Genomic DNA, 242823 nt, shown 5'->3' on the forward strand with positions numbered 1-242823 from the left:
AGAGGAATGCTTTGTTATTGTTTTGAGAGGAATGTTTAAGTCACTTAACACTGACCTATGAATCACCCAAACATAAAAAGCACCTAACTCAAGTAATGCACCAGTGTTGTGTCTACAGATAATGACAACTTGGCAAAGAATCCATTTTAAATTGAACAGTTCAGACAGTTAATAGCAGCCTGTTGTTGAAAAAACAAAACAAAAAAAACAAAAACCCGTCCCTAAAAATATCCCCCACAATTTACTCCTTTTCTTTAGATTAATCTAAAGAATTATTAATTACTAGTAATCTGTTATTATTATTACCATTATCATTATTATATTATTAAGCTAAATACCAAAGATAATAAAATCTGACAGGCATAAAAGAGAATTTTTGCACGAGCAATGTAATTCCACCACAAGAGGTATCAGCTGAACCTGGCATATCTTGACACGCTGTGCAGTGCAATCTTAAAAAAAATTGAGGAAACTGACCAAGTGGAGGACAAGTGTCAGACCTAAATTACAAACTACAGCCAACACAGCCAAGGACATAACATCCGAAAGTTGTGTCCTTAAGAATAAGGGGGAAAACAAACAAACAAAAAACCTGTTCACTGAAGTCTCATTAGAAATGGTCTCAGTGGGAGAGTGGCCATCAAAAAGCCATTCTTAAGGGAAACAGGCTGAGCAATGCCAAAATAGACAAGGACTGGACTGAAAAACAGTGGCAACAGGTCCTATGGAGTGATCCACATTTGATTTTTTTTTTTTAGTTAGACGAGGTCAGGGAAGAGGTTTCCAGCCATCTGTAAAACACAGTGGAGGGTCTAGTGTGGTTTGGAGCAGTGTTAAAAAGCTTTTCAAAATTGGTGGAATAATGAACACTGAAAGGTACTATCAGAACCGTGGAATACCACCAAGATTCCACGTATCTGATTGGAAAATGCTTTACTTTTTAGCATCCCAAACATGCTGCCAATGCAGTAGAAGAATAGCTGGATAGAAAAAGACAATGAAAGACATCATGGATTATCCTCCAACATTACTGAAGCAGTGTATTATCTTAAGAGAGAATGAAACACAAGGAAGCCAACATCCAAAGCTTCTTGAATGTCCTTCAAGAAGCCCAGAGAATTATTCCTGAAGACTACTTCAAGAAATTACAAAAAAGCTGTCTTAAGAGCTCAGGATGTGCTGAAGAATATAGATTGTCTTACAAAATATTGACCTTGAAGCTTGTACTGTAAATGTACAAAAAGTTTGCTTTATTTAAACTGCATGTTTTTACACGTTTCAATAAATCACACATACTTCCCATTTCTGTAGAAAAATAATAAAGAAATGGACCTTTGCACAATGCCAAAAGGAAGAGTTTAATGAGCCCACTTTAGGAAAAGAGCTCGATTCAAGAGTGGCTTTTGAAATTGAGCTTTTCATTAAACATGAATATTTACCAGTTATTTCTTTAAACATTTTATTTTGCAAAAAATAACATTTTGCCACACAGTCCTGATCACTTTCACAGAGAATACAAAAGTGTTTCTTTTAAGTGCAATAATTTATATACCACATTCAGTTAAATTGAATGAGGCAATTTCACAACTCCAGCACCAGTACAGCAGTAACATGTTTGTACATATCCAACTCTGATGTTTAACTGAGACAGGAAACCTGTTCATAAACATGATACTGAGGCTAAATGTCAGGTGACATCTGGCAGGATTCACTGACCTCAAAAAGCTGCATTATCTTTGAAGTTTTGCACTTCTTTAACTTTGCAGACTGTTACAGCCTCTACCTCACACATTTGTTGAGACTTATTATGAAACCACTAGTGGCACTTCTGATATTTGAGAGTATCATTGAGCTCTGGAGCAACCACTAAACTCTGCCATCAGGTTTGGATGGCTACCTCTTGACACAAAGGCACGCGACTCCCTCTTGTGTTGAAACAGTGGGACTGCTTGTTGAATGCAGTCAAATCACTAGCATATAATCCAGTCCACCGCACACACAAAAGCAACATGTTTATACATCAAAGGTGAATGATATCACATCCTGACATCTGATTAGAGCCTCTTTCTGCACACCAATGGGAGTGTGCAGGTCAGACACCTGAAAGTTCAGCACGTCAATATCTGATGCCCCAAATGTGGCCTCCACCTTCACATTCTCGTACATCTGGAACTGAACCTTCTTGTTGGTCATGGAGAGCAAGCACCGGAGGAAGCCCTCTCTCAGCACAGATCGAGCATCCTGCTCTTTCTGCAGCTGCTCGCTGTCGGTATCTGAAGCTGCTGAGGAGGAAATGGAGGTTCGGCAGAGAGCGATGAAGCGGGGCGAGTTGGGGTCAAATCCACGGCTGTTGGGGTCAGGTCCTTTGGGCAGGCGGAGTACGGGCACTGGAGTCGCCATGCTGACTGCTTCTGCCAAAGCCTGCAAAAGGAAAATAAAAGTCAGGAGCAGGAAAATAAATGTGCTCAAGAAAAACTTTTCCAAGCACAACCACACAAAAAAAGATTAAACTGCAAACTAAAAATAAACAGATCTACTTGCAGTTCAAGATTAGCTACAATATTATGAAAAAGTCATTCACTGTCACTTGTAAATTGTCAGTTAACTTTTCTTATTATATGTAAGACGTATTTAAGATGAAGTGAAGGGGATCATCATGGAAAAGTTATTTATTTATTTATTAGTTACATTAAGTAACAGGTATAAAAGCAGTTATGTAATTATAGCGCTATAGTTACAGATCCTGCTACAAAATGTATGTAAACCATATGTGTTTGTTTTAAGTTCATTTCTATGGGATCAAAATGACATCTTAACAATTCTAAGTATAAGTGGTTATTCTTTTTTTCCCTCTTTATCCTGTCAATTACGCATATCCGTGTTCAGATTTTTGAGAACTGGTCTTCAGTCAAAGATGTTTGACATGGGCAGAATTAAAAGCAGCATGTCACGGATAAGAGAGATATAACGGAGACATAAGAAAAACAAACAAACAAACAAAAAACCCAACAACAACACTCGCCTTAGTGTCGTGCATTCTTAGCTTTACTGAAATCAACGAACCTTTCATAGCTCGCTAAGAGTTGCTGATTAACAAATGATTTGATCCCATTCTCAGCTGCATATCACTGTAAAGTATATTTTGATTTTGTGTTTTTCCTTTTGTGCGTGCCTTTGTAAGATTAAAGCAAATATTCGATGCGCCATTCAGGGTTTTGATAACAAGTTATCCACGTTTTCATTAAGTTTTTTTTTTATCGTTTTCTCTCCAGCCCCCCTCTTTCTTTCTTTCTTTCTTTCTTTCTTAAATACATTCGGGACTTTTCATTGTAAAAATGCACTTCAAATTTAAGTTATTAATAAACACGAAAAAAAAAACCGATTTATATCATCGTTTCATCCAGAGCAGATGTTACAGTAAGCTAAAATGTACGCTGACCTACATTAGGCAAATTTACCAGAAAAGTAAAATTGGCCAGTTTATGATCAACTGAACTTCATTAACGGTCAGACACTTGGTTTACAATCCCGTTTAATTTAGACACAACATAACCCCACAAAACGACCAGAAAGCATAGTGAAACAATCGAATTAAAATGCACAAATGCTCTTTCCTTTACTTACTGTGTGCTTTGTCGTGTTAGCACCGTTAGCAACAGCTATCTAGTCCCAGACCTTGTCGACCTTGTTGTTCGGTTTCTTCCTCGACGGATTCATTTGCGCATATAAATCAGCTTAAATGTGCATTACCGCCCCCTAGTGGACGTGAGAGCAAAGAGCCAAATTTGCAAATAATATTCGCAATTTTTTTTTATTTGAAAAGTGAATTTTGAAATATTTTATTCTATACATCAATAATAATAATAATAATAATAAAGGTGGACATGTAGAGATATCAAGAAGCAACTGTTAATACCATTAAAAATAATGTTTTTGAATACAATTACTTTTTAAAGACACAGTAAAGTAAAAAAGTGTGTTAAAAGTGTGTCAAAGGTAAGTCAAATAACCATTCATTAAATCCGACATAAGCAGAAGAGCATTTCTGAAATCAAAGTCATGCTACAAGCTAGTTTGCTGAAAATTACCTCCTCTGTTGTCATTTAAGCTCACTGTAGCATTTTTCTTCAGGACCTGTAGTCGCAAACATTTGAAAAATCCACCCACAGAGCATTAGTAAATTTTGTAGCCACTGATGTAAACAATATATATAACTTTTCACTAGTCCGTTGTTATGTTGCAACATAAATTTTGAAAGCACATACTTTTGAAAGATGAAATAAGATGAATTACCAGTTGAACTTTTCACAACACCTGGGGCTTGTTTTGCCCCACAGCCACTGTGTAGTAAACAGTGTAGCAAAACAGAGCTCAAGTGAACCAGATAGATAGACATAAGGTGTCACGGTCCTGGGTTGGTTTTCATATTATTACAGACCTTTGTTTTTATCTGGGGTTTGACTGCTAGTGTGATGGTTTCTGTTTTGTATTTCTTGTTCAGAGGTTTTGGTCCTTGTACTCTGTGTCCCCTGTGTAGTTTCAAGTTTGTGCCCTTAAGACGGTTGTATTTCCTGTTTTACTTTGAAGGTCTGTGTCTCAGGTCATGTATTCTGTTTTGCTTCCCCATTGTCTTGTCTAATTAGGCTCAGCTGTGTCTCCCTCCTGTGTGGCATTTCCTTGTTACCTTTGCTGGGTCTCAATTCAAGGGCGGCATCCTTCAGAGACCCGGCCTTCGCAGTCTACTCAGGCCAGGTTGAGAAGGCTGGAAGTGCGAGGCTGTGAAATAGGACGGTCTAGCCTTCAGATTTACGTCACCAGCTGTGTCTAATAAACTCAGCCGTCTGCTCCTTGCTGTCTTAAATATAACAGGACATTGGAGTAAATTCTCTACCATCTCACACTTCTGTTTGATCAGTTTTCTATTTGTTTATTCAGCTGTGTAAAAACTATAACTTTAATCTCAGCCAAACCGATTTACTCAGGAACAAATAAAACACAGAAAAAAGCCAAACAATAACATTGTTAAGTTACCTGAGTGGCAAAAGACCGCGCGGGGTCTGAAAACAATGTGCAGGGAGTCTGGTGTTCTCGTCAGCTTTAGTGAGTCCTTACCACCCTTTCAGCTATTGAGTCTCAGAAAATATTGGAGCACTTTTGCAAATATGTGAGCAGATATTTGAAGTTGACACAGCTACATTCTTGCCTGAAAATATGTTAAAAGTTTACTTTGTGACCCAGAAAGAGTAATAAGATTAATATTAAAACCAAGCAGCTGCCACTATTGTTGGAAACTGGAATTGGCTGGGCTGTGTTATGAATCCTGGGATAGGTTGGGCCACGAAGGATACACCTGACCCATCCTTCAAATTCGGGGGAATGAAGGATGCATTTGGAGCAGCCTTCGAATTGGGACAGCCCTCGTCGCGTCACTGTGACGTAGTCGGCCTTCAAATGCGGCCTCGGAAGGGTCCAGCCCTTGAATTGAGACACAGCCCTTGTGTGTATATTTAGTGTGTGGTTACCTCTGTTCTTCATTGGAGCGTCTGCGTATCATGCATGTTGGTCATCCTGCTCATCTTCCCCAGTGTCTCTCCAGCTATGTTTCCATGTTTCAGGTTGTTTAGTTTTATAGTTTCATGTTTAGCTGTCCCCGGTTTAGGTTTTTGTTGGTGGTTTTGTGGTAATTCTTACAGCTGCAACAAAGGCTCAGTTTGAAACACTCTGTCCTGCATCTTTGTCTGCGCCTGGGTCCACACCTCTTATGACCACCATGACATAAAGGAAGATATTTTGTGATTTTTATTTCATTTTCATTCATTCTTTTTTTTTTTTTTTATCTTTGACAGGTCTGAAAATGTATCGAACTTCAACTGAGAAAATGAAGAAGCTTTTTCTCCAAGAGAAGATTTATTCCTCCAAGGCAGGGGTGGGCAACTCCAGGCCTCGAGTGCCAGTGTCCCACGGGTTTTAGATCTGTCCTTGATCCAATCTTGATCCATCCTGATTTAAATGGCTAAATTACTTCTTCAACATGTCATGAACTAATCATTTGATTCATGTGTGTTGACACAGGGTGATATCTAAAACCTGCAAGAAACTGGCCTTTGAGGCCTGAAGTTGCCCACCCCTGCTCTAAGGTCATTATAAGGTCTTTGATTTTGTTTGCTCACAAGATGGAGCCTGTTAGAGTTTGTATTGTTGATTGTCATTTATGCTTAGAAACATTTACTCACATATGCTTAGAAGTATATAATCATTTGTAGATTGAAAGAATGTCTCATCCTAAGAGGTCTGTAACAACTCTGTGTAGCATGAAGAGAGGAGAGATCGTATCTTCCCTTGCTGATTTATGGTGGGATTAACGTAGCTATGTCTGTTCTAGTCTGAGTGCTTTTCTGTTTAGATGACCTGCTGGACTTCCTTACCGGGGGGGGTCTAGTCTACCCTCTTCCTGACCAAGGATGTTTGACCCTTTGATCAGCAGTACACACACACACACACACACACACACACACACACACACACACACACACACACACACACGGTACTCTTTGTGTATGTAGACGTTATATGTTAATGAACCTATGCATATTCATGTAACCTCAATAAAAGGACAGTGTATGGGAGAACGGACGAGACCAACTGGAGTCAAGCGGTTGTCCGGTTCTCTCCCGTGCACGAGTAACATGAAGAACTTTGCCTATTTGTGTCTTGCTTAGCAGTGTAATTATATTGTCTTAACGTTCCAGCGAATAGGTTTATGCTACAAACCTAACATTAATTGGTCCTTCGAGCCGGATCCCTGGAATCGCATTCACCGAGGGGAGGAGAGGCACGCTGAAAGCCTGACGTCAGCCAGGAAGTTCCTGTGGATTCGCGGTCTGTCTTTTCTCCTCGATGAATGACGGTCGGCGGGATTCGGGCTGATATTACACGCTAAGCAACACCGAGTAAGTTTAGAGTCCAACTCTATAACTGTACGTCTTCGCCGCTCAGTGGGGCGTTGTCCGTGGCCGCTCAGTGGGGCTAAAATTCGCCGTCTAAGTGGGGCGATGTACAAGGCCGCTCAGTGGGGTTTTTTGTACAGAAGCATTAAGTCGCAGAGTTGCGCAGTTCGAACTTTTTTTGGTTCGCCGTCTTAGTGGGGCGAAATACAGACCGCTGTGTGGGGTACTGTAGTGAGTTCTCCACCGCTCAGTGGGGTGTTGAGAAGTTCCGCGGGGTCCAGATTGTGCTGGACAGTAGGCCTATTTTGTGTTGTTGTCATTGTCGTCGTCGTTGTTGTTGTTGTTGTGTGTTGAGTAGAGACTCTAAAACACTGAGTTTCCTGCTTTGATGTGCGAGTGAATCCTGTATTTAGATACACAACTCTGAATACGTCAGAACAGACTGTTTTGTGAAGTGCATGACAGCATGTCACATGTTTTATGATGAAGGGAAAAAGGAAAAATTGAATAAAATAGATCTGTGGCTTAAATGAGTGAAGAGCACAGACCGGGTGATTAAACTCATAGCTAATATGACATTAGGGTTATGTTGTGTGTTGTGCAGCTGATGGTTGGTTTGGAGTGAATCTAGCTGATGATTCTTCTCCTGTTGTGAAGTTGATGAGGAGTTTGTGTCATGACATGAAGGCCTTTTTATTTTGATACTTTCACAGTGCACTGAAAGTTTGGTTTGATAATCTCTGTTATTTTTTATTTTTCATTTTTGAACAAGCACTGATTTTTGCTTGTGAATTTCTTTTCTTTGAGCAGATCTGCAAGTCGGGAATTAAAAGCGTTACACGTCGTCAAGAAAATTGTTGCAAGTGAGTTTCTCCACATTTAAAATGGGTTCAGGAGGAAGCCACTTATTTGGGACAATTAGGAAATGAGAGTCCCCCCCCAAAAAGGATTCAACGAGGAAATCCAGTCTAAATTATTTTTCTTTTTGAAATAACGTCGTTTTGCTGAGCGTGGAAACGAATGCGATGATAATTTCCACAATTAGCAAAAGAAGGAACCACTGAGTGAATGAGTAAGAATTTTAAAATAACTGACTGACTGACTGAACATGATGGTGTGTATGCAGGCTCCTGGGAGAGCCAGGTGTTAAGCATACTTAATATGCAAAACACACTAACATTTTTATTGCAGGATTGTAGGTCCAGGGTGGTGCTGCTCCAGGGGAGGAGATGCCCTGGTGTTGCCTGGGATATGATCTAGCTAATCTTTTTCTTTAAGACAGGAATCCAGGTTTGGTGTGTTGGCGCATGGGTGTGTCCATGCGTCAAGAGGTGGAGTGCAAGGATTAACATTAAACAATGTTTACTATTATTGTTGCAGTGATTTGTGTGATTAGCCGTTTTATTTACAAATATTAAACCTATGCAAGTGGTGCACCCATGTTCAGATGAGGCTTTGATGGCCTATAAGTGAAGTTCACTGAACTAAAGAATGTGGTTTGATGGTTGTTGACATGCTCTCCAAATAGAAGTCTTTCTGAAATATAGGTGCAGCAGTGAGAAGCAGAAACATTCCAGGCATAGCTGAGCCCAGGCAGTGGTTGAGGTCAAAGGTCAAGCTGGTTGAGGCCCATCATGAGATCAGACCTTGGAGTCACAGCAAGGACCATGAAACTGCCTGCAAAATAGAGGAGAGGATCGTCCACAGGATGGGAGCTGAGACCAGGAGAGAGCCTTCAGGAGGATCAGAGATCATCTTCAGCACAGCAGACATCACACAGAGAGCTGTGCTACTGAGCTTCCAGGAGATTTTAAATAAAATGAAAGATTCAATATTGACGCTGAGGAAGACGACTAAGGTGTACGACGTGCTCTGCCTTAAACCTTCAGCAGCGTTGGAACATAAACACTCAGGGGATGAGGAGCGTGCCAAGCTCCATCGACAGCGTAGAAGGAGTTCGAGGATGACATCATGATTCTGTGAAAAGCACAGGAACCAGAAGCTATGGTGGTGATAACAGCAGTTTCCTATGAACATCACCTAACGCTGTGCCACTGTACTGTGCATACGATGACACTCTGAAGGCTGCTGGGATCATAATAGCAGTAAGACAACCCTGCACCCTTTCCACAGAGGTGTTTTCTGCAGAGTATGGACAATGAAGGACAATGAAGGAGTCATAAATATCCCCCTCACAGGACGAAGGCCTGAAGTGAGGTAATGAGAGGCCATAAAACTAGAGTGCTGAGAGGTCTGCAGCTTTGGAAATAGCTGAGAACCATGTTGACAAACAACAAAACCAACTGGTATGTTTGAATGTTTATTCTACATACATTTGGACTCTGGTCCTATGGACAACGATGGAAACAACTGGAAGAGACATTCATGACGCCCTGCAGAACTCAAACCACTCTGCAGAGAGGCATGTGATGTGCACACCTGGAGGAAGCATTACCAAGCTGAGATGTTTTTGAAAATGTTACTTTTTTATTTTCACTTTTAAATTAACAATTTCTTTGTTTGCTCGTAAGATGCAGTTTGCCATGAGATGAGCTCAATGAATGGGATAACTGCTAATACATTTGTTAAACTGTGTATCTTTACAGTACTTTAGGGTGATTTGACATATGCTGAATATAACAATGTTTGCATTAAAACTGTCAGACATGAGGTGATCATAATTGGGAACTTTTCTAGCATAAAGGCCAAAAAATGGGGGAATGTTAGAGTTTGTATTGTTGATTGTCATTTATGCTTAGAAACATTTACTCACATATGCTTAGAAGTATATAATCATTTGTAGATTGAAAGAATGTCTCATCCTAAGAGGTCTGTAACAACTCTGTGTAGCATGAAGAGAGGAGAGATCGTATCTTCCCTTGCTGATTTATGGTGGGATTAACGTAGCTATGTCTGTTCTAGTCTGAGTGCTTTTCTGTTTAGATGACCTGCTGGACTTCCTTACCGGGGGGGGTCTAGTCTACCCTCTTCCTGACCAAGGATGTTTGACCCTTTGATCAGCAGTACACACACACACACACACACACACACACACACACACACACACACACACACACACACACGGTACTCTTTGTGTATGTAGACGTTATATGTTAATGAACCTATGCATATTCATGTAACCTCAATAAAAGGACAGTGTATGGGAGAACGGACGAGACCAACTGGAGTCAAGCGGTTGTCCGGTTCTCTCCCGTGCACGAGTAACATGAAGAACTTTGCCTATTTGTGTCTTGCTTAGCAGTGTAATTATATTGTCTTAACGTTCCAGCGAATAGGTTTATGCTACAAACCTAACAGAGCCAACGTGCTTCGTATTTGCAAAGTCATCATTCAGTGAAAAGAGATAGTGGAAAGTTGTGGGTTGGCAACCAGAGGAGTGAATCCAAAGGTGTAAATAATTTCCCACACCCAAGCATTTGTAGCCTAAGCTCATTTGCAAATCCTGACGCTTTGTCCTTTAAAGGTTTGCTTTGTTCACAGTTAACATATTTGCACACAGATCCTGTCACTGTCTGTCTCCATTTAACCTGTGTGAAGAAGACCCCCCAATTGGGGTCAGCAGGGGGCTGAGGATGAGATGAGCATCACAGCATACATAGTTTGGGAAGCACAGACACCTTGTTCATGTTGCTATTAATTTGAGTGACAGGTGGAGGCCCAGTGTTTGTCAGTGCATCCCAGACAGTTTCTGCCTCTCTCTCAGTGGTGCATCCAGCCATGTTGGAACCCTCCTCTGAGGTCACAGCAGCAGCAACAGTGCCAGGCTGAAGAAAGTGAATGTACACAAGGCAGCAAGCCCAGAAAAGTCCAGGACACATACTCAGGGAGTTTGCTGACCAGCTGGCACATGTCCTGATGGACAACTTTACCACCTTTCTGAAGCAGACTGTAGTTTCATCATGTTTCAAGTCTGCCATCCTATCATTACAGTGCCCAAAAATCCACCATCACATGTTTTAATGACTGTTGCACTAGCTCCCCTAATGATGAATTGCTTTTGAGAGGCTGCTAAGAACTACATCATCTCTATAGCTCCCATGTACGACTGCTACGGAGGCACAATGGAGTATGTTGACCAGCTGTATCTCCACCTGGTATGGCAATTGCACAGTCTAAGACAAAAAACAACTGTAGAGAGTGGTAAGGACTGCAGTGAACATCATCAGGACTTCTCCATCTATCCAGGATGTTGTGCACAAACGACGTCTCAGCAAAGCATCGTTTCCATCATCTGTGACTCCACCCACTGACACCAAGCACTGTTCTCCCCCTAGAAAAAGATTTTGTGGCATGAATTCTGTTTTAACTTTTCCTGTCTTGGTTCCAAAAGTTTATTTCAGTGCAATAAAACTGCATTTGCTGAACAACTCCATCTCTGCACAAAGGTAAGACACCAGTCAAACAGAATTCAGCCACTCAGCCAAGTGCTTCCCACTTGACCTCTCTCTATTTCCAAAGATCCTGTACATATGTCTGTGAAAGTTCTCAGTCATCCAGGTCATTGTAGTCTAAGGAGCTTGGATAGGAAAGCGTCTGGACTTCTTTAAATCGCTTGAAGACGTTTCACCTCTTGTCTGAGAAGCTTCTTCAGTTCTAGGGTCAAATGGTGGAGAGTCCCAGATTTAAGCCCTGTGGGAGTTTCCCCCGAAGAGGGACAATAGACCCCCTAATGATCCTCTGCCTAATCACATGAGCCAAGGCGTGAAAATGGGTGTAGGTCACAATCAGCCAAGGTTTTGGGTGAGCTCATTGTGAAACCTAACCCCACCCTATCATGGAATTTCCTGAGGTCAGATGGCCCAGGATGTGAGTGGGCGTTAAGGTGTCTGGGAAGGGATCTCAAAACTGGATTATAGATGGCAGACAGTTGGTATCGTAAACCACCGCCTCTGTTCAAAGATGGTCGCTCACAGTGGACGTAAATGGCTTCTTTCACTCCTCTTTCAAACCATCTGTCCTCTCTGTCCAAAATGTGAACATTGGCATCCTTGGAAGAGTGACCTTTGTCCTTTAGATGCAGACGAACAGCTGAGTCTTGTCCCTGGAGGTTGCTCCTCTATGTTGTGCCATGCGTTTATGAAGTGGCTGTTTGGTTTCTGGGCATTTCTCGCTACACTACAGCATACACTACCTTGTTAAGTTTGTGTTTAGGAGATTTACCTTTGGGATGAACCAGTTTTTGTCTGAGTGTGTTGCTGGGTCTGAAGTATACTGGGATATCGTGCTTGGAGGAGATTCTGTCATAGTCCGGGTGAGTACGGGGTTTTTCCACTCCGCTGGGCTCCACCTTCAGGCAGAGACTCCGATCAGCTTCCACACCTGGTTCCAATCAAGTCACCAGCATATAAGACCAGCATTCACAACAGACCTCTGCCAGATCTTCTGCTAAATCATGTCAGTGCTAGGCCGCTAAGCCCTTGTGAGAACCCTTAACTACTGCTTTTCTCCTCACCGTGTTTTCTTTGTCATAGGACCCACCTGACAGTCGCGCTTCCCAACCTAGACTACTCACATCTCCGCCTGGACGCTGGTTCTGTCATCTGGTTGCTTCCTTTCCATCATTGGACTACACCTGCCTGCCTCCCTGCCAAGCCCCTCACTCCAAGCATATTCTGGATCCTCTCTGGACACTCCTCACCCGGAACCCCCTGGACACCCCCTCCTCGCATGACACTTTAAACCTGCTACGCTGACTGCGTACCTCCATCCAAGCCGCTGCCCCTTTTTTCCATTCCCCGGATCCATCCGTGAAATCTAGCACCTAGTCATAGCACTCAGAGTTTCATGTTCACAGTTTGGCCTCACAGTTCTCAGTTCATAGCTTCCACAGTTCATAGCATTCATAGTTTCCTGCTTTGTAAGTTCACTAGGCACTGTAAATAAAGCACTGTGTTCACGCCCGTTTTGCCTCCCTCTGTGTCTTCATTTGAGTCCACAGCCTGGCCCTCTCGGCCGTAACAGATTCTCCTGAGTTTTTCTGATACACCGGCTACATAGGGGATGACAATGTTGTTGTGTTTGTCCTTCTTATCCTCCCTCGCTGGTGTCTGATCTTCTTTTCTGTGCCTCTTTGCTGACTTGATGTTTTAAGAGCTTTCTTCACATGTGTGTGTGTTTCTTCTTTTTCCCTTCAGGCTTAAAGGGAATATTTTCTGCCCGGTGTTGTAGGGTCCTGATTACTCCAAGTTTGTGTTCCAGAGGGTGGTGGGAGTCAAAGAGGAGGTTCTGGTCCGTGTGTGTGGGCTTCCGATAAATTTTAATTTGAGGTCTCCATTCCCTTCAATGTACACGGCACAGTCCAGGAATGGCAAACAGTTATCCTATGTGTCTTCCCTGGTGAACTTATCCACAGAGTTAATGTGAGCAGTGAAGGATTACACCTCTTGTGTTCCTGTACAGTTTTTCCTTACTTATTGTTAAGTTTTATATATACATTTATCCACATTTCTTAGATTTTTCTCACATGTATATAACCTAGATTCTTTAAAAAAAAATTAATATCTTTAGTTTTATTCATTTCATACAGTCCAAAAACTCCAGTCCTCGAGGGCTGGTGTCCTGAAACTTTTCAATGTGTCCCTGCTGCAACACACCTGAATAAAATTTAGTGGCAACCCCTGACCCAACTCAAGTAAATTTAAGTAAAAGTTCATTGTAAAAAAGTACTTCTAAAACTACTTTTATTGCACCATGTTCATTCACCCTGAGCTGCTGTAACATGAATCAAATTGCTGAATTGCCACCTCAGCATTCAGCCAAGTTCTATTACTAATGACCTACTAAATTTTGGTGTAGCAGGCAGCCTCCCCCATATCTCAGCCTGTGTGGGAGGCTGACATGATGACTGAGCAATCTTCAAAAGAGATTGAGATATTTTGGCTGCTGACCTGAGAACTGAGATCATTATTTCTCTAACAATATCCATAACAGATCTAAACCATAAGTTAGAAAAAAATCATTTGATCACAGTCTTACTTTTTTTTGCCTCTTTCTTACCATAATCATCCCTCATAGTTTAAATGGCCACAGAGTGTTTGTTCTCATTACTGTGATGTGAACTGATGAGCAGTTTAAACACAAAAAGCTAAATAAACATGGATATTGTAAAAGAGGTTCCATGCTCCACAAATGATAAATGGCCTGTATTTGTATAGCGCTTTACTAGTCCCTAAGGACCCCAAAGCCACAGCCACCCTGGGGCGCAATGACAGAGGCGAGGCTGCCGGACACTGGCGCCACCGGGCCCTCTGACCACCACCAGTAGGTAACTGGTGAAGTGTGTTGCCCAAGGACACAACGACCAAGACTGTCCAAGCCGGGGCTCAAACCGGCAACCTTTCAATTACAAGGCGAACTCCCAACTCTTGAGCCACAATCGCCCACATATCAAGTGCATCTGTCAGGACTGACTCAAGGGAAAAAGTGCAATGAAGGATTATTTGCAAACACTAAGTGAGCAAGATACAAATGTGAGGGAGTCGGGGGTTCCAGGAATCCACGGGATGTAGGGAGACCGACACCACGCTCCACTTTTGATACGCCACGTCACTCTGCCAAACACCCACACTCAGGAATCCAGGGGTGGGAAACAAGAATGAGTCCAGGAAATCTATATACAATAAAAAAAAAAGAGATCAAAACCAGGAAATCACAAGGAAACAAGAGAGACAGTTGGGGCGAGGGCTACACTAATGTGAGTTGTACAACGATCCAGCGACAAAAAGTCTTGAGCCACTGCCTTAAATAGTGGCCAGGAGTTGCAGGATAATGAGCCACAGATGAGTAACTGCTTGCAGGTGCGTGGGCCAAAAGCTGGAACCCATAGTGAGATCCGCATGAGGTGTAGTCCACCTAAAACAGGGGTGGGCAACTCCAGGTCTTGAGGGCCGGTGTCCTGCAGGTTTTAGATATCACCCTGGGTCTACACACCTGAATCAAATGATTAGTTCATTACCAGGTCTCTGGAGAACCTCAAGACATGTTGAGAAGGTCATTTAGCCATTTAAATCAGGTTGGATCAAGGGCACATCTAAAACCTGCAGGACACCGGCCCTCGAGGCCTGGAGTTGCCCACCCCTGACCTAAAACTACCAACCAACCACCCAACCAACCATGGAGCACAGAGTTTAAAAAAACACTAACACACATCAAACAATTTATGGTTAGGGGGAGTGAGTTCCTTAGTGTAAACATGTGAAAATCCCCCTTCTTGGTCTATTTTTGCCTCTTTCTCTAAAATATTTGAATTGACTTGTGTCACCTTTAAACAATCAGTATGCTTGATAGGGAATTTAAGGATATTGGCTTGTACAATTGATCCATCCATCCATCCATCCTCTTCCACTTATCCTTGTCAGGGTCATGCAGGGGCTGGAGCCTATCCCAGCTGTCTTAGGGCGAGAGGCATGGTACACCCTAAACATTTCCCCAGTCTAACCAGGCTAACACATAGAGACAGACAACCATTCACATTCACACCTATGGGCACACACACTATGATCTCTTTAAAGAAAAAAAGTATGTGCTAATTGTTTTGTGTCTTCTTGTACACATATGCTACACGACTGGTGTATTAGCGAGTAGTCTTTCAGTCATTAAGTGTGCAGATGGGTTTGTTGGTCATTCCAAAACTTTTGTATTTTATAATTTAGATCGCTTTCTACCCAGATGAACATAATGGACAATTTTAAAACTTGTCTTCATCATATATTTTTTAAAATCAGAGGTAAGTTAGTTACCCTGCTTTGATTTTTTTTTTTTAATGTTTTTTTTTTGTGTCCCGTTTGGATCTTTAGCCATCAGAATTGTTGTCTTAAGGCCAAGAAAGATGCCAAGCGGATTTATTTTACCAAGTGGATCATCATGGCCTTGCCATATTGGTCCATTTGATTGACCTTTAATTTATTTTATTTTCAGTTGCTACAAACGGGACAGACATGACTGGGGGATAGGACAGGGAGAAAGAATGAAAGAAAGAGAGGGAGAGAAAGAAAACCAAAGCGGAGAAGAGACGATGAGAAGGGGGGAGAAGAAAGAAAAAAAAACAAAAAACAAAACACCTGGATCACCTGTATGGAGAAAACCCTGCTTTGATATTACTGAACCCGTGTTGTAAATGAAGGTTTATGATGGCTGTACATTTTTAAGCAAACACATTGTGTGTGTGTGTGTGTGTGTGTGTGTGTGTGTGTGTGTGTGTGTGTGTGTGTGTGTGTGTGTGTGTGTGTGTGTGTGTGTGCATAAGCCACCTTGATTCTGTGATGACTAATTGCCCATTTTTGGGCAATATCACAAGGGAGGTGTGGTTTTAAAACAGTTTAGACTGAGCTGTTTGCTTCTTTTGCATCTCACTTTTAGAGACAATGTGCGGTCGGAATTTACAGATGTTCTCGCTCTGGGCTCTAGGCTTTGGTAGGCTACTTCATTCCTTTGCCAAAATTGAATATTTTGAATTAAACATTGTTACGTTAATAATGCTTCCATCTCCCGTCTTTCAGTTTTGCTGATTTTTGGCATCACCACTGTCTGTGGTAAGTAAGGTTTTTTTTCCTGAAAATTAGAGACCACTTGTTCTATACAGCTTATACTGTGCAGATATTGTGTATCCTGAACTCTGTATGTGTGTGCGTGTGTGTGGACGCAGAGGATGCATGTATTTATTTGTTATTCATTTTTTATATTGCTATCTATCTATCTATCTATCTATCTATCTATCTATCTATCTATCTATCTATCTATCTATCTATCTATCTATCTATCTATCTATCTATCTATCTATCTATCTATCTATCTATCTCTGTGTGTGTGTGTATATATATATATATATATATATATATATATATATATATATCTTTATGTGAAAAGACAACAGCAGAAGAACTAGCTTTCTGTTTCCATCTGTTCCCTTTCCCCCCTCTCTCTCTGTCTGTGCACTCTTCTGTGGTTTTGTCGTGACTAATGTACAGTGGAAAAAGGCAGTCGATTGTTGCTTTTGAACAGATACTTTTGTAATATTTATCAAATTGTATCACACTAGACAATGACATGGCATAAGCTTTGAATTAGGAAATATTGAATCTATTTATTCAGAAAAACAGATTTAACGGGTTTTAGTTTGTTAATACAAATTATTCACAGCTGTGAATGTTTGCTTGTCCACAGAGCCTGCAGGCTCCAATAATAATTGTCATCGGTGAGTCACCTATGCCTTACTGTGAAAATGTGTGATGCTTATTTTTACCATTTGATCATCATTGCAAGTTAAGTGCTGTTCAGTGAGTGTCACTGAGGTTCCCTACAAGAAAAGAATTAACAAATGAGGCTGTCATGCCTGTTCAAACAAAAGGTGCGAGTTGGATTTGTTGAAATTGGTGTTGCATGCTTGTCCACCTTTGTTTTTTAATGGCTGAATAATGACTAAACATTTGTCCATTCTCTGGTCTCTTGCTGTTTAAGTGTGCATTAACGATTTGACCACATCTGTCAGTCCAGGGTTAACCTCTGCTTTAACCAGTTGATTGGCCGTAGTACCTTCACCATCCACTTCATTAAAGTAATTTATCTTTCCACTTCTGATCATCATATTCACTTCACTCATTAGAGCCCACACTTCTGACATCACTTGTCAGTTTGACCGGCAGTATCTTTTAGGTTCAAACAAAAGGCATCTTCCACAAACTAATAAAATACAATAAAGGTAATGAAACCACTTGTTTTCCCTGCAGAGGAAGATATACTTTTATATCTGACTGCCAGCAATAATGTCCAGGCTTTGGTCATCTATGCTTTTCAGAAAAGACTGTAATGGAACATGGTATGACATCAAAGAGGCTACATGCTGTGAAAACAGACTTCACCCTGGTGCAAGCCTGTCTTGTTGTGGAAATGAGCCTTACAGTCCTGGAACAGCCACTTGTTGTAAACAGCAACACAGACACACTGTCACAGGTAATGAATTTATAAGATCGAAAACTGGAATGTAAAAAAAAAAAAAAAGAATAGAATAGTAATATTAAAAAGTCATCAGCTGGTATTAAAATAGGTTATATGTTTCCATATATTCAGATCTATTCTTGAAGGTCTTTTTCTCACTTCTGAGAACATTTGTGTATCACTCAACCTTGCATTATGGGTATTAAGCAGATAAAGGTTTTTCTTTTTTAGCAAACAAAAATTGCTAGACACCTACAGTGCTGATGTGATGGTTGAGAGGGAAAGCTTACACTATTTTGTTGCAACCATCATAAAGTACGGGGAGATGTGAGGAAACAGAAGTACAGTGCATCAGGAAAGTATTCATAGCGCTTCACTTGTTCCACATTTTGTCATATTGCAATCTTTACCAATAGATTAAATTCATTTTCACCCCAACATTCTACAGCTAACACCCCAAAGTGACAAAGTAGAAAAATAGTTTGCCTGAAATTCTTGCAAATTCATTAAAAATAAATAAAATAAATGATAACATATACATGTACAAGTATTCACATCCTTCACTCAATACGTTTGAAGCTCCGTATTGAGTCTTATTGAGTATGATTTTTAGACAGTTTGTCATATTATTCTTCCCAGAAACTCTTAAGCTCCATTGGGTTGGACAGGGACCATATGTACACAGTCATTTTCAGATATGTACAATTAGATTTAAATCTGGTTTCTGACTTTCCTAATTAAAGACATTCACATACTGGTCCCAAAGCCACTCCTTTGCTGTCTTGGCTGTGTGCTTAAGATTGTTGTCCTGTTGGAAAATTAACCATTGCCCCTTCTCCAGTCTCTGCTGCCGAAAAACATCCACACAACGTGATACTGCCACCTCCATGCTTTTCTGTAGTGATGGTGTTAACCAAGTAATTAGTGGTGCCTAGTTTCCTCCAGATATGATGTTTGGCATTCAGGCCAAAGAGGCAAATCTTTGTTTCATCAGACCAGGGAATGGTTTCTCGTGGTCTGAGAGTCCTTCAGGGGACAGCCACTCCAGGCAGGCTGTCATGTGCCTTTTACTGAGGAGTGGCTTCTGTCTGGTCATTCTACCAGACAGGCCCGATCAGTGGAGTGCTGCGGAAATGTTTGTCCTTCTAGAAGGTTCTCCTCTCTCCACACTGCAATACTGGAGCTCTGTGAAAGTGATTATCAGGTTCTTCGTCACCTCCCTAACTAAGGCCTTTCTGCCCTGACCACTCAGATTGGTGGGGCGGCCAACTCTAAGAAGAGCCCTGGTGATTCCAAACTTCTTCCATTAATGTGCTCATTGGGACCTTCAATGCTGAAGAAATTTTTCTGTACTCTTCCCCATATCTGTGTCTTGATACAATTTTGTTTCATAGGTGTGAATATTTTCCAGATGCACTGTGGCTGTCTCGATGCTGCTCAAGTAAAAGAAGCAAAAGAAAACAAAACAGTTTTTAGATTGAACTGAGTTTCTTTGAAGTTGTGAACTTTCTAATCGTGATTTGATGCACTTGTAATAACACTCTTTCAGCAGTTACATTAAGGTACTGGTGTCTGCATCCTGTTTTTACAGCCAGAGTTACACAGGGTCTTAGTGAAAAGGTATCCAGCTGCTGTGAACTGAAGGCTTACAATCCAGTGAATGAAATATGTTGCCAGTCAGCCATCATAGCAAAACCTTCACCAATGGCTGAGTGTTGTGGTAAAGGTGAGTAGATGCACTGATGGAAAGCATTAATTAAATCAATTCTAAAGTATACAATGTAAATATGGAATTATGTTTTCTCCATCACTAAGTTTTGAGTGTCTGCAAATTTGTAGTTGTTTGAGTATTAAATCGTGAGATTCAGTTAAGGTGCAAACTGAAAGACATAGGAAACTGCAAGGTGGTGTCAAGAGAGAATATAACTAGCCACCATCAGATGGCAGACTTTGGAAATCAAGAGAAATGACTGAAGGCAGAGAAAATGATTAAGTGGTGGCTTGATGCATGCTCAATCATTCAGGTAAGGGAATGCCAACATTTTCATTGGGAGAAACTTTTTGTCACTCATCCAAGTGATTTCTTCAGTCTCAGCTGACTGCTGGTTTCCCCAACCTTATAAGTAATACATCTGCATAATGACAGGCACTATCACCACTGACTAACAATGGGTCATGAGGGCGGTTTCATGATCATTATTGTGCAAATTGTCATGACCATTAAGTCAAAGGAGCTTGCAAAGAAAAGCGTCTGGACAAGAACCCTAGCAAGTATAAAGCTAATATAACGGTGGAAGTATTACTAAGGGACATAACTAGATTGAACTGAAATCAGTGATTGTCTCTTGAAACAGTCATAATGAGATGCATCAGGGCACTCGTTTGGGAAGTTATTATGAGGCACTTTCTAAATGAACTTTAATTTAAAAGGTCAACAAGACATAAAAACTGAATGTACAGAATATACAGTAAAACATGATTAGAAAACACACACACACTTAAAGGTTTACCAACATTGCAGCAGCTTGACAGCTTAGCTATGGTTAAGGTAAATTAAGAAAGCAAAAAACAAAACATATTTTCTTTTCACAGATGTTTTTGATAGGGTCAAGCAGTTGTGTTGTGGTTCACCTGATATTAAGACGATTCTGATGAGAAATTCCAGTCACCATCAGTGCTGTGGTCACAGCCAGTATGACACCGAGACTCAGTGCTGTTGTTCAAATGAGAAGAGGCTGGAAGTATACCCAAAGATTTCATCCTGCTGTCTCAGGGACTCCACTTCAGGTCAACACAGCATATCACACTGTGTAGAATAGATTTAATAAAATCTAAATCTGAAAGTTTTTGCAGTTTGCATCGTACTTTACATGTTAGACCAAGACAAGAAAGTCATTTCATGGACTAGAAATAAAAAAAAAAGTCTTATCCCTCAAGACTATCTGCACTAGATATGCCATGTCTTTAATGTTGCATATACTTAAAAAAAATCTTTGTGGAAGTATGATAGCTGTCACAGAGTATTTAAAGGAAGCCAATGTTAATTACTGTGAGTAATGAAATTGTGTTGACTGTCTTTTCAACTACAGCTCATTTATGTGGAAATGAGACCTATGACAAAAACACACAACTATGCTGTCAGTCAACTGTTATTGACAAACATTCACCGAATCACAGATGCTGTGACAAAAGTAAGTGAAGCTGAAAAAACAGAAAAGTATTTCACTGAATATACAGTAGATGATTAGGAAGATTATTCACCAAATGAAGAACATACAGACATCTTTAAAAAGCTCCATATTAGTTTAGCTATGATTAAAGTTCAAGTGTTTCAGTTTTTGATATCTGTATCTTTTCCACAGGGGCGTATGATGGGGAAAAGGAGCTGTGTTGTGGTCCAATTAGTGATAAGAAGATCCTGACAAGGAACTCCCCAGGTCACATGTGCTGTCATCAAGGCCAGTTCAACAGCAAGACTGAGTGTTGCTGCTGGAAGGATGATGGTGCTGAGATACAACCGAGGAATTCATCTTGCTGTAAGTCATGTATATTTGAATGGCATAACTTGCCAAAGGCAGCTTAATGCACATCTTAAAATTCGATTTAAAAGTATGCTCTTCATTTTATATTTTATATTTAAATCATGAAAACTGAATACAGTTTTATTTTAGTGTTGGGAACAGTTTCATCATATTTGTAATGAAATCAACTCATAGACCACAGCGCTTATCGCATTACATACTTATAATCAGATTAAATGCAATAAAAAATTGTTACTATATTATCGTTTTAATCAAAATCCTTTGTGCTTCATGTTCACAGGTATGCAACAAGAGGTAAGTGTTATGTTTTCCAAGGAAGGAAGTTGTAAATAATTAAACTGAAAATAACAGACAAGCGCCACTCAAGGGCAAAAAAAACAAAGAAACACAACAAAACCAAAAAGATGTTCACAAAAAAATGTCTGTTAACCGAAAACATGCTTTTATCCACAGTATGTGGCTATAGAAGGGCTCCCAAAAGTTCTCTTTTGCCTTTGCCTATAGAGTCAGCTTGGCAGTACCCAAGTCCAAAGTCCATACTATTTTATTTATTGTGTGTGTGTGTGTGTGTGTGTGTGTGTGTGTGTGTGTGTGTCCAGGCACCTGTGCTCCAACCCAACTGGTAAGTTAACTGTGGCTTTGACCTATTATTATCCACTTATCTATACATACACACATACAAACATTATATATATACATTATATATACAAGCATTTTCTTAACCAACCATCCACTGCTTTGTTGACAGCACTACAAATCTTTGGACTTCTCTCAATGAGCTTCATGATGTAGTCACCTGAAATGGTTCTCACTTCACAGTTGTGCCTTGTCAGGGTTCATTTGTGAAATTTCTTGCCTTCTTAATGGGGTTAGGACCATTAGTTATGCTGTGCAGAAGTCAGGTTGGTACACAGCTGACAGCCCTAATTTAAAAACTGTTAGAATTCATATTATGGCAAGAACCAATCAGCTAAGTAAAGAGAAACAACAGTCCATCATTACTTTAAGAACGGAAGGTCAGTCAGTCTGGAAAACTGCTAAAACTTTGACTGTGTCCCCAAGTGCAGTCAAAAACCCAGCAAATTAGATTACATGAAGACCGCCCCAGGAAAGGAAGACCAAGGGTCACCTCTGCTGCTGAGGAAAAATTCATCCAAGTTGCCAACTTAAGAAATTACAAGTTAACAGCACCTCAGATCAGAGCCCAGATAAATGCCACACAGAGCTCGAGACCCATCTTTACATCACCTGTTCAGAGGACACTGTGCAAATCAGGTCTTTATGGTCAAATAGCTGCTAAAAAACACTACTAAGGAAAGGCAATAAGCAGAAGAGATTTGTGTGGGAAAAGAAAAACAATCAATGGGCATTAGACCAGTGGAAATCTGTGCTTTGGTCTGATGAGTCCAAATTTGAGAGCTTTGGTTCCACTCACCATGTCTTTGTACAATGTGGAAAAGGTCAAAGGCTCCCACCTTGAAGCATGGAGGAGGTATGCTTTGCTGTGGGGGTGCTTTGCTGGTGACACTGTTGGGGATTTATTCAAAGTTGAAGGAACATTGAACCAGCACGGCTACCACAGCATCCTGCAGCGACATGCCATCCCATCCGGTTTGCGTTTAGTTGGGCCATCATTTATTTATCAACAGGACATTGACTCCAAACACACCTGCATGCTGTGTAAGGGCTATTTGACCAAGAAGGAGAGTGATGTAGTGCTGCAACAGATGGTGTGCCCTCCACAATCACCTGACCTAAACCCAATCGAGATGGTTTAGGCCGAGGTGAACCTCAGAGTCAAGGAAAAAGGGCCAACAAGTGCTCAGCATCTGTGGGAACTCTGTCAAGAATGTTGGAAAACCATTTCAGATGACTACCTCATGAAGCTTGTCGAAAGAATGCAATGAGTGTGCAAAGCAGTAATCAAAGTAAAGGGTGGCTATTTTGAAGAATCTAAAATATAAAACATGTTTTGAGTTATTTCACAGTTTTTTGTTTACGACATAATTCCATATGTGTTGATACCAGTGTTGGGCAAGTTACTTTGAAAAAGTAATTAATTATAGTTACTAGTTACTTCTTCAAAAAAGTAACTGAGTTAGTAACTGAGTTACAAGATTCTAAAAGTAATTAATTACTTGAAAAGTAACTATTGCGTTACTTTTAAAAATATGTTTAACCCTCTGGGGTTCAGGGTATAACTGGCCATTTTTAACTACTTTTGATGTTTTCTCAACATTTCACCTTTAAAAACTATTTACTTTGCCTTGTTTGGTATCATTGTTTTCAGCACAACCTCACGTGTCTGAATTTACAGTTCTATTTTCATTTGACATACTGTATTAACACAATTGATCTAAAATCAGACAAAAAACATAAAATTCGAGTAGAAAAAAGTTATAATTTTTACTGTAACAACCACAAACATGTTTAATGAATCATATTTCATAACTTTAAATGCAAATATAAATTGTCAATTTTAAAATCATATGCACAAGTTTTGCAAACAACAAACTTATTTGCAGCCATTTACCTTTTACCCCTTTTTTAAGGTTCAAGGTTCTTTATTTGTCACATGCATAGTTATACAAGTATAACACACAGTGAAATGTAGCCTGACACGCTCCTCGACATGTGCAAAAATAGGGGGGGGGGCTGTAGAGGAAGAACATATATATATATATATATATATATATATATATATATATATACATATATATATATATATATACATATATATATAGTATATACATTGGGTGAATGTGCAGTAGTAGCAGCAAGCAGGTGAATTCTGTACATTAATAAGAATAGACATCTGACTATTTTACAGGATAGACAATATAAACATATTTAAAATTAAAGGAATTTGAAATGTACCATTAAATAACCATTTCAAACTATTTACATAACAATCAGGTGTTCTGCATTCAGTAAGATGCCACAAATTATTTGTGCCACTTCAAAAATTTCTGTCCACTATATAAAGGAGAACATCACAGCCTGATGCCTGTAGGTCTGACAGCAGCAGGTGTATCACTCCTCTTCTCTACCTGGAGACAGCAATCGCCTTACTGTTCTGACACACAACACAAAGCAATCCACAACACCACACACTAACTGCACACTCCAACCACGCTAAACGTCGCAAATCTCTCACATCTCAAAACTCACTCTCTCTCTTTTTCTGCTGCCTCTCTCTCTCTCTCTCTCTCGGTCTAAAACTTCCCCCTCTTCCTAAACAACCAAATGTCATGTTGCCATATCATTTTTGATTGGTCGTTTTTTGGGGTCATAAGCAGAGAGTGCTTGCTAGCGCTGACCTTAGACAGTAAACATGACAACACAATTTAAAAACTGCTATATATCACCTTTTTGCTTTGTCATCTTGAAGTGATCATGTGATTGGCTTACCACGACTACTTTATTCTTCCTCAGTCAAACAGCAGCACTCATGCGATTGTCTTGCCCCCTAGCTACAGGTGTTGTGCCAGAAAGTGACTGTGGCCCGCGGGAGCCCGCAGAGCTGCTTAAAGCTGTGGAGCCCAGCTTATTTACAGCTACTTCCTTACAAATGATATAAGATGCGATAAGCTGAACACAGCTTCAGCCGTCTGTTTGTTGAAAAACAGTAACGCGACCGCACCGTATTTTCTTGTTAGTAACGGTAACGGCATTGTAACGATAGAAATAGTAATTAGTTAGATTACTCGTTACTGAAAAAAGCAACACCGTTAGTAACGCCGTTACTTGTAATGCAGTTATTCCTATCACTGGTTGATACATAGTTTTGATGCCTTCAGTGAGAATCTACAACGTAACTCATGCAAATTAAAAAAAAAAAACATTAAATGAGAAGGTGTGTCCAAACTTTTGACTGCTAGTGTATCTGGGGCTGCGGGGTTGATGTAGTGCATCTCAGACATCAACTGACAGGTCACCAGCATATCACAGCTTTATTTTTGTCAACAATGATATTTATGACATTTATGACTTAATGCTTTAATATTAAAAATGGCTTTAATCTGTTTATGAGGCACTTTTCATAGGTTAGGAATTTAAGTCCTTTTAGGCACTGAAACTATTTGGTTAGGTTTGGGGTTAAAATACATCTTTGCAATTTCCTGCAAATTTTAAAGTGATGAGAGGATGGGGAGCAGGCGAGAACACAGCTGGGACGTAACGAGGTGGGGAGGAGACCAAAACTGAAGATAGTGACACAAGACACAGACTGTCATTAGTAAAAAAGTAAATAGAAGAGAGACACGGAGACGCAGATTCGACACTTAGACATGGAAACATGAGACGAGGCGAGGTGAGGCACAGGAACAGAAATCCGGAGGGCTAAATATAATACAACAGAAAACAATAATTCAATGAATAAAACTTAAAAACACTGGGTCACAGACCCACGACAGTGACAATGGCATAGATGCCACATGACACCTTGTGTATATCTGTGAGAGGCTTTGAAAACTTAGCATAGTATTTATGCGATGTTGACTGTTTTTGTTTATTTTTACCTGTTTTTGCATATCCGCAGCACTGAACCAAACACACATCTCTGTCGGTCATCATGCTACAATCCAAAAGAGTACCACTGCTGTGAAAGAAACCAAAAGCCTCACTGGTTCTGTACCTCAGGTATCACTGTCTGTTTGTTTTGGTTTTGCAGCTGTCGTGTCAGTTACTATCACGTAAAAATTACATAACCCTGTGGTTCTAACTTTGCAGCTTTTGGAAGAGAAAGTGGAACTGGATCACAGCCCAAACTCCAACAAAGCAGTTAGAACTTAGTGAGCAGTTTATTTTGCTCTACTGGTGTAAAAACAAAGAGTTGTTTTCAGCATAAATTTCCCCTACAGAGCACATTGTGCCATTTGTTCTTGTGATGTTAGCTCACTGTGGAAAACTCTTCAAGTAATAAAGTGTGAAGACAAAATATGCCCCTAGTAATATCATTTTATATACTGTAATACTAAACTAACTCTTTCTAAAACTGAGAATAATGCCTTGGGAGTTTATCAAATGATGAAACAAAGAAATACTATCTTGTCTTCTATTTGTATTTGTAAAATCCTATATGCTCATTTTTAGTTAAATGTGTGCATTAAAGAGGGTTTTGTGTCATGAACCAGAGGTTCATGCAAGATATGGACCCTATGTAGACTCATACCCAACTTAACTTTTCACAAGACTTTATTTACACAGCAGAAGAAGAGTGAGGTAAACATGAATATACACCAGCTGAGAGCAGACTATCATGGAATCAGAATCAGAATCAGAAAGGGTTTTATTGCCAAATGTTGAGCGGGTTTACAACATTAGGAAATTGCTGGAGAGCCACTGGGAGAGAATAATTAATCACAGAGAGTCACTAATAGTGAATGACCCTGGAAACACAACAACACCGGCTGGAAAATCCCAGACACTGCCATGGAACATGACAGTTTTATATTTGGAAAAACATAATGTGAAGCTATAGTTGCAAGGGAACACCCTGACTAATATTTTCTCAAACATGTTCCATGCTCTGAGTAAATGTTATTTTCTTTCCTTTCTCAGATCCTTTTTTTCCCCTGTTATGTCTTTCCTGATGTAACTGAGTTCAGCATTTATGAGAAGTTTCTAACTCCTGTCCTCTCTCCACCCTTCCAACCCTCACACCTCTATGTTTAGGTCAAATCAAGGCAACACCCACTGTGTATAATCCACACATACAAGTCTGCTGTGATGGATGTATCTCTGCGTGGAAGCCTTGGATGGATCAGGTAATAATCAAATTGTTTTTCCTTGTCTTGTTTGTTTTGTTGTTCTGTCTCTGGGCCTCATTTTTAGTTATAATAGAAAGGTCAAAAGTTTTAATTTGTGTCTCTGGGGGGAAAAAAAATCCTTTTCCAATGACAGTGATAGACTTAAAGCAACGTTTTCTTTCAAATAAAAAAAAAAAATTATATGTATGTATTAGGAGAATTTTGGAAGAATTTTTAATAAGATTGTTAATGGGTAAAATGATGGGCAACACATTTCATTATTAAATGAAATGTGTTGTGTCACATCCTAATTAGGATGTAGAGCTGACAGCAGTGGAAAAGAGAGATTCTAGGAAAAAATTCTGCTTTACTGACCCTTTGATGAGAGAGCTCAGAGCTCCACCCCGCTCCTTTTATACAATAACTGAGGGTGTTTTTCGATCTGTCTAAAACTCATCGAACGGCCTCAGTATTCGCTACTACTAATGCAAAAGGGCCAAAAGGCATTTCTGAACAATTTACTGTATTATCTCTGATTCTTCAAGTGCTGTGGAGAGACGCCGTACGGCTCGGGACAATGTGGAGTTCTCTGTTGTAATAACACCTTGTACGAGGACAGAGTCGATGGACAGGAATGTTCAGAGATGGGTATTCCTTACAACCCGGCCAAAGGGACTATATGTTGTTCTCAGTTTCACGGCAGCCCAGGACAACACTGCTGTGGGACAGAAATTTACCGGCCTGATGTTGAGATTTGCTGCAATGGACACAGGTGATTTTGTGTGTGTGTGTGTGTGTGTGTGTGTGTGTGTGTTGCTGATAAAATCTAGTGAAAAGGGATGGGTTTTTTTCCCATTCCTTATTCATCAGCTTGGTATGTAACAGTGTTTGATTTTAGGTCAGTGGGCAGTTAATTTTAATGCATCTTGTGCTGGTTGAGGGGAAACCCAGAAGGGAGAGGCAAAGGAAATGTCTTGCATTCCAGTAGAAGGTCTTTTCTTTATCGAAATTCCAGCTGTGCATAACACTGTCCCACCTTTGTTTACTTTCAGGCACCGTTGTGCTCTGGTCTAATGTGATAAAGCATTCTTTTTTTCTTTTCTTTTTGCCTGTCCCGTTTGGCTCTTTTGCCATCAGAATTGTTGTCTAAAGGCAAAGAACGATGCCCAACGGATTTACTTTACCAAATTGACCATCCCAGCCTTGCCGTAATGGTCCATTTGATTCACCTTTTATTGTTTATTTTATTTTCACTTACTGAATACGGGACAGACTTGACTGGGGGAAAGAAGGGGAGAAAGAAAGAGGGAAAGAGAAACAGCTGAGAAGAGGGACGGGGGAGAAGGGCAAAAAACATAAACCAACAGAACGGGCAGAGAAAAAAAAAATGCATATATCAATCACCTGGATCACCTGCTGAGAAAGAAAAAAGAAAACAAGCAGAAGTGATAAAGCATTCTTCTGTATCGGTCCATGTGGTTTCTGACTCGGTTTGGTGCCATATGGGTTAAAGTTTGCAGTTAAACTGTCTGTGTTTGCATCATTCAATAGTCTGGATATTCTATGGCCTGAAAACATTTGTGGCAGCTACTTTTCTTTCGGTCTCAGTTTTAGTATTGGTGGAGCAGGTTGTATCCTGAATGCTCTCATTAAGCGTATTTTCAACTGCAGAGTCTGTCAGAGTGGGTGATGACAGCAACGCTGAGTATGAATATATTATGTGTGAACAGTGAGAGCTGAAGCTGCAGTTCTGATTCTCTGCTTTCAGTGTACAGCCTGTGTAATAACTGTGTTGAAGAAGTGGATAAATATCTTCCAGGCTGACATCCAACAATATACATAAGGACATGTCTCACTCAGCCTCTTATAAACTTATCTTGCACTCCTTATTTCAATGAGGAATGATCATTCAGAAGACTTGAATATGATTTACTAAGCTACAGAAATTAATTGATCCTTTTGATTAGTCTCTGATGACACATGATGGCAGAATGGAATTATGGTGAAGATAGAGGCTTGGACGGAGCTTTAAGTGACTTGAGGGACACAGAGATGGGTTCCTGGAAAGGAAAATAATGGAAAAGCCCACAGATTTAAAGCACACAGGGTGGAGTCTGATTGGCTCAAAGAAGGCGGGTAAGAAGAACACTGGACTAGTGTAATGATGTCAGTATTGAATTTGACAGCGTGGGAAATTGGAAGTCATGCAAAGAATTGACTAGCAGGCAAACACCCAGAAAACCAGAGAAATGTTGTAATTGCAGATCTTCATTATTTAACTTATGCATAAGCTTCATTTGATATTAATGTGTCCCTCTGTTTTCCAACCAGACATCCCAAATCAGAAAACATTCACTGCTGTGGGGTCAAAGCCTACAACATTAAAGATCCACAGATGAAGTGCTGTGCAGGAACACTGTACACGCTGACATCATTACATAAGCATGGAGGGGACCTGCAGTGCTGCGGATCCACTCTGCAAGAGCCACAGGTAGTTTATCAGTAATGATGTATATAATATAATTATCATGTTATCTGACCATTTCTCGTGCATCCTATTCATGCCATGAGAACTTATTTGAGATAAACTATATGAATTTCAGGGGCAGGACGACACGTCACACACTCCACTTCAGGTTATATCTCTATAAATGGCTCACATGCTTGTTTGTTCTCATTTCCATGCCCCACCGTCCATCCATCAGTTTTTCACACCCTCTCATCATTATCAGGGGATCTGTGAGGTTCAGAAGCCACTGAGAATCTGTCACTGAGCCGTTCTCTGCACTGCAGTCTTTAATTTTGACACTTTGTTTTTTCTTCTCTTTTTTTTTTCTCCAAAAGCATTTTGAATTTCCTTTCTTACTTGTGACACCTCTCAATAACCAGTTAAGCATTAAATCTAGAATATATGCCTACTCTACAGTGAAGGAAAACAACACCTTGTAATGCATTGGCTCCCAAGGCTGCTTTCATGGACACAGCTTGTACGGCTGTCACACAAATAGTTGATAAATGCATCCAGGAGAAGATTACTGTACTTTATAAAAGTCAGTCCGAAGAATCCTTTACAGATCATTTCAAAAAAGAGGAGGATCTCCAGTCTGAACCTAAACACAACAATTTATAATTCAATATAACCAAACCATCATTATTAGGCTTTGCAAGCCAAACTATGCAGTTGCTGCCAAGGCCCCAGTAAGACCAATACTAAAACATTTTTTATATTTAGTGATATATTTAGTGTATATCTGACAGTCAGAATACCTTCAGCATAAGGAATATTACACCTGTCTTTAGAAACTTAACTAACATCTCTTTTCACTACCAGGACATTTGCTGCTCAAGTGAGGAGGAAGAGGTGATCTACTCTGCCAAGACAGGGTTTAGATGCTGTGGTCACCTCTATTACAACACCACCCTGTGGTCATGCTGTGCTGGGAGGCTGAGATCAATCCATGAACCAGGACAGGGTCAAAGAAAGATGATTAATGGTTTGTTTTGTCTGCTTAGATGTCCTTTCCATGCAGTAGAACTTCATTTGACGTCATTTTAATTTGATGGCAAAGCCCAGATCCTGCATTTTACCAATAACATGTATAATGTTGTTTTCAGAATCCAGAGTCCTATCTGTGAATAACCTGAACAAAACAGATCTTTGCCAAAAAAGTAAGTCTTTTTTTAACATAAAAAATGCTGATGTTTTGGTTTGTAATGCCATGGCTTTATGTATCTTTGTTTAGTGCACATTGGGACTGTGGAAAGTGTGTCTCAGCAGAGCGTTGTGTTTGGGAATGTGCTGACGGTTCATGGTATGGAGGCCGAAGCTCTGCCTTTTCCTTACGTCCTGGAAACAGATGATCGCTGCAGCTTCCCTAAACTGGTTCTTGGGAAGACCTACTTCTTTAACAAAGTTAATGTTTTCACTGATTTCAATCATGACTCTGTTCTTCAGTCACTCCATTTCATTATTTCCAAATGTTCACCTTAGGTCACCATTGGCTGATTTATACATGGGCAGTCCTGATGAGTTACTCTATTCTCTGACAAAGTACTAATTTTGTATTTTTATTTTGTGCTTGCAATATTGGGTTTTTCACTCTCTTGAATGTATTACATATTACTGCATTGTTATACATTGGTCTGTTAGCAATAGTGATGCTATCCTAAAAAGACATACCTAATCTGTCCTTTGTTTTTTGTGTATTATTAGAGCCATTAGTAATGGTTGATTCTCACAATTAAATCAAAAAACTCCTTATGTATCGTCTGTAACCGTAATGTCTTTACCTGATTTAGAAACAGTAATGCATTACAGAAAAATGCCATTACAGAATGCATTATTTTTAAATTGTTACACTTAACACTGCTTACTTATGCATTTAAAATAATTACATACATAATATTACTAAAACTGCAGCATCAGTTACATGTGACTCTGCACATAACTAGTCAAACCCTGCCATTCCTCCACTCTCAGAAAATCTGTTCACTGAGATGACTAAGTAAAATTTTTGAAATCACTGAGAACATTGTAGCTTTTTACTGAAATATTTACTGAGTTTCACATTGTACTCACTCACATAACTTAAGACAGTTATTACTACTGTGACACAGCCCAGTTGTATTTAAGTATACAGTGTATGCAATAATACGATGAAACTATTAACTTCAGAAGTCTAAAAAAAAAAAAAAAACTTAAGTTTCTTCTTGATTCTTGTTAGCATGGAATCAACAGTTGCTGACTTCTTACAGCACTATAAAATGTAGCTTCATAAAATATTAGCATATGGCTCATTTTTTATTTTTAAGCTATTTTCTTGCACTGAAACAAATTATAATACATAATTTAAAAAATGTTTGACCTTGACCCACATAATCAAATGTATGCATATACTGTAAATGGCATAATTTATTTTGATAGCTAAAGCTAGTGAATGTTAACCACTGAGTTGCCAATGCCATGAATGCTACTATGCTGTACCACCCAGAGGTCCCACTGAAAAGACCATGAAAGTATTTTCTTTTCATAAACAGCTGTTTTTATTCTTACTTTTTCTATTGGAATGTAATTTCTATAAGGCCTCAGTGCACAGACACAGTAGTGGTGATGGCAGATGTTTGGGCTTTGTAGTACTGTCTCGATACTGCATGTTTGACTTTGCATGTTTGTGTTTATTTTGTGGCCTAATGTTCTTATGATTTAAGCTTTAAATAAATAACATATTTTGCTTTATCCTATTGAGTTGATGATCTTTTTTTTTTTTTTTTGCCTGTCCCATTTGGTTCTTTAGCCATCAGAATTGTTGTCTGAAGACCAACAAGGATACCCAATGGATTTACTTTGCCAAATGGATCTTCGTGGCATTGCCGTATTGGTCCATTTGGTCGATCTTTGTTTTTATTATTTATTATATTTTATTTTCAGATGTTACAGATGGGACAGACATGAGTGAGGGATAGGAAAGGGAGAAAGAAAGAGGAAGGAAAGGAAAAACAGAAGGGGAGAGGGACAGTGAGAAAGGGGGGGAGAAAAAAAATAAGAATCTCCTGGATCACCTGTTGAGAGAAGAATAGAAAACAAGCAAAAAAACAAAAAAAAACAAAGCAACATACTAAACACAACACCATCGCATTAATCTAGCTAAGTGTAAACAGCAGTAAATACTAAATATTCAATGTTGTTGTGCAGTACGCAGGACAGATGTGCTTCGAAGTAGTAGCCAAGAAAGGTGTAATTTAAGTCTACGAGCAGTGAACACCCGTGTGCATACCTGTGTGGATCAGCGTGCTTGTATTCCAAAGGTTTCTCCATGTAACGATCTGCTAGGGAGGGTGGGGGGGGCATAGCCCCGTCCTCCAGGGTATGAAGCAGGTATGGAGGAGATCAAAACTCCAGACATCCAGAGGCCCCCAGAACACAAGAGACCATAGAAGACCAACAGAGGGGCAGCCGCGCCACTGTCCCAGCAAGAGCTGAGGAGAGTCCCAGATGAGGGCTCACTCAGCTGCCGCGGAGCAGAAGCCAGGGGGAGTTGCAGTGACGCGCCCGTGAGCTCCGCCGGCCGCCAGCTGTGCCTGAGTGACCGAGCCCCAGGCCGAGAGGCCGGGGGCACCCCACCTCCGAAGTGGCCCGAGCGAGCCCCAGGTTCCAGGCCCCGATAAGCGGCCGCCAAGGAGTGAGCCGGTGTGTACCTGGACGCCCACCCCCAGACACAAAGAACCACCAACGCACCGACACCTGAGGGAGTCCGCTACCGGCAGGGGAAGTGGTGGAGGGGTGGAGATAGGCCTCCAAACCTTGGAGGGCCTGAGGTGTCCCCAGAGAGGTGGTGTCTGATACCCAACCTGACATATAGACACAGACATACAGGCACACACAGACACAAACATCCATTCCCCCCCTCATGCTCTCATATGCACTCACTCCACACTCAACCAACGTGGAGACAGACATAAAGAGACGCTGTACACACGATCACACTCCCCAAGCGTACTCTACAAACCGGGTCTAGGTACCCTTGCCCCTGGAGGGGGGAACTGCACCCAGACCCAGGTGGTGTTACCCTTTTCCCTGCGGTGGGGAGAGGCAGACCGCCCCGACTCCGTAGCAGCAGGGAGGCCCCACACTCCAGACCGCAGTCGGACGGCCAACTCCTCCTAGCCCCCCCGCTCCAGCAGGCCGCAGAGAATGGGGGTGGGAGAAGACTCCAAACCTCCCTCCACCCGCTCATTGAGTTGATGATCTTGCCATTGGCAGAGGTTTTTTTTTTTTTACTAAAAAAGTGCTTTCATTACAGACTTTATGTTTAACATGCAATGTTTGCAAAAAAGTTGAAACATTTATTTTAACTAGTTTTGAACTTTTAAATAGTCCACAATAAATGTTAAAGAGGATTCTGCACCTTTCTCAGATCAGATTCATTAAAAACATGGGACTTTGGCTGCATCTATAAATGTATTACTGGTACATCTGGTACACGTTTTAGGTCAGAAAAGTGGTATTCAAGCATTAGTGTACACCAGGGGCGGAGCGTGGGGGTGGCTTACTGGGCTTAAGCCCGGGTTGATTTTTCAGAAAGCCCAGGGTCTTTTGGAGTGTAATTTTTTCATAGTTAGATGCCTGGCTGACACTGTATAAAACAAAAACTACACACAATATTCGAAGCACATAGTGTACACTGTGGGAATTTATGACTGTGCGTAAATCCCCCCTAATATTGGTATGATCCGAGCTCAGACACTAAGCGGGGCGGGGCAGCTGCTGCCTGCGAGTGCGCTGTTAGAGAAACGCAGCCAGGCAGACAGAGGAGAACTGAAGTTCGACCAGGTACCAAAGAAAATCATTCGTACTGTACAAATAATGTAAATATGACGGTGTATCACGAAAGATTGATATCCAACTGATCACTTGACCAATATTACGTTACTTGCTCTTCAAGTGAATCAACAAATGGCGAAATGAAAAGCCGAACAACAACAATGCTGTTTCTTTAGAGAGTCTTAGCTTACATGTGTGTTTATTTCATATTTTCAGTTGTTACCCTCCACGGCTATAAATCGATTTCAGTAATGTACTGATATACAAGAATGGACATAAGGGGCTTCTTTCAAAGAAAAAACTCTGGTAGTATTTTATATATTATGCTTTGGATGTTGTTCAGTATATTTCTGTGCAAAACAAGAGGAATTTGAATACACAGCAGTATATTCACAGTTTAAACCAGATATTTACATACACTTTATGGAAAACACAAGAACATTTTTTTACTGTACATCATCAATTTAGAGTAAACTTGTTTTGTTTTGGTTAAATAAATATTGAAATATCTTTTGAATTAGCTAAATGTCAGAATAAAGAGAGACAGAGCTGTCTATTTTTATCACTTTCATTAAATTTAGGAGTACATATACACTAAGTTTGTTAATTAATAAGAAAACTCCAGACGATTCCATTCTGAGCTGAAGAAGCTTCTGATTGGTTAGTAGAGTCCATGTGAGTAAAGTGGTGGCACACCTGTGGATGCATATAAGGCAAAACACAGAGCCTGTTTCTTTGAAATGGGAAAATCAAGAGATGTCAACAAAAACACCAGGAAAAGAACTGGAGCTCCATAAGTGTGGCTCAATTATGAATACAATTTGGTGCCATTTGCAATTAAGAAATACAGATTGTTTCTCTTTTTACTCTTAAAGTTAACAAATATGTTTTTTATATTTATCAATCTAAAAAAATAAACATTTAGTCTGATTTGATGTTACAATTAAAAAAGTGTTTTTATCTCAAGAGTAAGTAAATATCTGGTTTCAACTGTATATTTGATGATTGTCAGCACAAAGAGGGAGAGAGAGGAACAGAGATGGAACAAGAGCAGGTGAGACAAACATGTTAGTCAAATGGTTGTTTACCAAAAGTATCACCGTATCATAGGTACTCATGTATCTCGTACCTAGTGTTTCTTTTTAGGTTTGTTATTTTTCAAATTCTATATTTATTAAGTTGTGCAGGCTTGTTTGCACAACAAGGCTAAATAATTATATAAACTATTCTCAATCTAAATAGTGGACTTTGGTAGAATTAAAAAATAAGTGTAGTGCAGGTCTATGATGATTTTTAGTGCTACTATCATCTAGTTCTGATTCTGGTTCTGTCTTGGTTAAGTCCTCAGTAGTCCTGATTTTGAACTGTTGTAGTCCTGTTTTAATTCCGGATCAGTTCTGGGTCTGGTTGAATTGGGGTTTAGTCCTCTGTCTTGATACAGCCCCGACTTTGTTCTGCCTGGGGGTGTCCTGCATATGTGATATATTTTTTTCCTATATGAAGTCATTCTCTTTTGAACAAAACTCAAAACAGAGCCCATTAATCTTTTTCATTCATTTCTACCCCCCCCCCCCCCCAAAAAAAAAAAAAAAATTCCCACATGCATACTACCCTTTATGGCTAAGCCCCGGGTGTTTCAAATGTCTGGCTCCGCCTCTGGTGTACACCCATTTAGACTGCTTAACCTCCTAGGACCTGGCGTCCACATATGTGGACATCACATTTTTGATTATTTAGCCCAAAATACTCAATTTTGCTCTACAAGGGCCTGATATCCACTTACGAGGACATTATGCTGCTACTGTTCTATCAAAATTTTAAATATCCTCATGTGTGGCTCTTATTTGTCTTAGAAACAAAAATAAGGTTAAAAAAAAAATCTGGTAATTCTTTGTTTTTACATTCATTGGGTCCCAATCAGCCCAAATATCAAAGAGAAATTAAAAATGCATGCCGTGGAAGAGCTCAGGTCCTAGGAGGTTAATTGATAACTTGATATCCCAAGACTATTGTAAAAAAAAATTTCTGACATTAAGTTCTAGATAGATTAAGACTATCTGGTAGCTTCATAAGGTACCAGGTTACTCTAAAGTAATATTAGGCTGCTTTGTACCCTTTAAAAATCAGATAATTTAAAAAATATTCATATCTAATAGCTTTGTTTAAAAAATAAACTTAATTATATACCTGACACATCAAAATATGAAAAAGCAAAAACAATGCAACACAGAAGCACCTAACACATTTCATGAAAATCAATAAGGTTAGCCCTTTCTGTTATTATTCTTCGTACATTACAAGGTCATTAAATTACACCTTGTAAGAATGAGCAGAAAAGGCCCTCTTCTTCTCTTGTACTAGAGAGGTTTAGCTTGATAGAAAAAAAAACTCTGCAAAACAAAATCCAGAATGACTGACCTCCTCTAGGGTACAAAGGAAAGTGTATGAATGCAATTTTGCTTGAACTGACACTCAGTCTTTTATTTTGTTTTGGTCCTGTTAATCCTTCTCATGGGAATATTACAGAGCAGAATATAAAAAGAAAGGGGACTTTTCAATAACACAGGAAGCTTTTAGAAATACCAAAATATTCAACTGACGTCATTTGGATGCAACCAAAACAAATGAAGTGATGTTATTACCAACTTACGCAAACTTAAAAAGAACCCAGAAATAAACTAATGAGGTGTGCTAATCCCTAAGATCAGTTGTGTAGGGTGTGCCTGAGTGTGAGGATGTGAGTGAATGCTGTAAATCCAAAAAGTAAAACCTAACTAAAGGCTTTTGAAGACTGACTTTGCAACACAACACTATGTAAACAATGGTATGAACCTAATCAGATTATTCAATTAGGAGGCATATATTTGCACTGGTTCCCATCTGAATGTTACACAGTCAATCTTTTTATTTGAACCTATACATATACCTTTAGGTTCAAATAAAACCTATACACCATATACATAAGATTATATATATATATATATATATATATATATATATATATATATATATATATATATATATATATATATATATATATATATATATATATGCACAGTTGTCAGCTATGTAGAAAAGGATCCTGGTGTTATTTGTCTCTCAGAAACAGTTCATAACTTCCCTTCAGCTAGGGTGTTTGAATTTGTTTGCTCACAAGATGGAGCCAAAGTGCTTCAAATTTGCAAAGTCATCGTTCAGTGAAAAGAGATGTGGGTTGGCAACCAGAGGAGTGAATCCAAAGGTGTAACATTAAGTAAATAATTTCCCACACCCAAAGCACTTGTAGCCAAATCTCATTTGCAAATCCTGAAGCTTTTTTTTTTTTTACCAACTTTGTTTTATGGATTTCAACGATGACATACAAAGTTAGCAACAGCAAAGTCAATCTTGATTTCAGAACAGTTGTATGTCCACTATACCCTCCAACCCCCCCAACCCGAATTCTCCCCCTACCAGGTCCACACTAGACAAGACACCGCAGAGAACCAGTCTCTGCCCACACACACACACACACAAAATCAATATCTCAAGACCCATACACATAACAAGCATAACCCCCAAAAAACAACAACAGCACCCCCCCCCCTGCAAATAAACAAACAAACAAAACAAAAACAGGGAAGGGACCAAACAAAACAAAAGGAAAAACAAATAGATAAGGTATAAATAAGATTTAAAAAACAAACAAACAAAAAAAACCACTTTATAATGTAGCTTCGCTCAGTTCACTTCAGACCAGGAAGATCGTGAAGGACCTAGGCCGTCCCAATAATGGACTGTTCTCTCTGTTGAGGTCAGGAAAGCGATTCCGCTCCCTGAAGACCAACACAGATAGACTGAGGAGGAGCTTCTTCCCGCAGGCGATACGGTCTCTCAATCACACCACATCACACATGGTATGGTATGGTTTTTACACACACACTGGACATTCTGGACATTTGTTTACACTAGTGGCCACTGCACAACTACACTGCGTGGTCATCTAATCAAATCACTTTATCACAAGTGACTTAAATAAATCACTTTAAGCATATTTGCACTGCACAAGACACTTACACATGGATTGCAAAACCCTGGACATTATATTTCTTCATACCATTTAGTACTTGTACAGCTGCTGTTATTGTTCTATATTTCTTCATATATTCTTATATATTTCTATATTGTGTATTTTGTTGTACAGTTATTTTATTTTTAACTTAAATTTTTATATTTTATTTTATTCCTTCTTAGCTAAATTTACCCTTCATTTTAATTTTCATATTGATTTCCTATACTATTCATAGTCTTTTTTTCTTTAGGCCACGAGCAGTTGTCTAAGCATTTCACTGCATATTGTACTGTGTATGACTGTGTATGTGACAAATAAAATTTGAATTTGATTTGTTCCCTATTAATGATCTACGGTAATTTGTGATATTGCCCCCATAAAATAAAATGGCTTTAATGAAATCATTCTGATACAGAGATTTGGATTCTTGTGCATGCATTGGATAAAAACTAATTTTGTCAAGACTGAATGTAGCTTACCAACTGCTCCTCAGTCCAAACTGACTTTATGGTTCATACGTGTCAACTCAGGGAACTCCTGTCGTAACCTCCCTTCTGTGTGAGCACACACACACAAAAAGAGAGAAACAGAAAGATCATTAATGCAGAGGATTGCAGCAGCTCTTGGATTTTCACTCTCTGCCGGATTTCAGAAGAACAGTCACATAAATTTCATTACAAATTTTTCGCCTTTGCTTCAATGTGTCTTTAAACCCTTGCTTGTTCAAATTGTTTATTCACATAGTAAAGAAGTAGCTAGGGAACTCAGTAAGTAGGAACAGCGATAGTTTAAAGATATTTTCTAAAATACAGAGGATTTCATCATCCGCAGTTTGTGAAAACTGCAGTTAAAAAAAAACCAGTAAATTCACAAATGATGGACTCTTTTCAGAGGTACGCTTCATGTACTGATTAACATACAATTAAAAGATGTACATTAGGGTGCACACTGGTTATTCCTACGGATTCTGCTCAAGAATCTGTTTGAGCTAAAAACTTGAAATATATATATGTATATTTTAAATCAGCTTGCCTCCACCCGGCACTATTGATATATATATATATATATATGTATGTATGTATGTATGTGTGTGTGTGTGTGTGTGTGTGTGTGTTAAATCTTTTATTTTATTTTTCAGATATTCAAGCTCCAACCCAAATGGTAAGTTAATGAAAACGTTTGGTTGTGGTTCCTCGTTTTTCTTTTCTTTTGTTTTGTTTATTTGTCTCTTTTAATTCTATGTTGTTGTACTTTTTCAACATGTTCAAAATAAAGATTCAATCAATCAATATAGTTCCACTTTATATACCGTTAGTGCACTTTACATAGTTAAGAACCTTATACAGATAGAAACTCAGCAAGCCCTTTTGAGCAAGCTTTAGTGTGAATGAAACACTCCACTGAAAGATGTACAATCATGCAGGTAACTTACAGACATAACACAAAGTATGACTATTTTACAAAGTAGCAAAGGATTGTTTTGACTATTCATTTAATTTTCTTTATATTCTCAAACGGTCAAAAAAATTAAGTTCAGGTTTTTTGGAGTTAAGAAAGTTAAGAAGTTTTCTGTTTTCCACATTGTTTCGCTTTGTTTTTGCTCCCTGATTACTTTCACTTATACATGATGGTTAAGTTTAGACACTAAAATATTTGGTTAGTTTTGGGAATACATTTTTTGTTTGTTTATTTCGGTCAGAATGTATGTCTTTACAATAACCTGAAAGATTAAAAATAATGCTTAGGACACTTAGGAGATCCTTTCCATTTCCACTGACTCCCAGAAAAATATAACTATAGCATGATTGGAGGTCAAGGATTAGAAACCAACCAAACTTCTAGAAAATCATTGTGGTGGGGCGTGGTCTGCGGTGCCGTGCAGGGAGGGCGGACACACCTGCACGGCATCCTTAATCACGCCCGCCTAGTTAAAAACACGGGGACTCAGGGGTTTGGGAATGTGTTGTGGTGAGATGTAAATAAAGATGGCTCTGAATGATACTCCGTGGTCCCGCCGTGCCTTATTCTCGCCACAGTGGTGCCGAAACCCTGTGTCCAGTCGGCGTGGGGATGTCGGACCCACAGGCTGCGCCGCCCGCCCAGCCTTTGCAGTTTCTGGCGCAGATGCTGGCGGAGCTGGCGAAGATGAGCCAGGACCAGGCGGCAGCCCAGCGGGCTCACCTGGCTGCGCTGCAGGAGCAGACGGACCGGCAGACGCTGGTTCTGGAGCGGCTGGTTGGTGCCGCTGCTCCGCCGAAGCCTCCACCGCTGTCGGTGGCGATGCCCCGGATGGGGGACGGGGACGACCCCCAGGTTTTCCTGGAGAGTTTTCGTGCCACGCCGGAGGCCTGCCAGTGGCCGCAGGTGGAGTGGGCTCCGCGTTTGCTTCCTCTGCTGTCGGGGGAGGCTCAGACGGCGGCCCTGAGTCTGCCGCCGACCTCGAGGAGCATCTTCCAGGACGTGAGCCGGGCGGTGGTGGACAGGTTGGGGCTCACCGCTGAGGATCATCGCCGGCGGTTCCGGGCCTGTCTGCTAGCCGCGGCGGATCGACCGTTCGCTTGGGCCCGGCAGCTGCACGACGCGGCGGTGCGCTGGCTGCAGCCGGGATCGTCGGAGGGCAAGACGCTGCTGGTGGACAAGGTGGTGCTGGAGCAGTTCGTGGAGGGGCTGCCTGCGGAGACGGCGAGATGGGTCCGGTGCCACCGTCCCGCGAGTCTGGAGGTGGCGGTGACGTTGGCGGAGGACCACCTTGCCGCTAGAGCGGGGGAGCCCGGGGACAGCCGCCGGAGGCCGAGCAAACAAGCCCCAGTGCCGGCACCGAGGCGCCGGGTACCTGCGCCAGGGCAGGCAGAGCCGGCGCTGAGCCCCACTAATCCTTTTGCTGCGTTTGTGCCTTCCCGGGGATCAGACATGAGTAGTGCCGCCCCTGAGCCACGGAGAGCAGCACAGACGCCGGGGCAGGAGTGCTGGAAGTGCGGGCAACTGGGACACCTGAGGAGGGACTGTCCTCTGATGGAAGTGGGGCAGGTGTTCCGCGTTGCCGGTGCCCCAGCACCCTCTCCCGGTCCAGGAGGGACATACAGCATTACGGTAAGGACTCGAGGGGGTATACGCCATGCTTTGGTGGACACGGGCTGCACGCAGACCCTCGTGCACCAAGGCTTGGTTCGCCCCGGGGCATTGCTGGAGGCGGAATGGGTGGAGGTGAAGTGTGTTCATGGTGATGTTCACAGGTATCCCATAGTGCCGCTGTTATTAAAGTATAAGGGCAAAACGCACAGAGTAACGGCTGCGGTTAGCCCGCGCCTGTCGCATCCCCTAATTCTGGGCACGAATTGGCCGGGGTTTCGGCACCACTTGTGAAATGCACTATACACAGGTACGCCCACACACAGGTCTTTATCACCAGGTTCCACATTTATTTACAATTTTCCCCGGTTATGACTGAACACAGTCTGACAGCTGTCAGTCCCAGCTGATTTCCCTCTCTCTCCGCTCCTCTCCGTCTCACTATAAAAAGGGAAGGAAACCATTATCAGTCCAAATCGCCATCAGCTGTTCTCACCGGCATCTCCAGCACCGCCCCGTTGAGCCCACTGCACCACTCCTCCCCTGCAGCCGCGCCCGGGACCACACCTCCGCCACAATCATTAAACCCATTACTGCACTGAAATGTGCATAAAATTTGAATATAAGTTGTGCAGCCTACATTATAAAACAAATTGTTTCCATACTTTTCTTTTTTTTTTTTTTAAATTTAATGTGATATGGACTGTTTTGTGTTGATTGTTGCCTGTTTTACACACATCCACAGCACTGAACCAAACACACATCTCTGTGGGTCGTCGTGTTACAATCCAAAGCAAAATCGTTGCTGTGAGAGTAACCACAAGCCTCACTCACTCGACAACTCAGGTGTCACTATCTATTTGTTTGTTTGCCTTTGTTTTGTAGTTGTTTTGGTTGTTACTACTGTATTACATCACTCTGTGGTGTATGTAGTATGTAGCTATGTAGTAGAGTAAGTTGAACAAGTAACCTCACCCCAACAAGGCAGTTAGAGCTGAGTGAGCAATTGTGTCAAAGAATTACTTGAACGCGTCATTTGTTTCTGTGGTACTTATAATTTTGGAAAATACCTCTAGAGGTAAACAGTTAAAACAAAAGAAAGAAGATTGTTTTAAAGAACCTTTAGTGGATTTAGTGGAATGTAGTATTGAGAATGCAAACCGACATGATACCCAAAGAAGCAGTAGCAGCAAAACATAAAAAGAAGGATTTTACCTTCCTACCTGTGTTTGACATATTCATCCACCCCCCTTCTACAATCAGCTGAGCCATGCTCTAGGATTTCTAGCCTTTTTTTTTTTTTTTTTTTGGCGAGAATGTCTCATGACAGTGACTTAAGCAAGTGCGCCGTTAGTGACAACAGCTGTGTGCAGATCAACAGTGGATCACATATCGATTGTGGGAGAGAGTATGAGCGTGCAGCGTTTAAAGCGTGGAAGTACTGACCTTACTTTGAGTTTGATTCCATAAAAAGTGACAAAAACATTAGCGTCCATCGTGCGTGGGAAGAACTTCTTTTTACAGCGAAAAAAACCCCTAAACTTCCAAGCAAGCACCGAGTGCGCAACGACGTAATGGGAAATTCACAGAGAAACTCGCGGATTCTTCAACTGACCACGGCACACCTGCACCAGGGTAAACCTCCGCCTACCGCAGTCCTGCTTTACAGGTGAAAATAGAGCAACAGGACCGCTGAGTCTTTGACTTTATTTATGTTCTGCTGTGTTTTACTTGCATCTATTTGAAAGAGTGAGTGTAAACACAAAATATTTTTATTTTATGTGCTGGAATGTGTAGAAAATAGGTTTCAATGTTAAACAAATTTATTCAACTCGGAGAATGTTGCATATAATTAAATTTTTGCTTGATGCATAAAGTTAAAAGATTAAAACTGATAAAACAAGTTAAAAAAAGAGACCTTTCCATTTGATTACATTTTGTATGATGGATTATGTAGAAAAAGTAGAATTGGGCTGAAAGATCTATCGCTTTATCACCTCTTCAGGTTGTAAATCGTGTTTTTAAAAAGTAACTAAGTAATTTTGAAAAATAAGTAATCAGTAAAGTAACGGGATTACTTTTTTGGGGAAGTAATTAGTTACTGATTACTTTTTTCAAGTAACTTGACCAACACTGGTAACTACTTATTATTCGGTCACCTTAGTTTAAGGAGAAGTTATTTTTACATGAGAACGTGATTCATGTGATGTAATGGATGATATAGTAGTGGAAGTGTTTCTTTAGTGAATATGTGAGGGACATTCACGCTATAAGCAGGAGAAACTGATAAAACTGCCTGTTTGAATATGTTGGTTACAATTTTATATTGCATAGTTAACAGGACATAATGTCCTTTTAAAGATTTAGACTTTAAAAGGACACCAGCATATAATTTTCAAACTAACCCTATAGTAAGATACCTTTCTAGTTTATTTTAACCAATATACTGAACTATCATGTTTAGAAACCTACATAGACCAAATAGTCTATAAAAGGGGTCAGCAACCTGCGGCTCTGGAGCCACATGCGGCTCTTTTGTCTCTACACTGCGGCTCCGTGGTTTGGGAAAATAAATTGTAAAAGTATTTAGCTGAAGTGTATTTCATTTGTGGGGGGTTTTTTTGTTTTGTTTTTTGTTTTTTGTGTTGTTTAACTTGTTCTAAATTGGAAGATTATCATGATATTGAAATATAAAAATAAAATGATATTTTCTTATTTTTCGTCGCTCAAAATAAGGATACACTACTCACCGAAACGCCATGCATTTATCCAGACTTTCAACCCCAGGTAGGCCAAGTATGGAGAAATGTAAGAAAAGAAAAATATCTGAAGAAAATAGAACATTTAATGATGCCTGGGCAGATTTATTTGCGTTTACTTCTGACGAGAGCAGCCTACCAGTATGCCTAATTTGTGGATTGTCGCTCTTCAGATCCACATACGTATTTGAGCAGCTATTCTCCACCATGAACTATTATTAAAAACAAAAACCGCTCACACCTCGCAGAAGACAGCTTACAGTCCTGCGTAAAGACAAAAGTGACTTCGTACAGCCCCGGTCTGCACACGCTGTGTGCAGAGGTTCAGGAGCAAAAGTCCCATGGAAAACTTGTCACGGCAGACCCGATGATGTTTGCATGAACATGCTTTTCGGCTTCTCTTTATTGACTGCTTTTCACACACAGTTGCTGTACACATGCAGCTAGCTTTAGCTTTCCAGCACACAGCCCGACACATAACACAACAGTGGAGAGAGCACAGACTTTAAGGTGGCGAGTCGTGATTGCGGACACTCAGGTGCGTCCACCTCTTCTGCAGAGGCACTGTAGGCCAATAAGGATGGCGGCTCAGTTTTTGTTTGCTACATGGATAATTTAAGTTCAGCTTTTTTAATTAATTTCAGAGACCTTCAACTGGATGTCTTTCTTTTTTGTAATTTTATTTTTTAAGATTTCAAAATGTGTTCATTACAATAAAATTTCATTTTCTTTGTAGCACTTCATGGATTTCATAAGCAACACTTTATAGTTGTTTATACAAAGCATAAAGGTAAAAAAAACAATGTATGCAGTGTTATGTTCATTTTAGATGTCAAAAAGTATTTGCGGCTCCCAGTGTTTTCTTTTCCGTGGAAACCGGGTCCAAACGGCTCATTGGGTCTTAAAGGTTGCTGATCCCTGGTCTATAAGGTCTAAAAATTGATGCTATAGAGACCTAATCACCCAGTAGAATATTTAACCTGTCACATGTGTCTTTGGCCTATTGTCCATCACTGACATATAACAACTGCTCCTTATTAAAACTCAAACGACTGATTACACATCAACACTGACTTGTCAAAGTTCTTTTAAAATTATATATAAAATTGCTAGCTCAAGTTGATGACAGAGGTTACAACAGAGGTTCGTCCTTAAATGTGTTTGTCTTGATAAGTTGTTGGTAACTACTTGTAGAAGACAACAGATACATTGACCAAACCATCTGATACATAACTCCAATTACCTCCCAGTGTTCCTTAAACCTGTTATTGTGTGTTATGTGTGCGTTTGAGGATTTCATTTAGTAAAATCTTACTTTGCATTTGCAAATCCATATTTTGAAATTGCAAAAACTTTACAACAATGATGGTGAAACCTACTTAACAGCAAAGCCAGACACAAATGACCAATTTTCTGGATTTTTATTGGAAACACAAGGGATTATTTGCGCAGAATTGATCCTCTGTCCCCTACGTTCAAGCATTTCCTTTGACAGTCCCGTGCCCTGCATCAGTTTATTCTGTTTTGCTCCCTCCCTGTCTCGTCTCGTGTGATTATGTTCAGCTGTGTTTCCTGCCTGTTTGCCATTTCCATCGATTTTACAGCACATAAAGGCTCTGTCCCAATTTAGGGTCTGCACGCTTGAAGTACGCATTTCAAGTGCGGTTACGTCACCGCCACGCAACGACGGCTGTCCCAATTCGAAGTGTACTTCAAATGCATACTCCAAATGCGCCGTCGATTTCCCCAAATATCAAACGTGGTCCCATATATCCCACAATTCATAGCGCGGCGGTGGGTGTGGATAATTTTGTCGCAAAATACGGCAGAAGGGAGCGGCCGAAGAGGGGTTTTTTTTCCAAACTTTATTGAACTTATAAAGCGAACAGTCAGTCATTCCAGTTCAGTTTGTACAGTAGACATACAAGGCAAATAAGAGTAACAATATACAGTACAATGAAATAAGGTTGAATAAATAAAGGATAAAAAAAGAAAAAATGATAAACTTTTTTTATTGGAAGTTAATTTAAGAGAGTTTAAGTAATATTCAATTTCAATCAAAAACAAATCAAATGATGGGGTTGAGTTTTGAAATTTACATTTATGTATATGGAATTTCCCTAATAAGATGGAGCGGCCGGAGAGTGAACTGTCAAAAGTACTGAATATGACGTCACTTATTTATGTGCGAATGTTTAATAATTAAAGTCAGTCATATATCCACAAACACAACAAGCTGAAAGTCAGTGATTGATATATATATATATATATATATATATACATACATACATACATACATACATACATACATACACACAAAGCTGTATGTAACGTGTCTCGCGGTTAGTATCATGGTTGCTAGGCAACCTGAACAGCGTGACGAAGCGTATACCGTCCCATTTCACAAGCCTCTCACTTCCGCACTTCTCGTACTTATAGTACGCACCGTACGTAGTGCGCGTACTTCAAGCGTGCAGACCCTGAATTGTGACACAGCTAAAGAGTGACATCAGCCCACAACTTCTGCATATGACAATGAAGAAAGACTCATACTCTGCCTATCCCGGAGCCTGCAGGGAAACTGCTTGTTTCTACCCGCTTTGTGTACTTATTGCTCTTTACATGATAGAGCCTGCATTTTATCTTCTTTGGAAAATGCTAGTTGCATAAGCCAGGACTGAAGATGTTAGGGCGTAATGACACAGAGGCCAATACGGAATGCAGCAGGCAATTTCTGCTATGTGGTACCTGTAGGCTAAGACTCCGGTGAGTCAAGAGACAATTTGTAATCTGATAACAGTTTTGGTAATGTCACACGACATACCTGATTACTTTATTAACTTTATTTGACAAGTATACCAGATTTAACCTAGAAGTTGATATGAATGTAATAGTTTAAGAAGTAGCCACAGTATTAAAGTGTCTTCATTCTGAATGCTGCACCTTTTTTGTGCTTTTTTTCTGAGACACAACATAATAATAAACAGAGCTCTTATGTTTAGCATATCTATATAACGCAATTAAATGGTTAGGCGCAAATGTGTTGTACATTCACACTATTTAACCAAAGATATGAACCTAATTAGCTAGGATGCATGAAGCCATACTCTTTTGATAAAGTTCAGGACTGAACGACTGAACACAATCAAATGAGGAGACAGGGGAAGCAAAGCGGAACATGGAACACACAGGGCACGAGCCTGTCAAACTAAAACAGGAAGTATGGTGCAGACAGACGAAACCCAGGGAACAGAAGGAGAAGAGAGAGGGAAAGGAAGCAAGGGACAGATAGAGCGAGAAAGAGAGAGACCAGACCCCAAATACGAATGTATACAAATATAATTATATATTATTGTTGTTATATAAAGGAACATGTGTATGAAATGTAAGTGGCACACTAATTTCAGAAAGTAATAATAATAATAGTTATTATAATTTTTATTATTATTATAAAGTGAAATAATAGTCTTAGTTATAACATAATATAAACAGAAAGTGATACCTAAATTTCTGTTGTCAGCTCCTTTAAATGCAAGTCCGAAAAATAAATGAATAAATAAATAAGCTATTATAATTATTATTTATTCATTTGGCTTGAAAAAAGTTTGTTTTGGTACAACAGAGCATCAGCTTGATCCTAGATCTGCAAAACCTGATCTTACACTTACACCAACTGCGCTATCGTGGGGTTCTCATTTGTAACTCATTAATCAAAGTCAGTTTTGGTAGATTACACTGATGACTATTAAAACAAACTGGCTATGTTTTCGTACATCAAGTCAATCCCATGATGAGGCTGAAGGAGCGAGTTTCTTTCTGCCTCCCATTGATTTGAAAAGCCTCACAATTCAAACCAGTGAGAGGCAGCTGAAGGAGAATCGTGCTTCTGATATAAAGACGGAACACGTTGTTAGAAATTGCTGAGGACAGTCTGTGGTCCTGAGAACTGGGGGCTGCTCTAAAACAACCAGCTTTATAGAGAAAGAAAAAACAGTGCTAAAAGAGAGTGGATCATTTCAATATAGAGACTGTCTGAAGGTGAACATATTTGTCTTTCTAAAAGTTGCACACAAAATATGCATTAATTTATTTATAAATCGTTTCTACTTTGGCATCCAGTACAAAAAGTGAAATAAAAATAATCTTTAAAAAATGTATTTAGGAATTTTAGGAATCTTTTAGAAAAAAAAATCTTGTGAAGTAAGACACACAGAGTAGTGAATTTCAACACGTATATATTTTACTTGCAAGGAAGGAAAAACATACACAGTGAACGTCTATGCAATTACTCATTGGGGCAATCCCGCCAGTTGTATTTATACACTTAACAACTTTATGCCAAGATTCAGCTGTGTGCAGGCAGGAGAAGGAGCCAAACGCAGACACGAGGGATAAACTCAAAATGCCACAGCTTTATTGGCAGACATTGGGAAAGCATACACAACTACAATGAAACTAAAATGGGAAAAAGCTAAACTGATACTGAAGGAGACACACAGGGTTGTGTAGATCATTTTAGACCTTTTAGATTGCTTGCTCACATTGCTTTTTAGTAACAGGAAGCTATTTGAATACAAGAGAAAACAAAGCAGGTTAAATAAATGTTTGTATTTATTTATTTGAATCCTTAAAGGACAATAGGTCCGGTCAAATATTAAACATTTACAATATAACTATGCAATATATTATATTAACAACAAGGCACTAAATCAAGCAGGCAGTGTTTATGTTTGCTTATAGCTTAAATGTCCCTCAAATCCTTACTAAATTCCTTACCATTCTTAAATTCCCATACCTATCCTTACCATTTCCACAACTATTTTACATGAATCACATTCAAAGAAACAGAAATTCATGGAATTTTTAGTGGGTCCTTCTAACATATTTGTATTCTTGATATTGGCACTAAGTGTTTATCATTCATTAGAATTAACAATCACAGTACATCATGGACTTTACTGCAAGTATTCAGTTGTATGGTTCAAGGACGTGCAAACAGTTGTCACTTATATTTTAGTTCAGTGCAAGAAACAAAGTTACATTTAGATTTTGTTCAAATTTAGATTTGAGCAACAACATTGTGCACCAGCTTGCTGTGTTACAGTATTGATTATTGTCAAGTTGTGTGAATCACTACAATGTGAATCCCCGTAAAACTGAAGTGAAAAGCTACGTTGTCTTTTGTTTTCTTTACTTAAAGTACCTAAATTCTGTCTGTGATACGACATCTTGGGATGTGTTAAACAACAGAGCAACATGGTTTGGCTGGACACAGGCACAACACATCATGTGAAGTATTGTATACTACTGATAAATGGACAGGTTCTTCTATATAACACTTTTCTACCCTACCTGAGCACTCAAAGCGCTTTATATAGCATCCCTCATTCACACATTCATACAACGACTTCTTCCTGTGTTTAAGTTCGAGCTAACATTCACACTGTGATGGGTGAATCGGAGAGCGATTTGGGGTTAGTATATTAGGTTGCAATGCAACCATAATAAATATGGTAACAAATTACTTTGTAAAATAATGTTAACCAGTGTAATGTAATTTGTAATTAATTACTTTTTTGAGTGATAAAGCCAACACTGTGAGTAAATATGTGGGGAAAAAAGAACTTCAAAGACGAGAGTAACAGATCCACACTGACCACGTATACATCAGCCAGTGGTGACTAGTCATGAACATTTGGAAATAATGAAATGGAGTGACTGAAGAACAGAGTCATGATTGAAATCAATGAAAACATTAACTTTGTTAAAGTAGTAGGTCTTCCCAGCAATCAGTTTAGGGGAGCTGCAGCGATCATCTCTTTCCAGGATGTAAGGCAAAGGCAGAGCTTTCACTTTGGCCTCCATCCCATGGACCTTCAGCACACTCCTGAACACAATGCTCTGCAGCGACACACTTTCCACAGTCCCAATGTGCACTAAACAATGAGACACACAAGTACTTTACATATACTTGTAAACAGCATTTGTTCTGATATTTAAAAAAAATCTAAATAACAGATGATATCTTACTTTCTTTGCAAAGATCGATTTTGTTCAGATTATCCACAGATAGAAGTCTGGATCCTAAAAAAAAGAACATTGTAGGTGCATTATTGGTTAAATACAGAATCTGGGCTGAGGCATTGAGATAATATGACATACACTGAAGATAAACTTTGTGAGAGAACAGCTCATCAGACACAACAGACCATTAATCATCTTTCTCTGATCCTGTCCTGGTTCATGGATTCTTCTCAGCCCCCCAGCACAGCATGACCACAGGGTGGTGTTATAGTAAAGGTGACCACAGCATCTGAACCCTGTCTTGGCAGAGTAGAGCACCTCTTTGTCCTCATTTGAGCAGCAAATGTCCTGGTTTTTGAAAAGATATATAGCATTTTATGTTAAATAAAAGCATGATTGATTGGACTCATTGAACACTGTGTTAGTTCAGGCAAGCCATAAAGTCAACTTCAGCCTGTAATGTTGATACAGAGCTGGTATCAGGCACATTTTTGGAGATTAATAGAAAATATTACTTTGACTAAAGTCAGTCTGACTGTCAAATATACAGTAAATACCTCCAGCAAACAGTTTCAAGATAGAGAGATGAAGCATTTGAAAGGAAGTGATTAGAATGGTTCATCAACCCTGATAATTATTGCTGGTTCAGATTAGAATGGCTTCTTTTGCTAATAATCTCTACCGAATTGTTGTGACTCTAGCTTTTGCAGAAGGAATCATAAAATGTACACAGAAGATGATTAATCTGCTTTAAAAAAGCCGCTAAATGTTTATGAAAAGTTTTTAACAGTTGGCCAAGTAGCTCCAGTGATGAGTCACTTGTTACATCATGCTGTTTTCATTCACTTTATGCTGACTGTGCTTAAGTTAAATATATTTTTGATTTGTAGTTCAGTTATGCAGAGTTATGCAGTTAGAGAGAGAGTTGCGGTTTCCTGTTTACCCCTCAGGCCCATATCAGTTTCTCTACTTTACCAGTGTTATTCATGTTGCTTCAAAATTACAGACAGGACTCTGAGATAGTTAAAAAGCTCAAGAAATCTAACTTTTCAACAGTTGTTTATTTTTTCCATTTTCATATTGGTCAAATCATGGTTTATGCGTCATTTTGATATGACACCAAGAGGCAGAAGGCACCAGTCAGAAAGAGGCGCTTTAACAATGATAGGCCACTGTAAACAAGACACACAGTGTGAAAAGTTATGGGACAGGGAGGCCAACTTAGCTGTGTTAAATCTAATGACATAATACAGTGGAATACACGAATAAGATGAACAAACAACAGATTTTCATCATCATTACTAATTCTACCTGTGGCTTTTGCAGAATGGATCCGCAGCACTGCGCATCCCCTCCATGCTTGTCTAATGATGTCAGATTGTACAGTGTTCCTGCACAGCACTTCATCTGTGGGTCTTTAATGTTGTAGGCTTTGACCCCACAGCAGTGAATGTTTTCTGATTTCAGATGTCTGGTTGGAAAACAGCGGGACACATTAATATCAAATAAGGACAAAAATAAATAATTATGTTTGTAAGAGGCTGAGTTAGATGAGTCTGTAAGGAGGCAACAGATGAAATGGAGGAAACACACTTTGAGGCTGGAATTCTTGCATGCAGTTCATTTACAAAAAAATGTGATTACCAGGTTAGTGGAATGAACAACCAATGAAGAAACTTGTGTCAACAAACTTAAGATTTAAAAAAAAAAAAAAAAACTATGGAAAACTATAAATCAACTACATGAAACTCTAAAAGGCTTACCTGGTAAGATCCCAATCCCCCCTACTATAAAGGGGCTTGGAACTTATCATTGCCTGTTTGGCAGTCTGGATCTCCAAAGTGGATTGCATTATGGAACAGAGTAAACCTGTTTACTGTTTTCCTGTTTGAGGTTTACAGAGTAAACCTCAAACATCCCAGATAAGTTGAATTGTCAATACTGACAATTTAACTTTGCAATAAATAGTTTTGAATGCATAGGCCCCCTGCACAATTATGTTATAGTATGAAGATGATGACTTGGGAAATGCTAACATTACCAGAAATATGTATTTTATCTAACCTACTTACCACTTGAAACAAACTAATAAAGAAGTGGTTCACAGCAGCATTAGTGTCACATTCACTGAGACAACTCTATTCTTTCGGCTAGATATAAAACAATAGAAATTGCCATCTTAGTGTTTTGTGGGCCATACTCAGTCTTAGTCCTCAAGAGGCATGGGTTATCCTGTGACAGAGTCTTTATGTATAGTGTTGGATGTCATTCTGGAAGCTAACTTCTTCATTTAACAGTCTTTACACAAGCTGTGCACTGAAAGCAGAACATCAGAGCTCCACTTTAAGCTCTCAGTCATTGTCTACATAGAATGCATTTATACCAAATGCACTTTGACAGCTACTGCAACTGGAAACAGACTCAAGAGCAGCCAAAAAGTCAACCAGTTCAACTCCAACAGACATAACCATAAAAGTGAATCCTGAGTAAAAATACCTGGTGAGTTGGGCAATAATCTATATATTAAATTCAAATGTGTCACTTCAAATTGCAAAATACTTAATGATGCAATAGCTAAATACTTTAGCTCTAAGATGAGTCATGACCACACAGAAACAAGACACGGAACACAATGAGACACCACACAGACTGAAAGAAATGTATTTTAAGAGTCCTGGGAACCAAACGAAGGCAGGGAAAAGTTTGTTACGCAACTGTCTGTGTGTCTTAGAAACCATATGAAATCATCAGCTATGAAAAATGTTTCATTCTACTTCTCTTCTCTCTCTCTCTCACTCAGAAGACAATACATTAAACTAGTTTCCATGCTCCCAGCTGCTCTGACTGACTAAATTCAAAACAGGAGCCATTAGATACTAATCAGATAAAACAAAAGAAGAAATCCCTTTTCAGTGAATTTTATCAGCAATGTAAAGCAATATGTCTGTGAAGGTTCTCAGTCATCCAGGCCATCATAGTCAAAGGAGCTTGCAAAGAAAAGCGTCTGGACTTCTTTAAGTTACTTGAAGATGTTTCACCTCTCATCCGAGAAGCTTCTTCAGTTCTAAGGTCAAATGGTGGAGAGTCCCAGATATAAACCTAGTGGGAGTTTCCCCCCACAGAGGGACAAAAGGACCCCCCGATGATCCTCTAATCGCCTGAGCCAAGGTGTGAAACTGGGTGTGGGTCCCAATCAGCCAGATTTTCGGGTGAGTTCATTGTGAAACCTGGCCCCACCTTATCATGCGAATTCCTGAGATCAGGTGGCCCAGGATGTGAGTGGGCGTTAAGGTGTCTGGGGAGGGATCTCAAAACTGGATTATAGATGGCAGAGAGTTGGTGTCGTAAACCCCCACCTCTGTTCAAAGATGGTCGCTCACAGTGGACATAGATGGCTTCTTTCACTCCTCTTTCAAACCATCTGTCCTCTCTGTCCAAAATGTGAACATTGGCATCCTCGAAAGAGTGTCCTTTATCCTTAAGATGCAGATGGACTGCTGAGTCTTGTCCTGTGGAGGTGGCTCTTCTATGTTGTGCCATGCGCTTGTGAAGTGGCTGTTTGGTCTCTCCAATGTAGAGGTCTGAGCATTCCTCGCTGCACTGTACAGCATACACCACATTGTTAAGTCTGTGTTTAGGCGTTTTGTCTTTCGGGTGAACCAGTTTTTGTCTGAGTGTGTTGCTGGGTCTGAAATAGACTGGGATGTCGTGCTTGGAGAAAACTCTCCTGAGTTTCTCTGATACACCAGCTACATAGGGGATGAAAATGTTGTTGCGTCTGTCTTTCTTATCCTCCCTCGCTGGTGTCTGATCTTCTTTTCTGTGCCTCTTTGCTGACTTTAAGAACGCCCATTTAGGATAGCCGCACGTTTTGAGTGCTTCCTTTACATGTGTGTGTTCCTTCTTTTTTCCTTCAGGCTTAGAGGGAACATGTTCTGCCCGGTGGTGTAGGGTCCTAATTACTCCAAGTTTGTGTTCCAGAGGGTGATGGGAGTCGAACAGGAGGTACTGGTCCGTGTGTGTGGGCTTCCGGTAAACTTCGATGTTGAGGTTGCCATTCTCTTCAATGTGCGCTGTGCACATTGAAGAGAATTGACAGCGTCTTCATTAATCCCATGCAAACGTACACCTATCTGGAACAACCCTGACATATTACAAAACAATAATATGATAAACTTTTCAGATTGGAGTGGTAAAGGAATCAAATATTTAGAACATATACTAGAAGGAACAGAATTTATTTCATTTGACAGACTAGTTACACAATATGGGATCAACAAGAAAAGATTTTTAGAATATCAACAAATTAAATCCATAGTAAAAAAGAAATTTAAACCGGGTCAAGTTGAACTACAAACACCACCAAGTGTGGTTCAATTTCTTACTCTTAAAACCCCCAAATTACTATCCAAAATATACAGAATGCTTTCTAAAACAGATGAATCAATATCACTTCCTATTGCAAAATGGGAAGCGGATTTATCAGTTAACTTAGACCTAAACTTCTGGTCTCAGATTTGCTTAAAAACCTTTCATCTAATTAGAAATCCCAGTCTTCAATTAATTCAATACAAAATATTACATAGAGTGCACTATACAGGTCATCGGATATTCAAGATGGGCTTTACGTCTACCAACAACTGCTCACACTGCCAAACCAATTCACCGGACAATTATATCCACGCTCTTTGGTTCTGTCCACCAGTTCAGAAGTTTTGGCGCGAGATATGTGAAGACTTATCGAAGTGTCTGAAATGTAACATTCCAACTTCCCCCTTAGTGTGTTTGTTGGGCAGCTTAGATAATGTCACTTCAGAAAAGAATATCGCCCATATGGTTTTCACTGCCCTATGCATAGCCAAGAAAACTGTCCTCATGAACTGGAAAAATAAAAATAATCTTAATTCTAACCAATATAGAAATTATCTATTAGATTACATTAGTCTTGATACAGCCTCTGCCACCACATCAGATCAATTGCTCTGGGCTCCTTTGATCAGTTCCATCACCTAGTGGGGGTGGGGGGGTCATAGTTTGGTCCCGCCTTCACTGTTGTGATTGGTGTGGGGGTAGGGACAGGCTTAGGGCGTCGGGGGGTTCCCTGGAGGCATTTTCCTTGGGGGGCTCAACCCGGGGTAGCGGTCATGTCCGGTTAGGGGCTCTGTTGGCTCTCAGGTGACTGTTTCCTCGCGGCTGCGTGCAGCGGGACTAGGGGAGGGTCTGTGCTGACGGACGTGGGTTACTGACCTGGTAGCCTGGCTGCCCCTGGGTGGGTCCGGGATGGGCGTGAGGTTCTGGGGGCGCTCCGTCTCTGGGCTGGGGCCCGGGCCGGGCCTCGGGGGCTTGGGTCCTGGTTGGTGTGTTGCCGGGGTTGTGGGCGGGTGGGTGCATGGGGGCCCAGCCCTGGAGCAGGGTGCCGCCGGTGCATCGAGCCGCCTGGGGGGCTCTTCAACTGGTGGGGAAGATTGTCACATCTTGCAGGAGCTTTCCTCTCCTCAGGGGCTCTCTCTACAGGAGGGGGAGATACAGGAGAGGTGGAGGAAGATCTCAGCCTGGGTGTTTATTGTCTTATGTAGTCTGGAAGAAGAGTGGATGGTGGGGTGGGTGCAGTTTTCTCTGTGGTGGGGTTGGGTGGACTGTCCTGGGCTCTGTGGGGCCGGGAGGCGCTGCTGCGCTGGGCCCCGGTCTGGATGGGGATGGGCCCCCTTTCCCTGGTGGGTCGCGGAGTATGGGGTGCCTACTCCGCGACCCTCCGGAAGGAAGGGAGGGGCAAGTGACCCCTCCCTGGGGCCAGCTCCCCCGCTGACCCCAGGGAGGGGTCACTTGCCCCTCCCTTCCTTCCCTCCCCATCTCCAGCTGCCTCCCTCTTCCCGCTCCACCACAACCACCCACACATGCAGGACCTTGGAGTAGGGGTATGTCACCAGGGTGCAGAGGAGGCCACCCCCCCCCCCCCCCCCCGTCCCCTTCTGGCTGCCTCTGCCTCAATTTTATCCCACAACTTAGACATTCACATTACTCACACTCTCATTACACATACATATAGGATCTTGGGGGTGGGCACGATACACGGAATCCAAAGTACCATCAGGGTGTACACCTCGCCCCTGGCGTCGTTGCCCACCTCTCAATGTTAAATACACGTAGACATTGAGGGCCAGAAGGAGGGACCATGTGCTTACCTGCTGCTCTCTGGCAGGTAGCTCCATGCCCTCCTGGGTTTTAAATGCACCTTAGAACACACATGCATCAACACTACAATGAGCGGGTGGAGGGAGGTTTGGAGTCTTCTCTCACCCCCATTCTCTGCGACCTGCTGGAGCGGGGGGGCTAGGAGGAGGAGTTGGCCGTCCGACTGCGGTCTGGAGTGTGGGGCCTCCCTGCTGCTGCGGAGTCGGGGCGGTCTGCCTCCCCCCACCGCAGGGAAAAGGGTAACACCACCTGGGTCTGGGTGCAGTTCCCCCCCTCCAGGGGCAAGGGTACCTAGACCCGGGGCTTAGAGTACACTTGGGGAGTGTGATCGTGTGTACAGCGTCTCTTTATGTCTGTCTCCACGTTGGTTGAGTGTGGAGTAAGTGTATATGAGAGCATGAGGGTGGGAATGGATGTTTGTAAATGTGTGTGCCTGTATTTCTGTGTCTATATGTCAGGTTGGGTGTCAGGCGCCACCTCTCTGGGGACATCTTAGGCCCTCCAAGGTATGGAGGCCTATCTCCCCCTACCACCACTTCCCCTGCCAGTGGCGGACTCCCTCAGACATCGGTGCGTTGGTGGTTCTTTGTGTCCGGGGATGGGCGTCCAGGTACACACCGGCTCACTCCTTGGCGGCCTGGAGCCTGGGGCTTGCTCGGGCCACTTCGGAGGTGGGGTGCCCCCGGCCTCTCGGCCTGGGGCTCGGTCACTCAGGCACGGCTGGCTGCCGGCGGAGCTCACGGGCGCGTCACTGCAACTCCCCCTGGCTTCTGCTCCGCGGCTGCTGAGTGAGCCCTCATCTGGGACTCTCCTCAGCTCTTTCTGGGACAGTGGCGCGGCTGCCCCTCTGTTGGTCTTCCTTGGTCTCTTGTGTTCTGGGGGCCTCTGGATGTCTGGAGTTTTGATCTCCTCCATACCTGCTTCATGCCCTGGAGGACGGGGCTGTGGCCCCCCCACACCCTCTAGCAGATCATTACATGAAGGAACCTTTTAAAAAACAAAAAACAAACGCGTCCATGCTCACAGGTGTACACACGGGTGATCACACCCACAAACTACACCCTTTTTGGCTCCTACCTCAAAGCACACTGTGTTCTGTTGATCTTATGTGCTGCACAATAATGTTTAATATTTAGTATTTACTGTCATATTCCCATATATCATTGTGATGTTGTTTATTCTATCACTCTTGTTCTCTTCTGCTTGTTTTCTTTTTTCTTTCTCAGCAGGTGACCCAGGTGATTGATATATGCATTTTTTTTTCTTTTTTTCTTCTTTTTTTTCTTTTTCTGCTCATTCTGTTGGTTTTTGGTTTTTGCCCTTCTCCCCCGTCCCTCTTCTCAGCTGTTTCTCTTTCCCTCTTTCTTCTCCCCTTCTTTCCCCCAGTCAAGTCTGTCCCATATTCAGTAAGTGAAAATAAAATAAACAATAAAAGGTGAATCAAATGGACCATTATGGCAAGGCTGGGATGGTCAATTTGGTAAAGTAAATCCGTTGGGCATCTTTCTTTGCCTTTAGACAACAATTCTGATGGCAAAAGAGCCAAACGGGACAGGCAAAAAAAAAAAAAAAAAATGTGCACAGCGCAGTCCAGGAAAGGCAAACAGTTATCCTTTGTGTCTTCCCTGGTGAACTTGATGTTTTTATCCACAGCGTTAATGTGCGCAGTGAAGGATTCCACTTCTTGTGTCTTGATTTTGACCCAGGTGTCGTCTACATATCTGTACCAGTGGCTGGGTACTCTTCCTTTGAAAGAGCCAAGAGCCTTCCTTTCCACTTCCTCCATGTAAAGGTTGGCTACAATAGGTGACACGGGGGAGCCCATAGCACAGCCATGTTTTTGTCTGTAAAAGCCTTCGTTGTATTTGAAATATGTAGTGGTGAGGCAGAGGTCTAACGGTGTGCAAATCTGATCGGGTGTGAAGTTGGTCCTGTCCTCCAAGGAGCTGTCTTCTTGTAGTCGTTTTCTGACAGTCTCCACGGCCTCCGTGGTGGGTATGCAAGTGAAGAGAGAGACTACATCAAAGGACACCATGGTTTCATCTGGATCCAGGGTAAGTTTCTGGACCTTGTCGGTGAAGTCGGTGGAGTTCTTGATGTGGTGTGGGGTGTTCCCCACGAGAGGAGCAAGGATGGTAGCAAGGTGTTTAGCAATGTTATAAGTGGCTGAGTTTATGCTACTGACTATGGGTCTGAGTGGGACAGCTTCCTTGTGGATTTTAGGAAGTCCGTAAATGCAGGGTATGGCATCCCCTGGGTAAAGGCGGTGATATGTAAGGCGGTCAATAATTCACATGTTCACATTTTGGACAGAGAGGACAGATGGTTTGAAAGAGGAGTGAAAGAAGCCATCTATGTCCACTGTGAGCGACCATCTTTGAAAAGAGGCGGTGGTTTACGACACCAACTCTCTGCCATCTATAATCCAGTTTTGAGATCCCTTCCCAGACGCCTTAACGCCCACTCACATCCTGGGCCATCTGATCTCAGGAATTCGCATGATAAGGTGGGGCCAGGTTTCACAATGAACTCACCCGAAACTCTGGCTGATTGTTACCCACACCCAGTTTCACACCTTGGCTCAGGCGATTAGAGGATCATCAGGGGGTCCTTTTGTCCCTCTGTGGGGGGAAACTCCCACTAGGTTTATATCTGGGACTCTCCACCATTTGACCTTAGAACTGAAGAAGCTTCTCGGATGAGAGGTGAAACATCTTCAAGTAACTTAAAGAAGTCCAGACGCTTTTCTTTGCAAGCTCCTTTGACCCCAATGTAAAGCAAGTAAACAGAACACATGCACACAATCACCTGTGTCCATTGCAGCAGATCTCAGTATGAGGCTGGTAAATTTCTATCCCACAGCAGTGTTGTCCTGGGCTGCCGTGAAACTGAGAACAACACATGGTCCCTTTAGCCGGGTTGTAAGGAATACCCATCTCTGAACATTCCTCTCCATCATCTCTGCCCTCGTACAAGCTCTTATTACAACACAGAACTCCACGTTGTGCCGAGCCATACGGCGTCTCTCCACAGCACTTGAAGAATCAGATATAATACAGTAAACTGTGCAAGCAGACACAACCAGACTCTCTAGTTTACACATTCAAAGCTAAACAGAGAAATGCATGAGTTATGAAGAAAAAACAGATGAAAAATGCAAATTAAGAACATAAAACACTTGCGAAAATTCTGCATTACATACATGTAACATCCATGCATTATGTTTCTACAGTCTTTTAGCCTTACCAGACTTTTGATCCTTTTGCATTGGCAGTAATGAATACGGACTATCATGGTCCCCGTGTCTGCCCGGCCGGCCCCGCAAGGTTACATGTGTTTTTGTTTACTCTCTCTTTCTCTTGCCCTGCTGCATGGGCGGAGCTCTCTGCGGGCTCCCGCCCTTGGTCCACACACCTATTGCCCATCAGGCTGCCATTATGTGTTTGCCATTTAAAGCCAGGACGCAGACAGTCTCATCACTGGATGATTGTGCAAGACACGTTAGTGAGACTCTAGCCTCAGTGAACTTTTGTGTGTAAATCTGTGATTTTGCTTAACCAATCTCTCTTATGAATAGTTTTCCCGGACCCATAAACTACCCGCTGTGTGGACGTGTGTGAAGAAGAGAGCGTGTATGAGAGAGCTTCCCCTTCCCGGATTTTCCCCCTGGACCCTAGGAACCCCGCATTTCCTCCACTGTAAATATTCTGCACCTGGTGATTGTGTAAAAACAAAAACTCTGTTTTTGGGACTGAACTCTGCTCTGCGCTTGAGTTCCCATCATTGCTTGTGACACGGACGGTGTTAAGGGAATTTTACACGTAGAAAACAGAGATAGAATCCAGCCTCTGGCACTGTGTGAAAGCAGTGGCCTGGACCTCTGAATTCTGTTGTCAAAGAGTAGCACTCTTGCCAACTTTCTACATTGTAAAGCTATATGATTGAATTTAATAATAAAAGGTATGTATGCTTTCAAACATTTTTCTGCTTCAGTAAAACAGTGCTTTAGATTTTCAACTTTCAGTGGAAATGGTGGTTTGATCATTTTTCCCTGTAGGGGCTGGGGAGCAATTAGTACATTACCTGATCGATCCAAGGCTTCCACGGAGATACACGTCCATCGCAGCAGACCTGAGTATGTGGGTTATACACTGTAGCTGTGGCCTTCCTTTGACCTAAACAGGGTGGTTTAGAGAATAGAAAGAGGAGAAAGGAGATATAGCGAGCAAGTTTTAACTCATTCACTCTTTGAAGTCAGAGCTTATGTGTTTTCACATCCTTTGAACAGTCCTGAATTTCAAGTGATGTAAAAACATTGTTACACTTTTTGATTTCCGCTAACAATGAACGAGTTCAGACAGACACCCAGACTTCTTCTGATTTCCCCCCTCTTATTTCTTGCATAGTCATGGCTGTAGCTCAGGTGGCAGAGCAGATCAGCCACTAATCAGAAGGTCGGTGGTTCGATCCCAGGCTGCCTCCTGGCTGCATGCCAAATATCCTTGGGCAAGATACTAACCCCATGTTTGCCTACTGGTGGTGGTCAGAGGGCACGGTGGCGCCAGTGTCCGGCAGCCTCGCCTCTGTCAGTGCGCCCCAGGGCAGCTGTGGCTACAACGTAGCTTGCCATCGCCAGTGTGTGAATGTGTGTGTGAATGGGTGAATGACTGAATGTAGTGTGAAGCGCTTTGGGGTCCTTAGGGACTAGAAAAGCGCTATACAAATGCAGGCCATTTACCATTTACCATTTATCTCTTAATTTACCATTAGACCCGTGACCTGTCAAGAGCTGGAATAAGCTCAAGAATGTGTATAATAACTGATAATTATATGAGCAATTTCTTCTTCCTGTTGTTGCTACAATAACATAGTAATGTTTCATGACTATCAATGCAAGTTCCTACAAGAATGATCATGACAAAATCACATTATTGTGATCTCATAGTTTGTTAACTTGGACCAAAAAAAAAAAAAAAGGCTAGAAATCCTAGAGCATGGCTCAGCTGATTGTAGAAGGGGGGTGGATGAATATGTCAAACACAGGTAGGAAGGTAAAATCCTTCTTTTTATGTTTTGCTGCTACTGCTTCTTTGGGTATCATGTCGGTTTGCATTCTCAATACTACATTCCACTAAATCCACTAAAGGTTCTTTAAAACAATCTTCTTTCTTTTGTTTTAACTGTTTACCTCTAGAGGTATTTTCCAAAATTATAAGTACCACAGAAACAAATGACGCGTTCAAGTAATTCTTTGTTTTTTTACAATGATACACATAAGACAAACATGACAAAGAAACAATTGCTCACTCAGCTCTAACTGCCTTGTTGGGGTGAGGTTACTTGTTCAACTTACTCTACTACATAGCTACATACTACATACACCACAGAGTGATGTAATACAGTAGTAACAACCAAAACAACTACAAAACAAAGGCAAACAAACAAATAGATAGTGACACCTGAGTTGTCGAGTGAGTGAGGCTTGTGGTTACTCTCACAGCAACGATTTTGCTTTGGATTGTAACACGACGACCCACAGAGATGTGTGTTTGGTTCAGTGCTGTGGATGTGTGTAAAACAGGCAACAATCAACACAAAACAGTCCATATCACATTAAATTTAAAAAAAAAGAAAAGAAAAGAAGTATGGAAACAATTTGTTTTATAATGTAGGCTGCACAACTTATATTCAAATTTTATGCACATTTCAGTGCAGTAATGGATTTAATGATTTTCTAGAAGTTTGGTTGGTTTCTAATCCTTGACCTCCAATCATGCTATAGTTATATTTTTTTGGGAGTCAGTGGAAATGGAAAGGATCTCCTAAGTGTCCTAAGCATTATTTTTAATCTTTCAGGTTATTGTAAAGACATACATTCTGACCGAAATAAACAAACAAAAAATGTATTCCCAAACCTAACCAAATATTTTAGTGTCTAAACTTAACCATCATGTATAAGTGAAAGTAATCAGGGAGCAAAAACAAAGCGAAACAATGTGGAAAACAGAAAACTTCTTAACTTTCTTAACTCCAAAAAACCTGAACTTAATTTTTTTGACCGTTTGAGAATATAAAGAAAATTAAATGAATAGTCAAAACAATCCTTTGCTACTTTGTAAAATAGTCATACTTTGTGTTATGTCTGTAAGTTACCTGCATGATTGTACATCTTTCAGTGGAGTGTTTCATTCACACTAAAGCTTGCTCAAAAGGGCTTGCTGAGTTTCTATCTGTATAAGGTTCTTAACTATGTAAAGTGCACTGACGGTATATAAAGTGGAACTATATTGATTGATTAAAACTTTTTATTTTGAACATGTTGAAAAAAGTACAACAACATAGAATTAAAAGAGACAAATAAACAAAAGAAAAGAAAAGAAAAACGAGGAACCACAACCAAACGTTTTCATTAACTTACCATTTGGGTTGGAGCTTGAATATCTGAAAGATAAAATAAAAGATTTAACACACACACACACACACACACACACACACACACACACACACAGAGAGGGAGAGTCTTGTTTTCATATCTTCGTGGGGTATCTCGTTGACATAATGCTTTCCCTAGCCGCTTACCCTACTCATCAAAAATAAACGCCTAATCATAACCCTTAGTCTAAACTTAACCATAACCTAATTGTAACCCTGACACTAATTGTACCCCCCCCCACACACACACACACACACACACACACACACACACACAAACAGATTTCTGTTTAATAATTAATTTTAAAAAATAGGATTTTATTCCTGATTTGCCTCCTTGTCCCTTTTTTCAAACTTGACATTTTTATTGTTACTTCCAGAGGTCCCCTGGACTTCCCAAGAAACACAACACCTACCTTCTGTTTCATACCTGTGGATATAAAGCACAAAGAGTTTTCATTAACCAAAACAAACAAACAAAAACCCCTATAAAACCCCTATAAAAGTACTATACTTAATTTGAGAATCACAGTGTGGTATGATAAGTGTTTAGGTTTTTATTTTGTTAAAAATAAATGACAAGTTCTGATATTAAAATATAGTTGACTCACAGCAAGACAAATTCGTCAACTGTACTTCAGCACTATGATTCTTATAACAGCAGCACTCAGTTTTGACGTTGAACTGGCCATGATGACAGCACACATGATCTCTGGACTTCCTTGTCAGGATCTTTTTATCATTATTTGGACCACAACACAACTTATTTTCCATATTGTAAATCTCTGTGGAATCTCTGTTTTTTAGATTAAATATGTTAATCTCAGTAAATGATCACCTCTTTAAACTAAATGCTCGGTTTACATGTTTTTCATAAATGATATCCATTAAAGACTGCTTTTTCATTCAGGATTATAAGGTCTTATCAGCTCTACTCACCTTCACCACAACTTCCATTCTTTGGTGATGGTTTGTTGAAGTTGGTATTTCCACTTGAAAGGCCTGTAGAGGGAAAGACAAAGTCAACATACAGGCTTCACTCACAGTAATTAGCATAAGCTTCCTTTAACCATCCAAAGGAAAATGGAAAAAGGAAAATTTGCTGCAAGCAAACTAATCGAAAGCTCTTTTTTTTTCTTTTTTAGCAAATGTAACCATACATACAGTTTGACATACCTAAAGACTGATATGTAAAGTTGGACTCAAACTACAAAAAAATGTCATGAAATCCATTCAGCAAAGTATGACATGCTATTATGTACTGAGCTGACCTGGAGTGAAATTCCTGACACAGCAGGGTGAATCCTTCGATTGTATCTCCAACTTCTCCTCATTTGAACAGCAGCACTGAGTCTCAGTGTCATACTGGCTGTGACCGCAGCACTCATGGTGACGGGAATTCCTCACCAGAATTGTCTTATTATCAGCTGGACCACAACACAACTGTTTGTCCTTATCAAAAACATCTGTGGAAAAGATCATTGTCATTTTTAAAATTTTTACTTCAAATATAACTCAACTGAGAAGCTGCTCCAGTATCCTCAAAATGTTTGAATGGAGTACATTTCACAGAATTGTAAAATTGTTCTACTGAAAAAACAATAATGTTTCTGTGTTTAATTAATAACATTTCACTGACAGCAATGATTTGTAATGAAGATGTAATTTAGTCTTCTTTTCCAACTGTGTGTCTGCTCACCTTTACCACAGCATTCAGCCATTGGTCCAGGTTTTGATATGATGGATGATTGACAACATATTTCATTGACTGGGTTGTAGGCCTTCAGGTCACAGCACTTGGACGCCTTCTCACTCAGACCCTGAGTAATACTAGCTGTAAAAACAAGATAACTTATTGTAAACAACAGAAAATTTGTTATGGCGAGTGGTTTATGGTAATGAAATCACTGCAAGGAAGTTCAGAAGTTTAAAGAAGCAAACAGTTGAATCTAAAAGTATCTGTCTGTGAAGGTTCTCAGTCAGATAGGTCATCGTAGTCTGAGGAGCTTGGAAAGAAAAGCGTCTGGACTTCTTTGAGTTGCTTGAAGACGTTTCACCTCTCATCCAAGAAGCTTCTTCAGTTCTAAGGGTCAAATGGTGGAGAGTCCCAGATTTAAACCCAGTGGGAGTTTCCCCCCAAAGAGGGACAAAGGACCCCCTGATGATCCTCTACCTAATCACATGAGCCAAGGTGTGAAAGCGGGTGTTGGTCACAATCAGCAAAGATGCACAGAAAAGAAGATCAGACACCAGCGAGGGAGGATAAGAAAGACAGACGCAACAACATTGTCATCCCCTATGTAGCTGGTGTATCTGAGAAACTCGGGAGAGTTTTCTCCAAGCACGACATCCCAGTGTACTTCAGACCCAGCAACACACTCAGATAGAAACTGGTTCACCCGAAAGACAAAACTCCTAAACACAAACGTAACAATGTGGTGTATGCTGTACAGTGCAGCGAGGAATGCCCAGACCTCTACATTGGAGAGACCAAACAGCCACTTCACAAGCGCATGGCACAACATAGAAGAGCCACCTCCACAGGACAAGACTCAGCAGTCCATCTGCATCTTAAGGACAAAGGTCACTCTTTCGAGGATGCTAACGTTCACATTTTGGACAGAGAGGACAGATGGTTTGAAAGAGGATTGAAAGAAGCCATTTGCGTCCACTGTGAGCGACCATCTTTGAACAGAGGCAGTGGTTTACGACACCAACTTTCTGCCATCTTTAATCCAGTTTTGAGTTCCCTTCCCAGACGCCTTAACGCCCACTCACATCCTGGGCCATCTGACCTCAAGAAATCACATGATAGGATGGGGCCAGGTTTCACAATGAGCTCACCCAAAACCCTGGCTGATTGTGACCCACACCCATTTTCACACCTTGGCTCAGGTGATTAGGTAGAGGATCATCAGGGGTCCTTTTGTCCCTCTGTCCAGACGCTTTTTCTTTCCAAGCTCCTTAGTCTAAACGTATCCCGGTCAAAACTTACATTAACTACTGATTTTATCTACTGTTCTGATTTTATCTGTTTTGATTTTATATACTGTTTTGTTTGTTTGTTTGTTTGTTTGTTTGTTTGTTTGTTTGTTTGTTTGTTTGTTTGTTTGTTAAGTGGGTTTAGAGCTCTGGGTAGCTCCCCAACTAGGTCTAGACTGGGTCTAGAGAGTATTTTAAATTCAGGGAATTTAAAATAGAAAGTAGCTCGTCCACAGAAGGACTGGTAGCTCCCCTTACGATAAGGGTTCAGATCGCGCGAACAGGTGTGAAATGTGTGTGTTTAGTTAGTTTGTTTGTTTGCTTGTTTTAATCAATTTTAAATCATGCTTTTTATTTGTTTTTGTTTCTAATGTCTCTGTAAAGCACTTTGAATCACCTTGTTGTTGAATTGTGCTATACAAATAAATTTGCCTTGCCTTGCCTTGCCCGGTAGGTGTTTCTTATATTTGAGCTTAAAATCTCTTGCTTGGAATAAATTATGGGCTGGATGAAAACTGTGACGATAAATTTTTAATCTTTTGTTGTATTTCTTCATGTACTACAACCATTATAAGAAAGAAATGGAAGAATGCAAGAATGACTTAACGAAAAACGAAAATAAACTTCTTCTGCCGAACCCTAACCCCGTAAATAAATTGAAACATCTAACACTAAGCGCTAGCAGATGGATCGATCAATGATGAATATTTTTTTGGCAGACTCTTAAAATTTAGATGTGGTTGTCTTCTATATTTGGATTGTAATGAACCGCTGATCTGTACCATAAGTCATCCTTGCGGGGGTTGTCGGAACTGTATGCGCAGTCGCACGAAGGACAGATGTGCTCAGAGGCATGCCCCGTAACGCGTATAGAGCAGTCTGTCGCGGCAGGAATAAGTTGAACAAAGTCCATGTAAGTTACGATAATACTTTGATAAGTATGATAAGTGTGTTTCTAATGTAAGGTATGTTGCTGCGTTTGTATTGTGAGCTATCTGAAAACCTTTTTATTCTGTATTTACGTTACTTACATCCATGTGCTATTTTTTAGCTAGACATGTGTGTCATGCAAGCTAGCAGCACCCCATGAGAAATGGGCCGAAGTGTTTAAGTGTTTACCGGAGTTTTGCACCCTTGGCAAGCGGACTGAGGTATGTGATGAGAGATGATCTGTTGTTATATTTTATTTAACTGAACTGTGTAATCCCTTGATGCTGTTTGAAGTAACCCCTTTTGTTTTATTTAATCTGTGACTGTATATCTCAGAATTACTTGTTTGAACTTGCCTGAATTAACTTAAGCTCATTGTTGTTATTGCTCATTGTTATAGTTCAAAAGGTACTGTACGGGTATCAATTTTTTCTTATTTTATAGTTTTCACGGTGCTCAACGTCCAGAGAATGAGCCGTGTGTGGTGAGGAAATAAATGGCTGCACCCGTTAGAGACTCTTCTGTCGTTCTTGATGCCAAGGGCTGCTACATGGATGTTTCTTGTCTTATAAAGCACAATATATATGCTTCAAGTTGAATCAAAGTCATTGCTGATTGGGTAAGGGGGTTAAACGTAATGTAGCTTTTCAAACCAAAGTAGGAAGTTTATACAATCATCTGCAAGTTTAATTTGTAAAGTATTAATATTAACCTTTTTAATCTCAAGCAGTGCAATTTAACATCTCTGCAAACTGCAGCTACCAAAACAGGAGTTTAAAGAGACCGTTCTGATTCCTGAAGCGTAAATGAAAACAACAAACCAGTAAAACACTGAAGCTGCTTCTTTACATTCAGTCACTCTGGTTCTTTCACATTTACAAAGTCAAATTAACATTGGCTTTTAGTTAGCTAATTCACAAATTCATTACCTGTGATGATCTTTCCATGTTGAACTTTACAACAAGTGGCTGTAGCAGGATTGTAAGGCTCCTTTCCACAACAAAACAGATTTGAACCTGGATGAAGTTTGTTTTCACAGCAAGCAGCCTCCTGGATGTCATACTGTGTTCCATTGCAGTCTTTTCTAAAAAAGCACAGATAACAAAACCCAGGATATTATCCCTGTCACTCATTTCTATTCCACATACATAACATTATAACATAAGAGTAGATTTGGTGAAGGTAAACAAGTTTAAATCAAAAGCAATAGACAGTGCAGGTGGCGGAGGTGAAGAAGAGAATGCACGCAGGATATATTGGACAAAGGATAAAGAATGTTAAATATGAAGCTGTCAGGCAAGAGGAAAAGATCCCAGATTAGATTTGTGAATATATTGAAGGAGGAAATGCAGAGGGCTGGTGTGATAGAAGAGGATAGAAGAGATAGGGTGAGATGGAGGAAGATGATCAGTTTTTGCAACTCCTAAAGGGAGCTGTCAAAAAAAGAAAAAGAATCTATAACTGTATGTCAACAGCAGTGCATTTACACTCACTATCTATTTCATTAAGTATACTCGTTCTGCTCCTTTTTAATGCTAATATCCAATCACCTAATTAAAAGGGAGCGACTCAGAGCATTTAGACATGTAGACATGCTCAAGAAAACCTGCTGATAGTTGAAACTGAAGTGACTATGAACATGGAATGGTTGTTGATGCTGGAGAGTCTGTTCTGACTATTTCAGAAACTGAAATCACAACTTGTTACAACCAAGAAACAAGATATGCAGAAAAACATCTCTGAACATAACATGTCAAACCTTTAAGCAGAGCACGCCTGCTCCTCCTGTCAGCTAGGAACAGGAAACTGAAACTAGAATTCAGGACTCACTAAAATTGGAAAACAGAAGACTGACAAAATATTCTGATGAGTCTCAAACCATATCAAACTAGTTTTTTGAACATGACAAGCTCACTGTACTTAAATGACTAGCGCAGTCACCAGTTCTCAATCCAACAGAGCACCTTTGGGATGTGATTGAAAGAGATCTCTTTCAAAGAGATATCTGCAGCAAATGTTTGACGTTATCAAGTCATTATTCACCAAAATCTCTGAAGAATGTTCCCAGCAACTTGCTGAATGTATACCATGAAGGGTTAAGTCAATAATCCAGAAAACAAACTTTACATAAATGTCATAAATTGATTTACATAACATTAAGTGAAATTAGTATTTGATGCCCCACAACCTGCCCATAATTCTAGCTTCTCAGGAAGCCCGAAAATCCTATAAAAAAGGCAGCTTTTTTATAGGATGTGAGCTAGGAAGAGTAGGTGCTTGGTTGCTCAACCATTTGCAGAACTTCAAAGTAATTTGAAATGTGAAATGACCTTTAAATTCTGTATGTATATATGACATGTCTGCTTCATTTTGACAAGTAAATGATCATTTTAGGAAAACTAATCTTCTTTGTTTTTCTTTCCTCCTCTCTGGAGGGATTCTGTCATAGGCCAGTTTGAATTGAGAAGGCGTGGTCTAAGAGTATATAAAGGTGGACTGCTGGATGAGAGGTGGATAGGTTGCCATGTTGGAAGTTGCTGTGTGTGTGTAAAAGATTGGCCAATAAACTAAGGTTGCTCTCTGTTCAGTCAGGTGAGTTTGATGCCTGTGGGTTTCATAACACACATCTCTGCCTGTTTGCAGCAGAGGCGGAGCCAAACATTTGAAACACCCGGGGCTTAGCCATAAAGGGTAGTATGCATGTGGGAATTTTTTTTTTTTTTTTGGGGGGGGGGGGGGGTAGAAATGAATGAAAAAGATTAATGGGCTCTGTTTTGAGTTTTGTTCAAAAAAGAATGACTTCATATAGGAAAAATATATATCACATATCACGTATCACCTTAAACTAGTTTTTTAATTAAGCAGCAAGGCAGAACAAAGTCGGGGCTGTATCAAGACACGAGGACTAAACCCCAATTCAACCAGACCCAGAACTGATCCGGAATTAAAACAGGACTACAACAGTTCAAAACCAGGACTACTGAGGACTTAACCAAGACAGAACCACAATCAGAACTAGATGATAGTAGCACTAAAAATCATCATAGACCTGCACTACACTTATTTTTTAATTCTACCAAAGTACAATATTTAGATTGAAAAAAGTTTATATAATTATTTAGCCTTGTTGTGCAAACATTTAGCCTTGTTGTGCAAACATTTAGCCTTGTTGTGCAAACAAGCCTGCAAGCGCATGGCACAACACAGAAGAGCCACCTCCACAGGACAAGACTCAGCAGTCCATCTGCATCTTAAGGATAAAGGACACTCTTTCGAGGATGCCAACGTTCACATTTTGGACAGAGAGGACAGATGGTTTGAAAGAGGAGTGAAAGAAGCCATCTATGTCCACTGTGAGCGACCATCTTTGAACAGAGGCGGTGGTTTACGACACCAACTCTCTGCCATCTATAATCCAGTTTTGAGATCCCTTCCCAGACGCCTTAACGCCCACTCACATCCTGAGCCATCTGACCTCAGGAATTCGCATGATAAGGTGGGGCCAGGTTTCACAATGAACTCACCCGAAACTCTGGCTGATTGTGACCCACACCCAGTTTCACACCTTGGCTCAGGCGATTAGAGGATCATCAGGGGGTCCTTTTGTCCCTCTGTGGGGAGTTACTCCCACTAGGTTTATATCTGGGACTCTCCACCATTTGACCTTAGAACTGAAGAAGCTTCTCGGATGAGAGGTGAAACGTCTTCAAGCAACTCAAAGAAGTCCAGACGCTTTTCTTTGCAAGCTCCTTTGAAACAAGCCTGCACAACTTAATAAATATAGAATTTGAAAAATAACAAACCTAAAAAGAAACACTAGGTACGAGATACATGAGTACCTATGATACGGTGATACTTTTGGTAAACAACCATTTGACTAACATGTGTGTCTCACCTGCTCTTGTTCCATCTCTGTTCCTCTCTCTCCCTCTTTGTGCTGACAATCATCAAATATACAGTTGAAACCAGATATTTACTTACTCTTGAGATAAAAACACTTTTTTAATTGTAACATCAAATCAGACTAAATGTTTATTTTTTTTAGATTGATAAATATAAAAAACATATTTGTTAACTTTAAGAGTAAAGAGAGAAACTATCTGTATTTCTTAATTGCAAATGGCACCAAATTGTATTCATAATTGAGCCACACTTATGGAGCTCCACAGTTCTAGCGGGCGATCGTGGCTCAAGAGTTGGGAGTTTGCCTTGCAATCGGAAGGTTGCCGGTTCGAGCCCTGGCTTGGACAGTTGTGTCCTTGGGCAAGACACTTCACCCGTTGCCTACTGGTGGTGGTCAGAGGGCCCGGTGGCGCCAGTGTCCGGCAGCCTCGCCTCTGTCAGTGCGCCCCAGGGTGGCTGTGGCTACAATGTAGCTGCCATCACCAGTGTGTGAATGTGTGGATGACTGGATATGTAAAGCACTTTGGGGTCCTTAGGGACTAGTAAAGCGCTATATAAATACAGGCCATTTACCATTTCTTTTCCTGGTGTTTTTGTTGACATCTCTTAATTTTCCCATTTCAAAGAAACAGGCTCTGTGTTTTGCCTTATATGCATCCACAGGTGTGCCACCAATTTACTCACATGGACTCTACTAACCTATCAGAAGCTTCTTCAGCTCAGAATGGAATCGTCTGGAGTTTTCTTATTAATTAACAATAAACTTAGTGTATATGTACTCCTAAATTTGATGAAAGTGATAAAAATAGACTGCTCTGTCTCTCTTTATTCTGACATTTAACTAATTCAAAAGATATTTCAATATTTATTTAACCAAAACAAAACAAGTTTACTCTAAATTGATGATGTACAGTAAAAAAATGTTCTTGTGTTTTCCATAAAGTGTATGTAAATATCTGGTTTAAACTGTGAATATACTGCTGTGTATTGAAATTCCTCTTGTTTTGCACAGAAATATACTGAACAACATCCAAAGCATAATATATAAAATACTACCAGAGTTTTTTCTTTGAAAGAAGCCCCTTATGTCCATTCTTGTATATCAGTACATTACTGAAACTGATTTATTAATTATTTGTTGATTCACTCGAAGAGCAAGTAACGTAATATTGGTCAAGTGATCAGTTGGATATCAATCTTTCATGATACACCGTCATATTTACATTATTTGTACAGTACGAATGATTTTCTTTGGTACCTGGTCGAACTTCAGTTCTCCTCTGTCTGCCTGGCTGCGTTTCTCTAACAGCGCACTCGCAGGCAGCAGCTGCCCCGCCCCGCTTAGTGTCTGAGCTCGGATCATACCAATATTAGGGGGGATTTACGCACAGTCGTAAATTCCCGATGTGTGCACTATGTGCTTCGAATATTGTGTGAAGTTTTTGTTTTATACAGTGTCAGCCAGGCATCTAACTATGAAAAGATTACACTCCAAAAGACCCTGGGCTTCTGAAAAATCAACCCGTGCTTAAGCCCAGTAAGCCACCCCCCCCGCTCCGCCCCTGATTCTGATAGTTTCCTATTTCCAGTGTCTTGTGTTTAGATTACTTTAGTTTACTGAAATGTGCTCCAGAGAAATTTTCAGAAATACTTTATGAACCAGTCCTGGTCCAACAGTCACTTTACACCAATGTGATGTGAAATGTATAATTTACTTGTTTGTCTATTTAGTAGTTAAACTTTTAACTTGAACACTATATATTTATTGATGCTGGACTCCCCCCGCCCCCTCACCCCCCTTATTTGTTTATCCTATTCTTCTGAGGAACATCATAATCGTCATGGGTTCCCTGAGCCGCCAGGTCAGTGCTTGACCTAATAATGGTCGAAATACATCACTTTTTGGGGGGGTTGTTTTAACACAACTTTTGAGAAACAATTGAGAAAGAGTCGACTTACCGAGAACAGTGGTTTTTGGAGGCTGCATTTTCTCCAACTGCAGGCTCTGCCAACAGATGCAAAGTCAAAGGTGTGAGTCATGGCATTAACAAGCTAAAACGTGTTAATATGTCAGCAGGTGTTCTAAACGAATATAATACATTCAGCATTGTTCAGACTTTAAAAGGTGAAAAACAAAAACGCCCCACAGTTCTTCTTTAGAGACGAGTACAGTATCAGTGTACCGCATACACGCATAACTCTCTGCCAAATCAATTACCTTTCACTTTTCTATAACGCCCCTGTAAATTATTATCTTATGACGAAACACAGGCAGCGCATTCCCGACAAAGGTTTGCAAACACAACTGAAAAACAAGTGAAAAACACAAAGCAAAAACCCAACAATAATAATAGTTTGGTACCTGGCTATGGAAACCTTTTCTGTGTACTTTCATGAAATTCTTTCATAAAAAAAGAAAAAAAAAAGCCCCCTCTAAGCATCCACTCACCGCTTACTCAGATTTAGTTAAATTAATATTTCAAATAGATTAAATAGGCTTTACACATAAACAAAGAGCATTTATTTTTAAAATAATAATGCTTTAATTTAATGAGTATATGATTTACATTTTAAATTACACATGGTGCTTTGTTTTATCTCCACTTTCTTTAACACAGGCAAGCTCACAACAAACATCAGTGGCCCTTTATTCTGAGCTCATTAAATAAATAAATAAAAATAAAACCTACTTACCATGAGCAGTGCTGAAGTCAATAATTAAACAAACTGAAAGAACAGGCAGATAAGAATTACTGTAAAGTTAAGAAAAATAAATTATTCAAATTATTCAAAATCTATTTCAGTAAAGGTGGGAAATTCGCCTACCAAATCCGAGAGTCCAAAACGGAATCATCTGGGAGCCTTTTGGTTATCTGACACTGAGATGCAGAAGAAGAGGCAAACAGCTGCTTAAATACTTTTAAGACCACGCCTCCCTTGTGACTAAAAATAACCCTAATATCATGCCAGGGCATGATGTCAGGGTTGATTAAAAAAAAAGAAAAGAAAAGGGAAAAAAAAGAACCTCCACTGCAATATTCATTTGTAAAACTTCTGAAAGTGCAGCATGATTGGGGAAAATATGCATTTTTTTTACTCCCGCTCATTTGCTGCGAGTAAGGGCACCCTACGTTTCTGAGGTGCGCCTGTTGCTTGCTGCACAGAAAGAGGGATATTCAATTCAATTCAATTCAATTTTATTTATATAGCGCCAAATCACAACATAAGTCACCTAGATACATAGATACAGAGAAAAACCCACCAATCATATGACCCCCTATGAGCAAGCACTTTGGCAACAGTGGGAAGGAAAAACTCCCTTTTAACAGGAAGAAACCTCCGGCAGAACCAAGCTCAGGGAGGGGCGGCCATCTGCTGCGACCGGTTGGGGTGAGAGAAGGAAGACAGGATGAAAGACATGCTGTGGAAGAGAGACAGAGATTAATAACAGATATGATTCAATGCAGAGAGGTCTATTAACACATAGTGAGTGAGAAAGGTGACTGGAAAGGAAAAACTCAATGCATCATGGGAATCCCCCGGCAGCCTACGTCTATTGCAGCATAACTAAGGGAGGATTCAGGGTCACCTGGTCCAGCCCTAACTATATGCTTTAGCAAAAAGGAAAGTTTTAAGCCTAATCTTGAAAGTAGAGATAGTGTCTGTCTCCTGAATCCAAACTGGAAGCTGGTTCCACAGAAGAGGGGCCTGAAAACTGAAGGCTCTTCCTCCCATTCTACTTTTAAATACTCTAGGAACAACAAGTAGGCCTGCAGAGTGAGAGCGAAGTGCTCTAATAGGGTGATATGGTACTACAAGGTCATTAAGATAAGATGGGGCCTGATTATTTAAGACCTTGTATGTGAAGAGCAGGATTTTGAATTCAATTCTGGATTTAACAGGAAGCCAATGAAGGGAAGCCAAAACAGGAGAAATATGCTCTCTCCTTCTAGTCCCTGTCAGTACTCTTGCTGCAGCATTTTGGATTAGCTGAAGGCTTTTCAGTGAGTTTTTTGGACATCCTGATAATAATGAATTACAGTAGTCCAGCCTGGAAGTAATAAATGCATGAACTAGTTTTTCAGCGTCACTCTGAGACAGGATATTTCTAATTTTAGAGATGTTGCGCAAATGGAAGAACGCAGTCTTACATATTTGTTTAATATGTGCATTGAAGGACATATCCTGGTCAAAAATGACTCCAAGGTTCCTCACAGCGTTACTGGAGGCCAAGGTAATGCCATCCAGAGTAAGAATCTGGTTAGATACTATATTTCTAAGATTTTCAGGGCCGAGTACAATAACCTCAGTTTGATTTGAATTAAGAAGCAGAAAGTTAGCAGCCATCCAGGTCTTTATGTCTTTAAGACATTCCTGCAGTTTAACTAATTGGTGTGTGTTATCTGGCTTCATGGACAGATAGAGCTGGGTGTCATCTGCATAGCAGTGAAAATGTATGCTATGTCTTCTAATGATACTGCCTAAGGGAAGCATGTATAATGTAAACAGAATTGGTCCTAGCACTGAACCCTGTGGAACTCCATAATTAACCTCAGTGTGTGAAGAGGACTCTCCATTTACATGCACAAACTGGAGTCTATTAGATAGATATGATACAAACCACTGCAGTGCAGTACCTGTAATACCTACAGCATGTTCTAATCGCTCTAATAGGATATTATGGTCGACAGTATTGAATGCTGCACTAAGGTCTAGCAGGACAAGCACAGAGATGAGTCCACTGTCAGAGGCCATAAGAAGATCATTTGTAACCTTCACTAAAGCTGTTTCTGTGCTGTGATGAGCTCTGACTGACTGAAACTCTTCAAATAAACCATTCCTCTGCAGATGATCTGTTAGCTGTTTGACAACTACTCTTTCAAGGATTTTTGATATGAAAGGAAGGTTGGAGATTGGCCTATAATTAGCTAAGACTGCTGGGTCTAGAGATGGCTTTTTGAGTAAAGGTTTAACTACAGCTAGCTTGAAGGCCTGTGGTACATAGCCGATCATTAGAGATAGGTTGATCATATTTAAGATCGATATCAAACCCCTTATGTCAAACAAGTGATTTATGACCCCCAATAAAAGTATTTATGACCACGGAAGTAATAAAGGAAGCAATAAAACATATGGTAGCCATAAAAATAACATATTAATAAACAATATCATATTAATAAAAATTATCATATTTCATAACTCTTTAATTTTCAAAAAAATATCTAATTGTTATAAATATATAATTTTTATCATCAATAACACTTTTCTCATTTTAAGCAAAAGAAAAAAGTTTTTACTTGTTTTTATGGCCAAAAAATGCCATCTGTTCTGGTCCACGGGTGTGTGCGCGCCTGCGCCCGTGCACGCGCCTATGTGTGTATGTGAGTGTGTATATGTGAAAAATCTGTTAAACCTTACTAATGTGCTTAGTTAAACTTGTGCTTTTGTAACGTTCAGTATGGCAAGACATACAGGCTGCATAATCTAACATTTAGGCTTAAATTTAACTGATAAATTAGTTATCAACCCTAGCTTTTTTTTTTCCAGAAAGACTTTCTCTCTTTTCTTTAAGAACATGGATCCCAGACCTGCCCACCTGATCCTGCTCGCCCAGACCCCTGTAACCAGCTACAGGAGTTCTGCGACTCCAGCGCAAGTCACACAAATGCATCTTTGTAGGGTTCAGCCAGCATCCGTTAACCCCTCTGGCAGATTTTGGGGCTACCCCTTCAACCTCAGAGAGAGTGAGCTCTATTTCTACCAGCTGCCAGTGAAAGTTTTGGCCCTCTATGTTCATATCACTCTTTATAGCCATCCATCCATCCATTCGCTTCCGCTTATCCTTTTCAGGGTCGCGGGGGGCGCTGGAGCCTATCCCAGCTGTCATAGGGCGAGAGGCAGGGTACACCCTGGACAGGTCGCCAGTCTGTCGCAGGGCTAACACATAGGGACAGACAACCATTCACACTCACATTCACTCGCACATTCACACCTAGTGGCAATTTGGATTATCCAATTAACCTATCCCCACAAGTTGCATGTCTTTGGACGGTGGGAGGAAGCCGGAGTACCCGGAGAGAACCCACGCAAACACGGGGAGAACATGCAAACTCCACACAGAAAGACTCTTTATAGCCTATTAGTTTTATTTGCGAAGGAAATTAGAACAAACATCCTAATGAGTGATTTGGCAGAACTACGTTGTATTTATAGAGTTGCTAATTATTTGGCATTATTGCAGGCAAACCAGCCTATGAAATGGATTAAACACATCATGACTGGGTTCCAGTGCTACACAATGAGCACTCCGAAATCCCTGCTTCAAACATACCACCATGCCAATCAGATTACTTATTCCGTGTGAGGGTGAAGAGGTGACCCTTCTGAATAAGATGGTGAAGGTTTGCTGCATTTTGGTGAACAGTGTGGTAGTAAAACCAGGGAAAAATGAAACTTGCTCTTGTTAAATATTCTTAAGTCTTGTGCTGTATAAATAGCGGTAATTTTTCAAAAGATACAGTAAATTAAGTAGTGTTAGTAGTGGGTGATATCGTGTAAACGCTGTCATGATTTTGTGTAAACATTTTGTCATTTTCTATAAAGTGGTTTTAATTTTTTTTTTAAAAAGGCAAAAATTGGTTTGTTTCTTTATTCAACTTTTGAACAGTGGTACTCAGTCAGTACATATTCAGTAAATGCAAATTATTTACACAGCAGTGCACTACAGGCATAAATCTAGACCCCTAGATAAAACATTATGGGTCATTCCCACAACCCACAGCTTTACTGCGTTCCAGCAAAGTATCCAATAGCAGTGACAACTCCTCCACAGTAGCAGGCGGGATTTTTCTTTTTTGAGGAAGGCTCCTTTTACCTTTCAATACGGATGGTCTGTTTATGTTTTGATCGAGAGCCTTTTTTTGGGCAGCTGAAGAGGAGAAGTCTATCTTATGGCCAACCTCTGGCTGTATCTTGGTCATATTACCAGGCAAAACCCAGTATGCAGGTTCATCTGTAACAGTCCTTGTGCCACGGATCAACACTGTTGCTTCTACTTTAAACAGAAGAGCAGTGACATGGCTGCAGGTCTCCACGACTCCGGCCATACAGGTGCAGTGGGCGGCTTCAACCTTCCCTGTGATGCTCACAATGACCCATGGCTGCAATGCTGGTTCATTCAGTCTTTGAGAGTGCAGTACCTGAAACATACAAAGTTAATTTAAAGACAAGAACTATGAGCCAAGGCCGACATAAATGTGTTTTATCTACTTTCTAATCCATTTATCATAAATGTAACAAAGTGTTTAGAAAGTGAGCACATACATGTAATTTTTCCTTTTTTTTTTAATGCATCCATCTATAGAACGCTGCATGTTATATTCTAAATCTGCCTGTTCTCTTTCAGAAACCTGCCTGCAGAAAATGAACCTAAAGTATGTAATGCAAGGATGTAATCACTTGCACTTCCCAGCCACCGTATACAGACAAAGATAATACAAAACCAAGAAAGACTACCATACAAGCTATACCACAGGCACAACATACCCTTGCATCAATGAGGTAACCACTGGCTTCTCTGAAAGATAATACTATACAACTCAGTTACTTATTAAAATTTCTTCAATCTGGATGGAATGAGGTTAAAAAAAAAAAAGTCCTAAGGACTGTGATGCTGTGATGTCCACTCCAGGCAAGATTTTGTTGACGCACACTTGAATGCGCCAGAATAGCAAATGTCTGTCTTTATTGATGTGCTCAGACTTACTGACGATCAATCAAGTGAATCTGATTAAGAGCACCTGACTGCTACATATCCTCTGAATTCATATGGAAGTAAGGGTGTACTGTGAGTAATCTTGTGAAAATCTTCTTTTTCCCATGAGTGTAAATAATTTGTGCTTTGTGTCTATACAGGGAGTGCAGAATTATTAGGCAAATGAGTATTTTGTCCACATCATCCTCTTCATGCATGTTGTCTTACTCCAAGCTGTATAGGCTCGAAAGCCTACTACCAATTAAGCATATTAGGTGATGTGCATCTCTGTAATGAGAAGGGGTGTGGTCTAATGACATCAACACCCTATATCAGGTGTGCATAATTATTAGGCAACGTCCTTTCCTTTGGCAAAATGGGTCAAAAGAAGGACTTGACAGGCTCAGAAAAGTCAAAAATAGTGAGATATCTTGGGGATGCAGCAGTCTCAAAATTGCAAAGCTTCTGAAGCGTGATCATCGAACAATCAAGCGTTTCATTCAAAATAGTCAACAGGGTCGCAAGAAGTGTGTGGAAAAACCAAGGCGCAAAATAACTGCCCATGAACTGAGAAAAGTCAAGCGTGCAGCTGCCAAGATGCCACTTGCCACCAGTTTGGCCATATTTCAGAGCTGCAACATCACTGGAGTGCCCAAAAGCACAAGGTGTGCAATACTCAGAGACATGGCCAAGGTAAGAAAAGCTGAAAGACGACCACCACTGAACAAGACACACAAGCTGAAACGTCAAGACTGGGCCAAGAAATATCTCAAGACTGGTTTTTCTAAGGTTTTATGGACTGATGAAATGAGAGTGAGTCTTGATGGGCCAGATGGATGGGCCCGTGGCTGGATTGGTAAAGGGCAGAGAGCTCCAGTCCGACTCAGACGCCAGCAAGGTGGAGGTGGAGTACTGGTTTGGGCTGGTATCATCAAAGATGAGCTTGTGGGGCCTTTTCGGGTTGAGGATGGAGTCAAGCTCAACTCCCAGTCCTACTGCCAGTTTCTGGAAGACACCTTCTTCAAGCAGTGGTACAGGAAGAAGTCTGCATCCTTCAAGAAAAACATGATTATCATGCAGGACAATGCTCCATCACACGCGTCCAAGTACTCCACAGCGTGGCTGGCAAGAAAGGGTATAAAAGAAGAAAAACTAATGACATGGCCTCCTTGTTCACCTGATCTGAACCCCATTGAGAACCTGTGGTCCATCATCAGATGTGAGATTTACAAGGAGGGAAAACAGTACACCTCTCTGAACAGTGTCTGGGAGGCTGTGGTTGCTGCTGCACGCAATGTTGATGGTGAACAGATCAAAACACTGACAGAATCCATGGATGGCAGGCTTTTGAGTGTCCTTGCAAAGAAAGGTGGCTATATTGGTCGCTGATTTGTTTTTGTTTTGTTTTTGAATGTCAGAAATGTATATTTGTGAATGTGGAGATGTTATATTGGTGTCACTGGTAAAAATAAATAATTGAAATGGGTATATATTTGTTTTTTGTTAAGTTGCCTAATAATTATGCACAGTAATAGTCACCTGCACACACAGATATCCCCCTAAAATAGCTAAAACTAAAAACAAACTAAAAACTACTTCCAAAAACATTCAGCTTTGATATTAATGAGTTTTTTGGGTTCATTGAGAACATGGTTGTTGTTCAATAATAAAATTATTCCTCAAAAATACAACTTGCCTAATAATTCTGCACTCCCTGTATGCTTTGTGTGAAGCTGCTTCATTAGCAAAAGAAAATATTTTTACTTTTTGTTTTAATGAATACTTAAAAAACAAACAGACAAACAAACAAAAACTTATCTTTAACCAGTTCAAAATGTAGAAATGTATTCCTTTAAAGTCATTTCGATGTTTTGAATGTATTTGTCCACTAGATGGAGCCAAAATACTTCAAACCCATGTTGTCACCATTTGAGTGAAAAGAAATGGTGGCTTGTTTGACTTCTGGAATCAGTTGTTTCGTTATTAAAATCATCTCACACGTAAATTAAACATCTCTATCCATTTAAAAAAAAAATTAAAAAAAACCTAACTCCACGCCTTCCTCCAAAAAGTTTTCGAATATGTCAAATGTTCACCAAAATAGAAAGCAAACAGCCATGCGAGGTGTACCAAATGAAGTGGTCAGTGTATATGCTGCATTTATGAATAGGTACCAGTAGAAAGGTAGGGATGTGACCGGATGCAACGTTGCGCCAACATACACTACCGTAAAATGTAACGTATGTGAGGAAGAACGCTATGCTTTGGCGACCTCTTGAGGCAAAAAAGCACTCGAAAGAACTTGTATTGACTCGTACTATACCTATGCGTGCTGGGACGCCGCTCAGCTGTTTGGAGGTTAACTCGAGTGATTTGAGGTTCTGGCGCAATGGCAGGTAAGGCGATTTGTCATCTAAAGCAAGTTGTAGCTACTCAAATGTGAACACATGAACACATAACTGAAGTTTTAAATCACACGCAATTAATACAAACAAGCAGCACGGGTTGAGGAAGTTGGAGAATGGCTATAGCGAACACGGATCTGACTGCTAATTGAAAACTTCATTTTTTCTCTCTTTTTTCTTCTCTCTCTCTTAGTCATTAATTATTCGTTGCCAGAGCTCAGGATGAAATCAAACTTGACCTGGTAGTAAGGCAAACCACCGGTTAAAAGCTCTGCTGTCATTTTTTGGCACAGCTGCAGAGTGAAAAGCAAAGGAGATCCTCCTCCGATCTAAATCCTGTTTAGTATCCGCAGAGATTGTGTTTTCACAAAACGCATTGGCCCAAGTGATGCCCTTAGAGGAAATGACGTGATACTGTTAATTGTTCTGCTTTTTATTTTATTTGTATTCTTTTCCCTCCTTTTTTCAGCGCGAAATCGTTTGTAGTTTCACTTTTGTACTGCCCACCCACTTTTTTTAATAATCGGTTTACATATCCACACAGCGCGGGATGAAGATCACTGGCCAGAATATATCAACACAGATTTTAAAAGTTACATTTAGTTATAAATTAGCTGCATTTATCTCGAAAAGGAAATATTTTTAGAAATATCTTGTGTTTTCAGATGGGAAGCACGCCACTGGAGTGCTTTTAATATGCAGCACTAAAATATTAATTAAATCTCAAATCAGGTACACCTGTAAAATCTAATGCAAACCAAACAGAGCTTTATAAAGAGATCACTGCTCAAACTTGCAGTTCTCCAAAAAATTCAAACAAACACTGGTCAGACAGCTGAGAACTGAGCTTTCTAAATCACAGATGTGTTTCAATCTGTGTACAAGCGTGTTGACTAATTTTTTACCACTTGAAGTCACCTTAAGAAGTCAAAATGAGAGCAAATTATTCAAGTTGTTACGTTAGTTTGTGTTGAATCATCTTAAACCTGATAAATGGGATTTTCTTTCTCCTAGAAAGCGCAAGCTCGATGCTTGTGCGGGTGAGGAGTAAGTTTGTTGAAAAGACCTCCAACCCTCTTCTTAACCAGCTCCTGGATGACATTTTGGAGGATGGCATCTTGAATGATGGAGAGAGAGAGTCAATAGTTGAGGAGAACAAGAACCGAGCCGACAAGGCGCGCTGCCTCATTGACACTGTGAGGAAAAAAGGAGATCTAGCCAGCAACAAGTTGATTCGTCACCTTCAAAAAAGAGATCCTATGCTTTTCGCTGAGCTGGGTCTGACTGTCTGACCAGGTGAGATGGGATACATCAGTGGAGCTTATCAACACATATGAGCAAAAGGAGGCTTTAACCCTGATTTTATAGAGTCACAAACTGATGTTGTACTTTGACACTGAAATACAGAAATAGGATCTATCAGGCTTTGACTTTGGTTGATGCCACTTAGGTTATGTTTAATCTCTACGCATTGTTGTTTGGCACCATGTTTTTTTTTTTTTTTTTACCGTTACCTGATTTTTCGTATTTATGTTTTTATCCACAGGAGGAAACGAAAACCTCGTGAACACTCATCCCTACTGCCGAGACTTTGTGAAATAAAGAGATGTGCAGTGAACATGCTCATCTTTCATCATCATTACTTTTCAAAGCAATAATATCAACATGAATGATCACATCTAAAGATATAATACTGTATCTTAATTTTTTTTTTACACTCTAGAGCACTATTATATGATGCTTTTATATTTTGCCAACGTGACAATCAGAAAAACAATCTATTTGTGCTCTCAAATGTGCATGAACATAAAACTGTAATGTTTCCAGGTTCCTCTGTACATTATTTTTTGCATGTGATGGATGAGAATTACAATCTGTTTACGTTAAGATCATTTTATAATCTAGTTGAATTAAATCTTAACGACAGTAAATGAGCTTGTGTGTTTATTATATAGTATGATTCATTTGCATGTACAATGACATGTGGACCTTTATAGCGCATGACGGTTTTTTTGTTTATGTTTTTTGTTTGTTCGTTTTGTTTGTTTGTTATGGCTCCCAAGTGAATGGTTAGCATGGGTGCCACGGTGTTTTATAATGTTACAGTATAGTTTTAGCCATTATAAGGTACAGTTTAATGATCCGGGTTACTCACATCAAAGTAGGAGCACCACAGGCCTGCTCTGACTTTTATACAGAAATTTATGCACTGTGCGGTACTACTATGTAGGTCATATGCGGAAAGGAGGAGCCTTATATCGTTCATCTCTGATAGCAAACATTACGCAAGCATAATCAGGTTAAAGTCAGCAGCAATTTAAGCAGGTTGGCCACACAAGTTTTGAGGAATGGCAGGTAAGAGCACACGGACTAAATGCATTTTGTTCTACGTTGTCATATATGAGTTTAGCCAGCGAGCAGGAATGCAGCACAATAGGCATAAAGTGTTTACCACCACTGGGTTGTGTTACGAACGTTTTGCGGAAGACAGCGGCGGAAAATATGTATTCTTACACTTTCGACAAAACAAAAGTGTTTGTCAGAGAAAAGTTTGAATAGTGTGATTCGACATTTGTTATTTTCATACTATGTTTATGCCAGATTGGATTCATACTTTCGTTTTGCACCCCGGAAAACTATTCCCGCCCGGATGTCTGTTGTTGAAAAAATCTTCTAGTGGAAGGTTTTCAGAGATGAGAGAGCGAGGGTTTAAGTTTCTTTGTTGACAACTATTTGCGTTATGTATACACACTGAATCCACGGAGGCTGTTCTTTAAGTACAACTTCTAAAGATGGGAGGTCACACATTTCCAAAGTGCGACAGGATAGCATATAAAGTTTGTTTTGTTTTGTTTGTTCTTTATTAAAATATCCAAATTTGTATGTTGACGACAGGCATCGGTAATGGTTTCGTTATGCATTAAAACAGTAGCTTCGTTTTTACTCCGCACTTTATGAGGAAGAAGGACATATCAGCCATTTCCTCCGTCAATCCGAAGAATACCGGGCGTTATAACAAGGCAGGATGTCCTACGTAGTGCGCAAACATTCAGTCTTTGTACGGAACCAGAGTTAGAAATGCTGAAGTGATTCATGCACATGAAATGTTGTAGATTAGCGCTAATATCTCAGGGGATCATTCTGTAAATGTGGGTCTTTCACCGTTAACTGCATTAAGATGCCGGATTATTAGATACAACTAATATATTTTACTTTGTTACAAAGCAATAAATCTGTACATAGATCGCAATGTTTGCTTTTAATTAAAAAAAAAAAGACTATTCAACTTTTAGAGTCATTGTGAAAACCGCAGTTTGTAGTGATGCTGACATGTGTTATGCGTTACTGCTCCCCACCACAAAGTGAAGCGTCCAAAGACGATAATACAGCTGAAAAGGCTCAAACCGAGCAACCCCCCCCCCCCCCCCCCCTCAACGTATTCGATATATTAAATAAAAACAGCAACATGTATACATCGCCCATTTAGTTTGAGACGAAAAGTTTTCAAAGGTCAGCAATCTTTCTAAACATTTCTAAAATGACATATTCTCTATTCTAGATAAGGAGCTTGGCAGGGTACGGTCAGACTTTCTGACGAGTGTGTCCAAAGCGGTTATAAAGATGCTGCTTGACGACCTCGTAGAAGATGGTGTGCTGAATGATATGGAGAGCGAGTCAATACTTGAAGAGAATGACAGCAGGGCTGATAAGGCGCGCTGTCTCATTGACACTGTGAGGAAAAAAGGAGACCGAGCCAGCAGCAAGATGATCGTTCACCTTAAAAGTAGAGACTCTTCTCTTTACGAAAAGCTTGGTTTGTCTTGCAGTCAGCCTTCTCAGGCAGGTGAGAAACCTTAAAAAATATTTTTATTAAAAAATATAGTGCAGAAGATAATGTAATGATCACACAGGTACAAACAGAATAAAATACATTATTTCAAGCAATAATCTGTTTTGTCAGCCTCAGCTCCAGATCCTCGGGAGCCACCAGAATGGTCAGATACACTGATCCACACGACTGAGAAATTCTGGAAGATGAAAATGGATGATAAAAGTGTGAGTCATTCACAAACCTCATGCAAAATATCTCAGTTTGATAATAAGAAATAAAGTGTTTTCTTATTAAAGTTAATGTTGAGACACAAGATAGATTTTTCAACTTTTTTCCCTTTATTTTTGTTTTGCAGATTTACCATGTGACCAAAGACGCCTTTAAAAATCGCGTAGCTCTGCTGATCACTAACATGAAGTTTACTGATGGGAAATTCAATAGAAATGGAGCTGAGAAAGATGAGGAGAACATGAGGAAGCTGCTCTCTGCTCTGGGTTATGAAGTGGTGAAATACACAAATCTCACAGGAAAGGTATTTTTATTAAAAGGGAAAATCTGGGGAAAAATTTTATGTCTGGTTTGTTTTGAGATACAGGAAGTTATGCCTTGACTTTTTTTTTTGTTATGTTCTTATACAGGCAATTAATAAGGCTCTAATTGACTTCTCCAAACATCCAAAACTCAAAGATACAGACAGTGTGTTGGTGGTTATAATGTCTCACGGGAAGCTAGGAGCAGTCCTTGGTGTCGACTGCAAAGAACCCATTTGTGATAATGAGGAACAAGATGCGTATGAGGTGAACAACATTTACAAGCAGTTGAGCTCAGACAAGTGTCCTGCACTTCTGAACAAACCCAAGATCATCATCATCCAGGCCTGCAGAGGAGGTGATCACCTTCTGTTCTTACAGTTACAAAAAAAGGCTTAAGTTATAGATTTGCTGGAGTCTTCTTATCTTACAAGTACATTGCATATGTTTCAGAGGAGAGAGGAGGTGTGCTTGTTAGTGACTGTGCAAAGCCAGATCTGGTCTGTGATGACGTGAAACAGCCAAGTCCATCCCTATGTGCTGATGAAGAGGGCTTAGAAGACGACACTCTACGATGTGTACACAAGGAAAAAGACTTCATTTCTCTTCTCTCCTGCACTCCAGGTCAGTGTAGCTAGGCAATTATTAAAACTTAGTGACACACACACACAGTGATGACACACATGAATCTGCAATGATAACACCCCCCCCCCCCCCCCCCAAAAAAAAAAAAAATTATTTATTTATTTAACGAAATACATTTTGAGAAACGTGAGTGTTCCTGTGGTCTTTCTCACAATCAGTTTTCTCTTCAGCACAGAGATGCTAAAAAAAAAAAAAAACCTGTATCCAATTTCTGTCTCTGAATTTTCTTTCTGCAGATACTGTGTCATATAGAGACAGGAATCAAGGGTCTATCCTCATACAGTACATTGTTCAGGTTTTCAACACCTTTGCACATCAAGACGACGTCGAGGAGCTCTTCAGAAAAGTAAGCGCTGCAAGTGTAAATTGTTTTATACTTATTGGAAGCAAGTCTCATTACTTCACAACCATGTTGATACTGCTTGTGACATTTATGTGGACAGTTACGTTAAAGCAATATTTAAATTACACTTCAATTATCACTGGGAAATAGTGCATGTACAGTATTAAAAGTAAAATAATAAAAGGTTAAAAAGTTTGCAGAGTATGGCCCAAAAGAAGGCTTTCAAAGCATTTTTCATCTCCTGGAAGTTACGCTTACAGGAATCAATAAGTGCCATATCTGTCACTTATGTTTCTGGAACATGTGGAAAGTTGTATTGCTATAGTCAAGCAGTAATTACTTTGTTCTCGTGTCATTAGTGTGATAATGTTGTACATTATTACTGTGATAATGTCGTACATCATTTTAATCATACAGGTGATGCAACGCTTTGAAGACTTCAGTGTTCAAAACAGGAGACAGATGCCAACAAAAGACAGATGCACACTGACAAGACGCTTCTACTTCTTTCCAGGCCTCTGAGATATTTTTACAGTTATGTAACTCAACTTTGCTGCCATTTCAATTGATGTTTTTAGTGCTCAGAGTTAGGTCATTTTATCATTTCCAAAGAACTACAAAGAGATGCAAACCTAGAAGCAAAAAGATGATATGATCTCACAGTTAGACAAAAATGGCCACAATAAGATGCAAAATAGCTACAAACAGATGGAAAATACAATGATAATAAAAATTTTAAAAGAATGAAACAAAGCTGCCATCTGTCTGTCTCCTTTGTTAAAAAAAAATCCTGATGACATTTCTAGCTTCATGTGAGACCCATGCACACAAAACACATCAACATGAAATATCCTCTATGTGGCAATTGGAGACGGTTGGATGGACGAACTGGAAGAGACGTCCAGCAGAAACAGGGTCAGAGAGGGACAGACATACTCTCTTCCACAGCATGTCTTTGTCCTATCTTCCTCCCTTCACACCATCTTTGCAGAAGATGGACACCCCTCCCTCAACCTGGTTCTGCTAGGGCTTTCTTCCTGTTATAAGGGAGTTTTTCCTTCCCACTGTCGCTAAACCTCTTGTTTGCATAGGAGTCCATATGATTGTTAGCTTTTCTCTGTTTTCTTTGTATTATTTTTTTTCTATTATTCTAGAGTAACATGTAAAGTATCCTGACATAACTGTTGCTGTGTTTTCATGCTATACAAAAATAAAGAAATAAAAATAAAATGCGCTTTGCTTTTATTTTCCACTCACTGCCTTTCTCTCTCTTTGGATTCATACACCACTGCTGCATTTAACTTAAGGAGTTACTACACTCTGCCTCTCTCTCCTACAGTGTCTTGCTCTCAATTCTTCTCATCTCTGCCCTTGTCGCCACATCTTCCTGTTAAAAAAGAATCCACTGGTGTTAAGTGCTTGTTCAAAGGGGGTCATCTGACTGTAATTGTGCTTGTTTGTTTGTTTATATCATAGGACCTTTAGCCTACAATATAAATTGCCCTGAGGTGACAACTGGTATACTGGTTTAGGGCTTTTGCTATACTGCTCCACTTGATGGTCATAGCTTAGAAGATTTTTTTAAAGGATCTTTTTTAATTTTCAGTCCTTACAATGCCCCAGCAGGTAGGGGCACCAGCCACTGACAGGGAGTGTGGTGGGGGAAATAGCCCCCACACCTGGGGATGCCCGAGACTTTCAGAAGGAGGTGAAGCCTAAGACCCAGCCTGACACATACAGGTCCTTCTCAAAAAATTAGCATATAGTGATAAAGTTCATTATTTTCTGTAATGTACTGATAAACAGTAGACTTTCATATATTTTAGATTCATTACACACAACTGAAGTAGTTCAAGCCTTTTATTGTTTTAATATTGATGATTTTGGCATACAGCTCATGAAAACCCAAAATTCCTATCTCAAAAAAGTAGCATATTTCATCTGACCAATAAAAGAAAAGTGTTTTTAATACAAAAAAAAAGTCAACCTTCAAATAATTATGTTCAGTTATGCACTCAATACTTGGTCGGGAATCCTTTTGCAGAAATGACTGCTTCAATGCGGCGTGGCATGGAGGCAATCAGCCTGTGGCACTGCTGAGGTGTTATGGAGGCCCAGGATGCTTCGATAGCGGCCTTAAGCTCATCCAGAGTGTTGGGTCTTGCGTCTCTCAACTTTCTCTTCACAATATCCCACAGATTCTTTATGGGGTTCAGGTCAGGAGAGTTGGCAGGCCAATTGAGCACAGTAATACCATGGTCAGTAAACCATTTACCAGTGGTTTTGGCACTGTGAGCAGGTGCCAGGTCGTGCTGAAAAATGAAATCTTCATCTCCATAAAGCTTTTCAGCAGATGGAAGCATGAAGTGCTCCAAAATCTCCTGATAGCTAGCTACATTGACCCTGCCCTTGATAAAACACAGTGGACCAACACCAGCAGCTGACATGGCACCCCAGACCATCACTGACTGTGGATACTTGACACTGGACTTCAGGCATTTTGCCATTTCCCTCTCCCCAGTCTTCCTCCAGATTCTGGCACCTTGATTTCCGAATGACATGAAAAAGTTGCTTTCATCCGAAAAAAGTACTTTGGACCACTGAGAAACAGTCCAGCGCTGCTTCTCTGAAGCCCAGGTCAGGCGCTTCTGCTGCTGTTTCTGGTTCAAAAGTGGTTTGACCTGGGGAATGCGGCACCTGTAGCCCATTTCCTGCACACGCCTGTACACGGTGGCTCTGGATGTTTCTACTCCAGACTCAGCCGACTGCTTCCGCAGGTCCTCCAAGGTCTGGAATCGGTCCTTCTCCACAATCTTCCTCAGGGTCCGGTCACCTCTTCTCGTTGTGCAGCGTTTTCTGCCACACTTTTTCCTTCCCACAGACTTCCCACTGAGGTGCCTTGATACAGCACTCTGGGAACAGCCTATTCGTTCAGAAATTTCTTTCTGTGTCTTACCCTCTTGCTTGAGGGTGTCAAAGATGGCCTTCTGGACAGCAGTCAGGTCGGCAGTCTTACCCATGATTGCGGTTTTGAGTAATGAACCCGGCTGGGAGTTTTTAAAAGCCTCAGGAATCTTTTGCAGGTGTTTAGAGTTAATTCGCTGATTCAGATGATTAGGTTAATAGCTCGTTTAGAGAACCTATTCATGATATGCTAATTGTTTGACATAGGAATTTTGGGTTTTCATGAGCTGTATGCCAAAATCATCAATAATGAAATGCTTGAACTACTTCAGTTGTGTGTAATGAATCTAAAATATATGAAAGTCTAATGTTTATCAGTACATTACAGAAAAAAATTAACTTTATCACAATATGCAAATTTTTTGAGAAGGACCTGTAGACAGGCATGTTTTCATAGTTTCCCAGAGCAGACACTTCCAAGTAAGGCAGGTGAAGGGAGGGGGATTACTTGTGAATTGAAACTTACTGAACTTGCTTCTCTTCTTCGAGATCTTGCAATGATAAGAATATCTGTGGTCTTGATGCAGTCAACCCTACAGGCATAGTTCAGTGTATTGGAAACACTCAGCAAAGGAACGGTAGATGGAAAGAAAATTATTATATGAAATGAAGAGAGATGGTGATTTTTCTCTGGTTATGTTTTTTTGTTAATTTTTTGTCATTAACGTATAATATTGGCCATTAAAACATCGTAGAGTTGAAATGTTCAGACAAGTTCAAACATGACTTGACATGTTGTGGTAATTCAAAGGACACAGAAATGTTGATACTGTCGGTAAACTGCTTTTATCTCATCTTTCTGTTTTCTTTGACAGCAGCCCAAGTTTCACTTTTACTTCCTGTTCCTTATGTCTGCCTTCTTTTTAAAGCAAGCTGTTTTGATCATAATTCAGTATACACAAAATGCGTGTAAGTTAGGAGTGAAACTATCTGAAAATAAATTGAAAATAAATTAAGTTATAAATGCAATTTTGGAGAGTTTATATGCCTAACGTGCAGCAGATGAACCTATGAAAGTAAGAAGAAACATTGTCACAAAAGCAGCAGCTTGCCTATGCACTAAAACAGGAAGAAGAGTTTATGAACTCTTGTTCAATACAAGTTAAGGCTTAAATAAAAATGTTAAAAATGCAAAAGCTAATTGATCCTTGAATTTAAAAACATCTTACATTTCATTAACGGCTCTATAACCACTTATTGGCATCTCTTTGTTCCTAGGAAATCAGGCAGTGCTGTCCAAAACAGCACACATGAGCACACATAAAGGTTTGCAAATGGTAACATACAGAAAGCACAAGTAGTGCAGGAGGTGCTCAGGAACATGACTCTTAGAAAATATAAAAGATGTGTTCTTTGCAAACAAAGATATTTGTCATGACTTCATTTCTAAGAGACCACTGCTCAGAAGAAAAAGAAAATATTTTATGTTGCATTTCAAGTTTGACTTGATTACAACCACTTCCATGGAAGCGTGGTTTCCACACAACTATTAATAGATAAAACATCTTGGCAAACACACAATCATTTGTACATGCTGGAGGACACAGGTTGCAAATTTGTGAAGTAAAGTTTATGAAAGATGGCAGGTAAGACAGAAGTTATCATGATCCATGCACTTTCCAAGTGTTAATGTGTGATAGATTTTGATTTTGACATGATTATTTGATCTCATTCTTCCCTCTAGATAAGGAGCTTGCCAGAGTGAGAGGACGGTTTGTTGAAAAGGTATCAAAAGCCCTTCTTAAACAGCTCCTGGATGACCTTTTAGAAGAGGGTTTGCTGAATGATGGAGAGACAGACTCTGTGCTCGAAGACAACAGCAACAAAGCAGACATGGCCCGTGCTCTCATCGACATGGTGAAGAGGAAAGGAGATAAAGCTAGCAGGAAGATGATCGAACACCTGGAGAAGAGAGATCCTACACTTTACTCTGAGCTGGGTCTGTCCTGTGGTCAGCCTCCTGGTGAGTTCACCCTGTTTGGAAGAAGGAAATCGTACAGAATAAAGTCTGAACAGTGCTTTTGCTTTTTCCAACTGCAGCGTCTCAGAAGGAGCAAAGCTGGTCGTCCAAACTCATTGCCACAACTGACTCTTTCTGGAGGACAAAGCTGAACGATAAAAATGTTTGTCATGACTGTTCAAACACTTTTAACAAACAAGATTCAAATTTGGAATACTTTGTAAGTTTATACACTTAAATTTTACATTTATAACAGTAAATATTCTGTCTTTACATTTGCATTTTTAGATTTACCCTGTGGCAGAAAAGTCCATCAGCAGTCGAGTGGCCCTCCTAATCACTAATCGAAATTTTTCTGATGAGAGATTAACCCGAAAAGGAGCTGAAGTTGACGAGGAGAACATGGATAAACTTCTCCGATCTCTGCATTATGAAGTGGTCAAATACAAAGATCTCACTGGAAAGGTATTTAAATACTAATCTTTTATTCTTTCCTAGCAAATTACGGCTGAGTGACAAAATAACTGATGCTGGGACTTTTTGTGTTCAATCAGATGATCGATGAGGCTCTGATGAATTTCTCCAAACATCCCAAACTCAAAGAGACAGACAGTGTGTTTGTGGTGATTATGTCTCACGGGAAACGGGGAATTGTCCTCGGTGTCAATCACAGAGAAGAAGTGGAACCAGATGAATTCCCTGTTGACAATATTTACAAGTACTTGGGCTCACAGAAATGCTCAGCACTGCTAAACAAACCAAAGATCATCATCATCCAGGCCTGCAGAGGAGGTGACTTTCAATCATTTCATCTGACCAACATCCACAAATGTCCTCGTAGCTACAGTTTGGACCTGAATTAAAAGCATGCTGCGTGTGTTGCAGAATCTGGTGGCTCCGTGATGGTTAGTGACAGTGCAAAAGTGGTCTGTGATGATGTGTCACAGAGCCGCTTTGATGAAAACAGCATTGTGGATGACTCTACTCGATATGTGCACAAAGAAAAGGACTTCGTTTCACTTCTGTCCAGCACCCCAGGTCAGTTTGTCTGCTGATGGGTTTTATTATGCAAAAGATTTCTGACATTATTAAGATAAGCATCTGAAATTTGCACCAATAACACACAAGCATAGTCTCATTCTCAGTTTTCACATGATTTCCTGCAGACACTGTTTCATACAGACAGGAAGACCGTGGGTCTTTTCTGATCCAGTTCATCAAGGAGGTATTCAACACGTGCTCTCATGAGGACGACATCGACGAGCTCTTCAGAAAAGTAAGTACCTGAAAACTCGTTTGGTGATAGTGCTGCAGGCAAACAGATGCAGTCACTGGTTATGTTTTCATCACACAGGTCATGCAACGCTTTGAAGATTTTCCCTCTGAGAAACTGAGACAGATGCCAACCAAAGACAGATGCACTCTAACCAAGCGCTTCTACCTCTTTCCAGGCCGCTGAGACAGGATTGAATTTTGGTCAAAGGAAACACATAATAAGTGCTAATAAGTACATTAATGATTTCATGGATTATCACTTCCTAGTAATAAGGGATTCATACTTATCTGTAGTATAACGAGGGATATGCATTGATTATTGTGAATTATATGTAAAATATTGATTTCTTTGTTTCTGTTTTTACTGCTTTGTGAAAGTGAATGTGAGATTTTGTCAACTTTTAATACGTTTGGACATTTTAGTAGCTATATGAGTGAGTGTATCATTTACATTCATCAGTTGTTCTTGTCTATAATGTCATCACTGTTACTGTTATGTGTCTAAATAAGTAAATGAGCCCTTAGTTACAGTAAATGAATCTTGTATTAACTAAAATGTTAACACCAGCGGTCTCCAACCTTTTTTGCGCCACGGACCGGTTTATGCCCGACAATATTTTCATGGACCGGCCTTTAAGGTGTCGCGGATAAATACAACAAAAATAAAACTAGTACCGGTACCGAAAAAAAGAAAATTTATTCATAACACACGCGAAAAGACCAAAGAAAACCGAGTAAACGATAAAAACGATAACTAAATAACGCTGAAAACCGATAAAAACCCTGAAAACTATACATTTCACACCTGAGCCTCAACTCTCGCGGCCCGGTACCAAACGACTCACCGGTAAAGACATAAAGACCTGGATGGCCGCTAACTTTCTGCTCCTTAATTCTGATAAAACTGAGGTTATTGTACTCGGCCCTGAAAAGCTTAGAAATATGGTATCTAACCAGATTCTTACTCTGGATGGCATTACCTTGGCCTCCAGTAACACTGTGAGGAACCTTGGAGTCATTTTTGACCAGGATATGTTCCTCAATGCACATATTAAACAAATATCTAGGACTGCTTTCTTCCATTTGCGCAGCATCTCTAAAATTATAAATATCCTGTCTCAGAGTGACGCTGAAAAACTAGGCTGGACTACTGTAATTCATTATTATCAGAAAGTTCTAAAAAGAACTTTCGGGTGAGAGAAGGATGGCCGCCCCTCCCTGAGCCTGGTTCTGCCGGAGGTTTCTTCCTGTTAAAAGGGAGTTTTTCCTTCCCACTGTCACCAAAGTGCTTGCTCATAGGGGGTCATATGATTGTTGGGTTTTTCTCTGTATTATTGTAGGGTGTAACTTACAATATAAAGCGCCTTGAGGAGACTGTTGTTGTGATTTGGTGGTATATAAATAAAATTTAATTGAATTGAATCATGTGGGTCTATGACCACTGGTCCAACATATAATTATGCTTAATACAAGCATTTTGTTAGTAACTCAGATTTTTATTACTGCACATTAATTATCTTTAATCTACAGGTGGGCTACAATAATAGAAATTACAAGTATATAAAGTTACATATTTATAGAAATGTAATTATTTATGTAAAAGTTTTAATAAAATTGCCAATAGGAGGTGGTTAGCTTGTGATATTACTAATTACTGTGACCTAAATTTACTGTTTTTCTATTGAAGATCCAGTGGCAGATGAGTTATACATTGATTTAAACACATTGTATAGACTAGAAAGCTTTAGTAATTTATACCTGACAGCCCTTGTTATTTATGTTTTTTGAATAGAGTTTTAAGGAAATACATCACTTTATTTTGTATTTTAATTAGAGTGAAGATTTAAGATTGTGAGGGCCCAGTGGGATTTTCAGTTTTTTAAGCAGGCTGCAGCATTTTTGACTGTGGGAATGAGCATTTTAAAACATCTTATTATAGTACAGTTACTGACATATTAACACATTCACATTCAAAGAAATCATTAGATGCTTCCTAAACTTGTTCATCTGGGGATGAGCATGTCTTTACTTTTATGATTGGCTAGCTGACAACAGATAGGTCAAAAGATCCTTAACTGGGTGGAAAGAAAGCGTGAGCTCGTGCCTTTAAAAGTTGTGCAGTGTTTTGGCCACATCCTGTATGATGGTGGTTTTCAACCTTGGCCATCTGATGTAGCCCCCACCCTCAAAACCCTGTTAGATGGGTTAAAAATAATTCCCTTCAGCACCACCTTATAAACACCTGCACTGCTTTATCTCTTACGCTCAGTGCATGCAGCCTACCTTTGTAGCAAACTGCCTAAATCTTTAATCAGTTGGTAGTGGGTTTATATTTCAGACATGCATCTAAAATGTTTAGTTAGCAGTCCATATAACAGCTATATTCATGAGCCTGTTTTAACCATTTATCAGTTCTCTTTAGCTAAAAATTTTATTCATTTATTGAGAATTTCGTGGTTTCAAGTGATGAAATGCTGCATGAAAAGCATGGTTTGCTTGTTTCACTCAAGCCAGAAGCTAGTAGTGCAAACGTTTTCACTGATGATTTCCTGCATCTCGGTGCATCTCTTTCTTTACAGGAAGATGACCCTGATGGTGTGAAAGTAGTTTTGCAAATAGGAAGTAGCTTTCTTGGTAAAAAAAAAAAAAAAAAAAAAAAAAAAAAAAAATTGAAAGGAAATCCACAAACCTGAAACTCTGTAACATTAAGTGTACAACTTTGAAATGCCTTCAAATACTAAAAGAAAAAGTAGGTGAAACTCTGGTCTCTCTCATGCAACATTTAGAGGAATTATGGGTCGCACAAGACTTTTGCTCAATTTAAGGTTTAAAGAAGAATAGAATTAAGAATAACTCAAAGTATTCATTTGGAATCTAAGAAAAAAAAAGTGCATACTTTTAGTGGTATGCAGTGTAAAATATCTGAATGTTCAAACTGACTGTAAAGTTTTATCCATTTAATTTACATTTTCAAAACTGAACTTTAAGTTCTTAAATTTTAATGGTAACGGCAGTCTCTTTAGCAGCTCTTCAATTCTATGCAGAATAGTAAAAGTATAAATAAAAAATGTAAGAATAGCAGTAGCAGGGTGTAATAAAATCAGTCTAAAAGGTAAAGTGGAGAGGGATAAAAGGTAGTGTTCAGAGTGGGTTATTTTCCTTATTATTCAGCTGGTCTTCTTGTGCCAGTCACAGTGTATATCTCTGTCATATCTTGGTCATATGCACTGTGATTCTGATGACACCCTTAGCAGCTTTGTCCACCCTCTGCAGGTCCTTCCAGTCTTGTTCTGTGTGTACCAGGCAGTGCAGCACTATGTCATGAAACGACATACAATACAATACAATGTTGTAACTGATGTAAACCAACTCATGTGAGGTAAAATACAAGCAGATGATGGTAAGTTGGTGTAATGAGTAATTGAGATGACAGTGACAATTACATTTAACTTGTAAATTAGAGCAACCACAGCCACATACAGACATTATGTTAACTGATGATAGTGAATGTCTGGTACTGTTTCTCTGTGTTAAATCTGTTAAATAAAAACTCAATCACTTCACATATTTGATTATCACAACAGGCACAAGACTACAGAGGAAGTAATTGTCATCTGATTTAAATGTGACAAAACGGGAAATTGCAGAGTCCAGCGAGCTAATATAAGGTTAGGTGCCAAAAGGACAGAGCCTGCGCCTAGAAGAGGGAAGTAGGTCGGAAGTTCATGTCTACAAAAACAACAAGTTCAAACTGGAACAAGTGCCATTAGGAAGTAAGAGGAATTACACTCTTAATTCTGTATGAGAAGTTTAAATGTAGATTTGAGTGCAGGGTAACCAGATCCAAATAAATTTAAACCAGGGCGTAGGACGTGAAGGATAACATGCGACATGTTGCTAATGCTGAGTTGTCTGAAATATGGATTTATTCAGCTTAAAGCAAACACGCAAAAACTTTGCAGGTTTGACAGTTAGCATGTGAAGAACAAATACTACTGCAATTTTCAAATCTTCAGTGTAAAGTTAAGAAATACAATAAAAACAAAAGGAAGCTGAAGTTTCTTCATATGGTCTTTTCTGCCTTCTTGCACTCATTCTCGCTTCTTCTTATTTATTGTGTGACTATATGTCATACTTTCCACTTGTGAAACTGAAAGAACTCCACTAACTTTACTCAGGTAGCTTCCCAGTGTTTCATTGGGCAGACATCCCTTTTCTTTCCCAAATTTTCCATCATATTTTGACAAAATCACTGCCTTAGCAGATTTTAAGGCTGTGCAATTTCCCCTGTTGAGTAGAATATAATATGCTGAAAAGTTACCAAGATGCATCATGACAACCTTCCCTGCTTTCAGTTCAAATGGATAAACAGTCACATGCCAGAGAAGTGTTGATTTATTTAACAAATATTGCCAATAAATGTGTGGGGCGTCGTCTCACTATACTGGATAAGGGAAAAATAGATACAATACAGTACAAGCTATAGGTTAAAAGATGGAACTGAGCACTGGACACATAATATAGTTGGCTGTTTGTGGATGGTAATGTTGGCTTTGTTGTTAATGTTACTTTTCTGCACCATCTAGATAAATGCCTGTTCCTTTTGAGTTCTTGAAGTTGTTAGTTCTAATAAAAGAAGACTGCTACAATTTTCAACTTTATTTAGGGAAATGTGACCAGCAGCAGTGATGCAGTTTTGCCATCAGATGTGGTCCTCTGGGCTTCCTTTAAACATACATCTGCGCATAAACCTGGAAGAACTCATATGAAGCTACCCAAGTGTTGCCATTTCAGTTTCGGCTTGTCCATTCAGCAAGCTAAACCTAGACACAGAGTGCTGCTGCCTGACCTTTCTTTTAGAAGTGAAGGTGTGTTTTCTATGAAGTGGAAGCATATCCATATTCAGATGTGTCGCAGATCACATCAGAGGCAGTGAAACGTGTAAACAGGTCTGTGCAGGTTCTGTAATGCAGGTAGTCTAAGAAGTTTGGAAAGAAAGCGACTGCACTTTAGATTTTGTGAAGATGTTTCATGGGCTAAACCTTTCAGTTCTAAAATCAAATGGTAGACTGTCCCAGTTGTTAAACCCTACTTGGGTACCTTGAGAGGGTCACTAAGCCAGTATTAATTATGTGGATTGTCACAGTGAAACATCTTCAAGAAACTTAGTCCAGTCATTTTTTTTCCAAGCTCTTTGGGTCTAAACAGATCTTTGTCATTTTAATCTTTATTTTGCATTTTTCCCATGCCGCAGAAAACGAGAAATTGCTGAAAGCGGTATTATGGCTACCCACAAGTCCCGCTCTGCCCCAGCTTTCAGGTTACTGCACTTCTGCTGCTGATAGAAAGCTAAGGACAGGTTTGGTTTTTGCTACTAATGATGTGTTGGTGCACCAATAATCCTGCTTTGTGCATTCAGGTTCAAACGTTGTGTATGTGCTTGACTGAAGAGTCAATGGTGCAAAGCGACCAACTGCAGGATTATGACTGAACTCCTCAAAATCAGAATCCTGTCTAGAAAAAGTGACATCATAGTCAGTTCATCTTGACAAGACAGCCCGTCCAGACCAGTGAAGGAGAGCAGTTTGGGACTGGGCTGGAGGAAGGCTGAATATTTGACGTCCCTCTCCAATTTTGCAATCATGTTTGTGGACATTCTGGTGCTTAAATAACTTGCTACCAACACATCAACTTCAAGGACTCACCATTCACGTTTTCACTGGTATTGGACTTCTGGATATATTATTCCCCTGTGGAATCATGTGTGCAAGGCAAACTACAAACTCAGTGTAATTTTTTGGGACAAACTTTACTTAAAAAAAGAAAAAAACAAGACTCATTAAACAAATAAACCCATGTCATTACAATACAACACAAAGGCAACAAGTTGAGTAGGCAACATGGTAACATGGTTGCAGTCTGTGCTGTCTGATGTTTCCCCCCAAAAATGATATGAGTCTTTTAACAGGGCTACTTTGGGTTCATGCTGATGCATTCATTGACTCAGTGAGTTCATCAATGGAAATAAACATACAGTAGAAGTAGCTTGACAGGATAATATGCACTGTTTAAACCTTGGGGTTTACAGAAACGGCAGAAATAAACAAAAGGTTTGTCACTTCATTAATCCAACCAGACTAGACTCCACTTTAACAGCTTATTTAAATATACTGGCAGTGTTAGAGAGCTTTATATTACTTTAGAAAACAAAGACACATTTGGCTACCAACAAGCACTCATGTTTTCATCCAACGACTCACATACAACATGTTCAGACATGTAGCTACCAAGGAACTTGCAAATATCCTTTCAAATCTTATATATGCATGCATGCACTCAATCACACTCAACACTGGAGCAACGGTCAAAAATGCTGCACAACCGGTAAGGCCAGATGAAATTAAGTACAGTAGCGTTGCTTCTGTCAACTACAAGAGATGTGCAATTAGAAAAAAAGTTTGGCAGTGTGTTAAATATACGAGCAAAATACCCAACATCAACGTAGCTATGTTCTTTTTGATGTATTCCCTTTTGCAACAGAGTACAAAACACCACTTTACAGTGAACTAAACCATGCAGGGCTTTTAAGAGGGAGGTAGAAGACATCAGAGAGAGAAAGTAAGAAGACTACAAAAAAGATAAATACATGTGCAAATGAACAGAGGTCTACAGATAACATAGCTCTGAAAACATAACCGATGAGTTACCTGTCACTTTGCCTGTACAACACAAAAAAAAGACACATCTGAATCAGTGTCATACTTGGAAGTTGGAATGTTTTAGTATAGCGTTACATTTCATTTAGTAACTTTTTCATTCAAGAAACATCATATCGTTGACAACACTCGACACTCTGATAAACAGTTTGCAGCACCACACATTTACAAAATAGCAACTCATGCGAAACAAAAACAAAACACCTCTGGCCCTGTACACTGTGTGTAAAATTTATTGTACATTATGTAACGTATCTTTTGCTGAACACGTAATAGATTGCATTTGTTAAAACAGGAAATTGGAAATGTGTGTTATTCTGCTTTTAGCTCTGTCGTGTGACTTTGTGTGTTTTTTTTAGCGTGATCGTGGCTGAGGTTTAGCCCAGTGTTCCCCCAACAATGGAAGCAATGACGACTCCCAGAATGATACAGCATATAATAATCATAATTTTCTTCTGAATGGTATTAACAAATAAAAGAAAAAAAAAACATCCAAAGCAGCAAATGGGGAGCAGAGAAAACATGTTAGTTATACTGTTTGTGCTTTACTTGAACAGAGTTAATAATAATTTGAACAAAATGCAGTTTACAACAAAAGTAAAAGAACCGAGCTGGGGAAAAAATGCAATTTAATTCATTCTAATAATGCTGGAGTGTGACCAAAATGTTACATTATTTCTACATCTTCTTTTAAAAGAAATCTTTAAATCCTGCATTTTGCTCATACCATCTGTCATATACACATGCCACAAACAGAAATCATCTCTGTGGTTAAAGCCATCACATGCACAACATAAAAAGCATCGATTTGGCTCCATCTAGTGGTTATCCAAGAATATGCAAGCAAGACTGCAAATTTATCAAAAAGTAAAAATCCACCAAACACAAACTTCACTTTTAAAACGTGTTTAGCAAAGGTCCCTCTAATGAAGAAGTTCAGCGTGCAGCAAATAAATCCTGTGGACTTGCACAGTTTCCAACAACTCTTAAAGAAACCGTTTAAGGAAATATGCCCTTAGTTATGAGTCACATACATCTCATCACATCAGTATAATAAGGAGAAAATAAAAGTTCAATTAAACACATCATCTCTCTCTATGAGACACCCTCATGCAGTTCTAAAGTTTTACATATCAGGACATAAACAAAATCATCTGGTTATTACAGCTAAACTAAAATTATCCATCCATTCTCTACTGCTTATCCTTCTCAGCGTTGCGGGGGCGCTGAAGCATATCCCAGCTTCCTGAGGGCGAGCAGCAGGATACAACCTGGACAGGTTGCCAGTCTGTTGCAGGTCTAACACACAGATATAGGGCAACCATTCACACTCGCACTCCCACCTATGGGCAATTAGCCTATCCCCACTAACTGCATGTCTTTGGACTGTGAGAGGAAGCTGGAGTACCCGGAAAGACAAACATGGGGAGAACATGCTAATTCCACAAAGAAAGACTTAAATTAGTTCATTCAATTTTAATTTACTCAATAAACCAAAACATGTGACATTATTTGTTTAAAAAAGGCAAAGTGCAGAAGCAGTGTGTGAAAAGCTAAGTAAACAACATGATTCAGTAGTTCGTAGAACCAACTCCAACAGCAATAACTTGAAATAATCATTTTCTGTACATATTTCTCAGCATTTTATATTAATGTTGTTGTTTTTTTTGGCTTACTCTTCTTAACATTGCTTCAGCTTGTTGAGATTTATGCGCATTTAATGAAGCACAGCTATTCCACCAGAGCATTTCAATCTAGTTGAAGTCTGGACTTTAACTTGGCCATTGAAACACCTTGATTCTTTTCTTTTTCAGCCATTCTGTTGTCGTTTTGCTGCCATGCTTGGGATCATTGTCAGTGACTGTAAGGTGCCCAGCTTCTGTGGTTGCACAACCCAAATCATCATGAGGTGTTTGATATGCTATAGGGTTAGGGGGGTTAGGGTTAGCGCCTTCAGTGCTAGGCCCTCAAACTGGTCATCCTTCTGCTCAAAGACCTGTTTCGGAGAAATGAAAATATCTTGATCTCTGAGCTTCAGGGAGAAAAGTGCCCCGACGCTCTGAAAGGACACGTCAAAGGCACAGCGTTAACAGAGAACCTGGCGACCCAAGACTCGTTCCCAACAACAGAGAAGGATGAGGGACAGAGCAGTACACAGGGATGGTTCTCGTTGAGGCATAGACCTTAACGAGAACCCTTCTCCACTATCAAATGCATTAGATTAGCAGCACGTGGCTGCTACTTACCCTTTTAATTCCTCTGAAAGTATTAAGAATGTACTTAGTCTTTCACACACTGGTTCTGCATTTTGGATTTTTAAAAAATAAATAATGACACATATGTCATGTGTTGTTATTCATCTGAGGTTCTTTTTACCTCATTTTAAGCTCTGTAAAGTAACTGACTAAACTTTTAAATGTGCAACTATAAACTTACATTTGTTTGTTATAAATCCTAATTTCACTCATAAACTATTAATAGCTTATTTAATTTACCTGGTCATTTCAGATTCATCGATATATCGTGGATGTATCGGGTGAGAAGGAAATAAAATCTCTACATTGTTGCAGTATCTTAAAAATCATGATTAAAAAAAATCACAATTATTAAAAAAAACTAAACAAAAAAGAAAACATCCACCCAGCTGTTAACACATCACCACAAGTCAATTGTTTTATATTTGTTAGACTTTTCCAAAAGCAGAAATTGCACGGAAGCATAAACACTACAGATGAAAACCTGGAAGGGAGAATACATTTTTGGAGATTGCTGTAATTCCTGATCACTCCTCCATAAAGTCACTATGGCTGCGAAACAATAAAATCTCTAAGGCACATATTTGACCAACCTAACTCAAAAGTGGATTTCCCAAAATGTTTAACTATTTTGTTTTACCTTTAGTAATACATCATTGTTAAAACTAATTGGTAGTAAGCTTATTTTGATGACCATTTTAGTAATAATGCAATCATCTTCAATTTGTGTTTGTGGGACAACAGAGAGAAACATGCACATGACAAAGCTTTGCAACTCAAACAGGCCAAGCACAAACCGTTCCTGGAGCTGAAGCACACATTAAGAATAAAAGTTGATGCAGATTATATTTGAGTGTTCATAGCTTGCTGCACAGACCTCAGACCAGTAATGCAATGACTTGCTTCCCAGTTCACAAGCAGTGCTCACTGCACACATTGCAGAGGCCACCATACAGTACATTTAACACATGAACAGTTGTGTGTGTTTTTTTGGCATTCATGTCACTCATAATGACTGTCCTGTCTGCCATGTGATGATTTTTTTAGGCTCCTAACTGAGTCCCACTGCGAGCGAAATAATGAGGATGGTGATACAAATCGCAACACAAACTCCTATCAGGATCACCTTCTGGATGGGGGACCATGGGGAGGGAGAACAAGGAGAGCACAGCGTTAGATAATGAGTCAGGGGACTGAGAGGAACATGAGAGAGACAGAAAGACAGAAAGAAAGACAGAAAGACAGAAAGAAAGAAAGACAGAAAGAAAGAAAGAAAGACAGAAAGAAAGAAAGAAAGAAAGAAAGACAGAAAGACAGAAAGAAAGAAAGAAAGACAGAAAGAAAGACAGAAAGAAAGAAAGAAAGACAGAAAGACAGAAAGAAAGAAAGAAAGACAGAAAGAAAGACAGAAAGAAAGAAAGAAAGACAGAAAGAAAGAAAGACAGAAAGAAAGACAGAAAGAAAGACAGAAAGAAAGACAGAAAGAAAGAAAGAAAGAAAGAAAGACAGAAAGAAAGAAAGACAGAAAGACAGAAAGAAAGAAAGAAAGAAAGAAAGAAAGACAGAAAGACAGAAAGAAAGAAAGAAAGACAGAAAGACAGAAAGAAAGAAAGAAAGACAGAAAGAAAGACAGAAAGAAAGAAAGAAAGACAGAAAGACAGAAAGAAAGAAAGAAAGACAGAAAGAAAGACAGAAAGAAAGAAAGAAAGACAGAAAGAAAGAAAGACAGAAAGAAAGACAGAAAGAAAGACAGAAAGAAAGAAAGACAGAAAGACAGAAAGAAAGAAAGAAAGAAAGACAGAAAGACAGAAAGAAAGAAAGAAAGACAGAAAGAAAGACAGAAAGAAAGAAAGAAAGACAGAAAGACAGAAAGAAAGAAAGAAAGACAGAAAGAAAGACAGAAAGAAAGAAAGAAAGACAGAAAGAAAGAAAGACAGAAAGAAAGACAGAAAGAAAGAAAGACAGAAAGAAAGAAAAAAAGAAAGAAAGAAAGAAAGAAAGAAAGTTTGCAGTCTTTAATTATAAATGGGGAAATAACCATGTAGATGACCCTTGCACTGAGTCATTGGATGTGTGCAATTTATCTAATGTTGAGCACCTGGTTAGACGTTGACCAAGAGGTGGCAGAATTGCTCCATTGTGTTGCAGATTGTTTAAAAGAAGGAAGACTGCCATGATTCCTTTCAAAAGCATTTGTCAAATGTTTATATACTATGGGAACAATCAGCTTCACATAATCCTGTCCAAAGATAGTGAACCTCCAGAGTTCATGATGTAAGATGATACATCTGGCTTTACTAGCAAACAACTATTCAAAGATGACAGTTTGTGCATTTTCTGTATATGCACTAAACATTTAAAATCACTATCATCTGTTGTGGCTCCTTGTCATGCCTCTCCACCAGAATGTAGTGTTCATGTGTTAAAAGTGACTCTGGTTGTAAAGGTTGAATTAAAAATACATACAGGGTGTTTTTATTCCATTTCCTCTTAAATACAAATATGAAGATCATTTTTCTTACCAAATTGAATTGTTCTTAGGTCAGATTCTTATAGGCACTCACCGGCCAGTTTGTTATGTACACCTATTCAAATATCTAATTAGCCAATCATATGGCAGCAACTAAATTCCTTTAGGCATTTAGGTCATCTAGACATGGTCAAGATGACCTGCTAAAGGTCGTGATAGGGGAGCAGCAGTAACTCAAATAACCAACTGTTACAACTAAAGTATGCAGAGGAGCATCTCTGGAGGCACAACATGATGTGCTACAGCAGCAGAACATCAACCGTTTAGGCTGGTGGTATAATTGTGTGGAGGATATTTTCTTGGCACACCGTAGTATCAAATGGTCACGATTTAAACTTTGCAGCCCATCTGAGTCTTGCTGTTGACCATATACTTTCCTTTCCTTTCCAGGGCTATATGCCATGTCGTAGAGCTCAAATCATCCCTACCTGTTTTTTTGAACATGGCTGTTCTCAAATGTCCTCCACACTCACCAGATCTCAATCTAATAGAGCATTTTTGGGTTTTAATTTTTGCAGCATCATGGATGTGTAACTGACAAATCTGCAGCAGCTGTGGACTAAAATCTCTGAGGAATGTTCTTAGAACTGTGTTGAATCAATAAAAGGAAGAACTGAAGAATTAAGGCAGTTCTAAAGTCAAAAGATGCTCCAGCTCAGTACTAGCAAAGTGCACCTAATAAAGTGTCCGGTGAGTGTATATGCTAAAGTTACTGAGGCTGAAAGTCATTGCTGTAGACTTAAATATACTCACAATAACCACAGTCCATACACAGATACATGACAGGTGAGCATGCACAGCAACCACTCCACTATACACATGCACCGATTCCGACTTTAACTACCACCGTTCCACATGACAGCACGTTTTTCCGTTTAAGCAACTCACCCTTCGGGCTTTACTCTGGTATTTAACAGCCTTCTTAGTGTCTGATACCGCCCTCTCCACATAGTCTACCGAGTGCTCCACATTGTACTCAATGCGGTCTATCATTTCCCCCTAGAAGAAGTTAGTTACAGAGGAGGTGTGGAGGACATGCAGACAAGAAGAATAAAGAGGAAGCCAGATATGTAGGCAGGAGGAGGAGGAGCGGATACAGATGGAGGCAAGTGACAGGGGAGGAATAACAGATAAATGAGTAGGAGAGAGAAGAAAGAAGGAGAAGAAAAAAGAGAAAAAGAAATAATTATGTCACCCGTCTGTTGGTCTTTTTGAACTTTTTGCATTTTGGGATGTTGTCCTTTCCCTGCTCCACATAATCCTGGGCCTCCATAACACAGTGCTCAATGTTGTTCACGAGGTTGCCCTGCACAAGAATCAGAGATGGAGACACATTAAGGTAATAGTAAGAAGAAATCTGTAGTACCAGCAATGTTTAGATTTCATAAATATGTTTCAAAGCAACCTGACTAGACTAATGAAAGCTATCATTACATGAATGTCATAGAACACAAAATAACTGTGATATCATATCTCTTATCATTTCCATTGTATTGGTAACAAACCATGATTAAAACAGCATTAATCAACAAGATAGAAAATCATAACTTTTCACATTAGCACTGACCCACAATCACTTGACAAATCAAATGGCTACTAAAGTGACCCAGACTGCTCTCTGTGCATGCACTAAAACAAAGACAATTCAAAGTCCACACAGGTGAAAAGTCACGAGTTAGAGATAAATTACCTTGCTGTGTTAGAAGGGGAACAACGTTCTGTGTTCTCCAGAGCTTAGAGTCATTGGAGTGGGGGCAGTGTTGTGTAGTGAAGAAGAAAACAGAGGCGAAAACCAAGAGAGTGGGAGACAGAGAGAGCAAAGCTGAGAAGGGTAGATTTAACAATCACACTCCAGTTTAATCTTAAATCATGTGGCACTGAGAGCATGAAGGGTTAGTTAATTGAGCTGTTTAGAGCACACACATACAAACACCCATTTCCACTGAATTATTAGACGTTTTCCCGCTAAATGTTATTGCATTGTGCCATCAGTGTAACCAAAATCAGTTTCATGTAACGATTTACTTCAATATTTCACATATTTTCTTATTTTTCATATTTTCAAGTGTTCTCTAACTCAGAATCCATTCTGTACAATTCAGGCCGATTATTTCTGATGAAGGAAATAGTTAATCTCTGTGGGGGTTAAGCCGCGCGCACACACACACACACACACACACACACACACACACACACACACACACGCAGCAGCCCTTAAGTTCCACACTTTGCTACGGAGACAAAAGGCAACTCAACACTTAAAGAAAACCCGAATATGTATCAGAAAATTAGGGAACTCCATGAGGCTAATGTGCAGCATTCAAATTTTGCAACATAATAAAAAGACTAATCCTGAACAGCTCTAAATGCATGAAGCTAAAGCCTGAAATATTTAAGGTTTATTTATAATTAAAAGCTTTAACAAAATGTGACTCTGTTAAGTTGCCAACTTGAAAGTTGTAGATGTCAGATTTATTTTCCAGCTAATGATCGCAGCAGGAGAATTATTTATAAAAAAAAAAAAGAAAAAAAAAAGAAAAAACTGTCCAAAGCCAGAAATCACACGTGGAGATAATCACCAAACTCCAATCAACTTATCTTTGAGCCAAAAATGATCTGTTCCCCCAAAACTGTCTAAATTTACTGAGATAGTTTGCAAACAGACACCCAGATGGAGCTGAAAACATAACCTCCTTCCAACTGTGTTGGCATAGACAAGCCCTCAATTACACTAATACACTTAAAAACCGTTCTGCAAAATGAAAGACGTGTAGTTCCTTGAGCTTTAATAGGCAGGAGCAGCATGCTAGCATGCTGAGCTGATTAATGATTTTACTATTAATGAACACGGGGAGCTACTGAACCGCTGCAATGGCAAGATGGCCCTTTCTGCATGTAGAAACCAGTCATTATGCATCAATTGGCAGATGGATTGTCAGTTATAAACATATTGAGCATTTGCATGTTTGTTTCATTTGCATGCATTTGGCCGAGACTCAAGCAACACAGCTGTAGAAACAGAAAGGGAGAGAGAGAGATCAGTGTTTTCACCTGGCTTTCCACCAGCATGGCCATGTCCATGAACATGTCGTGAAGCTCCCTGATACTGTTTTCCAGCTTGATAATCTCATTGTGCCGCGTCTCGATCTCATTCATTGCTTGCTGGGTGATGTTGTCCATAATTATCTAAGAAGGTACAAAATTAAGGAAGTAGTGACTGACAGGTGCGCCCCCGCTGCATTCTTTATGTTTTGCTTTTTTGTTTTTTGTAAGACTTACCCCCGAGGTGAAGATGGCTGGATTGTCACTTTCCAACATGCTCTCCAGCTCCTCGTTTGTTGTGTTTCTTCCAGCTAAAAAGGCAAAGCGCACAAACTTCAAAAAAAGACCGCCAGCTTGCTTAAACTTTTAGGGATAACTGTAGGTGCATCGATATTTCATTTAAAAGGTTTCCAAAGAGAATGAAGACCATATTAATAAAACACTAATATAACGCCCTGGACGATAACAGTCATCCCCTCCTGGTCTATATGCCAATTTGAGGATTAATTAAAATAAAAGCTGTTTGCTCATCTTTTACACATACTTATTTTCCATCCTCTCTCCATCCGTCTCCACTGTACAGGAACGGCAACACTGGATGTAATATGTAAAAGATTTGTCCAGGCAGGAAAAGGGTTAAAAACAGATGTAATAATAGAAAAACTGATCTGAATGTCGCAGGGTAAATATGTGTTCATACATCTGTCAGTATTTAACTAGACATCTCAAATTATCTCCAAGCTAAGGTTCAGACAGAAAGCCATAAACCCTGCAATTCAAACATTAATGGCCCTACAGTTAAAATATTGCTTAACTACAGGAGTGAGCCATCGGACTTCTCATTGCACTTAACCCCACATCTCTGACATTTGCAGGCCAGAAGTTTTGCATTTTTCTGATCCAGCCACACTAATGTGAACATGATTAATGGTGTAAAATACCTCGAGAAACTAACAGTTCAGTTTTTTGCTCTGTGTATATCCATTTGTTGATGTGTTTTGAAGCAAAACATTCACGGTCTCTCTTCTTTAATCCTATCAGCACGTGTCATTAACGTTTGAACGAGGATCTGTGGCTACTCTAAAACCTACAAGTTAGATTTTTTTTCGCTTTTGACAAATCACACACGGTAACTCAGCGACTGCAGCTGAGTCAGAGATATCAGTCTGCATCTCATTTGTAGTAGCTGAGATTGAATCTGATACTCGCTGATCATCTTTTGACATTTCCCCTTCAACTGTCAGACAGGCAGAACATGAGTAAACACGGCTCGTATTCATTTGAATATGAGGCTTGTGTAGTTTTCTTAGCATGAGGAGCAGAGGAAGACGGAGAACTATCACCTACTTATTTAGCAGTTTATTAAGTTTGCTTTAATATTTTCAATCTCCCATCTCTTTCTGTGTGACAGCATTTCTTATGGCTTCTTTCTGCTGATGAGTTTGCTCCTCATCCATCTTTATTTTCCCCGACAGAGTTGCCCTACTTTACAAGCATTTCCCTACACCTACACTAATACTCTCGTTTGAGCGCTGAGTTTGCATGCAGCGCTGCTCCACTTGGGCTCCATTACTGCCCCACTGTTACTGTAAGTCATAGTCAGACACTATCAGCATCATTTCCAATCTTTCCTTTGCACATTTTAAATCCTCTTTGGGGTTGCATGTGAATACAGGACTTTCCCTTTCTTCCCTGTGATGACACACGTGATGACCCATCAAATAGTAACTCGATGTACAGAGCTGAGCAGTTAGTTTAACTTCTCTCGGCTACGGTTAAAAAAACAAAAACAAATAGCAGGCCAAAGAAATCTAAAAGCTTTCTAACAACACTGTCTATTAAAAAAAAACTAGTGGTGAGAGAAACACTGAGCTTTTTTACTAAATAGAAGTACAAGAAAAAGCCATTTAGAGAAAAAGTTCAGAAATATTGTTGTAAAAATGATTTTAAATCATCAAAACTGCCCAATAGGCAAAATGGATTAAGATTAACAAATTAAATTAAAACACTAAGAAATATATTTTGAACATTTTCAAAGCAGATATTTTGACTCGCAGCAGGGACAGCACAAGTGCCTTCATGATGGCTGCATTCCATTTTCTTCATACTGGTTCACTGCTGTGGCATGCTGGGATATTATGGGGAAATCATTAATTCTGCCTGTTCCTTCCCTACTGCGCCACATCACAATGTCTGTCTAGAAAAAGATCTAAAAAGCACGCCATCTATAACATTTCTCCTATGGCCTCAGCGTCACAGGCCTAGAGACCAGTGGGTGATCGCCTGGCAATCACAGTTTGCTAGAGAAAAATGTGCACGTTACTTGTGCTTTAATGAAATTGCTCGCAAAGAGGTTGTAGTACTACACCAGAAACATTCTTGTGATTGCTTTGAACGCCAACAGGTTGTTGCGGTCCCCTGTAGTTGACCTGTAGTGTCGTATACTACAGGTCAACTACAGCAAGCTCAGGCAGCCACTTACCAACATGTCGGGAAATTCTCAATGACTGGAGGTTGTCAGCAACTGATATAAATTAACATAAAAGAGCCCTTCAAATTACACTGTGCTAATACAGCACTTTAATAAATGTATTTAGCTCATTTCTGCTCCTGGGGTATACTGAAACAGCAACCACAGGGGCTGACAAAAGAAGCCAACTGGAAGTGCCAAAAACCTGCAGTTCATCTAGTGGCCACTTGAGGCTGCTTACCCTTTTAACTACTCCAGAGATAATCTTAACATGCTCACAGCCTGGTACAAAAATGGTTTGGGTCTCTACAGTGAATTTCTGCTTTCAAACATCTCTCCAGGGGATTTATTTCTTCCCTTTTATTTTGTTCAGGGATAGAGTTATGATTGCTTTGACAGAACATTATCAGCAATAGCTGTCGGCAAGACTTCGCCTCCACTAATTTGTGGCACTGAGCTGGACCCCATGACAGTGTGTGTGCTGCTGGTGCCTTCTGGAGTATTTTTAATGGAATTATGTGACAAATATTATGACCCTCTATGAGGTACAGCCCATCCAAGAACTATGTGCTTCAAATTGGTTTAGTTTAGAGAGAATTTCTGTCTTTTTATTAGTCTGCTACATACTGTAATAATTAGCTGCTATATGCACTCACCAACTACTTAATTAGGTACATTTATTCAGCTGGTCATTAATGGAAATATCTATAAATGTCTAAGCCCATCATTAATAGTTTTATATTTTCTGCTAGTATAACGTCACTCCAAGAAGAAATGCACTTAAGTAAATTAAAGAATTTTAAAGTATTTTATAATAAGAAAAAGCATCAAAGCATTACTTAACCTATCAATAAGCGTTAGGGCGTGCTGATGAGTTACAACACATAGTGACCTCAGTCTGTCGCAGTAAAATGTGCAGCACGGCTAAAAGTAGAAACGCTGAAGAGTGATGCTGAAAAACTTGTTAATGCATTTAATACTTCAAGGTTCTACTTTAGTAATTCCCTCTTATCAGGTTTTTCTAAAAGCTGAACCTGAACAGACTTTATTAAATCTAAAACATAACAGAAAAACTACTAATAGCGACTAGAAAGAGAGACTGTTTCTCTTTCCTGTTAAACTCAGAACTGAATTTAAAAGCCTTCTGCACAGATACAAGGTCCTGAATAATCAGGCCCCATCACAACGTATCACCCCAGCAGAGAACTCTCAGACTGCTAGATTGTGACTTGTGGTTCCCACAGTTTGCAAAAGTAATGGAAGGCGGCTATCAGGCCCCTCTCCTGTGCAACCAGATTAGGCTCAAAAAATTCCTTTTTGACTCATAGCTTATAGTTAAGGATGGATCACGTCACCCTGCAGCATCCCTTAGCAGTGCTGGTAAAGGCAGGGAATGACAGACTTGCCATGACGCAATGAGCTCTTCTCCACTCGCCCCTTTTCACTCCTGATGTGTTTACATGCCACTAATGCCGGTCATTAACGTGTCTCTTCTATAGTTTCTTTTCTCTACTCTTTCTCCTCAGCCCTGCAGTCACAGCAGATGGTCGCCCCTCCCTGATCCCTCCCCGGCCATGGCAGGGGGTCTCTTCCCATTAAAAGAGAATTTGTCTGTCTGGAGGTGGTGTTTATTGGACTTTTCTGTCTAATATTGAAAGGTTTGTTTTTTCCTTACAATATGAAACACGTTGAGATGACTGCTGTTGGTGCTATATAAATAAAATGAGTCAAATTGAACTCAAGACTATTCAAACTGGAACTCCTTGGGGAAATTGTTTTGTAGATCAAAGAAATTTATAGTAACCCTGACATGGTGTGACCAGTTCTTCTGTGTGATATTAAAAAGAGTGTAGCGAGATAGTAGTTTGACACTTTGTGCTTTGCTTTTGACGATGATTTTATTAACTTGAAATTCTTGGAAAAAGGCAAATAACTCCAGCTCCTAAAATTTCAAATAATTAGAAAAAACACAACTCAATTCATTCACAGTAGCTTAAAGTAACAGACCTGCACAGCTTGCTTTGTGAACTCTTCTCATTCTTTCTCACCACTGGACCCCTGGGAGGGGATTTTAGAGGCAACAAAATCTGGATTCATGATCTAATCAGCGTGTGTGAGAATGCGTGTGATGAAGACTGGTGGTTGCTGTGGGGCCTCAGAGACAGAGCAGGTAGCGTGATGGTGACTGATGATGGTCGGGAGTCAGAGCCGATGATTGCCTTCACGAACAGAATTTTGATGAAGCCGCACGCAAGCATCCATGGCAGTGTCCATTCACACTTCTCTTTATATACACAGAGCGCATCATGTGCAATTCAAACTTCATATCCATATCAAACCAATGAATTTCATTTAGTTGTGAGTAAGTGGTTGCACAGTTTCATTACCATGCTTAAGAGACATGTTGAGCAATAACATTTTAGCAGCATGACAAATGGGAGGATGAGAACGAGGCACAAAGAAGAGCGAGAGGCCACATTCACTACATCGCTGTGATTGGTTTCCAGTCCTCTCTGATAATAATCGCTCTAACATCAGACTAAAACTACAACATTGAGGAGGGTCAGAGAGGAGTGACAATGAGTCATGCATAATCATGAAGACAAAAAAAATTGAGGCACACTACCCTACACTATTTATCTCACTTCCCACACACACACACACACACACACACACACACACACACACACACACACACACACACACACACACACACACACACACACGTTCCTCATAGTTTTTTGTTTTAAGCCATGACAGTCTCTGAGGGAGGCTCTTAGCTGTTACCATGGAGACCTAAACCCTGAGAAGCCTAATATGAAGCCAAGAAGTCTCACTTCACCCATGGTGTTTATGGGCTATTAAATCATTGATACTATGTTGCTACCAGTAACAGCATTATTTCATTTCCATTGTTATATAACACAAATCAAGCGAGACCCTCCAGAAGCAGAGAGAAACGGCAAATTGCACAACCAGGCACAAGAACAAGAAGTGTAATTTTCTAGTACATTTTGCCGATCTGCACCCATGTAAAGGAGATCGATCTCTTTTGTTCCCGAGGCAGGTATGTGGCGTACATTTCTGTCTTTTCCGCTGGCGTTGCAAGCGCGCTCCTCCTAAGCTAAAAGAGCGTCCACTGAGAAATAAAACACAACAATCAAATGTCAAAGAGACCCTGCAATGCCTGTGACCAACATCCACTCCACCCTGCTGGCCTGGCCTCTCTGCTCACTGCTGCAAAATAATGGAAGCAAAATAGCATATCAAAATATGCATTCTCAATCAATAGTAAACTAAAATGCAAACACAGTGGATTAAACTCATATCAAAGTGCTTTAAAAGATTAGCTGAAATTCCATGGGTTAGTTCAGCATTTGTAAAATGCACTCACTTGCTGTCTTGCAAGAAATAGTAAAGATTTATATTTCTCTAATATTCAGCTTTTGAATATGAAAACATACTGTATTAGCTGAGCATGAATCCTAAAATCAAAAAACAGAGCCTGTCTCTACCTTAAAAGTATAAAACTGGATAACCTAAAGGTTTAAAATCACTAACAAATTAATTCTTACTCTTTTTCTAGTGAAAAGAGTGAAGTAAAGGCCACCGTGGACCCAGAATGACGTGGACCCAGCTGAAGAGAACGGTCCAGAACAGAGTCCGTTGGCGCGGTGTTGTTGCAGCCCTATGCTCCACCAGGAGTCTACAGGCTTGACGATGATTTAAGTGAAAATAGCATACAGTTTTATGGTTTTAATAATGTGTCTCCGATACATTAAAACTGTTTGAGTTCAGGTCTGAAAACCAAAAATTGTATTCATCAATCATTCATTTTCTTTCACTTATCCATTTCAGGGTTGCGGTTGGCCTGGAGCCTAACCCAGCGGGGTAAACCCTAGACATGTACCACAGGCCTAACAAGAAACACACAGCCATTCACATCTAAGATCAACTTAAAGTCACCAATCAATCTAACATGCATGTGTTCACACAGTCCCAAAGAGTTCCTGAAGTAAAAGTCATGGGGAGACAATGCAAACTCCACACAGAAATGTTGCATAACTCAAAAACGTCTTGCTGTGAGGCAATGGGGCTAAACACCACAACACACAGCGGTGTTGCCCAAATTTTATTGATAGAGATAAAATTCCAGAAGAATAGAAATGCATTTTTATTAGAAATGATGCATCTAGATCTATTTAGGACTTTATTTAGGACATTATAAGGTACTCAAAAAAAATTCTGACAACAAATCTGTGGAGGAAACACCAAAGACGGCAGTTAAAGGAGATGATAAGTGTTTTCATGCACTGACATGAGTGCACAGCTGAGGTTCACGGCTGTTGTCGCAGATAAATCTAACACTTGAGGCAAAGATACACATAAGTAAATGTATTGTTTTATGGGTTTATTGTAGCCTTCACATAACTTGACATGACAGGCGTTTTTGCGGGACGAGCCAGAAACACTAAACACCACCAATACTACCAATTTTGCTCATTTGTAAAAGACATAGGAAAGAAGAACATAAGGACGACAAGAAGTTATGAACCTTGTTTTAAAGCAAGAAAGTTGTTCTCAATTACCCGAAATAACTTCTCGGCACCGTTACTAATAGCAGCTTTCTTGAAGCTTTGCTTCAAGAAAGACTTTTTTAGAGTCACTGTTGATCAGGGGCAAAAATGTTGTCTGGACAACAACGTGTTTACATGACAGTGTACCTTTCCTGTTTTCTTTTTCATGCATGTACCCAGCGGGTTTGAGTAGGAGTGAACAGGAAAGGGGATGAGCAGCAGAGGGAACATCAATACTCGGTCTGACAGAGCAGACTGTTTCCCTCTGTGTGACACACTCTCATTGATTCACAGACGTGCACACATACACATGTCAAAGGTGCAGGCACAACAGAAAAAGGCCACTTGCTACATGACCCTAAATGATTTAAACAGTGTTAGATTCAACTATTATGGACTTCTTCTCATTCTTAAATCCCTAAACTCCAAGTCCGTCTTTATTTCATACTGATGATTTCCCGATCTTTCTTTCCATCTCTGTGCTCTCTCTCTCTAACTAATCCCTTCCTTGACGACAGGTGAGATCAACTAAGGCCTCCTGTGACTCCACCAGCTGACAAATCAAATCCAAATGGATCTAGATGAGCTCAAGGAAAAAGTGAGTCACATGCGTGTGTTTAACTTCACTAGTGGATTTGCGTTGTTCTTTTTTGCACACGGTTGTTGTTGTTGTAGTCTACATATATTGGGTGGAGCTCATGCATACAGACTGGTTGCATGTGTCCATCTAAACTGACAGATGGCCAGAGGAAATGACATCTATACCAAGCGCCGTGCAACATAACTGCCCTTGCTCTCCTCTGCTCTTGCTATTACATGAGTCACTGTCTCTGGATGCTCGTGTGCATGTGTGTTTTTATAAAGGTGACTCTATCATGATTGTTAGGGGCAGCTGGCACAGTGCGGTCTGCCAGGATGCTGTGTCAGAGGCCATGCGAGGTGCCTGGTCCAGGAGCCCAGCGCCTACAGCTAATACCTGTCAAATCACATTACACATACAGCGTGTCACGAGTGAGATGAGCTCAGATCTGAGCTGCAGCAACCTGGCATGTGCATGCATATGGGTGTGGGTGTTGGTGATCTATGTGTTTTGGAAAGTGGTTTCAGTGTGAGGGTGGTTGTTTTGGTACACTACACAAAACAATTCAAAATAAAATATGGGTGTGGGAAAGTGAAATTTCTCTCTAAACAAAATTAAGAAAAGACTGCATTTTGTAGTCTTTTCTCCACAAGTGTTACTGATGATTCTGTGGGATGATAATGGTTGGACACACTCTCCAATTTGTATTGTTTTATGTGTGCGTGTGTGTGTTCAAGTTTAAGCTGAAGACATTCAAATGCGACTTTGAGAGTGAATAAACTGAATATATTTATAAATTAAATTTGAATGTCAGCCCAGCTGAGCGAATGTTCTATGAATAACGATGTGCTGGAAGCTGTTGGAGCAGCTGCGAGATGTTGCGATGATGAAGTTTTCCTCCTGCCGGAATTTTTTTTAAAAAAGCAGAAACCTTGAAAACAGAAAATGTCAAAAGAACCTGCGCCTAGAATTACAACGCTTCTCGCTACACAAGTTTCTCTGATTGAATTTGATCAAGTCAATCAATTGAGGTTTGAGGGGTCATAGTGTGTGGTAAACAGTGTGCAGATATACTAAAGCTCTTTCAAAAATGGTGAATACACCTCAAGTCTGCACACAGTGGCAGAAAATGGGTACAGTAGCACAGCTGGATGGTAGAGGAAGGGTGGAGTGTATGGAGGCGAGTGTCAGGAGTGATTTGTGACAGAAAGATAACAGCAACAGTAACAGTGTGTGCAAGATGGTGACACCTGCTATGATTGATGTTTTATAGATGGTGGCGCTGATAAAAACACAGGTCTGGCTGGAGGTAACAGACCTAAAGATGCTAAGATTTTCACTGGCAGTGGCCAGATAATTAGAAATGAGTGCATGAGAGGGATAACTCAGGTTAACAATTGTTGAGACATATTTAAAGACACAAGGTTGAGATGGTTTGGACATGGTCAGAGAAGAGATGGTGGATGCACGGGGCAACTGATGCTGAGCTGTTAAGCAGGAGGAGAAGAAGATGACCACAGAGAAAGTTCACAGATGTAGTGAAGGAGGTCATGCAGACTGTTGGTGTGGCAAAGGATACCAGGAATAGAATGACGTTCCGCATCCACACTATTGTTTTCATTCATTTTCACAGAGTTGTGCGTCCACAATGGCCAAAAACACTTACGTTCCAGTACTGCGCATGCGTGAAGCACAAGATGTTGAGGAAAAGCAGCGAATTTTTTAAATGGACTAACAATGAGGTGGAGTTGTTGCTGCGAGTAACACAAAAGTACAACGTTGGAAAAGCGAGTGAGAGTTAAAGAATTTGAAGAAAAGCTATCTACATGTACAAACTAATATTAGTCTTTAATAGGGCTGTCAAAATTGAGAGCAAACATAACAACTGATGTGCAATGCCCTCCGCTATCTTAGTTTAATTGGTCACATGACTACATCACATGACTAAAATGTGTCATCGTTTTCGAAAAGGCTCCTGGTTCGCTGTACACACTGCGTCGCGAAAGCGGCGTTTTCAAATGTATCCGCTTTGGAGAACGTTTTCAAAAAGCTCCGTTTTCCTTGACCAAAACGCCGTCTCAGTGTGGATGGAAGGCCAAAACGGAGAGAAAAATATGCATTTTCAAACGAAAACGTTTTAGTGTGGACATGGCCTAAGGCACATTATCTGCTGTGGTGACCCCAAAAAGGGAGCAGCTGAAGGAAGAATAAGAAGGAGGAGTGCGTCACCGCCAACTGAGACCCTCTCTGTGCCTGTGTGGGTCCTCCAAGGCTTCTCTGGCTTCTTCCCATAGTCCAAAAAAATGCATGTTAGGTTAATTGGTTATTGTATATTGATGTAGGTGTGAATGTAGGCATGAATGTTGCTTTAGGCCCCAGTGCCAGCAGGGATAAGCTCCATCTCCCCTACGCTGGATAAACAGTTCAGGAAAAAAAGGATGCAGATCTCATTTTTAGCCTAATTAACATGAATTCAACATCTGAGCAATAAGAGGGAGGACAGATATGAAGAGGACGATGCTTGGCCTGAGGATAAAACACATGCTAGGAAATGTGGGAAAAGTGATTATGACAGAGATGACTAAAGCTGACCATTTTGTTCACAGTGTAGCAACAGCACACCTACACAAGAGTTAGATGTTATACTGTACGATAAGAGGGTGTGTTCTAGGTGGGATCAGACAAACCAGATAGAAAATACAAATTAGAACAACAATTAAGATGTTTTTATCTGGGCTATGAAAATAGATGTAGATGTTCTGAATCTGTGCAGTGTTCACACAGGTACAGTCACAGTTTGAGGGGTGGCGGTGGCTTTAGTCTCCTGGGTCTACTCACTAATCTCCAGCTGTCTCTGAATGCGTCCCTTGCAGCGCTCCCTGTAGTCCGACTGAGTGGTGTTGTATTCTGACATCACCTCGACAAATTTACGGGACAGTGTGGAGTGCTGCAGAGACAAGGAGAAACAACAAACCACTTCACCTGAGTCCGACTGATGCTGGCGCCAGACAGTAAATAAGAGAAGTAAGAATAAAGTCAATGCTACGTGAACAGGAGTGTAGCAGTGTACCAACTGCATATTACACACTAATTATATGCAAATGTAGCGTGTTCAGAATGGAAATAGGACAAATAGGCCCAACAAGTATACTCAAAGCAGTGAGTATAATACTATACTATGAATACTAACAGAAACACTTGATATTTTCATGTGCTGTTTGATAGACACCATTAATCCACATTGTAATGGGAGGAGGTAACCTCTCACATGTGAGTTTTATTTGTGATTACGGTTAGAGTTGGGGGTTTGAATGCCATGATGTCATCATCTGTGAAGTTGTCTCATCTTTGCTGATTGTCTGAGAGAAATCCAGCGATGTCCTCACAGAGTGGGGAGGGTGTTAACTAAAGTACTCAAATATGGCTCACCGTCATGCAGTAAGATGCAACTGGAGCACAGCTGTGATTCTTCTGCTTCCCTGAACTGTACCTGTGTTTTACGTATCCTCAGGTCGGCCGATGACCTGTTCTGCCCCTCCTCTTGCTCAATGGTTTGTTGGATACCTGGGCAAATGCACAAAAGTACACATTTGATCAACAGACAGCTGCTCTCTTTGAATAAAGCCTCCAATGCTGTCTGCCTGTAGAGATTAATTAAATCATACACAACGTACAGATTAGATGAATTAACAAAGATACCAATGATTTAGCTGTTCAGTAGTAGTGAAAATAAGGGTACGAATCCGTTGATGATACCAGAGGAAAGACGAGGAGGTTAATAAAAATCAAAAATGAACTGTAACCACGAGAGCAGAACTGTGCTCGCAAATCCTCATGGTACTCTGCTAAATAGATTATGAGGAACGGCAGTTCATTTTGTGTGCAGATCTGGCATTTTGTCCTGAGGCTAGAGCAAGAAGAACGGTCCAGAGGTTATTAAAAATACAAGAATTCAATATCTGGAGACCACAAACATACACATCCAAATTTATTAGAAATCCAGCTATTTGTTTTTGAGATACCGTGTTACAAGGTGGACAAGGGAAAGGATGAACTGTTACAAGAGGAAAGGCTAGGAGGTCAAATCATAATCAATAACACTCTGGAGGCTGTGAATTTTTTACCGCATTCGGTCAATGCTTGTGAAGCTGGGAGTGAAAGTGCTGGACACTTTGTCAATAGGGGAATCAAATTCTAATTCAACACCTGTAATCAAGAGGATGTGATCTATGATCTATGTATTAAACTATAATTATAACCCGGGGGTGGTTATTATATCTACGTATAATAATGTAGTAATGCACTAAGATTGCCATACATGCATGACACAAAGATTAACTAATCATACGTCAAATCAGTCACTCAGATGAATAATTGATGATGTGGAAGAAGCAGTGACTATTAAGAAATTCATCAAGGTACAAATTACTGGGGTGACTGTTCCCGTTCTAGTTTTCCAGTGACATGTTAGTGTGTAATAGTCACTTTTTCTTGGCTGCTTCTTCGCTGTCACACATCAGGAAGATGCTGCCGAGCATAATAACGTAAATGAAAGGCCATCAGAGGCCACGGGAAGTACTGTTGCTGAAATATACAGAGATGTAGCTTTCATTTAAATCCAGTTTTTCATTTAAGATGGGATTAGATGGCTGATGAAGGCTGCTACACCTTCATGGACACATCTTACAGTGAGATGTGCAGCTACACCTGACTTGTTACTGTAAGGGTCTGTGCTCGTTTCTATTTATACACACAGCTTCAGTATAACAAACTATCACAGCTCATAGGGTGTTAAAAACATGATAACTCATAATAAATTACTTGCTTTCAGGATCTCTGAAAAACGTGTACGATCGGTCTTGATCGATTCAGCCACTGGGGATGCTTCCTTTTTGCCAATTAACTACAACTGTGTATTATTTGGAAAACCCAGACAGGCTAGAGGAGTTGCTTTATTTATTTAACACAATAATTGGTTGTGTCACAAAGGAGACATTGTATTTTAATTGTTCCAGGAAAATCCACGATGGGTTTTTGATTTACTTTAACATAATCAGTATTGTGCATCATTTAGAAATCATTTCAAATTGGATTTTTGCCTTGAATGTGTTTCCAAAACCACTGAGAGCATGATTAAATCCACTCTTTGAGCTTGTTAAGTCTGTGTCTTCACAGTGCCAGGCTGCGCTCAGTACAACCTAAGAGTGGGCGATCGTGGCTCAAGAGTTGGGAGTTCGCCTTGTAATCGGAAGGTTGCCGGTTCGAGCCCCGGCTTGGACAGTCTCGGTCGTTGTGTCCTTGGGCAAGACACTTCACCCGTTGCCTACTGGTGGTGGTCAGAGGGCCCGGTGGCGCCAGTGTCCGGCAGCCTCGCCTCTGTCAGTGCGCCCCAGGGTGGCTGTGGCTACAATGTAGCTTGCCATCACCAGTGTGTGAATGGGTGTGTGAATGGGTGGGTGACTGGATGTGTAAAGCGCTTTGGGGTCCTTAGGGACTAGTAAAGCGCTATATAAATACAGGCCATTTACCATTTAAGAGTATTTATAACTCTAGGCACATATAGCTAATTAGGTACATCTTGTCCACAGCACAGAAAACGATCCTTTGCTTCACTACTCATACAAGTTTTTTCTTAATAAATAGTTTAGGTGCATGAAAATAAACCACTAGCACAAATATAAGAGGTCCTCAACAGCCAAAGCAGACTGTATATGCAGTACTCAATGCAGTATTGGTATTGTGAAATTGAAAATGTTCATTAATACTATAATTTCCCATCTTTATTCTTAACTGGAAAGCTATTTAAAAAGGCATTTGGTACATTTACCAGTTTTCTAGGAGGTACAAAGAATTCACTTTTTAATTGTCTTATTTTTCAATTTTGCTATTTTGATGCTTAAACCTACTTATTTGAATTCTTGGTATTTCTTGAAATAAACTTTCTTTAAAACTAAGTGAACAATTGACCTCACGAGTCACTCTAAAGCAAAAATAAGCTGCAGACACCTTACAACCAATTAAAAATAAATAAATCAGTGGTTGCCTGGTGATTCCGGTATTTTGTTATGTTGTTGTGATTATGCTGATGATAAAATGCCAGATTCAAACAACTACTTCAAATAAATAAATAAAAAACTGCATTGAGCCAGTTGTCTTGACTTCCACAAGTGCTTGCCTGCAGAACTTCAGCAGCGATTAATATAATAACTTTATGTTCATTTTGATTTACCAAAATGACCATAATTCAAAAAGACCAAGATCAACCTCTGAACCATCTGTTGTCTGTTTGCAAAGACATTTTGAATTATTCATAATGGTTAAAGAATACACATGAAATACAGTGGAGAAAATAATTATTTGGTCGTCTGCTGAATTTGTAGTTTTGCTCACTTACAAAGAAATTTTTATAGTAGTTTCATTTTAATGGAGGGAGACATAATATCAGAAAAAACACATTACATAAAATATATAGATTGAATTGCATGTCATTGATTGAAATGAGTATTTGATCCTGAAGCAAAACAGGTGGAGAACACTTTGTTGCTGAACACAGCGGTAAGCTGTTTAATTGTTCTTGGTCATCAGGTTTGCACAGATTTCAGGAGGGATTTTGATTCACTCCTCTTTACAGAAACTCTAAATCCTTTAGATTTCTGCTGTTTCAACCCCCCAAACAGATTTTCTACCGACTGAGGTCTGGAGACTGGAAAGCTCACGCCATGACCTCAAAGTGCTTCTTAATTTAGCCACTCCATTGTAGCCTTGAAGACATGTTTTCAGTCTTTGTCATGCTGTGTAATCAATGGTGTTCTGGGTGACTGTGGTTCCAACTGCTTTTAGATCATGAATAAACTCCTCTGGTGTAGTTTTGTGCTGACCCACCACTTTTCTCATGATCATCCTGACCCCATGACCCATGAGGGTAACTGATGGTCATTTTATATTTATTCCATTTCCAAATTATTGCACCAACAGCTGTCAATGTCAATTCAATTTTATTTACAGTGGGGCAAAAAAGTATTTAGTCAGCCACCGATTGTGCAAGTTCCCCCACCTAAAATGATGACAGAGGTCAGTAATTTGCACCAGAGGTACACTTCAACTGTGAGAGACAGAATGTGAAAAAAAAAATCCATGAATTCACATGGTAGGATTTGTAAAGAATTTATTCGTAAATCAGGGTGGAAAATAAGTCCAGGCCCGTCTGAAGTTTGCCAGAGAGCACATGGATGATACAGCAGAGGATTGGGAGAATGTCATGTGGTCAGATGAAACCAAAGTAGAACTTTTTGGTATAAACTCAACTCGTCGTGTTTGGAGGAAGAAGAATACTGAGTTGCATCCCAAGAACACCATACCTACTGTGAAGCATGGGGGTGGAAACATCATGCTATGGGGCTGTTTTTCTGCCAAGGGGACAGGACGACTGATCCGTGTTAAGGACAGAATGAATGGGGCCATGTATCGTGAGATTTTGAGCCAAAACCTCCTTCCATCAGTGAGAACTTTGAAGATGAAACGAGGCTGGGTCTTCCAACATGACAATGATCCAAAACACACCGCCCGGGCAACAAAGGAGTGGCTCCGTAAGAAGCATTTGAAAGTCCTGGAGTGGCCTAGCCAGTCTCCAGACCTCAACCCCATAGAAAATCTGTGGCGGGAGTTGAAAGTCCGTGTTGCTCGGCGACAGCCCCAAAACATCACTGCTCTCGAGAAGATCTGCATGGAGGAATGGGCCAAAATACCAGCTACTGTGTGTGCAAACCTGGTAAAGACCTATAGTAAACGTTTGACCTCTGTTATTGCCAACAAAGGTTATGTTACAAAGTATTGAGTTGTATTTTTGTTATTGACCAAATACTTATTTTCCACCCTGATTTACGAATAAATTCTTTACAAATCCTACCATGTGAATTCATGGATTTTTTTTTCACATTCTGTCTCTCACAGTTGAAGTGTACCTCTGGTGCAAATTACTGACCTCTGTCATCATTTTAGGTGGGGGAACTTGCACAATCGGTGGCTGACTAAATACTTTTTTGCCCCACTGTATATAGTGTTCACTAAGCTTCTTGCTGATGGTATTTTAGCCCATTCCAGCCTTATGCAGGTCTACAATCTTGTACCTGATGTCCTTTGACAGCTATTTGATGTTGCCCATGGTGGTGAAGAGGTCAGGACAGGTGTGCTTTATGCACATAATGAGTTGATTCACTGATTCTGATTTGTATGCTACATCTATGCTAGCCTGAGTTCTCGCAAGGTAGGAGGGGATCAAATACTTATTTCACTGAACAGCATGGAAATCAATTTCTAACTTTTATGTGTTGTTTTTTCTGTGTTTTTGGTCAATATTCTGTCTCTCTCCAATAAAATGAAACTATCATAAAAATTAGAGACTGCTAATTCCAGCGAGCAAACTGAGCAAGGGGTTCAAATAATTATTTCTCCTACTATATATAAAAAGTAACTGCTGTTGCTCCCTCTTCAGGATCTATCATAGGGTGCACTCTGAGGTCACTCAGTGAAACACACAGAAAGCAGCAACACAAAGGTATCCTGTGGCATCAAATGACGTGAACTGGAGTGACACAGTGGACTGTGATGCAAGGCCTGGTCTGCCTGACAGCACTTTGTCAAGCGTGTGCCTCCCGATACATATATGTATGCTTATCTTTGTGTCTCCAGGCTGTAGGCATGCCAGATGAAGGATAAGGCAATCATCTTCTAGTTCTGTGCACCGAAGTATATATTTATCTTCCTTTAATACAGAGTATACCGTTTCTTTACTGAATCTATGAGTGTAAACCAAGTCGTCTGTCAGCTGCCAAATGCTATACAGTTCACTGTCTCATTATGTCTCACTTGTTACCATCTCGCCGATCCTAAGAAAGTACCAGGACCACGAGATAAACCACTGTGCACACATATAATAAACAGCGCAAGAAAATTATTTTACATGGTCATTAACCAGTTAATTGGTCTCTAATGTATGAAATTAAGATATTCAGTTTGCTAACACATTGAAAATGCTTGTCAGAATCTCTCTAGTCCCATGTTGGCAGTCCAAAGCCTTCATTTTTCAGTTTACAGTGATGTAAGTCAAGGAAAAGCTGCAAAATCTGAGAAACTGCAACCTTAAAATATTTCAGACTTTTTGCTTTAAAAAAAAGAGATAGAAATTAAACATTTTACTCCTGGTAGTTTCATTCACAGTTATTAGAAAATTCCTCACATCCTTGTAGACAATAAAACAATTTTGAGCATTTATTACATAAAAATACTGTCATACTCAAAAGTGCAATAATTTTTGGATGCCAATCAGAGTTTTGGGAACCAACTGGTCACTAATTCTCAGAACAAGGCACATTTAAATAAATTGAACAAATGCAAAAAAGTTGAAGCAGCATAGAAAATAATAGTAGCGGCTCTGGCAGGCGAAAAGAGAAAGAAAGTATACCCACTCTTTAACTTGGAGCGTACTTTGTTGGCCAACTTCTTGATGTCTGCCATAAGATCCTCAAGTTCAGCTTTAGTTTCTGAGAGGAGATGAGACAAAAAGGAGAGGATGTGTTAGTGGATTACATACTAACTCAGCCAAGCACATAAACCACTGGGAAATACGATTTCACAGGCACCGACTCCATACTGACACACAGGAAGTGTCGCTCCCAACAGAGACAAACATTCATCACTTTCAGTCCACAGCAGCACAATTCATCCTTCTTTAACCTTCCTGCCTTCTTGGGACCTTTTTGTGCCACTGCTATGTGTTAAATGGCTGCCATTTCCACTGTGTTCAGTGGAATATAACCAAACTTGCCACAGGATAGTTTTTACCTGTCAATGTTAATATTCCAGTGTGAATTCCTTAAATCAGCCTAAAATGGCTGAGCAGCAGAAATCCCCACACCCATCACCCTGGGGACCATTTTCTGCCCATTGACTTCCATTATAAACGCTATTTTTCAACCCCAAATTATCATCATATGATTTTATTTTTTCTTCTTTTCTTGGATGTCAATGAAGACTCAGGGCCTTGAAGTTTTAATTTTTAAATTGCAAAAAAAATGCAAAAAAAATAATGGCAGGTCAAAATGTATGTTGGTGCCAATCTTTGGTCCATCTAAAGGCCTACTTATAATGACAATCACATATTACTTCAACTGGTTTTTTGTGGAAATATTTAGTTTCGTTTTTTGGTTTTTGGGGCTTATAACACAGGGCGCTCATGTAATAACACTGGGATTTGAAGGGTTAAAACAACGAAAATATAATTAAAACTTTACATGAATATTTCAGGGAGAAGTAGTTTTACAAGGTTGGCTAATTTAAAGTGGAATAAAATATGGATATATGGTCTTTTTATGGCGTGGCTGAGAATGGTCCCTAGGGTGATGGGTGTGAGTTTTTTAAAGGATGGCAGGAGGGTTAATGCTTCTTTTCTATAGGGAGTAACTACATCCTCCCTTTTCTCTTGCAGTCTTTCGTCTTCTTTCCAGGTTTACACTGTTAAATATTCACATTTATATTATAGAGACAAAGATACAGATCAATGAGTGTGGAGCCGGTGCAGAGCCAAAGAGTGGCAGGACCACTACAAGCTAAAGAATGGCCACACAAATAGTGGTGGAGACCCTAAGGGGCTTGCACATGTTAACTGCAATAGGTACCGTTTCTTTTTTCTTCTTCCTACAGAGCACTGCCATGAAGAAAAATCAAGGCATTAGTTTGTGTGCCAAAGTAAGTAATGATCTTACCTGGTCCTACCTGGTCCTACAAAGGACGGCACTTTTGATCTTTCCATAAACCAGGCCGTCCTGCCTAGACAGACCAGAACACGCTTCTTGAGCCTTACCTGTCAACCGACACAGCAACATCACCCCCCACACATCTTGAGGCCACTGCAGTGCAGTTGCCAGGCGTTCGAACACACTGAAAAAGCTGTGAACACTGGATTCACAGAAGTCTGGAACCAGGTGAATGTTATTGCTCACAAACGAGCCTCTAGACACCTGTACACTAGCAGCTGTGTCAACCATTTTGGGGATGGTGAAGGGTTAGAAACACACCACCTAATTAGGACCACTGCCACACCCGTCTGCCAACTCACGCAGACTACCCAATAATTAACCGATTAATGGAAAACTACACAACTTACTTTAACTGACCAACTTACCTCTTGCAGTATACACTAAACAAACACAACTTACCCAGTTCCTAAGCACAACAAACTTTACCTACCTATCTTCTGGAGCGTGCTGGGCTCGAGGCAACTTGAAAGGCAGAACTTCAGCGACCAGGCCCTGAATTGCCTACCCCCAACAGGGAACTAATCCCCGCCCAGGATTACTCCGAAAATAAAAAAGGCAAAACAACAAAAGAGTGCCCGAAGGAAGAACTTAAAACAAAGCTCAGCTGGACACTCACCTAACTAAACTGGGAAGTTGTGAATCTCTAAAAAGGTGACAAAGTGAGATAATCAAAAAAAACCCAAATCCAACACAGAACTCCCTTTTCAACGATCCCGGACGAGCCCCCACTTGTTACGTTCCCCTGGGGGGGGGGGGGGGGGGTCTAGGCAGTGAGGGGGAAGTAACAAAAGTGACCGGGTCAGAAAAAGGAGTCAAGGAGGCGAAACAGTTTAAATAAAACAGTTTTATTGAAGTAAGTCAACTAAAAGAGACGGACAAGCCGTTATCACCATAAAACACCAACAAAACACAAACAAAACTCAGGCGTTGGTCAAATAAAGCAAAAAGTCAAAAGGAAAGCGCAGCTCACTAGCTGGACAACACACTACACAGCTCACTAGCTGGACAACACACTACACAGCTCACTAGCTGTACCCACACAAAATGGCACTCTGGCCCAGAGCTCACCCTGCTCTGGGCTTAAATACCCTTAATTGCTGATGGGAGTCAGCTGTACAGGAGGGAAAGGTGGCACCTCAGGCAGGAGGTAGTGGGACACGCCCACACAGGCACCCTCAGGAGAGAGAGAGGCCCTGCTAGGGCCGTAACAGACCCCTGGTGAGGACAAAGATGTGATCGTAGCAATAAATCAAATCACGATGGATGAAAAATCTGGCCTACAACAAGATGAATTTAGTATATTTTAGTATATACTGTATAAATTTGATATAGATGATGGAGTTACTAATACATTTAAAATCTCTGCCGGCAGTTTGTACTGATCGTTTAATACGCAGAAAATGTTCAAATGGAGAAAACAGCGGGTACTAGAACTGGAACAACTGGTGTAGCTTTGATCAACGATGAAGACTTGAAACATTTGCTAGTTTCAGGTCAAATCAGTATAATATGTTACAGGAAACAGGGAAAAAGGTAAAATTTCTCTTGTCACACCTTCCCAATGCTGGCTAGTCATTAGATTGCCTTGGCAACAGGTATAACCTACTGTCTTTACTGTGCTACTCTAAATTTTCTGAACCCGCAACAGTAGCCTAAGTGTATGATAATCAGACACATTTTTACATTCAAATGTTTACAAGAGGGACCAAAGATGGCATCATTTGCTGAAGAGAGTGAGGGTCTTGGAACAGAGCACTCATGAGGATTCACAGAAAGGGAAGGTCAGCACTAAGTGGAGAGCATAAAGTGTTAAACATGCCCATCCATGGGCATGTTTAACACTTTATTTTGTGAGCACAAAGGAAGTTTTTCTCTTCAGTGAAACCTTCAAAAGTCAGCAGCAGTGAAGGACCCACTCAAGTGCTTTCCATGTTCAGGTTATCACAAATGTGAAAAAGGCACTGGAAATACATTTATTTTCTGTAGCAGTCAAATTTGTGGCTTTTTCCATGTAAAAGGGCCACTGAAGCATTAACCATTGCCTGTTTAAAGGCTGAATACATCCATTTACACTGAAGAGAATTCATCTTTTTTCATATATGGATCTACATTTTCTTATAAATGTGCAGAAGTGCATTTTCATAATTTTTTCCATGTGCATTCATCACCAACACAACCTCAATTAACCTCAATTTATTTAGGGCATGCTATAGACTACTTGCACTAGGGCATGTGACGTATTTCCGTTTCCAAATAGTACCGCTTGTGCGTTTCCGGTACGTTTGCTTATCTATCGGTAGCTATGCTAATGTCGCTTCAGAATGAGTATAAAAAGGAAAGTATTTAAAACAGAACATTTTCAAAAACAGGAGAAGAAATACTCCGAGCATTGCTGTGTCCCACTTTGTTCAGCTTCAGCCAAATTTAATGGCATACTAAGTTTTCATGCCTTTCCGACCCATTCCGACTTGAGAAGACAATGGCCGGTAAACATACGCCGGGATCATTTCACGATCACCTCTCACACCAGGGTCTGCTGCAGACACTTTGCCAGTGATCAACTCATAGAGCCAACAACCCTCGATGGTCGAAGGAGGCTTATTAAAGGTGCTGTACCAACACTTTTTGAGTGGAATGGCTATAAAGTTGAACCACCGCGGCGTAGTGTTTGGGAGAGAACGGAGCGACGCCCTGAACTAGTTCCTCCTGACGATCAAGAAGAGCAAAGTCTTACAAGAGATCATGACTACTGCTCAGTCCCTGAGCCGTCTGCATTGGACATATCTGCATCAGCTGCAGAAGACCTGTCCAAAGACGTGGAGACTCTGAGGAAGGAAATACAGGAGTTACGTGTCCAGCGAGAATTTGGGTTACAGCGTTTTGCTGGCTCCGACACTGACATCCGATTCTATACCAGGTACACCTAAGTTCTATTCAAGCTAACTGTTTAAAATATACCAAGGTCACCATCAGTTAAATTTCGAAAGTTTTTCCAGTCTTAATGAAAACAAAATAGATATTTACTTTTCATCTCTAATCTGTATGCTGGTTCGGTTAGTGACAAGGAACTATTCAAACAATCAGGCATTGCTGAGAAGTTGACTGAAGACATGGCAGTGATGGTAGATAAGGGCTTCCTAATCACTGATTGTTGTAAATGCAAAGTGTACTGCCCACCTTTTCTATCTAAGCAGAAGCAGATGCCAGCATACCAGGTTAAGGAGACGCAGGCCATAGCCAGACTCAGGGTACATGTGGAGCGAGTCATTAGGAGGATCAAACAGAACAAACTTTTTGATAGCATCATTACCATGTCACATGTTTATAATATCAACCAACTGTTTGCAGTGGCATGTATGCTGTCAAATTACCAGAACACAGCATTAGTTAAAAAATGGGTTAAGTGAGACAAGATGGATTTTTCCCAAGACACCAGTGCCAGTAACTTATGGAAAATGACCTGCAGCTGAGGCCACTACAGTTGCATTTCTTCCTTCTCAGCTGACAATACTTGATTACAGAACTGGTACTTGAGTGCTGATAGTTGAGTTTCAGTTATTGATAATTCAAATTCATTGCAAATGTTTAATGTTAATAATACTGTTTAATTATATTACTATATTACTATTCAGATTCAACAAAACTGTTTATCAAAATTATAAAGTAAATCACTAAATCGTTTTAAAATCATAAGTGACATTGAGCTTTTGGAACATCAAAAATACCATTTGTCATTTTCTACAGTTCAGTTGTGTTATTGTCTAAATGTATATCAGTATGCTAGGCATGGAGTTTTAAATACTTACCATGTAAATAAGTTCTGCACAAATTCAACGTTTTAATGTGTGTTTTTAAAAATTAAATTGATGCCATTGCTTAAATAACAGTTTATTGATGTCACATAAAGGTAACATGTAACAACAAAAGAATTCATGAAATATATTGAAAATAAAACATCAGTTATTTTGTTCCAGCCAGCCTGAAGGATCTGTTTTTCTTTTTGCTATGTTTTCACTGTTCATTTTTTCAAACAAAGGTATCTTGGCATATATATGTAAAAAAAGAAATAGTCTGCCTTTTCTCTGATTGCATTGTGCACATCTGTATCCATGTATATTCTTTGCACTAGGTAGTCCTCTTGTGCCCACACAACAAAGTCACACCACTGCATCCCACTGATGAGCAGTTGTCCTTGCACTTGCCAGTAATATGCGTGGCTCTTTTTTAGTTTAGGGGTACCACATTCCATCTGCACATATTTGCAGTCAATAAAGTTTTGTACATTGGGACATTTGAATTCGACGAAGCCAAACTGGGGGTATTCATTGGGGTCAAAAACAACACCATCAGGAGATGCAGCAAGCAATGGGGTGAATGACCAGACCACAGGGTGAGTAGTTAACATTCATTAGCCTACTATACTCTGCTGCTATTGCAGGCTCCATCTCAGTTCCTCTCCTCATGTCTGCTGTCTGCCTTGTTCCCTTCAATATACGCTCTGCTAGTGACTCGGCCGAGCTCTGGCCTCTGACGTGACACACCTCCCGAAACCTAGAGGCAGTCACTCTGGGCCTGCGGAGCTGATGCCACTCAGACGAAGAGCTTTGCTCACGTGTAGCTTCCTCTATTTTGTGAGCCATTTCCAGAGTTACAGACAAGCTTTTCAGATGCAGAAGCTCTTCTTCTGAGCACACAAACACACAATCTGATGGCAAGATGTCATACCCCTCCAGAGGCAAGTGCGGTGTTGGTGGTGCATCGCGGTGTAGTGTGATGTACCGGGTTGTCAAAACCGGCTGCTGATATGACAGAACACTGCCCTCCTGCACCAGCCCAAAGGCACTTTCCACAAGGGGCTTGTCAGGTCTCATGTTCATTGTGGTCACAAGTGGCCTGTCCTCAATATTAAATTTTGCATATGCCTCCGTTATTCTGAACAAGCAGGGATCTGGTAACGGACCCACCATGCCTCTGTAGAAGCCACTCCTAAAGAAAACATCAATGACAATAATGTAAGGAAGAAGGTTGTTATACTGAACAACAACTAAACTAAAAACTAAAAGGTGTAAAACAGTGGTGCATAAGTTAGAGACTGGGATGTATATGTACATGACTGAGTTAGCCGTCTTCAGAAAGTGTAATGTTGTATGTAAATTAATACCTATTCTGACACATGTATGTATGAAAAAAATAGCAACATACATTTGTAACACGTGAAACCAAATTTTACAAATCTAATTACCGTACTCCAGTCTGGGCCATCCTATTTGGTACTGGCTTAGTGAAGATCATGGAGTTGATGGGTCCTGGCTTCACACCCTAACAGAAGACACATTTACTATGGATGGTGTTGCTGTTCATATGTAAACATGGACTAATTCAAAAACTTTAACCTCATTTAAATTACCACTGTCCATGGCTTGTGCCATTGCTGTTCAGATTCCGTGCAGCTATGCACAGGGGGGACAACCGGCACTCTGAGTTGTGAGTAGTGTGCTGTTTGGAAGAGCAGTGCCACTGTGTGATTGCACATAACAGCGCCTGCCACACAGGAGCACTGGCTATGTGTCAGTATCACCGGCGATGAATCCAGAAGCTTAATCTAAGAAGAAAGAACGAAAATTAAAAATGTAACATCTTCATGGAAGAGCCGAACAGGAACATAGTTCAGTGTTATGGTTACGCACCCTCCTGAATGCTTAGTGTTTCCTTCTCTCCCTATTAAAACAACTTAACCATGCTTGATAACTGTAATAACTTAGATTGTGTATATTTGCAGTATTAACTTGTTGTCAAATGTTTCTGATCACCCAAACACACGTTGATTTAACTATCTGACTAGTCAAATTAGGAGTGATAAAGCAGGGAGACAAGGAAAACATTCAAGTTGATGGGCCTTTAGGAATGAACTTAACTAATGCTTAAATGAACTGAACCCCACTGAACGGGGATTAACAACTTTACACAGCTTCCTGCCTACACTTAGTCTGTGTGGTGCCTCACTCTTCCTCATTGACCTGTAGCACAGGGCTCTCACACCGACCTCCCCTGACAACCTGTCTTTATTGGACACTGAATAAAGATACAAGTACCATTAGCATTATTTCTGTATTACTCATTTCAGCATGTCTTAAACATATATATTTTACACTTAGCAAGAGTAGCATTAGGTAGTTAACTACCTCCATAGTTAGCCAACTACCTAACGCCATTATAACAGTGTCTAACTACAAAAGTGACATTAGTTAAGAAAACCTCAACTATAGTTTAGGACGACATAAAACACCGTTTAAGAAAACATGTAATGTAGAGAACTGACATCAAATGAAGGACATAGCGGAGTAACGTAGTGTTTGCATTTGACGTTAGCTAGCGTTTCTTTGTCGGTTAATTTACGTTTTCTTACCTTCGTAGTTGTGTATATATGATGCAGCATATAACTTAAATCCTTTATCTAATTTGCTGGCGGGGGTAGTCGTCACTCTGCAAATCCGATGAACATCGGTGATGTTCAATTTTGGGAGCTCTTGTAGGCAGCGAGTGTAGAACGTCGCCATGGTTTAACCGCACCGGAAGCACTGGGGCAGGACTACATAGAACGCGTAAGTGTTAGTGCAAGTAGTCCATTTCGTTGTTACAGTGAAATAATTGCATGGCCTCATATTAGAAAGTACGTTGTTAATCATTTGCTTTATGACAACGACAGCAGTGGAGGAAGTAGCAGGGAGATAATAACATTTACAGTGCTGTGAAAAAGTATTCGCTTCCTTCCTGGCTTCTTAGTTTTATGCATATTTATCACACTTAAATGTGTCAGATCATCAAACAGATGCTAAAATTTAGGAAAACATAACCTGAATAAATACAAAGTGCAGCTTTGAAAGCATTATTTCATTTATTAAAGGACAAAAAAGCTCTTCGATCTTACTTGACCCTGTGTGAAAAAGCACTTCCCTCCTAAACCAGATAAGAACTCCAATCAAGATCTGTGATAATTGTGAGTTTGTCACATCACTGTGTAGGAATTGTTGCCCAATGTTCTTTGGAGATTTTTTTTTGAATTGCCGCCTCTGTGATGCCAAAAACAACCTGACCCATCAGGGCATGGACAGAACACCTCTGGTTTCATCTGGAAATACAAATCATTTGAGTCCCGCAAGTTGTTGTGCAGGATCTCTGCTGATGCTACTTGTTCTATTAACCTTCCCTAAAACGCTCAATAGGTCTGAGAACTTGACAGTTTGGAGGCCAAGTCAACAGCATCTTGGTATTTTGTATTTCTTTGTATTTCTTAGTTTTTGAAGTATAGCAGGATGAAATGTGACAATGAAAACTGCCATTTCCATAAGTTTGGTACACATCCAAGCTTTATTGTGTTTACACAGGTGCATCCACTTACAGGTATCCACAGGAGCTGTTGCAAATTCCACTTAAATCTTCTTACAACTGCCCTAATGCAAATTAGTGTTAGCTTAAAAATGCTGTTTAAGGGTTAAAGTAAAGTGCTACCCATTGCTTCAATTTTCACTACGGAGGGGAGAAAAAAAAAAAGTCAGAGAAAATGGAAAAGCTTTCACACATATTCCCTCTCTCTATCACACACACACACACACACTACCCTGGAGCATTAACTGCCATTTTTAGCACATTGCAAGGGGGTGAGAAACTCATTTATCATCTTAATGCCATAAAAGAACCAAATCTCCATATGTTAACAAGCTGTAGGAGGCCAGCATGAATAAAAGATTCTTCTAAAAAGTTATTCCGGTCAACCTATTCAATCAAAACAAACCGCCTGCAGTAGTTCTTTCTAATGAGTTTGTTTCTGCGTAGTTCCCTCCTTTTTAAAGCTGAATAAATCACAACGATAAATAACGGCCAGTTTTAGCCCCACTAAACTAAAATTCGTGCTAAACATCTGAACCCAATTAGAGACACAGCCTCAGTGGATAATTTGATTACACAGTACGAGGAATACTTCAATCACTGCTACATGTTCAATTACTGAAATATAATATTTGCACATATCTCTGATGGGAAAGAAACTGAGAAATGTGAAATCATCATCATCTCTTCCTCTGAAGCTACAATACAGATCCATATTATATGAATGCTCCTCATGGCAGTCTGGGATATAATTTTAATGATTACGGACAGTCAGAAAAGCCCACATGGATGGCAAACTGAACTCTGAAAGGAGAATGTTATATTTGGATTTTAGTGACACTGAATAATACCATTCATACCATACCATTTCATCTAAATCCTAATCAGGAGCTCATTCAAACAAACCCTCACTGATGCGATAATGCAAAAGATGGTAAACCATTTATAGACTGATCAGCAAAGCACTACAAGACTTTAATCTGCTTAACAGATGCATTTCCATATCAGCCTGTGGTACGTACAGCTCAGTGAGACAAAGCTGTGGACACACAGAGTGCTGGCTGATAGGTGTCATTTCACATACAGCATTTTTGTTTTGTTTGTTTTTAAACAGCAAAGTGGAACATTTTCATTACACGGACAGCAAACACACTGATCACCCTAAAGTCTAGCTTCAAACACATCAAGAATAAATCTGAATCTTTCTTTTTTTTTTACCAATAAATTAAAAAAAAAAAAGAAAAGCCAACAATAAATTTATTGTATCACCAAAGACTTCCTTAAAGCTCAAGCCTGAAAAGCCTTTTCATGATGTGTATCACTGATCCAGACGCACATCCTTGCAGGAGATTGTGTTTAAGAAATGCCAGAAAATACCTGTTTCAGTAAACGAAATGAAACAAAAAAAATTTAGGATATATTCAAGCGTCTTTTTGAAATGTGATGCACAAACACTGGGCAAAAATCCAATTAATAGCAACTGAAAGATGTAGAACGAGAACCTCGGGAATAGAACCGTGAGCACAGGATCATTTTCCAGATAAAAAAAAACAAAACAAAAAAAACTCATAATGGAAAGACTCACTCTCTTGAGTTTACAAAAAGTAGATGTGGAAGAAAAGAAGGGGGTTTAAAATTGTTCTTTTAAGAGGACTATGCATATAAAGTGAGATCATGTATTCTGTCCCTTCATTTACATTTGTAAGTCTCTATTTCATAAAAGAAATTAAAGGTGGGAAAAAACACAGAATTAATGTAAGTCTACCATATCAACACTCTCCAGCTACAATAAATAATAACCTACCAATGTTTTTAAGAAAAGAAAAAGAAAGCACAAGTTAGAGTACCAAGAAATAGCTACTCCACTCAGGAAATGAGCAATTGGGAACTAGATCCTTGGTATGTGTTTGAATAAGCCCATATCGCTTGCAATTAATTTTGCTGCCTGTGGCAACAGCAAATACTGAGTTTGTCAGGGTCAAACACTAAGGTGGTGGGCTGAGAGCTTCAAGGCAAAATAACAGTGTATGTGCTATGTATGCATGTGGACATGTGCACACTTCTTCATAAGGCTGATTAGTTTCAGTTGTGTAGGACTGAACAGATCACCGATACATGACATCAGGCAGCTGCGGGCTAACCTTCTGTGTCATCCCTCATTTTAAATGTCAATATAGCAAGTCTCACTATTGACAACAGCTATATGTTGTGAATATATGTGTAAATAAAAAAAATAACAAATGAAACCAAAACAGACTTTACATAGATTCTCACAGATATGTGAGGAAGAAAAGGCATGAGAAACTCTGCTTCAGTATCTGGTGCAGCCAACTTGTGCCGCAGTAGCTGCTTATCAGTCCTGCACATCAATGTGGAAGAATTTTAACCCATTCGGATCAGAATGGTCAGAAATTTGATCAGAACACATTCATCTTTGAGATGGTTGGTTTCCACACATGAACTGCTCACTTCAGGACATTTAACAACATTTCTGCTGGCTTAAGGTCAGGACTTTGACTTGGTTGTTCTAAAACACCATTGTTATTTTTCTTTGGTAATACAACTGATGTGCTGAGGGTTACTGTCTTGCTGCAAAGCCTGCTGGTAAGATTCAGTTCACAGACATCATCCTTAGAATAGCTATAATATTTCAAAATGTCTTGCTCCATCAATCATGGGCAGCTATTCTTGCACAGTTGTGGCAAAATAAACCCAAACCATGATAATACTATGACAATGGCAGTTTTCATGCTAGAGTGCGGTCTTTGTTCCTTTTCTCCAAACATAAAGTTTCATATTAATTTAATCGGTTCATAAAACATTGTTCAAACAACTTTATGGATTCTTCCTGCGATCTTAAGCAAACTGCAAGATGAGCTTCTTGCAGTCTTCACATACACACCAGTTTCTTTTGATCGTTGACTCATGAACATTAATCAATGTGCGAAGGTCTTTCGTCATTTTGGAGTCTTGAACTTCAATCTGTCTGACTGTGGATGGGTGAAATCTAAAGTCTTTAGAGACAGATTTGTAACATGACTGATTAGCATGAATTCCTCTTACTCTTACTTTCTAAAATGTGTTGGGATTTTGATTGTTCTTGAAATAAAAACATTGTGCTCATTCATAAATGATTACAACTTGAAATAAACCTGTAGGCCCGAGTAACAGGTTGTGATGTGATGTTTGTGAGCGGTTGGTTGAGGTTGTTGGTAGTCACTAGGTAAAACTGTTTGCAAGGAGATACATGGCACACTGAGCCTAAAATCTCTCTGCGATTGCTTTGGCCACTAGCAGATTGCTGCAGTCGCTTGTAGTTTGCATGGAAGACACTGAATTGCCTGCAAACCCGCTAACTATTCACAGGGGATTTTTTTCACGTTTGAAAAAGGGAGCAACAAATCAGAGAATGTCTGCCTTCAAAAGTCGCACCTTTTCAAGCGCGTGATAGTGATAGAATCGTTTTTACTTCAATCGTCTCTGTTTGAGGGCTTAATTTAAAAAAAACTTTCATCATTCATATGTAAAAAAGTATAATATTGTAAATTCATTGTTTAATTGGGTTCTATGAGTTTTAGAACTAGTAATAAAATCTGCTGATGTCATATTTATGCAGACCATCCATCCATTCGCTTCCACTTATCCTTTTCAGGGTTGTGGGGGGCGCTGGAGCCTATCCCAGCTGTCATAGGGCGAGAGACAGGTTGCCAGTCTGTCGCAGGGCTAACACACAGGGACAGACAACCATTCTCGCTCACATTCACTCCCGCATGCACACCTATGTCCAATTTGGATTAACCAATTAACCTATCCCCACTAACTGCATGTCTTTGGACGGCGGGAGGAAGCCAGAGTACCCATGCAAACACGGGGTGAACATGCAAACTCCACACAGAAAGACCCCGATGGTGGAATTGAACTCAGGACCTTAGCAACAGTGCTAACCACCGAGCCACCAGGCTGGCTATTTATGCAGACAAACAGCAAATCTCAAACTCAGAGAACAGGACAGTTGTGTAGGACTGAATAGAAAATGATGCCTTCTTCTCCTTGGTGTGTGTTTCTCTTGCTAATTAAGCCACACACAACTACTTCTGCAGAGTTTGTGATAAGACAAACTCAGGGAGAAATAAAATATATATGTAAATTTGTGGACGCATTTCACAAACCAGCAAAAACAGACTGGCTGTATAAAGACCAGGAGCAGGAAAAAGAGCAGATGCAAAGGACGCACACAGTATGTTGGATGATTTGGTCAATGGGAGGACAATGCAAAGCTTTGATTAACAAGCAGATGAAGAAGCAGAAGAAAATATGGACATAGCTTCTGGGATGGCAAAAGTAAGGGAATGCATCAGATTGTTAACTCTGTATTCTTTCCAGTGGGCACCAGCAAAAATGTCAACCTGTAAATTTTGGTTGTATGACAGTCTATAAGAAAAGCTCTCACTGCTCATGTGATCTATGACCTCCAGTTACTCAATCATAAGTTTCAATTATTACAGTGTGATGCGTAGTTTGGATTTTATGCTCTCTATTAAAGCCAAAAAAGGGTGACAAGGGCGGGAACGCTTTACCGTGCACCTAATAAGTGACTGACAAGTTGCAGTTTCTCAGTTTTCTGATCAAACATCAAAATGGGAAGACGCTAAGTTTCTTTTACTTGCAGTCTGATTGTCAGATACAAAAGAGCCTGCAAATGATTTCGTTTAAATGATGGCACAGATCTTCCCAACTTCAATAATCAATCTGAATCAAAAGTTAAACATCACAGATTGCAAGAAATTTGTTATTATACCCATTTATCTTCAATAAAATGAAGAGCCTTTTAATTTGTGGATTCTCCCCCCACTGCAGTTAAGGTTCATCGTTGTGCCCACTTATTCATGTGTTTGCACTACTTCAGAAACTCAGAGGGGTGTGAGGTTATTAACAAGCGTGTCTCTCGGTTCTGTGTAACCATAGCAACCTCCGGTCACCTGTTCGATGAGGTCAGCTACCAGTATTACAGAGAAAATACCATAAAAACTGAGCTTTGTTTGAGGCTGTGTGTGATGTGTTTGTGTGTGTGCATCCTGTGCGTGCGCTAAGGAGTTAGATTAGATTTCCCGCTTGTGGTTACCAAACAGAGGAGGCCAAGCTGCTGAATCAAGTGTCTATTCAGCCTCATTACTGACTGTGTGAAAAGAGGAAGAGTACAGGAGCTGATGAATAAGCAGAGGGAGAGGAGAGAGGGAAGCAAATTAGAGGGCAAAACTGAGGAGTCAATTGAGCTGTGGCATCACACTCCATCCCTCTTCCAGACGCTCTCAAATGAAATCTTCAGGTCATGCTTGTTGCCATCATTAAGACTGTGTTGCTATGGCGATGTCTGCAGTCAGTCCTCTCGCCAGCTTCAGATTGTTTCAAAGTGACAGAGGGAAGGAGAGCGAGAGAGATGCTACAAGGCACGGAGAAATGTAGAAGCTCGGAGAAGAACAGTGTGATCACATATCAAATACACGCAGGAAACACAGGAATGAATTTGTTTTGAAGGGTAATAAAATTAGCTTTTTGCAGGATTTACACTCACGTTACTCTGGTTACTCCAGCTATAATCAATTTATTCACCGCAGAGCAGTCTTATGATTTTAAGTTTTGTTGCAGTTTTTTGTTTCACATTTTGTCGTTTGTACATCTAGTACCCTGTGTTTCATCATCTTTATCTGCCGTTGTTTGTTTATGCATCTCTTTTTTATGTCTGTGTTATAGTAACATCCTGTTTAATTTGGTAACAACTTTTTGGGCATCTTTTACTTCTCGTCTTTACCTTTTAGCCATCTGTGTAATTTCCCACCCAGATCTATTAGGTTTCCCTTGGATCTGGGTTCCCACTTCATTCATCTGCTTTTATAATTTTTCAGGTTTTGTTAAAAATCACAGTAACCATCTTTCCTTCGAATAGTTCCTTTAAGCGTCCCATGATGTTGTTGGCTATTTTACTAATTATTGACGCAAAGCAGAAACAAAACAGATCAGACAGGCGTGCTCAGTTAACTCTTCCCAATTTCAGTCTAGGTATTAAAGTATGTAGTCATTTACAACTTACAACACACTGTTACAACACACACTAAGACACACATATGATTAAATTGGTTAAATAAACAAACCGTTTCTCCCATGTGTAAACGCTGCAGATCTCCACTCCCACTCGCAAAAATAATGAATTAATTTAAAAAGACAAAAAAAAAAAAAAAAAAAACACAAGGAGACACACACACACACACACACACACACACACACACACACACACCAGGCAAGTCAATGACCTTTTTCACAGTGGACTGACAATCACAGAGATTGATGACTTAACAACCAGAACGGTGGAGATTTGAAATGCTCATTTTATCAAATCTGTTACAGGAGTATTTAGTAATATCTTAATAATAACTGTTCCTGACCAAGACATCACGTGACATATAAAACAGCGGAGCAGAACACCATTGAGCTCATCAAGTTAGGGTGGAAATGCATAAAACAAGGCTAATGCAGTAATGCAGTGCTCCGGGCAATTTGCTGTGTGTCTTCCCCTCTTTCCCTGCTTCCTCAACTGTTCCTATCATAATAAAAGGTGCAAAAACCCAATAATGATAAACATTCAAAAACAGTGAAGAAAAGTGGATTAGAAAGAAAAAAGCAAAATGTAAACGTTTATGCCACACTTGCAATATTTTGCCATGCACAGAAAACATCAGTATTGATTTCTTCAGCTGTTGGAAATAAAAAAAAATGTAATATCACTGTAGAAATAATTCCAAAAACGTTTCCTTTAACTTTAAGCTATCAGTGTGAGGCTGTTCCTGATTATCAGATTGATGATATCTCAATTAAAGCTTTGAATCAAAAAGCAGACCTCCTGCAGTGAGCATGTTCTTATCATCCTATCACTTTCCTCAAAGGTGATCATTAAATCGTATCATGTGAACTGAGAAAAAGATCCCAGAATCCTTTCCAACGTTAAGCTTCTAGCCTACATGAACTATTACAGCAGGAGTGTTTAACCCTTCATCAAAACACAATCCGAGGTTGCTTTTCACATAACATGGGTAACATGACACTGACAAGATACCAAGCTGCTTCTGTTTCCTCCTCTCTGATGCAGGGTCAATTGGTGCCATTCCAATCTCTAACTTGCAGCTATTTATCTTCTTCTTCATCTCTCTCTCTCTCTCAGCTCCCTCTGTAAATATATTACCAGTCCTTTGTGCGTTTGCTCCGCTTATTGATCGTCTAGAGTCCAGATGCCTGATGTTTCAGAGAGACAGTGTGAGCTCATCCCTCAAATATTACTGACATTTGCCTTACTCCAGAAATGCTGTCCTAACATGGATAATGGCAAACGGAAAGCACAGTTACAATTTAACCACTAAAGTACTATGCATACAAGAAGTGTTTAAAAATAGAGCTCCTTCCTTCCTTTCCTGGGTTAGATTTGAAATCTCTGAGTACGGACTTATTTCTTTCCTGTAACTTTCTGTGTTACAGGAAAGAAATAATATTGTGTTTGGAGGAAAGAGAAAATGGCAACTGCACTCTTCATCCTGTTATTTTTTTATTTTATTTGGTACTTTACAATTTACGGCACTTCTCATGTGTAAATGAGTGAACACCATCAATAGCTGCCTGGAGAGCTCGTCATAAAAATGATTCTGAATGATACTGGGCCTGCCCCCTGCATCGCTACGACAGACGACTTTTCTTTTTTCCTTCCAGCACGGTCATTCATAACAACTATAACGCATTTGATTTTCAATACAGTCAGACAGCACGTCAAAGAGAATATGGGTCCTTCTATAAAGCTGTTGGGGACTAATGCTGTGTACTTGAAAAGGTTGCAAGAAATCAGATAAATGCACCTTTATGACTTGAGAAGCTCTACAGCCAACTCCTCATCTTAGCTTTGGTTGGACTGGTTCCTACTTGTTCTTACAAGTAGCATCTAATGTAGCTGCTGCTAGCAGCAGACCAAGCAGGGTCTTTTTTAGTCAGGTGCCTATACGGAGAAGCCAAATGCCTTCGTTCAAAAGTTTTATGGTCAGACGAGACAAAGACTGAGCCATTTGGTTATAACGAGGTATATTTAGAGCATGGTGGTGGTAGCATCTAAAAGCATCTGATGAAGTTGCAACTTGCTAAAGTCATTAAACATGTTTGCTGTACATTCATTCCACACTGGAAAAAGAACAGTTCAAAGAAATCATTAAAAGCCCAAAGATTACTATTCATTCATTCATTTATTCATTCCTTCCTTCATTCATTCATTCATGTCCACAATAAGTGGGTAGTGGTGCAATGGATCACGGTTGATCCGTAATCAAACCAATCCCACTCCACGGTTCGGTACGCACGTGACCCGAAGATTCAAAAAAGAAGAAAAAGGTCTGCGTATGGTGTGCGTGGTCAGTCTGTCAAGCGATAGCTAAGTGGAGGAGCAGAGGAGTTTGCGGTATCTAAGCAGCCCTTTGCCGCCCAATCCGACCGGGCTAAAGCTATTACAAAAGCTATTGGGGTGTTTAGCTGCAGATGGGAGGTCGTATTCAGTTGTGCAAAACAAGGGGTTTAAACTAGTCAACGCGTTAGTTGACACATTGACGCCGTGCAGCCCCACGCACGGGGCGATCCATGGTAACTAGTTAACGGAGATTTTCCGCGTAATGCAGTTATGACATTAACGTCATTTTAACGAGATTTATGCTGACAGCACTAGTTTAAACTATGATGAAGGTGCTTGAGCCACGCTATGAGATCCCGTCGCGCGTCCACTTCAGTGACAAGATCGCTCCCAGCATGTATGAGCAGGAAAAGTTTAAAGCTATGGCTGAGCTGTCCCACCATCTTCTGTTGCCCTAACTACAAATGGGTGGACCTCCAGGGCAACGGAAAGCTACGTGACCGTGACCTCTCATTATATCACAGCGTAGTGGTAGATAGAAAGCCCTGTACTGCCCTATATTGCACCTTAATTTGTTTTTATATAATTGCGTGGAATAAGTCTTGAGCTGAATGTTTTTTAATAGGTAAAAAAATACTTAAATAAGTAAACGGCGAGTTAAATTTCTGTCTTCTTTTTTTCCCCTGCTGATCCGAAAATTTATCCGATCCGTGACGAAAAAAAAACCAAAAAACATCAGATCCGAACCATGAGACTTTTGATCCGTTGCACCACTATAAGTGGGTGTACACTTGTGATCACAACCGTAAATCAGCTTATGATGCTATAACACTAATCCTGAAAATCTAAAATATTCAATCTCAGAACTCAGTTTAAATGAATATGTCCTACACTCTGTGCTGCAAGAAAACACTGGTCATGTTATCTCTTTGGTTACCGCTCACTGTAGAGCACATAACCTCATTATGTCTCTGCTAACAAACCATTTCCTTCTCTCCAAGAGCCTCCCTTTGCCCTGCAACATCTTCCAAGATGATACGTCAGGGTTATAAAGAATTAATATGGTAATGATATGGTCACTTTGAAACTAATGCAGATCAGACCACTAACCCTGCACGGCATCGCTGATCTGGCTCTACAGTCGAGGACAGAAGGCACTCAGACTGATTTATCCCTGTGTGAATACGTTATCTTACCACCTTTGACCTCCATTGTCTCTTAATGTGTCCCTATTCTTGGTTGCGATAGTCCGCATTACAATAACCTCACTTTCATAGAGATCTTATTATTCAACAGTAAAAAGCCATGTCTTCGGAGGCTATAGCACCACATTATCTCAGCTCAGACATAATGAGGGAGATGTAAGAGAAAAGGAAACAGAGTGAAAAAAGAGAGAAACACAAAGAAAAAGACAGCTGAGGGAGAACAAAGAGAATACAGAAAGCTGGGGGAACTTACACAACACTTTCAAATTCTGGTTGAGGGTGGAGGAGCCTTGGCAAACAGCACTCCGAGGGTGGGAGCAGACCAAAAACTGACTAACTAGAAATAGTAACACTCACAGGCTGCAATTAAAACAAGCATCTCCAGTGCTGTGAGTTGAGGACTTTTAAGATTCAGGGGAAGGATGCTCTTTACAAATTGGAGGCTGAGATGTCAGAGGGTGCAAACGCATAAGTGGCTGGAAAAACAGACTCAGAAATGTTGTCAAATAACCTCTCAAGTATCAGTGTTAAAGGGCAGATTCTCTGCATCCAAGTGCAGATAAGCGTCTACTGCTTTATTGTGTTTCTGAGGTGCATATAACAACTGTACCACTCGTCCTTACTGTTATATTGTAGGGATAACATTCCCAGCACATCACAAAATATGTATAAAAAAAATGCCAATGTGAACACTGACAGAATAGACCGAGTCCCTCTGTTTACATAAATTTCAGCTAATGAGTTTGAGTCTGGCGTTATGATTCATGCAAAACTCTCCAGCCAGGAGATGTAAGAGAAAACAAACATTTAAAGGCCCTTCGCTGGTGTTCTGCTAGCTTTGCATCAGTTTTAACATCACTTTGCTATCTGTGATAAAATATTCACCACCGCTTTTGCATGGTCAATAATGAACCTCGATGCTAAGAGTTGTTTACTAGTGGAGCACCACTTCAAGGTCTTACACCAGGCTGTCTGTCTTAAATGGTTTTAATGGACAGATGAGGAAGGCATGTTAAGTGCACTAGGATCAATCATTCTTCAGGCCTGGCACACAGTCGCTGCTCAGGATTCCTCCCAGAGTCCAAACACTTTGTGGCTTCCTGTGTCATCTAAGTATGGCTTGAATATATTCTCCCTGTGGTGAATGGCGTGGTTGGGATGGTCTTCAACTTTCCCAACTAGGTGTGTTCAGTGGTCATCCATAATGTGCTCCATTTTTGCAACAGGATAGCACATACAGATAATGGAAGGATTGGTAATCTTGAGATTTACTTCTATTCCCAACAACCCAGACACCTGAAAAGCCAAGTGCTAAAAAAAACCCAGCCTGAAATTGTTTTGGTTTTTTTTCCTTTTTGAGCTCTGTGTCTAACAGCTGGTTAGTGCAGCTTTCTGAACTCTTAAAAACTGAGCAGATCAGCTACTTTCCTTCTTGTCTTTTCAAATACAAGTGGATGCAATTAAAATGGGTGCTAGTAGTAAAGTACAGTAAGGAGAGAGGCATGGATAATCCAATCCATGCCTCAGTTTAAAAATCAGCAATTAAACCATTCAGATAATGAGAAGGAAACATTAGCACTGATTTAGGGTGTAAAATCCTTTGCATTTATGATGAATCACTGCTGCTAATTGCTACATGAATAAAATCCATCATTTATGTCCAAGATGCTGAACAGTAAGCACTGGCCATCCTCTCCAAAGCTATACATACTTGACATGTAATGAATAAAAGGTTAAAAAGAAAATGCTGAGGGATTTTCCCAGCATGTCAAAGTCAATTTTACGACTGTTTTTGTAACCGTCTTTGTTTAACGGATCGGGTTGTGACTGGTAGTTTCAGGATCTGCTAGTTGGGTCTCCAACTAGCCAGGACTTTCCCTGGACCAAGCATCTCCCTTCAATTTGACTGACTTTCTGAGTATTATTTAATAAAATCACTCAGTTAATTTAATGCTGCTGTTTGGACGACCTTTTTTTTTTTAAATGGCTTGACCAAGCCATGAAAACAGTAACAATGAACTGCACGTAGCCTACGATGGAAAACAATGTCGAGCTGCAAAAACTGGTCTTATATTTGACAAGTTTCAATTCAATTGATGTTTAAACTAAATGGGTAAATACTTTTATTAAAGCAGCATACATGCAGCTTGTCACACAGCATAAAGAGGCACGAGAAATTAGAAGGAAAGCAAGCAAACACATCCATGTGCCAAAGCACAGTAGAATCAAGCTCTGCTCAGCATCAGCCGAGCTAAACACCTTCTGTAAACATGAACTGTAATCTATTATCAGCTCGTGAACACACTTTAACATTCAGCAGCAGTGAAGCGAGCAGCAGACCATATGAATGGTGGCTTTCAGTTTCCACAGCGGGCGGTAATGCGTTACTAGAAAACACACAATCTCTGAAAGCTACTGATTATCATCCATAACAACCACAATGTCTCAGTGTCACAAACCCTAATGTGGATTAAAAAGGTGCTTTAAAAACACCTGAATACTCCCAACTGAAAATAACTGCATGCCTCACTGTATCCTAGAAATTTCACACTCTCCCGGGACTAACAGAGTGTGGAGGACGTGGATGCAACTGTGTAGGAAAAGTAATGAACGCTGACCTTTTGTTATATATTCTGCCTCACTGATCAAAAAATGAGAAGCTGTGCCCAACAGCCAGTGCGACAAGCTAAAACAAATAATGCAATCATTTAATTGTGAATGGAAAAATCAATAATGTTTCTAAATTTAAATTTGCAGCTTCTCTTCCTGCATTAGAGGAATGCACTCATGAGAACATATGGGCTTAATACACATTATGACACAGATGATTACAGAATCCATCATCATTTGTGAAACTTCTATTCTACGCAGCTGCAGAAAACCGTCCACACAAACACATAATTAACTACAAACAAAAAAGCACACAAACAGCATACGGCAATTCCCCTGAGGTAATTTTCTGTGCTTCATTCAGAGGGGTGGATAAACTGAGATATGGGATAATGTGTAATGCAGGGGCGAAAGTAACACCGCAAAGAGGCTACATGCATGACAATATGTGTGTGCGTATGAATGTAGGATCTACGCCTGTGGAGTTCTTGAGGAAACATCTCGGGCAGTGAAAGTTTGCAGCAAGCAGAAGGGGAAGAAGAGGAGGGATTCGGGGTTGTGAAGCTGGCCAAGCGCGCAGCTCCTGGGGAGATGTGAAATGTTTTTGAAGCCATGGTGGAAGCACAAATAGATTAATAGATCTCTATTAAAACAAACAAAAGTAAATAATCTTACATATTATATAGTACTTCATCAGTAGCAGCAGACTGGATAAAAAAAAAAAATATGGCAGTGTTTTTCCTCTCTCTCTCTTTCAATATAACGCACAACCCACTACTCCCATTTAAATGCTTAGGCCGCTTTATTAGGTACACCTTGCCCTTACTTTTACTTTCAGAAATGCCTTAATTCTTCAAAGCAGATTAAATGAGCTGCTGGAAACAGTGATCAGAGATTTTGCTCCATGTTGACATAAGAGCATCACATAGTTCCTGCAGATTTTTTTTTTGGCTGCACACCCATGATGTGATTCTCTCCCAAAGCTGCACTATTGGATTCGGAACTGGTGACTGTGGAGGCCATCTGAGTGCAGCGCAGTGAAGTCATTATCATGTCCAAGAAACCAATTTTAGATTGTTTAACCTTTGCGACATGGTGTGTTATTCTGTTGGAAGCAGTGATCAGATGATGGGTTCACTGTGGTCACCAAGTGATGGACATGGTAGCAGCAATGATCGGACACTAGTAGAGTTTAAACACTGCTCAACTGGTACTAAAGACAATATCCCCACACCTTTACACCACTACAGGGCCAGAACCGTTGACATAGGGCACAATGGATTTATGCTTTCATGCTGTTTAAATTCTAATCCAACCATCTGAATGTTGCTGGAGAACCTGAGACACAAAAGACCAGGCAACATTTTTCCATTTTTGATGAGCCCGTGCAAATTGTTGCCTCAATTTCCTGTTTTTAGGTGTCACTAGTGGCACCCAGTGTATTCTTCTGATACTGTAGCCCATCTGCCTCAAGATTTGACATCTTCTGCATTCAGAGATGTTTTCCTGCATGCCTGGGTTGTAACAGGTGGTTATTTGAGTTACTGCTACCTTTCTGTCAGCTTGAAACACTCTGGCCATTCTCCTCTGACATCAACAAGATATTTTCACACAGAACTGCCGCTCACTGGATATTTTCTCTGTAAACACCCGTTTTTATGTGGGGGGACTCGCCTATTATGCATCAGCAAGGAGGTAAAGTTTGATTTGATGGGAGGAACCTTCAGAAGCAGAACTGATTCATCTTACCACGGGGGAGGAAAAAAAAAAATCAGTGAATATCAGCAAGACTTTCCATTTTTGATACAGCAGTGAATGAGCGTAGGTCTTGCATGCATTAGATTTCACAATGAAATGCCACTGTGCAATTACTTTTGATGACACACTCCAGCAGAAGCAGGGAAATGTCAAAATCACAATTAGAACCACAGCAGCCAAAACAAAAAAAATGATGTTTTCACACAGGCACGCACAACCACACTCACACACAGATACACATGCAGACCTTATAATGCACAGATAAACGATGAAATTGGAAAAAACAATTGTGTTCCCACCAGGATGAATTGAATCTCTTTTTTGAGATTAGTTTCTCATTAGGTCAACGTTTCAGTTTTACTAAGACTGTGGCTTCTGATCATGAAATAGCAAAACAAATCCATTTCACATCATAAGATTAGCATCTATTATCATGGAAATGTTATTAGTTATTTTAGTGCTAATCATTTAGGGATCCCACCAGCTATTATATGAAGACTTAGCCAGGGACAATGTCCAAAACTCTGAGCCAGCAGATATCCACGGCAGCACATCATGTTTAACGTGACGGGCATTTTTATGAATGCAGATTAATTTAAAAAGCTGCTCCAACACTAAACTGTTGTCAGAAGGTGGTTTTGAAATTGAATTTCATAAATGTTTTCCTTCCTTTGTGGAGAATTTTTATCCAGTGCCTGTTTAAAGAGATTAAGTGCTCCTTCTATCAGCTGTTCCCTTTAGGGGTGGCCACAGTGGATCATCTGCCCACATCTCACCCTATGCAAAGCATCCACATTTGCCACAGCAACCTTCCTTCACTATATGCATGAACCTCTGTGGTCTTCCTCTTTTTTCTCACGCCTAGCAGATCAGTCTTCAACATCCTACTTATCATACTACTTATTAAATTTAGTCATGCCTCAGGTCCCAGAAACAGATAATGTAAGGAAATGTAACAAGAAACACTGATGTAGGGAAATTACTGCTAAACCAAAGCAGTAATATGTAATATGTAAATATATGCACAAAAACACACAGGGTATAAAAATCCTACTCAGCAAACGAATGAGCGTCCTGAATGTACGTTCCAGGTTATTTCAGTCGCCGTCAGTGGTCACAGTGCAACGGGTAGAAAGTACAGAACATAACGACCTACCTGTAATGAACAACCCTGACATTTACATCAATCGTTGATTGATGTACGGTTCTTTAGCATTTATCACAAAGGCGCACACACGGCTCTGATTTCATTCACAGTCATTTCAGTCAGGAAATGACCTGCAGGAGAATTTGTATCATAAATGCAACACCTTTCCTCATTGCTGCTCCGCTCAGTGCGTCCATCTGCACGCTCAGGATAGATAAAGGGCCCATCTGATGCCTGCCGCTGCAAGCACATAGATATATTTGCAGGCGGGAGGGGAGGCAGGGAATAAGTGAGGAGGAAAGGAACATTATTAGTAGGAGGTGTCACTAGCATGAGTAACATCCCCCTTGTGTGAACAAGGGTCAAGATCAATGCCCTGATATAAAATGAGAGAAGAAGAGGTGATGAGAGATTGTGGAGCAAAAAGACAGCAGGAACGATGGATTGAGTATCCAGCACAGACTGAACAAAAGCAATGTAAAGAGGGGCACAAATGGGCAAAGAGACAGCAGAGAAACTGGGAAGTATGAAATATGGTTAACAGCAGCTGAAAAGGAAAATGTAGCAGTAAAGAGTGATGGAGACAGAAAGCAGAAAAACTGAGAAAAATGGAGAAACGGGAAGGTAAGAGATTTCACCGTGAGGGTATAAATGCCCCAAAAGCAGAGAGAGGACGGATTGGTGGAGCGCTTTGAAACATTTTCAAGGTCCTCTGACTTCTACTGAAGTCTCCAGTCTGCACACAGCCTTTCTTGCTCTTTCTGACAAATTTTTCTTTATTTCCTCAATTTCTTTTAAACGACACAGTCATTTTTCTTCTCTTTGTTCAGCGGATTCTGCGACGATTATCCTGCTTTTGGCTGCCGTCGTACATTAGACGGCAAACTGTGACTTTTGGCTTTCTTCTCTTTCTCCTTTCCATTAAAAGCTTCTCTGACTCATTACTGAATCACTGCAGTATTACCCCCTAGGTGAAAACAAGGGGTCAGTCGTAGTAACCTCGGCTGAATGAATCAAGAAATCAAGTCATGGCGAATCACTCTTTCTGGAAATAAGGGAGCAACAAATCGATGGGTAAAGAAAGAAATTAAAACCAACACAACATTTAGTGATTTGTTAAGGTTGTTTTTAAGCCTTCAAAGCTAGATTGAGATCTGAGGATGGTTTTGCACAAGCGGTCTCTACCTAGCCCTGTGGTCGGGCGTATCGTGTGTTTCTGCACTGGTATATTCTCCATTTCTTTTGATGGTTATTTCCCCATTAATGTTAGTTTACATCAGTGTGGTTGGTACTGCACATGGCCTTATCCTTTTACTTTGTTGTAGGCCCCTTTTTTAAATCATTAAACTTGCTCTAGTGGTGGCATCTCTTATTTTATGATTTTGGGCGGTAGGTAACAAATGGTAAATGGCCTGTATTTATATAGCGTTTTACTAGTCCCTAAGGACCCCAAAGCGCTTTACATATCCAGTCATCCACCCATTCACGCACACATTCACACACTGGTGATGGCAAGCTACATTGTAGCCACAGCCACCCTGGGGCGCACTGACAGAGGCGAGGCTGCCGGACACTGGCGCCACCGGGCCCTCTGACCACCACCAGTAGGCAACGGGTGAAGTGTCTTGCCCAAGGACACAACGACCAAGACTGTCCAAGCCGGGGCTCGAACCGGCAACCTTCCGATTACAAGGTGAACTCCCAACTCTTGAGCCACGATCGCCCCAAGTTTAACAAGTGAGAAATAAAACTGGATATGATTAATAAAAACCCATTCAAATTCTGGATAAATTAGGACTTTGGTTAAAAGAATATAAGTTATAGTTTCACCTGAATGGAAACTCCTAAGGCAGTCGAGTCCCATCAGAACAAAAGTACAGTATTTCTGAGGCAAGAGTTACCCTGAGTATGTCATTTTAAAGAGCTAAACACTAGAAAACAGAACAGAAAAAAGAGCCTTACTCTCATCTGGGTTGGGTGAGGCAAGGATGGCGCTGTGCTTCCTCTTCACCTCTTCAACTTTCTCTGCCAGCGATTCGATAAAACCCCGGATCTCTTCCACCTGTCAAGAGAGCGAGACACAAAAAGGTGCTTTAGATCTGCTCCGTAGCAGGAAGCACCTGTGACTCACCTGGCAGATGCTGTGAAGACCACAAATATGAAAGTTTTTCCAAGTTCATCCAGCCTCAGTCATCATTTCTCCATGCAAAACTGGACGATTCTCTTATTTATACCCTATTTAATTCTGACACAGATTTCAAGATCTGGCTTGTTTGTACTACAGACTGATAAGTGAGCTAGGAAAAGTTTTCCCAGTAACCCGCTGCTGCCTCCTACGTATCTTACAGATACACGAGTGCTATCGACAGCAAATAAATGGAAATGAATGCCTTTAACCCAGTCATTAAGCACACTGACAAAAACTGATCCTTGAAGTGCATCATATTCATCTCCTCCTTTGAAGTCCACTGAGGTTCAGGACTGATATTCTACCCCTTCACCTCTCGCCTATACTTCCTGCTGCCTGGCAGCCAGCTGTGCCGTCTCTGGCTCTCGGTGACAGCCGGAAAATCAGCGGGTCACATCTGTCAGTGACTTCATCAATCTTTACTTTCATCTCAGTCCATCAAACTGCTGATCATTTTCTCCTCCTTTACACCTGCTCTGCTACAGGCCAGCCTATCCCATGTCATTCCGGTCATTTCCTTGCACATCTCTCTGGCTTGGCTTTTTAACTCTAATTCCACTTTTCCTCTGTCAGTTTTCACAGCTCTACTACAAACCTGAGATTTCCCCTTCTCAGCCCCGGTGATTATTCGCCAGTTATCTCTTTAATTGGCTTCTGATTGGCTCTGTTTTTTAATAACATAATTGGCTCTGAAAGACAACTGGGAGAGAGACCAGACACCGTGGGTGGGTCGCTTAGGTGAATGCAGAGTTAAACGTCATGGGGGAAAGAGAGCAAAAGTTAAAGATGTAAGAGAGTGAGAAAGGACTGGAGAAAGGAAGGACGCCAAAGAGAGTAGAAGATGAAACCACTTTAAGCTGCCTCGGTTTAGAAATCACACGTTAGTGAGTCATGGCACATCTCTCTGCTCTTATAAGGCATCAGATAAATTTTATTGGTATGAGAGAAAAACATGATCAGATGAGGCTAAAAAGCCCACAGATGTGTAAAAACAAACTGATACACGTACTTTGAGGGTAGTTTTGCAACTGCTTGTGACTTTTTGACTGAAGACATTTGTTATTATTCTCTGTGTCTTGTACAAATGTCATGTTAAGCAGCCTTAATCCCAGCTGGATATTGCAGTAATTCATTAGTTTTAAGTTATTCTAGTGTAAAAGTCTCATTTTTATCTGGTAAGGAGAATGATTAGGAGCCTCGAGGCCACAGCGAGTCTTTCTTGCTTTGGCTCACTTCATTCTTGCATCATCAGGTGAAGCATAAATGGGCTCTGTTGCACAATGTAAGAAAAGTAAGACATTTTTTGACAAATAGCTGAAGATGAGGATCTTTTCTCTGCCTTTTCTTTTTTAGCTCACTGTTAGGCACTTATTTTCTTCGAATTATCCATATTTAAAAACATTTTTTTCAAAATTGTTCATAATTTCAAATATCAGCCTCATCTACTATCCATCTTTAGATCTTCAAATTAAACTCTTTCTACAGCATCACAATTTAGATTTAGTTGCGTCTTAGAGTAGTGTTTGCATCCATCTAAACGATCTGATACTCAGACAACGCCAAAGCAGATTAAAGCCTCAACATATTGCATACAAATGTATTCACACACTTGCTGTTGTGAATACATAAGAAATGATTACTTTATAGCAGGAGTCTAATGATTCACATACTGTGCAAGTCTTGAGCCACCCATCACGTCTCTATGTTTCTTTAGGAGAATGAGAAATAGGAGAAGCATGCAAACATATATGGAAACACAGAACATAAAGCAAAACAATTCAGCTAAACTTGAGTTGTATTACATAAGAGCTTACTCATAATCAAGTAGCTCTTCACCTTCCTAAAAGTCATTCCAAAGTTCATCTTGACACCACCAGGACGGAGCCTCCACCGTGTTTTGCAGATGGCTGTAAGCGCTCACTGTTGCATTTCTCTCATGACCTCCTGGATACATATAGACCTCAGTTTTCTAAAAGCCACACGATGTGGAAAAGAAGTTTTCAGTAACTGCTCTTTTGGATATAATACTTTATTAATCCTTCGGATTAATAAAGTATTTCTGAAATTTACTGGGGGGAAAAAAAAACAAAAAAAAAAACACTGTCAAACATTTGTCTTTTGTATTTTTCATAGATTCAACTAAACAAATGAGAACAAGTGATGCATTATTGTACAGGCTGCTAGTAACAAAGAGTATAAAGATATCATTTAAAATTGGCTCTTTCCCAAGTTATTTTTATACACAACACTGCTTCATACCTTGAGACTTCCGTTGTGGTTTGGCATACAACCAAAAAAAAGAAAGGAAAAAAATATTCCTATGAAGATGATCAGATACAAGGACTTGACTGAAAATAAGTGAGGAGCAGATTATGTCTAAAGAAAGACCTTGAAAAACTTCAGAAAGCCTGAAAACTATTCTTCAAGGCAAACCCATCTCCTCGGAAGCAAAATATAAAGAAAGGAGTGGCTCAAGACTTTTGCACAGTACTGTAAACATTTATAAAAGCACGTATCAGAAAAAGCTTGCAGAGAAAAACTGCACTGCAGATTTTCATAATCAACAAAGTAAAAACGCTACTTAAATGTAAAAAATAGAGCTTTTTAATCACTTTATTGTGAACGCATGTCCGGGCTAATGAGCTTCAAAGACGAGCCACATCACATGAAGCAGATCCTAAATTAATTTTCTAATTAAACTAATTAGAACTTCTCTGTGTAGCCACTATTTCAACAGCACTAATAAAGATTACGGAAATATAAGCAATTCTTTTAGTTACAATTTTCATTGTGTGACATGTGGGGTGGGCAGTTTCAGTGACTGTTACATAATCGCATAGTAATCGCATAAACAGGCATGCACACAGATAGATACTAAGCATGACCATAGGTGGCTACATTCATCTTTACAAAAATTCCACAACATAAAATCAATATGCACACTCAGTGTTTACAGTGTGACTCAAGGTCACAGTGGTATTTCCACTGTCCGTTATCCCTGCAGATCACTAGTGAAAGCTTAATTAACACACCCAGTCGGGGTGGAAGCCTGACCGCGCCTGCTCTTCTTCTGCTCCACTCACCATCTACATCTCTCTGTCACATATTGATACCCGTTCTTCCTCTCTGGTCTTGCTGTCTAACTTCTCCTAACGACTCTGCCACTCTCACACTCCCTGAAGCTTTTAGCTCAGTGTCAAACCGCTCTCTGTGGATCCCTCTGTCTACATGTTTCAGTCAAACTCTGCCTCCTTCATTTCTTCACTTGAGACAGACTGAAAATTACAGACAGATAAAGAGGGCTGTGTTTCTATATCAGGGATACAGACAGTCTGTCAGAAGCGGGAAGCAGCAGAAGAACATAAATGAGACAAATGTGAGCGAAATGGCTGCAGCCTGCAGCGATCCTCCGGAGCTAAAACATCCCATAATTACAGACTTTTTGAAGCTATACCCTGGATTACCTCTGTACTGACTGTCAAACCTCAGATTCAGGAGTTTTAGACTTCGCAGCTGAAGAAAGAAAGAATAGAAAACTCTCTGCACTTTCTTTTTAAATATAAAAATGTGTTGTTCTGGTTGCTGACGTACAGGCGTAGCTGAGAGATACCAAAATTGTTTCATATTTTGCATTCAACGGGGCAGCACATTGGTGCACTGCTTAGCACTGTCATTTTACACAATGAAGGTTGTTGGTTCAAATCCATGATCTCCCTGGGCCTGTGTGGGCTTTGTCCAGTGCTTCACTTTCCACAAAAAAAAAAAAAAATCAACAACAACAAAAAACAAAAACTGGTGATTCTGAACTGAACAGAAAAACTCTTACTGTGATGGGCCATCTACCTGCTTCGCTAGTGCCCAGCCTCCAATGCCATGACACCCTTGACAGGCAACATCGGAACATTAGATAAGCTTTTAAACAAAATGGACAGCTGTACCAGATGTGCCAGATTGCTGAGTCACAAGCCGATTGATGATTCTCTTCCTGTTTTAGATGGTGCTCTTCTATTGTGTCGTCCCCCCCCCCCTCACCATATACTAGCATGTGCACCAAATATTGCCACTGCCACCTTAGCCACCTGTGATCTTAATAACAGGGAATGTTTTAAAAGGTGGCCACAGCTCAGACTCAGAAAAACAAGGGAAAAAAGAGAGCATACGTTTTGAGCATGAGTCTGCACAGTGACTAAGCATTGATTCTGGCACTGAACGACATTTTTCCAAAACCATTTCCTCCTTTTTTGCTTTGAGGAGAGGGGTACAAACACTTGGACATGTCAGTCTAAAATCTTCAATGTTTTGAAGACATGATTAACAACATTTTCACAGTCAAATTATTGAGTGTCCCTTCTTGCCCTGTTGATGGGGACATGAATGTTTCATCGCAGCATGAAGGTAATTGCCTCCAAAATCCTGAATGATTTAAAGTAATCATTCCCTGGTAGAAAAGTGCATGCCAGAAAAGATTAGCATGGCAGAGCCACCAGAGACCATTCATTCTGGTGGTCACTGGTTCCAGTTTATCCTTAGTCCTTTTCCTGGTTTCCGTGCAGTGCCTGTGTGGGTTCTCTTGCTCCCAGAGTCCGATCAACCTTGAATTTAAAAAAGAAAAAACTAAAAACTTTAAGTGGTTAAAGCACCTGAGGGACCTGCTGCAGTAACAAGATAACACATTAGTAGTCATCTGATAGCCGCGAAGCACATGAATGAGCCACTAATGGTGAAGAATGAATGAAGCAGCCGATGCCGAGCCAACTACTACAAGCATAACTTCCCCACTCTGTGCGCATTAACATTTTTGCTCCATTTGAGAGACCACTGTAGTAGACAAGCTCTCGATTTTCTGGTTAATCTGCATTTCGTCTCTTGCCCATTCTTTGGCTCATGAATAAAATAATAAGACTGTGGACAGAAGCAGCTGAGGTGGCCTGTTTGATTGACCTGTGATCAGATGACTCCAAGCAAGAAAAGGTTTTCCGAGGATACGCACACAGTCAGAAGAGGTATTCACAGACTAATTACTCATTTATTATCAATATTTACATACTATAAGGTGCTTTTTGATTGCCTCTGCTGCCGAGTTTCTCCAAAACTGAGCCAGTTTAACACAAACTTGTTACTAAGCTCAAACATCTGGCAGGGTGTGCACTTCACCACATTTAAATTTACATGAAGTTATGGTTGATGGAGAAATCTAAAAGCTAATGCTGGAAGTGGGTGGAGAGTAGGGATGGGTATCGTTTAGGTTTTATCTGATACCGGTGCCAAATCGGTACTTTTGAAACGGTGCCGGTGCTCAAACGGTGCTCAAACCGGTGCTTAAAGAATGGAGAACACAAAATTGGTCCAAAAACCTCTCATGTTCAGCTGTTTTTTGTAAAAATATAACAATGTTAGCCTTTTCTGCAGCTATGGGGCATACATGTATCACTCTTGGCTGGAAGCAGTGCTTAAACAATGGAAAAAACACAAACTTTGCCCTAAACCTCTCATGTTTAACTGTTTTCCACTTTTTCTTTGGTCATTTTAGCCTTTTTAGCCAGGGTGAAGGGAGTATCTGCCATCAAACAAGAGGACAGCCGCATGTAGCTATGATGATGTTTGCTAGTTCACCTTACATGCATTAATGTAATAACGTGGTTAGCCTACTCAATGTAAATGAGCTACTCACGCAGAGAAGAACGGCTGCTGCCACCATCATCCGTCATCATTTCTGCTACACTGGCAGGGCTAGGGGCCAGGACTCTCCTCTTCGTGTTTTTGGGGGATGTTGCATAACAGGCAACCCACCCGCAGTAGATGTGCTCGGTGTGAGGTCTTGCAGCAAGCTATCAAATACGGCGCATTTCTGGGCTTTTAAAAAAAACGCTATGCATCGCCAGGTGTTTCATCGGATTTGAGGTGTTACCTCCTTTGACAGTATCACAGTATCAGCTTAAAGCACTTGTTGCAGGCTGCTGAGTTTGCATATTTTGCTATGAAGTACAGCCAGACTTTTGACCGCTTCGCCTTGGACATTTTTAATCTGTAGCTCTGCTCTAACAGAACGTACGTACCTGGCCCCGCCTACTATCCTCGGAAACGTAAAATGATTGGCTAGAATCTAAAGTGTATCTGTACTGGAACTGTTTGTATGTTATTTCTCCAGGCCTATAGGGGGCGCAGGTTTGCACAGTTTGCTATGTTGAGCCAATTAGTCACTAAAAGAAGTGTGATAGGAAGTGTTTGCTCATGAGTGAAGCAAGACATGGTGTGTTTTCCTCCGATCCAAAGCCATCCACTCCGTTAAATCCCTTTGAGTGGCAATATGAGTAAGTTTCTTAATTGTGTTTACCTTTAAGAGAGGGTATATGACATTATTGAAGTGATTTGGAAACTTTTGATGTGTTTTATATGTCCACTTAAGTTCAACCCAAGCTAATGTTTATGTGACATTTCTGTATTCTGTATCATTTCAGTTTCACACTTTTTTGCATTAAATCCTGTCCAAATACAACACGTGCCTGTTCCTTGGAGGAAGTGATGCAAGAGAGAGTTTAGCTGGCTGTGAATCTCAATATAGGACACTGGGTCACATTGGGTGCAACAGTACAGTGAAATCATAGCGCTCTGCGAGGGACGTCGAGTGACAGTTCTACTCTAACATGGAGAAATCAGAGGCTGAAGGTCAAAACGACGAGGAAGCAAGGTCCACTCGCTCAAGAAGGTCCTCAAAGTCTTCAGGAAAACTGACTGTTAGATCATCTGCAGCATGTTCAAGCAGGTCGTCAGCATCAACCCGAGCCAGTATGGCAGCAGCGCGGGCACAAGCAGAAGCTCAAGCAGCAAAAGCCAGATTAGCTTACGCTGAGAAGGAGATGAACATTAAAGTAGAAAAGGCCCGTCTAGAAGCAACTCTGGATGTAATCAACCTCCAAAAGGAAGCAGATGCAGCCTTGGCTAAAGCAGAGGTAATGGAGTCAGCAGCAGCTCAATTTGACAAAGCTGAATCAGGGGAAGAGTGGCCATTGTCACCCCTACAAGTAACCCCAGAGCAAAAAGTGAGTGAATACTAGAGATGGACCGATCCGATATTACGTATCGGTATCGGTCCGATACTGACCTAAATTACTGGATCGGATATCGGAGAAAAATAAAAAATGTAATCCGATCCATTAAATATCACGAAAGCACCTCACAAAACTTGCAACACGCCGTAACTCACCTCAGAACGTTAGCAGTCGGAGCAGTATGCATCACGTGATAGAGCAGCTGTGGCATGCCGGACCTGTCGGTGGTCTGGATAGCATGTGGAGCTTCGCTAGCAACCTGGCATTTCATCTCCGACAAAGTTATCCCCGAGAGAAGTAAAGCAAGTGTGTAAGTCCATCTCTGAATGTTTGTAAAGCATTCCCACGTTAAGCTTAACAAGCGACTGCCTCTCGCTCTCCGGCTGCTACTTCAATCGTGAAACTGCTTAAATGATCAGCTGATCGGCTTTTCTGTCGCGAGTCCGTCTCTCTTGTTTGTTTTTGGCCCACTTTGCACCAGAAAGAGGAAACCAGCGGCTGAACAACAGCAGAACGTTTAAGCTTGATAAGCTGTTGTTAGAATTTATTTAATATTTCTTTCTACACCAGGATCTTTTTCTACGTAGCTGACGCTGGTAACTGTGCAGGGGCGGATCTAGCAAAGTTTAGCCAGGGGGGCCGATAGGGCATGAACAGGGAAAAGGGGGCACAAAGACACACTTTTCTTTCTTATTCTCATTTAAAATGTCGAGCTTTTAATAAATAATTATCTGACACCCAAAGTTTTAATTTGATGTAAAATGAATAGAAGTCAATTACTGTATATAGTGACTATTAAGTCTAATATATACCCTAGTAAGCTATAGTACTTTTTACTTTGGGAAGGTACCATCTGTGCAGTCTGCAATTTTGTTGAAGAAAGATGTTGAATCTATTTAATATTTCTTGAAAAATAATTGATTTCTGTGCATTTTTTTTCACACTGCATCAAATTAAGGTTGATTACGTCGATTAAGCATCATGAGGTGGCGCGTGAGGGGTGGTTCCCTATTTTTTATTTATTTATGTTTGTTGTTGCTGGGAGTTGGAACCCTATTAGTTAGGTTGCTTAATATTTACGCTAAGTACTCTTTAAAATACCAGAATAGGGAGGATGGTGTAGGTCTAAGTTTATTAGATTGATCAGTATTGCTGAACTATGAAATATTTTTTTTGTATACAGGTATAACAGAATAGCTTTAGTGTAGTTGTTGTTTTAAACTTGAGTATGAACTTGCAGACTTGCAAAATGCAGCAAGATATTTTAAAAAACAGTTTTGTTGATTAAAAAACACTATATCGGATTCATATCGGTATCGGCAGATATCCAAATTTATGATATCGGTATCGGTATCGGACATAAAAAAGTGGTATCGTGCCATCTCTAGTGAATACATAAATAAACACAGCCACACTGACCTGGTTCCAGACATTACATCTCACCATGATGACAGTAAATATCAGAATGAACAATCCAAACAACCAGTAATGTACACACCTCTTTTTCCCAAACAAGAGCCAGTGCAGTACTCATTCATGCCACAAGATGGGGCAGAGAGACGACTACAAAGAGATGTAAGTCCACAGACTCTCCACGATGCATTACAACTGCAGCACGGATTAAGCTCAAATGATAATGCAGACACCATAGCAAGCGACCTCGCCAGATTCTTAGCCAAGAGTCAGCTAATAACTGGAGGGCTGTCTAAATTTGACGACAAGCCAGAAAATTACCTTAGTTGGAAAGCCACATTCCAGAGCACTGTTAGGGACCTTGGTCTAACAGCCACTGAAGAAATCAACCTACTCATTAAGTGGTTAGGCCCAGAGTCTTCTGAACACGCCAAGAGATTAAAAGCAGTCAACATAAAGCATCCACCTGCCGGTCTGAACATGATATGGTTGAGACTAGAGGAATGTTACGGCTCACCAGAAGCAATAGAAAACTCCCTGTTTGCCCGAATACGAGACTTTCCAAAGCTCTCCAGTAAAGAACCACACAAGCTTCGCGACCTATCAGATCTGCTGTGTGAACTCCAAGCTGCAAAGCTAGATGGTTATTTGCCTGGTTTAAGTTACCTCGACACAGTTAGGGGAGTACATCCAATTGTGGAGAAGCTGCCCTTCCATCTTCAAGAGAAGTGGACAATGGTAGGGTCAAAGTTTAAAGAAGACCACAATGTTAGCTTCCCACCATTCTCATTCTTTGTCGAATTTGTGAAACGTCAAGCAAAAGCAAGGAATGATCCAAGCTTTACCACACCTTTCAACACGACTCTTTCCTATGCCAACCACATGTCCAGCTACAGAAAAGAAAAACCGTTAAGTAACCACAACCAAAGGTCATCGGTTACAGTGCACAAGATGGACATATCATCAGAGGGATCAAAGGTAAAAAAGGCAGACGAAGACATTGAAAGACAGTGCCCCATACATCACAAACCCCACCCACTCAAAAGATGCAGGGGCTTTAGAGCTATGCTGCTTGAGCAGAGGAAGAGGTTCCTCAGAGACAATAGCATTTGTTACCGCTGCCTTGCTTCCACCAGCCACCAAGCCAAAGACTGTACAGTCATGATTAAGTGTGAAGAGTGCAATAGTGAGAAACACCTGGCAGCTCTTCATCCTGCCCCAACACTGCAAATGCTCAGACCTCCTTCATCTCCTGAAGTGCACGGCGGGGAGCAAGCAAATCCACAAGACCCGGATGTTACTGCCACATGCACAGAGGTATGTGGAAATAAAATCACAGGGAGATCCTGTTCTAAGGTTTGCTTAGTGCAAGTCTATCCCAAGGGTAGGCGAGACAACGCCAGAAGGATGTATGCAATAATTGACGATCAAAGTAACCAGTCACTTGCAAAGACAGAGTTTTTTGACATATTTAACATACAAACCACACCTGAACCATACATGCTGAAAACTTGTAGTGGTGTAACACACACGACTGGTAGAAGAGCATGTGGCTACATGGTTGAGTCATTAGATGGAAAAATGAGTTTCCCTCTCCCCGCGCTCATTGAGTGCAATGCCATCCCCAACAACAGGGAAGAGGTGCCAACTGCAGAAGCTGCTTTACACCACCCGCACCTGAAAGCAATAGCTGCTCAAATACCACCTCTCGACCCAAGTGCAGACATTCTGTTGCTGATAGGACGCAACCTTCTGAGAGTTCACAAAGCGAGGGAGCAAATCAATGGCAGAGATAATGACCCATTTGCACAGAAGCTTGACCTGGGCTGGGTTATCATTGGCGATGTGTGTCTTGGTAATGCCTACAAGCCAAGTAAAGTGAATGTTCTGAAAACCTATGTATTGGACAATGGGCGCCCAAGCTATCTCACTCCCTGCGACAGTCACCTTAGTGTAAAGGAGGACTTCAGTCTGAGCCAAACCAAAGCCATCTCCAGTCAACCGCCATCTGCTCTCTCACACCAAAAGCCCACGGCTGAGAATTTGGGAGACTCTGTGTTTTGTCACACCAGCAACGACAACCACCTTGCTCATTCAGCTGAAGATGTAATCTTTTTGAAAAAGATGGCAGGCTTCTTCAAGGACAATACAAACAGCTGGGTTGCACCACTCCCGTTCCGAACTCCCAGACGCAAACTCCCGGATAACCGGTCCTACGCCTACCAACGGCTGATGTCGTTACGACGTACGCTCGACAAGAAACCAGAAATGAAAACACATTTTGTGGAATTCATGCAGAAAATGCTAGATAACCAACATGCAGAGCTCACACCACCTCCCAATAGAGACAAAGAGAACTGGTATCTCCCCATTTTTGGTGTGTACCATCCCCAAAAGCCAGGGAAGATACGCGTTGTGTTTGATTCGAGTGCACAGTTTGATGGAGTGTGCCTCAATGAGGTGCTGCTTTCTGGCCCGGACCTGAACAACACCCTTTTGGGTGTGCTGCTTCGCTTCAGGAAAGAACCAGTCGCAGTCACAGCTGACATTGAACAAATGTTCTACTGCTTTGTGGTCCAAGAAGACCACAGAGACTACCTTCGCTTTCTTTGGTACAAAGACAACGACCTTGGCAAAGACGTAGTAGACTACAGAATGAGGGTGCATGTCTTTGGTAACAGTCCTTCCCCTGCAGTGGCAATTTACGGGCTGAGACTGGCAGCAAGGGAAGCAGAAAGCGAGTATGGAACTGATGCCCGAGACTTCGTAGAGCACAACTTCTATGTCGATGACGCATTAAAGTCTTTCCCAACTGCAGCTGAGGCTGTTGATGTCCTACAGAGAACTCAGAAAATGCTTGCCCTCTCAAATCTACGTCTCCACAAGATTGCTTCCAATAAAGTGGAAGTGGTGAGTGCATTCCCCCCTGAGGATAGGGCCAAAGATATCAAAGATCTCGATTTAACAACAGATGAGCTTCCAGTCCAGCGCAGCTTGGGGGTAAGTTGGAACCCCACAACAGACACGTTCACATTCCACGTTCCACAAGAGCAAAAACCCTTCACTCGCCGGGGCGTACTCTCAACAGTGAACAGCTTGTTTGACCCTCTTGGTTTGCTTGCACCTGTAACCATCAAAGGCAGACTTCTTCTCAGAGAGCTCTCCAGCGGCAACCTTGAGTGGGACAGTTCCTTACCCCAAGACATGTACGACGGCTGGAGAAGGTGGCATGACTCGCTACGAAGTCTCACAAACCTGCACATTCCCCGCCCCTACGTCACGTTCTCCATCTCACAAGCCACATTCATCAAACTTTGTGTTTTCTCAGACGCTTCAGTGAAAGCCATCGCTGCGGTAGCTTACCTGAAGGTCACACATGAAGATAGGCACAGTGAGGTCGGATTCGTTATGGGTAAGGCCAAACTAGCTCCTGTACCAGAACCGACCATTCCTCGATTAGAGCTGTGCGCTGCAGTGCTTGCTGTGGAGATGTCAGAGCTTCTCACAGTAGAACTAAACGTAAAGATTGACAAGACAACATTCTACACTGACAGTAAAGTGGTGTTAGGATACATTAACAATCAGAACAGAAGATTCCATGTATATATGAACAATCGTGTACAGAGAATCAAGCAGTCTTCCCTACCAGATCAATGGAGATACGTCCCATCAGAGCACAATCCTGCCGATCATGGCTCTCGGTCTGTACCAGCAGACAAACTCTCTGGTACTTCATGGTTGTACGGCCCAGCATTTCTTCTCAATCACGAGACTCTCTCCCCAGAAAAGGGTCCATTTGAACTCGTCGATCCAGAGTCGGACATTGAAATTCGACGTAACGTCAATGTGCTTGTGACCACAACTGCTCCAGGTGCCTTGGGTTCATCACGCTTTGAAAGATTCTCAAAATGGACTTCCCTTGTCCAAGCGGTGGCCTACCTTCGCCACATCTCCCACAGTTTCAAGTCTAAAGATGGTGGTGCCTGTAGCGGCTGGCATCTTTGTAAGGCTAGTCTCACAGATGAAGCGTTATATGAAGCAGAGCACACAATCATCAGGTGTGTCCAGCGTGAAGCCTATGCAGAAGAAATAAAATGCATCATGGCGAAACGAGACTTACCTCGCAACAGTGCTCTTCACAAACTTCATCCCATCGTCGATGGCAAAAACTTATTGCGAGTAGGAGGTCGACTTGCAGAGTCTGGCTTGCCGAGTCATCAGGCTAACCCTCTTCTGATACCAGGGAAGCATCACATTGCAACACTGCTCATTCGACATCACCATGAAGCCACCCAGCACCAAGGAAGACACTTCACTGAGGGGGCTGTGAGAGCAAGTGGCTTATGGGTAGTTGGTTCTAAGAGGTCTATCAGCAGTGTAATCCACAAATGTGTCACCTGCAGAAAGCTTCGAGGTAGAACAGAGCAGCAAATCATGTCTAACTTACCTGCCGAACGCCTTCAGACGGACCCCCCATTCTCTTATGTTGGCCTCGATGTATTTGGACCGTGGGAGGTTTCAACACGCCGCACCAAAGGTGGTCATGCAAACAGTAAGAGATGGGCAGTCTTGTTCACTTGCATGTCTACACGGGCTGTTCATATTGAAGTGATTGAAACTCTCAGCTCTTCCAGTTTCATCAATGCTCTTCGCAGGTTCTTTGCGATCAGAGGCCCTGCCAAACAGTTGAGGTCAGATTGCGGAACCAATTTCATTGGTGCCTCCAAGGACCTAAAGTTGCATTCCCCAAAACCTGGTGATACAAGTGTGGATGACTACCTACGCAAGCAGAGGTGTTCCTGGGTGTTTAATGCTCCTCACTCATCTCACATGGGTGGCGCATGGGAGCGTATGATAGGCATCTCACGACGCATCCTGGACTCAATGCTCCTACAAGCAGGAAACCCTACTCTAACTCACGAGGTCCTGACAACGTTAATGGCGGAAGTCACGGCTATTATCAACGCAAGGCCACTTGTACCCGTTTCCTCGGATCCAGACGCTCCCTTAATCCTGACCCCCTCAGCTCTGCTCACCCAGAAGTTCGATCCGATTCCAACTCCACCTGGGGAATTCACCAAGGCCGACATATATACACGGCAGTGGAAGAGAGTTCAAGCCCTTGCCGACACATTCTGGGCCAGGTGGCAGAGGGAGTACCTCCACATGCTCCAAGGTCGTCAGAAATGGCAGCGCAGCAAACCAAACTTGAAGGAAGGAGACGTTGTTCTTCTGAAGGACAAGCAACTAAAAAGAAATGAGTGGCCTATGGGTGTCATCGTGAAGACACTTCCAAGCAGAGATGGAGTTGTCAGAAAGATGGAAGTGAAGGTGACACGCGACAAGATTGCAAAGACATTCTGTAGACCCATTTCGGACTGTATCCTTCTTCTGAGAGATTGGTCTCATGTGTAAATAGGGTCTAGTGGCAATCTTAAAATAATGCCAGGCGGGGAGTGTACTGGAACTGTTTGTATGTTATTTCTCCAGGCCTATAGGGGGCGCAGGTTTGCACAGTTTGCTATGTTGAGCCAATTAGTCACTAAAAGAAGTGTGATAGGAAGTGTTTGCTCATGAGTGAAGCAAGACATGGTGTGTTTTCCTCCGATCCAAAGCCATCCACTCCGTTAAATCCCTTTGAGTGGCAATATGAGTAAGTTTCTTAATTGTGTTTACCTTTAAGAGAGGGTATATGACATTATTGAAGTGATTTGGAAACTTTTGATGTGTTTTATATGTCCACTTAAGTTCAACCCAAGCTAATGTTTATGTGACATTTCTGTATTCTGTATCATTTCAGTTTCACACTTTTTTGCATTAAATCCTGTCCAAATACAACACGTGCCTGTTCCTTGGAGGAAGTGATGCAAGAGAGAGTTTAGCTGGCTGTGAATCTCAATATAGGACACTGGGTCACATTGGGTGCAACAGTACAGTATCACAGCTCAGGAAAAAAAAGCACCGAAATAAAGCACCGAAATGTGCGCTGCTTTTCGGTCTGGTTACTACCGTTTATGTCAGAACCGGTGCCATCATGGCACCTGTTGTGTTTACATACACTGCTAAGATGGTGAAGGGTTGCTTACAAGGGGGACTGAATATGAACATATACTCAGTTACCAGTAGGGGGCTCTGTTACTAAGGATGATGGAAGGAGAGAAGAAGTGAAGTGTATGGTGAGATGTAAAATGGCGAACTACTGCTGAATATATACGTTCCATTACAAACCAAGCCGTCTCCGTTCTTCTGTCGAAACACCACAAATTGGCGACGAGGATGAGTGCATCAGTTCCGAGTCCACCATCTTTTCTTCCACATGTAGGTGAGCCGCCGATTCCATTTACTACATGGCGGAAAATATTCGACAATTACATGCTAGTAATCAATGCCACGGGAGACGCATGGCCGGATGCTAGGAAACGCGCTGTTTTGCTACACTGCTTGGGCCCGGAGGGACAGCGGTTATTCTACACGTTACCGGAGCAAGGTGATACATATGCTGACGCCATGAGCACACTGGAGAAGCACTTTGTGCCGAAAGTGAATGTCGTGGCGTGCCGTCATACATTCAGACAGCGTATGCAACGAGCGGATGAGACTGTTTCTCAGTATGTGGTGGCTCTGAGAGCATTAGCTTCATCTTGTAACTTTGGACTAGAGCTGGGCGATATGAGATTTTTTCATATCACGATATGTTTTTTTTTCCATTTCAGGCGATAACGATATCTATCACGATATAAGCCAAATAACTATATTTGTAAGATTTAAATGTGCCGTTGCTCACAAGTAAAATGTGAAATAATCAGCAGCTTGTTTTTATTTAAATATTTATTCCCCATAATAAGTTCAACAGGGTAGATGTACTTAAGGAACATGAGACTTTTTCAGATAAATAAAGGCAAATATTGCAAACTACACAAAAGGCAGCCGCTAAAGCGTTTAAGTTTCAAAATAGAACAAACAAAACAGACTACTAAATTGTCAATTCCACTTAGAAACAAAATATTAATTCTAAAAATAAATCTTAGTTTGTTTTACAGAAGAACAGACAAAACTGACTAACTTTTGTCAATATCAAATAAACTGAGAACTAAAAGGAAATTCTCAATCTCCCCTTGTTGTATAGCTTAGCTTTTCAAACAGTTTTAACAGTTACTTTAGTCTGACAAAAGCCGAATGACGAATTAGCGCTTCCAGTCAGAGACTGAGGCTACGTCCACACGTACACGGGTATTTTTGAAAACTGAGATTTTCCGTTTTCGTTTTAAAAAATAATCCCGTCCACACATAAAGGCAGAAATGAAGGAAAACGCTGCTATGAACATGCCAAAGCAGCAGGTGGCGCTAGATTCCTAACCGTGCCGAAATGCTGGCCAATCAGAAGTCTAGAAGCCTCGGTGGGAAAAAGTAAACAAAGCTGGGGCATAGAAGCAGAACCGAGTCGTGTGTGTGGAGGGACAGTAACTGTGTGTATATGTAAGCATTTAAACACTGCAGAGAGTAGAATTAACAGTAACAGTATTGTAGAAATTCATTTCACCGAAACAATAACGTGGCGCACAGTGTGACGCATGCACCAGTTTATTGTATTTCCAGACTTGCTTTCGGCACAATTTACAGTGCACGCTTCTCTGTTTTTTTGTCAGACTTGAAATAGCCGAAATACCTTCACACTACGGAACTTCTTTAGCTCTTCCGTTCGACAATCTCTCCGGCATTGGAACCATCATCTGTTTTCTCTTCGGTCACGCTCGGTTGATTTTTCTAGTCGGCACACTCATTTCCTCCATTACCCGCTGGCTGCTTCCCAAACAAACACACGTGCGGCTTGGCACTTGTGCTATACGGTAACAAGTCACGCGACGTGACTCTGCGGCTGTGATTGGTTCGGCTCCGCGTCACTTAATTTGGATTGGCTGACCTTTTTTTTTTTTTTTTTTTTTGAGGACAAGAGCGGCGAGGTCTATCGCGATAGCTTAATTTCTCTATCGAGTAAAAGTTATATCGCGATACATATCGTTATCGTTCTATCGCCCAGCTCTACTTTGGACAAATGGAAAGTGAAATGATAAGAGATCAGTTGATCTCCAATGCTCATCTCAGCGCTGTGAAAGACAAACTGTTACTGGAGGATGAACTCACACTGGATAAGGCTCTAACTATTGCGAGCCAGGTAGAAGCAGCAGTCAAAAACGCTACTCTACTCTCCACACCCGGCTCGTGTCCGACCGCGCCTGTTCAGACAGTCGACGCGGCAAATTCCCACTCTCACCAGAGGAGAGGACCTCGCCCCGCTAAAGGCTGCACTCCAGACCAACGCAAACGGGGAGGTTCAAAGCAGCAGCAGCGGAAGTGCTTCAGGTGTGGTTCTCACAAGCACTTAGCTAATGATAAAAACTGCCCGGCTGCTTCTTCAAAATGCAATAACTGCGGGAAAAAGGGACATTTTGCCAAGGTATGTAAGTCGTCAGTCAGTGAAGTGAGAGAAGTAGTGGTTCCAGAATTGGCAGTACTGTGCGTGCAAGATGCTAAAATGATGGCAGCTATTCAAGATAAGCTTACCTGCACTGTCGACATTGAAACTGTACAAGGTGGCTCTAAGACAGTAGAGCTGATAGTAGACACTGGAGCTTCTGTGTCTATTCTGCCAGAAACTATCTACAGACAGTATTTTGCAGACTGTTCACTGGTGCGACCTAAAGTCAAACTAGTTACTTATGCTAAAGATGAGTTGGCTGTGATGGGTTGTCTGCCTGCATCAGTTGCACTGCATGCACAGAATGAAAAAGTTCCTGCTTCCTTCTACATTGTCAAAGCTGGTTCCCTGCTATTAGGCCTCGACCTCATTAGAGCACTGAACGTCTGCATCGTCGGAGGCAAAGTGGACCGTATTCAGGATGAAACTGCAGATGAGCCGGATTCGTCTAACCAGAAGTCTGCTGTGTACAATGTTGATCCTATTCCACCAGCTCAACTTGGATGTGTTAAAGGGTTCATCCATAAAGTACAGGTAAACAACAATGTGCGGCCTGTACGCCAAAAGCTGAGACGCCTGCCATTAAGTGTACGTACAGAGGTGTCAGCAGAACTCTCTCGCTTACTCAAAGCTGGCATAATTGAAAGGATCGATGCAGCTGAGTGGGTGAGTCCTTTGGTCGTGGCCAGAAAGCGAAAAAAGGAGTTGAGACTGTGTGTTGACCTTCGTGAACCCAATAAGAGCATTATTGCTGACTGCCATCCTCTTCCTCATATGGAGGATCTGTTTTCTGACTTGGCAGGTGCCACTCACTACAGCCAGATTGACCTCAGCTCAGCATACCACCAATTACCTTTGCATCCGGAGAGCCGCAAGCTGACTGCTTTCATCACTCATGAGGGACTGTTCCAGTTCACACGTGTCCCATTTGGCCTAGCATCAGCACCTTCGGCGTTCCAGAAAATGATGCAAACGGTCCTGAAAGATCTGCCTGGTGTTCGCAACTACTTGGATGACATCATCGTCTACGGAACATCAAAGGAGGTGCATGATACACGCCTGCAAGCTGTTCTCCAACGTCTCAGAGATGTCGGCCTGCAGATTAATGCTGGGAAAAGTTCCTTCTGCCAGTCACACATCACATTCCTGGGCCATGTAATCTCAAAGGAAGGCCTACGTCCAAGCCAACATCACCTTACTGCTATTGCTGAGGCTCCTGCTCCAAAGGATATGGCTGCATTGCGCTCGTTCCTGGGTTTGTCATCCTGGTTCAGTAAATTTATTCCAGATTATGCTACACTGGTGGAACCACTGCGACAGTTGCTGAAAACAGACATGAAAGTCGAACTCCAGTGGAACGAGGCAGCACATGAGAGCTTCAGTAACCTGAAAAAACTCCTTCTGGAAAGTCCCGCACTTGCCGTCTATGACCCTGACTTACCTGCTTTTATCACCACAGACGCATCAGACTATGGGCTAGGCGCTGTGTTGACACAGTTACATCCAGATCAAGTGGAGCGGGTTGTGGCGTTCGCCTCCCGAACACTGTCTCCTGCTGAAAGAAAGTACTCCACCACAGAAAAGGAGGCGTTAGCCTGTGTCTGGGCGGTGGAAAGATGGCGTACATATGTATGGGGCCGCAGATTCACACTTCGTACTGACCACCAAGCTCTTACTACCCTTCTCAGCACCAAAGGTATGAACAGAGCGGGCATGAGAATCGCACGATGGTCTGCAAGGCTGATGTGTTTTCAGTATGATGTGCAGTACCGTCCTGGTGTTCAGAATGTCATCGCAGACTGCCTCTCACGGGTTCCCCTGATGTACTCCAGCACTGACATTGATGCTGAAAAAGACCTTCTCTTGGAGATAGCTGAAGTTTCTCCTCTCTTGACAGCGACACCGTTGACGGATTTTAAAGCTGAATGTGAGGACTGCCCTGACCTTTCTCTGCTGCAACAGGTTATCCGCTCAGGCTGGCCTAAGGTGAAAAGGTCTCTCCCACCTGAGATACAGCCGTATTTCCTGGTGCGACATGAACTTGCTGTGGAATCACCGTTGGTTTTCCGGGGGACACGTCTGGTGGTCCCAAGGTCCCTGCGGGAAAAGGTGATATGCCTCGCACACGAAGGTCACCAGGGCATAGTTCGCACAAAGCAGCGGCTCAGAGAGCTTTACTGGTGGCCATGCATGGATACTCAAGTCCATGCGATTCTGTCATCGTGCTCAGTCTGTCAATTGTGTGACAAAACGGCCAAAACTGCTCCTACTCCCTTACAGCCGGTTCAGTTTCCAGATGGTCCCTTTCAGCATGTGGCCATTGACATTGTTGGACCTTTTGACCGCGGGTCGCAGGACTGCAGGTTTGCCATCACACTGGTCGATTACTTCAGCAAATGGCCAGAAGTAGCCTTTACTTCATCAGCTACTACAGACACTGTGATTAGGTTCTTGTCTTCAGTTTTTGCACGGGAGGGAAACCATTGTGAGCTTACCACAGATAATGGACCACAATTCACTTCATCTGCCTTTGCTGATTTCCTGACGGAAAGGGGCATCAAGCACATCAGAACAAGTGTGTATCACCCTCAAGCGAACGGGTGTGTTGAAAGATTCAACAGAGTGCTGAAGGACTGTGTTCAGGCTGCACAGGTGTCCCAGAAGCTGTAGAAGCCCGCCGTGACAGAGATGCTACAGAATTACCGTGCTACAGCTCATGCAACGACTGGAGCAGCTCCGTTCCAGCTTCTCAGAGGGAGACCCATGAGAACAAAGCTAAATGTCCTGCCGTTTCCCAAAGACACAGGACAGTATGACCAATGCAGGGCCAGAGTCTCTCACCAGCAACGTAAGAGTAAACGCTACACTGATGCAAAGAGGGGGGCAAAACCTCCCCAGCTTGTGGTCGGTGACAGGGTGCGGATACGTAAACCTTTCCGAGTGGGGAAGGGAGAGAGACAGTTCACTGATCCACTGTCAGTGCAGCAACAGACTGGACTGAGCACCTTCATCTTGAGTGATGGAAAGAGATGGAATGCAGCCCGTCTCTCACTGCTGCGCAGAGAATGCTGAGCCGTTGCAGGCTGGTGACAAGGTTGAAAATAACACAAGAGAAACTCCTAAAAGACCTTCTGTTCCTAACAGACCGAGACAGTTACCAGCTTGGACCAAGGATTATGTTATGAAATGAGTTTAAAAAATGAAAAGAAAAAAAAGTGAAAAAAAACACGCTTGAGCTGTTGGGTGCTAATGTTAAGTTCCATACTGCTAGTTCTGAGGTCCAAGTATAATAGAGGATTGATTTACTGTGATTTATTTGTGAGTTTTGTGACTTAAGGTTGTTAACCTTAACGGTACAAGTATTCATTATAAAGGACGATTTAGGCACCATAACAAGATTGTATGTTAAGATCACGGGTATAGTTCAAACACCCAGTAATGTTATAAGTGAAATAGGTATTGAAAATGCTGTCTGGTTGCAAAGTTTACTACTGATAATGTTCTGTGCAAATAGTAATGTTGCCATGCTAAGTAAGTAATACTGAGGTAGTAGAATTCTGTGAGAATGAGGAGAGATGTTGTGTTTACATACACTGCTAAGATGGTGAAGGGTTGCTTACAAGGGGGACTGAATATGAACATATACTCAGTTACCAGTAGGGGGCTCTGTGACTAAGGATGATGGAAGGAGAGAAGAAGTGAAGTGTATGGTGAGATGTAAAAGGGCGAACTACTGCTGAATATATACGTTCCATTACAAACCAAGCCGTCTCCGTTCTTCTGTCGAAACACCACAGCACCGGACACCGGTACCCATCCCTAGTGGAGAGGTGGAGTGTGTTAAACAATCGCAGGCAGTCACTGAGCACATTTAATCAACTCACATCTATATGCTGCCCAGTTGCATGAATTAGTGCTTTTGATGACTTAACAACAATATTGTGATGATAAAAACAATATTTCCATCACACGTCGGTAAAGAAGGCTGCTTCTTCTCCTTTTTGACGCTTGTCTGTGCTGAAATATTAAATATCTATACAGACGTTTTGATTGATCTCCTTTCAGCTCAGTCACTGATGATTGCGGCTTTTTGGCGATGTGTTTGTTGTCTCACGGCGCTTTGAAAGCTCACGTATCAAAGTGCTGGTTGCCAGACCTTTTTCGTAACTCAAAAATGCTGCTAAATGCCATTCAACCTCGCCCAACCCACCTTTGTAGCAGCATTTGCAATGGTGATTTAAATACTTCAAAGGCAAATCCCAGGTGTTTTAGAAAATGAAAGTAGTGGCGCATATAATACAAGAAATATAACTGCCAACAACACAAGTAATAAAAAAATTACACTACTGTTCTCACAGTGAACGCCGTCACCGGGTAAAAACAGGCCTGGCACCATATGAATGATGATTCCCAGTGGGTCTCCCTCTCTCTGGGGCGGAGATGTCAACTGCTGCCATGCTGAAACGAGGCCCTCCCTCTGAGAGCTATAATGATGTTCAGCTTGTACTCTCAGCAAACGTGCATGGCACGCACTGGGAACACGCTCCCAAATGTATGTGAAAAGAAATTTACGCTGTGGAAAATTATTATTTTATTCTCTGATGAACTTGTAAGTTTGCAAACGTGCAAAGAAGTGAACAGTCTAATTTCTATGGTAATTTTATTTTAATGAAGAGAGACAGAATATTGACGATAATCTAAAGACTACAATCAGTATTGTTGAGAGACTCCTGATCTCAACTTCTATCTGTATAAAGCGCGTCTGTGCACAGAATCAGTTTCTTGCATTCCAGCCTCTCTACCACCCTGGACACGATCAAAGAGCTGTCAAAGGACATCAGGGGAAAGATAACAGGAGGATGATCGTGAGAAAAGCGGTGGATCAGCCAAAAACTGCATAATGAAGACAATTGGGTTTCCAGTCACCAAGAACAGCACAGTGTCCCCAAGGTCCCACTGCTCAAGAAGGCACATGTACAGGACGTCTGAAGTTTGTCAGTAAACATCTAAATGACTCAGAAGGCCTGGGAGAAAGTGCTATGGTCAGATGAAACCAAAATCGAGCTCTTTGGAATCAACTTGACCCACAGTGTTTGGAGGAAGAGACAGCTGTCCCACAGGACACCAACCCCACAGTCAAGCACGGCGATGGAAACATTATGCTTTAGGGCTGTTTATGTGCTAAGGGTACAGGAAAGTACAGGAGGGACCAATGGACAGGGCCATGCACCATAAAATCTTGTATGAGAACCTCCTCTCCTCAATCAGAACACTCATGTACGAAGTTGTCACTGCAGTGGTTGGCAATAAACCTAAAGGACTGAGAGAGTTTCTTTAAAGAGGAGTGGGCCAAAATCCCTCTTGAGATGTGTATGAACCTGGTGACTTCTTACCGCTGTGCCGGCTAATAAGGGTTTCTCCAACAAGATCTGCTTGGGTATCAACTACTTATTTCACTCAGTGACATGCAAATCCATTTATCACTTTTATGGAACGCGTTTTTGCTTTTTAAAGTTTTAATTTTGGTTGATATTGTGTCTCGGGGGCTGTTACGGCACTATTCATTGCTTGGTAAGTGAGCAAACTTACAAATGTAGCCGGGGATCAAATAACGATCCCCCGCTGACACACAAGCTCAGCATCTGTCGTGCCACGAGGAAAGACTGAGAGAAATACATGAAAAATATCAATGTTATTCAGAGTTGGGCGAGTAGAGCACTGGTGTGATTTGTTGAATCAATAAAGGCTTTTTCAAATGAAATAAAATGCAGAACAATTTATGCCACACCAGCAACAACATCAACAGTTATAAATCATAAAAACGCACCCCAGAGAAGACAAACGGCATGAGATTGATTACAGCGCTCCAAAAAAACCAGCACGATTAGATTCAATATCAGCAGAGGAAAAACACCCGGGCATGTTGTGGAGTAGGAAATTACCTGGACTGACAAGTGATTAGCCTTCAATGAGCCTGATAATGTGTAAATGGAGAAAAAGTGATTGACAGCAAAAAAAGGAGAAGGAAGGATCAGGATTGGGAGAGAAACAAACCTGTTCAAAGAATTCGTCCATAAAGCCTTTCTCCATCCCAACAGCGACTTCATCTTCCTCCTCAGTCGTCTCCTTCCCCTGGACACACACACATACACGAAATAAAAAAAAATTATACACATATATATTAATACATAATCTTAATACAATTGAATTACTTACATTACATGAACCAGTTAAATAATAAAGCAATAAACATGGTTAATAACATTAAAAAAAAAAAAAAAAAAACACTAAAACAACATGTAAACATAATTTCTATCAACAACAACACTGATGATGACTGAATTGGACCATGTTAGGTTGTTTTTACATAATTCAAGGTTAAATGGAACAGTGAGAACACTCCCCCCCTCCCTCCTCCCAAACCTCTCCAAACATCACCTGATTAGAATCAAGGAGCACTTAATGACACTTTTAATTAGAACCACAGGTCGAGTGATTAGCAAGTCATTATTGAATTAGAACCTACGAGCAGAGAAAACCTTGACTTCTGCACCCCTCTACCTTCACTCATGCACAGATACATGTAACCATTTCAGCTTAAAGGAGCAGATTAATATTTTGATACCACTCCTATTTCTCTGTAGTTAACACACCAAATCATGCAACAGGTTAGACTTTAATCGGAGGAAACCAGCTGTTGTGACTTCGTCCAAATGGTAATAAAATCCCCTTAGCAGTTCTCCAAATTTACATGTGACTTAATAAAATGTAGAAAAATAAACCCTAAATAGCAAACTAAAAGCTTATTGTGGAAAAAACAAACAACAGGGTTACTCAAAGAAAAAGAAAAAAAAAAAAAAAAATCACAAGACTGGAACCTGTTCAAACTCAAATTCTCAAACTGTCCGACTCTTCTAGTAATTCTGGTTGTTTTCTGCTGTTACTGAGGTACATTCACGTCACTAAGGCCTGAACATTCTCAGTGAATAAATCAAAGCTTGGACGCAAAAACATAAAAACAAAAAGTTCAAAACTCTGCAAACTTTTCGCAGTCTGGCATATGATTCATTCTGAAATGCATGCTTCTAATCACACATCAGCCATTATACTGCATTAGTGGGATCTCATGTGGCCTCATCTCATTCATCACAGCCACTGTCAAACTAATTTGGTTCCCCATTAGTGGCCTATGAGATCCATTTGCTTATCAAGGCTGTGAGGACAGAGTGCAGTTTTCATCTTCTTTTGCCTGAAATGACTCCTTACTCTTATCCCAGAATTTCCAAACAGCAGTAAGAGAGTCCTGAATTATGCAAATGATGCTTCCCAGTGTCTGTCAAAATGATGACTTCATTTCCTCTCAAACCTCAAAATAAAACTGTTACCAAAATAAGAATAAGATTAAGAGTCCCTAAAACTTTAAAAACTCTTTAAACCATTAAATTAACCAGTAAATATTTAAAAACTTCAATGAATCATATCCAGATATTATTTATGTTCTCCATGTGTATGGGCAGCCAGCCAGGTTCAACCAGACAGGGAAACAAATGTGCAGGCATTACATGCATCAGGAGGCAGGAAGCACAGGAAACTTTTGCATCAAGTGATCAATTTCCAGTAAAAGAAATGAGCTACTTATCCCTTGTTAACTGTTTAACAATGGATCAGCAGGATGCACATATACATCATGCATTACTGACATAAGTTTGTACAGCTGATACTACCAAACATTCATAAATACATTTATATTCTCCAGCCACTTTACTCCTTGTCAGTGTTGGACTGAACCCATTTTGTCTTCAGAGCTGCCTTAATTCACTATTTCATAGATTCAACAAGTTGCTGTAAATATTCCTCAGAGATTTTTGTCCACATTGACATGACAGCATCACACAGTATCTGCAGATTTGTTGGCTGAGTACAGTGAACTCATTGTCATGTTCTGAAAACAAGTTTGAGATGATTTAACCTTTGTGACATGGCAAACTGTGGTCAGAAAGGGAAGGGCATGGTCAGCAACAATAGTCGGGTAGGCTGCGATGTTTAAATGATTTTCAGTTGGCGATAAGAGCTCCACAGTGTGCCAGGAAAATATCCCCCACACAATTACTCGCCTGCGGCTGCCATGCATGCCTCAGCAGCCTGGTTTGTTGACACAGGGCAGGGTGGATTCTGATTCTACCACCTGCATGCTGCAGGAGAAATCGAGACTCATCGGAACAGGTAACATTTTTCAAATCTTCCATTGTCCTATTTTGGTGAACAGGTGCAAACCGTAGCCTCGGTTTCCTGCTCTTAGCTGACAAGAGTTGCAGCCAGTGTGGTCTTCTGCTGCTGTAGCCCATCTGCTTCAAGGTTCAACATATTGTGCATTCAGAGATGCTCTTCTGCATACTTGGATGTATTTATTTGTATTATTTGTGTTACCATTGCCTTCCTATCTGGCCAATCTTGCACTAGCATCCATGCAACATTCAAAGTTGTTCAAATCACCTTTCTTCTCCATCCTGATGCTCGCTTTGACCTTCATGCCAGATCCACTGAGTTGCTGCCATGTGATTGGCTGATTGAAGTGTTAATGAGCAGCTTAACAAGTGCACCTAATAAAGTGGTCAGTGAATATAGTTGCCAATGTATGGTGGCACTGCAAGTAATTTAAATACTGAGATTCATCTTTTTAAAGTCATTCTAAAGTATGAAAAATTGCTTCTGACTCTTTTTATTCAGCGAAAAGCATTAAAGTGTCAGAACGTCAGAAAATAAAGTCTGCGTAGGAGATTTTTTGTAGATTACAACTGAAAAATATGATAAAATGACTCAACGAATCTAATATGACTTAAATCAAATCATACCGCTTCTTTTTTATGTTCTACCACGCAGACACTGAAAGATAAAAATTGTGAAAGTTTGCGCCTGTAAAAAAATAAAAAAATAACTGTATTAAAATGTCTTCTTCAATGCCATTTCTCTTTGAAGAGGGTTAAAATGTGATATGCTGACACAGCAGGAGATGGGGAGGAGACATAAGGAAACCAGACGAGAACAACTGAAGAAAAGGAAACAGTTCCTGAGAAAATGCTTGTGAAGACAGACTTTAGCAAGACAAATGCCACAGATCTAAGCGAGAGGAGTACAGAGATGCTGTAATCCCACTAATATCTAGACCTACTCAAACTAATCCAAGTATACACAGAGTATATATATTCACTACAGGTACAGTAAATTGCTAACAAACTAGAATAATAAGAATAAAGGTCCTAAAAGTCCATTTTGAGACCTAATCTTTAATGTGTTGGTATGGCACTGATGTGCATTCACGGAGCTGCAGACTTTCAGAAGCAGCCAGAGTAGAGGCGGCAGCAGCAGCAGGAGGCAGAGGAGGAGAATAAGCAGGGAATCAGAATAGGCTCAGAGCACCAGTACTGTGTTCAGCCTCCACAGAGAGATGCTGTATCTCCCACAGAGAGAGGAGGGCTTTGGTCTGGTTTTACTTTGTGTGGTCAGGAGGAGAGAAGACCGAGTAGCGCACCTCAAACGTCCTCCTCCCACCAGATCTGAAGCTCCTGCTGAGCCACAAAGAGGCTGGGAGAGGCCTTTAGTGCCGCGCTCTTCACTGAGCCTACAGACTTGACTATCCACACAACAGATGCTCTGAGCAAGACACACAAACATGCATACACACTGTAGCTAGCACACTGGCAATATACAGCAGAGGGTAAACACACAGAGAGAATGAGCTTTATATACAAGCTGGTCCCCCATCATACCAGAACCTTTGAATGCTTGCTGCCTCTGGGGCTCACACTCGGGTGAAACTCCCCAACTGTGGTGTAGTCAAGTAGTGGCCTGATTATGGTGTTTATTAGATTAGAGAGTTGATGCGGGCACCATGCCAGCAAGATATCGCTCTATGAAGACAAAAGTGCCTGCACAGACACAGGAGGAGGAGGAAATGTAGTCCAAGTGTGAGGGAGGGAGAGATAAAACAGGCATAGTGAGCAGGCTGCAAGAATCACGGTTCCTATCACCAAGGTATTAAAGGAAAAAAAAAAAAAAAAAGAGGGAGAACAGGGGAACAAAACAATTACAGAAAGCTGTTAAAGTGCATTAACATGTGCAACAAAAAGCCATGCAGGCAATAGTATGTTGATGTACAAGAAATCGGATTAAATAAAGGGGGTATGGGGGGGTGGGAATAAAATATGCTTGCAAGCATGTACGCTCTCAGACTCTGTGCAGTGTTTTATATGAAAATAAGCTGAGTAAGACCAGTGAGAGACAGTTCAAGTAGACACCCATGTGAGCAGTACTTTATCGTCCTTTTGTGTTACCATATTAAAGCAGACCCGTTTCCTGCATCTTTGTATTGCAGCCAAATCAAGCAGCTTCCTGCAGTCCCATTAGAAATGACTCATAAAAATCTGTGTCAGCTGCACAGAGGAACACTGAGTGTATAACCAGATTTATTATCCCAATACAGCTAGGTAGCATTCATTATAGATGTGCGCTCACTCAGTGACACGCAAACCTTTGATTATTTATTCATTTTCCTACAGTAGACAAACACCAAGCTAGAAACAGCAGAATCTGAACGATATAGTAGCAGATTTGCGCTCAGTTTGCAAAGCCCTGCTGCTCACAGGATATTTCGAATCTGCTAGTAAAGGAGGAAAAGAACCACGACTTTCAAACTGCAGTCTTACAGCGAGTTTTGCATGGGCTCAAGCGCCATAAAGTTTGTCAGAGAGTGAACACAAGACTCTGTATTAAAGTCCTTCACCCCTCACTTCACTACAAGGGAACTAAATGGGCACGTGTCCTTCCAGGTCCAAGTGAACTGGAAACTAATTTTGTATTTTTCATTCATTTCATGTTTTTTAGAGTTTCAGATTGTCTTTGGTCATTTCAGTCTATTAAAAAAAAAGTGAATAATTTTAGCATTACCTTATTGCTTTTGTTTGCTTTTTTTTTAAAGTAATATGACTAAGAAGCAACAAATAAGATGCCAAATCTGCTACACGATCAACTCACACTGGTTTTTTGCAGCCATCTTGATTTTGCACATTATTTGAATATAAACCCCTGTTCTGAGGCTTAATGCTCCAACTGGTCCCCACGGAGATAAACACTGAATAACTAGCTCCACTTAAACCGCTATGGCCTGTACTCATTCAAGCCCTCGAGACATTCAACGCTCTACGCTTATATGCAGATCTGCGCTCTGCTTATATGCATTCAGGAAGGTCTACCAGCAAAACTAGCAAGTGAAATGTTATTTTTCACTTTCGCTTAAAGCAGAAAATCATACCCAGAATTACTTTGTTATGAAGGGCACAGGTTTAATTACATTTATCTGTCACCAGAACAACCACCGCAGGAGAGTACGAGTAAAAACTATATTTAGAGGCTGTGCATGCACTGATCTGCCACAACATTAAAACCACTTCACCTGCCTACTATTGTGAAGACTCCTCTTATCCCGCAGTAAACAGCTGTGACTGGTCAGGGCATTAACATGGCATTTTTGGGGTCTCCTTAAAGTCTGGCACCAGGACATGAGAAGCAGATTCTTTGGGTTCTATTGGTTGCAGACATGTGCAAATGCCTCCTTGATTAAGTCGGGATCTAGGGGAATTTGGAGGCCACATCAACACCTTGGGCTCTTTGTTGTACTCCTGAAGACGTCGCTGATGAGTTTTGCAGTGTGACAGGGCAAAATGTCATGCTGCAGGATACCGCCGTTGCCATGAAGAGTTCGCAGTAGAGGGTATTTATGTCATCCTATGTGACCAAGTAATAAAGTTTTCCATGCAGACCACTGCCTTGTTACCAGATAACAGATGTTAACCACTTCACCTGGGGCTAGGCGATTAATTAAATATAAATTTCAATTATTCAACTCACAACTATATTGTGAAAACAGAAATAAATTAGGATAAACTGTTGCTTTTTTGCTTCTACTTTTGCTACAAAGATCTTCTTTTTTTTCCCTTTTATTGTGTGTTATAAATTCAGACTCAGCCATTCGCCTACGGCTGCCATGCATGCCTTTAAAACCTGCAAATCCACTGCCACCTGGGCCTCTCTTTGTCCCCGACTGAACCAGCAGATGTCCCGTGGTGAAAGCAGGCTACCAGGAACTGGCAGTTACCCTTGGACTACAGGCTTTTTGATCAAAAGCAACCCCCTAATCAGGGCCCAACTCTGTATCCTGTGCCTCTCGCAACCTCTTTTTTATTTTCTTTATCTTTATTATAGTTTAATTATGTTAAAAGTTTGAGGAAATCTGCTGTAAAGTGACATCTTATTAAACTCAGTCACTGCAGGGCATTTTGTTAAGTTAATGACTATTCGTGCTAATTAACCTAAATAACTGTGATTATCATTTGTTCTAAAATCGAACGGCTTTACCGTCACCTGTGAGTTTTAACGTTGTGGCTGATCAGTGAATAATTAAGCAGTCATCAAGTTGTTGCCTTGAAAATAAAAAAATAAAAGAATGCTGCAGTGACTGACTACACTGTGCTTTGCGTGCTGCGATTCCTGGCTACTGCTACACCAAATGTTCAAACAATCAGCATTTAACCTACACATCACAGGTGAGCTGTTGGATTTTTGCAGGACCACACACAAGTCAATCCATATAAGATACAAATTCTTGTACCAAGTGGACATAAACGTAATGCAGTGAATACCGTGAAAACCGCAATAATAAGATGAACCTCTATGAGCAAGCACCTGGAGATAGTGGGAAGGAAAAACTCCCTTTTAACAAGAATAAACTTCCGGCAGAACCAGGCTTGGGAAGGGACAGCCATCTGTGGCATAGCACTGATGGTACAGAGATGGTGCTGACACATCGAAATCACAATTTCACAAACCTCACTGATCGATTGATCCACTGATTGGCTAACTGCGTGACCGACTGATGAACGAGAAGGACACAGCGTAGGGCTATCGAGACAGGTTACACAACCATGGAGCAGTATGGGTGATGAGAGGACACAGGAAGTGATAGACTGAACCAGAAGACCAGCCAACTGTAAAATTAATTCAGGTCTTTTCACATTACTGTTCCCTCTTCTCTCATATAGAACCAGCAGCAGAGAAAATCAACAAGTCTCCATCTTTAAGGGCACATACACTAATGGCAAGTGTGAATTTCAGCAGATGCAGTCAGCTGGAAAAAGCAATGTGGTTCATTTCTTCGTATGCACTGGTTTGTCCATTGACTCCTGCTGGTAACGCGCTTTTAAAAAAAATACAGCTCAATACTGCGTTGATCTAAGATATGAATCTAAAAAGGTGCTTTGCAGTTTTGGCCTTGAGTAAAAACATAAAATATTGTGTGAGCAATCACACAGAAGAACATCTACTGTTCTCTTTCTTATCAATCATCTGAGCTCAATACACCACCTGTCTAGATTTTCAACACTCAACAACACTCTGCAATCAAACCACAGCCAATTTACTGAAATGGCACAAATCGAAAGAAGGAACTCACCAAGGAAAAAAAGAAAAAGACAATGACAGGCTATTCCTCCTTCCAGGGTGTCAAATGCTGCCATCAGAAGCTGCTGGCATCACAGAGATATGAAAAAAGGTATTGTGCCAGCTACAGCAACAGAGAGACTGGTCTCACTCCAACTTGACACATGTGGATGATTTGTTAGGACCCACTTTAAATAAACTGCAGGGTTCATGTTGCAAAGGGGAGCATGTTTAACCCAAACCACAATCTTTAAGCAAACAAGTGTGCAGCTTGAACACAGAATTAATTTACAGAAAGAGCTCAACTTAAACATATCTATATCTATTAGTGGATTTAAAAGCATCATAAGGATACAGTGAATGAGACTTGTGGATGTTTCTCTGAAGTGGCCACGAGTGTTTTATGTTTCGTGTTGTGGGTAACTAGTTTATGTTGAATCTGTAGCATTTTTCGAGATTTGTTTAGTTTGCATGGCTGCTAACATGGACAGGTGAAAGAGATTTGATCTCAGTGGGACTTCCAGGTAAAATGAAGGTAAATGGCCTGTATTTATATAGCGCTTTACTAGTCCCCAAGGACCCCAAAGCGCTTTACATATCCAGTCATCCACCCATTCACACACACATTCACACACTGGTGATGGCAGCTACATTGTAGCCACAGCCACCCTGGGGCGCACTGACAGAGGCGAGGCTGCCGGACACTGGCGCCACCGGGCCCTCTGACCACCACCAGTAGGCAACGGGTGAAGGGTCTTGCCCAAGGACACAACGACCGAGACTGTCCAAGCCGGGGCTCGAACCGGCAACCTTCCGATTACAAGGCGAACTCCCAACTCTTGAGCCACGATTGACTTAAAAGGAGAGATTGTGGGGCTTCTGAACAAAGGCAGTTATTTGGCACCTACGCCAACCTAAAACATGAAGTTTTTCCTCCAAAAGGGTTAAAGAATCAACACAAGAAATAACATTTTAAAGCCAGTCATTAAAACCCATTTAAAGACGTTTCCTGGAGCCAAGGGCTAACATGGTCCTTTTAGTGGAAATCTCTTGTTCCAATCTTAGTTCCAGAGCTCTAATCATTACTTTTTTGCTATTACCATATTATAACAGCTAACCCTAACCCATCGTGTTGGCTTAGCTGTTTGGCTAAGCCAACACGAGTTATACTACATGTTCCTCCTTCATATTTTTTTTTTTTTTTTTTAATTTTGGGGGTTTAGTTTCACTTTAGTTAGAAAAGGATATGCTTCATAAACTAGATGGGTGAATGTTTTATATTCCATTAAAAAAAAGAACAGATGTGGCTGAGGTTAACAAGACTGTATTATAAGCTGTGCCTACAGTGTACAGAGCACGCGGTAGATAGATGAAGGAGAATAATGTGGGTTGGAGAACAGATGCAGCGCTGCCACTACAGCAGCACAGTGTCAAAGTGTGAACATGTGCAACAATTTCCCTTTCCTAACAATCCTCCTCAACGTCCTCCCCCTTTAATGGTCTTCCTTTTTCTTTCTCATTCTTCCTGTCAGTCATTCTCTCGCTCTCCTTCCTCCAGACTCCAGCTTCACTACAGAATCATTACAGCAGTGAGCCCACACAGCATGGACTCAGTTACCTTTGTCTCGCTCTCCCTCCTCAGACCTGCACTGTTTGTCTTTTCTTCTTTACTATCTCACCATCTCTTGCCAAGACCACCAATTGCTATGTTGTGTATGTTGTGATACCTTGCTCTCAGAAGTATCAACATTTCATTCTGCTAGACACTCACCAGCCACTTTATTCGGCAAATCTTGTTTTGCCTTCAGAACTGGCTTACTTCTTCATTACACAGACTCAACAGGGTGATGGAAACACTCCGAGATTTGGGCCCATGTTGACACGATAGCATCGCATAGTTGCTGCACATGCTGCTACTGAGATCTGGTGGCTGTGGAGACCATTTAAGTACAGTGGATTCTCGTCATGTTCAAGAAACTAGTTTGAGATTTTTCCGATGCTTGGTCTGAATCTCACGGGTCATCTTGATCTGTCTGAACGTATCAAGTCACCGACTTATACATTAACAAGCAGTTAAGTAGGTTAACTAATGAAGTGGCCTCTGAGTGTATTTCTTAAGTGGAATATCAAACGACACAGATCTGACAGATTTGCAACTCTTTCAGAACTGAAGGAGGCAGCATATGACAACAAGACTGCGATGCAGTGTATCCTTACATGCTGAAGAAGAAGAAAGACTACAAGCACAGGAAAAACTACAAATGGAAAATGGAAACTAATTCAGTGATGGCTGACTCACCGACAAGAGTCACTATGTGTGTCGCTGTGCATTTGAGGGGTGGTGACCGAGGTACGACAACTGATCCACAAGTGGAATATGCAAACGATGCGATTGTGTTTTTCAGACCAGAGGAGGAAATACTTCCAATTTAGAAATATCGTAGCATCAGAGTGATTTAAACCTGTCTTAATACGAAGTGGCACACAGTTATTGGTTAAATAATATCTTATCATGTTCATAGGAAGATTTCGTGTGAATCCTGATTTCCTGACCAGATTTCCAATGTCTGTAGTTCCTACAGGTGTCGTTTTCTGCCGAAGGAGCTCACGAGATGACTGACCTTTTAGACTAAACAGTGCATGCTTACTCCCGTTATGGCTTGCTCATAATTGGCCTATGGGTATGGATATGAATATATAAGTGACATGCTGTTCATACACAAACTTGTTTGCCCTGAGCATGTGTGTAGGAAGCAGTGGATCGTTGGCCAGTCTTCACCGTTAAAGGAGTGGGTGAGAAAATGTCATAAAAGCTCCAATTGAACTTTAATGACAGATCACAGGCAGTGAAAAGATATGCTGTCATCGTTTATACTATGGCTTTGCCCACCCCTAGTCTCTTCTCTTTCTTCCCTGGGGAATATATTAAGTGCTTTGCTTGGTATCTCGCTTACCATGAGGGATTATGACAGCACCAATGCACCACTAAAGCAATTATATTCCAGATATGGAGGAAATGTAACTGAAAGTGAGAAGGATGTCAAAGAAATCAAGATGCAGAGAAACCAAATGAAGGAGCGATGAAAGAGCTATATGACAAGAAGTGCAGAGGAAAAACAGGCTGTCAGGAAGCACCGGTTGAAACAAAATGGCAAATTTCAAACAAAACAATTACAGCTGTTGATCTCCATTAACTGATTACATTTTGGTATTTAAGTCAGGAATAAATAAAGTTAAAAGTGCCCTTGATATCTCAAACCCAAGGTGGTGTGCTCGAAGCTACAGAATTTAGTTTCTGGTGATGCAAGTGGAAAAAAAAAAAAAAAGTAGAAAATCACTGAATTTGTTCTCTAGTCTTGCTTGAAAAGTGACTTTCATCAAAATATTAAAGTTATGTTGGCGTTAGAGTGTTTGCTCATCAGTTTAACCGTCATTTCAGCTTTAAAGCATTTGTAATAGTAAACGCAGCCAAATTCAGGGTCGTCGCGATGCAAGAATTTCAAACCTTGACTGCAACACCCGGGTCGATTGTAAAAATTACGAGGCATAATGTGTTAAGCTACAGCCTGGATTTTTTCCTGTTTATTCGTTAAGGCAGACTGCTACCATTGATGGTAAACTTTTTTAACTTCAATCAGGGACTTTGAAGAGAAACATAACACATTTTAGACACAAATAACCATTATCCTGCTAAATTACCACTGTTGTTAACATTATACAGAGGCAATACTGATAATGTGAGAGCGAGGCATCAAATGTTATCGGTACCACTTTATTGTTAGCCATAGCTGCTACCTTAGTGATAACTTGAAGCTAAAGGAGGCGAAAATGGCACTGTTGCAAATCTAACCTAATCCAAAAATACAAACAAAAATAGCCACCATCACACTTTCAGTATTTTAGTAATAAAAAGGTACCGTAATTATCCGTTCTGGTGGTATCACTCTTCTCTTTCTCTAAAGAAATAGCATTTGCTATCTATAAAAATCAGGACCCAGAGGGATGAACACCAAACTGATGTTACATTTTATTTTATTTATTACACTATTGTGGCTTAAATAACTTGGGTATCTTATGAATCTACAGAGAATAATCAAAAAGAATAAAAAAAACAAACAAACATGATTTTGTTTCTCAGGCTCATAATTATACTGCTCTGGTTTGACTCCATGTGCAAAAAGAAAGGTTAAAAAAAAGAAAAAAAAAAAAAAGAAAAGAGTACATAAAGCTTCCTGCTTTGCACCCAACAACAGTTGTCACGGTAAGCAGTTTGTGAACACAGAAAAGCATTTAGCATGAACAGGCTGATACCTTATTATCTACAACAAAGTATCCATGAATATTGATTTTAAAGATTCCTGATGAACAGAAACACAGATGTGTAAATGAGAAGCTTTTCACTAGAAAGTTTTCTCAATCAGTTTAAAAGTTGATGGTGTCAGGATGGTATTCACAGCTTCAGCAGTTCCCGAGGACTTACTGATGCTGTTCTGCAAAAACATCTATTTTCAGTAATTGGGGAAAATTGAACCAAGTTACTAACACAACAGAGAGACAAAAACAGGCAATTTAAATAAAGTTTAACTTATCAAAAGAGTGCTGGAGGGACACAGCAGCAAAAATCCAACAAAGTAAAAACTATGAGAAAAGAAAATAACAGTCCAAAAGTTGATAATGAAAGCTCAACTCAGAAATAGGAAAAAGACAGGAAGGTTGATGATTCGACAGATTAACTTAGGGAAGGCATAAAGACAAAATATGAACCAGGGAGAAAGATAATAAGGCATAACTGAATTCAGTCGGGTAATAATGATGGCAGGAAGCAAAGCCACAAGAAGGAAGTCCCTTGAAAATAAAATAGGAGGTGAAAAACAAAGTAAGATACAGGGACACCCGGAGGACAGAGAGAAAGGAAAACACTAAGAAATATGTTGAATGTTGTCATTTCTAAGCCGTGCCTGATGACCGAAGGTGTCTTTTGATAATGATTCTACGACTGACCAGGCTATGGCAATACTCATATCAGCCTATCACTACGAATTCATCACATACAGGTGCTTGTGAAGGACCACTAATGTAACACTTGGTGGAAGCAAAAGTAAAAAGTGGGTAAAATAAAACAAAACCAAACACAAACTTGTGTCTCGGGCCCCAGTCACACAGGCCTACAGTGAGGTCGACGACCATCGAGCAGTCATCGAATGGAGCAAACGGAAGAAGTCTTCAGGTTTGCTGCTCTGAAAACCTCCTTGCAATTGCTTTGATTAGCAGATTACTGCCCAGTGTTCATATGGAACACACTCACCTACCAGCAGACATTCGCTTACTTCTAGCTGAACAGTCACAAAACTAAATGTTCACCTTCAAAGTAAAAGCTGTGCTTTTTCCAAACGTGTTGGCCGTGGTAAGGCACAACTTTTCTAACTTTTACTGTCTGTTATTTGCGTTGTACTTTCTGAAGTATCACTATTACCGTCGTCCATGCATACTCCAGACTACCGCGGCAACCTCCTAGCAACCAAAGAAATCAAAGGTGGTTATGGAGGTTGTCAGGGGTGGTGGTGGTGGTGAGATCACCAACCAGTCTGTATGCCGGGGTGGCCAACCCGCGACTCTCGAGCCACATGCGGCTCTTTGCCTGGTTTCATGCGGCTCTTACATTCATATCAAAGGTGGTTGTGGTTGTTGTTGTTGTAGTAAAATGTGCTTCAAATCTTCAGTGCAGCTTCAGCTCACTCCATGCTAACCTCGACCAGGAATTTTGACTGAACTTCGCAAGCACGAGTTGTGATATACAAGACAAGCCTCAGTTGGCAATATTTGCACGCTCTGTGTCAAACGATTGTGTGATCAAAGAAGAACTCCTTGATATTGTGCCATTAAAAGACAGAACCCATGACATAGATGTGAAAGAAACCATGATGGCTGCATTTGAAAAAGCAAATCTGCCTATAATGAAATTAACTGCAATAGCCACGGACAGAGCACCAGCTATGATGGGATCTGTGAACGTGCTTGTGGGGTTGTGCAAAGCTGACCAAACTCTTCCTGAGTTTTGGAATTTCCACTGCATCATCCACATGGAGTGACTTGTGTCTAAATCACTCAATTTAGATAACATCATGAAGCCTGTGATGGAAATCGTCAACTACACCCGCACACATGCGCTTAACCGCAGCCAATTCAAGAATCTCATCACTGACTTGCCGCTGCAGTGCACTGTGAGGTGGGTGTCAAAAGGCCAGGTACTCTCTCACTTTTGGATGCCGTAAAACTGTTTATGGAAGAGAAGGACAAGGACTATCCCGAGCTCTCGGACCTCAAGTGGGTTATGGATCTGGCCTTTTTGGTCGACATGCTGTGTCACTTGGACAGACTGAACCTGACCCTGCAGGGTAAGTTAAAAATGCTGCCTGACCTGGTGCAAAGTGTGTTTGCGTTTGTCAACAAACTGAAGCTGTTCAAGACACATATTCAAAAGGTAGATTTATCGCATTTTCCCCACTCTGCTAAAAGCCAGCGGGCAAGTCGCCAGCGCTGCCCTGAGTAAGCAAAGAGCCAGATATGAAACGCTGGTTGAAAACTTGCACGAAAGCTTTGTGACCCGGTTTCATGATCTACAATTGAAAAGGCCACAGATTGTGTTCCTCATCAACCCATTTAATGCACAGATGGACTGTTTGAAAGTCCTGCTAGTCACAGGTGAAGCTGCGGCTGAGTTGGAGATGATCGATCTTTGTAAGGAGGACCAATTGAAACCTGCTTTAAGGGAAGGGACCATTGAGTTCTGGAAAAGTGTGCCAATGGAAAAATACCCCAATGGAAAAATACCCCAATGTCAAATGGGCTGCGCTTAAGATACTGTCAATGTTTGGGTCAACATACGTCTGCAAGTCTGTGTTTTCTACCCTAAAACATGTGAAATCAAAGCATCGACCTGTTCTGACTGACACTCATTGCTTCGAGTGGCAACAACGGAATACAAGCCAGATTTGAAGAGGATTGTTCAAGGCAAGGAAAAAAGTGGCTCTTGGTCTCTGACTGGTTGACCACCCCTGCTCTATGCGACTGCGACTCAGGCCTTAAGGGCCCATTAAGTTCACCATTTTCACTCAGCAGCAGACAACAAAAGTGACGTCCCATCCGGTGGTACAAGCCGCACTTTGGTGTTCTTTTTGGCTGGTTGTGCAACTCTCCGTTTTAATGATATATCAGTAAAGAAGCTATACAGAGGCCATGTTGCAACAGTCTCGAAAGATGAGGCTTTCTGGAAGGGAAACAAAATACAAGCTCAGGGGAAAAATTTAACCTCTGTGACTTCATTGCTTCCAGTCTTGTCTTCTTTTGCTGTACCTGTGCTGATCTGGAGGTTTCGTCTGAGTGGCGACATCTGTCTTTCTGGAGAATACTGCAGTGAGTTCTCATGCCTTCAGCGCTGATATAAACAGTACAGAACTGTGGCAGCATCTATTTTTACTCCTCTACAACCAGATACACACTTTAACTTTTTCTTCTTTTTGAAAGTGGCCTATGAGCTATTAACACCTAACAATGAGGCACCAAGTCACATAAGCTTGAAACACACCTTGTGTTTACCTGAGACAGCAGTGGCATCTGATAGAAGGTGACTAGAGCGCGTTTAATAAAAGCAATCGAAACCAAAGGAAACTGCAGGGTCCGCGACAGTGAGCACAAATATTGTTATATGTTCTTGTTTACTCCAGAGGACTTAGTTAAAAATATCTGTACCACAATATTAACTACCTACAAATGCAGACAGAGCTAAACCGGGACTAATAAGGACAATGGCAATTCACAACCTTAATCACCAAGAAACATCGGTGATAAAAAGATGTTATCGGCACAGCTACAGAGCCCTTCTGCTGCCATTAATTATAAGATGATGAGAAAAGAGGGGTCAGCACATTAAAAATTCAATTTTAGCAGCGGTAACAAAGATGACCTGAAGCTAAGTCTCCCACAACAGATGGGAATAGTTTGATTACAGAATCATCTATTTATTATTAGGATTTCTTTTAGCTCATGCCTCTTCGAAGCTGCCATCCTTATGAGAAGACGCAACATGATTTTGGCACGCAGAAAACGCCACAAGCAACATGGTGATTTGCATTAATTCTAGGAGTCAATATTCAGCAAACAGTGGTACAAACGACAGTCCATTCACACATATCTAATGTCTATTAACAGCCAAGAGATATTGGATATCATTGCAACTGTCACCTCATTTGCAAAGACAGACAAGTCTCTGGTGAAATGCCAGATCGGTCACACTCATTTCATGGCTCATTAATGCAATTATGCAGCATTTATCTGTTAATGAATAATGTGTTTGTGTCAGTCTGTGTGCCTTTCTGATAATATAGTGCAATAACAACGTTAGTTTATTCCTCAAAGCCATAATTTTACAGAAAAGTCTCATTTGTTGGTCACAAGCAGAAACCAGCCAGTTTGCCCTGCAGTTTACAGAGGCTCAAAGCTTTGAACGACGACAAACAAAACCTCTGACCCCCCCTAGGATCAGCGTTCAGTTCAACAGCCACCAAAGTGGCTTCTTTTTCCTCACTGCCGGTAGTTTCAATAAAAAGGGTCAACAGTAAAGTTCAGGTCCGGGACAGAAGAAAAAAAAAAGATAAAGACACAGAACAAAATGCAACAAAAAAGGTGGGTAAATGAAATAAAAACAAGACTTTTAAAGACACGAATGGGCTTTGTTGACAACTGTCCTATTAGTTAATGTGTCACTCCAATGCCAAACAGGTAGCGACAGTGATTAGCCCCAGCATTCAGAGACATAAAGAGCTGCCTGAGCCAACAATGGCTAACAAGGCTGCCTAGAGAAGCGAGGAGGGATAAAGGAAAGGAAAAATCTAGGGGAGGACAGGAAGCCATCTGATAAATCACTGATAGGAAGAGAGCAAAGAGCAATAATGGCCGAACTCACCATTACATAGAGAAAGAAAGGAAAAGAGAGGCTTACTATTAAAGACACAGAGATAGGAACAGAGGCAGATACAGTCAATCAAATGACAAGACTGAAGAAAAAGAGCTGATAAAATGTCAGGGAAAAAAATCTGAAGGCGAAATTAACTGTTACAGGTGCAGCGCTCATAATGCCGGCCTAAACGAATAACTCGCTGCTGCAAAATGATAAACAATCACATTAGATTTATAACAGTCCCTGTGGTGTGTGGAATCTGTAATAAACTCATCAGTGTTTTTCCCTTTAGGTTTCAGAGCTCGAGGAAGGCTGACAAATGCGTCACATCATCACCATCTGTCACCAAATCACTGCTGGGCCAACTGGGAGTGCTGGGACAAGGTGAGGGGAGGGAGGAAGCCGTGTGGCCATCCTTATTATTAAGTCGGGCGGCTTTAGGCAGCAAGCTAACGAGTTATTGGGAGAGCAGAGTCGTAGGCAGGTGTTGAGCTCATAAAGTAGCTTTATGTGCATATGGGCAGTGTTGGAGCAGAACCTGTACCCTCACACAAATATGAGCAAAACTCAATTTCCTGCCAAAATGACACACGAGCACATGGCTGAGTAAACTTGCAGTGTGACACACACAAAGACACATAAGCAACAAAATCTGTAAAGCTCACAAGTCCTCCGTTTGCTCCTGATATGCTTTGTTTCGATGTGAAAAATAATTCTTATATAATGGGGGAGGTTTTCTAGCTGAATGGGTTTGCTTATTTTACACTGAAGAACTAATCACAAAGTCCAAATAAATGATAACACCAACACTTTTAGAAATCACCAAAAGTTCTTAAATTAAACCCGCAAAGCAAGTGTTAACAAATGCAAATACTATAAGATAGTTATGATCAATACTGACACAGAGCAGATACAGGACACAATCCACTCTATTTCTTTAGTCTGTGCAATTATGGTAAAACAGGCTCGTGTTGTTTTTCAGAGAAATGATTCAACTGACTTCCAGATGTTACATTTAGGCAAAAAGACTGCTGCCCCGAGCTCAATCCCTCCACCCTTCATTTCATGATTTGGAGACATCATCTATTATCTTGTTCAACTACAACACATACAAATCTTTGAACAACCATCCATAATTATATATATATATACACACACACACACACACACACACACACACACACACACACACACACACACACACACACACACACACACACAAATACAATGCTGTGAACCACTTCTCATTTCTTTATATTTTGCTTAAAAAAAATAAAAAATAAAAAGGGAAACATGCACATCTATGTATTGACACATGTGCAAAGGACTCAGTGGCACCGTGTCAAATGGAGCAACAAAGCCAGATTTGAAATCTTTGGTTCAAATTGTTGTCAGTATGTACAGAGAAGGTCAGGAGCCATCTGTGATACACGGTAAAGGCTGTGTCATGCTTTGGGGTTGCACTTCAGGCAGTGCTGTTTGAGAGCGTGTCAAAATGGGATGAATTATGAACACAGGAAAAGTACCATGAGATACTAATGCACCATGAGGTACTATCTGGAAAGCATCTGATTGGCAGCAACTTCATTTTTCAGCATGACAGTGATGCCAAACACACTGTCATCTTGACAAAACAGAACAGAACAATAGGCAGCAAACATCCAATGAAGCGCTTTGAACGTCCTTGAAGAAGCCCAGAGAGCTACTGCAACTGTACCCAAAGACTACTTAAAGAAATTACATGAAAAGAGAGTTCAGGCTGCTGAAGAATAAAGGTGATCATACCAAATACAGACTGTCGAGCTAGCTACAACTCTGTTTTTACTTTATAGACTGTGTCTCTTCCAAGTATGTTTGCACATTTCAATAAATTGCTGCAATTATTTCTCACTTTCCTAACAAAATATAAAGAATTAGTGGTGATTTAAGACAACTGCACAGTACTCTATGTAGGTTTATGTTGTGGTGACTGCTGGCTAAGAAAGAAACCTCCACATGTCTCCCTTAATGTACTTAAGCCTAAATAGGTTGCAACACTGACTGAGTCACTAGCGAGTGGTCATCATGAGTTCCTCTAGTTTCTATTCCCAAAGCGAGGATGCTCTGTTATGCTGCTAGTCCACAGAGATCTTGAAGTAAAAGTTCCTGGGATCATGGGAATCTAAGATTTCCCCTAGTGTTAAGGTGGCCTCCCGAAACTCCCAAATCTCATTAAAACCAATACAACAGTGGAAATAGAAAATCCAAAGCAAAAATAATGAAAAGCCACAAGAGGTGGGTTTATGAGCATGCACAATATAGAACTTGATCTTCTCCCGTCTTGTCCACCTGAGAGGAGAAATATAAAAAGTGCAGTTATTTGCAGAGCTACTTTCAGGTACTGGGTGCTAAACAAACCAATGAGTAGGCTACAAGTTCTTGTTCTTGAGCTTAAGTGTTGGCAATAAACTGACCAAGCTCTCAAGCTCGGCAGACTTAATTGCAAAGGTCTGCAAAATATTTCTCTAAACACATCTCTACACGAAAGCTGGAGCTCTGAAAAAGTCAGGGCGCTGATAGATTAAAAATGGATCGTTTATCACATAAATACGACTGATAATTGTTTCTTCGCTTTTCTATTATTATTCTAATAATCTTTCGTCTATACGATTGGTCAGCCACACAAGGGTTTTTGGGTCCTGGAAACTTGTAAATATATTTAATATAAAAATGAGTTTAAAGTAACTATAGAATAATCAGAAACTAAATTACTGTCACTGCTTACTGTTCGGTTTTTGACACAATCCCATCTACAGCCGGCCCTTCAGAGACAGATAAGAATCAAGAAGCCACATTAACTTGAAGCTGAAGAGGAAACCAATATTAATCTAATGCTGATGGGAAGCAGCTCTCTGTGACTTGCAATTTATTCCAGTTTTATTTGGTGCAGTTTGTCTGAAATAGGTCTGGCTGAGCTTCTCCAGCTGCCATTTCTCAGACACGACGGATATGTTCAAAAATGATAAAAGAAAATAGAATCAGGGTGTTTGTGGACTGGCTGATGATTCACACTGAAGCTGCTGAGGAAAATTTGGACTATTTCTCCATCTTTCTCTTTCTCAATGATACAACTGCATCTTTCCAGCACTCCAAAGACATAGCATGGCAGGCTGAAGGCACGCCTCTCTCTCTCTCTCTCACACACACACACACACACACACTTGGCAATGCTGGGTTGTCTCCCTTGTGACCAATTCATAGCTAGATCTTCACTGAAAACTGAAGAGCTGCAAATTGTTTCCCCTCTCCTCAGCTTAACTGCCAATTACCCAGATCTGACAATGGCCACTTTACCACCACACACACAGAAAGTAGCCTATATGAAGCTGAAACTAACATTCCTGTGGAGGATGCTACTCAGTGGCTGTACTTCTGTATCAGTCAAGCCAAAAACCTGTTAGCCATCCAATCACACGTCTTCTTGTTACCACGTTAGCTTTTTTTAAACAATTTTTAATTGTTAAAAAAAAGAAAAAGAAAAAAAAAACAGCTGGCAGAAAGTCAAAGGGTGCAATTCAAGATTTCAAGGCTTTATTTCTCATCAGTGGTAAGAATAAATGGTGTCGGAGTTCATTTCCACAAGACTACATCCCTAATAAAGCACATTGCAGGGGTTTGAAAGACAAAACGTTGCGTTCCTTGTTGTTGGTGTTTAAAGGTTCTTGGATAAGACCCCTGTGACGCGCAGAGGGCGGACATTTCACAGGTGGAATGGGCGAGCTGGGACCAATTTCCCCACTCGAGTCACACACCCATAGTTGGTCAGATCGATCAAACCACACTGCACAAATTAATTAATATCACTGGTGGCATATTTCCAAAAAAAATCCTAAAAGGAAACCAGCAGTGGATTAATCAGCGACACCAGAAAGATTTGATGCTATTAAGTACAAAGTCTTAGCCGATGACCCTTTCTTTAGCACCAAAGAGCCTTTAAACTCATTTCACAACACTGACAAAAAGATCAAAGGGGCCATTGAGAAAATGACTTTTACTTTGTTTTTAACATCTAAAACCATTCCTGTCTGCTGCGCTTCATCCCGATTTACGCACAGCAAACCATGGCAGCAATACGCGCTCGTTTCCTACAATAAAACGTTACATTTGAGCTTCCATCAGGACCCGAGAGTCACAACTGTTGCTCACTCCGCGCACCTCGCTCTGTGGCCAGGAGCTTTCTGAGCACACATCGCTCCATAAAAAAAGCCCGTCTGTTCGCATTAACAGGTGGATGCTGAGCAGAAAGCACACAAACACAAACTTACATGTTTAAGTTCTTGCATGCGGTCCTTCATGATTCCCCGTTTCGCCGGTAAATTGTCGTTATTCCCTCAGTTCCCGTTGTCTTCTGGGTGTATGTGACGGTGATGGAGCGGCGGGGCGGAGACCGACGGGTAGACGTGAGCTCGACCGAGAGGAAGAGGCGCGTCTGGCGGCAGCAAGGGGCGGTGATTTTCCCCCTTCGGTTCGGATGCTGGGATGGTGAGACCACTTTACAGAGCTGGGTGACGCGCAATAAAGGTGAAGCGAGGCCTTCCGCCGTTAACCCATTACTCACCCACAACTTCCTCAATCCGGACTAATTGACTTTATTTTATTTATTTTCTTTTTTATTCTTTTCGGAGCTCTTTTATTATTTTGGCTGCATATTTAGTCCGACTGCATGAAGGTTAGTTTGACACAAAAACCAAAAGCACTGGGAGCCTGCCTGAGGGGGGAAATTGTGTTGACTCTGGTGAGCAGGTTCGGAGATAACGCCCAGGTACTTTGCATTGTGCCAAAGCGAACAGCGACCCCTGTTGAAACAGACGGATATGGCAACAGTACAAGGAGCTCGAAATGACCCAGAAATATTGCCTTCAATAACATATTTTTGTATTTAAAGCTCCATTTGAGAAAATATAATTCAAAGAATTTATTTCTGTGTGTTTAGATGCTTGATAAACTCAATCTCACTACAACAATCCTGTTTTTTTCCCCCTTTAGTCAATATTTGTTGTTTCCTCAGCAAATTAAAATAAAGACAAGGTCCAAAGAAGCATTAAAAATAACTCTGTATTAGTAGAAATTTTGACATTATCACAATCTTCCAGCTGTTTTTTCTTAAGCATTTATTCAACTCTTGGGTGGGCTGGAGTCTGTGTCACTGGTCCTTTCCAGGCACAGAATCCCTGCAGTACCATACACCACTAAAAATGGTGCCAACATGGTGCAGCAATTTATTGAAATGTGACATACTGTATATAAAGCAAAAACAGAGCTTGTACAATTTTAACAAACTTCAAAGTCAGTAGTTAGTACGACGACGGTTATTCTTCAACACAGCCTGAACTCTCGTCGGCAGCTTTCTTGTTATTTCTTTAAGGAGTGTTCAGGAATAGTTCTCCAAGCTTCTCAAATCACATTCAAAGCTCTTCTATTGGATGCTGGCTGCCTTTTTGTTTTGTTCTCGGTCAAGTTGTTCCCACACTGTCCATCCATTCGCTACCGCTTATCCTTTTCACGGTCGTGGGGGGCGCTGGAGCCTATCCTAGCTGTCATAGGGCGAGAGGCGGGGTACACCCTGGACAGGTCGCCAGTCTGTCGCAGGGCTAACACATAGGGACAGACAACCATTCACATTCAGATTCACTCGCACATTCACACCTAGTGGCAATTTGAATTATCCAATTAACCTATCCCCACAAGTTGTTCCCACACTGCTTCAGTAAAATTGAGGTCCGGGCTCTGGGGAGGCCAATCCATGACCGATAAGTGTTCCATTTGTGCCCAGCAGAGGCTTTCCATATGATATTGCGCGCTGCAGCAAAATCTCACAGTACATTTCTGCGTTCATAATTTCATCAATTTTGACAAAATTGCCAACACCACGTTTTACAGACTGCTGTAGACATTCACTGTTGTGCATCTCTCCTGACCTCCTCCGTACATATTGATGACTGTCCTTGTGTAGTTTGGCATACCACACCCTTTTCTCCCCATTTCCTTTACCTAAGAACAACTTCTCGACAGCCACCTTTCCACTGAGCTTCTGATGAAGCTTCAGCAAACAGTAGCTCCTGTGTTAGATCCTAGCCCATTTTTCATAAGGACATGACTGTCAGGTGGTGCTGCAGATAGTTTTTTTTTTTTGTTTGTTTTTTTTATGCGTAGATCTTTTTACGGGGAATCTTCTTACCTCTCAAACTGTTATCTTTGATGTTCTTCATAGATTCAGCTAAAGAAATGGGAACACATTTTAAGTTTGGGGGTTTTTTTAGCAATGGGTTGCTAGTAACAAATATAAAATTGGTTCTTTGCCAACTTGTCTGTTATGTACAGACAAAACACTGGGTCATCTCTTGAATTAGATGCCTTCCTATGCTTGAATGATTCATAGGTCAGCATTTAAAAAAAAACAAAAAAAAACAAAACATTCCTCTGAAAGTGGTCAGATAAAAAGGGCTGGACTCAAAAAGCTAAACAAAAGCAAAGAAATGCCAAGTGTCCAAAAAACCCCCAAAAGACCAACAGAAAGTCTGGAGAACAGAAGACCACTTCAAAACCTCAAGAAAGTCTGGCTCCTTGGAAGCGAAATATGCAACAATGAGGGGTGACTTAAAACTTGTGCACAAAAATTAATTTTTTCTTAGCTGCAAGAAACAATAATTTTCCTCCATTACAAATGAGGCTAGTTCAGTTTCTCCCTTGTAAACGCAGCTCCTGAAGTTTATTTCTTTTTAACCTGATTAACTACCATTTTTTTCATTATTAAGTCATTTTTATAATCATAGCTCCCTAATAAAGGCAAATTCATTTTGTGGCTCTTTCTTTAATTTCTTTTATGAGCTAAAAATAAATAATTAAACAACCTCAATACATTTTTTGTTTAGTTTTAATTGAGAAAACATAGCAGATAATACAATAAACCACAAAGATATGGCCACTTATAAAATTGCTTTGATTTATTTATACTGTTTTGCTTTTTCTTCGCTGTGGTTTTTGCCACCAGCTGTGAGTACACACACATTTGTTCATGTACTTCCAGCCAAACTGAACATTGTGAGTGCAATCTCACCGCTTTTAGCGAGGAACACTCGACTAAATATAAAAACGACTGGCTGTAATTGCATTTTGCTCTTGCATCACATCCACTTGAATTAAAGGGCTGAAAAATAAATCAGAGTCCAAACACTCTGCAGTTCCAGAGGTGGTTCCGTGTGTGTGTGTGTGTGTGAGACAGAGGAGGGCTAATGAAGGCGCAGCTGCATGAGTCAGAGCTAGAAATGAGGTCTTCGCTTACGTCCAGTGTATTTAGTGTCGGCTCGAACCTCCCTGCAGGTTAACAAACACACAGCAGAGACAGAGAAGCCAGTTAAGGTGCATTATAAAATACAGGCAATAAAAGGTAAAATCCAGTTAAAGCTAAACTAAGTACATTACGACATTCAGAGCTTTAAGCTCGGCATAATGAATTCAATTTTTCGTCCTCTAAGAGTTGAAAATACACTCATGCACACACCGTCCCTGTCTCCTCCTCCTCTCCTTCTTTTCCAGGATCCAGTCTCGTCCCTTCTTCAGCGATTTTCCCTTCATGTTTCTGAAACGACATCTTTACAGCGACAAATGAATATTAATACTTAGCATTAGATGCAAAACATCTCACATATCCAGTCACTTGAGTCTTACTCTGTAAAAGGGAGGAAAACCTGCCTGACAGGGTTTTAAGTCAAGCAGGACAACGACCCTTTCTGTCATTTCTTTTGGTCTTTTGGCTTCATAAAGGCAGGTAAGACTGAACCTGCACTCATCAAAGCTGAGACCAGCTCACTATCCTATTGCAAAGTAATAAATGGGATGATTTATACGGCTGCGTTATCACAAATCATAAGCAAATCACCAATTATCCTGATGAGAATAAATTACAGCTGTAGCAAACAGTCCCCGACATCATTCATCTTTACTGATCATATTGTTTGCTGCAGAAAAAAAAGAGCTGTAGCAAATCCTTTGAAAGCTACTACCACACAGACGGGAAATAAAAAAAAAAAGTAAGGTTGTTAAAATCCCATACATTCTTTCCTTCGGCAGTCAACAATGAACAATCAGCAGAAAAACACATTAGAAAACACTCAAGTGGCCTCGGGCTGAAACACATTGCATATGTCTACATGAAACACAAACACACAAAAAGCTGTAAAAACACCAGAGATTGAAATAAACTGAATTAACAGCTGTTATGTCAACCCATGCAAACAGCTTTATGAAACAGTCTAATTGCTCAGGGTTGGCAGCATCGCCTGCAGTGGACGTCTTTACCTTTGTCCTGAGTACTGAACCTGGTTTGGAACAGCTTTGTCTGACGTTTCTGATCCCAGTCCCTGAAATACAGGAAAAAGACATTAACATGATCATCATCTGGCTCAAACAAAAGGCAGCAACCCACAACATCCACAGCTTTTCTTACTTTGGGAAGAACTCCTGCTACGCCGGCAAACAGACACAGGAAGAACCTGGAGATCAACAGGAAGCGTGTGTGTAAGAAAATGTAAACCAGCCAAACAGCTCCAATATGTAATCATACATCATGCAGCCAAGTCCCCCCTGTTCTAATTAGCCCTGTGTTGTGAGCACCCTGCTACCAATTTCACAGCCTATTAGGAAGGAATCAGTTGCAGACGTCAAAATAAAAAGGAGCCACTTCCAGTAAATACTGACTTTTTTGCTTTTGCACTGTTGGGGTAATCCACCACCATGCCTCCACTGAAACCTGCCTTCATGGCCTGTGTTGTTATCAGCTCGAGCTTTGGAGAGAAAAGAGGAAGGTGGTAAGTGAGTGAAGAGAAACCTTCAGGCTGTTCCTCTGCTGACACAGAGCCTTCATGGAAACACAAAGAGGGTTTTTTCCCCCTTTTACCTGTTCTGAGTTCTCAGGATAAAGCTGAAAGACTGCACGTGAGCCTCTTGACTGAAAGAGCAAAAAGAGGTTATAAAATGTTTTCATCAAAAATAAGCTTCCTGGATATTTGAGTGATAAAATCTTACCAGACATGAGTACAGAGTGCTAAAGAAGGTGTAGAGTCTCTTTGGAGGACTGTGCGTCCTTTTGTCTGCATTACAAAGCCACTGCAGGGCAGAGATACTGAAACAGGAAAAGAGTTTTTTAAAGGGGTCATAAATCATTCAAAATTCCCAGGAAGAGCCTGACTTATAAGCATCCTTTGTTCTTTACCTGACGCAACCATCAAAGGTACCAGGTCTGAACGGCATCCCGTGGCCCATGTCTCCCAGTACGAGGTCTCCTTCCACCTCTCTGTCCAGTGCAACATCTGTCACACAGAAGAGAATTACATTTGTTTAGAGTTTATGTATTTCTTGTGGTGACATAAATGCACAAAAAACAACCAACTGTAACCGCATATTGGATCTGTTATCATGCTTAAAATACATTTTAGGCTTAAATTTCATTAGCCAATCACATGGCAGCAACTCGATGTATTTAGGCATGTAGACCTGGTCAAGAAGATCAGCTGAAGTTCACTAAGCATTAGAATTGGGACGAAAGGTGATTTACGTGACTTGAATTAAGCATTTTTGTTGATGTTATCAGGGCTGGTGTGAGTATTCGGATTTTCCCCGAACAACCACCTCTAATGTTTGCGAAGAAAGGTCGGAAAAATAAAATATCCAATAAGGAGCAGTTCAGAGTTAAAACATCCTGTTGAGGACAGAGGAGAATGGCTTGACTGCTTGGACTTGATAGAAAAGCAACAGTAAATCAAGAGTATTTTGAAACGCACAAAGGTCTGAGCTGTAGCAGATGGGCTACACCAGCAGACCACCACACCTGGTGCCATACCTGTCTGCTAAGAACAGAAAACTGAGGCTAAAATGTACATAAGCTCACCACAACTGGATTTAAGAAACATTGCCTGGTGATGATGAGTCTCAATTTCTGCTGCAGCACTTGGATGGCACGGTCAGAATTTGACCTAAATGACATTAAAGTGTGGATCCCTCCTGCCTTGTATTTACAGTTTAGACTGCTCGTGGTGTATTGTGGCGGGATATATGATTTTGCACACTCTGAGCATTTTATACTCTAGTTTTATGACTACCTATAAGTGTGTGAATGTATTGGATGTCCTGAAGCTAACAATGTCTTCCTTTAACTCATCTAGTTCCAGTCTGAAGCCAGACTTTAGGAATATTTTTGGAATATAGTCAAGCTTTGGCACTATATGTTGGGAAAAACATTACGTTTTAACACACGGACATCAATAAAACAGGAGGCTGACTGTTCATTCCCTTCAGGGGTGTTAGATTATGTCAGTATTTAGCTGCACATGTACAAATTTTTAATGATATATTCCGTATATCATGAGTGATATAAAGTTTGAGTGTCAAACGAACCCAACATCGCGGTGCTGATGTCGACTCCGACCCAGTAGTGTCCCTCTTCTGACAGGTAATCTCCGCTGAGACCGGAGCCACACCTGAGAGGCACAGACCAGATTGTTTCTCATCACAAATACATCAGCTTACTGTGTCACATAACAATGAGTTATGTTCAAACTAAAACTCATAACAATGACTTTTCTACAACACCAGCAGACATTCTGACTTTTGCCACATTTCAACCTTTAAGTACCACGAAAAAAAATGGTGCTTCAAATAAATCCGGGAGGTACAAAACCCTCCACAGCCAATCATAAATGTTTGCATCCCCCACCTCCCAAGTTTTTAGACTAAAAGCACTGCGCCATCACCTGAGCAAGAGGCTTCTTGGAGGATAAAGATAATATCCCAGAAACTACTGGAAAATGCCCCTTTCTCAAAACTCAGTTTTTCAGGGATCTTCTTAAATGCTTTACTTCTTTTTTCTTTTCTTTTTTTTTATTACTAATAAAGAATTCAATAAGTTTGATTGGAGCTAGTTCTAAACGTGCATTCATTCATGCAACAGTACTGCCAATATGCGTCTACCTGTCAAAGCACTGCTTAGATTACTGATGAGCCTTTCATGTTATTGTTAAGAGTAAATATGTACTACCATGTTACATCTCTAACTTAATGCACTTGCTATAAGTAAATTCAGCCACTCACTCACCCAACATCCAACAAGAAGCAGGGCTGTCCCTCTGGCAGGCTCAAAAGCTCCACAGCTCTCTCTGACATCTGGGTCTGGATCTCAATCATTCGAGAGCTAAGAAGCAACAAAACACAACAAGATTTCAGATCTTTTATATTATTAAAACATTTTTTGGCATATGCTAACTTAATTTTCTCGCTTATGAACACAAAATCAGGCAACTTGCTGCTAACGGACAGGCATAAAACTGTTCTCTATTCTGTTTTACTGTAAATCCGTCTGAATCAGGGGAAAAGGGGGGTAATGACACAGCTATACCCCTTTTTTGAAAGAGGAAGGGTGGTTCATACATGACAGCCACAAACAAAGACTCTTTAAGTTGTTATATGTTTGACCCAAAGGAGTTTTAGGTGTTTGAATCTTTGGTCAGTGTCCCACATCAAAGTAAGTTAGCCAAGGTGGGATGAAAGAGGCTAAACACGGGGCATCTTTAAATTTAGTCAAGAAAATGTATCCTTTCCTGAGGTCTTCAAATTAATTTATACACTGAACAACTGTGCAGTAATGAGCATTCACCCAGAGGTGCAACTAATGAGTTCTCATTATCAACCCACTGTACCTGGTTTGATACAGATTAACGGATTGCTCATTTAGTCCTAAAACCAAACGCTTTCCAGTTAAACATAAAAAAAACCCATCAGTCAAGAAGCCATGAAGGCAGAATAAAAATGGTTTAAATGAAGTGTCTCAATCATATACAGAATGTATATATAAAGTGCAGCGGACAGTAAAGGGGTTGGAATAAAACTACTGAGATTAGATTCTTTATGTTAGAAATGCAACCCTAACAAAAAAATTAAATGAAGCGCACAGTTTAATTATGTCAAAGGACAGAAACACTGAGACACTGGATAAAAAAAAGAGCTGTGTGTTACATATAAACATGTAACGTAGTCACAAACATAGTATCGTTACATCCACACTCACTTTTGGGAGTACTTCTTGGCCTCCTCTTCATTGTAGAACTGCAGAGATTAGAGCACATCAGATTGACAGATCAGTAACACCTCAGTTTACTCCTACAACCCTGCAGCTGCTTCTCTGGTGCTTCAAGCATCATTTAAACCAGACCAACACACAGCTCACCAAATCACATCCTTTGAAAAAAACAAATTACCGACTCATGTTCACTAAACAACCATTTAAACCATGTCTTTAAAGCTGCTTCAGCTGGAGGCCTTTAAAGAGCCATTTATAGATTTAAAATGCTCCTGTAGAAGAAGCACCGGCAGAAAACAAAAGCTAAAAAAAAAGAATAAACCGTCCGACTGACCACATCTGGAGGAGCTGAGTGTTCGGGTCGTCGACAGCTGGACGCCATGCTCGCGTCTACTTGTCAATCGTTATGTTACGGGAGTAATTTTACTTAATAAACAAGCTGCCTGGTAGCAAAAGACTCACACGTGAATTATGTTGACGTCATTCACAAGCGACGGCACGCCTCTTCTTCTTTTGCACCGTTTGGAACGTTGGAGCGCTTTACTGCCACCCTCTGACCTGCCGTGCCGACCACCCTAAGCTTTCTAAAATAAATAAATAAATAAAATAAATGAAAACATATGAAAAGATCATTTTTTATTATCAATATACATTTTTACTTTGATCCTAACATAGTACTATTATCTCAAATTTTGACTTAATTCTCAAAATTAGAAATGCTAGTAAAAAAAAGATTGAAGTCGAACTGGAAGTTCATTTTTTTTAATTAATTGAGAATAGATTGTTAGAAAAAAAACGACTAATACTTTATTGTGAATGTGGTCCCAATACTTATACATTATTTTTCGTAGCAAATTTGCAATACTTACTACTTCAACTTAAAATCTGGATCTTGGATCTTTCGACTTTAATCTAGCACATTCTTTTATTATTGCTGTTGATTTTGAGAGGGCAACATTTTGAGATAAATCTCAAATAATAATATTTGTAGATTAACTGTAATGAAAAAAATCAGATTTAAATCAGATTTATTGCCATATTTTTAATACTATATTTATTACATTATTATAATCACTAATTATAATCATTTTTGGCCCTCCATATCATCACCAACTTACTGTTTATTTTTAATATATCTTTTCATCGTGCTGCATCTTTGTGATATGATTTATTGTCTATTTTTTGCACCTTTATCCAGGTTCTCATTCCTCTTGACTCCAACAAAAACAGGAACTTTATGCAGAAACTAATTCATTCATGAAATCCTCTTATCCGTCTTACTTTGCATCCAGAGAGATAGAAACCCTTTCCTCTATAAAATTCACGTTTAATTAATCACACAGTAACAAAGTTGGAATTATCTTATCAAAGGTTGTGACGCTGTTGCATGGGTAGCTACTCTGTCTTTTACATTACAAAAGAAAATAAAAATAATGTTTTAAGAATGAGAAATTGTCATTTCATTAAAAGAAAAGGACTTAAATTAAATCTCTCTCAAATTTTTTTACATTGTAGAAGATAAAGATAATCAATTGTCCTAATTTCCTTTAATTTTACACGAGAAATAAAGTGTTAATGTTGATCTTTATGTTACTGGTGCTCTGCTAAATGATTGGTCGGTTGTGTTTGACTACTTCCTGTAAACATTGACTCTGATTGGGTCCTCTTTCTCTCACGCGCCGGATGCTGCAGCTGTTTTCCGGCCCCTGCTCGGTAAAATGGCAGAGGTCGGTCAAAGGCTGGGGAACGGAGTTTACCGGCTGTCTGCTCTCAAAACCAGCCAGAGTCGAGCCGTGTGCCCCGGAGGAAGTCCCGGGTGTCTTATAACAAACCATGCCTTCGTTTCCGGTCGGGTTACAGAGAAATCAGTCCAGTCAGCTTCAGAAAGCACAGAAACACTTCTCAGGTCAGAGAAAGTTTCCACAGTGAAGGAAAGCGGGAGTCAGGTGTTGGAGAGTGCGGCTGCCTCCGGTTTCACCGAATTTTTAGAAAACACGGGGAGCCTGCGAGCTCATAAAGCTGCTCTTTTCCTCCAGAAGAAGCTGCTGCTTTGCAGGATGAGACTGTGGACGACAGCAGCTGTCTCCATCCACCCTGACGCCTTCAGGTCCCCCCAACAGCGCCGAGCTCTCTGCACGCTTACCTTCATCTTGGCAGATCCTGGATCAGACAGGCTGGGAAGTGGACACGGTCTGAATCTGCTCCATGACGCCCTGAAGTCAAGTTTCACAGCAGCTAGAAGCTACAGCTGGAGGTCAGAAGACGCTCCTCTGCTGCACAGGAGCAGGACTGCCTATTATGACATCCTCAAAGTGTCTCTCAGTGCCACGCAGTCTCAGATCAAGACGGCTTACTACAAGCAATCCTTCATCTACCACCCTGACAAGAACCCCGGGAGCAAGGAGGCCACCCAGCGCTTCTCTGATATCAGCGAGGCTTACACCGTGCTGGGAAACATCAGCCTGAGGAGGAAGTACGACCGCGGCATCCTGAGCCGGGCAGACATCCAAAATGCAGGCAGACCCTCCAGCAAGGAGGCTTCCAGCAGATCCACGGGCTCCCAACAAAAACCTCAGCAGAGAGCCAGACAGTTCTCCCAACCTGGAGGGAGGCCCATATTTGATTTTGATGCCTTTTATCAGGCTCACTACGGGGAGCAGCTGCAGAGAGAGAAGGACCAGAGAGCCAGGAAGCAGCGGATGGAGGAGGAGCTGAAGAAGCATCATAGCAGGTGGAGGCAGAAGAAAATGATGGAGGTGGCTGTGGTAATGCTGCTGGCCATGGCAGGGCTAATTATTATCAATGTCAACGGGCCTTGAAATAGAAGCGGCAGCCGGAGGCGCTTCTGGGGCTGCACTTTATGACTCTCAGGGTGAGGAGGTGGAGACGGGAAGTGTTTGCACAGTTGCTGACAGCTGAAGAGGTTCAGTTGTTTTCAGGAGTAAACAAACCGTCTCACTCGGATTATTTAAGCTGTTTCAAGCAGCAACTTGTTAGGCTCCGTGTCTGTACTGTATACTGATTGTTTAAAAACATGGGTTCATTTCTCAAGTCTTCGATTGAAAAAAACCAAAAGAGTTCTTGCTTTTTACAGTCATTCCTCCTGTTCATGCTTAGTGATGACAAAAAAAGAGGCCAGGCTTCATTTTAATAGTTCACAGGACATAGAATTGACCTTTAAATCACGCATGATGTGTTTTTATTGTAAGCGATGTTGGACAAAAGCCCCAGTTTTCCCCTTCCAGTCAAAAAACTGAAGCTAAAATGAGCCTTCAGCTGTCCCCATTTCAAAGAGGATGTCCTCTTGAAAGACAGGCTCTTTTGTTGGCAGCTCACCATTTCTATATCTGCCTGAGCTCAGGGTGGAACTGCTTTTCAGGGAAACAAAGAGACTGGGTTTTGAAGGTTTTGAAAGTTCATTTAAGAAGAGGATCACTTAAATCCAACAACCTGTGCCTACGCTAAGTGGAAAATCAGGTTGTGCATTTGTCTGAATGTCCCTTTTTTTTGTATGTATTGGTTCATTGTGAGCACTATGCACACATGGTGTGAACACGTCCTTAATGACCAGTGTAAACATGAGGAATGATTACAGAAAGCAAAACCTGGTTGAGACAGGCAGGGATGCTGTACGACAACAACTGAATGTTTCAGTTTCTCCACGTGTAGAAGGGCGATGGATCGAAGGCAGTGGAAACTGTAAACCACCCCACAGGTTGGGGACTTGAATGTAAGTCAGGGGTGTCAAAGTCATTGTAGTCACCGGCAGCCCATTTTGATCCACAGTCGGACGATTGGAGCGAAACCCGCATTAAACACCACAGTGGACCTGCAAAAGCACAAAACCTTCACATGTAGCTGTTGTAACTAACAAAAGCAACAATAACTTTGACCCATTTTCACTCATGTACAGTGATGTTTGTGGATTTTATGAACAAGTTAAAGATGTCGCTGCTGTCCTGTAGTGTAACGGTTCGTGTTACCAGGGCCCTGCATTTGACACCCCTGATACACTCAGTGTATGGGTGATGTCCTCATTACCTCATTTCATGTTTTTATGTCTTAAGAGGTCAAAGCTCCAACAACACCTGTAGTATTAAGATTACCCTGATGAAGGCAGCAGGCTGGTAAAAATCACAAAGCTGTTCTTTATACTGCAAATGTTGCTGGAGCTTTGACTTCTTTGGACCCTTTTTCTTTTCTGTGCATCTATGAAATAGGTGTAGAAACATGTTGCAAACCATGTACCTGGCATAGACTTGGGTTAGTCTTTCTAGCACCTATACTATTTTCTGTAGTAGCAGGCTGAAGTCAGACAGCTTTTGGTGGTTCAGGTTGATTTCTGTCTATCAAACTTCTGCAAAAGGACGAAGATCATTCAACTTGTCCTTCCTGTATAATGCACAATTCTTTTGGCCTTCCTTATACTCCAGCTCTGTAATGTGGAAAAATCACTTTAGTAAAATTTGAAGATTATGGATTTTTTTTTTTTGTCCCACTGGGGAAAAAAAAGATTTGGTACCAAATATATATTTTTTGCCATACATAAGTCAAAATTTAAAATTACAATCTTGTTACTTATTTTGACTTTTCAGTGGCAAAAACAAGTTTCCATATAAGATTAAGCTGGTATTAGTTGCATTACATACTTGCACCTCCTTCCATGTATTTCAGTGTAAATATGTTTATGTATTGTAAAATTTAAATTTAAAGTCGATTATTATGTGTGAGGAAAGCTCCAGTACGAAAAATACAAAACTGTGCAGTGCATCCCTTTTCTTCCTAACTGATTCAGCATCAGGGCAGAGTCTGTTCCAGCTGCCAGAAGCAGAGGACAACAACACGGAGGGCTAACACAGAGAGACAAGCACTCATATTCACATTCACACCTATGACCAATTTAGAATTACACGTTACTCTAACATGCATGTGTAAAGGGAGAGAACCTATAAAGGTACAGAGATAAAGTCCCCGGCCAAAGAACTCAAACCCTTCTTGTATTCTCGCTGTGAGTTGAAAGCGCTGCAGTTACCTAATAATTACCTGAGCCGAGGATTCAGCCCAGCTTAGAAGCGATTACGTTTTAGTTTCAGAATCAGAATCAGAAAGGGGTTTATTGCCAAATGTTGAGCAGGTTTACAACATTAGGAAATTGCTGCGGTGCCTGAATCCAGATTTCTTTTTCCTTGTGAGATAACTGTATCATGTCCTCATGAATAGAAATTAATAATAAAAAATGCATTATATGATACTGCATTGGTGTTTGCAGGAAAATAATTACTACTTAAATACTATGTGCACAGAGCACCCGTGTTTGTCCCCCCCAATGTTACAAGAGCTGACCTGTAGAGGGCATCTGAGCACAACGAAATGATCACTAGGTTACAGCTGGAGGCCTGACAGGCTCCCAGAGGCTCTTTGTGTGAGTATGAATGCATGCAAGCTGTAACATATTAAAGACATAAAAGCACTACAAATATTGACTCATGTCTTTAACTTGTTGTCTAGCATAAGTCAAACATTTGTAAACTGTGGCTTTTTAAATTGAGATCACTGGCCACCCTGATGAGTCTACGTGGGGAGCATGAAAGTATGGCAGGTCATTTTATGTCAGCCGTAGAGCTTAATTATAGAATAAAGGTGGGTGGTTGCGTTAAATATAAACACACAAACAGCGAGCAAACCCACGGTACATATGAGTTTTCATACCTCTGTTAACACAGACTCATAAGTAGGTCTCTTTTTGTCTCTGTGCTACTTTCGGCACTTTATGAGAATATGTTTGTTGAAACTCTCAAGTCTGTTACCTGCCTGAACTTTTGACCTGTGACGTCTCAGCGGGAATAACTGGAGAAAGCGTGCAAAAGTTTGTTCACATTTTATTCACAGAAATATAAAGTAGTATGTCAAGTACATCACTTTGTACAAAATTGCACAGACTCTTCAAAACTCAGCCAGACAACAGAAAAACTCGGCTGTAGGAGTGTTAAGAAAATAAAAGGGAGACGATGAGTAATCTGCGATATGTGAGATGGCTTTCTTGCAAACAAACAAGAAGAATCAATCAATTGTACATAAGTAAGACTCAATAGGAAAAATTTAATTTTACAACGGCTGAGGAATAAATATGTCTCAAAAATAGGATTCAAATTGGCACATGAACCGCTCCGTCCGCTCCTCGACTGCAATCACCTGTGAGGCTACGTGGCCGCGCTTGAAGGGGCAGTTAACGCTTGATATGTTTATTACAACTGAAGAAAAGTGTTGCATATGTGCCACCTGTTACAAACAGCTGCTCGCTTGGCTGTTGCACTGTCTGTTTTTTATGCTTTAAGGAGAAAGAAAAAAAAAAGACTGACATGTTAGGAAATATGCTTGTTCACTGCCTTGCCAAGAGATTGCTGAGATGACTGACAGGAAATGTGAAGCTGCAGTTGCCAAATTTATCTTTTAGATTATTCATTAGAATAAGAGCGTAACAGGCAGAAATCTAGAAGGAAAAAACTCATCTGCCCTCTGTAATCTAAGAGCCTTTCATCTGATGAGCACTAGTATATGCACGTACTTTGAAGGGTTCTGCTTAATCTACTATGCCAACACTTTCCAGATGGACTTAAAATTCTCTATACTGCACAGTTAATCTGGCCTGAAAATACCTGTGATTGGACAAAGTCTCCCTACCACAGGTTAGAGTTTTTAAACCTTCAAAACAAAGCCATGAGAGATGCAGGAATCCAATCATAGTTTTCTTGGATTATTGCTCACTGGTGTCAAAATCATGTTGCCTGCCCCAGTTTTAAGACTGGAGGTAAAGAGGGTTCAGCTAAGATAGGCTGACTCCATTAGAGGTGACAATATCCATCTATGAGCTTCTCCGAGGCTCATTTATGTCTCCTTTATTTAGCACAAATCCCAAACTGCAAGTATGTGCTCTGTTTGGGCGAGCTTGCAGGTTGCTTGGAAAGTAGCTCCAGCCAAAAATTAGTCCAGCATGCAATCAGAACATATTGTTGTACATGTTACACAAGCGAGTCTTGGCCAGGAAAACTGCTCCCTGTGTTTCCAGTCTTTGATTTAAATTAGCTACCTGTTGGCAGCGTGGCTTCACAGGAAACAGAACTTCCTGAACTACGGGGCACTTGCAAGATAGCCCAGAATCAACTTTGGTCCTGTGGTAGCTGTAACATTCATGTGGCCAAAAAGCATTTCAAATTTTGACCATGTTTTTGAAAAAAGTGTCTGACACCATAGATATAGTTCAGTTTTTACTTTCCAGAGGGTCACCTAGTGACAAGTCTGGTTTCTAGACATCAAATAAGCACCGTGCGATTTCTACCAGCAATCACCTGACAACAGTCACCACTTACCACAATAACCGACTGCTTTTTACACTCAGGCGAGTTTCTGTTTTAGTCTGACTACAGTGCTAATGTCAGTCCGAGTCACAGCTTTGGAAACACGCCTCCGAGGGAGGATGTCCTGTCATAAATCCCGTGTGGCTCTAGCTTGCAACGAGCAAAATCTGTTCCACTGTAAGAAAATCAAAATGACTGACAGTAATTTTCCGAAAATTGAAATGATCCGGCGCAGGTCCAAATAAGTTCTGCTAATGTTTAGCTCTGTTCTGTCCCATTCATTGAACGCTTTGCTGCTTTTCACTCTCCAATGTAAGTATAACAGAGGCAGTGATAGGAAGTGACGGGGCTCTGGTTGTATTACACTAATTAGTTATTAGCAATATTTCCAAAAATGTCACACTTTTCCTTTTGTGAAAATGATGTTTTTCTTGAATAATTTTCTGCATAAAGCTTATTCCCATGTCGGCACAAATTAAAGCAGTGATGCCATATCTGTCCATTCAAGCATGGCCATGTAGTACCCTTTATTTAACTAGCTGTGTCATTCCAGGTCACACCCAAAAGCTCACCTGCAGGCCACATATACAGTGTACAATACTGCTACCATTCAAAACAACATGTCCCAAGTCCCTCCGATAAATGCTGGATTTGGTATAATTATATTTTCAAGGCATTACTTTAATGTGATCTATATAAACAGGATATCTAATCTACAGGTTATTCATATGCTGAGCGTGAATACAGAACCGTCACCAGATGGAGGGACCCCGAAAACCATGTTTCAGAAACACTACTGTAGCACACCAATCATCGAAAAATATTTGCACTCTACTACACCACCACACACTCATAGAAATACCCCAGTAGGACGACAAAATTGGAGCCACGCTTCCCTGTTCGTGCAGACTTCTATTGTTCATGTTCCATTTAAACAGCTTTAAACTGATTTGTAACACAACATATGACCGTGTGTGTCTGTGTAGAAGAAAATGCTCTCAGTATGCAGGTATGCAGGTTCGGTATGTTTCAAACAGTAAATTAATCAGATAATTGTCAGGCACTAAGACCCTTTAGGCTGTACATGTTTGGGAAAAAACATCTCCGAGCTAACACTAACACACCCATGATTGCTGTACTTATGTTAGTGGAGAGCAAAGACCCAGGGCAGGACTCTGTAGGGAAAGCCCACAGGGAAAGTGAGGATATCCGGGACGGGCTCAAAGCAGCTTTACAAACATTAACAGAGCTCATAAGGGAGGGGCTGTTTCTTCGGGGTCATTTTAAACTCGCAAGCCTTCAGCAGGGTGGTGACACGGGCTCTGCTCCCAGGGAACTATGGGTAAGGGTGAACGGGAAGTGGTCAGTAGAGATGAATCAAAGCCATATGACTCTACTGGATGACTTCCTCTTGCTTTCTCCACCTACGATTACATTCACCACAGCCTTTTTCTGTTTTTTTTAAACAGCTTCTTCTCAACCTTAACCCATCCTTTCCTACCTGTAGCCCTCACTGTCTCCCATTAACCGGCATCCACAGAGAAATCCACAGAGGCGGAGGGTTTTTATGAGCATGGCCACGCTGCTAAGGATCATTATCATCCCATCCCTTGTCAAATCAGAGGAACAGGAAATTGCCTTGAAATAAAAACCGACAAACTGGACGCTTAGTGATCCAGTGATTTGGACCATTTTCATCATCAGCAGAGGAGAGCCCAATGTAGCTTCCAACTTTCTGGACCTGGCCTGGGTCATTTAGTAGAAAGAGTACTGGTTCTCCACAGCTCGGGCCCTGCGAGTCCCATCAGCATCATGATAGTCATCAGATGTACCACTAGAGGCCTCCAGCAGACGTTCAGAGCTATTGCTCCGGCTCTGCAAGCCTCCACCTACTCCTCCTCCAGTACCTGGGTCGCTGCGGGAGAGGGAGGGAAGGGCGGTGGGTGAGGAGGAGGTGCTTGAGGAAAGTGGGGCATCAGATGGAGGCCCCGTAGGTGCTGCGATTCCAGGAAGGTGAAGAGCTGGCTGGGCTGAATCTGTTCGGCACATTGCATCCCTGGATGGAGTAAGGACTGGAGGCGAGGTCACATCTGTAGGAGATTGTGGGGAGAAGAAAGGGATCCTTTTAATAGAGGACATATTAATTATACAGAATATTCTCTGCTACTGCTATTTGTTTGCTGGCTTCCATTAAGAGAGTTGCTTGTAAAAAGCTTCTTCACAGAGCAGTGTGTAAACACAGGCGGTGCGAACCTCCTTTATTATCCTTTCTCTCAGAGGGCAATAACACCGACAACACTGTTGCCAAAGACACGCCTGACCAGCGTATCAATAAAGTCTTTTACACCCTGAATCAAACCCTCACTGTGTGTGTGTGTGCGTGTGTCTGTCAATGAGTGCGTGAGTGTGTGCAGCATTTGAGGAAACAGAGGACTTCTTTGTGACCACCAGAGTGGCTAGGAGCCGGAGTCTCGGCCTGCATGCAAAACTCCTGCGGTATAATCGCCCCCTCACTCTCCTGTACAGGAGGGCATTTATCCCATGCCAGGAGAGTGGAGGGCAGAAGGTGGGGGTGGGTCTTTTAAATCCAGTATTGTTTACATCTGTGTTTACCAGCTTGCAGTTTTCGAATTCTCTGCCTTTGCTGGTGCATTGCAGTGTATCCAGTTATATTACCTACATCAGATCTGTGGAGTAATGACGCCACTGGTTTGACGTTACACTTTACAGTTACAGATTTATTACAGTTAAGAGTTTAGGTCCAAGCTTATCGATTTCCACAAATATTCTACGTATAAAACTGGTGAGTGAATCCTTCCTAGAGCCGACAGCTGGATGGTGAACGGGTTGAAACAGCTTGCAGAAAAGCAAGGCAGCAGTGAGCAGATGGGAAATTCTGCAGCATAAATAGTATAATATGTTACGTGTATATGATGCAGTGGAGCTCAAGTTGCTCGCCTGAACTAGTTTGCAGGGTTCATGTGATAAACAGTGAGATATAAACAGGTCCAAAGCTCCACAGGAAACCTTACGTGGAGTCTGAGTTTGAGTTCATAACAACCTAATAATCATTAACACTAATGATTATTAGGTTTGTGAGTAAAAATTCAGCAAATTAGCAGCTAAAATTATATTTGCCACTTTATTAGGTACATCTGTTCAACTGCTCATTAATGAAAATATCCAGTTGCCTGATTACATGGCAGCTACTCAGTGCATTTAGGCATGTAGAGATGGCACGGCTGAGATCACCAGCTGAAGTCCAAACTGAGCATCAGAAAGGGGAAGAAAGGTGATTTAAGTGACTTTGAGCATGGCACAGTGTTGCTGCCAGATGGGCTGGCCTCATTATTTCAGAAACTCCAGATCTACTGGAATATTTTCCCACAACCATCTCTAGGTTTACAAAGAAACATACAAAATCCAGTGAGTGATGTCAGCGATCAGAGGAGAGTGGTCAGACTGCTTTTCGCTGATAGGAAGGCAACAGTTACTTAAATAACCACTTTTTACAACTAAGGAATGCAGAAGACCATATCTGAGTGCTGAGACTCAAATCATGGGAAAGTACTAGTAATAGAAGGTATACCAAAATAAAGTAAACGTCGAGTGTACACAACATGTGTTGTAAGTTACTGCACTGATTACCTGTGTTTGAGCTCCGCTGCACTTGTACATAGGAGCGTAATGTGATGTCAGCTGAGCCTCCAGATTCAAGAGGGATGGGGTGGGCGTGGAAGTGTCGCAGCATGTCCGATACGGTGTGGAACCAGAGGTGGTGGACGTGGCACTGCCCATTCTCATTAACTGACAGACGCAAGTGCTGGTAGGAAGAGTGGAAAGGTGGAGGGTGGGGGGCATTAACAAGTAGAGAGAGGAAGTAGAGAAAGAAGAGGAGAAAAACGAGAGACAAAGCAAAGTGCGAGACACAGTGAGCATCAGAAACAATCAGACAAACCAGACCAAGATAGAGGTCAGGACATTATTTGAGAGACTTATTGCTGTGGCAGACCGCCCAAGGCTGACACCAGAGGAAGAAGTGGCAGCTGAAACTTCCTCAGCACTGCCGGCTGGCAGGATGTGATGTGCAGGGATCATGTTACATAAGAGAACATAAAACATTGACATTACTGCAGCTTTTCCAGAGCCTGAGCAACTGCAGTCCCCAGAATTCACAGAACAAAACAATATGTATGTCATTTAGTTAAAGCTGCCAATTTTTTTTAATTAACGAAAATAAAAAATAAACATTTATTTTTTCCAGCTCACCAGATAAAACTGAAATCATTTCCAATGTGCAAGTTTCAGTCACATGACATTGCAGATCGTCCATCTACTCATCTCACCTTGGCTTTGCCCTGGAAGTTGAAGGTGAGGACGTACTCGCCCGGACGCGTCTCGCTTTGACGAATCACAAACAGCCCGTGGCTTCTCGCCCCACCGGCAAGCACCAGCTGAGCTGCACGTACGCGGGACAGCGTGCCATGGAACCACGGGTAACCTGCCAAACTGGCATCTCCATCTGAGTCTTTTGATCCTTCACTGCCACCTAAGCAGCATCACAGGAGAAACCACGGTTTATTTTTCCCCATCTGTAATTTTCTCATGTTTATTTTCTCATAAACCTGCTTGGATCACCCTGTAAGGAAAATAAAATGAATTCATCATTACCTGCAGAGGAGTTGGAGCCCTGGGCCTCTGGGGATTGGAGGAAGCGCTCTAAAGGCATGTGAGATGGGTGCTGGGTAAAAGGAGGTTCCCTGCAACGGACTGAGGAGGTGCTGTAATGCTCTGCTGCTGTAGAGCACGATCTCTCGGGAGCACGGTACACTCCTAAACATGTTTTTATACATTATTGTATTGGTCAGTGTCAAAACATGTTCACGTTATGTTACACGGTGCTGCATCGGAGACTAAAAAAAGTCTCTACGCTCACCCTCAGAAAGCAGCTCGCAGCTGCAAGAGGCCACCATGGAGCACTCTTTGGAGGCCTGACCATGAGGACAGGACGCCAACTCGATGTCATCGCCGCTGTCACTGTACACAAGCAGTTGGGTCAGAAGAACCGCAGGAACGTATACACATCCACACACATGAGCAAACAAACATCAGTGAGTCCTAACAGACGACTCTACACAAATCCTACAAGCACCTACACAAGCGACCTTTCTGTTTATGTCCTGAGCTGCACTGACAAATGTCCACTCGTCCAAGAAACTGGGCAGGAATGTCCGCGGTGCAAGCTCGCCCATGTTTATGCTCAAGAAAGTTGTCAAAAACTCTAGTAATTGGATGATTAATGACTGTGTGTGTTCACCCTCCTCCCCCTTTTCCCGTCCACTCTTTCCTCCGCCCCCGCTTCCGTCCCTCTCTCCTTCTTTCCATCTTCAGTCAACAGCAAATATTTATCTGGTGGTTTACCCGGGGTCTATGCAGTCCTGGATGTCAGCAACCCACGAGTTTTTCTGCAGCGAGTCGATGGTTTCCAGGATGTATTCTCCCCCGTTTTCCACCTGTGGAAGCAGCCAAAAACTGCAGTCATACACCGAGCTGTGTTCAGTGCACCACGTCAAAGCAAAAAAAGAAAACCCCACCAAAAAACAGGTGAAGTGGAACTTGACTTCAGCAAAGTCATGGTGTACTTGATTTGCATACCAGATGTTTTTTAAGTGCTGTTTCATATGTAGGGTTTTTCAGTGTTATTGGTGTTAAGCAGGAAGTTGTTGTGCACAAATATTTGTGTATTTCCTACCTTAAGAACAAACGTGTTGTCCTTGTCAGGCATCTCCAGCGGCATGGTGGTCCGCACCTCCACAATGGCTGATAAAGGGATGCTAACTTTGGGCTTTGAGGACTACAACATACAAACAGACGCATATTAAAAATAGTGCACATACTAAAGGCATAAAGTAAGCTTGTTGCACTTGACACCAGTGAGTCCCAACAGGTCAGTCAGGACTGAGCCAAGGTTGGTAAGATGAAGGTGTTGGAACCAAATAAACGCATTTGCTAATATACAATAAGTTGATTTTTTAAAATGCTCTTTAACATTTGCCTCCAAAAACTAAGGACACAATCTAAAGTGGGAAAGTTGCTTCTGAACTACTCATACTTTCTGTTGCAGACATGTAAAACATCCTTCCGTTGTGTTCTGAAATTGTGAACCAAGCCCTGTTTCAGATGACCTTAGACTATAAAAGTCCCAAAGCAGAGGAGGCAAATATAATTGGTCCAAAGTTAAAAAGAAAAACATTGGGTTACATCCTACAGGAGGTAACTGCAACACTTGTAAAAGTAGAAACTGTGTATTTTTCTAGCTTTAAATTAGTAGTGCGGTAGTTTAAATAGTACCACTTCACCACTTTACCCCCTCTCTTTAGTGTGAAACACACAAAGATAACTTTTCCAAACCCTCAAACTTCGCTCTCATACATGATAATTAAGGGGCAACATGCAGTCACAACATTTGGTTCAGCCTTAGCAGTACACCCACAGATTAAATAGGACCGCTCAGTTGAAATTAACATTCATTTAAATAACTTTTAAATATCTCCATGGCTCAGATTTTATGCAGTATCTCATTTCAAAGCCTGTTTTTTGGCGATTATTCCTGCTGGCTGACTAACAAATACGACACAGGAAGGCTTTATAAAAGCGTGAACACAGAAAACATGCTGGCCTCATGTTCCCCCTCTGCAGAGAGTTGGATCCAGATGACAATCGCAGCAGATCCGGTGAATGTGTGCCGAGGTTGTGAGCCGTGAGCTGTTTCTGTGTGTGTTTCAGGAAAGGCGGAGTGGGAAGAGGCTGACTGACTGATGGTCAGTCAGAGGCTTTTATCAGCTGATCTGTCTGGAGAAAACACCGTCCTCATCTTGATCCACCTGTGCAGCTGGCTCTTGTCCCCGCCCACAATCCCTCTCTTTGGATCAGATGTCAAAAACCATTTCCTGTAATAAACTATTTCCTGTGCAATCTAAGTGGGCTCCGTCTGTCGAAAAGCCAACCAGTGCACATAGCAGTTTGTGCTTAAAACTCGAATAGTGTGTGGTTATTATCTGAGATAAGTGAGAAAAGTGACTTTGAAAAGGGGGCTTGGCTTCTTTCAAGGGCATAGAAGGCTCTGAGTTGGTATAATGACAGGACGTAAAACAGTTTGAAACAAGACGAATGCATGCATGCAACAGCTTTCCCTGACTGCTGTGTATATGTGCATTACTGTGTTTCTATATTAGTCACTTTCCTGAAAGTAAAGGCTCTGATAAATAAATATTTAGCATTTCACAATGAATAATGCATGAAATGAAAGCTGCAGTAGTGACCAAAAGTACACACATGTTTTTACTTATTTTCTGCCCGTACAAATACAGTTACAATGGTGGATGCTGATATTAAATAATGCAAAAGATTCAGAAAATGAGGTCAGCATATAACTAATCCCTTGTAGCCAATAGCTGAGGCTTGTTTCAGATAAACTGAGCAGCTTGTCCTAGTATAAAATAAACATGGACTGTTTTGAACTATGAATCATGCAAAGCTACTCTAGTGAAGTGCACCTCTCCTTCTCCTAACATACGAGGTTTTAAATAACCAGGCCCCATCTTTTATTGAAGGCCTCATAGTACCATAGCACCCCTATAGACCACTTTGCGTTCATACTGGTAGTTTTCTTGTGGTTTGTAGGATATTTAAAAGTAGAATGGGAGGCAGAGCCTTCAGCTTTCAGGCTCATCTTCTGTGGAACCAGCTTCCAGTTTGGATTCAGGAGACATTTACCCTCTCTATTTTTGAGATTAGGCTTAAAACATTCATTTTTGATAGAGCTTATAGTTAGGGCTGGATCACGTGTGCCTGAATCCTCCCTTAGTAACCCTGCAACAGGCCTAGGCTGCTGGGGGCTTCCCATGATGCACTGAGTGTTTCTTTGTCACTCACTTCTTTTCACTCTCTGTGTAATTGTACACCACTTTGCATTTCATCAATAGTTATTGTTAATTTTTGGCTCTCCTCTACAGTGTGTCTTTTGTCCCATCTTCCTCCCTGAGCCTGGTTTTGTCTGAGGTTTCTTCCTGTTAAAATGGACTTTTTCCTTCCCACTGTCACCAAGTGTTTGCTCACAGGGAGTCATCAGATCACTGTATTATTGTAGAGGCTTTACCTTACAATGTAAAACGCCTTGAGGCAACTGTGGCTGTGATTTGGTGCTATATAAATAAAACTGAATTCAACTTAACTGAATAAATAATGTGGAGCTAAAAATAAGCACAATAGTTCCACCTTTAAAGCTGGTCCTTAGGTTAACTGCCTCTGCTGCTACTCTTCCTCTTTAGTTTGTGCAGGTTAGTTTTGTGGTGCGAACCAGAGCGGGTTATCTCAGGCATTGCTGCTGTGTCATAATGCAGGCAGCGAAAGAGTGCTGCAGTGTGCCGTCTCTGCCACACAGAGCAGCCAGCAGATAGATGGACCTGACAGGGACGGAGCTGGAGTCAGAGCCAGGAGCGGGCAAGAGTGAGATTTTATGAGTCAGTTTATCTTTCATGCACTGTTGACTCTGCACTGTTATGACTTGTACTGCGCGAATACGATGGCAGTGATAAAGCAAGTCAGAGAGTTGCAGAGCAGGACCGTCGAAATGCATGTGTTTAATTAATGTGTCATCAAGGCTGTAACCGCCGCTCTGAAGTCTCAGGCTTGTTCACAGCTGATAATAATTTTCCCAGTTTGGATGTTAATAGAAGTTAACAGATGAAACTGCTTTAGAGCCGTCATTATGTTTTTTGTTCTTTTTGTAGTTCTTAGCAACTTGGCAGAGTTCGAGTGACTGACAAAACTATTTTGGTTCCCATTTTCAGTTGGTCACTGCTGACAGTTTGCCAAAGGCGCGGAAGCGATCGATATTTATTTTTTGCACATGAAAGGGAAACTTTGTGATCCCCTCACCTTATAGAAATCAATGTAAGAGCTTCCTCTCTCCCTCTCTTTCCCACAGTCTCAGCTTTTCTACTTTCATACCCCCCCACCCCCCGCACGTCTGCATCCCACCTGTCCTTACCCCTCTCCCCCATATTCCCACCAGCCATGATCAAAGGACAGTGGCAGATTTACACACAATCAGCTGCACAGCCTTGTGGCCTACTTAAGGTCAGGGGCAATGATCTGGAAATCCCATATAGACAAATGTGAAGGGTGTGTGCACACACGTGAGCGCGTGGTTTGAACTGTGTCGTTCTGCGTCAGCAGGGCTGGATCGCCCAACTAAATTTAAAACTAGAATTTAGGAAGTGCTACTACTACTGGTTATTTTTATTACTTCATCACTTTTTAAACATTTTCCTAATCTATAAATAGACTTGAGGAACTAGAAATGAACTAAGCTTGGAAAATTAAAACTGCTAAAGACAGAACTCGCAATACCAATAATGGCTGTGAAAAAAACTAGTTTCTTTTTCCATACCATTATCTGTTTTTGTTTTTGTCAGCTGGGTATGTTGAGAACACTGAAAAACTTTAAAATATATGGAGATGAGGACAAATTACTAAAAATTAAGAGGAACTTAGCTGAAATCTTATTGTAATAACATAAATCTCTGTTTGTTTGTTTGAGTCTTCGGCCGCCCTATCATGATCAGGGGTTGAGCAACCAAACGTGGCACACGGGTACAATCTTAGGTCCCGAAAGGTTCATATTTATACTGGATATACATGTTGCCTCGCAAACTTCTAGCAATGGGCTGAAAAGACTTATGTTTTGCATTTATGCAACTACAACATCTGAAAATAAAATAAAAGCTTCTTATAGTTTTCTTATTGTCTTCACATCAATAATGGCTCACGTATATACAGAACAACTGAATTATACATCCTAGCAACCACATAGCAACAGGCTAAAATGTCAGATTTTTAGCATCTAAACAACATCCAGCACTATGTCTGTGCTGGTTCTCAGTGATTCGGGTCAAACTAGTCTTTGTGAAGACACGTCCCCTCTTATCCAAGAGGCCTCTTCAGCTTTAAAACAACTGGAGTAGAGACCACCCCTTTGGAGGTGACCCACTACTGACCATGTGAGTCCTCACATGAACCAAAGGCCAGTGTCCATAGGTGAAACCTCTATGAGACACTACCCCGCCATCATGTGAGGCTATGACTCATGTGAGTCACCTGAGAGGGGGTTGAAATACGTCATTGTGTAAGAACTGAAAGAGCCTCTCGGATGAGAGGCCAAACATCTCCACAAACCAAAAAAAGTTCAGCTGCCTTCATTTTCAAGCTCTGACCACCCATATTTATTCATCTCTGACGGAGATTAACTATATCAGTTTGTCAAAAGCACGAACAGGCCAAAAGAAACACGCCAACAACAACAACAATCTGAGACACTTAAGATTATTGTTTTAGTTGACTGATAAGAAAAACATCTTTCAGGATTATTATTAGATTAAACAACAAAGAGCTGGTGTCCACTTCTCAAATTCTAAGGATTTCAGGTTTTGCACACTTTTTTACATTTGAAAGCCAAAAACAACTATCTGATTAATGCAATAATAATAAATAATAGCTGATCCATTTTCATCGTAATCATTTTTTCCTTAACTCTCCACCAGAGATGGGTCAAGAAACTTGATACCAGATCCAGCCAGACTAGCCCGTACACGACTACTGGTAAGTGCCTCGGCAGACGGTGCTGTTATGGGTTTTTATGCAACGTTAATTCATTTTGACATAGATAATGTTTTCAAATTCCTAACTGACCCAAATAACGACAAAGCTGCCGGTCTTAGGCGATTATATTTGACATTGCTGTGTGTTTACATTCGGTTCTCTGGTCATGGCTGACTGATCAAACATGTGAGCCACATGAAAACACAGCTCACTCCAGCGAATGACGCTGATAGGATGTGCCAAACTTAAAATGCAACCTCCTCAATTTATTATTAACTGAAAAGTCTGCAGTTAATAAGTTAGGGTTAGGGCATCATTATTAACCTTTTTTTTTAAATGCTACTAGAGTTTAGGCAAGCAGCAATCGCAGTGGAAAACAGTCACCCTCTAAAGTCAAACACCTGCTCAGTGGTTAGATAAGGAAACCCAGACAGGGTTAGGCATGTTTATCACAAAAGATTTAAAACCTTTCATTCCAGCACAGTTTCACCTTTCCTCAGCTGTCCTATTTTGTCTATCATGGTTTTTAAAATGTCTAGAGCAGGGGTGTTAAACATAAGGCCTGGGGGCAAGAATTGGCCAGGCAAAGACTCCAATCTGGGCCATTGGATGTCTTTGGAATAACTGAAGGAGAGTGAAGATTTTGGACTTTTATTGTATTGTTGTATTTTCCTGGTTGTGTAGCTTTTCCTACTGATAATGAGCTCATCCATTGCCATTCATACACAACGTCAAAGTAATTAAGTAGTAGATAAACATTTAAATAAAAGAAAAGTTCCCATCTACTCTAGAAATGATAGTCTGGGCCATGAGCTACCAGAACTTTAACTCTGTAATTTTACACATTTAATTTTTTCCATCCATCCATTCGCGTCCGCTTATTCTTTTCAGGGTCGTGGGGGGCGCTGGAGCCTATCCCAGCTGTCATAGGGCGAGAGGCGGGGTACACCCTGGACAGGTCGCCAGTCTGTCGCAGGGCCAACACACGGGAAAGACAACAGCACTCACATTCACACCTAGTGGCAATTTGGATTAACCAATTAACCTATCCCAACAAGCTGCATGTCTTTGGACAGTGGGAAGAAGCCGGAGTACCCGGAGAGAACCCACGCAAACACGGGGAGAACAAATCAAAAATCAAATCAAATCACTTTTATTGTCACATCACATGTGCAGGCACACTGGCACAGCACATGCGAGTGAAATTCTTGTGTGCGAGCCCCACAAGCAACAGAGATGTGCAAACTCCACACAGAAAGACCCCGGCCTGATGGTGGAATTGAACTCAGGACCTTCTTGCTGTGTGGCAACAGTGCTAACCACTGTGCCAACCACTGTGCCACTGTGCTGCCCATTTAATTTTTTGTGCTGACAAATTTCTTTCATTTATGACAGCAGCAATTCTTTATCGTGAAGAAAAACTGAGATGTTCTATTGAAACTGCACTTCTTTGGCTTATATTATCTTAAATATTTTAAATGTTTAGTTAAACTTCGGACCTTTAACTGGTCCGGCCCACTGCCTGTAGGCTGTGACATAAAGTGAGTTTGACATCCCTGGTCTACAGGGAGCACCTGACCTCAGAGGCATGCTTACTTTGTACACCTTCATGCCTGCTAAGTATAAAGTTTAGACAATAAACATCACTGGTTAGCATGCCAATGTGTAATAAGAATGGGCTGCTGTTATGATAAGCACATTCCAAGTATTGATAAGAGTATCAGTGTTGATATACCTTGGGTGGTACATAGAACTCTAGCAGGAACCTCTCCCCTTCCTCCCTCTTTGCCTTCCTCAGCAGCAGGCGGCACTTCTGCCACTGTGCAGCACCCATACAGTTTGTGTCATCAGCCACCATGTATCTCAGTGCTCCCTCTCTCTGGATTTCCAGGAGCTCAGCCTTGTGGCCTTGGGAACCCCGTGGAAGCCGAAGCTTTTGGGACCACTTCTCCCCGCCCGCAGCCTCCCCTCCTCCTCCCCCATTAGCCTTCCTGGTCCCAGAGGGCGCATCGGGTTCAGGGGAAGCCCGTCTATGCCACATTTCCTTCACCCCATCCACCACACACAGGCTCATGTTCCTCAGGGAGAAGCCCTTCTTGAATCGAGCCTTTGGGTGACTGACTGAAACGTCCTCTGAACTGCGAGACTGTCCGAGAGCGGAGACCTTGTGGGTCGTCTGAGGGCCCCTGGAGGCAGTGGTGCCGCTGCCTCCCCCATTTATTCCTCCCCCTCCGCTGTCCATACTGTCCAGGGAATCACTCGAAGCCCCGGCGTCCTTGCGTCTCTGGTAAAGGTCGTGACCGTAGGACAGCGGGCAACCCTGGATCCCCAGGAAAGGAACGATGCTGTACTTTGTCGCTGTGTTGGAGCCGTCCTCTCCCGGAGAGGATGCTTGGTTTTCCCGGGCCTGGGTCAGCGCTGCAGAGAAGCACTCTAAGAAGTGTTGGGCAAAGTGCTGCGAGAAGCTGGCATCGGCGCCTGGCGAGTCATAGCAGGGGTTCTCCGACAGAAAGCGCTGGAACTTGTCAGCGAAGTCTGCAGCAGAGGCTCGAGCATGGAGCTCACAGAACTCTCGCCAGTCGGGCAGCGGGCACGAGGAGGAGAGCTCGGGGCTACCGGGCAAAACCGCTCCGTTCATCACTGGGCCATGCCAACCCACCGAGGAGAGGCTGAAGGGGAGGAAGAAGAGCACAGTTAGTGTGGAAACTATAAATGGACTGCGACATGAATTTATCCATCTCTTGGTCTTGGATGTCACACGCAACAGTTGTGGCACAGCCTGCATGTGTGATGGCACAAAGAAGAAGATGAGGCAGACTGCAAACCAGCTTGTTTGTCATTACAATATTTACATCTTAATCATATGAAAAATGAAGTGATTTTCAGTGAAATATTTACTAATAAAATATTACACATTTTTACTTTTTTTGCACTGTTAAGCAAAACAGCTTCTTCTATGATTTATGTACACAATGTTAACAGCGTTATAGGATATGTGAAATCAGCCTATTTGTCATTTTTCTAACAGACAATTACATTTTTTAATAGTTTATTTATCGTAAGAAGATATTCAATCTAAAAGAAAAACCTCTTTAAAATATCAATCTATGAGGATATAAACGCCACCGCGTTTCTAAAAAGCCAGAGAATGACAGAAAGCGTGCCCCGAGTGTCCTCAGTTGCCGTTATAGCTCTGGCGCACAAACAGCCCCCCATTTCACTGTGTTGGGGCTTTATTCACTTTGACTTTGAGTCCAGATGTGTGACAGTCCAAGATTATGAGCAGTGCTGGCATGCCATGAAGGGCTGAAGTTGCCATGTGCGCAGATTCGATGTGACAGCGGATCGAAAGGAAATGATCCACAAAAGCTCGGTCTCTATCACTTCTGAGCCTCGCCAATTGATCATTTGTGACGCGCGCTGAGCTAATCTGAACGATCTGGAAGTGTGTTCTGTCAGATCAGGTTAGCGCGGATTGCAAATTCAACACAAACCGATCCTCTTTACATCCTGTGTGTCTCACTCGTTGGCGCTTTTCTAAATAATGAGTATTTATGAGAGTTGCTCTGATCCACTCATCCTTGCATTCCTCTGCCCTCCAGCAGGTGTGCGTTTGCATGATTCACTCCTCAACCTACCCTCTCTGGCCCCAGCAATGCCAGAGCGCAGCACATCACTGCAAAAACTCTTCGCTGCACAGTCAGAGTCATACCATCTTTGTGTCAGTAGCAACATCCAACGACAGTTTTCACCTCCCTCCCCTTCTCACTCCCTCTCTCTGCTTCAGCGCGCGAGTGACTAACACAGCATTAGCAAAGAGTGCCAAACCATCAAAAACACGCTGGTTTGATTATTTCTGTAAAAGAACGCAGATAACAAAGAAGTTAACATGTGAGTGGGCAGGCCGGGCAACATACACAAAGGGACAGCTAACACTCCCCGCGCCGCGAAGGCTTATTCTCAGAGCTGCCGGGCTTCTCTTGGCAGTTGACTCACAGTAAGAGCTCAAATGTTTGCTTACTGAAATTGCACTCTTAAACCAAATCATGCATACATTTGCACTGCAGAGTTTCCTGGAATTTCTCTGGCAAGCAGCTTTGTTGTCATTTTCAAAAGCATCAGTGTGGGTTGTCTTTTCAGAAAGGATTAGCGCTCTCGCCGCTGGAATGAAGTCTGACACGCATGTTCAACTACAAGCCAGTCGCTTTCTTTCGTTTCTTCTCCCACAGATCTGAAACAAACTGTTTGCCAGATCACAGAGAGGATGTGATAAAGGGAGCTCACTAGCACATCTTAGATTCTAAGACCTGGTGTTAAAATTTTAGAGGAGTGCGGTGATGGTTAGAGACACTTGAAAGTAAAGGAATGGCTCAGATTAACAAGGGAAAAAATGAGAATGGTTAATGTTTTCCTTTAAACTGCAGCTATTCACAAATCTATGGGAATTTGGACTTATTTTACTCCTTTACTTCATTTAAGTGTGACGAAGCGGGTGGGTCAGGGGTCTCAGTTTAAACAGATGTACAAGTTATGGTTTATTTTAGTCACATCTTCTGGATGAACCTCTTTATACTCCTCACCAGTTACCCAGTTCTCATCTATGACCCACCAAAATAGTGTTTGTGGTGGCTCGGGATTTAGAGCAGGTCGTCAACTATTCAAAACATCAGTTTGATCCCCAGCTCGTGCATCTGTATACTGAAGTGTCCTTGAGACACTTCCTGAATGCATCCATGTTTCCCATGGATTGCATGTGTGCATGAGAGTGAAAAATGTGTCTTTGGATGCAGCTTACGTTGTAAGAAGCTTCTGGGTTTAAACCCATCTGACGACGATCATCAGGTTAACTGGTGATTGTAGTGACTGTCGGCGTAATCGTAAATGCAGAGGGTGTGCCAGCACGATTTAATGAATTCACTGAAACTTGATAAGTGGAAAAAAACTGTTTTTACTATAATACGTGTACTGATTTTCCTAAATCTTACCTCTGACATATATCTGCTATACAATATCATTTAAAAAAAAATGTTTTTAATAAATAGAACTACAATTGAAACCAAAGTAAAAGAAAACATTTTCAAACAATAAAAACTAAACTGAAACAAGAAAACCTGTCCTGGAAAAACTGTTAAAAAAATAAAGTTAAAATGAAATCCGAATTAAAAACTAATTAGAAAATACAAAACTATAATAAATCTGCTGAATTCAGTTGAACTAAGCATAAAGGAGTCTTCATGCATTGAGTCCACACAATTCACTCAGTTACAAATCGCAAATTAGCAACAGATTAATGTTAAATGTCCAAAGTTGCATCTATGCCTTTAAAGGGTTAAAAAGATAATCCATCAAGCTCCACAGGAATGCACTGCACTGTCCACTGGAGCAAAATGTAACATGTGTCACTGCAATTACCATACTTTACTTGAAACAGAGGAGGCCTAAAGACGTTTTTAAGTTTTGATCGCTTGGGATAAACATGCAAACTCCACCTATAAAGACTCCAGCTGGACAATGGATTTGAACACAGGACCTACTGGCTGTGAGGCGACTGTACCACCAATACTGAATAGTGAAGAAAAATGAAAGAGAGGCACCGAAATACATCCTAAGAGGTATCAGACAGACACAGTGGTCATTTTGTGACTCTGTTCAGTTTCACAAACCAAAGAAAAATCATTTGTGAACCTAAAAATGTAAACTGCATGTTGCTGACTGGAAATGTCAAAGAATAGAAATCAGCCAGTCAAATTCGGATGGAAGGTAAAAATATTATGACTAGCAAATTAAGACAAAGTGCATCATTGATTTCAGGTAGGACAGAACGTGTTAGGCATCCACAGAACAGTATAGCTTCTGGAAAGAGTGACAATGGACCTGAACCCAAATCCATTCATTTACCAATTATTACAATTAACTCTTATTAAATATTATAAAGACCATTCAAGCCTAGATTTATTAGAAAGTATACAGGGTGATTTTCATAACTCAACAGTACAAGGTTTGCTTTTATAATGCCTTATAACTGATTATAAAGCATTAGTAAATGTCTTATTATCCCCAATGTTAAAACTTATTAGGAGAAAGTTGCTAAACGTTTAAAAGTAAAAAGCTAAATTCTCTTTCCATTCATTCATGAACTTCATTCACGAATCTATCACTTCATTCATCTAAACATCCATTCATTCTTTCTTTCACGGCACACAAGATTTAACCCAGTGTTGTAATAATTATCTCCCTCGCCTTGTGTGTGTGTGTGTGTGTGTGTGTGTGTGTGTGTGTGTGTGTGTGTGTGTGTGTGTGTGTGTGTTGCTGTTGCTGTTGCCAAGGCAAGAAAGTCAATATCCATTCAGCTATTTAAAAACCTGCACTGGGCCCACTTTCCACTCATTCAGCAGAAAAACAACAACACATTGTGAGGTGCGATTCTCACACTCCTGCCCTTCTGTAAAGATGAGGATGCGCCTCTCTCAAGGATACTGAAATGACTACACACACATACACACACTAACACTGACACACTCAGTCATCGAGTCAGCATGAAACTCAAGCCATGAGACGCTGGAGGAAGTGGACGGCATTATGGTTTTCTGAGGCTCAGCAAACTGAGACTGACTACATACTGGAAAGACACACGAGGATCTAAAGTTTAAATGATGGCAGAAACAGCCAAAGCAGAGTGATGGGGGGAGGTGATGCAGTGCGGATGAGAGAGGTGTGTGGTGGAAATAGTTGAGCTCTTTACTTGAAGTACTGACCAGAAATGTGTTTTGGGAACACATTTTTTCACTTTACATTTGACCTGAAGCGGAGGGAAAGGTTCAACTCTTTTTCCTAACGTTTGTTTGACAGATGTACTTCAGACAGTTTAAGTTTCATAAACCTAACAACACATTAAGATTAAACTGATATCTTTAAGTGAATATGTTGTGCTCTGGCCAATATATTCACTCATGGCTTGAGTTTCATGCTGACTTGATGACTGAGTGAGTTAGTGTTAGGGGGAAGCATACATCTACAACTGCGTTAGCCTGTCTTTATGTGCTGCAGGAGAGGATATCTACAGACAGGAGTAGTGCTGTGATGGCTCTGCCCAAACTCACTGACAAGAAAGGTACTAAGAGGAGTCAGGTATGGAAATACCTCGTGGACACCTGGCACTGTCTTTGTGGAAGCAGTTATTTTTCTATGGGCTAAAATGTTTGTATCAGCTAATGCTACATAAAAGCTTAAGCTAACGTAATGTAGCATTAAGTAGGCTACTCAGCAACCATGCTAACATTTTACCCTGTGTCCTTTGAGCAAAATATAAAGTCAACATTTTAATGATATAGAATGCCACTGATTTAAAACCACTTTTTAATAAAGGAGGTCATCTATAAGTACACAGAAAACTTAGGCATGGAAAATCCTGTCATACTACTTGTATTGTCACAGACCTGCTACATTTCTGTTATTGTGACTTCCTGTGTTTTCTCCACTTGAAAAAAGCAAACACTATGTTGTGTTGCTGGTGATGCAAAAATTTATCTACTTTGCTAAGGCACAAAAAAAGAAAGTAGTATTGAAGTAGAAAAACAGCAAAAGTCAAAAGCAAACGTTTTGGAGTTTTTTTGTTTGCTTTTTTTCAAACGTTTCTAAAAAGTCTAATTTTTATCAAGCTCTTTGTAATATGGTTACAAAAAGTGAAAAGTTCATGATAAACTACACCTATGAATGGCTTTTTTAAAATTACCATTGTTTGAGAATTCGGGCATAAAACGGCCTTCGCGTGTTGATCTGGGATGTGTGTGAGGAACATATTCAGCATTTTAGCTGCTAAATATTCCACTGCTGACAGCAGCCAGTCACCTGTTTCTGCTTCTAATTACAAAGGAGCAATTTATAGGTTTATCACAACAAGCAAACTTTTCCTTTAACTCTACTTTAACTCAAAGGCCGTTAAATTTACTGTGGAGTATTTTTCTGTTGTTGTATAGGTACATTTGATAAAGTAAAGAACCTGAATACTTTTTCCACCACTTGAAGGGGGCATGTGTTTGCTCCACAGGCCAGCTGCTAAAACAATCAGTGATGTGTGGAGGTGGAGGAGACAAGGGGAGCGTAAAGAAAGGGAGACAAACTGCAGGATGGGGGGAGCAGGGGCACCCTGTAGTTTCTCACATTGCCGCGACTCCCCTCAGATTTTTTTTCAGCTCCAATGATTTGGAAGCAAAAGAAATAAAACAGACTTAAGGGGAGTCGTGGGGAATCTAAAAATGTTTACCTCCATCCTCCAGGCCTCGAAAGGCCCTTTTCCTTCCTGTTACTTGTCCCTATCGGTTGTAAAAATCTACCACTCCTGTGCACCCACCACCTCCTCCTGCTGGTGCGTTCCCCCAGGGGAGGGGGCAGATATCTCTGTCAGGTGGTCGGGAGCTCTGTCTGTAACTGTAAACTGACTCTGGGGGAGACTGCAGAGAGATTACTGTGCAGGGAGAAGTGATTGGCTATAGCCTGCAAAACACATCATACAAAATCCATTCACTTCATGTACCTTGTAGAGCTCTCACAGGACTGAACTGAGCAGAGGTAGGAATTACACATGCCTGATTAATACTGTGGTGTTTTGGGTAGTAATATAGAGCTACTGAGGAAATGATACTTTAGCTAAGCGGACCGGATGCACATGGATTTTTATTTATGTAGCCATGTCTACTTCTGTGCACTTTCAGGGATAAACACTGCACTTGCCTTTTAACAGACTTATATGCCCTATATGCTGCAAGCAGCTGCGTGCCAGGAGCACAGTCTCTGCGATTGACTGATGAGGATGATTGGTGATGTTGTGCTCCCACTCCAGGGAGTTTGAGCCCAGACATGTTTTCTAAGATTAGCCTGCTATACAGGACAGCACACAGCTAGCAGCACACCCAGTACAGTGATGTACACATACAACATCTTCAGCGCTCTCTGAATTAATTAACAATGTGTTCTTATATAAGATGGAAATATGGCAGCGCTTTGAAATGGACAAACGATATACTGTTTATGTGTTTATGCTCTGTGTGTGCATTTGCACACAGATTTGTGCGCACCATTCATACATGCCAAAGCTAAACAAACTCAGTGGACACTTTATTAGGTATGGATTGATACTACTGGGTTGGATCCAACAAGCTGTTGGAAACATTCCTTGATGATTTTAGTCCATGTGGGCGTGATAGCATCACAAAGTTCCTGCACGTCCATGATGTCAATCTCCCGTTCCACCACATCCCAAAAGTAGATTGGATGGAGATCTGGTGACTGTGGAGGCCATTTGATTGTGTTTAAGACACCAGCTTGAGTTGATTGCCCTTTGTGACATGTGCATGACCTGTAGACAACAGAGCATGAGTACACTGTGGTCATATAGGGATGGACATGGGCAGCAACGATGCAAAGGTAGCCTCTGGTTTAGACCAGATTCTGACCCTACCTCACAAATATGGCTGCAGAAATCGAAATCTAGACCAGGCAACGTTTATCCAATCTCCACCAGAACCAAAGCGTTGCCTATTGTCTGGTTTTGCCCGTGTGAAGTAACTATAACAGCACAGCACTACTATAAAAGTATAGAGTTGAAATAGATCCCCTCCCATTAATGAGTTAAAACTTAAGAAACAAAACAAGAAAAACACATTAAAACAGTTAAAACAACCAACCAATTCTGGATAAAGTTAGTCAGTCAGTACTAATACCTGAAACCATTTTAAGACCATTCAAAGTTGTACTGCAACATACCTGCACATCAGCTGCCAAACACATTAATGTTAAATATTGGAGTTGCTCCATATAGTGCCTTTAAATAAAGAGATGAATCAAAATGCTTCATGCAAAATTAAGATTTCCCTTTGCAGCAGAAACATGCTGCAGAATAAACAGGATAGCTCTTTTGTTTTGATACTTCACGCTAAAGGAGGACCGAAGCAGACACAGGAGGAAAGTCACGCTGACAAAAAACTGACTCACCTACAGAAGACACAATACGGATTATTACAGCAGTCTTCCAGGTGTGTGTAGGAGTAAAGATAGCAAAAGAGAAAGAAGGGTACTATGCACTCCAGGTTTGCCACTACAGACGAAGAAAGGATGATGGGAGTGGAAGGAAAACCAGAAGAGATGTAGAAAAAAAAAAAAAGAGTGAAATCCCAGGAGAGAGAAACTCGAGATAGAGAGGTATGATAGGGAAGGGGATTAGACGCTGCAGCGAGAGAAAGAGCAGAAATAGAGGTCAGCAGTGATAGACCCCGACCTTCGACTACTTTTAGATCTGTTCACTTCAGAGGAGCTGGTCAGTGACCTTTAACCCAAGCGGTGATAACCTCATTTCTCCCCAAAGCTCCTGAATGCCTGGAAGAGTTTCTGTCCTGTAACACAGGACCACCGCAGAGAGCGTCTATGTTCACTGGACGGGTGATGGCGCACGCAGACAGACGTTATGAAAGCTATACAGCCCTGATCCAGACACTGATATGCCTGAGCTGTCTGTGCGAGCCTGTGTATGTGCACGCAGCGGCAGACAGATACAACAATGATAAGAAGCCAGTGGTGATGGAGATCGAGCATTCCTGAGGACCAAATCACCAAACTGTGACTGCACACAAATAAACTGAGTCGGCTCACCTGTGGGAGTTTTTTTCCCAGACGCTACTAATGATGTAGGTACGGCCTCATTGCTCAGATATTAAACACATAAATTAGCGTGTCCTCTGCAGGCAGACTTTCCTCTCTCTCTCTCGCTCTCTCACATGCTTCCTCTGGCAAGCGGTGACAATGTAAATGTTGAGTGAGCTCAAGCATCCATATGGCAGCCAGTGATAAAGGACGAAGTGTGTGGGAGATGCACATTGCACCACTGACTTCCATTTCCTGTCTCTCACCCACCAGGTCTAACTAATTTCACAGATGACCACAGGCCTCTCACAAAGAAGCACACAGAAGGAGGAATACTGTACAACCTGTGTGAGCGTCGAGTCTTTCAGCTGCTGGACTAGATGGGCTTTTAATTTGTGGTGAAGCTGATGCAGAAAACAGCACGATGATAGTGCCGACAGAGGTTGGAGACAGCCGCTTACACAGATCTATGTAACATTACTTTGTGGTTAACTTCAGCCGTGGATTTGTCCCTGTAGTTTTCTTATGAAGTCATCGTATTTCATCTTTTCAGTCTCACACGCCTTAAATGATGTAAAGTAAAACGTGAGCAAATCTGAATCTGAATATTTAGATCTGCACAGAAATCTAATTTTCATTACTGATCAATCTGTTGGTTATTTTTATAATTCGTGTGCCTGTGTGGGTTTCCTCCAGGGGCTCCAGTTTCCTCCCACAGTCCACAGTCATGCATGTTAGGTTAGCTGTAGATATGAATGTGAGCGTAGTCGCCACCGGTGCTCTTTAATGGACTCGCACTCAGTCCTGTTTACCCCACCCCTCCCTGTGCCAAAGTAACCCACCACCCTGACGCTGTTTCAGTTACACAAGAAATATTTTTTATGTTTATCTAACTGATTGAATATCATATAATAAATAGCTAAGCTTAATAGGCATGTCGGTACATGTCAAAGTTTGAGTAATGGTATCCTCAAGTCTTTTTTAACCACATAGAATATTACAAAGGTTTCTCCTAGAATCTGAGCTACTTTCTGCACAGCCATGTCTACAGTTTACAGGTCATGGTCCAAAAAGGAGAAAATATCCAATGAGCACCAGTTCTTTGGGTGAAAAGTGCTTTACTGATGTCAGAGGTCAGAGAAGAATGGCCAGACTGCGTTGAGCTGATAGGAAGGCAACAGTAACCATAGTTACCCCCAACATATGCAGAAGAGCATAATGATGTGGGGATTTAAAATCCTAGTTAAACATCACAAAACAAAAACAGCACCGCCAGTGCAATATTAGAGAATTTAGTTAGAAAATACGGGAATAATATGCTGTTTTCCTTCTATTACTTCAATAGAAAACCATAACCTAGAGACAGAGACGCAGTCCAGCCTCGGAGGAGTGTTAGCAGAATGGTACAATGATGTAAACATAACAAATACGAGCAGGCCCGCATCCTGGTCCAATCTGACTGATAAGGCTTCATATTGACTGACTGTCTCACATAACCAATAAAAAGACACATAAGAGAAAGTCAATAGTAGGCCTATAACAGGCCCACTGCAGGCCCGGGGAGCCTATTTAAAGCCGACAGTGAATCGCTGTGCAGGCTGCGCACTGGACTTCATGAATGGGAATCGGCAGCAGCCTCCTGCTGAATGGCTGACAGACACAGGTCCAAACGCGGGCGATGAATGGGAGTCCGCGTGTAGAGTCACGAGCTGGTACACTGATTCTGGATCCTCGCGAGCGGAACCGGACTGTATATCATACCAGATCACATCAGGCCCCCCGAGCCCTCCTGTGAGCCACCACACCGACTCCCCCAAGTCTATTAAACAGATTATCGGAAAAGCCCCCCTTCTTACACCGCGACCCCCCTCAAAACCAGGAAGCCTCACACACAACCCCCCCAAACAAGCCGCTATCATCATCAAAAGACCGCACTCGCTCTCTGCCTGGCTCTGAGCGCAGGTTTAAGCTGCGGGGATGAAGCGGGTTTAACACCCAAACAGAGCAGCGTCTTCTCCGCCTCAGCACCTGGAGGTGTGCTGCTGCTGCTGCTGTCCTCGACAAATCACGATGCTGACTCCTTTCTGCTGTCAGCACGAGCACACGAGAAAGGCTCTGCAGAAATGTCTAACCCTGCGCGTCAGGATGGTCCAGACGCGCTAAATAAGAAATAAAACGCAGCGACGGCTTCTGCGGTGCCATCAGCTCTCACCTCAATACAGGAGTGCTGTCATGACGCTGGTGTGTCTGAGGCGATCCCGGTGAGGTTGTTCACTTTTCGGGATCAAACATGGTCATTCCCCGGGCTCGGCTGCTGTCTTTACGCGAGCTCACAGCCGGTCAGCTCTACCTCCATCTCCGCTCGACGCACTATGCTGCTCCTGCTGAACGCCTGGCTCCGCTCTCCACAGACCACCATCAACCAGGGAGAGTCACAAAAGCTGCTACTTCCGCTTACTGCTTTCAGAATAAGCTAAAAGTTTAAGGGGAAGGAATGAGTTGCCTGTAAAAAGCTTGATTATATATGTTCACAGACACGCCAAAAGTAGCTGTGTCTGGGTGGAAATTGGAGGACGAGGACATTTTTTCCTAAGATATTAACATGATGTGTGACGTGCCAGTTGTTCTCCAGCTCCTTATTGTGAATTATGGAAACCTGAACAAGCTTGGTCAATCTGACAGAACAATGGGATCATGTGGTTTTGTTGATTTTCTTAGTGGTACTTTTATAATCATATTCTGGAAAACACTATGAAATACAGACTAAAGTTAGATGAATGTATTGTAACACAGCTATGATTTAGGCGAATTATATATACCACAAACTTGTCATTTCAAACCAAAGAATCTTGATTTATTATGTATGAATTACCCAAATTTATACTAGAAAACAGGAAGAATTTCTTATATAAATAATATTAAACTAAACTAAGGTGGTACTTGGTTACTATGAGTCCTTTTTTAGAAAGCAATGAGCGTTCAGGAACATAAAAAAGGAAGTATACCACAGATTCCCTAAATTACATAATAACTAATAATAAAAATACATTTTATAAACCTCTGTAGCAAAACAGAAAAGTGTCTTCCAAATAATTTCAGTTAAGTTCAATCTCATTTATATCGCACCACATTACAACAACAGTCAGCTCAAGTGGGTTCATTCTGTAAGGTAAAGGCCCTACAGAGAAAACCCCCCTCCCACAAAAGCAAGACTTTGGCAACAGTGGGAAGTAAAAGAAACTCCCTTTTAACAGGAAGAAAAATCTAATTCACTTAGGACTGAAAGGTTGAGGGTGAGTGGAAGAAGACAGGACAAAAGTCACACTAGAAGAGAGGAATAGATTAATAATGAGTAATGAATAAAGTCAGTGATGATGATACTCTGCAGTGTTTCTACTTGTTGGTCTAGTAGAAAACGAGCTTCTAGCTGTTTTTATCATTAGTTTTATGATCAATCAGGATTTCTATCAATATAAGAGAAAATTTTCCAGGGAAGTAACAAAAGTGGGGCCATTTATAGTTTTGCTTTTAATGCAACTTTCAGATCACACAATGCTGATTTCTGTATATTAAACACATGTGTTCTTCATTGGGTGATCACAAACTGACTGAAGCCTGGTTTCTATGAGTTATAGTGCACTGCGCTCTCCGTTATCTGAACATGGAAATACAGAACTGAAAATACATGCTGTGCAGTTAAACTGCTTGGTTCCTTAAAATCATTTTTAAAGATAACTCACTCTTTGTTCAGATTTAGCATCCACAGAAAACACACACACACTTTCGTTGCAAATTTTTGAATCACTTTCAGCATTATCACGAGGGTCTTTTATTTTGAAGGCGCATTAAAATGCTGTCATTTTCTGTGTGTCTTCGGTTGAATTGACCGCATCTTCCTGCACTGGGGGGCTATGTGTGCGTGTGTGTTACACTGATCTATTTAACACTGCCCTTAAAGGAGCCACACCCTTTTATTGTTGCCACTGACACAATGCTGGATGCCCTGTTTATCTGTGCGTGCTATTTAAAGAATAAGTACGTGGAAAAATACATTTATTAGTTTGAAAAACAGGATATTTGATCCATTCTTCAGAGCGTGCACAGACACAGGGGCATATAAACAAATCAGCTGACCACAGACCCAGATTCACAGGAGTGGAGGACAGTGTGGGCGTCTTAAAGGAGTCCCACCTCTTCCTCGTGTTGCCCTTTAAACCAGAAACCCCAAAACAGCACTGGAGCAGCTCACCAGGGGTTCCAGGACAGCGTGTCAAACATCTAATTTTACTCTTCTGTTTGCTTTGTGTTGTCAGAGCTGATGATTAAACTGATACTGAATACTTTTATCACGAGTTCACATCAGCATGAAAGCAAATGAGGTCTGTAATGTGAACATCTAACACGATAATCAGGGATCCAAAACATAATGAAGGAAGGAAAGCTAGGATCTGATGTGCCACAAATTAACACCTTCAATTCAAAACAATTAAATCTGTCCATAAAAATATGAAAACATGTTCATAGTTTCGTAACTCTCTTCCTCCTGCTCCTCCCCAGGAAGAACTATAATCCAGAGTACATCCTATGTGGGGTTAGGGATTAGGCTCATACTTCAGGGAAGTGACAGAAAACCACAGACAAAATGGGAAATGACATTTCCCTCTGTGCATGTAACAGAAGTATTTTCAGAGGATCTTTTCTTCCATCACTTGGCTGAAGAAAGCAAACAGGTCATGTCCGCAACATCTGAAATAAAAACCTTGGGTGATGGGGGTTTAGTTTTTCTTTAAGGGGGGTTTGTCTTCGAGGATAATATCTTTTCCAGTTGGTAAAGCTCTTTGAGCTGCGTTTCAAACATGCAAGGTTAAACAAATAAAGTCAGTTTGTCCTTTATTACATAAATGTTGTTTGGGCCAAATTAGGCTTTTCACGTGGCTCTGTGATGTTTCCGTCCCAGTGGTGGGGGCACACAGAGTTTAGCTTCATGATAATCCTCCCTGAGAGGATTGAGTCTGGTGGGGGGGGTTAAGGACTAAAATAATGGCCTGGTCAGGCCACAGACAGGTGGTAGTGGGAGTGGATGATTTGAAAGGTCAGTATTTAATCTGAGTGTTTCCTCTACACCTGCTTTAAGTCAGAGCAGTGACAATGTGATCTTGTTTTTTGAACTCTTTTCTCAGCTATTAAGCAGCTCTAAGTGATCTGTGTAATGATTCGCAGTATAGACAAATGATGAAAGAAAAGCATGGTGATTTAAAATGGCTTCAACGGTTTACAAGTCTTTGTAAAGTACTAATACCAGCCCAGAGACTTGGTGTCTGAGGAATATGGTCCCAAGAAATCATGAATTTAGATGTTTTGTGTCACTGTCTCAATAGAGACTACACAGAATTACCTTAACACCTGGTTCTTAGTTCTTATGACTTCACATTTGGAAAACTTTGGCTTTTATTTCACTATAAAAATGTCTTATCAGCTTATATGTTATGTCTTTTTATTTAATACAGTATGAAGTAAGCTACTTTGAGCTGCTCCTTTATTTCCCGAGGGGTTGCCACAGTAGATGGATCTGCACGTTTGGTTTGGCACAGATTTTTTTGCCCTTCCATCTATCTGGGCTTGGGACCAGCAGTACATTAGCTCGTAAGCCCCTGAGGCTGGGTTTGTCTCTCCTGCTCGGCTTTGAAATGAGGATCCTTTGCATGTAAAGCAATTTTTACAAAATATTTTCTTAAATCCCTTAAATATTCCATGGCATGTTGAAGGATTCATGTACATTAATGCGATAAATATCCAAAAAACAAGCTACCGAGAAGGGGAAAAATTGTCAGAAGACCAAAAGGTCGGTACTAAAACTGGACTCAGGGGCAGGAACCCAGAACAGAGACAGGATGTTTCACAATGTTTATTAGTTAAATTTGAAAGCGTGACAAGGACAAAAGGCAACAAAAACACAGAACTTAACGTTACGAGGCCTAGTTAACGTGGCTAGGTGGATATGGATCTACAGAGGGGGAACTGGGCCAGAGATGCAGAGTGGAAGGAGGCAGTTAAGCAGACATACTAAGGAGAGAGGACATCGGAGTTAGGGAGGTAGTGGAGAGGAGCTCTGAAGATGGTGAGTACATTATATAACTTTACTTACTTGGAGGAAGTGAGCGATGAGAGGGGGTGACGTGAATCCGGAGTGAGCTGAGCGATGTGGAATGGCTGACCTGAGGTTCACTCTGGTTTGATTGCCTGCAAACAGCTCCAGGTGTGTGGAACTGGAGGAGGCGGTGGCCCTGCCCAGGGGTGGATACCAGGTAGACTCAGGAGCCTGATGGAAAATTCCAGCCACCCACCCCGGACCATGACAAAAATACTTTTTCACAGTACTGTAGTAGCAGTCCACCCTCCTTTGCAAATATGGACACTTTTCACACAAAACCCAAGATGGTAGTTGCAATAAAAGTAAGCCTGAGGCTTCAGGCTGTGGGTCTACAAACCGGTGGGTGATTATGAGCGCTAGAGTATGACCATTTTTTCTTCACAGTCTGTGTTTGTTACACATGTACAGACACACAACTTCACACATGATTTTAGTTTTTGATGACTACTAACTAACTGCTTTTGCTGTTCCAAAGACGCCACGTCCCAGTGGCCCCCAGGATTACAGGCCCGTGGCACTGACCTCTCACATCATGAAAACCCTGGAAAGACTCATCCTGGACCAGCTGCGACCCATAGTCAGACAACATCTGGATCCCCTTCAGTTTGCTTATCAGCCTCGTCTCGGAACAGAGACGCCATCATCTACCTGCTCAATCGTGTCTACACCCATCTGGACCAGCCGCTGAGCACTGTGAGGGTCATGTTTTTTGACTTTTCCAGTGCTTTCAACACCATCAGGCTGACCCTCCTGGGTGATAAGCTAACAGCGATGCAGGTGGATGCTTCTCTGGTGTCCTGGATTGTTGATTAGCTGACAGGAAGACCACAATATGTACGTCTCCCACAGTGTGTGTCTGACAAGGTAATCATCAACATAGGGGCGCCACAGGGGACTGTCCTCTCCCCATTCCTCTTCACCCTCTACACCACAGACTTCAGCCACTGCACAGAGACCTGCCATCTTCAGAAGTTTTCTGATGACTCCGCGGTGGTTGGATGCATCAGCAGGGATGATGAGACAGAGTACCGGGCTGTGGTCGGCTCCTTTGTCACGTGGTGTGAGCAGAATCATCTGCAGCTCAACGTGGCAAAGACCAAGGAACTGATCGTGGACTTCAGGAAGACCAGGAAACACTTGACCCCTGTTTCAATCCAGGGGGTCAGTGTTGACATTTCAACCAACAGACTCGATAAACTGATTCGTAAGGCCAGTAATGTTGTGGGAATGGAGCTGGACTCCCTCAAGGTGGTGTCGTGGAGGCGGATGTTGTCCAAGATAAAGACAATGTTGGATAACACCTCCCACCCACTCCATGACATTCTGGTCAGTCACAGGAGCACGCTCAGTGAAAGACTCAGATTACCGAAAAGCACCACTGAACGACACAGGAAATCATTCCTGCCTGTGGCCATCTCCCTGTACAACGCATCCACTTAACACACTGTTTACTGCAACAGCTACACCCTTCTTGCACATGTTCTTTTTCAGCTATTTATTAATACGTGACTTTTATGTATATATATGCCTGTATATATTGTGTTATTCTTAGTTAGTGCATTGTCTGTCTTTGTTAATGTTTGTTTATAATGGAGCACTGTAACGAAAAATAATTTCCCCTAGGGATCAATAAAGTATTCTGATTCTGATTGTGTTCAAATCATACAGAGCAAGAACAGTGTTTCATTAATCAAAGACGAGTTTAAGGAACATTTGATTCCTTCACCTACAATAATTAGATGAAATAATTTAAGTGCATGACTGTCACTGATTCAGCTGGCGTGTAACTGCACACATAAAAGTGTAAACTGCATGCAGAACCACAGTTTTAATGAAACTATAGGTGTCATTTATGTAAGCTGTTATTATAAATGCAGTATAAAGTGTAAGACTAAGGTGAGCTGAATGCTGAGAAACCTTCCTGCTTCAAAAGATGAATGGAGGACGTGACAACAAAACTAAATAAACACATTTTAGAGGAAGCATGGAGAAATGTGTTGGGGAAAAGGACTCAATTTCTGAGAGTGTGAATGAGATACTTTTAATCTAATGAAAGTGTGTGGCACTTAAAAAGTTTTAAAAGGGGTAAAAATGACAGATAAGAAACCTTTTGGTTTGGATGACCATGCGGGAAGCAGCCTCTCACTGCTGTTTTCATTAGCAGTGATGAAGAAATGGAGACAGAAACCTTTAAGCTCGTTATTCTCAATTCAAGCCCAGAACAGGGCAAGGAGCCGCTTAATGAAACAAAAAGAGACCTGGGCTGCACGAAGGCTCTCTCTTTGTCTCTCTCCAGAGACCCTCGCTTCTTATTGATCCTTAAACACTTCCTGCCGGAAGGATGAATCGACAGAGGCCTTGAGGGGGCAGTGGCCGCTTTAGCCTAATGCTCATCCCCAGCTTCCTCCCCGGCTATGCCACATCACATCTGTTCTAGTCCTGTTCCGTCAGTGTCTCAATGCCTCCAAATTACTATCACATTGTTCCTTTTTAATTCCTCTCATTGTGCCACAAAAGGTCACCGCTTTCCCTTTTGTCCTTTGTGCTCACATACTGCACAGCTCGATGGCAGAGGACCCGTAACGTTACTGTGCACACAAACAGCACAGCCTCCTCAGTGGGCATCATTGATCAGAACGCTGTATATACCATATTTAGACTTCAGATGGGTGAGACACGGGTGGGAGAGAGCTGGAAGACCAAAAAGGAAGGGAAAAAGAAGATGCTTTTGAGTTGATTTCCTGTGAAAGCATCTAAAGTGGTTGAGATGAAGATTGGTCTCCTGGGGGCTGTTGAAGGATCAATGTGTCAGCGGGCTTTAATAAGAAACTGCTCCTCACTCTCGCCGGACCAAAAACAGGCTACTGAGGTGCACACAAAATGTCCTGACTTTGAAGAAGAAATACTTTTCAGTAGAATTCACCAAAAAATGTGAAAGTGTAGCCTGTGTGCACATTTCTAAAGCTATAAATGAGGTTTTAAGACAATAAAATGGGAAACAAAAAAAATAAATTGACCCCTTACACCTGACACGTTGGAGGGGGATTACAGTTTAGTGCTTTCACTTGAACACTGCTCTGAAATAACAGAGAAAGTTAAGACATTACCATATCAGCATACTATTAAATACCACCCAGGGAGGTAGTTTGAGTTGCACTGTGTCATCCACTTACCAGACAATTTATTATGTACACCTGTTCAACTGCTCCATTAACACAAATATGTAATTAGCCAATCACATGGCTGCAGTTCAGGGCTTTTATACATGTAGACATGGTCAAGATAATCTGCTGAAGTTCAAACTGAGCATCAGGAAGAGGAAAACATGTGGTTTAAATGGTTTTGAATGTGACATGGCTGTTGGCTGATCTGCTGGGACTTTCCTGCACAAATATTTCCTGAGTTTACAGAGAATCATTGAAAAAGAGAAAATACCCAGAGCAGCACCTTGTTGATGTCAAAGGTCTCAGGAGAAAAGCCAAACTACTTTGAGCTGATAACAAGGCAACTTAAACTTAAATAATCAGTTTTTACAACCAAGGTGTGCACAAGAGCATAACTGAAGGCTCTTGAGCCTCAAAGCAGGTGGGCTACAGCAGCACAACACCACACTGGGTGCTCCTCAGCTAAGAATGGGAATTGGGAAACTGAGGCTACAATTACACAGTTCCAGTTAGTTTTCAGAGTGGATTTGATATGATATTCAGTTTTAACTTGCTAAATATGGGTGTTACGTTCCCCTGAGGGGTCTAGGCGGGGAGGGGGAAGTAAGAAAAGTGACCGGGTCAGAAAAAGGAGTCAGGGAGGCAAAACGTTAAATAAAATAGTTTTATTGAAGTAATTCAACTAAAAGAGACGGACAAGCCGTTATCACCATAAAAGAAACAAACAAAACTCAGGCGTCGGTCAGTAAGGCAAAAAGTCAAAAGGAAAGCGCAGCTCACTAGCTGGAAACACCACAAGACACTCAGCTCACTAGCTGGGCCCACACAAAATGGCACTCTGGCCCAGAGCTCACCCTGCTCTGGGCTTAAATACCCTTAATTGCTGATGGGAGTCAGCTGTACAGGAGGGAAAGGTGGCATCTCAGGCAGGGGAGGTAGTGGGACACGCCCACACAGGCACCCTCAGGAGAGAGAGAGAGAGAGAGGCTAGGGCTGTAACACCCCCTCCCATAAATGCAAACCCATGGTTTGTCAAATCACAATAACCAAAAGTGAGTCCATAGCCGTGTCAGGACGAAATGCAGGCTTTCCACCTACCAAACCGCGTAGCAACGGTTAGGCATTGCCCGCGGAAGCTGCCAACCCCATCTCAATGGGTTCAAAATACTTACTGAGGGTGGCCGCAGACCCTCAAAACAATGTCTCATGTGATAGCCAGGGCTTTTTTGAGCCATCACATGTGGAGAACACAGCAGGCAGTCAGAAGACCTTACTGCAACAGTTTTCAGACGATTGCTCAGGTCACAGGTACAGGCATGTTTGTTAGTCAGGGGTGCAGGTCTGAGTGGTGGTGTTATACATGATCTGTCCACCTGCAGGTCATTTTGAGGAACTGGGACATTGTCAACCAGCAGCAGCTCAGGGTTAGTTGACCTCTCACACTGACTACATGACACGATTGAGCAATTATGCTCCAAGTGTAGCCTTTTACTAGGCCTGGCAACCTTGTCGGTTTGAGAACCACGACCAACTTTTCTCAAAGCAGGCCCTTTTTGCTTTGAGTCGGCGTTCCGTTTGAGTTTCAATTTTGAACAGTCAGCAATGAGGTGTCCAGGGTTGTGGCAGAAGAAACAAAGCTTTGTTTTGGGTCTCGAAACCACAACTTTTTCAGCCTTGTTAGCTGGCTCCCTCCTAGCTCTCCAAGATGTGTTACCGTGAGAAGGGATGTCACATTCCACCGCGTTTGTTTTATGAGTTAGGGTAAACCCATCCGCCAGTATGGCAGCCTGCTGTAGAGTGGAAACCCTTTGCTCACTTAAATAACAAGAAATAGACTCAGGAACAGAGTTTTTAAAATCCTCCACAAGCATGAGCTCACGTAACGACCCCAAACTGTTAACCTGGCTTGCAGAGCACCACCTACCAAAAAGCTTTGCCTTCTCCCGAGCAAAGTCAAGGTAGGACTGACCCTGTGCCAACTCCAAACCTCGAAAATTCTGCCTATAGGCCTCAGGCACAAGTTCATAGGCTTGGAGGACGGCACTTTTAATCTTTTCATAAACTAGGCTGTCCTGCCTAGACAGACCAGAGCAAGCTTCCTGAGCCTTACCTGTGAATTTACACAGCAACATCACCCCCCACACGTCTTCAGGCCACTGTAATGCAGTTGCTATGCTTTCAAACACACTGAAGAAGCTCTCAACACTGGATTCACAGAAAACGGAAACCAGGTGGATGTTATTGCCCACAAACGAGCTTCTAGACACCTGTGCACTGATGGCTTCATCAGCCATTTTAGGGGCCGGAGAAGGGTTAGAAAACACACCCTAATTAAGACACTACCACACCTCTCTGCCAACTCACTCCAAAACTACACAACTTAGTTTAAATGACCAACTTACCTCTTACAGTTTACACAATAAACAAACACAACTTACCCAGTTCCTAAGCACAACAAACTTTACCTATCTTCTGGAGCGTGCCGGGCTCGAGGCAACTTGAAAGGCGAAACTTCAGCGACTGGAGCCCTGAATTGCCTACCCCCGACAGAGAATTAATCCCCACCCAGGATTACTCCAAAAACAACAAAGGCAAAATAACAAAAGAGTGCCCGAAGGAGGAACTTAAAACAAAGCTCAGCTGGGCACTCACCTACCTTAACTGGGAAGTTATTAATCTCTAAAAGGTGCCAAAGCGAGATAATCAAAAAGAAAACCAAATCCAACACAGAACTCCCTTTTCAAATATCCCGGACGAGCCCCCACTTGTTACGTTCCCCTGAGGGGTCTAGGCGGGGAGGGGGAAGTAAGAAAAGTGACCGGGTCAGAAAAAGGAGTCAGGGAGGCAAAACGTTAAATAAAATAGTTTTATTGAAGTAATTCAACTAAAAGAGACGGACAAGCCGTTATCACCATAAAAGAAACAAACAAAACTCAGGCGTCGGTCAGTAAGGCAAAAAGTCAAAAGGAAAGCGCAGCTCACTAGCTGGAAACACCACAAGACACTCAGCTCACTAGCTGGGCCCACACAAAATGGCACTCTGGCCCAGAGCTCACCCTGCTCTGGGCTTAAATACCCTTAATTGCTGATG

The 242823-nt window shown here is 41.1% G+C and overlaps 12 protein-coding genes and 1 long non-coding RNA gene across 18 annotated transcripts in view; 7 read left to right on the forward strand and 6 right to left on the reverse strand.

The window, feature by feature from the left end:
* The window catches only part of gemin7 (gem (nuclear organelle) associated protein 7), a 3743-nt gene extending 6 nt beyond the window's left edge, over nucleotides 1-3737 (reverse strand). The window contains exons 1-2 of the mRNA XM_085243499.1: nucleotides 3625-3737; nucleotides 1-2421 (exon numbers count right to left, since the gene is read on the reverse strand). The exon at nucleotides 1-2421 is cut by the window's left edge and continues 6 nt beyond it. Of these exons, the coding sequence (XP_085099625.1) occupies nucleotides 2014-2400 (387 nt within the window). The 5' untranslated portion in view covers nucleotides 2401-2421; nucleotides 3625-3737 and the 3' untranslated portion in view covers nucleotides 1-2013. The remainder of the gene's footprint in view (nucleotides 2422-3624) is intronic.
* Nucleotides 3738-16345: 12608 nt separating this feature from the next.
* Nucleotides 16346-33020, forward strand: LOC146559768 (uncharacterized). Its single transcript, XM_085243492.1, has 15 exons — nucleotides 16346-16379; nucleotides 16466-16498; nucleotides 17130-17160; nucleotides 17761-17915; nucleotides 19492-19626; nucleotides 20493-20687; nucleotides 20990-21091; nucleotides 21263-21445; nucleotides 25044-25055; nucleotides 27119-27210; nucleotides 27738-27964; nucleotides 29524-29683; nucleotides 30524-30686; nucleotides 30808-30861; nucleotides 30936-33020. Exons 1-15 carry the CDS (start codon nucleotides 16352-16354, stop codon nucleotides 31181-31183), a joined length of 1818 nt encoding a protein of 605 aa, XP_085099618.1. The 5' UTR covers nucleotides 16346-16351; the 3' UTR covers nucleotides 31184-33020.
* Nucleotides 33021-40559: 7539 nt separating this feature from the next.
* On the forward strand, nucleotides 40560-41927 carry LOC146559769 (uncharacterized). The gene has a single exon (XM_085244348.1). The coding sequence runs from the start codon at nucleotides 40560-40562 to the stop codon at nucleotides 41925-41927; it is 1368 nt and encodes a 455-aa protein (XP_085100474.1).
* Nucleotides 41928-48643: 6716 nt separating this feature from the next.
* On the reverse strand, nucleotides 48644-73942 carry LOC146559770 (uncharacterized). 3 transcript variants are annotated; one of them, XM_085243490.1, is made up of 16 exons: nucleotides 73682-73942; nucleotides 73550-73582; nucleotides 72815-72860; nucleotides 67882-68036; nucleotides 64740-64874; nucleotides 64312-64506; nucleotides 63980-64042; nucleotides 63457-63470; nucleotides 63027-63049; nucleotides 62068-62168; nucleotides 60692-60783; nucleotides 59417-59496; nucleotides 51728-51887; nucleotides 50602-50764; nucleotides 50423-50476; nucleotides 48644-50328 (listed from the first exon to the last, which is right to left on the reverse strand). In XM_085243490.1, exons 1-16 carry the CDS (start codon nucleotides 73707-73709, stop codon nucleotides 50078-50080), a joined length of 1593 nt encoding a protein of 530 aa, XP_085099616.1. In that variant the 5' UTR covers nucleotides 73710-73942; the 3' UTR covers nucleotides 48644-50077. The 3 variants fall into 3 exon arrangements, with proteins under 3 accessions (XP_085099616.1, XP_085099615.1, XP_085099617.1); XM_085243489.1 differs by having other exon boundaries at nucleotides 59417-59643; XM_085243491.1 differs by lacking the exon at nucleotides 67882-68036 and having other exon boundaries at nucleotides 59417-59643; nucleotides 73682-73726.
* A 9301-nt stretch (nucleotides 73943-83243) lies between these two features.
* LOC146559771 (caspase a-like) lies at nucleotides 83244-87593 on the forward strand. The gene is made up of 8 exons (XM_085243501.1): nucleotides 83244-83368; nucleotides 84573-84857; nucleotides 84975-85069; nucleotides 85201-85377; nucleotides 85484-85733; nucleotides 85829-85999; nucleotides 86257-86366; nucleotides 86781-87593. The coding sequence occupies exons 1-8, from the start codon at nucleotides 83362-83364 to the stop codon at nucleotides 86883-86885; spliced, it is 1200 nt and encodes a 399-aa protein (XP_085099627.1). The 5' UTR covers nucleotides 83244-83361; the 3' UTR covers nucleotides 86886-87593.
* Nucleotides 87594-90869: 3276 nt separating this feature from the next.
* Nucleotides 90870-93230, forward strand: LOC146559772 (caspase a-like). The gene is made up of 8 exons (XM_085243502.1): nucleotides 90870-90913; nucleotides 91012-91290; nucleotides 91368-91450; nucleotides 91576-91752; nucleotides 91842-92079; nucleotides 92173-92325; nucleotides 92454-92563; nucleotides 92642-93230. Exons 1-8 carry the CDS (start codon nucleotides 90907-90909, stop codon nucleotides 92744-92746), a joined length of 1152 nt encoding a protein of 383 aa, XP_085099628.1. The 5' UTR covers nucleotides 90870-90906; the 3' UTR covers nucleotides 92747-93230.
* A 5122-nt stretch (nucleotides 93231-98352) lies between these two features.
* Nucleotides 98353-194460, reverse strand: LOC146559773 (syntaxin-1A-like). 3 transcript variants are annotated; one of them, XM_085243508.1, is made up of 11 exons: nucleotides 193961-194460; nucleotides 173264-173341; nucleotides 150046-150145; nucleotides 124197-124271; nucleotides 118223-118296; nucleotides 117571-117679; nucleotides 107343-107416; nucleotides 107115-107249; nucleotides 105259-105369; nucleotides 104952-105062; nucleotides 98353-99733 (listed from the first exon to the last, which is right to left on the reverse strand). In XM_085243508.1, the coding sequence occupies exons 1-11, from the start codon at nucleotides 193988-193990 to the stop codon at nucleotides 99656-99658; spliced, it is 975 nt and encodes a 324-aa protein (XP_085099634.1). In that variant the 5' UTR covers nucleotides 193991-194460; the 3' UTR covers nucleotides 98353-99655. The 3 variants fall into 3 exon arrangements, with proteins under 3 accessions (XP_085099634.1, XP_085099636.1, XP_085099635.1); XM_085243510.1 differs by lacking the exon at nucleotides 104952-105062 and having other exon boundaries at nucleotides 98353-102662; XM_085243509.1 differs by lacking the exon at nucleotides 105259-105369 and having other exon boundaries at nucleotides 193961-194459.
* LOC146559774 (uncharacterized) lies at nucleotides 129556-132140 on the reverse strand. 2 transcript variants are annotated; one of them, XM_085243503.1, is made up of 5 exons: nucleotides 131953-132140; nucleotides 131527-131618; nucleotides 130954-131148; nucleotides 130789-130865; nucleotides 129556-130532 (listed from the first exon to the last, which is right to left on the reverse strand). In XM_085243503.1, exons 1-5 carry the CDS (start codon nucleotides 132101-132103, stop codon nucleotides 129893-129895), a joined length of 1155 nt encoding a protein of 384 aa, XP_085099629.1. In that variant the 5' UTR covers nucleotides 132104-132140; the 3' UTR covers nucleotides 129556-129892. The 2 variants fall into 2 exon arrangements, with proteins under 2 accessions (XP_085099629.1, XP_085099630.1); XM_085243504.1 differs by lacking the exon at nucleotides 131527-131618 and having other exon boundaries at nucleotides 131953-132128.
* Nucleotides 156440-156767, forward strand: LOC146559775 (uncharacterized). The gene is made up of 2 exons (XR_014888288.1): nucleotides 156440-156582; nucleotides 156730-156767. It is a non-coding gene; the product is annotated as an uncharacterized LOC146559775 (long non-coding RNA).
* On the forward strand, nucleotides 162270-164565 carry LOC146559776 (uncharacterized). Its single transcript, XM_085243507.1, has 2 exons — nucleotides 162270-164386; nucleotides 164534-164565. The coding sequence occupies exon 1, from the start codon at nucleotides 162340-162342 to the stop codon at nucleotides 164146-164148; it is 1809 nt and encodes a 602-aa protein (XP_085099633.1). The 5' UTR covers nucleotides 162270-162339; the 3' UTR covers nucleotides 164149-164386; nucleotides 164534-164565.
* Nucleotides 194461-196081: 1621 nt separating the features above from the next.
* On the reverse strand, nucleotides 196082-202262 carry bud23 (BUD23 rRNA methyltransferase and ribosome maturation factor). Its single transcript, XM_085243511.1, has 12 exons — nucleotides 202100-202262; nucleotides 201754-201791; nucleotides 200785-200880; nucleotides 200088-200170; nucleotides 198907-199003; nucleotides 198720-198816; nucleotides 198592-198642; nucleotides 198393-198478; nucleotides 198142-198187; nucleotides 197994-198055; nucleotides 197197-197286; nucleotides 196082-197009 (listed from the first exon to the last, which is right to left on the reverse strand). Exons 1-12 carry the CDS (start codon nucleotides 202145-202147, stop codon nucleotides 196955-196957), a joined length of 849 nt encoding a protein of 282 aa, XP_085099637.1. The 5' UTR covers nucleotides 202148-202262; the 3' UTR covers nucleotides 196082-196954.
* A 1203-nt stretch (nucleotides 202263-203465) lies between these two features.
* On the forward strand, nucleotides 203466-207230 carry dnajc30b (DnaJ (Hsp40) homolog, subfamily C, member 30b). The gene has a single exon (XM_085243512.1). The coding sequence runs from the start codon at nucleotides 203484-203486 to the stop codon at nucleotides 204582-204584; it is 1101 nt and encodes a 366-aa protein (XP_085099638.1). The 5' UTR covers nucleotides 203466-203483; the 3' UTR covers nucleotides 204585-207230.
* A 401-nt stretch (nucleotides 207231-207631) lies between these two features.
* Nucleotides 207632-232829, reverse strand: sh2b2 (SH2B adaptor protein 2). Its single transcript, XM_085243513.1, has 9 exons — nucleotides 232630-232829; nucleotides 221518-222451; nucleotides 214873-214974; nucleotides 214542-214633; nucleotides 214057-214157; nucleotides 213792-213953; nucleotides 213467-213669; nucleotides 212769-212943; nucleotides 207632-211210 (listed from the first exon to the last, which is right to left on the reverse strand). Exons 2-9 carry the CDS (start codon nucleotides 222418-222420, stop codon nucleotides 210876-210878), a joined length of 2073 nt encoding a protein of 690 aa, XP_085099639.1. The 5' UTR covers nucleotides 222421-222451; nucleotides 232630-232829; the 3' UTR covers nucleotides 207632-210875.
* Between the last annotated feature and the right edge of the window lie 9994 nt (nucleotides 232830-242823).

Source organism: Mchenga conophoros, linkage group LG14 (assembly GCF_057382185.1).
Source record: "Mchenga conophoros isolate Kocher_MC1m ecotype Shallow Benthic linkage group LG14, M_conophoros_male_GT1.1, whole genome shotgun sequence".
Taxonomy (NCBI): Eukaryota; Metazoa; Chordata; class Actinopteri; order Cichliformes; family Cichlidae; genus Mchenga; species Mchenga conophoros.

Coding starts and splice junctions, on each gene's coding strand:
- dnajc30b (XM_085243512.1), top strand. CDS start 203,484: ATGGCAGAGGTCGGTCAAAGGCTGGGGAACGGAGTTTACCGGCTGTCT.
- LOC146559772 (XM_085243502.1), top strand. Junction 92,326..92,453: donor ACTTCTGTCCAGCACCCCAG/GTCAGTTTGTCT, acceptor GATTTCCTGCAG/ACACTGTTTCATACAGACAG. Junction 92,564..92,641: donor TCGACGAGCTCTTCAGAAAA/GTAAGTACCTGA, acceptor TTCATCACACAG/GTCATGCAACGCTTTGAAGA.
- LOC146559768 (XM_085243492.1), top strand. CDS start 16,352: ATGTTCTCGCTCTGGGCTCTAGGCTTTG. Junction 21,092..21,262: donor TCACAGATGCTGTGACAAAA/GTAAGTGAAGCT, acceptor TCTTTTCCACAG/GGGCGTATGATGGGGAAAAG. Junction 30,687..30,807: donor TCAAAGAAAGATGATTAATG/GTTTGTTTTGTC, acceptor TGTTGTTTTCAG/AATCCAGAGTCCTATCTGTG.
- bud23 (XM_085243511.1), bottom strand. CDS start 202,147: ATGGCGTCCAGCTGTCGACGACCCGAACACTCAGCTCCTCCAGATGTG. Junction 199,004..200,087: donor CATCAGCACCGCGATGTTGG/GTTCGTTTGACA, acceptor TCTGTGTGACAG/ATGTTGCACTGGACAGAGAG. Junction 198,817..198,906: donor ACCTTTGATGGTTGCGTCAG/GTAAAGAACAAA, acceptor TTCCTGTTTCAG/TATCTCTGCCCTGCAGTGGC.
- LOC146559769 (XM_085244348.1), top strand. CDS start 40,560: ATGATACTCCGTGGTCCCGCCGTGCCTTATTCTCGCCACAGTGGTGCC.
- sh2b2 (XM_085243513.1), bottom strand. CDS start 222,420: ATGAACGGAGCGGTTTTGCCCGGTAGCCCCGAGCTCTCCTCCTCGTGC. Junction 214,975..221,517: donor AGTTCTATGTACCACCCAAG/GTATATCAACAC, acceptor TGTATGTTGTAG/TCCTCAAAGCCCAAAGTTAG. Junction 214,158..214,541: donor CAGGACTGCATAGACCCCGG/GTAAACCACCAG, acceptor GCTTGTGTACAG/TGACAGCGGCGATGACATCG.
- LOC146559773 (XM_085243508.1), bottom strand. CDS start 193,990: ATGAAGGACCGCATGCAAGAACTTAAACAT. Junction 173,342..193,960: donor GCATGCAAGAACTTAAACAT/GTAAGTTTGTGT, acceptor GTGTGTGTCCAG/GGGAAGGAGACGACTGAGGA. Junction 105,370..107,114: donor CCATGCTGGTGGAAAGCCAG/GTGAAAACACTG, acceptor ATTCTTGTGCAG/GGCAACCTCGTGAACAACAT.
- LOC146559774 (XM_085243503.1), bottom strand. CDS start 132,103: ATGGCGACGTTCTACACTCGCTGCCTACAAGAGCTCCCAAAATTGAAC. Junction 130,866..130,953: donor GGCACAAGCCATGGACAGTG/GTAATTTAAATG, acceptor GTCTTCTGTTAG/GGTGTGAAGCCAGGACCCAT. Junction 130,533..130,788: donor ATGGCCCAGACTGGAGTACG/GTAATTAGATTT, acceptor TGTTTTCTTTAG/GAGTGGCTTCTACAGAGGCA.
- LOC146559771 (XM_085243501.1), top strand. Junction 85,378..85,483: donor ACACAAATCTCACAGGAAAG/GTATTTTTATTA, acceptor GTTCTTATACAG/GCAATTAATAAGGCTCTAAT. Junction 86,000..86,256: donor TCTTCTCTCCTGCACTCCAG/GTCAGTGTAGCT, acceptor TTCTTTCTGCAG/ATACTGTGTCATATAGAGAC.
- LOC146559776 (XM_085243507.1), top strand. CDS start 162,340: ATGAACAATCGTGTACAGAGAATCAAGCAGTCTTCCCTACCAGATCAA.
- LOC146559770 (XM_085243489.1), bottom strand. CDS start 73,709: ATGATTCCGTTTTGGACTCTCGGATTTG. Junction 62,169..63,026: donor TTCAAGCTCCAACCCAAATG/GTAAGTTAATGA, acceptor ACACATCCACAG/CACTGAACCAAACACACATC. Junction 51,888..59,416: donor ATCTGCTGCAATGGACACAG/GTGATTGTGTGC, acceptor TTTTCCAACCAG/ACATCTGAAATCAGAAAACA.